Here is a 215,644-nt window from a genome sequence, read left to right as displayed (position 1 = left end):
CCCACCAGGGGCGACGCTCTGCCCACCAGGGGGCGATGCTCTGCCCCTCCGGGGCATCGCTCTGCCGCGACCAGAGCCACTCTAGCGCCTGGGGCAGAGGCCAAGGAGCCATCCCCAGCGCCCGGGCCATCTTTGCTCCAATGGAGCCTTGGCTGCGGGAGGGGAAGAGAGAGACAGAGAGGAAGGAGGGGGGGTGGAGAAGCAAATGGGCGCTTCTATGTGCCCTGGCCGGGAATCGAACCCAGGTCCCCCACACGCCAGGCCAACGCTCTACCGCTGAGCCAACTGGCCAGGGCCAAAGTTAACTGCTTTTGATGGAGATCCTACAAATACAAACAATGCTGGGTGTTTGTGAAAAGTGTAGACAGTGTTTACTCAAAGTAGAAGCACAGCGTGCATGATTCTGGGGAAGGTGTCTTCTCCATAATGCTGCTCAGACAGCATCTGATGTCTTTGATGTGGACATGGAGGTCATTTCCATGAATTCATTTTCTCATTTAGCCTTTATACTGAGCAATTAAAGGATTTTGGGGATTTGCTGCCATTCACTATTCTTCATTCATTCAAAACCCCAATGGGCCTGACCATGTGGTGGCACAGTGGATAGAGTGTCAGCCTGGGTCTCTGAGGACCCAGGTTCGAAAACCCGAGGTTGCTGGCTTGAACATGGGCTCATCCGGCTTGAGCACGGGGTCACTGGCTTGAGTGTGGGATAATAGACATGACCCTAGGGTTACTGGCTTGAGCCCAAGGCTGCTGGTTTGAACAAGGAGTCACTTGCTCTGCTGTAGTCCCCCGGTCAAGGCACATGTGAGAAAGCAATCAATGAACAAATAAGGAACCACAACAAAAAATTTATGCTTCTCATCTCTCTCCCTCTCTATCTCTGTCAAAAAAATAAATAAATAAAGACCCAATGGGTATTTATTTTTTGATTGAGAAACATTGATTTGTTGTTCCACCTATTTATGCATTCATTATTGGTTGACTTTTATGTGCCCTGACCTGGGATTGAAATTGCAACCTTGGCGTATGGGGACAAACCTCTAAACAACTGAGCAACCCAGCCAGGACCCCCCAGAGGCTCTTTTTAAGAAGTGAGGTCAAGCCTGACCAGGTGGTGGCGCAGTGGATAGAGCGTCAGACTGGGACACGGAGGACCCAAGTTCGAGACCCCGAGATTGCCAGCTTGAGCACAGTTCATCTGGTTTGAGCAAAGTTCACCAGCTTGGACCTAAGGTCACTGGCTTGAGCAAGGGGTTACTTGGTCTGCTGTAGCTTCACAGTCAAGGCACATATGAGTAAGCAATCAATGAACAACTAAAGTAGTACAATGAAAAATTGATGCTTCTCATCTCTCTCCCTTCCTATCTGTCCCTATCTATCCTTCTCTCTGACTCTCTCTCCTTCTCTATCCAAAAAAAGAAAAAAGAAGTGAGGTCAAGAAAATCTGTTTATTCACTTGAAGCATTGAAATTATAGTTTTGTTCTAAAGAAAAACCCCTCCTCCCCCACCGCACACCAAACTTTTTTTTTTTTTAAGATTTTATTTATTCATTTTAGAGAGGGGAAGAGGAGAGAGTGAGAGAGAGAAGCGGGGAGGAGCAGGAAGCATCAACTCCCATATGTGCCTTGACTCAGCAAGCCCAGGGTTTCGAACTGGTGACCTCAGCGTTTCCAGGTCCGCACCCTATCCACTGAGCAACCACAGGTCAGGCACACCAAACTTTTGACTTTTAAAATAATCCATGGAGGCCCTGGCCAGTTGGCTCAGTAGTAGAGCGTCGGCCTGGTGTGCAGGAGTCCTGGGTTCGATTCCCGGCCAGGGCACACAGGAGACATGCCCATCTGCTTCTCCACCCCTACCCCTCTCCTTCCTCTCTGTCTCTCTCTCCCCCTCCCGCAGCAAAGGCTCCATTGGAGCAAAGTTGGCCTGGGTGCTGAGAATGGCTCCATGGCCTCTGCCTCAGGCACTAGAATGGCTCTGGTCGCAACAGAGCAACACCCCAGATGGGCAGAGCATCGCCCCCTGGTGGGCATTCCAGGTGGATCCCGGTCGGGCACATGTGGAAGTCTGTCTGCCTTCCCGTTTCCAACTTTAGAAAAATACAAAAAAAATAATAATAATCCATGGAAGAAAGCCTATTTTATTTATATTTTCTCATTTTTCAAGTGAGAGAAGGGGAGATAGACAAACTTCCACATGTACCTTGAATGGTATCCACCCGGTAAACCCCATCTGGGGCCATGTTCACAACTGAGCCACTTCTAGCACCTGAGGCAGAGGGTCCACAGAGCCATCCTCAGTGCTCGGGGCCAGTGTGCTCAAACCAATCAAGCCATGGCTGTGGGAGAGGAAGAGAGAGAGAGAGAGGGGAAGGGGTGGAGAAGCAGATGGTTGCTTCTCCTGTATGCCCTGACTGGGAATCGAACCTGGGACATCCACTCGCTAGGCCAACACTCCACCACCAAGACAACCAGCCAGGGCTAATTTATTTTTTAATATCCAATATCTGTCCCACAGTAGGATTATGCAAGTTGAAAGAAAACAATGTTAAGTGCTCGGTTATTTACAAGAACTTATTGAAAATGCTAAAAAATTAATGAAAAATTTACCTAAGTGTCAAAGCTATTCTTTAAAAAGACATTACTTAGCCTGCCCCCTAGTGAAGGCACATATGAGAAAGCAATCAATGAACAACTAAGGAGCTGCAACAAAGAACTGATGCTACCCATCTGTCTCCCTTCCTGTCTGTCTGTCCCTATCTGTCCCTCTGTCTCTGTTACACATACACACACACTAAGAAAAAGGGTAAAGAATGTAAATTTGTGACTTCCACATTGGGCAGCTGGCCAGATGCCCACCTTAGAACCCTAATGAGAAGTGCCATTTTAACAACGGGTTTGCCAAACTTAACAAAAAATTAGGTATCGGTTCTGCTGAACCGGTGCGAACCAGCTGAATCCCACCACTGATCTTACTCCTTGAAGAGTGTGAGTCTTTCGCATAGCTGTCCCTAAAGACTCTATAGTAGCCTGGGATTAAGTGGAGTCATCTCGTGTTATGTTGAAGTAGGACATAGGAAATGAAAACAAAGCCCTGGCCAGTTAGTTCACTTGGTTAGAGAATTATCCCATATGCCAAGTTTGCGGGTCCGATCCCCAATCAGGGCATAAACAAGAATCATCCAATAAACCCATGAATAAATGGAACAACAGACTGATGTCTCTCTCTCTTCCCCCCATCCTCTCTCTCAAAAAGTCAGTAAATTTTTTTTTAAATGACAAGCCTTTCATTTTGCCAATGGACACCATTTTCAAAAGTCATTAAGAGATGTAACGTAGTTCTGAAGCATAGCAAAGTAAATTGTGCCATGAAAGATGCAATCACAACACATCAAATTTGAGCAGTTATCAGCACAAAGATAACTATGCCAATACCTGATCACTCTATTCGTTCACGTTAAACATTTTTTTTATTTATTACAGAGAGAGAGAGGAAGGGAAAAAGAGATCAATTTGTTGTTCCACTCATTTATGCATTCATTGGCCAACTCGACCAGGGATCAAACCCACAACCTTGGCATATCAGGATGACACTCTAACCCAGGGGTCCCAAACTATGGCCCACGGGCCACAAGCGGCCCCCTGAGGCCATTTATCCAGCCTCCGCCGCACTGTCGGAAGGGGCACCTCTTTTCATTGGTGGTCAGTGAGAGGAGCACAGGATGCGGCGTCGCTCACGGACAGTACTACTTCCGGTGACGCAGGATGCACGCATCACGGTTCTGGAAGCACATCATATCACTGGTTACGGCTAGCAGTGACAAATATGGAATCGGACATTGACCATCTCATTAGCCAAAAGCAGGCCCATAGTTCCCATTGAAATACTGGTCAGTTTGTTGATTTAAATATACTTGTTGTTTATTTTAAATATTGTATTCCCGTTTTGGTTTTTTACTTTAAAATAAGATATGTGCAGTGTGCATAGGGATTTGTTCATAGTTTTTTTTATAGTCTGGTCCTTCAATGGTCTGAGGGACAGTGAACTGGCCCCCTGTGTAAAAAGTTTGGGGACCCCTGCTCTAACCAACTCAGCCACCCGGTCAGGACCTTGAACATGTTTTCTTATTAGTGGAAATTATGGGAAAAACTAAATGGACAATCAATGGAAAAGAGAACAAAATAAGTAGGGTGTAACAGTCATAAAAACTAATTACAGCCTGACCAGGCAGCGGCGCAGTGGATAGAGCATCGGACTGGGATGCGGAAGGACCCAGGTTCGAGACCCCGAGGTTGCCAGCTTGAGCGCGGGTTCATCTGATTTGAGCAAAAGCTCACCAGCTTGGACCCAAGGTCGTTGGCTCAAGCAAGGGGTCACTCGGTCTGCTGAAGGCCCGCGGTCAAGGCACATATGAGAAAACAATCAATGAACAACGAAGGTGTCGCAAGGAAAAACTGATAATTGATGCTTCTCATCTCTTTCCGTTCCTGTCTGTCTGTCCCTGTCTATCCCTCTCTCTGACTCTCTCTCTGTTCTCGGTTAAAAAACAAAAAACAAAAAACCTAATTACAAAGTGGATGGAACACAGACAGTAACAGCGAGGGGTTTTTTTGTTTGTTTGTTTGTTTGTATTTTTCTGAAGCTGGAAACGGGGAGAGACAGACTCCCACATGTGCCCGACCAGGATCCACCCGGCACGCCCACCAGGGGGCGACGCTCTGCCCCTCTGGGGCGTCGCTCTGTCGTGACCAGAGCCACCCTAGCGCCTGGGGCAGAGGCCAAGGAGCCATCCCCAGCGCCGGGGCCATCTTTGCTCCAATGGAGCCTTGGCTGCGGGAGGGGAAGAGAGAGACAGAGAGGAAGGAGAGGGGGAGGGGTGGAGAAGCAGATGGGCGCTTCCCCTGTGTGCCCTGGCCGGGAATCAAACCCGGGACCTCTGCACGCCAGGCCGACGACGCTCTACCACTGAGCCAACCGGCCAGGGCAACAGCGAGTTTTATAAGCAAATTCTTTGAAAAGAAACTGTTGAGGAGAATCAAAGCCTCAGGGACATAGATAAACTATCACAGTTCAGATAATCAGTGAATGATTTTTTTGTATGTGGCAAAATATACAAATTGGGCTTACAGGAAACAGGATCAGAAACCAGTGTGCAGGCCCTGGCCGGTTGGCTCAGTGGTAGAGCGTCGTCAGCCTGGCGTGCAGAGATCCCAGGGTTCGATTCCCGGCCAGGGCACACAGGAGAAGCGCCCATCTGCTTCTCCACCCCTCCCCCTCTCCTTCCTCTCTGTCTCTCTCTTTCCCTCCCGCAGTGAGGCTCCATTGAAGCAAAGATGGCCCGGGCGCTGGGGATGGCTCCTTGGCCTCTGCCTCAGGTGCTGGAGTGGCTCTGGTCACGACAGAGCGACACCCCGGAGGGGCAGAGCATCGCCCCCTGGTGGGCAGAGCATCACCCCCTGGTGGGCAGAGCGTCGCCCCCTGGTGGGCGTGCCGGGTGGATCCCGGTCGGGCGCATGCGGGAGTCTGACTGTCTCTCCCCGTTTCCAGCTTCAGAAAAATACAAAAAAAAAAAAGAAAAGAAACCAGTGTGCAGAGGACATGGCCCAGGGCTGGCCCTGGGAAGCAGGGGAGGAGAGAAGAGGGGAGGGGGGTTGAAGAGGGGAGGAGGAGAGGGGAAGGGGAGGGGGAGGGGGGAGCAAGTGGGGCAGAGGAAGAATCAGAGCTGCAATGCAGCCCAATCACAGCCTCATCCAGGCCTTCAGGGAGCCCTGACGCTAGGTCAGCCCTGCAGAGTGGTCCCCATTTGGGCTGGGGTGGCAAGCCCCTTATTCCAGATGGACTCCCCTCGGGAGAGGCGTGCCCTCGGTGCAATGCTCTCTGCGCAGGCATGCCTGTTGGTGCTATATGTTAATTATTGCTTAGACATCCCCACAACAACCCTGCGAGTTAGGTTTATTGTGTCCATGTCACAGAGGGGAGACCGAGTAGTATAGCAAAGTCAGTAATGCTCACAATTGGTCCCAGGGCTGAAATTTGAGCCCAGTCCTGCCTAGCACCACCCCAGTGGGATACCCATACAGTAGTTGTTAGCTCTGTCTTAGGTATTGTCCCTGATGTCTCCCTTCCCAGAGAAGCCCTGGGTCTTCCTGCAGAGCTGGAGGTCATCATTTGCGGATCTTGACCTCTGCGTACTCGGTGGTGCTGGTGGCCTCTTGGTCCCGAGGCTTCCAGGGCCTTAACCCGTGGAAGCTGAGGGAGGCATAATGGAGCTCCTGCTCCTCCCCTGAGGTGGAGGAGACCACAGCTAGGGGCAGGTGGTCCAGGTGGCTGCCTGGTGGACATTCATGCTGACCCTGAATGGAGGGGGAAAGGAAGTTCAAAGTAAGATAATAAGGGCGGGGAGATAGCAAGGAGAGCCCATAAGGGAACCTGAAAACAGCAAATGAGTCCTTCATCTATTTGTTCCACAAACACTGGTGGAGCCCCCATTCAGTAAGTCAACAAATATTTTAGAGTAGCCTGACCAAGCAGTGGCACAGTGGCTAGAGCATTGCCCTGGGACGCTGAGGCCCAGGTTTGAAACCCTGAGGTCTCCAGCTTGAGCGCGGGCTCATCCAGCTTGAGCGTGGGGTTGCCAGCTTGAGCATGGGGTCACTGGCTCAGCTAGAGCTCCCCAGTGAAGGCACATATGAGAAAGCAATCAATGAATAACTAAGATGCCACAACTATGAGTTGATACTTCTCATCTCTCTCCCTTCCTGTCTGTCTCTTCCCTTTGCTAAAATACATATGTATATTTTTTTAGAGTAATAATGCCTGGGTCTTCATAATTAACTGCCAGTCTCCTAGATGCTAAAGGTTTTGTTCTATTGATTTTACAGAGGGGGAGGCAAGATGAGAAATATCAACTCATAGATGCTTCACTTTAGTTGTCACATATGCCTTGACTGGGCAAGCGCAGGGTTTCAAACCGGTGACCTCAGTGTTCCAGGTCGACGCTCCATCCACTGCGCCACCACAGGCCAGGCAGCAGTCTCCTAGATTCTTTACTACAATCCACCTGGGTGACACTATCCCTGTTCTCATTTATCAGGTGGAGCAACTGGGGCTAAGTAAATATCCCCAAATCACATATTTAGTTGTTGGTAGGGCCAAGGTCCATTCCCAGATCTCTGGCTTCAGTGCCCACTCTCTTCTGGGACAGCTTCCCTGTGCCAGGTCCTGGCTATTCACTGGGGAACAGAGCAGACCCCCTGACCCCTGACCTCCTACCAGCTTACAGTGTGGGAAGCAGACATTAAGGTAATAGCCAATTATATTCTCTGACTGCACATTGTGAGAGGATGCACAGAATGGCATAGGTAGTATGAGGACAAGAATTTGCTCAGACCTGGACTGCCCTCAGGGACCACTCAGCATTTCAGAAGTTCAAGTAAATGCATTTGTAAAATTATGTTATGAACCCAGCAAAAGATATTGTATAGCAGAAGGTTAACCTTGCCCAAAGAAAAGTATGACCCTTTACCTCCAGCACCTGGACAGGAACCTAAGCTTTTGGAATGTCCTGCCTGACAAGAGTGTCTTTGCCTGACCTGTGGTGGCGCAGTGGATAAAGCGTCGACCTGGAAATGCTGAGGTCACCGGTTCGAAACCCTGGGCTTGCCTGGTCAAGGTACATATGGGAGTTGATGCTTCCAGCTCCTCCCCACCTTCTCTCTCTGTCTCTCTCTCCTTCTCTGTCTTTCTCTCTCCTCTCTAAAATGAATTAAAAAAAAAAAAGAGTGTCTTTGTTTGTCTGGGACCTCGGACCACACCAAGTAGTTCATGTGATTGAGGGTGAGTGACTTTGGCTGCCTAGTATTGCTTTACCTCTGCAGGGGATAGAAACTGAGTTCAGCTACATGGACAGTCAGCCACACCTGCGTGACCATTTTCCAATTTAAACTGGACACCACCTGACCAGGCGGTGGTGCTGTGGATAGAGCGTCGAACTGCGATGCAGAGAACCCAGGTTTGAAACCCTGAGGTTGCCGGCTTGAGCGCGGGCTCATCTGCTTTGAGCAAGGCTCACCAGCTTAAGCCCAAGGTCTCTGACTTCAGCAAGGGGTCACTCGCTCTGCCATAGTCCCCCCAGTCAAGGCACATATGAGAAAGCAATCAATGAACAACTAAGGTGCCACAATGAAGAATGGATGCTTCTCATCTTTCTCGCTTCCTGTTTGTCTGTCCCTATCTGTCCCTCTCTCTGTCTCTGTCTCTGTACATACACACACACACCCAAAACAAAACAAAACAAAAAAACCTGGATACCAAGGCTTGGGTGAGCTTCCTGTTGGGGGATACCCCGTGTACGTAGTAGTCACGTGTCATTGCTGGGAGAAGAAAGCGCTGTCCTTGTGACTCCACTGGGAGAGACAGTGGAAGTCCGTGCCTGTTCCTCCCGGACCCTGCCCCGTGAGCCTCTTCCCTTGGCTGATTTTTATCCCCATCCTTTTGCTGTAGTGAATGAGAGCCATGAATACAACTCTTTGGAGTTCTGTGAGTCCTTCCAGTGAGATATTGACCATGAGAATGTCTTAGGGGCCCCTAAATTTGTAGTAGACAATTATTTGGGGGAGACCCCTCTGAAATCCTATGTTAGGAAGGAGAAGATGAGGAGGTGGGGACAGGGAAGACCACTGGATGTGAGAACACATTCAGGAAGATGGGCAGGTCCCTGGCCCTACAAGGAGACAGAGAGCAGAGGGCAGGAGGACTCCCGGGTCACTGGCCTGAGTGACTGAGTCAATGGGGACCCAAGAAGAAAAGCCTGTTTGGAGCATGATAGTCATCAAGACAGACTGGCTGTGGCCATCCTGGGGAAGTGGTCCAATGGGATCCCAATGGACAGTGGGCCCATGACTCACCTGGGAAATGGAACCCAGCATGGAAGGGACATCCTTGTCCCCAGCTGTGGCCTCAGGTGCATCCCTCCTGCAGGTCTTCACCCTGAAGGGGAGGCCGGGACCTTTCAGCAGCCTGCCTGGCTCAGAGCTTGGAGTGTGACCACTGTCCCCTGCTGAAGAGGCTAGCAGAGCTGACCAAGGCCGAGACGTTGGGGACATACCTAGGCTGATGACTTTCATCATGAGAACGGGCGCTCTTCACAGTGGCTTGGATCAGGGTGAAAACAGACCCTGCTCTCGTTCCCAGGCCTAGGTCTCACAACCTCTGCACCCTCCAGATTACTCCAGGTGGGGCTATCGGGGATTATGAGACGGGAACCCCTTCCTACCCCTACTCTTGCCCCCCCTCCTGGATGACACTCACATGAAGACGATGAAGCAGAGACAGAGACTGAGCAGGCCAGCGACACCGGCTCCCCCGACAACCCCCAGAACCAATTCGTTCCCCAACACGGGCTTCCCTGCAGACGAGTGGGGTTTGAGATGACTAACTCCCCTCCAAGCCCCAGGACCCCTGTGCCCCTTCCTCTCTCTCAACCTTTCCTGTCAGGGTCGCAGCCCCTCTCCCCAGGCTCCATCTTCTCTGTGACCTACTCCTCTCTCCCTAAGCCTGTCCCCCATTAGACCCCCTGACCTGGCAGCAGCAGGACAGCGGCGCTCTGGGCCCCATGGACATTGCTGGCCTCGCAGCTGAGTCTGAGGCCGGCGCTGAGCTCCTGGCTGAGGCTCAGGGAGCTGTTGGCCCAGGGCCCCGCTGAGCGGGAGGTGACCCTGCAGGAGGCATTGCTGTGGTTCCCCTCCAGCAGCCCCGCCCCCAGCCGCCAGCGCAGGGAGGGGGCCGGCTGGGCTCGGGAGGAGCAGCTGCAGTGCAGACCCTGGTCCTCCCAAGAGCAGGAGGGGCCCAGCAGCTGCGGGGGGTCTGTGGGGAGGGAGGAGAAAGGTCAGCGGTGCCTCTGCCCTCCCAGGACCCGGGTGTCCTCTCCCTGGGGGCTTCCCGCCCTCCCCCCACTCACTCTGCACGGAGAGACGCAAGAGGACACGCATGGAGCCCCGCGGGTGCTGAGCTCGGCAGGTGAATTCGCCTTCGTGCCCCGCCTCCACCTGGGGCAGCTCCAGGACCCCGGGGTTCCAGGGCTGTGAGGGGCTCAGGGTCCGGCCTCCCTGGGCCCAGCTCAGCGTGGCGGGAGGGTTGCTGTCAGCGACGCAAAGCAGGCGCAGAGAGTCGCCTTCCCGGACCGGGATACATGAGCCGTTCCCCGCGAGTTCCGGTTCTGGAGAGAGGGAGGGGATAGCTGGGCCCAGGCTTGCGGACCGGCTCCAAAGGCTTCTTCCTAATTGTCTTTACATTTTTTTTTTAAGTTGGGAAGGGATATCCACGATAAGATTTTCAAGCAGCTTTATTGAGATAGAATTTATATGCATACAATTCCTTGTACCCAGCATTTACAGCTGTGCAACCATCACCACAATTGATTTAGAACATGTTTTAAATTTTTTTATTGGTTGATTGATTTTTAGAGGGACAGAAAGGGAGTGAGAGAGAGATAGGAACATCAATCTGTTCTTACATGTGCCTTGACCAGGGATTGAACTGGCAGCCTCTGCTCTGCGGACTACACTCTAACCAACTGAGCCATCTGGCCAGGCTGATTGATTAATTCTTTATTTTCTTTATTTAATTTATTTATTTACTTTTTAATTTTTGTGGCAGAGACAGAGAGAGTCAGAGAGAGGGACAGACAGGAAGGGAGAGAGATGAGAAACATCAATTCTTCGTTGTGGTTCCTTAGTTGTTCATTGATTGATTTCTCATATGTGCCTTGACCGGGAAGGGGGGGGGGGTTCAGCAGACTGAATGACCCCTTGCTCAAGCCAGCGACCTTGGGCTCAAGCTGGTGAGCCTTGCTCAAACCAGATGAGCCTGTGCTCAGGCCGGCAACCTCGGGGTCTCGAACCTGGGTTCTTCACGTCCCAGTCCGACGCTCTATCCACTGTGCCACCGCCTGGTCAGGTTATTTTATTTATATTTTTGACAGAAACAGAGTCAGAGAGAGGGACAGATAGGGACAGACAGGAAGGGAGAGATGAGAAGCATCAATTCTTCGTTGTGGCATCTTAGTTGTTTGTTGATTGCTTGTTCATTGATTACTTTCTCATATGTGCCTTGACGGGGTGGGGCTACAGCAGAGCATGTGACCCCTTGCTCAAGCCAGTAACCTTGAGCTTAAGCCAGCGACCTTTGGGCTCAAGCTGCAAACTTGAGGTTTCGAACCTGGGTCCTCCGTGTCCCAGTCCGATGCTCTATCCACTGTGCCGCCTGGCCAGGCATGGTTCATTCTTATATGTGCCCTGACCAATGCTTTAACCTGAAACCTTAGCTATCCAGAGGATGCTCTAACCAACTGCATACCTGGTCAGGATGATTTAGAACATTTTAATCAGCCACCCCCCCCAAAAGAAACCCTGCACACCTCCCCCATCTTCCCTAGTCCTCCCAGCCCCCCAGCCCCAGGCAACCACTAACCTATTCTCTCTCTCTACCGATCTGTTCATCTGGACATTGCATGTAAATAGAATCGTACTCTGTGTGCTTCTGTGTATGGTTTCTTTCACTCAGCGTGATGATTCCCAGGCTCATCCACCTTGTCACATGTGTCATTGCTTCATCCCTCTCCATGGCTGAGTCATGTCCACCGTCTGGACAGACCATGTTTTGTTTCTCCAACCACCACCCGCTGACGAACACTGGAGCTGTTCCTTGACCTTTGAGGCATCGTCCCGGACCACATCCCTCTCCTTCCTGCAGTGTTCAATGCCCCTCACTCAAGCATTCAAACCTCAAGCACCAAATCCTTCAACGCTCCTTGGGGCCTCATGTCCCCCTCCTCCTCTTCTTCCCCCAGTTACTTTGGGAGAAGTAGGGTGTTGACAGGTTGCATTAGAAAATTTACAGAGGAAGAATAGGGGGTTGGAAATAAAATCTCTCTGCACTAACACATTCCTCTTGTCCAAGGCAACATTTATTGCCAGTTTCCTGTGTGACCCTCCAGAGCTATAATGTAATACCTTTATCTAGCAGCACTGAAAATCTATATATCCGTGCCCTGGCCAGGTAGCTCAGCTGGTTGGAGCATCATCCCAGTACACCAAATTTGCGGGTTCAATCCCCAGTCAGGGCATATACAAAAAACAACCAATGAATGCATAAATAAGTGTAACAACAAAATCGATGTCTTTCTCTCCCTAAGATAAATAAAATTAAATTAAATTAAAAATCTGCATCCCTATAACCTGGGCATAAAACTTATAGTCCCTTTTCTCTGGGGAAGGACTGTGGCCTGGTAGCATTGGCACCCTCCAGGCTCTGGGCAGAAATGCAGGCTCTGCCCTGGCCAGATAGCTCGGTTTGTTAGATAATCATCCTGAAGCATAGAGTCTGCCAGTTCGACCCCCGGTCAGGGCACATACAGGACCAGCTTGATGTTCCTGTCTCTTTCTCTCCATCCCTTCCTCTCTCACTAAAATCAATCAATAAATAAAAAATATTTTAAGGAAAAAAGAAATGCAGGATTTGAATTTTCATAAGATCCTTGAGAAAGTTGTAGGCTTGATAAAGCTTGGGAAACATTGCCCTGTAGACCTTTTCCTGAAAACGGGCGTAAGTGACCTCTCAAAATGGTTTGCTACTCACTTGACCCAGAAAACCCCACAAAATCATGCAAATCAAGAGGCTGAAACCTTCAAGTTCACTTTAAGAACACGTGTGAAACTTCCCAGGCCATCAAGGGTATGCATATTCGAAAAGCCACTAAATACCTAAAGGATGTCACTTTACAGAAGCAATGTGTGCCATTTCATCATTACAATGGTGGAGTTGGTAGGTGTGCCCAGGCCAAACAGTGGGGCTGGACACAGGGTCACTGGCCCAAAAAGAGTGCGGAATATTTGCTCTACATACTTAAAAATGCGGAGAGTAATGCTGAACTTAAGGGGTTAGATGAAGATTCTCTGGTCATTGAGCACATCGAGGTGAACAAAGCTTCCAAGATGTGGAGAATTTACAGGGCTCATGGGCAGATTAACCCTTACATGAGCTCTCCCTGCCACATTGAGGTGATCCTTACTGAAAAGGAGCGATTGTTCCTAAACCAGAAGAGGAAGTTGCACAGAAGAAAAAGATATCCCAGCGGAAACTAAAGAAACAAAAACTTATGGTGTAGGAGTAAATTCAACATAAAATAAATAGTAATAAAACTAAAAGCCAAGGTAACTGCAGAGTGGCTTAGATGGGATAAGTTTGCAGGTTCTATCCATGCAACTAGGTGAACCAAAGGATTCAGTGCGTATCTCTCTCCCTTCATCTATCTAAAAAAAAGCAATTAAAGAAAAAGTAAAAGCAAAAAAAAAAAAACATTACCCTAGGGAACTGTTGTTCTGTTTGCCAGATGGCCGTTTACAGAGGCAATCCCATGAAAACTAAAATTTGTAAAGAGCTCAAGCGCTCTTCAAAGATAGAATAAAAAACTGAAGTGTAGGTCTTGCACAGTAGAGCGATCTATAGATGAAGAGACGCAAGAATTACAGCAGCAAGTGACACAGACAAATGTCAAGAATATGAGATGGAGTCACACCAAAAAAAAGCAGCTGTGACCCCACACTTGGCCCTAGATGGCTCAGTGGATTGAGCATTAGCCCAGCGTATGGACATCCGAGGTTCCATTCCCAGTCGGGACACACAGGAGAAGTGACCATCTGCTACTCTTCCCTCTCTCTTCCCCTTCTCTCCTTCTTCACCTCCCGCAGCCAGTGGCTCAATTCATTTGAGCATTATCCTCAGTGCTGAGAATAGCTGGGTTGGTCCCCGCATATCAGCCTCAGGCACTAAAAATAGCTCAATTGATTTAAGCATCGGCCCCAGATGGGGATTGCTGGGTGAATCCTGGTCGGGGTGCATGCAGGAGTCTGTCTCACTATCTCTCCTCCTCTCACTTGGAAAAAGAAAAAAAAATTAAAAGAACGGTAGCAAAATTCACTGAGTGTGGTTGGTGGCCCTGGCTGGGTTGCTCAGTGAATAGTGTCATCCTTGTGCAAACCCAGTAGGGCACAAATGAGAAGCAACCAGTGAGTGCACAACTAAATGAAACAACTAGGTGGAACAACAAGTTGATGCTTTTCTCTCTCTCTCTCTCAAATCGATGAAAAAAATTTCTTTTAAAAATCAGTGTGGCCTGACAAGGCGGTGGCGCAGTGGATAGAGCGTCGGACTGGGATGCAGAGGACCCAGGTTCGAGACCCCGAGGTCGCCAGCTTGAGTGCAGGCTCATCTGGTTTGAGCAAGGCTCACCAGCTTGGACCCAAGGTCGCTGGCTCGAGCAAGGGGTTACTTAGTCTGCTGAAGGCCCGCGGTCAAGGCACATATGAGAAAGCAATCAATGAACAACTAAGGTGTCGCAAGGAAAAACTGATGATTGATGCTTCTCATCTCTCTCCGTTCCTGTCTATCTGTCCCTATCTATCCCTCTCTCTGACTCTCTCTCTGTCCTGTATTAAAAAAAAAAAATCAGTGTGGCCTGGACTATGGTGGCACAGTGGATAGATACTCAACCTGGAATGCTGAGATCACCAGTTCTAAACGCTGGGCTTACCAGGTCAGGGCACATATGAGAAGCAATCAATGAACAACTGAAGTGAAGCAATTATGAGTTGATACTTCTCGCTCCCCCCCACCATCTCCTCCCTCTGTAAAATTGATAAATAAAATCTTTAAAAAATAAATCACTATGATGGCTTCCTCTGAAGACAGATGAAAGGGCCCACATTGGAAAGGGGCATTTAGGGGGCTCCAAAGGGAGGGTTGCTGTCCTATTTCTTTCTTTTTTTTTTTTAAGGTATTTTTATTTATTTATTTATTTATTTATTTAATTTATTCATTTTTAGGAAGGAGAGAGAGGGGGAGAGGAGAGAGAGACAGAGAGAGAGAAGGGGAGAGGAGCAGGAAGCATCAACTCCCATATGTGCCTTGACCAGGCAAGCCCACGGTTTCGAACCAGTGACCTCAGCATTTCCAGGTCGACGCTTTATCCACTGCGCCACCACAGGTCAGGCTCTGTCCTATTTCTTAACCTGAGTGGTGCGTCCCAAGTCTTCCTTTTATGGTGATGCCTCACAACATGCATATATATATATATATATATTTTTTTTTTTTTTTTTGTATTTTTCTGAAGCTGGAAAAGGGGAGAGACAGTCAGACAGACTCCTGCATGCGCCTGACCGGGATCCACCCGGCACGCCCACCAGGGGCGACGCTCTGCCCACCAGGGGGCGATGCTCTGCCCCTCCGGGGCGTCGCTCTTTTGCGACCAGAGCCACTCTAGCACCTGGGGCAGAGGCCAAGGAGCCATCCCCAGTGCCCGGGCCATCATTTTTGCTCCAATGGAGCCTTGGCTGCGGGAGGGGAAGAGAGAGACAGAGAGGAAGGAGGGGGTGGGGGTGGAGAAGCAAATGGGCGCTTCTCCTATGTGCCCTGGCCGGGAACCGAACCTGTGTCCCCCGCACGCCAGGCCAACGCTCTACCGCTGAGCCAACCGGCCAGGGCACAACATGCATATATTTGACAGATCGTCTTTGTGCATAAAGAATAGTAAGTTAGAACAATCTGTCAGAGTGAGCTGGGTGCCTCCGGTTTCTGCATGTCGCCATGGCCCTCCTGGCTTTGGCTTTGAGCCCCAGGCTCTGCTGTCTGCCCAGGGAGGGGACATCCCAGCTTACCTCTGTGGTTTCCTTGGAAGATGATGATGGTCAGGTTCTGCGGAGCATCTGGACAGAGAGACGCAGGACTGAACAGTCAGAGCTGGCCCTTCCCCCAGCCCCAGCCCCTAGGAGGCACAGAAATGGGAAGTGGAAGGGAACAAGGCCTGTGTCCTTCCTGCAGCCCACTTCCCCACCCGGCATCCTGGCCGGGCACTCACAGGACACGTTGAGCGTGAGTGTCCTCTCCTTGTACACACCGGTCCCGGGGAAGGTGACCCGACAGGTGAGGTTGGTGCCATGGTCCTGCGGGCGGGGGTTGAGCAGGATCTCCGAGGAGTTATAGTCTGCCAAGTCCAGTCCCAGGGGTCTCAGGGCAGCCCCCATCCAGGAGATGGTGAGGACGTCACAGGCCCCCGGCATGGAGCACGTCAGGTGGCTGGGGCTGCCGGACGCCAGGGGCTCCGTGACGAGGATGTGGGGAGTCTGTGTCAGCGCTGGAGAGAAGCAAGGCCAGACTCCAGAGGGGACCCCATGTGTGCCTCTAAGAGAGGCACCCCCAACCATGAACTGACCGTGCACCACTGTCCCCTGAGGTCACAATGCCACCCATCCCTGTTGTCTATTCCTGGGGACCATTCCATACCTGTCACGTTCACAGTGAGCAGATTATTTTGGTAATTGTGTTTCACATGACCTCTCTCCAGTCGGAAATAGTACTTTCCACTGTTTTTCCTTTGGGCATTGGTGATGCTCAGGGAGCAATTGTTGGTCCCAGGGTCCCCAGAGAGGTTGAATAGCAATTTGGTCATTTTTGCTCCCTTGATTTGGTTATTTGTGGCCACGAGAACATCTTTTTTGCCATCCTTTTTAAAGAACCAGTAGCCATAAGCTGGGATAGAGTCGTTCCAGCCAACCTGAGGGTAGGACAGGGTGCAGGGGACACGGACACACAGACCCCTCTGCACTGTCACCAACTCCGGCACTTGCAACTTGTACCCTGAATCCTTCTGGAGTGACCCTGAGGGGAGACAGAGGCTCAGCTTCAGAATCAGCCCAGCCCCGGCCCGGATGCCTGGCCCTTGGCCCTCGGCCCTCAACCCACTCACCGGCCCACAGCAGGGGCAGAAGCAACGGCAGCATCTCCGGGGCCCCCGGGGCTGCGCCTGTTCTCAGACCGTCTGGCTTCTGGATCTGCCTGTCTGTCCTGGAAGAAAACTCCAACGGAAGCTTCTGGAGAGAAAGGGGCAGTGACCAGCCACAGAAGAGGAACCCTCGGGGCACCACAAATGTCCCTGATGATCCTTCTCTTCTGACTTCTCCTTTCACAGATGGAAGTAAGAAGGCAGAGAGAGAATGCGGGGCCACCCTGGGTCAGCCTCAGGGGCAAGGTGGTCCCAGGTCGGGGGTCTAGGGGGCAATTCGTGAGTAAGGGCTCCAGGTTAGGTGCTGGAAATGGGCCTTCATTCATTTATCCATTCGCCAGGCACACATCTACTCAATGCGGGAGCTGGGGGCAACGAGGAGAGTAGGACCTCCCAACTTTGGCCCTTAGGGGACTCACCATAGCACAACCCCAAAGCCAGCACCCTGCCAGTCTCCCCAGGGGGCACTGAGCCTCCTGTCTGTCTCGGGGCCAGGTCTGTAGTCCACACAGAACTCCCAGCTCCACAGTGAGAGGCAGGGTCGGTTGCACAGGACCCCACACTCCTGAGGACCACGTTCCAAGGGTTCAGTGTTCTGAGATTGCCATCTTGAAATTCTTAATACAGTGATACCTCGGTTCTCGAATGCCTTGACTTTCGACCAAATCGGTATTCGACCAGGAAATTCGAGAAAATTTTGTCTTGGAATCCAAACAAATATTTGGAACTCGAACGTCCGAGATTAGCCGAGTTGAGCCGAATGGCGTTCATTCGGCCGAGCGCGCCTTGCCTGCGTCATCAGTGTGAGTCACGCTTTGTCACGCTTTGTGGAGAGAGAGAATCACGTTTTTGTGGAGAGAGTCACGCTTTGTGGTGAGACTCACGCTTTGTGGTGAGACTCACGCTTTGTGCACGCTTTGTACACTGAATTTAACCCTTAGACATGGGTCCAAAGAAAGCCAGAAGTGGTAATGCAGACAAAGGTAAGCGGAAAGCTGTGAGAACAACGATTGAGCTGAAAAAAGAAATCATTGCCAAATATGAACAGGGCACACGTGTTTCAGATCTGTCTGCTGAGTATGGCATGCCAAGACCTACTATCTCAACTTTCCTTAAGAATAAAGCTGTTATAAAGGCTGCCAATGTTGCCAAAGGTGTTACATTGTTAACAAAGCAAAGGCCTCAGATAATGGAGGAAATGGAGAAGCTGCTTCTTATTTTCATTAAAGAAAAAGAGTTAGCAGGTGACAGCATCAATGAAGTCGTTATTTGTGAGAAAGCACCAGTAAATAGGCATATTTTTGGGGCTTGGAACAAATTAATCCAGTTTCCATTATTTCCTATGGGTTTCATTGTTTCGGTTCTCGAACAATTTGGTTCTCGACCGTTCTCCCGGAACGAATTATGTTCGAGAACCGAGGTATCACTGTAATTTTATCTTTGAAGTTGGGTTTTGCAAGTGAAGTCTACAGGGATGAGGAGTGAATGCGCCCAGGGAACTGGAACTTTGGGTCACACCCGTGCCGCCTCTGTACCTCTTCAACAACCAAGGCCGGTTTTAAGCCCCGGTCCCACCTCCACGCCCCCACCTGGGCACAGAGAGGGTCAGGTCATGCTGAGTTGAGAGGGAGGAGCCCCAGGCACCTGTGAGGGTCTGTCCTGTCCACCCCACAGTCAAGTCAAAGAATTGACGTTAACTAGCACACAAGAAACTCTGAACAAAAAGGGGTCCGCTCGGCCCTGGCCGGTTGGCTCAGTGGTAGAGCGTCGGCCTGGCGTGCAGGAGTCCCGGGTTCGATTCCCGGCCAGGGCACACAGGAGAAGCGCCCATCTGCTTCTCCACCCCACCCCCTCTCCTTCCTCTCTGTCTCTCTCTTCCCCTCCCGCAGCCGAGGCTCCACTGGAGCACAGTTGGCCTGGGCACTGAGGACAGCTCAGTGGCCTCTGCTTCAGGCACTAGAATGGCTCTGGTTGCAACAGAGCAACGCCCCAGATGGGCAGAGCATCACCCCGTGGTGGGCATGCCAGGTGGATCCCGGTCGGGCACATGCGGGAGTCTGTCTGACTGCCTCCCCGTTTCCAACTTCAGAAAAATGCAAAAAAAAAGGGGGGGTCCCATTCATATAGTGAAATATTACTCAGCCAGAAAAAAGAATGAAGTTCTGATCCACAATACAACATGGTGAACCTCAAATGTCATGAAGGGAACCAGACACAAAAAGCCACATATTGTATAATTCTACTTATATGAAATGTCCAGAAGAGGCCAATCCCTGGAGACAGGAAGTGAAGTAGTGGTTGCCCGGTGATGGAGAAGGAAGAATGGGGAATGATAGTTAATGGGTGTGAGGTCTCCTTTTGGGGTGATGGAAAAGTTCTGGAACTGGACAGTAGTGATGTTTGCACAATATTGTGAATGTATTTAATCCCACTGAATTGTATACTTTAAAATGGTTAAAATGTTAAGTTTTATGTCATATGAATTTTACCACAATTTATTTTAATGCTCAAAAAAAAAAAACCCACAACCCACAACAGGTCCAGAGACAAACTCTTTATTGGGGGGTATACAGTTCAGCTCATAACAGGCCCCCAGTAAAAACCCTGGACACCAAGGCCCAGGGAGCATTCACAGTCAGCAATACTGGCACCTGCCTCATACCATTGCTGGGGGTATGAGTCAGCTTTGGGCTGCCCTAAAATACCACAGATTGGGAGGTGGGAGGGTTTAAGCAATAGAAATTTATTATCTCACTGGAGACTGGGAAGTCAAAGATCAAGGTGCCACCTGGTGGGAGCCCACTTCTTGGCTTGCAGATGGCCACCATCTTGTTCCTCAGAGAGAACTCTGATGTCTCTTCTTATAAAGACACTAATCTGGCCTGACCTATGGTGGCGCAGTGGATAAAGCGTCGACCTGAAACTCAGAGGTCACCAGTTCAAAACCCTGGGCTTGCCTGGTCAAGGCACTTATGGGAGTTGAAGCTTCCTGCTCCTCCCCCCTTCTCTCTCTCTCTTCTAAAATGAAAAAAAAAAAAAAAAAAAGACACTAATCTTATGTATCAGGGTCCCATCCTTATGACCTCATGTGACCTTAATGACCTCTAATGGCCCTACCTGCAGAGTCGTGTTGGGGACTCAGCAGTGCTGAATTCTTCCAGTACTATAGAAGACTCCACTGGGAGAGAACCTGGGAACTTGCACCTGGTCTGTCACGGATGGCTCCCAGGCTCTTATTCCCTTTGCAGATTTTAATCTGTATCTTTTTGCTGTGATAAACCATGAGTATAATAGTTTCTCTTAGTTCATTAAATTCTTCCAGTGAATCATCAAACCTCTTGGGGGCTTCCAGAATAGTCTGTTTCCCTCCTCAGGCTGTGTGGTGCAGGAAGCCTCTGTTTCCCTAAGTGAGGGTGACAGCGCCCACCTGCATGGGTCTGTGGATTCCGCAGACCAAGGCTCCGAATCATTGGTGCGCCCCTTGGTGAACGTGCAGTAATCCGCTCCCAAGGGCCCAGAACGTGTTGTCTAGTTTGGAAAGTTGCAGACCAGGGAAACTGCTGAGTTTATCACAAATACATAAAAGGAAATAGGGTGAGTGCAATCCAGAACTGCATAGATAAAAAAACAAACAGTTCCTTTTCATCTGTAACCAATTCCTCATTTTTCAACCACTTGTGTCTCAAACATAAGATGACCTATTAAAAAATTTTTTAATTGATTTTAGATAGCCCTGGCCGTTTGGCTCAGTGGTAGAGCGTCAGCCTGGCGTGCAGGAGTCCCGGGTTCGATTCCCGGCCAGGGCACACAAGAGAGGCGCCCATCTGCTTCTCCACCCCTCCCCCTCTCCCTCCTCTCTGTCTCTCTCTTCCCCCTCCTGCAGCCGAGGCTCCATTGGAGCAAAGTTGGCCCGGGCACTGAGGATGGCTCTGTGGCCTCTGCCTCAGGCGCTAGAATGGCTCTGATTGCGGTAGAGCAACGCCCCAGATGGGCAGAGCATCGCCCCCTGGTGGGCATGCCGGGTGGATCCCGGTCCGGCTCATGCAGGAGTCTGTCTGATAGCCTCCCCATTTCTAGCTTTGGAAAAATACAAAAAAATAAAATAAAATAAATTGATTTTAGAGAGGAAGGGAAAAAGAGAGACAGGAACATCAACCTGTTTCTGTATGTGCCCTGACTGAGAATTGAACTGGCAACCTCTGAACTCCAGGACAATGCTCTAACTAACCGGGCTATCCAGCCAGGACCAGTGGCATATTACTTTTAATTAAATGGTACCAGGTGGTACCAGAGAGACACCACACAGCATCAGCAGAGCACATCCCCAACCTGTGGCTTGCAGACCCAAGGTCATTACATCTCCCTGCCTGTCCCTCCTCCTGCTTTGCTATTCTATTGTCCACTGCCCAGCCTGAACCCCTTCGGAGAGGCCTAGTGGGGCAGGCTCTGTGGAGAGGAAACCCCAAGACCTGTTTTGACCAACGCTCTGCTTTGTCTTGGTTTGAGTCAGTTTTTATATTTCTGCAGCATTGCAAAATGAGCCCCTAAAACTGCCCTTCAAAGCAAGTAAGCTATTTGTTGCTTTTCCAACTGAGGGCCAGAAAGGATGGGGGTGGGGAAGTCAACCACTGGCAGGCTTCCAGGGACCCATGAGCACATGGCTTTGACACTTGGAGTCACCCAAAGTCAGGAAGTGTGCAGCAGAAGAGAGAAACCCTATTCTTTTTCTTCTGCAGGAGACATGATTGCTGTTAGGTCTCCTCGGCCTGAAAACCAGGGATGTATGTGTGTGAGTCCTTGTGTCTGTGCATTTTCCTGGGCATGCAGGTCTGTGTCTCTAAGTGTGTATTTGTTTTTAATTTTAGTGAAAGAGGAAGGAAGGGAGAGAGAGACAGGTATATCAATCTGCTCCTGCATGTGCCCTAACCAGGGATTGAACCGGCAACCTCTGCGCTTCGGGACAAAGCACTAACCTACTGAGCTATCTAACCAGGGCTATATTTTGTAACTGTGTGTCCATGTGGTGTGTGCACATGGGCACATGTGGTAGGCATCCGAAACCAGCCTCATGGGCTAATATTGAGGGCCACCATATGTTGGGTACCACATTGAGGATTTGGGTCATTATCTTGGAGCCATTTCAGTGTTAAAGCAGGAGAATGGTGCTTATTGTAACAAAAACATTAAGGGGTCCTGCACCCCACTCACCCACTGTACAAGACTCAGCAGTGGCTGCCCCAGCCTCTGGCCCATTCTGCAGTGAGACTACTTTCTTCCAGAGTTGGAAGGGCTGTCTCTGCTCCTGGTCTGTGTCACCCGTCAGGCTGAACTGGGCCCAGGAGAGCTGAATCCTGAGCCCCTCAGAGCCTTCAAACCCTGACACCACGGAGCTGACCCAGGTGGAGTTGGGGCATGAAGGTGAACTCACTTGTTGACCTCAGGTACATGAGCCGGGGCCACAGGTGCTGGGTAAGCAGGTGACTTCCCCAGCCTCCTCCCAGAGGATTTATTGGCTGTGCACCTGGGGGCTGAGGGACTGGGAAGAGCTCCGCTCCAACCAAGTGTAGGGATGAGACCTCTAGGATAGTGTGTGTGTGTGTGTGTGTGTGTGTGTGTGTTATATTTTTCGGAAGTGAGAAGTGTGTGTGGGGGGGCGGATAAGACTCCTGCATGTGCCCGACCAGGATCCACCCAGCATGTCCACCAGGGGGCGATGCTCTGGCCCATCCAGGGCATTGCTCTGCTGCAACTGGAGCCATTCTAGCGCCTGTGGTGGAGGCCATGGAGCCCTCCTCAGCACCCGGGCCAACTTTGCTCCAATGGAGCCTCGGCTGCAGGAGGGAAAGAGAGAGATAGAGAGAAAGGAGAGGGGGGCCAGGAATCGAACCCAGGACTTCCACATGCTGTGCCAACGCTCTACCGTTGAGCCAACTGGCCAGGGCCTCTAGCACTATAGTGATGTGACATTGCCCATTAAAAGACGGAATTAGCCTGACCAGGTGGTGGCGCAGTGGATAGAGCATCGGACTGGGATGCAGAGGACCCAGGTTCAAGACCCCGAGGTTGCCAGCTTGAGTGCGGGCTCATCTGGTTTGAGAAAAAGCCCACCAGCTTGAACCCAAGGTCGCTGGCTCCAGCAAGGGGTTACTTGGTCTGCTGAAGGCCCGCGGTCAAGGCACATATGAGAAAGTAATCAATGAACAACTAAGGTGTTGCAACGCGCAATGAAAAACTAATGATTGATGCTTCTCATCTCTCTCTGTTCCTGTCTGTCTGTCCCTGTCTATCCCTCTCTCTGACTCACTCTCTGTCTCTGTAAAAAATAAATAAATAAAAATTAAAAAAAAAAAAGACAGAATTAGTAGCGAGGTGTGAGGCTGAGAGTGTTTCTTTCTCTTCTCTCTTCCCCTAAACAGAAATCAGAGAAAACACCAGCTTCTGGGTAGAGGATTTAAAAAGATGCTGTATGTGATAGGCTGTGTAATGTCCCTCATAAAGATGTCCACGTCCTAATCCGCAGAACCTGTGACAATATTACCTTGCACAGCCATTAGGCTTCGCAGGTGTGTGATTACTAAGGATCTTGGGGTGGAGACGATCCAGGTGGACACTAAATGTAATCACAAGTTTATAAGAGGGAGGCAGAAAGAGAGAGAGAGTTCTGACAACAGAAGGGGACGGAAATACGACCACAGGAGAGACTGTAGTGATGCATCCACCAGAAACTAAAAAAGCAAGGAACAGATTCTCTCTAGAACCTTCCAGAGGAACCAACCGATTCCACCGCGGTCTTCCTGCTCCAGACTAGACAGGGGAGGCTTCCCCATACCGAGGAGGTCGTGAATTTGGGCTACTGTCTGCCCTCCCCACCAGGATGGGAGCTCTGGGAGCTGGGACTTTGTCTGGAGCACAGAGGCGTTTAAAGAGCACATGTAATGAGGAAGGAATGAATAGATCTCTTTTTTTGTGTGTGTATTTTTCTGAAGCTGGAAACGGGGAGAGACAGTCAGACAGACTCCCGCATGCGCCCGACCGGGATCCACCCGGCACGCCCACCAGGGGGCGTCGCTCTGTTGCGACTAGAGCCACTCTAGCGCCTGGGGCAGAGGCCAAGGAGCCATCCCCAGCACCCAGGCCATCTTTGCTCCAATGGAGCCTTGGCTGCGGGAGGGGAAGAGAGAGACAGAGAGGAAGGAGAGGGGGAGGGGTGGAGAAGCAGATGGGCGCGTCTCCTGTGTGCCCTGGTCGGGAATTGAACCCGGGACTTCTGCACGCCAGGCCGACACTCTACCACTGAGCCAAACGGCCAGGGCCGGAATGGATAGATCTCACGATGACCACATCCCTTTGACCAGAGCCCTCCTGCCGCGCTTTGCTCGGGGACTATATTGGTGAGCAGAGCTTCTAGTCCCTGGGAAACAGAATCGTCAGGGCGACTGGGTCGAAAAGACAATCCCCGCCTTGGGCCGCCTAAGAGCGGAGAATCCGTTTACGGCGGGGCGCGGGCGCCACCTGGCGGCTGAGTGCTGTAAGGGCCGGAGACCGGAAACTGCTTTAGGACAAAGGGAGTTGCTATTGGTGTTAGCGGTCAGTTAGTTGTCTGGAAATCAGTGTAGGAACAGGGGGTGTCGACCAATGGCTTCCAAACTTTTTTGATGCACAGTAAGAAATCGCTTCACATCAAGACAGTTTCACGAAATACCACACCGTCCTGCACGGTTTTATTATTCTATTTTCTTTTCAAACGCTGATCAAAATCCTTTAGATGGATTCTGAATCTATAACGGGTGTCCATCTGAGACTTTTTTTTTTTGTATTTTTCTTAAGTTGGAAACGGGGAGGCAGTCAGACAGAGTCCCACATACGCCCGACTGGGATCCACCCGGCATGCCCACCAGGGGGCGATGCTCTGTCGCAATCAGAGCCATTCTAGCACCTGAGGCAGAGGCCACAGAGCCATCCTCAGTGCCCAAGCCAACTTTGCTCCAATGGAGCCTCGACTGCGGGAGGGGAAGAGAAAGACAGAGAGGAAGGAGAGGGGGAGGGGTGGAGAAGCAGATGGGCGCTTCTCCTGTGTGCCCTGGCTGGGAATCGAACCTGGGACTCCTGCACGCCAGGCTGACGCTCTACCACTAAGCCAACTGGCCAGGGCTGAGACATTTTGTATGTCACAATGAAAGAGTAGGATGGAGAAAGCTTTAGCACCCAGACCCGGTCCCCTCCAAAACAAGGTGACTTCTCTCCACATTTGTGCAGCCTCTCAGGTCTAGCAAAGCCATCCTTGACTTCCAGAAAAGGAACCTGGTTGGTTTCAGAGAAGCAAAGAGACCTACCTGTCAAGGCCACAGCTTGGATATATATGCAGTGCCAGCTTCTGCCTCATTCTGAAGGAGAAAAATCACTAAATGCTTCTAATCTCACGATTATTGAGTTTTTAGTCCTTTCTCCATTTTGCCAAGATTGGAGTGTAATGTACAATGTAAATTACTGACATTCCAGAGCTCAGGCTTAAAACTGCAAGTTTTGCCTGACCTGTGGTGGCGCAGTGGATAAAGCATCGACCTGGAAATGCTGAGGTCTCTGGTTCGAAACCCTGGGCTTGCCTGGTCAAGGCACATATGGGAGTTGATGCTTCCAGTTCATCCCCTCTTCTCTCTCTCTGTCTCTCCCTCTCCTCTCTAAAATGAATAAATAAAAAAGAATTAAAAAACAAAAAACTGCAAGTTTTGCCTGACCAGGCGGTGGCGCAGTGGACAGAGCGTCGGACTGGGATGCGGAAGACCCAAGTTTGAGACCCCGAGGTCGCCAGCTTGAGTGAGGGCTCATCTGGTTTGAGCAAAAGCTCACCAGCTTGAGCCCAATGTTGCTGGCTCAAGCAAGGGGTTACTCAGTCTGCTGAAGGCCCGTGGTCAAGGCACATTAAAAAAAAAAAAAAAACTACAAGTTTTTTTGTTGTTGTGACAGAGACAGAGTCAGAGAGAGGGACAGACAGACAGGGAGAGAGATGAGAAGCATCAATTCTTTGTTGCAGCACATTAGTTTCTCATTGATTGCTTTCTCACATGTGCCTTGACTGGAGGTGTGGGGGACTACAGCAGAGCGAGTGACCCCTTGCTCAAGCCACTGACCTTGGTAAGCCATGCTCAAACCGGATGAGTCTGCACTCAAGCTGGCGACCTCGGGGTCTCGAACCTGAGTCCTCCACGGCATCCCAGTCCGACGCTCTATTCACTGCGCCACCACCTGGTCAGGCTCTTCTCTCTATAAGGAACTTTGTCATTGGATTTAGAGACCACATCTGCCTTTTTCCAAATAAGGTCATGTTCATAGATTCTGGGGGTTGGCATGTGAACACATCTTTTGAGAGGCCACCAACCCACTACTGACCCCAAAGGCTAAACTATCAAGGGTGAACAAGAATTAAACTTTTTTCCATTGCATGTGTTAAACAAAAACAAATTGGGGAAGGGCAATGGAAAGTAACTTTAATAGACAGGGGGTTTATATGGGGGTGATGGAAGTGTTTGGGAACTAGAGGTGATGGTTGCACAATATTGTAAATGTACTCAATGCCACTGAGTACTTTAAAAATGGTTCTTCATCCAAAAGCTAATGAGATCTCCCTTTTGCATGAATGGAGATAATGCATGTAAAATGCTTTAAACAGTGCTTGGTACACAGTAAATCCTCAATCGATGCAGGGCAACCAGGCATCCCCCACTTACCTCCCAACTGCCCCTGAGAGGCTTAAATTAGACAGGGGCTCCTCTGCACAGGGCTCCCCACAACTCTTGCTCTAGCTGCCCAGCCCTTCACATTCTGGTGTCTCCTTTTTTGGTGCGTGTGACAAGGACCAGGGGGAGCCTTTGGCAATCTGTTGTGAATTTCACTGTCTATGCAAGTAATTAATAGTCTGAGTCTAAAAGTGGGTATTGTATCGTTACCAGTTCAGCCAGTCCTGTCTTGGCCTTGGCCGTGTGCCAGGTGTGTGAGCCTGACCATAACTATTGTTATTTCTATTATAATTCTTTTTTTAAAAAAATTTTATTTATTGATTTTACAGAGATAGGAGGGGGGAACAAGAAGTATCAACTCATAGTTGCTTCACTTTAGTTGTTCATTGATTGTTTTTTTTGAGAGACAGGAACATCGAGCTGCTCCTGTGTCTGGGGAATGTGTCTGTAAGTGACTGGGAAATCGAACCAGCAACCTCCGTGCTCCAGGACAACAACGCTCCAACCAACCAGGCTACCCAACCAGGGCTTTCTTTTTTTTTTTTTTTTTTAGATTTTTATTGGCATGGCCTGTGGTGAAGCAGTGGATAAAGCGTTGACCTAGAACGCTGAGTTTGCCAGTTCAAAACCCTGGGCTTGCCTGGTCAAGGCACATATATATGAGAGTTGATGCTTCCAGCTCCTCCTCCTGCCCTTTCTCTCTCTCTCCCCGCCCCCTGCCTCTCAAAATTAGTAAATCAAAAATAACTTTAAAAATTTTTTATTTAGCCTGACCAGGCGGTAGCGCAGTGGATAGAGCATCGGACTGGGATTCAGAGGACCCAGGTTCGAGACCCCAAGGTCTCCAGCTTGAGCATGGGCTCATCTGGTTTGAGCAAGGCTCACCAGCTTGGACCTAAGGTCACGGGCTTGAGCAAGAGATTACTCGGTCTGCTGAAGGCCCGCGGTCAAGGCACATATGAGAAAGCAATCAATGAACAAATAAGATGTCGCTATGAAAAACTAGTAATTGATGCTTCTCATCTCTCTCCGTTCCTGTCTGTCCGTCCCTATCTAGCCCTCTCTCTGACTCTCTCTCTGTCTCTGTAAAAAAAAAAAAAAAAAAATTTATTTATTGATTTTACACAGGACAAGGTGAGAGTGAGACGTATCAGCTCATAGTTGCTTCACTTTAGTTGCTCATTGCTTGCTTGTTAAATGTGCCTTTGACTGGTCAAGCCCAGGGTTTTTTTGTTTATTTTTTTTATTTTTTTTATTTTTAGAGACAAGTTGCTCTTTTTTTTTTTTTTTTTTTGTTTTGTATTTTTCTGAAGCCGGAAACGGGAATAGTCAGTCAGACAGACTCCCGCGATCCACCCGGCACGCCCACCAGGGGCGATGCTCTGCCCACCAGGGGGCGATGCTCTGCCCCTCCAGGGGGGTTGCTCTGCCGCCACCAGAGCCACTCTAGTGCCTGGGGCAGAGGCCAAGGAGCCATCCCCAGCGCCGGGGACATCTTTGCTCCAATGGAGCCTCGGCTGCAGGAGGGGAAGAGAGAGACAGAGAGGAAGGGGGGGTGGTGGAGAAGCAAATGGGCGCTTCTCCTATGTGCCCTGGCCGGGAATCGAACCCGGGTTCCCCACACGCCAGGCCGACGCTCTACTGTTGAGCCAACCGGCCAGGGCCAAGCCCAGGGTTTTAAACCAGCAATCTCCGCGTCCCAGTTTGACACTCGATCCGCTGTGCCACCACGGGCCAGGCCTGTTATCATTCTTATCTTTGGCCTAAGCCTCTCTCTCTCCAACTTCTCTCAAAGACAAGACACACAGACTGGAAGAAATTCTTCATTTTATTTCCGTCACAGCCCTCCCCCCCACAATGATCACTCCTTGCCCTCCCTCACCGAGATACAGCCCCTGTTCCAACACCTTCACAAAACACTGATTTCCCTCCTAGAGCTAAAATGAACACCCAGTCACCAACTACGGCCACACCCACCCTGCCTGCCTCCACCTTCGCCTCCATAGCCGCTAGCTATGTGAACTCGGCCACCTTTGGGCTCCCTGCCAAATGTAGTTTCCCCAGGTCACCTGGCTTGGCTCTTCTGCTTATTTATTATATGGGTGCCATTCCTGAAATCCTCCCTGACTCCCTGGATGGCTCTCCTGACCTCATTCTGCCCAGCTTCCTGGCCTCGCTGCCCTGACTGGGATGCCAGGTTTCCACGCTCTCCCTGCTCCCTGACCTCCCCCGGGCCGCAGCCCCTCAGCTGTCACATGAGAATTATCGTGGCGACTAAGGCCAAACACGCCATGATTCTGACGAGGAAGGAGGGGAGCAAAATCAGAAAGAGACAAGGGAGGACACAAGGATAAAAGGAAAAAGGGGGAGGGGGTTGGGAAAAAGCAGGAGACAGAGGGATAATGGAGGGTCCCTCCCGCCTCAGCCCCAGAAACGGGTGAGCCAGAGCCGGAGACCAGTGCCCCCTACAGCCCAAACAAAGCCCCTGCCCATCTAGCTGTTGTGGGTCCGCTGGCTGCGTGCCTTGTACACCTCGATGAGCAGATCCTTGACATACTGGATCTCCCGCTCCACAGACTCAGCCCTCTCCCTCAGCTCCCGGTTCCGGGCCTCCAGCCCTTGGCACTCGCCCTCCAGGGCCTCCCCCTCGGCCCGTTTCCTCTGGCGGTACCTCAGAGCCGCAGACTTGTTCTGGTCTCTCTTCTTCTGCTTCCGGTCCCCTCGAGGGGTGGCAGGACTGGGATAGGGGGCCAGGCGAGAGGGTGGGGGTGGAGGAGGGGGCTGCTGTGCCGGGGGGAGGGGAGCCAACCCCGCATCCCCCTGCCCAGCCTCATTGCGGCAGTACATGACCAGCAAGTCAAGGGTATCCAGGGCAGGGGGCTGGGGAAGATCAAAGGAAGGGAGAGGGAGGGGGAGGGGGAGGGAGGGTGCTGGTGCCAGTGGTGCTGGTGCCGGTGCCGGTGCCGGTGGCTGCAGTGGCGGGGAGGGTGGTGGGAAGAGAGGGGCATCAAGGAAGAAGTCTTCCATCTGCTCCAGCTCCTTTTTGAGGAGGGAGGCCATGGCTTCCAGGTCAGGTGGAGATGGAGACGGTGGGGGGAGGGCACCTGAGGCTAAGGGAGGCTCCAAAGGGAGGAGGGCTGTAAAGTCAACCCGCTCTGTCATCCAGTCAGAGAAGCCATCACCTGGAGGATGGGAGGAAGACGAAGTTCCCTGAGTTCCTGGTCTTCCACTCAACTGGGCGCTCACTTGTGTCCGCTTCATTCATTCCACCATTGAGCAAGCCCACCAACCAGCCAATCAGTCTACCAAGCAATCAATGAATCATCAAATCAACCAATAAATCAAACATCTAACCAACCGACCAACCAATCAACTAACCAGTTAACCAGCCAGCAACTAGTGGAGTGAATTGACTAAAAAAAAAAATCAGTCAACCAGACAATCAACCCTTTTAACCAACCAACCAATGACCCAAACAACAAAACAGTCAACCAGCCATTTCTTCAACCATTGCAACGTCGTCTTTACCAATTAACCTACATCAGTGGTTTCTCTGGTTTACACTCTAGTTTATCTTAAAAAGCAAATGAGATTCACATACACAACATACCCTGTTTCATCTTTGAAAACCCACTATGTTCTGAGCATTTGGAGCACACTAATGAATAAAGGAATTCCTGCCACAGGCCCTCTGCATGTTTTTCCCTCCACCTGAAAGGCTCTTCCCTTGGATCCTTTCATGGTTTGTTACTTCCCATCCTTTAGGCTTCAGCCAAAATGTGGGTACACTTGGCGAGGGTTTCCTGGCTAACCCACTCTAAACTAGGTCCCCGTTGTCATTTTTTAGTTTAGCTACTAAGCGTTTCCCACTTATCCCCAAAACCTCATCTTTTGTCTCTTGTCTGTCTCCCCACTCAAGTGTAAGCTTCAGGACAGGGGTCGTGTCAATCTTGTTCCCAGCTACATCTCCAGCACTTAAATCAGTCCCTGGCATATTACAGGCACTCAATAATTATTTATCTAAAGAATAAATTCTTCCTCCTACCCTGCTCCGCCCCCCCAGGTTTCAGTTCACTCCATCTCCATTCTCCACCTGCACTTACCTGCCAGGGGCTCTCCTCCCCCTGGAAGCCCGCCCTCCAGGGCTCCCCCAAGGACCTCATAGGGACCCAGGGGGGCAGGGGCCAGGGGGAGTTTCCCATAGTCTACAAGCCAGCCCAGCCCGCTAGCTGGGAGCAGGGCTCTGTCTAGCTCCAGTCCCAGGGTCGCCAGGAGTGACATGGCTGCAGCACAGGTGCTGGGCACAGATGGCAGGGAAGAAGGCTGCACCAGCAGCTGGGAGGAGGCTCTGGAGGTTGCTGATCTGGGCGAAGACAGGCACCAAGGTGAAAGTGCAGGACCTACATGTGTGAAACAAAAGCAGGTGGGGTAACATACCAGCCTCACCCTCAGAGTTACAGTGTTCCCAGGATCCTCCCTTCCTCTCCCAACTGGGTTTGGGACCATGCCTTGCCTTCTCAGAATCTAAATCTGCCCTTCCATTCTCCAAATCCTACACACTCCCAAGGGTATTTTCTTTATGCCTGAATTTTTTTTAATTATTTTTATTTATTTATTCATTTTAGAGAAGAGACAGAGAGAGAGAGAGAGAGAGAGAGAGAGAGAAAGGGGGAGGAGCAGGAAGCATCAACTCCCATATGTGCCTTAACCAGGCAAGCCCAGGGTTTTTTTGCTCTCCACTGAACATTTTTAATGAAAGGTGTACGTGAGATGACTATTCCTGCATCTTCTCAATGGTTTCTTCCTTGTATTTGCCCTTTTCCTTTCCTACTTGGCGAGATTTGGCTTTGCGTTCGAGGATCTTTTTGCAGTCTTTGTCCAGCTTTAGCCTTATGATAACCACCTTGCTGGGGTGAATGCCCACGTGGACGGTTGTACCGTTGGCTTTCTCCCGCTGCACTCGTTGGATGTAGATGACGTATTTCTTCCTGTAGACCTGGACTACTTTGCCAATTTGCTGCCCCTTGTAATGTCCTCGCACAACCTGAACCTCATCATCCTTTCGGATGGGCATGGACCGAACGTTGTACGTCTATCTTAGCTCTTTGGAAAGAGGAGGAGACATAATCTTCCTGCGAACGTGGGAAGGGGCACTGAAATGCCTTTTGCGGTTCTTGCTCCGGTCAGAAGTCACAAAGGGATTGAACTTCATCTTGACCGCTGCCGCTCCTACGATGGCCGCAGAAAGGAAGCCCAGGGTTTTTTTGAACCAGCGACCTCAGCGTTCCAGGTCGACGCTTGATGCACTGCGCCACCACAGGTCAGGCGTTTGTGCCTGAATTTTAAAATTCCCAAAACCAATCCTTCCAATACAGAAACCTAATGGTCTCCCAGGAAAATCCCCTTCCACCCTCACAACATTCCATCCCAAAATAACTCAATCCCAGGGAAATTTTCTTCCAGCCACACCCCATCCTTTAAAAATATTTCCTTTAGGCCCCACCCCCTCCCTAGGTTCCCTTTCAAGTCAATTCCTAGGGGAATTCTTCCTGCTCTGCCTCTTCAACGTTATCCATTCAAATCCTACTTGTCCCTCCAAGTCCCGCCCCACGTTTATCTTTGTTCCACTCCTCCCCAAATATTCCCGAGGCCCCGCCTTTCTCCGATCGAAACCCCACCCCTCATCTACGGTTCTTAGCCCCGCCCCTCCTAACAATGGCTCAAGTAAACCCCATACTTCGTGAGAGCTGTGACCCTAGCTCCACCCCATTCTTTTTTTTTTTTTTTTTTTTTGAGAGGCAGGGAGAGACAGAACAGCTCCATGTTCCCATATCTTCCTGCCTCTCAAAAAATTAAAAAAAAAAAAAAAAATGGAGTGGAGCTAGGGTCAGGAACATGGAACTGTCATGGAGCTGTTCCTCTATGTGCCCTGAATGGGGAGTTGAACCCACAACCTCTACACTCTGGGATGAAGTTCCAACCAACCCAGCTACCCGGCCAGAGCTTATTTAATTATTTGTTTTTATTGATTGGTTGAGAGAGAGGAGGAAAGTAAGCATTCAGTTGTTGTTCCACTCAGTCGTGCATTCACTGGATGATTCCCGTGTGTGCCCTGACCAGGGATCGAACCTGCAACCTTCTCGTTTCAAGAGGATACTCTTAACCGACTGAGCCCACGGGCCAGGGCCACTCCATCCCATCCCATTCTTAACAGGTTGTCGCTAAGCCCCGCTTTCCACCCTGTCAATCTAACCCAGCACCCCCCCCCCAGAAGATGCCTGAATGAAAGGAAAGGAAAGCTGTGCTGTGCGACTAAGCAATTTGGAGCAGGAAAGGTGGAGGGGGCTGGCGGAGAACAGATGCCACACATGCCACCCTTCCACACCTCGTCTTCTCGCTGACAAATACAGGGCATGCGCCGTCAGGTCCAGTCCTATTTCTCTTACGCTTCCGCCCTCCTGAAGGTTAGTGCGCATGTTGCAGCTGCATACTGTCTTAAATGCCTTCGCCCTTAAATACCGACTCTGGGGCATGACCAACGGCGTACAGCCCGAATCGTTCCAGAGTACGCCGACGCAACTGCGCGCGGGCTCTCTCCAAATACACAACATTCTCTGGAAATAAATATCCTTACTCCCCGCCCTACGCCGCATCGGGCCGAGTGCGCATGCTCGTCCTCGCGCCGATTCCCGTTTTTCCTCTTCTGCGCCTGCGCGACCATGATCCCTTACTCTCGTCTCTTTCCTTACCCCCCCCCCCCCCAGGCTTGGTCGTGAAGGCCGCGAGCTTCGAAAGGGCGGGAAGGGCAGTTGGAGAGGGACGAGCGGTTACTCACTCCATGGCTGCGGAAAGGAGAGGCAACGGCAACCTCTGCTGAACAAGAAGGCGGGCGAGGAGACCACAGGCGCGGTGAGCGCGGAGACGGGCTGGGGACACGGAGAGGTCGCGGCTTACAGAGCCATGGCGGGGGCTGCGTGGGCAGAGGTGGCGTCGCGGTAGCTTTATGAGAGATAGTGATCTGACGTGATCTGAAAATGGGGAATGAAGCGGCCCCGCGGATTAAAGGCAGATATAGTGGGGGTGGCGCAGCACCGCTCGCCCGGATCCTTCCGCGCCCCGCCCCGGCCTGGCTGCAACTGGCGGGGGGCCTGCCCCCCCTTCTGGTAATGGGTCTGGCTCTCCGCTCACCTTGACGCCTAGGCCTGGGTTCCTCCTCCCTAAGACTAGCACGTGTTCCTGTCTCATTTCCTTTCCTCTGCTTCACGAGTTTCCGGTCAGCCACATGCTGGTCTCCTTCCTCATGCCCCAGCTGCCCCGCTCATCCTGAAAACCCTTTTATGTGGGTTAGAGGCCGCGTGGTCAAAGCCCGCCCTCCATTCAAACCATAGACCTGCCATGTCAGTCTCGGACAAATAACTGAAAACCTCTGGCTTCAGATAGATAGGGAGCTGTCTGTAAAATGAGAATAGTCAACTCGACCCGATGGGGTGGTTTGTGAGCGTCAAGCGAGTCGATGCTTTTGAAATTCCACGCACAGAGCCCAGCTCATATGTGTATGTATAACGTATTTTGCTATTACTAGAAATTCTGGGGCCCAGTCTCGCCCGATCTCCCTCATTCCTGCAAGAGCTCCAGATACTGGACCAACTAACGCCTGCTAATAATAGGCCCTCGTGTCTCATTCACTTCTCCACGGTGGCAGTTTTCAGCCATCCCCACCCACACCTATTCCAAATGTTGGATGTTCAGCCCCATTCGACCCGGGGATGCAGGGAATCTGGCACCCCCGACCCCACTCCAGCCCTTTTTCCATCAGCCGCCCACCTTTCCTCAGCCCCTCTCAGCATGGCTCTCTCAGGCCAGCTGGTTCATTCTTTTGTCCCTGCTCCTCCTCACCCTGACTTACTGAGATGGCCAGCACTAGATTCGTCTCACAAGCTTGCCGAAAAACGGGAGACCGTTCCTCCCTTGTGCACGCGGTCCTCCACCAGCCCAAATGAATGTGGGTCTTCCCTCTGCTGCAGAATCTTCTTTTTCCCACCCTGCATTTGTCCAAGTCAGGACTTTACACCTAGAGTTCACTTGATCACTTTTATGACTATTATGGGACTGAATTAAAATCCAAAGAAGGTGGGGTAAATCTAATCTTGAGAGTTATGTGGGGAATAAAGATATGTATGCTTCTTCCTTCCCCCTTCCCTGTTGTATGCAGGAAGCCCCCGGGATCTGACCGGTTTCCCTTAGAGCACTTACTGTCCACTCTGCCGGGATTTGAGCTCTTGCTCCGTATTTCCTTGAGCCCATAGAGGCTACATTGTTATCTGGACATCATAGAGTAGGAGTTAAGATCATAGACTATGGGGCCAGGTTGTTTGGGTTCAACCCCTGATTGCACCCTGCTTACTAGATGTATGACACTGGTGATTTCCCTTACTTCCCTGTGCCTCAGATTCCTCATGGTTTAAAAAAGAGAGAGAGAGAGAGAGAGAGAAAGCCATTAATGGTACTTATCATTTAGGGCTGTTTTGAGGTTTAAATGAGTTAATGCAGGTCAAGTGCTTAGACTAGTTCCTGGCACACAGTGGGTGCTATATAAAAGAGGTTGTTATTATTATTGAGGTGGATGTGTTTTATCTCTTGCGAAGCAGTGCTTTAAAACTATGACTTGGCTTCCACCTTTTAAGTGAAACTTAAGGACTTCCTTCCTCTTGTCAGTAGTGATTTGAACAATAGCATGGGCGTTAGGGTACAGTGTGGGACAGACTGCCCAGCAGTGAGGAGGCCCAGTCTCTCTCTCTCTCTCTCTCTCTCTCACACACACACACACACACTTCTGAAAAGAACTTTAGTCTGGGTTATGCACGAGGACTAGGTAGAGGTGTTTCATCATTTTCTTTTTTAAGATTTTATTTCTTGACTTTTAGAGAAAGGAAAGGGAGGGAGGAGTGGGAAGTTGCTTCTCATATGTGCCTTGACTGGGCAAGCCTGGGGTTTCAAACCAGGGACCTCAGTGTTCCAGGTTGACACTTTACCCACTGCGCTGCCACAGGCCAGGCTAAGTAGAGTTGTTTGTTTGTTTTTTTATCTTTTTTTTTTTTTTTTTTTCAGAGACAGAGAGTCAGAGAGAGGGATAGACAGGGACAGACAAGACAGGAAAGGAGAGATGAGAAGCATCAATCATTAGTTTTTTGTTGCACATTGCAATACCTTAGTTGTTCATTGATTGCTTTCTCACATGTGCCTTGACCGCGGGCCTTCAGCAGACCGAGTAACCCCTTGCTGGAGCCAGCGACCTTGGGTCCAAGCTGGTGAGCTTTGCTCAAACCAGATGAGCCCACGTTCAAGGTGGCAACCTCGGGGTCTCGAACCTGGGTCCTCCACATCGCAATCCGATGCTCTATCCACTGCGCCACCGCCTGGTCAGGCTTTTTGTTTGTTTTTTTAACTTTTTATTTGGGAATAATTTTGGATTTACAAAACAGTTGCAAAAAAGATAGTATAGTTTCCGTCCGTCCTTCACCTAACGGCTCCATTGTTGCCGTCTTGCATTGCTGTGCTGTTTATCATAGCTAAGGAACTCTAAGGAACTAACAACATCTGTACATTTCTATTAACTAAAATTCAGCTTTATTCTGATTTCACTGGTTGTTCTAATGCTCTTTTTTGTTCTAGGATCCCTTCCAAGATGTCTAATGACATTTAGTCATCGTGTCTCCCCAGCCCCCTCTGGTCCGCAGCTGTTTCTGACTTTTCTTGTCTTTCATGACCAGTGCTGATTGGGTGGTCTGTGGTGAGTCCTTCAGTTTGCTCTTGTCTCTTAGACTGGGATTATGGGTTTGTGGGAGGATAATGAGATGAGTATTTTTTAATAACTGGAAATAGCTTGCTCTGTATGGGAACCATGTTGCTGGCTGTGTGCAATGTATGCTGACTGAGAAAGCATTTGGGCAGAGACCCTGGTGCTCTTGTCCCAGCCCCTTGTACCTTTTTCTCTCTCTAGCTTTTGGATCCCACCCAGTTCCACCCTGGTGCCCACAGCCCCACCCAGGCAGCTTGACTCAGTCCTGCTGCATGGGTGCCCGTTCTCACACTTAGCTCCCTAGCCCTTCCAAGCATATTCTAATGTATGGGCTGTGAGTCTTCAGTTTCTGCCTGTGAGCCCAGGTCTTGGCACCTTGAGCCTGCTTCAGTGCCCACCCCTGACCCAGACCTGTGGCCCTTCCAGGACTCAAACACCTCAGCCTTCCCAGCTTCACAGAGTCCTCCATGGTCCAGGTGTCCCAGCCCTTTCAGCTCTTGGACTGGAGCGGGGAGCATGGGTGGGGCTGCTGGGAACTCTTTTTTCAGTCGGAAGCACCAGACTTGGGAAGTGAGGTGGCCATTGCAGGCAGGTTGCATCACCCTGGCTCTTTGATGGGGAGGGGAAGAGGAGGGAGTCTCTAGGGGCCCCGGCACATCTGGCAACAGCCTCCTGTTTAGGGAGCCCTGGATCCAGGAGAGGTCCCAGAGCAGTAAGGGAGGGTTGTGAAGGAGGAGGGAAAATGGCTACCTGTGCAAGACACTGGGAATCTGAGACAATGCCAAGAAGGAGCCTCATCACAGAGGCTAACCCACCGGTCTTGCAGGGGGCAAGACTGAAGCCCCAAGAGGTGAAAGGTGTTTATACAATCACTGCTAGTTAGAACCCAGACCTCCCCAACACTTCACAGCTTCTGATACCCTACAAGCCCCAGGGAAAGTCTGTCTCCTCCTCTCAGCTCTGAGCCCCAGACCAGAGCATGGCCTGCTGGAAGGCCACCAAGCTTGGGCCTTCACCTCAGGTTTGCTGCTGCTTAGTTGCCAAATTCTATTGATTCTGACTTGCCTCTCCCCATCCCCCCAGCCCTAGGCAGGTTCTCCTACCTGTACTATTGCAGCAACCCTTCACTGTTTCCCAATTAAGGAGAGAGTCTGGCATGATGAAAAGAGCATAGAGTTTGCATCAGATGGATCCAGGTTCTAATCCTGAGGCCCTACCACTTAATTCTGGCTGGGGGAGCGGACAAGGTCTTTACTCGGCCTGAGCCTCGGCTGCTGTCTGCAAAGTGGGTCAGAATGAGGGCTCCAGAACCAGCTGCTAGGTTCACATCCCGACCGCACCACTTCTGTGATGCTCAGCGAGTGGCATCTTCTCCCTGTGACACAGTTTCCTCATCTATAAAGTGGGGACAAGAGGACCCATCTCAGAGGGTTTTACGGAACTAGACAAATATATGTAAAATGGGTAGAATGGGATCTGCCTAGTTATGAACATTATATATTTCTCTCTAAGGCTTGGGGTGCCAGGAGGATTGTGTGAAATGATGTATATAAAGCCCAGCACTTAACTACCTCAAGGATATCTACATGTTTGTTTATCTTCTGGTCCCCACACCACTTGGGTCTGCTTTCATAGCTGTCTCACAGACAGATGTTTGTGTGTGCATGACTGTTTCCCTGAGCACTTAGAAGGCAAGGTCAGAACCCTCCTCATTTCTGGAGTCATTCCCCACAGCGCCCAGTCCTGTGCTGCTGCCTCGCTAGTCATCAGTTCACTTTTAATTGAGTTGCTTGTGCACAGAGGCTGGGGAGTTCGATTCTGTTGTTCCTGAAGAGGTGCTAGGGCAGGTATTTAGGTTATACAGGCCGAAGGGCAGGAGTTGGAGGTGGGTGTCCTGGCAAACAAGATCAGGAAGACCAAGGCCGGTTCATTTGGGAAAGGGCAGCTCAGGGCATAGGTCTGCCACGTGTGCTGGTGGCTCAGAGTCCTCCTGAGCCTCTTCCTTTCCCTCACTCCTGCTACACCCCCTCAGCATAAAACACCGCAGCTCGCTGAACCTAGTTAGGCCCTGCACTACTGTGCCAGCTCTGGCCCCCTCAGTGGTTGTCTTTTGTATCAATTTCTGTACTCACTGCCGTAAGATATTGTCACAAACTTAGTGGCTTAAAACAACAGACGTTGCCTGACCTGTGGTGGCACAGTGGATAGAGCGTCAACCTGGAATGCTGAGGTTGCTAGTTCAAAACCCTGGGTTTGCCCAGTCAAGTAATATACGACAAGCAACAAGCAAGTAGTGAACAACTAAAGTGAAGCAACTATGAGTTGATACTTTTCTGTCCCCCTCTCTTTTCTCTGTAAAATCAACAAATAAAATTTTAAAAAAATAATAACCCAGACATTAATTCTCTTGGTTCAGGAGACTAAAAGTGTAAACGAGTGCACAGGGCTGCATTCTTTCCAGAGGCTCCAAGGGAGACTCCATTACTGGCTGTTTGCACCTGTTAGAGGCCGCCTGCATTCCTTGGCTCGCTGCTCCTCTTCACACACTCGGCCTCTGCTTCCATTGTCGTATCTCCTATTTTCTCCTTTGATCTTGCCCCTTCTTATAAAGACCCTAGTGTTTACATTAGGGCCACCCGGTCATCCAGGATGTCTCCATTGCAAGATCTTTGATTTAATCACATCCACAAAGTGCTTTTTGTCACTTGAGGTCATATATTCACAGGTTCTGGGAACTAGCATGAAGACATTTTGGGGGGGGGGCAGTTATCCAGCCTACTACACATCCCCTCTTGGAGCCTCAGTTTTCTCATCTGGGAGATAAATGCTAGGGCCCCCACTGGGGTGCCCCCTCCCACACATGCCCATGAGGGGGATTGATGATGTAATGTCCTGGAGCTCAGATCACCATCACTGACCACTCTTTGGCTTCCAGCAGGATACCATACCCTCTTGCTGCTGGGGACTCCACTAAGTGGGGACAGTAGCAGAACTCTCCTGAGAGGGCAGTGGTGAGGGCCAGAAGGAGAGTGTGTGAAAATGCCTGGAACAGTGTCTGGCTCAGTCAGTGAGCCATCCCCACAGACCTGCAGGCCCTGTGTGGGAGACAGGCCAGCAAAGCCCTGGCCACCCAAAAGGCATAGGTGCTGCTCAGGGCTCACTGTGCTGGGCAGCAATGCCAGCCTGGTGGTACAGAGCTGATTTCGCAGAAGTTGGAGACCCAGATTTTTCTGCGAGATCCAGGTTTTAAAAGGTCAAGCAAAGTCCTGGCCGGTTGGCTCAGCGGTAGAGCGTCGGCCTAGCGTGCGGAGGACCCGGGTTCGATTCCCGGCCAGGGCACACAGGAGAAGCGCCCATTTGCTTCTCCACCCCTCCGCCGCGCTTTCCTCTCTGTCTCTTCCCCTCCCACAGCCAAGGCTCCATTGGAGCAAAGATGGCCCCGGGCCCTGGGGATGGCTCTGTGGCCTCTGCCTCAGGCGCTAGAGTGGCTCTGGTCGCAACATGGCGACGCCCAGGATGGGCAGAGCATCGCCCCCTGGTGGGCGTGCCGGGTGGATCCCGGTTGGGCGCATGCGGGGAGTCTGTCTGACTGTCTCCCTGTTTCCAGCTTCAGAAAAATGGGGGGAAAAAATAAATTAAAAAAAAAAAAAGGTCAAGCAATTCAGAGAAATGGCAACAAACCGCAAGTGTTGATATGCTCAGGCCATGACCCCTCCCTGACCTTTGTGTTCAGTGATTTCCACCCGCTCCCAGATCAGTAATTATCTGCTGGACTGATCAAAATTGAAAAGGAACAGGGTCTGATCAGACTCAGCCCAGACCCATAAAGTCTGGAGGGCAGTGTTTGGGGGAACAGAGAAGGAGCTCTCTAAAGAACCATTCTTGAGGGTCAGTGCCTGCTAAGGGGGGGCAGGTATCTTATTTACCCCTGCTTTTTCCTGTCAGCCAGCCATGCCCCCAGGCAGAGGCCACCAAGAATACATACTAGTTGAGCAACTTGAGTTTCTTGCCCTTTGCAGCTAGGGAGGTCCGCCTACCACAGGACAGGGGTTTGTGAGGTGGCTAAGTAGGGAGGAATTAGAGAGCACTTACAGAAGCCAGGCTGGGTTAGGTGGCTTTGGGAGGCTTTGGGGAAGCAGGGCTTTGCTCTGAATTGGATGCTGGCAAGGACAAGTTCCTTACCAGGTGCCTTTATCTTCTCCAGAGGGGGCGGAACGAGTGGAGCTAACAGTGTGGTTAAGGAGCAGCCATCAAACATTTGGTCATTTTTGTGCTTTGGGCAATATTTGTGTTTTTGTCTGTGTTGAGACGTGATTCCAGAGTGGGCTTATTTTTGTCTTGGTCCATCACGGTCAGAGTGGTCTTGACCGATGTTAGTGTCCTGTGAAATTGTTCCACACTCCTATGCACCAGGGCTGACGGCAGGCTGCTTGTCCCTTTTTCACAGCAAATGTATTCATCCTACCCAAGTGGGAGGGAGGTGGAGAGGGGCAGGGCCAGGGTCGGCAACCTGTGCCCCCATGTGGTGCACCATGGATGCACAGCTCTCAAGTGGTCACTTGGGCACAGAGGAAAGTAGCAGAGCCTGAACCCAGCCAGCACCCCTTGGAATGGCCAGTCATAGTGGGAGCTGAGGGAGACAAGAGAGGGAGGCAACGGCAGAGGCAGGAAACCACTGCACAGGCACCCAGGTGCCCCCTCCGCAAGCATTGTGGGGGGGCTGCCCATGGAGAACACTGAGGGCCGGCATCCAGAAGAGCCCTACACCTCAGCCTGGTTCATTAAAGAGCCCTTCGCCCTCTTCTGCTGCCCTCACCCAGAGCAGGAATGGATTCCTGAGGGACCGACAGGAAAGAGCAGGTGATGTTCCCCCTTCACTCCAAGCCACCAGGAGTCCAGCCTGGAGCTAGGGGAGGCAGACAGCCCTGAATTGGATTGAGAGTGAGACCTAAACTAGTCTGGAAGGTGGTAGAGATGGCCCAGGATGTCGTTAAGAGACTGGGGAGGTGGTGTGAGAAAATGTCATGTTGGAGAGGCTTAGGAGGCCTCAGCTCAGCTCTGGGACAAGACAGTGTGGGTCAGCCCTAACTACCTGTGCTCCTTTGGCCAAATTACTTACCGTATTTCCCCATTTATAAGATGCACCTTTCCTGAAAAATTTGGGGTCTAAAAACTGAGTGCATTTTATGCAGTGGTTGTAGGTTGGGTTTTTTTTTTTACTTGCATTTTCCACTTTTTCGCTCTTGTTTTTGCGCTCATTGTTGAAGACTGATTTGTCATCAGGCACGGATGAGGACAAGCTAATGGATGGGAGGGTTTTTTTTGTTTTGTTTTGTTTTTTGTATTTTCTGAAGCTGGAAACGGGGAGAGACAGTCAGACAGACTCCCGCATGCGCCCGACCGGGATCCACCCGGCACGCCCACCAGGGTCGATGCTCTGCCCACCAGGGGGCGATGCTCTGCCGCGACCAGAGCCACTCTAGCGCCTGGGGCAGAGGCCAAGGAGCCATCCCCAGCGCCCGGGCCATCCTTGCTCCAATGGAGCCTCGGCTGCGGGAGGGGAAGAGAGAGACAGAGAGGAAGGAGAGGGGGTGGAGAAGCAAATGGGCGCTTCTCCTTTGTGCCCTGGCCGGGAATCGAACCTGGGTCCCCCGCATGCCAGGCCGACGCTCTACCGCTGAACCAACCGGCCAGGGCCTGGATGGGAGTTTTGACAGTGATGAGTTGTGTGAATTTTATGAGGAATAAAACTTGAGTACAATAACTTTATATAATACATTTCTCCCCCAAATTTTGGGCCCCAAAATTAAGGTGCGTCTTTACATTGGGAGGTACAGTAAGTTCTCTCGACTTCAGTTTGCTGTCTTTACGATGAGAACTCTAGATTCCACTCTATAAGGCCCTGAGTCAGTGCAGGTGAAGCACTGCCAACAGGCCCGGCACAGAAAGTCCTGAAGCTTTTGTGTGTGGTTGTCACTCAGGGACAGGTAGGGGCCGTGGTTGTTTCTTATTCTCAGAATCAAAGCCTCCCTGTCCCCATCTCTGGGGGCTTCCACCTGGTTCCCAGAGAAACTGTCTGTGCCACAACCCAACTAGGATTTTTCCCTCCCTCCCCCACTGACATCACTGCCTGTCCGCTGGGACATCGGTGTTGACTACAGGGGAGAGGCTGTGGGGGAACTCCAGGTGTGTGCCGTTCTGTCCGAGTGAGCGTGTGCTCACACACCTACTGCACTTCACAGTTATTTTTTTATATTGATTGATTTTACAGAGACAGAGAAGCATTCATTTGTTGTTCCACTTAATTATACGTTCATTGGTTGCTTCCTGTATGTGCCCTGACTAGGATCTGACCCTCAACTTTGTTGTTTTGGAGTGACGCTCCAACCGACTAAGTGAACCGGCCAGGGCCCCTGCTGCACATGCAGAGTCCGTGGACCTGGTTCCTTAGCCCCTCTCCAAGTCTTGATGCCTTGGTGTTGTATCTGCCTGATGGCCTCACAGCCAATTGGGCAGTTCAACCCCACTCTCCTCCCCAGTCTGTTCCCAACCAGGTTTCCTCTTCCCCAGATCACTGTCCTCAGAAACTGCTCTGCCCAGTTCCTACCGCTCAGCAGCCCCACCTCTGCTCTCTCACACCCTTCCCAGCATCCTGTGCTTGGTTTGTTTAGTGGTTTTATTGAGATACTGTGTAATTCACATTCATTTTATTATTAGAGTGTACAATTCATTGGTTTTTAGTATAGTCACAGAGTTGTGCTCCCATCACCACAATCTAATTTTAGAGTAGTTTCCATCACCGCAGAAAGAAGTCCATATGCATTAGCAGTCACTACCCATTCCCCCATCATTCTGCCCTAGGCAACCACTAGTCTGCCTTTTTTTTTTTGGTATTTTTCTGAAGCTGGAAACGGGGAGAGACAGTCAGACAGACTCCCGCATGCGCCCGACCGGGATCCACCCGGCACGCCTACCAGGGGCGAAGCTCTGCCCACCAGGGGGCGATGCGAGCCACTCCAGTGCCTGGGGCAGAGGCCAAGGAGCCATCCCCAGCACCCAGGCCATCTTTGCTCCAATGGAGCCTTGGCTGCAGGAGGGGAAGAGAGAGACAGAGAGGAAAGAGGTGGGGGGGATGGAGAAGCAAATGGGCGCTTCTCCTATGTGCCCTGGCAGGGAATCGAACCCGGGTCCCCTGCATGCCAGGCCGACGCTCTACCGCTGAGCCAACCGGCCAGGGCCTAGTCTGCTTTTTATCTGTGTAGATTGGCCTATTCTGTACATTTCTTATGAATGGAATCATATGATGGGTGCTCCTTATCTGGTTTTTTTTTTTTTTTTTTTTTTTTTTTTTGGAGAGGCTTAGGAGGCCTCAGCTCAGCTCTGGGACCAGACAGTGTGGGTCAGAGGGACAGAGAGAGTCAGAAAGAAGGATAGATATGGACAGACAGACAGGAACAGAGAGAGATGAGAAGCATCAATATCAATCATCACCTTAGTTGTGACACCTTAGTTGTTCATTGATTGCTTTCTCATATGTGCCTTGACCACGGGCCTTCAGCAGACCGAGTAACCCCTTGATCGAGCTAGTGACTTTGGGTCCAAGCTGGTGAGCTTTTTTTTTTTTTTTGCTCAAGTCAGATGAGCCCGCGCTCAAGCTGGTGACCTCGGGGTCTCAAACCTGGGTCCTCGGCATCCCAGTCCGACGCTCTATCCACTGCACCACCGCCTGGTCAGGCGCCTTATCTGGTTTTTGAAGGCTTGTCCGATCTGTAGCAATGTCAATACTTCATTCATTTTTTTTTTTTTTTTTCTTCATTTTTCTGAAGCTGGAAACGGGGAGAGACAGTCAGACAGACTCCCGCATGCGCCCGACCGGGATCCACCCGGCACGCCCACCATGGGGCAACGCTCTGCCCACCAGGGGGCGATGCTCTGCCCATCCTGGGCGTCGCCATATTGCGACCAGAGCCACTCTAGCGCCTGGGGCAGAGGCCACAGAGCCATCCCCAGCGCCCGGGCCATCTTTGCTCCAATGGAGCCCTGGCTGCGGGAGGGGAAGAGAGAGACAGAGAGGAAAGTGCGGCGGAGGGGTGGAGAAGCAAATGGGCGCTTCTCCTGTGTGCCCTGGCCGGGAATCGAACCCGGGTCCTCCGCACGCTAGGCCGACGCTCTACCGCTGAGCCAACCGGCCAGGGCAATACTTCATTCATTTTTTTTTTTTAATTTATTTATTTATTTATTCATTTTTTAGAGAGGAGAGGGAGAGACAGAGAGAGAGAGGAGAGAAGGAGCTGGAAGCATCAACTCCCATATGTGCCTTGACCGGGCAAGCCCAGGGTTTTGAACCAGCAACCTCAGCATTTCCAGGTCGACGCTTTATCCACTGCGCCACCACAGGTCAGGCATCATTCATTTTTAACACTGAGTTATACTCCATTGTATGGATACTACATTTTACCCATTCATCAGTTGACGGACATTTGGGTTGTGTCTGCTTTTTGACTATTACTGATGTACACATACAAGTTTTATTGGGTATATGTCATATTACTTTATATTGGATGGTGGTTCAAGAATCTTCCTTATGATCTACTCTTCTGGTTATTTTTTAACTCTTATCTGATTTGTTTTCCCCTGGGGGAAAATTGTTGTTTGTCCCATCACCTGTGCTCCTTTGGGTATAATTTCAGGCCTCAGCAGTGGGAAAAGAGAATGTAATTGCTAATTAGATGTGAAATGACTTCTTAGGGTACAGATCATAATCTTTCTTCTTCCTTCCTTCCATCCATCCATCCATCCATCCATCTATCTTTATTTTCAAGAGAAGGAAGGAAGAAGAGAAAATTGAGAACCTATGAGTCCAAAAAACATTTAAGTACCAGCTTGAGGCAGCCTGGAGTAGCAAGCAGTGTTGGTGCCTGGCCAAGTCAGCTCCCTCTGAGAGCTCCTTTCCCCTCTACCCAAGCAGGATAACAAGCCTGGTTAAAATGAGAGGAGGGGAGATAGTGAGACAGACTCTAACTCAAACCCTGATTGGATCCAACACTAACGCCTATCTGGGGCCAATGCTCAAATTAACCGAGCTATTTTTACCTCCTGAGACGGATGCATCAACTGAGCCATCCTTAGTGCCTGCAGTCCATACTTGGACTATTTGAGCCACTAGTTATAGGAGGGGAGGAGGGAGAGAAGCAGATGGTCACCTCCTGTGTTCCCTGACCGGGAATTGAACCTGGAACATCCATATACTGGGCCAACTCTATTCACTGAGCCACCAGCTAGGGCTTAATTTTCTTTATTTCTTTTAATTCTTTCTTTAATATTTGTTTTTGTTTTTTCTCCATTTATTTACTTGTTTGTTTGTTTGTTTTGTGAGAGACAGGCAGGAAGGGAGAGAGATGAGAAGCATCAACTTATAGTTGCAGCACCTTAGTTTTCACTGATTGCTTTCTCATATGTACCTTGACCAGGTGGCTCTAGCCATCCAGTGACCTCTTGCTCAAGTCAGTGACATTGGGATCATATTTCTGAGCCCGCGCTCAAGCTGATGACCTCAGGGTTTCAAACCTGGGTCTTCAGTGTCCCAGACCAATACTATCCACTGTGCCACCACCTAGTCAGGTTTTTTTTGTTTTTAAACTAATTTAATTTTTGTTTTAAAAATAGCTATCACTGTGTCGTTGGGCAGACTGAAAAACGGAACGTGTGAGGGAGCCTCCTTGGCAGTCATTTTGCAGTGACATTTGGGCATTTAAACTGTAAGCACCTAAATGTGCTGTAAACCCGGAGGGATTGCTTCATGGCACCTGGCCTGAACAAATGACAGGCAGTGAGGCTTTCCCACAGCTCCTCCCCCTGAGGAGCAGGCAAACAGACAGACACGCCTCCTGTTCGTCTCCACTAAGGCCCCTACCACTAAATGCAAGTCATTTCTAACTAGGAGGTTGGTGTGTGCTTGTCTTTGGGGAGGAGCAGGCTGGAGGGAGTTAGGACCAGAGTCCTAAGTATGCATTTCCATTCCACCCTCCGTCCTGGGGACAGCTTATATTATGGGAGAGAGGTGGCCTTTACACAGAGGTGAGCACTAAGGCAAGGGTCCCCAAACTACAGCATGCGGGCTGCATGCGGCCCCCTGAGGCCATTTATCCGGTCCCCGCCGCACTTCTGGAAGGGGCACCTCTTTCATTCGTGGTCAGTGAGAGGAGCATAGTTCCCATTGAAATACTGGTCAGTTTGTTGATTTAAATTTATTTGTTCTTTATTTTAAATATTGTATTTGTTCCCATTTTATTTTTTTACTTTAAAATAAGATATGTGCAGTGTGCATAAGGATTTGTTCATAGTTTTTTTATAGTTGGGCCCTCCAACGGTCTGAGGGACAGTGAACTGGCCCCCTGTGTAAAAAGTTTGGGGACCCCTGCACTAAGGTTTCCATGCTGCAGATTTGGCTTAGAAAACAGCTCTGCCCTGCTACGGCTCTGTGTGTAGCCGCCTGTCTCAGGCTTCTGTCACCATGGTTTGCCATGCCCACCAGGCAGGATGGGTGTGTTAAGAGCTGGACACAGAGCCCAGGTTACCACCAGCCCCCTCCAGGGTCTCACCACAACTGCCAGCAGCTTGGATGAGCCTTTTAGAACATAAATCAGCACACTCCTGCCCCGGCTTTTGTGTTGCTGTCTCTGAGCATGTAAAGGCTGGGATGCTGCCATGGCTAAGATCTTGTCAGCAGGCCATTCACTGTTTATTAGTTGACTTTTTTTTTAATTCATTTTAGAAAGGAGAGAGAAGGGGGGGTGGAGGAACAGGAAGCATCAACTCCCACATGTGCCTTGACCAGGCAAGCCCAGGGTCTCGAACCAGTGACCTCAGCGTTCCAGGTCGACGCTCTTTCCACTGCGCCACCACCGATCAAGCAGTTAATTTCCATTCTTGAAGGGCAGGCTTTCTGAGCTCATCTGTTCCCTGAGGGTTAGGGTTTTTCAAACAGATTTAAGAGATACAGTATTTTAAGCAAAGTTGATGAACTTGAGGTTATCAAGCATGAGTTCTGTTTGACATTTGGCGAAACAGCCCACAGGAGGGGATCGCAGCAGTAGTGGACAAGGAGTCTCTGTATTGACACATGTGACAAAGATACCAACCAGGCATTTGAGGTTGGGCTGGGCTGATGGCCAAAGGCAAAGGTCCCCTTAGTCTCTGATTTCGCCTTTCTCTTATCCTCCCACTTTCCTCTACTCCCCACTTTCCTCTCTCTGGTCTCTCCAAGCCTGTGGTTGCACTTCCTCCAAGTCTTAAATAACGGATTCCAGTCTGCCCTGTGGTGGCACAGTGGCTAAAGCTTCGACCTGGAATGCTGAGGTTGGTTTAAAACCCTGGGCTTACCTGGTCAAGGCACATATGAGAAGCAACAACTACTAGTTGATGCTTCCTTCTCCTCCCTCTCCCTTCTCTCTCTCAAATCAATAAATAAAATCTTTAAAATAATAATAATAATAACTAATGGGGGAAAGTTCCCACAGTGACAGCACCTGTCCTTCCTGGATGCCAGTGTTGTCAGCATTGCCATCAGGTAGCCATTGGCGGAATACTAGGAACCTTTGCCCCAGTCACTTCCCAGAACTTTCATTAAGTTTAAGGTCCTGGCCGATTGGTTCAGTGGTAGAGCATTAGCCCGGCATGTGAATTTCCCGGGTTTGATTCCCAGCCAGGGCACACTTATCTGCTTCTCCACCCTTCCCCCTCTAAATTATCTCCCACTCCCTCTCTCTCACCTTCCCCCCTCTCTTCTCCTCCCTTCCTGCAGCTGTGGCTTGATTAGAGTGAGTTTGCCTTGGGCACTGAGGGTGGCTCCATGGCCTCTGCCTCAGTTGCTAAAAAAAGGCTTCAGTTGCAACAGAGCAAGGACCCCAGATGGGCAGAGCATCACCCCCTGGTGGGCATGCCTGGTGGATCCTGGTCGGATGGATGCAGGAGTCTCTCTCTGCCTCCCCTCCTCTCATTAAATAAAATTTTTTTAAAAAAAAGTTAATATTTCCTCAGCTCTAAGGATACACCAGGCACATGCTGAAGAGCACCTGACATGGAACAAACCATTTCCCCTTCACAAAGACCATATGATTCATGATTACGAGCTCTAGCTTTTGGGGTTTGGGGGTGTGTTTTTTTAAGGAGACTTTGAGGCATGGGCATGAACCTAGAATTTGAGATCCCAGGGCTAAGGGTAGAGAAGTGGGACTCAGGCCAATAGGCTGTATATTGCCAGGCAGCTGACAGAAAGGAACAGGGAAAGGCCAATGTCCTCAGCACACAGAAGTCCACAGTCTGGACTGCTGATGACAGCTACAGGCCTGCTGCTCCAGCCCCGCTCCCAGCCCATCAGTGGACTGGCAGACCTGGATTCATATTCCTGAACCCCATCGAGGAGGCCTCAGGAATCGGGCCCTTTGGTTGGAAGTGAAGCACTGTTTCTGTTGGGGGGGGGGGATACAGGGGGCAGCGGCTCCCTTGGCCCCAGGGGATGAGCCTCATTGTAGATGGATCACCAAGCTTCTCAGGGGAGCAGAGGAAGGGCAGCAGTGGGTCAAGAAGGGAAAGGGTGTCGCGGCTTGGTCATCAGTAGATGAACTAGCCTGGCAGGCAGCCTCCTGTGACTGTGCCCCCAGCCCCACCGCCACACAGCACTGCTCCAGCCCCAGCCATACAGAAGCGGGCCTGTGTGTTCGTCACGCCCTGTGCAGCTTGTCTTCCCAGAGAACCTTTCATCCTTTAGAACTTGATTCTGGCCTGACCTGTGGTGGCGCAGTGGATCAAGTGTCGAACTAGAGTACTGAGGTCGCCGGTTCAAAACCCTGGGCTTGCCTGGTCAAGGCACATATGGGAGTTGATGCTTCCTGTTCCCCCCCCCCTTCGCTCTCTCTGTCTCTCTCTCTCTCTCTCTCTCTCTCTGTCTCCTCTAAACTGAATAAATTTTAAAGAATTACAAAAAAATAGAACTTGATTCTGACATCTTTCCTGTCACAGGCAGAACGTAAGGTCTAGACCTGGGAGAAGTCGTGTCTCCTCTATGAGCCTGTTTCCCATCCAGGAACGGTTCAGTGTGCTGCTCCCTAGTGCTCCTGGTCCCGCACCTGTTACATTGGTGGTGCTCAGTAAATGGTAGTTATTACTAGTTATCAGTTAGTCACAGTTCCTTTTCAAGTGCCTGCTGCATGCCAGATCCTGCTCTGGGTACTAATGACAGGGCAGTGAACAAAATCCTATCCCATTACTGCCATAGTTGGTTAGCTCAATGGGCAGAGTTTAGTAGGCCCGGTGTGCAGACGTCCCAGGTTCCATCCCCAGTCAGGGCACACATGAGAAGCAACCATCTGCTTCTCTTCCCCTCCCTCTCCCCCTTCTCTCTCTCTTCCCACAGCCAGTGGTTTGATTGGTTCAAGCATCAGCCGTGGGTGCTGATTGATAGCTCGGTTGATTCAAGCATTGGCCCCAGATGGGGGTTGCTGGGTGGTGCCCAGTCAGTGCGCATGCCCTGATTCTTATCTCTCCTCCTCTCACCTAAAAACAAAAACAAAAAAACTCAGTGCTCCCAGGCCAGTATGTCCCATCCACCATTACAGGCTGCTTGTCATTGATGGTTGTCACACACATCCACACCCCTGAGGAGGCTGCACCAGTAGCAGAGGATATCTTGATTTTCAGAATCCCAGCTCACTGTTCTTTCCCTACCAGTTGCCCCACTGGGGCCTAGCAACTACAGCACCCCTGTCACCTCGGTCCTGGTATAGAGACAGACCAGCCCAGGCCCATTGCCTCTCACTCCAGCCCCTTTCTTATCCCCAGTTCCTTTTATGTTCTGGAGCCCAAAAGTCCAAAATAGGTCCACAGGGCTGACTTCCTTCTGGACTCTGGGAGAGAATCTATTTTTTTCCCTGTTCCAGCATCTTGAGGTCCCCTGCTTTCCTTGGTTCATGGCCCTTCCTCTGTCTTCAAAGCCAGGAGCGAGCACATCTCTTCAAACGTTCTTCCATGGCACAGCTCCCTCTGACTCTCCTCATCTGCCTCCTTATTCCACCGAAGGATCCTTGTGATTATATTTAGGGCCCATGCAGATAATCCATGGTAAACTCCACATCTCAAGATTCTTACTTTAATCACATCAGCAAAGTCCCTTTTGCCATGTGAGGTCACCTATTCACAGGTCCAGGATCAGGGCATGGACAAGTATAGGAGCCATTATTCTGTCCACCATAAAACCCACCCCTACCCCCCATGTCCTGCTTAATCCTTTCTTTCCTCTTGGTCCAGGGCTGGTGTCCTTCTGTATTCATTCCCAAACACTTTCAGATACCTAAGGAAAGGGGCTGGTATAGGGAAGGAGGGAGAGTTCCAGGGTTTGGTGACAATGACACCTGCTCATCTGCCACACTAGCAGCCTGCTGGCTTCCCATCTGCCTCAAATTCTCTTCCTTCCAGTATGCCCTGCCTAGTTAATCCCCTTAACCTGCACCGGCAGCCTCTAGTTCCCTTTCCTGCCCTACTTTCTCTCTCGTTCCTCAGTACTTAGCCTCTTAAAATACGATGTATGCTTTATTTGAATGGTAGTTGTTTTCCTGTCTGATGGATTGTAAACTCTCCCAAGAGAACAGGGTCTCCTCTGTCTCGTTTGCAGCTATATTTCCAAGGCTTTGAACAGGGCCTGTACCTAGCAGGTGCTCAGAAATATTTGTTGCATGAATGAGTGTCATACTGCAAAGAATTTGTTTACTCTCTATGACCCCACCTTAAGGGTTGGGTTTTTTCCTCTATGTGCTATCACTGTACAGGAAGGGCTGAGTAGATACTAAAGTTAGGAGTTTGAGTGGCAAAAGAACTAAAGATAGAAGGTGAGTGGGCCTGGTAAAACTAGAAGTGACAGCAGAGCACCCGGGCCCTCAGCCCAGGGCGGGTGGTATGTGTGGGTTAGAATCCCAGGTGGTCTTGTTTGGGCTTCCCTGGGCTGGGAAGGCAGGCAGATGTGGTTTGAAAATTTTGGGGAGGCCCTGGCCGGTTGGCTCAGCGGTAGAGCATCGGCCTGGCGTGCGGGGGACCCAGGTTTGATTCCCGGCCAGGGCACATAGGAGAAGCGCCCATTTGCTTCTCCACCCCCCACCCCCTCCTTCCTCTCTGTTTTCTCTTCCCCTCCCGCAGCCAAGGCTCCATTGGAGCAAAGATGGCCCGGGCGCTGGGGATGGCTCCTTGGCCTCTGCCCCAGGCGCTAGAGTGGCTCTGGTCGCAAAAGAGCGACACCCCAGAGGGGCAGAGCATCGCCCCCTGGTGGGCCGAGCGTAGCCCCTGGTGGGCGTGCCGGGTGGATCCCGGTCGGGCGCATGCAGGAGTCTGTCTGACTGTCTCTCCCCGTTTCCAGCTTCAGAAAAATACAAAAAAAAAAAAAAAAAAAAAAAAGAAAGAAAATTTTGGGGAAATGTGGGACAGGCTCTGTCAGTAATTCCCTGAGGCAGCCCCTTCTCTGGGCCTTGGGTTGCCCGTGGGTGAACAACAGCTGTGACAGCCCAGCCTAAGCGCCAGCCCAAGCACATGCTCCTTTCTTCCAGGGAAGTGCCACTTTTTCAGTTTCTGTTCCTCCTGCTTTCCCCTAACTGCAGCAGCTTCTCTTTTGGGAAAGCCCCCACTTTGGCGACAGTGGGGCAGCCAGTGTCAGAGCTCGTAACAGTGTGTATGTGTTCGGCTGTGTTTGTGAGAAATTCCCAGAGTCCTAGTAGTCGATGGCTGTGTTAACTGGGACAGACTCTGCAGACTATTCCTTTATTTTATTTTGGTGCAAACATACATTTCCCAAATTGGGGCTCTCTCCTCTGTCTCCAGAGTTCCGGCCCTTGGGCTCTTGGCCTGAACCAACACCCAGCCTCCTCCCAGCTACCCACCTCTAGCTGCATCCTGTCAGTGCCTCCCCACACATATGTCTGGCCATATCAGTCTCCCCCAGCTTTAAAGTCCCTCTGTAGCCCTCAAAATAATGTCTGAGCCATTAACATGGCATTTGTGGTTCTGCCAGGTCCTCCCCTCGCATCGCACAGGACATTGGTCATGGGTCCCCAAGACCCCCCTCAGGTTCAGTGATTCACCAGGACTTACAGAACTCAGCAGAGCTGTTAGAGTCACAGTTACAGTGAGCATATGGAGAGTACAGTCAGCTGGGGGAAAGGCACATAGGATGGAATCCAGAAGAGACCAGGCACCAGCTTCCATCGTCCCTTCCTGTGGAGTCACACAGACAGCGCTTAATCCTCCCAGTGACAGTGTGTGGTCACACACAGACTGTTGTCTACCGGTGGGTCTTGCTGTCCAGGGATTTTTTATTTAAAGTCAGTCACATTTTTTACTCAGTCTTTAGCACATCCAGAGGTCAGGCTGATATTGTGTGGCCCAAGACCTCACCTTAAAGACACTGTATCGGGCAGGACACCTCAAGGGCTTCCCTCCCAAGAGCCCATCCATCAAGGACCAGTCCTTTGTTTGGAATGTGCAGTGTTTGGACAACCTAGGCCTTCTGAATATTCCTCTACTTCACACACACCCGATCACTTACACCCCAGAAACGCGTGTTTCAGCCTCTCTCTCTACCTTCACCAGGCCCTCTTCCCCTTTTCCTGGTTGACCCCACATTTTTGTGTGTGTGTGTGTTTTTCCAAAGCCAGAAACAGGGAGGCAGTCAGACAGACTCCTGCATGCACCCAACGGGGATCCACCCAGCACGCCCACCAGGGGGCAATGCTCTGCCCATCTGGGGCATCGCTCTGTTGCAACCAGAGCCGCTCTAGCGCCTGAGGCAGAGGCCACAGAGCCATTCTCAGCGCCCGGGCCAACTTTGCTCCAATGGAGCCTTGGCTGCGGGAGGGGAAGAGAGAGACAGAGAGGAAGGAGAGGGGTAGGGGTAGAGAAGCAGATGGGCGCTTCTCCTGTATGCCTGGCCAGGAATCGAACCTGGGACTCCTGCACGCCAGGCTGACGCTCTACCACTGAACCAACCGGCCAGGGCGACCCCACATCTTTTAACACTCGTGTGTGCGCCTCCTGGAACTCATGCTAGGGTCAGAGCCCTGTCCCTACTTAGAATCCTGGTGTTGAAGCTAATGTTTACTTGAGGTCAGGAACCATGGCTTAGTAACCTGTCTAGGCCTCACTCTCCTAGTTTGTAACATGGACCTGCTTTCAGGAATGAATGAACAGTAATGCACGGCAAGCACGTAGACGGGCTGGGTCAGTATGTGTTTATCAGTACTAGTAGGTCCCTGGCATCTGGGGTTGGAAACAGATGAGGCATTTAAACAATGGTGAACCCATTAAACCAGAATAGCCCCCACAGAAGGTTGTTTTTCTTGGGGTTTTGTAATAGTATAAAAAGCCAAGACATTTGTAAAAGTGCTCTGGAAAATTTTAGCTTCAACTTATTAATAGCAAAGCTCTCAAGAACTGAGACGCGCCTGACCAGGCAGTGGCGCAGTAGATAGAGCATCGGACTGGGATGTGAAGGACCCAGGTTCGAGACTTCAAGGTTGCCAGCTTGAGCTCAAGCTCATCTGGTTTGAGCAAAGCTCACCAGCTTGGACCCAAGGTCGTTGGCTCGAGCAAGGGGTTACTTGGTCTGCTGAAGGCCCCGCAGTCAAGGCACATATGAGAAAGCAATCAATGAACAACTACTAAGGAACCCAGCGAAGAATTGATGTTTCTCATCTCTCTCCCTTCCTGTCTGTCCTTCTCTCTGACTCTCTCTGCCACAATAAATAGATAGAAAGATAGATAGATAAAACAGCTGAGGTAGTTCAGCTGCAAGACAAGTTCCCTGTTTCCGGCACGAAGTTGGTCTCTAGACACCAGGAAACAATCTGGGTTTGAATTCTGCTTCTACCACTTTAGTAGCTGAGGATCCTGGGAAAAGTTACTCCTCAGCCTCTCCCTGCCTCAGTTTCCCTGTCTGTAATGAGGACAACACCCTTCCACTGTGAAGAATAAACACCACCGAGAAGCCAAGCACCCAACTCAGAGAAGGCGTCCACACGTCCTGCTTCCTCTTCCCCCTCCTTCTTCAGGCCCACTTTTATTTCTTGAAGTGTCCTCAGAAAAACCTCTCCTAACTTGAGTCAGAGGAAAATGATTATAGCTGCCCCTCCCTAACTTCCACTGTGCCCTCTGCCTTCCTCCAAGAACCCTATTTTTTGCTGGTTTTTCCCTCCACACAGCCATGTGCTTCTGGGGAGATGACCCCAGGGCCGCCATGCTACCAGTTGGGTCTGCTTGGTCTAAGCCAGCAATCTCAGCTCCTGGGAGCATTGAAAGCACACGACTGCCACCAAGTCATGATGGTTGTCTCTCTGGGGTAGCACCCTGACCTTGGCATTTTTATAAAGCTCTTCCGGGGCTTCTGAGAATGTCCTCTTTAACCTCAAGAGGCCACAGCAAGTGTCTGGGGCGCCAGGCCCTCTGGTACCCTGCCTGTACCAGAGCCCTCCTTGTGGGAGAACACACCTAGCCTCCTCTAGCTGGGTTTGTTGTTAGCAGCTACCCACGCATCTCAGTTCTTGTTGTTTTTGTTTGTTTGGTTTTTTTTGGTGACAGAGTCAGAGAGAGGGACAGACAAGAAGGGAGAGAGATGAGAAACATCAGTTCTTCCTTGCGGCACCTTAGTTGCCCATTGATAGATTTCTCATATGTGCCTTGATGGGGGGGACTACAGCAGACCAAGTGACTCCTTGCTCAAACCAGATGAGCCTGCGCTCAAGCTGGTGACCTCAGGGTCTCAAACCTGGGTCCTCGCGTCCCAGTCCGACGCTCTGTTTGCTGCGCCACCGCCTGGTCAGGCTACCTCAGCTCTTTTAGACATAGGAAAGTAACGTGTGTTGGATGGAAACTGGGGTACAGGGTAGCGGCCATGCCCCAAAGCAGAGCTGCTTCCCTAGGGCCAAGTGGGCCCATTTGGTGGAGTAGAAATATGTATAAAGGGGGTTTGCAGTCCAAAAACGAGTTCAGGGCCCACTATAGGATAAGAATTGGCAAATTACTTGAATCTGAGCCTCTTTCCCCATCTGTGCACTGGATTAGCCCAACCTCCCTGGTAGACCAGTTGGCAAGTTAGCTCAGGGTGTGGTTAAGGCAAGTATCTGTAGCATGGGGCTGTGCATGCAGAGCCAGAGCTGAGGCTAGTTACCTAGAAATCCCCATCTCTACAGTGGAACTGGCACTTCTGGTCATGCAGCCTGAGGACCCACTGAGCAGTGGCAGCCAGAAAGGAATTCGTTAACCTTGAGGTCAGCCCAACCCCTGGGTCTTTTTGTGAGAATTTCTTCACAGCAAAGTGTCCACAGCGCCTGCTGCTGAGTTAACCCTTTAGCGCACAGGCCTCCTTCCTCGCCAGCTTCCAGAGCGTCTCCCCAAAGTGGAAATGTGAGCAGGTGCCTGTGCATAGTGGCAGAGACCATGTGCGCCCTGACTAGTGCCCTACAGTCGGCCGTGGGTTCAGTGTGTAGCTGCCGCCCCACTTCCCTGGTGGGGGAACTGAGCCTCAGAGAGGTTTGCTGTCATGTGTTTGAGATCAGAGCACTAGGGATTCACAAGGTCACACCTCACTTTTGTCAGACACTTCATTAGTTCTATGACTGTTCTCAGATTATCACAAACTTAGTGACTCAAAACAGTGCACATCAATTCTCTGACAGCTTAGATCAGAAGTCTGAAATTTGTCTTGCTGGGTTGAAAGCAGGTTGTCAGAAGGGCTGGTTCCTGCCTGACCAGTGGTGGTGTAGTGGACTAAACATCGACCTGGGCCTGACCTGTGGTGGCGCAGTGGATAAAACGTCAACCTGGAAATGCTGAGGTCGCCGGTTCGAAACCCTGGGCTTGCCTGGTCAAGGCACATATGGGAGTGCTTCTAGCTCCTCCCCCCCTTCTCTCTCTCTGTCTCTCCTCTCTCTAAAATGAATAAATAAAGAAATTTAAAAAAAAAAAAAATAAAATAAAATAAAATAAAATAAATAAACATCGACCTGGAACTCTTAGGTCGCCAGTTCAAAACCTGGGCTTCCCTGGTCAAGGCACATATGGGAGTTGATGCTTCCTGCTCCCCCCCCCCCATCTCTCTGTCTCTCTTTCTCTTTCTTCTCTCTGAAATGAATTTTTAAAAAGAAGAAGAAGAAAGGCTGGTTCCTTCTGGAGGCTCCAGGGGAGAATCGTGGCGCTTCTTTTTTTTTTTTTACAGAGACAGAGAGCCAGAGAGAGGGATAGATAGGGCCAGACAGACAGGAACGGAGAGAGATGAGAAGCATTAGTTTTTCGTTGCAACACCTTAGTTGTTCATTGATTGCTTTCTCATATGTGCCTTGACCACGGGCCTTCAGCAGACCGAGTAACCCCTTGCTCGAGCCAGCGACCTTGGGTCCAAGCTGGTGAGCTTTGCTCAAACCAGATGAGCCCACACTCAAGCTGGCGACCTCGAGGTCTCTAACCTGGGTCCTTCACATCCCAGACCGACACTCTATCCACTGTGTCACTGCCTGGTCAGGCTTAATTTTTCTTAAATGAGAAGCGTGAAGGCAGAGACAGCCTCCTGCATCCATCTGGTAAGCCCCTTTACAGGGCAATGCCCTGCCCATTTGGGGCTGTTGCCCCATTGCTTGGCAACTGAGCTATTTTAGCACCTGAGGTGAGGTTATGGAGCCATCCTCAGCATCCGGGACCAACTTGCTCCAACCAAGCCATGGTTGCAAGAGGGGAAGAGAGAGAGAGAGAGAGGTGGGGGAGGGATGGAGAAGCAGATGGTCGCTTCTCCTGTGTGCCCTGACAGGAATCACACCTGGGACGTCCATACACCGGGCCAATACTCTACCACTGAGCCAACCAGCAAGGGCTTCCTGGCCTTTACCGAAGGTTACCCGAACTCCTTGGCTCATGGCCCCTTCCTCTAGCTCCAAGTTCAAAGTGAATCAATCCCATCTCTTCTTCCATCATCACATGGTCTCTTCTCTAGTCAAAGTCTCTCTTCTGTATTTTATAAGGGCACTAGTGATAACATTTAGGGCCCATTGTTGAATCCATGGATGCTCAGCATGTGTCCGTTTACCCCAAAACACCTCTATTTCTGCACCTTTTGATCCTTTCTTCATCAAGTAACCTTTGACTTTCCCAGCTAACAGATGGGCGCTTTTTCAGTTAGAGACTACAGAAATCTAGTCTGTTTGGTTGGTTGGTTGGTTGGTTAAAAATAATTTTTTTTTTTTTTTTTAAGAAATCAAATCAGGCCTGACCAGGTGTGGTACAGTGGATAGAGCGTTGGACTGGGATGCAAAGGACCCAGGTTCAAGACCCCAAGGTCACCAGCTTGAGCGCGGGCTCATCTGGTTTGAGCAAAGCTCACCAGCTTGGTCCCAAGGCCGCTGGCTTGAACAAGGGGTTACTCGGTCTGCTGAAGCCCACGGTCAAGGCACATATGAGAAAGCAATCAATGAACAACTAAGGTGTTGCAACGAAAAACTAATGATTGATGCTTCTCATCTCTCTCCGTTCCTGTCTGTCTGTCCCTATCTGTCTCTTTTTTTTTTTAAAGAAAAAAAAAAAGTAAAAAAAATGAAATCTAGTCAGTTTAAACTGAAAAAGGGATGTGCTGGCTCTTGTCTTCTGGAGAAGACAGGGTGGGGACATGATTGGGTCCTTCTGGGCCCTTTTTTTTTTTTTTTTTTCTTAGAGAGGGATAGACAGGGACAGACAGACAGGAACGGAGAGAGATGAGAAGCATCAATTATTAGTTTTTCGTTGCGCGTTGCAACACCTTAGTTGTTCATTGATTGCTTTCTCATATATGCCTTGACCGCGGGCCTTCAGCAGACCAAGTAACCCCCCACTGGGGCCAGTGACCCCGGGTCCAAGCTGGTGGGCTTTTGGTCAAACCAGATGAGCCCCCACTCAAGCCGGGGACCTCGGGGTCCCGAACCTGGGTCCTCCGCATCCCAGTCCGACGCTCCATCCACTGCGCCACCACCTAGTCAGGCTGGGCCCTTTTTTTCTCTCTCTCTCTTTTTTATTGTGACAGACAGATAAAGGGACAAACAAGAAGGGGGGGATAGAGATGAGAAGCATCAATTCTTTTTTGCGCCGCCTTAGTTGTTCATTGATTGCTTTCTCATATGTGTCTTGGGGGGGGGCTACAGCAGACCGAGTGACCCCTTGCTCAAACCAGATGAGCCTGTGCTTAAGCCCATAGCGATCTCAGGGTTTCAAACCTGGGTCCTTCACGTCCCAGTCCGAGGCTCTATCCACTGCGCCCTCATCTGGTCAGGGTCTCCTTCTTTCTTTTCTTTTCTTTCTTTCTTTCTTTTTCTTTCTTTCTTTCTTTTCTTTCTTTTCTTTCTTTCTCTTTCCTCCCTCTTCCCCTCCCCTCTGTCACTCTGGTGGTGGCTCATTGTCTCCCACTGCAGGTGACTGAGAGGATGAGAGTTGTTCCAGGTGCACAACCCATGTGCCCTGCACCTGCAGGTAAAGGAAGCCACCTGCTCTCAAGCACCTGGGGTGAAATCCCAGGGGAGGTCTCTGGTTGGCTGACTCAGGTCTGCATGTCTCATTAAACCAAATTAATCGCTATGGCCAGGGGCTCTGCCTCCAATCCCTCTGCTTGAGCACTTGGGTCTCATACCTACTCCTGAGTAAGAAGTACAGTGGGGTCACTCCAACATGCCCTCTATTCTAAATAATGAGGGGGCATTTGGGGGCTTTCTGGGCCCAAGGCCCTACCATACAGCTCAGCTTTTCCGTGCCTGTTTCTCTGAGGTCTCGACTGTGCTCAAGGAGGTATTCTCTGCCTTCTCGCTTGCAGTCAGCAGGGACACCTGGGGAGCAGGTCCTAAAGGTGTTGTCTGTGTGCTTTTAGTCCCACTCATTAAAGGCACCTCGGGCTGAGGTAGTTCAAGTGCCAGCTCTTAGCCTCCCCCCGCTGGTGCTGACAGGGCTGTGCATGTCCCAAGCACATCTGTCGCCTAGCACCTGAGCCTCCGGCTCCTTCTTTCTTGGTGTCTTGGGGCCTGGTTAGGAAGAGGAGAACGGCTGCGTGTTAGGACTGTCCATGCCGATGAGGTTGCCTTTCCCAAACTGCCATCTGACCGTGTCACTTCCTCTGCTTTATAAATCTCCCTAAGGTTGCAGGCGCGGACAGTTTTGCTTCAGGAGCCAGAGTACCTGCTGCCAACGGAGGCCGGAGCCATGAGCGGATTTAATTTTGGAGGCACTGGGACTCCCACAGGCGGGTTTACGTTTGGTACTGCAAAGACAGCAACAACCACTCCTGCCACCGGCTTTTCTTTCTCTACGTCTGGCACTGGCGGGTTTAACTTTGGGGCTCCCTCCCAGCCAGCAGTGAGCACCCCCTCTACCAGCCTCTTCTCGCTCACTACCCAGGCACCGGCAACACAGACGCCAGGGTTCAGTTTTGGAGCCACAACTCCTGCTGCAGGAGGAACTGGGTTTTCCTTAGGGATCAGCGCTCCGAAGCTAAGCCTGAGCAGTGCAGCCGCCAACCCGGCCACAGCACAGCCCGGTGGCTTTGGGCTAGGCAGCAGCACCCTCACCAATGCCATCTCGAGTGCTGTCACCTCCAGCCAGGGCACAGCACCCACCGGCTTCGTGTTTAGCTCCGCTTCCACCTCTGCTGCTTCGTCCACCACACCCGGGGGCTTCTCATTCACAGGTGGAAGCATGTCCCAGCCCGGGGGGACCTCCAGTTTCAATATTGCCTCGATGGGGAGTTCGGCCCAGCCCACAGCACTTGCTGGGCTGGCCTTCACTCCGGCAGCACCAGCAGCCTCTGGAGCAGGAGCCACCCAGCCAGCTGCTCCCGCACCTGCTGCTGCCACCACCAGTGCTGGCCCCACTCTCTTCGCCTCACTGGCTGCTACTCCAGCCTCATCGGCCAGCACTGTGCTCTCTCTCGGCGCCCCAGCAACCACAGCTGGAACTTCTGGGGCTGGGACGCTGGGATTCAGTTTAAAGGCCCCTGGAGCAGCTTCAACCACATCCACAGCTGCAGCCACCACCTCCACCACCACCACCGCCGCCAGCAGCTTTGCTTTAAACCTAAAACCCCTGGTACCAGCTGGGATTTCCAGCAATGCACCCGCCACCATAACTGCTCCATCTGGCCCCAGTGCAGCCGCTGGGGCATCTAGCAGTCCTGTGATGACCTACGCCCAGCTGGAGAGTCTAATCAACAAGTGGAGCCTGGAGCTGGAGGACCAGGAGCGCCACTTCCTGCAGCAGGCCACACAGGTCAATGCCTGGGACCGCACGCTGATCGAGAACGGGGAGAAGATCACTGCCCTCCACCGGGAGGTGGAGAAGGTGAAGCTGGACCAGAAGAGGCTGGACCAAGAGCTCGACTTCATCCTGTCGCAGCAGAAGGAGCTGGAAGACCTGCTGAGCCCGCTGGAGGAGTCTGTCAAGGAGCAGAGTGGGACCATCTACCTGCAGCACGCTGACGAGGAGCGCGAGAAAACCTACAAGCTGGCTGAAAACATCGATGCGCAGCTGAAGCGCATGGCCCAGGACCTCAAGGACATCATCGAGCACCTGAATACATCCGGGGGCCCTGCCGACACCAGCGACCCGCTTCAGCAGATCTGCAAGATTCTCAATGCACACATGGACTCCCTGCAGTGGATCGACCAGAACTCGGCACTGCTGCAGAGGAAGGTGGACGAGGTGACCAAGGTGTACGAGGGGCGGCGCAAAGAGCAGGAGCGCAGCTTCCGGTTCACTTTCGACTGAGCCACGGGCAGCCACAGGGCCCACAGCTTCCGAGGGCATTTGGTGCAGGAGGATATAGTTATTATCTAGCTTTTGTTTGCAACGAAATACTTGTTTGCTTGTCTGCTTCTTTTAAACAGTTGTGCTGTTGTGAGAGCTGTTTTGTGGTTTGACTTTTCACATTGACAAATAGAAGTGTTTGAGTGCTCTGGTCCGGGCAGCAGCCGAGTAGGTATGCTCTCTGTATCCTTTGTGTATCCCAACCCTTGTCACTACTACAGCCATCCACCTCCCCCTGCTCGCTCCAGCCTGGGGCTGGAGAAGCACCCATTCACCTGAGAGCCATCTCTCTTCCAGCAAGAGTTCCTGGGCAGCCTCCCTGTCTAATACACGGTCGTGGTGCAGTGAGAAAGATTCTTTGTTCTCATGGAGACAGCAGCCTGGAAATTAGTCACTCGTGTAAAGTGACTTGTGACTAGAACAGGCTGTGCAATAATGAATTTCACAGGAGGCGACAGGTCAAATGAGGGAATTGAATGAGGTGTTGAAAAAAGGGTCAGACTTGCCTGACCTGTGGTGGCTCAGTGGATAGAGTGTCAACCTGGAACGCTGAGGTCGCTGGTTCCAAACCAGCTTGTCTGGTGAAGGCAAGCAACTACTCTCATTTCTCTCTCTCTCTCTCTCTCTCTCTCTTTCCTCACTCTAAAATCAATAAAAATAAAATCTTTAGAAAAAAAGTATTAAAAAAGAAATAAGGGTCCGACTTGAGCCAGGGGGTCTTCACATGGCTTGGTGGACACACCTCCTCGGCTTTCTGGTCTCCTTAGGTTAAGCCTCGCCTTGGCCACCCCACCACTGTGTCAGAGGGCTGTCCTGTGCTCCCCACACCACACTGAGCTTACACCTGTGGAGACTCTTGGTGCTGTCGACTTCTCTGCCTCACTGTTAGATTGTGATCTGAAGATTGTGAACTCCTGTGGGCAGGGAGTGTTTCTTGTGTCCTCAGCACAATCTCTGTCATATTTATCAAATGAATGAACAATAGAGAGGAAACCCAGCATAAAACGTTAATCCACACAATGCTTGCTGTGATGGCAACGGTGGCAGAGGCAGCCGCAGACTGGCTCTGAACTTCCCGATGCCAAAGCTACCCCCGGTCAGTTACAGTGAGATCCAGTGTCCAGAAGGCAGGACCAACCGGCTGTATCGAAGTGTCTTTCATATTTGTCTTTACACTCTGCTGTACTCTGAAATACCTATGATTGTATGTTGCTTTCCTAAATAAAATTTGTGGAACAAAAAATAAGCTGCTGTTAGCATGGAGAACTTAAAAATAACCGGTTCCAGAAGACTGTCACGTGGGACCTGTTGGTCTAGAACTCAAAAACAATCCAAACTAAACAGTACGTTGTTTAGCATTCATACACCAATTCAAGTTGTGGGTTCCTCTGATGCTGGTGGTGGAAGAGGACTCCGTGGGAGAACCTGTGATGTTCTGTATTTTTTAATTTTTATATATATATATATATATATATTTTTTTTTTTAAGTGAGAGAGACGGACATAGGAAGGGAGAGAGATGAGAAGCATCACCGCATAGTTGCGGCACCTTAGTTGTTCATGGATTGCTTCCTCATATGTGCCTTGACTGGGGGGCTCCAGCCAAGCCAGTGACCCCTTAAGCCAGTGACCATGGGGCTGTGTCTATAATCCTGCACTCAAGCCAGCGACCCCATGCTCAAGCTCACTGAGCCCGAACTCTAGCTGGTGACCTCAGGGTTTCGAACCTGGATCCTCTGCGTCCCAGTCCAGTGGTCTATCCACTGCGCCACCGCCTGGTCAGGCAACATATCAGAATACACATAAATGTCTTTCATCACTGTCCCTCAGGGCCACAGGTATTTCCTGCAGCATTCCTCTCAGTTAACTTTGGCTAGATTGGGTAGTGTCAAGATATTGGCCTGACGACATTGTGCCTCCACCCCCAGCTTCTGTGGGCGCAAATGATGTCAACCACCTGCTCCTTCTGTGGGGCAGAGTCTGCCCCTTCAGCCTCCCTCGGCCGTGCCACACTAAGCCATATTTTGGCTATGGAGTACTAAAAGCCTATTCTGGAGAATTACAGTCTCATTTGCCAAGGTCATGATCATGAGCTATTTCCTTTGACCATCTTGAGCTCCCAAGTGTCCTATTCAAGCAGAAGCCACAGAAGGGGTGTGAGAGGAGGGAGACCCCAACAACTTCAGTTTTCTCCAAAAGCTCTGTCCCCTACAGTGGTTTTATGCAACCTGTGAGTCTTCATCCATGACCCTCTGAAGGAAGGAGGGATGGAAAGGCCTCGAGTTCCCTAGTAAGTCAGGAGTGGCTTGTATTTCACCTACATTTACTCGTTCAGCATCCCTTTGTGGAGCCCCTGCTACATACCAGATTCTGATCTGGAATTTGGCGTTACAAAAATGAAATATTTCTCTGTCTCCAAGAAAGTTGATGGTAGGGACCACACAATTGATAGAAGAAAAACATTTTTTCTTGAGCTTGCAATTCCAATATATATAATATACCTATTATTTTGCACATTAAACATCAATAAAGGCCCTGGCCAGTTGGCTCAGCAGTAGAGCGTCAACCTGGAGTATGGAAGTCCCGGGTTCAATTCCCAGTCAGGGCACCAAGAGAAGCAACCATCTGCTTCTCTCCTCCCCTTCCCTCTTCTTTCTCTCTCCCTTCCCCTCCCATAGCCATGGCTCGATTGATTTGAGCACTTCAGACTGGGCACTGAGAGTGGCTCCCTCAAGCCTCCGCCTCAGGCACTAAAAATAACTCAGTTACAAGCATGACCCCATACGGTGGGTGCTGGTGGATCCCAGTTGGGGTGCATGCAGGAGGCTATCTTTGTATCTATCTCCCCTACTCTCACTTAAAAAAAAAGTCAATAAAGCTTAACTGCCTTCTTGTAGGTGTATTTTTAAAATAAGACAAATTGAAGTTCTATTTTTCTTCCCACACTCCAGGGGATCTTGGACACCCCGCCTTGAAGAACATAAGCAATTACAATAAATGGGATGGGGGCTGTGTGGGAGGGAAGGCTCGGTGCTCTGGCACCATGGCAGGGAACTGGCCCCGGCAGGCTTACTGGGCTCCCGAGACAGCTGCAGGGTCAGTGGCCAGCTGGGTGCCACCCTGCAGATGACAGCTCTGTTGTAACTGCACTTTACCTTTCCAGGAAGAAAAGATACAGTGCTCCCTTGCCAGTCCAGACAAATGGCCTCTACTTAAGTTCCTCTTCACTAGGTAAAGGTGAATCTCTCCTCAGTAAACTCTCCCTTTCTTCTCTGATTAAGGATAAGAGTGGCAACTGGATTTATGGTTATGGCTTTCTTTTCATCTCAAACCTCAAAACAACCACCTGCAATAATGGCCCAGCCTGTCCCCCAAGATGAGGCCCCTCCCTCATTGGGCATGCCTTGGTATTAAGAGAATCAGATATTTGAAACAGATGCCTGACCTGTGGTGTCACAGTGGATAAAGCATTGGCCTAGAATGCTGAGGTCACCACTTTAAAACCCTGGGCTTGCCTGGTCAAGGCATGTACGAGAAGCAACTACAAGTAATGTTTCCTCCCACCCCACTGCCATTTTTCTCTCTCCTCTAAAAAAATCAATAAAATCTTAGAGAAAAAATAGAGATTTCCAGAGTGAAAGAGCAACCTTGATCTAGGGGAGATTGAAACAGGATCTCAAGCACTGGTGTGCTGGTTAATAGTATTGATATATAACAGGTGTCTTTGGGTGGGGGAAGCCCTGACGGGTAGCATATGCCAGTTCCCATGGTGTAAATAGTACCACCACAGCTGATTTCAAGCCACCAATATAAAGTCACCCAACATGAATTTGAGAAATTGGTGCATTCTATACAGATAAAATTAATTCACCTCCAGAGCATATATAATTATAAATGTAAGCAAATAGGAAGTGATGAGTTTTGAGTATTACTTTTGTTTTTAACAAAATTAATTGTAGCATCGGACTGGGATGTGGAGGACCCAGGTTTGAGACCCCAAGGTCGCCAGCTTGAGCACGGGCTCATCTGGTTTGAGCAAAGTTCACCAGCTTGGACCCAAGGTCGCTGGCTCAAGCAAGAGGTTACTTGGTCTGCTGAAGACCCGCAGTCAGGGCACATATAAGAAAGCAATCAGGCCTGACCTGTGGTGGCACAGTGGATAAAGCGTCGACCTGGAATGCTGAGGTCGCCAGTTCAAAACCCTGGGCTTGTCTGGTCAAAGGCACATATGGGAGTTGATGCTTCCTGCTCCTCCCCCTGTTCTCTATCTCTCCCTCTCTCTCTCTAATAAAAATGAATAAATAAAATCTAAAAAAGTAAATAAATAAAAAAAAATTTTTTAAAGCTTTAAAAAAAAAAAGAAAGCAATCAATGAACAACTAAGGTGGCCTGACCTGTGGTGGCACAGTGGATGGGGCATCATCCTGAAAATGCTGAGGTTGCCGGTTCAAAACCCTGGGCTTGCCTGGTCAAGGCACATATGGGAGTTGATGCTTCCTGCTCCTCTCCCCCCTCCCCTCTCTATAATGAATAAATAAAATCTTTATAAAAAAAAATGAACAACTAAGGTGTCATAACGAGAAATTGATGATTGATGCTTCTCATCTCTCTTCGTTCCTGTCTGTTCCTATCTATCCCTCTCTCTGACTCTCTTTCTCTCTGTTCCTGTAAAAAAAAAAAAATTGTCGGGGAACTTGAAAAGTCTGCCCTCAGACTCAGGGCAGCAGCTGAGGACTTCCCAGGAACAAAGCCCCTCCCCCTCAGATCAGGTCTGCTGCTGGGACCAGCCAGACTGAACTGTCCCAAGCTACCCCTGTGCCCACCCCACAGCTCCCTTTCACTTTTGCAGTGATCACTTCAGTGACTCACCCAGGGGCCCCACACCTTACCTCCAGACACCATCTTGGTTCAATCCCCGTAGCTCCAAAGCTTTTCTGGAGGCAGAAACCAGACCAGGTGTGCGGCTTGCCCAGGCTCAGGTCTAGCACGGTGCTGTGGAATCATATCAGACCCCACTCTGAGGACACACTCCAAATCCACTGAGCTGAAAGCGACACTTACTGACAGATAATATCACTCAAATGCAATATGAATTCTTGAATCTTGATGCAAACCAATTGTTAAAAATTTTTTGAGACATTCAGGAAAATGTGGATATTGATTTAATGCCATTTTAAATGTGCTAATAGTATATAATATTTAAAGTTCTTTTAGAGCAGAGGTTGACAAACTAAGGCCTACTTTCTGTTTTTATAAATAAAATTTGTATTTTTTTGTTTTGTTTTTTGTGACAGAGAGAGGGACAGATAGGGACAGATTGAAGGGAGAGAGATGAGAAGCATCAATTCTTCATTGCAGCTCCTTAGTCTCCTTAGTTCACTGATTGCTTTTTCATATGTGCCTTGACCGGGTTGGGTCTGGGGAGCTGCAGCAAAGCGCATGACCCCTTGCTCAAGCCAGCGACCTTGGGCTCAAGCCAGCGACCTTGGGCTCAAGCCAGTGACCTTGGGCTTCAAGCCAGCAACCTTTGGGCTCAAGCCAGTGACCATGGGGTCATGTCTGTGATCCCACACTCAAGCCAGTGACCGCTTGCTCAAGCTGGTGAGCCTGCGCTCAAGCTGGCAACCTTGGGCTTTCGAACCTGGGTCCTCCACGTCCCAGTTCCACACTCTATCCACTGCACCACACCTTGTCAGGCTATATTTATCCATTTGTTTTTTTAGATAATTTTATAATAGCTTATTTAAGCCAAAACTGACAATTGCAAAGGGAAAATATTGTAGAATGTATTTGTAAAATCTCAAATGGTTCTTTAATAAAGTGTTATTGGGGCACAAGCCACACTTGTTCACTTGTCAGTTGTGGCTACCTGGAGGGCAGAGTTGAGTAGGTAAAATGGAGACTGTGGCTCAAAAGGCCTCAAATATTTAGAAAGTTTACAACCCATGCTTCACAGAAACATCCTAAAGTATTTACAAAATAATCCTATGTATGGCATTTGCTACAAAATTCAACAAGGGAGGAAGAAAATGTAAATAAAACAAGATGGGCTCTGGCCTAACCTGTGGTAGCGCAATGGATAAAGCGTCGTCCTGGAAACACTGAGGTCGCCAGTTCAAAACCCTGGGCCTGCCTGGTCAAGGCACATATGGGAGTTGATGCTTTCTGCTCCTCCCCCTTCTCTCTCTCTCTCTCCCTCTCCCTCTCTCTCTCTCTCTCTCTCTCTACCTCTCTCCTCTCTACAATAAATAAATAAATCTTTTTAAAAGCACAAGATGGGCTCTGATGCAATGAATGCATTTGGGTTCAGCATCCTAGTCTCTCTCTATTCTTGTATAGCCTTGAAATTTTCCATAATAAGGTTTTGAGAAGGGGGACCTGTCCCCACAATCTTCCAACCACTCTGACTCCACACCAGGACTCGGGCACCACTGGTCTAACAAGGGAATCAGGACAGAACCACGACTATTCACCCCAGATCCGTACACGCCCAACAATGACTTCTGTCGCGGGCTAACCAGAAAGGCCATGGGCGCTGACAGAGCCCCCCAGAGCCAGCCATGCAGTGAGTGTCCCCCTCCTGGGGCCCGGGGATTTTGAAAATGGGAAGGATGGGCAGGAGGGCTTCATGGGACAAAGGCCCCTGTCCAGGGCTCAGGGCAGACATGAGGGCCTCAAGGAGTCTGCCCCCTGAACCCCTCCCCTAGCCAGGTCTGGACCCCTGGCTTCCACCTGGGGCCCTGGGCATTCCCTGGGCAGGCTCTGCTCCACCCTGAGACTCAGGGAAAGTTTTAATACCAACCACTCAGGTCTTTGGGCCAACTCAGAGGAAAGAGTACATATAAAGCCTTCACCCTGTCCCTCCAACTGCTGTGCAGCCACCATCACCTTGAGCTGCCCAGATGGGCCACACAGGCTCCCGGGGCGCAGAGCCAGGTTTCTGGCTGCTTCAGACTTGACCCAAACCCCATTAGAGTCGTCTTTGTGGTCCTAGAAGAAAACCAAATACAGTTCTCCCTAAAGACAGTTTCTATTTGGAAAGATTGACATTTTTTCTTAGAAACCCCATTGTAAAACCAGACTATCCCAAAATTAACTGAGGCAAAAAAAACATTCTCAATTCATGGGAAGTCCAGGCCTTCCCCCCAATTTGCCCCCAACCCTGGTTCTCACAATATGTCTGTATCTCCTATCCACAAGCTAAGGAAACTTAACCTGATCCAAATCCTCTTTTTTCTAACTTGTTCCACCTTCATCCATACCCTAAATCTAACCCTAATACCAGTCTCCTTAGTATCATCAGGGGTGGCTCTGGAAGATCTAGGTATTTCTCCCAAAGCAATCCCCAAATGGCCTATCTCTCAACCTGAAAACAGCCTCTACTATGTGGCCTTCCTGCCCACTATATAGGTTTCCGTCCTGGACCACATCTGCTCACTCTTGGGAGTTCCACCCAACATCAACCTAACCCCACAAACAGCTGGCAATGTCTAGAGATATTTGTAGTTGTCACAGCTTGAGGGGCAAGTGTTACTGGCATCTGGTGGACAGAGGCCGGTGACACCGCCCATCATCCTACAGCGTACAGAGCAACCCCCACAAACATGGCCCCACATGGCAGTAGTGCCGAGGTGGAGAGGCCCTGACCTGGCCCATCTCTTGTCCGCAAGCCCGAGCTTGTTGCCAGTTGCAGGGTGATTGAGAACAGGGCTGGAACCAAGCTGCTGGGATAAGACCCAGGCTCTGCCACTTCTTAGCTGGTGACTTTCTGGGCCTCCGTCTTACACACTCTAAAGTGAGGACAGCTGAGCCCCACCCCTTGTCAAATTGTCCCTGGAGTAAATGAAGACAAATGTATAAAGCAGCTGGCACGTGGGACTGAACAACACCCACAGTCACTTTATCAGAAGCAAGGAGATTGATAAGGCCTTGCCCTACTGGGATCCCTTTCTCATTCAAGGCTGACCCCTGACTCTGGGCCACCTCCCTGGCCACCTGCTTGGCTCTCCTCCATGGCCTCCCTCCCTGGCCACCTGTCTGACTTCCCTCAACCCTGCTGACTCCTTGAATGGGAGTCCAGGAGGTGAGCTGGCGTGTGTCCAGAGTCAGAGGGACTTTGAAAAGCAATCTTGTATGGGAGACACCAGGGGGTCGACTCAGGGACCCCAACAGGAATCCCTAGAGTTTGGGGAGCCCCTGGGCTCTGCTGCCTCCACATTATTTCTGCTGCCTTTCTCTGTGGGACTTTGCCATGAGGCCAGACAGCACAGGGACCACTGGGCGGGGACACCTGCCCATTCAGGACATGTGTCTTCTGCTCTGCAGGCCCTATTTCTCTCCTCACAGGTGTCTGGAACTAGAGGAGAATTTCTTTTTTTAAGGTTTTATTTATTGATTTTGGAGAGAGGCTAGAGAGAGAGAAAGACGGGGGGAGGAACAGGAAGCATCAACTTGTAGTAGTTGCTCTCCTATGTGCCTTGACCCGGCAAGCCCGGGATTTCGGACCTGCAACCTCAGCATTCCAGGTCGATGCTCTATCCACTGCGCCGCCACAGGTTAGGCAAGAGGAGAATTTCTGCTTAAGGGACAGCTGCTGTCACTGTGAGTGAGGCCCAGCTCGGTAGTGTTTGCATCCTCCGTGTCATTGTGAGAGAAGCGGCAGGGTCTGCCATGGAAAGGCCTTCCCACTCCGAGGGGTTCTCCGGGTCTGGGTTTGTCCCTCTTGCCACCTCTGAGCTTCAGGATCCTCCTCTGGCAGCATTGGGAAGTCCCCAGGGCGGCAGAGCACAGAGCGAGGGCCACCTCGGAGCGGGGTCACAGGGACGGTCCCCTCGCGGCTGTCCTGACTCCCGCCCTTCTGCTTTCGCTCTGTCTCCAGCTCTGTCCAGCTCGCAGGTTGTGTTTCTTTCTTGGCCGTTGCCCCACCCACCCCCACATCACATGTTTTCTGACTCACCCGTAAGCCCCCTTCGCCCATACCCTCCACCAAACCACATCCCTCTTTGATTTACGGCTCAGACTTTCCGGTCTTGTTGCTGCTGAGGGTCTGCCGCCCTCCTGCCTTTCCTCTTCCCTGCCCCCTGGAGTCCTCTCCCCCCGCCCCAAGAGAAATCCCCCCAAATTGCATCTCCGCCCCCATCCACTTCAGGGCACCCTCCATGTGTCCTCCTGACAAAGCCCCCCCGGCCACAAGACCCCGCTGCCCTGCAGTGGGACTCCACAGAGCTGGGTCATCCTTTTTTTTTTTTGAGCTAGGTCATCTTGTTTTCACTGCCTGCCACCCCCACCGCCAGGAGAAAAGTGACCCAGAGATGGGGTGACAAAGGCCAAAGGCACAGAGGCCGAAGTTCTGGGCCATTTCTCCGAGGTGCCTCCCTCCAACACACTGGGCTGAGCTGAGCACACGGGGTTCTCAGTGCGAGGCTGCGAGGGCTGGGGCCGGCGCACACACCATGCGCTGCTCCTGGTGCAGGCCCCGCTGAGGGACCCCACTTGGGTACTCTGGCTAGCATTTCCTGAGGAGCAGGTTCTGGTACTTGCCTAGGTGCTGCTCCAGGGCCTGACCTGGACTCACGACCTGATCCTCCCACTTGACAGATATAGACTGGAGCCACAGAGGGGAAAGCCACGGCTCCAAGTCCCCAAGTCCCCAGCTGGAAGGTGTCAGGCTCAGGACTCAGGCAGGCTGGCCCGACTCAGGCAGGCTGGCCCAGGGCCCTGCCTCTGGCCACTGTGCCACTGCCTGGGGGTCCCACTGTGGTGCCCATTTCATAGAGGGGAAGACAAGCTCAGAGAGGCCCCATGGGAGAGGAGTGGAGCCAGGGCACAGCAATGGCGGACACAGGGATTCAGAGGTTGTCACAGGGGACATGCAGCTCCAATGCCAGAGACCTTCCCTCTTCCTGTCCAAGAATAAGCATAGGAGAAGGTCGACACATTGACCGTGCAAGCAGGGCCTCAGGACAGGGGACAGGCCGGGGGCAGCCCGCTCTAGCATGGTTAATTAAGCATTGATTTCCGGCCCTCCAACCGCCCCAGAACTATTTGGGGCAAGAGGAAGAAATTAGAGTGATTTGTTTCCTCCCAACGCCCCCTGAATGACTGGCCACCCCTTCCATCCTCAACTAGACTCTGAGCACCTCACCCTGGGACCCGGGGACGCAGTTTCATTTCCTGGCAGCCCAATTTCCCAAACTAGAGGAGGGTGGGGCTTGGCTGGTGTAAGATCAAAGAAGGGGGACCCAGCAAAACAGATGGGAGGAGACAGAGGAGAGAGGCAGTGCTACTGTCCTCAGACAGACAGACGCACGGACGGAGGGAGGAAAGACAAGATACAGAAGAGGCCGGGAGAGACGGGGACCCACAGAAATAGAGACAAGGAGACGAGGGGGAGAGGAGAAACAGACAGGAAGGAGGTAAGGAAAAGGGAATAGAGGCCAGGGAGAGACAGGAAGCAGAGATAGGGAGAGGAGGGCAGCGAGGGGGAGAACAGGGCAGACAGGCAGGCACAGAACAGGAGACTGCAGGACAGGATCGGGGGACACACATGTCCAGAGAGAGCGGTGGCCCTTGGGGCGCTGGGCAGCCCACCGGGAGAGACCCGGGCCCCTGTCACAGTGGCCCTTGCTTCCCCTCCAACCCAGACACCACCTCCCAGCGAGAATCATGGCCTCTTTGGGTAAGTAAGCAGAGGAGGGGGCCCTTGGGAGTGGGGGCAGATACTGCTCCTCTCTCTCCACATACCAGCTGATCCTCTCCTCCTCCCCAGCGCAGTGCCTCCTGGTCCTCGTCCTCCTTGGCCTGGTGGCTTCCCTAGAATGGAAGACTGCCCACAGCCAGGACCCATTTGAGAGTTGCATGCAGGATCCGGACTATGAGCAGCTGCTCAAGGTTGTGACCTTGGGACTCAATCGGACTTCAAAGCCCCAGAGAATAATTGTGGTTGGTGCTGGTGTGGCTGGGCTGGTGGCTGCCAAGGTGCTTGGTGATGCTGGACACAAGGTGAGAAATGCTGCACACAGTCTACCCTGAGTCTTTCCTGCTGCAGTTGAAGGGACCTGGCCACATCCCTGTGGAAGGGTGGGAGTGCTGGGAGGTGGGAATGGGGAGCTCTGCTCCCCCCACCCCCTGTGGTCTGGAAGTGAGGCCTGAAACCCCTGCAGCACCATGACGTGCAGGGGAGCACGTGCTGCACTAAGAGGGCTTTGACTTCCTGCCCCCCTCTCTCGTCACTGAGGGAAGTCCCTGGAAACTTCCCAGCTTCTGGGGGAATTTGTTGGTGGAGATGGACACTCTACCCAAGGGGAAGTGCCCCCTCTGAACTGTAAACACTGTCCCTCTCACTGAAATCCAAGAATGAGAATTGGACCAGGCCAGGGACATCTGTACCTTAGAGAAATTTCCCCCTCTCTGAGCTAGGAAGTCCCTCTTTAATTTGGCCAGAAGCCTTCCTGTTGCAGTCTGGAAATTGTCACATTGTATCTGCTCACTGTGACATTTTGTTCTCCCACCACCCCCTCTCGCCTCCCCGGAAAGAAAGGGATCTTTGACTAGTCTAGGTCTGTGCTGCTGTGTGAATGGGGGGGGGGGGCGGGCACAGGGTGGGGTTGGGGGTCATTGGGAGGAGCTGAAGGGCCCTGCTTGATGCCCCCCACCCATCCCTCAGGTTACCATCCTGGAGGCAGACAGCAGGGTTGGGGGCCGCATCCTCACCTACCGGGATCAGAAGACAGGATGGATTGGTGAGCTGGGAGCCATGCGCATGCCCAGCTCACACAGGTAAGGTCTGACTCAGTGCCTGGTGGGCCCCTGCTCTGGGCGAGATCTGACTCAACCAGTCCTCCAACTTGCTCCTGCTCCCATGCTGCCCAGATGTCATTTCACCCCAAACCTGTCTCCCTAGTCAAGTCTGGTGGAAACCTAGCCTCCCATTCTGTTCTTTCCCTGATGCCAGACCCCCCACTGTACCCTCAAAGTGTCAGGCCCTGAAGTCCGGCTGGAACCCCAGCTGGCCCTCCCCAGCGCCTCCGGACCCCAGCTCTACCTCCCCCTAACCTGGCCCCTTCCCCATCCCAAGCCCACATCCAGCCAGTGAAAGCCACCAGCTCCTGCTCCAAACCCAGTCCTCCACCGGCCCTGCTCCCATTACATTCCCGTCCCCAGCACTGATGACCCTAAATCTGGCCACACTCCAGCATCATGCGTATCCCCAAACCCCATCCCCAATGGCCCTACCCACCCCTTCCCTTCTGCAGGCCCCACAGGGAGAGGGAATTCCCCCCTCTCCTGCCCCCGCCAGGCCCTCACCAGCCTTGCCTGTTCCCTCAGGGTCCTCCACAGGCTCTGCAAGAACCTGGGCCTCAACCTGACCCAGTTCACCCAGTACGACGAGAACGCGTGGACGCAAGTGAGCAGCGTGAGGCTGCGGAACCACGTGGTGAAGAAGATGCCGGAGAAGCTGGGCTACAAACTGCGCCCCTGGGAGAAGGGCCACACGCCTGAGGACATCTACCAAATGGCCCTCAACCATGTGGGTGGACCCAGCAGCCATGCAGCCCTGCCCTCCACACGGTGCCGTCCTGAGCTCCCCTGTCCTCCTCTGGCTGGGCTTTCCTTCTCTCCTTCCTGCCTCTGGTCTCCCATTGCCGTCTCCTCCGTCTTTAGTTTCCCTGCACACTCTGCTGACCCCCAGAGCTCCACCAGCCTTTGGTCTCTGATCCCCTTGTCACCTGCACACTGTCCTGGACGGACCACTTCCCTTTTCTGCATCTTTGGTTTAAACGATTTTTGTTGTTGTTGTTGTTGTTGTTTGTGACAGACACAGAGAGGGACAGATAGGGACAGACAGACAGGAAGGGAGAGAGGTGAGAAGCATCAATTCTTTGTTACGGCTCCTTAGTTGTTCATTGATTGCTTTCTCATATGTGCCTTGACTGGGGGGCTACAGCAGAGCCAGGGACCCCTTGCTCAAGCCAGTAACCTTGAACTTCAAGCCAGTGAGTGACCTTGGGCTTCAAGCCAGCGATCTTTGGGCTCAAACCAGCAACCATAGGGTCATGTCTATGATCCCACACTCAAGGTGGTGAGCCCACGCTCAAGCTGTTGAGCTCACGCTCAACCCAACAACCGGCCCTGGCCGGTTGGCTCAGCGGTAGAGCGTCGGCCTGGCGTGCGGGGGACCCGGGTTCGATTCCTGGCCAGGGCACATAGGAGAAGCGCCCATTTCCTTCTCCACCCCCCCCCTTCCTCTCTGTCTCTCTCTTCCCCTCCCGCAGCCAAGGCTCCATTGGAGCAAAGATGGCCCGGGCGCTGGGGATGGCTCCTTGGCCTCTGCCCCAGGTGCTAGAGTGGCTCTGGTCGCAGCAGAGCGACCCCTCGAGGGGCAGAGCATCGCCCCCTGGTGGGCAGAGTGGTTGCCCCTGGTGGGCGTGCCGGGTGGATCCCGGTCGGGCGCATGCGGGAGTCTGTCTGACTGTCTCTCCCCATTTCCAGCTTCAGAAAAAGAAAAAAAAAAAAAAAAACAACCCAGCAACCATGAGGTTTCAAACCCGGTTCCTCTGCATCCCAGTCCAACGCTCTATCCACTGTGCCACCACCTGGCCAGGCTCTTTAGTCTAAACTTTAAAAAAAAAAATTGATTTATTTATTTTAGCCTGAAAGGAAGGGAGGGGGAGAGACAGGTACATCAATCTGTTCCTGTACATGTCCTGATCAGGGATCAAACCGGCAACCTTGCCAATGGAGTTATCCAGCCAGAGTTGGTTTAAATTTTAATTTGCATCTCCCCCTGGCAACCCCCAGTATCCTGATGCTGAGCTCAATATCTTCCCCTAAATTCTCTCATACTCCCAAGTTCCTCACCTCACAACAGCCCGTGCTCCCCCAGTCTCAAAGGGGACTCCCAGGTGCCATCCTCACTGCCTATCCCCCTACTCCCTCTCTGCTCCCCCAGCTTTGCACGGACTCTCTTGCACTGTTCCCACCTCTATCCCCCCAGCCCTGGCCCCAGTTCAGGCTTCATTCTCTCCCCTGGATTCTGTCTGCCCTGCCTGGAAGGCCAGTTCACTTTCCCACCCAGGGAACCCTGCTCATTCCTCAAGAACCAGCTCCAGCCTGACCAGGCGGTGGCGCAGTGGATTGAGCATCAGACTGGGATGCAGAAGACCCAGGTTCGAGACCCCGAGGTCACCAGCTTGAGCGCAGGTTCATCTGGTTTGAGCAAAAGCTCACCAGCTTGGACTCAAGGTCGCTGGCTCGAGCAAGGGGTTACTCGGCCTGCTGAAGGCTCGCAGTCAAGGCACATATGAGAAAGCAATCAATGAACAACTAAGGTGTTGCCACGAAAAACTGATAATTGATGATGCTTCTCATCTCTCTCCGTTCCTGTCTGTCTGTCCCTATCTATCCCTCTCTCTGTCTCTGTTAAAAAAAAAAACACAAAACAAAACAGCTCCAATGTCTCCTCCTCAGGGAGGGCTGGGATCACCCTTCTCTTGCAGCTCCTAATTGTCCATTTCCCTTTCTGGACAATGGTGGGCAACGAGTTCAGGCCATTTCTGTATTGGCATTTCCCAGTCCAGTGAGCCTAGGGAAATTTGAGGTGAATGGTGAGTAAGTGAGTCAGTGAGTGAGTGAAGGCACATCCTTCAGGAAGTTCTGTGGCCACAAGAGGGAAACCAGGTGGACAAAGAAGAGGGCTGAAATTAGATGGGGCAGTGAGGACATGAGACTGGAACAGAGTGGTGAAGGATAGCCACTGGTATGACAAGCAGAGGTGAGGCAGGGGTACAAGTGCAGGGGTTGGAGGTGGGGGAGGACTGAGGGTGGTCTGGGGCCTGGATAATGTTCTTAGAACTGGAGCTTCCTTAAGAGATGGTACTAGCCTGACCAGGCGGTGGTGCAGTGGATAGAGCGTCGGACTGGGATGTGGAGGACCCAGGTTCGAGACCTCAAGGTCGCCAGCTTGAGTGCGGGCTCATCTGGCTTGAGCAAAGCTCACCAGCTTGGACCCAAGGTTGCTGGCTTAAGCAAGGGGTTGCTCGGTCTGCTGAAGGCCCATGGTCAAGGCACATATGAGAAAGCAATCAATGAACAACTAAGGTGTCGCAACAAAAAACTGATGATTGATGCTTCTCATCTTTCTCCGTTCTTGTCTGTCTGTGCCCATCTGCCCCTCTCTCTGACTCTCTCTGTCTCTGTAAAAAAAAAAAAAAAAAAAGAGAGAGAGAGATATGATGACCAATGGCCCCTGGCTGGTTGCTTAGTGGATAGAGCATCAGCCCAGTGTACATACGTCCCAGGTTCGATCTCCAGTCAGGGCACACATGAGAAGTTACCATCTGCTTCTCTCCCTCTTCTTCTCCTGCAGCCAGTGGCTCAATTGGTTTGAGCATTGACCCTGGGTGCTGAGGAGAACTTGATTGGTCTGAGCATGAAAGCCTCAGGCACTAAAAATAGCTTGGTATTTGAGCATCGGCCCTAGACAGGGTTGCTGGGTGGATCTGGGCGGAGGGGCTAGAACTCTGTGTCTTCAGGTGCTGACACCATGGGAGAACTATGGGCAAGGGAGGGACTGGTGAATACAATGATCCAGGAGACAGTTGCTGGGCATGAAAATGACACAGCATTGAGACAGAGACAGTCCCTGCCTGCACAGAGCTCACAGCCTAGGACAGATGTAGGCAAAATAGCATCGAATTGGGATAAGCATTTCAGTGCCCAGGTGTGCTGGCAGGTGAGGGGCATGAATGCCTCAGGAAGACTTCCCAGAGTGGTGACATCTGAGTAACAGTGGAAGGCAAGGCTGAGGACACAGCATGAGCAAAGGCCTGGCAGTCAGAATGAGACTGATAGATGGCCAGCCATGGGCAGGAGCAGAAAGAGAACCCAGATTTGGACCCCAGGCCGGGCTTCCGCCATCCTGCCCCACAGCTCAATGCTGTCTGCTTGTTCCACGCAGGCCCTCCAAGATATCGAGACACTGGGCTGCAGAAAGGCAATGAAGAAGTTTGACAGGCACACGCTCCTGGTGAGTGAGGCTTTCAGCGCCCCTGTCTGCAACTAGGATCAAGAGAGGGCACATGGGCTTTGGCTGGGACCCAGGCCTGAGGCAGCCTCCCTGCTTGACCATGGGTCTGGACATGCCCCCTCTCTGAGTTTCAGTTTTCTCATCTGCCACAAGAAGCCACAAGAAGCCACAAGAAGGGGGTGGGGACTGGATCGCCCAGGTCTAGGAAACTGTACGAAATGCAGGTTGTCCCACGGAATGGAGAGGCTAAGCTGCGAAAGGGACCCCGCGGGAGTAGGGACTGAACCGGCAGGTTCAACTTGCCTCGTCCTCCAGGAATACCTCCTCGGGGAGGGGAACCTGAGCCAACCCGCCGCGCAGCTCCTGGGAGACGTGATGTCCCAGGATGGCTTCTTCTATCGCAGTTTCGCCGAGGCCCTGCGAGCGCACAGCTGCCTCAGCGATCGGCTCCGGTGAGGGGCGGGGCCTGTGGGGCCAATCGGGGTGAGTGGCAGAGGGGTCAAGGCAATTGAGTGGGCGGGGCTGGCGAGAAGGTCAAAGCTTGTAGAGAGAAAGGGCCAAAGGGGAGGAGAGACAGGGAGCCTGAGTCTGGCGACGGTCCGTCCCCCCCATCCTCGGTCCTCTGGACTCCAGAGGAAATAGGTAAGAAAGGTTTCGGGAGAAGGGCGTGGTCCAGAAGAGAAGAGGCGGGGTTCTTGGCTCACACAATTTTCTGGGTAAGTAGGTGGTGTTCCCGGGGAGGAGGCAGGTGCCAGTTACTGGCGGGTAACGGAGTGAGATTAGGGGGCTCCGGCTAGGTGAAAACTAGAACAAGTACCAGGGAGTGCACAGAGCGGGGCCAGTGGAAAGGGGCAGCGCCTGAGAGCCCGGATCACCCTCCCGCTCTCTCCTTCCCGTCTCGGTCCCCCACAGCTACAGCCGCATCGTGGGCGGCTGGGACCTGCTGCCACGCGCGCTGCTGAGCTCGCTGTCCGGGCCCGTGGTGCTGAACACTCCTGTCGTGGCGGTGACGCAGGGGACGCACGAGGTGCACGTACACTTAGGGACCTCGCTGAGGACCCAGAGTCCAAAGACCATGGCCGCCGACGTGGTGCTACTGACCGCGAGCGGGCCGGCGCTGCAGGGCATGAAATTCTCGCCACCGCTGTCGCGCAAGCGGCAGGAGGCGCTGCGCGGGCTGCACTATGTGTCGGCCACCAAGGTGTTTCTGAGCTTCCACCGGCCCTTCTGGCACGACGAAAACATCAAGGGCGGCCACTCGATCACCGACCGCCCGGCACGTGAGATATTCTACCCGCAGCCCGACGAGGGCGCGCTGCTGCTGGCCTCGTACACGTGGTCGGACTCATCAGCCCCGTTCGCCGGTCTGAGCGTGGAAGACACTCTGAATTTGGCGCTCGACGACGTTGCAGCGCTGCACGGGCCGATTGTGTACCGGCTCTGGGACGGCAGAGGCATTGTCAAGCGTTGGGTGGACGATCCCCACAGCCATGGCGCCTTCGTGTTGCAGCCGCCGACGCTCTGGCACACCAACAAGGATGATTGGCAGGAGTTCAACTGGACGATCCCCTATGGTCGCATCTACTTTGCTGGCGAGCACACTGCCTACCCGCATGGCTGGGTGGAGACGGCTGTCAAGTCTGCGCTGCGTGCCGCCATGCTGATCAACAACCAGGAGCCTCGGCACACGGAGGGGGGGCCTGTGCGGGTGGCGGAGACACCCATGGACAGCCAGCCCCTGTACGAGTCTGAAAAGGGGGAGAGCATTTACCCTCCAATTCTACACATGGCACAGGACCAGCTGGACAACCACTATTAAAGTATTTTTGCAAAAAGGCATGTGGTCTCGCCCCCTTCCTGGCCCAGCTGCCTCCCAGTTTGCTTGAGGCAAAGTCATTAGCCCTCGCGGTAGAAGGGGCTGTGCATACCCCGTATCCCCGGAAGCTGTACTACTTCTGCGTGGGCAGAGGGACTTAAATGGGGGAGGAGAGTGTTTGGCACCACTGGTCAATGGTCATCACAGTGCCCGTCCCACTGTCACCACACACATGGCGCCTGATGCAAGTAACACAAAGCTCGGCTGGCAATGGATTAAACACGAGTTTATTTTTCTCAAGTAACAAGAAGCTGGTAAGCACGGTCCTCAGAGTGAGCAGCTCTGCAGGTCCTTCCATCTCGGTTAAGTCCAGGATGTGTCTCCACACGACGGCTAGGTAGCGGTCGCACCCCATCCTCACTCATCCAAAAGCTCCAAACTCCGGCAGTTAAGTGAGACCTGCCTCCAAAAGCCCGGCGCCCCCACTCATCCCCAAGGGACCTCCTCTTACGTTTCATTGGCTGGGTTAGGGGTTGGTGGTCAGACACCTGCTCTACAGATTGATCAGAGGGGACCACGTACAACCCCCTCCCCATCCAAGTTCAAGGCAACTGGCAGCCTCCTTCCTACACCTACACGAGGCCAACTGGACATTAAAAGTGTCAGTTAATAAAACCAGCTAATGAGGGCACAGGAAGCATGGCAGGAGCCCCGCCCCTTTCACTTGCCCTACCCCCCGCCTCTGGAGTGGGGTCGTGCGCGGCAGGAGCTGGATAAAGTGCTGTTCCGGGGAAGGCTGCAGCCAGCCCAGCAACGTTAGGAGTCCACGCCTTCCTCTTCCTCCTCAGGCAGGATCTCCAGGCTGCTGTCCGGCTGCGGAGCTGTGTCCACGGGGAGCGGTGGGGCCGGTGGGGTCCGTGTGGGTAACAGTGGCAGTGGGGTCGAAGGAGGCGAGGGGCTGCGAGGCTCTGCGGGCGGGACCAGACCTAGGACCTCCTGCACGTTGTGGGGCAGCTCCTGGAGGATTGGGGAGGAGGGAGCGAAGTCAAGAGTTTTGAGGAGAGGTTGGGGTGGGGCTGTTGGGAGGGGGGGACTCACCACACAGGCCGTCAGCTGCCGGTAGAGCGCCTCGGCCCTGGTCAGTACGTCCTCCACACTCAGCTTCATGGTCAGTTCGTTGATGTGCTGCAGGGAGGGGGTGGGTCAGGCCTGCCTGCCCGGAGGCACTCAGCCACCACCGCCAGAGCACCTACTGTGTGCCACACAATGGAGGGAAGACGGGTGGGGCTGGCCCTCTTGGGGCTCAGAGTGGAGCTGGGGGATTAGGGAGGTCACATTGTCCCAGGCTGCTTGCCAGATGCAGGACACTGGGAAGGGAAATAGCACCAAGCCCCATCGCTGTGGCCAGCCTGTCCGGGTTTATATCCTGGGGGACCCACTCACACACAGGCCACATGCTCTGTGAGGACACTACTGCAAGCCATGGGATGGGTAGGAGAAAAATATCTGGTCTCACAGCTGCAGTGCTCAGAGCTAACCGTACTTTGAACAACCCTACTTTGAGTTCCGACCACTGCCAAGTCCTGTGGAATAGACACAGTGCCAGACTGCACGGAACTCCCAGCCAGCCGCCGTGTCTCCTCTGCGCAAGTCAGGATGGGCAAGGAGAAGGTGGGGACCAGGAGGGTCAGGGCTCACCTTGAGGATCTCATTGGAGCCAAAGCCCGAAAGCATGAGGGTGTCCCGCTCCATGTCCAGGATGGCGCAGGCCACCAACAGGTGCAGATTGGGGCCCGGAAGCCCCGTCCACAGCACCTAGGTATTGCCAGAGGGAGGGGTCACTGCCCAGCCTCTGCTTGAGGTTCCACCCAGGTCCGCGCTTGCCCACCTTCCCCGGGCCTCACACCCATGCCAGTTGGCCCACCTCCCACAGCCGAAGGATATCTGGGAAGGGGAATTCCCTCTTGAACCAGATGAGCAGCCACCGGAAGCAGAAACACAGAGAGCCAGAGTCCTGGGAATCTAGAGGACAGCAGGGGAAAAGTGGCTAAGCGAAGAACAGGCTCAAAACCAGTGCTGGTCTCATCCTCATTCACAGTGTGCCCAGGGGTGCGACTGAGACTGTCTTCTGGCTGTGAGACTCTCCACCTGTCTAGGCAAGTCACTCATGCCCAGTGTGGGAAGGCCTCTGGGCCAAGACAGGAATGCTCTGTCAACAGGAACCTCTCCCATCCTGCCTTCCGAACCCCAGACCAGGTGAGGCGGCCCTGGTTTTCCGATCTGATGTGGAGGGATGCAGTGAGACCCAGGGCTGGCGGGGGCGTGAGGAAACTACAAGCTAACCCAATAAAATCCAATTAAAACAAACAAACCAAAAACAGAAGTTGGTATAACTTTCCAGGAAAGCAACGGTGGGGACAGACATTTCAAAGGGTGTAAAAATATGTACTGCCCTAGATACAATTTTACTCTCTGGAATTTTACCTAAAGAAACAGACTATATTCCTCATGATGAAAAACTGCACATAACCTAAATGTCCAGGAGGTCAGGTCAAATTTTTTTTTTTTCAGTGAGAGAAGGGAACATAGAGTCCCACATGAGCCCTGACTAAGGGCTGATGCTAGACTGAACTGAATTATCCTCAGTGCCTGAGGCCAATGCTCAAACCAATCAAGCCACTGGCTATGAGAGGAGAGAGAAGAGAGAGAGAGAGAGAAGGGAGAGAGGGAAAGGAAGAGAAGCAGATGGTTGCTTCTCATGTGTGCCCTGACCGGGGATTGAACCCAGAATGTCCACATGCCAGGCTGACACTCTACCCATTGAGCAAACTGGCCAGGGTTGACAAGTAAAAATTTTATTTTTTTCAGAGACAGAGAGAGGGATAGACAGGGACAGAGAGATGAGAAGCATCAATCATTAGTTTTTCGTTGTGCATTGCGACACCTAAGTTGTTCATTGATTGCTTTCTCATATTGCCTTGACTGTGGGCCTTCAGCAGACCAAGTAACCCCTTGCTCGAGCCAGCAACCTTGGGTCCAAGCTGGTGAGCTTTTGCTCAAACCAGATGAGCCTGCGCTCAAGCTGGCGACCTCGGGGTCTCGAACCTGGGTCCTCTGCATCCCAGTCTGACACTCCATCCACTGTGCCATCCTGGCCAGGCTTATTTTATTTTTAGCAAGAGACGGACAGACAGACAGACAGGCAGGAAGGGAGAGAGATGAGAAACATCAACTCATTGTTGTGGCACCTTAGTTGTTCATTGATTGCTTTCTCATATGGCCCTTTACCAGGGGGCTCTAGCCCGGCCAGTGACCCCTTGCTCAAGCCAGTGACCTTAGGCTCAATCCAGTGACCATGGGTCATGTCTATGATCCCACACTCAAACTGGCAACCCCACACAAGCTGGTGAACCAGTGCTCAAGCCAGACAAGCCTGCGCTCAAGCTGGCGACCTCGGGGTTTTGAACCTGGGTCCTCTGCGTCTCAGGCCGATGCTCTATCCACTGTGCCACCACCTGCTCAGGCATGAAAAAACACTTCAAAAAAAAATTTTTTATTCATTTTAGAGAGGAGAGGGAGAGACAGAGAGAGTGAGAGAGGAGAGACAGAGAGAGACAAGGGAGGGGAGGAGCTGGAAGCATCAACTCCCATATGTGCCTTGACCAGGCAAGCCCAGGGTTTCGAACCGGCGACCTCAGCATTTCCAGGTCGACACTTTATCCACTGAGCCACCACAGGTCAGGCTGAAAAAACACTTTAAAACCAGAATTGCAGCAGTCCCAGCACCAGGAGGCCAGAGAACCTGTTTCCAATCTCTGGCTTGAGGTGGGTGGAGATAAGAGATGCTCAGAGGTTGCCTGAGGAGCGGGGAGGGGGGGGGGCAGCACACAGCAGCGTGCACACACCCGCCACTGCTGAGGTTTTGCTACAAATTGCAATCCTGCTTTCACAGGTAAGTTCTGGGTTCTGCGTTATGCTGGGCATTTTTGTGTGGATTGGAACCAAATGTCCTGGACACTGTGGCCACTAATTCCCAGAGACTCTTGGCAACATCTGTGGCACTGCTGTCCCCTACCCACCCACCAAGACACATACCCAGGAAGTCACAGAGCGGTGGGTCCAGCACTCGGAGGAGCAGCAGGAGCTGCCCAAGCTGCCGCTTCATGGTCTCCTGACTCTCCTCAAAGTTCCCGTGCTGTGGGGGGAGGGTCACGTGAGGGCCTGCACCCCACCCCTTGAAGGGGGCCCATCTCCCACCCCCACCCTGAGCCTTACCACAAGCTCCATGAAGCCACAGAAACACCAAAAGGCATCCACCTCGTTCTGAACAACGTAGAGGATTGGGGAGAGAAGGTCACTCATGCCCTGGACGTAGCCTGCGGGGACAGGAGGTCAGAGCCCCTCCCAGGCTCTCAGCACCCCTGACGGCAACCCCCTCCCACCAGTGCCCACCAAGGTCGAAGTGGTACATGCAGTAGGTGAGAAGGATGTCATTCAGCAGGCCCAGCCCTGGGTTCTCAGGACCCTCATAGAACTTGTTGGTCCTGTCCGTGCGGCTCACGTCTCTCTCTGAAGGATAGGGTGCAGGGTACAAAGGTGAGAAAGGTGTGGGGGGTGGGGCGCGTCCTTGTTGGCCACTGTCGCTGGCTTCCTCTCCTCTTGCTGGCAGACCCCCAGCAGATGTGGGCCGGTCCCACAACCACCTGCCCACTGTGGAGACAGGCGCATGCTCCCCATGTCCACCTAGCACTGATGGTTATGAACCGTCCACAGATGGGGAAACTGAGGCACAGAGCTAAAATCACTTGCCAATGTCTCGCAGTTAAGTAGTGGCAGAGCTGGAATTTAAACCCAAGGAGGCTGGCTCCCGCCCCCGCCCAGTCCTTGGCCCCTCCCACCCTGGTTCACTCCCATCTCCCCCAACAAGGTCCCCTCCAGGCCCCAACGCACCGATGAGACTGCGGTATCCGTGCAGCAGTGAGTTTCTCCGCTCCTGCTCCGGGCTCACGGATTTCCACTGCAGCTTCATGCGGAAATACTCGTCCCTGCGGGGAGAGAGGGGTGGGCCTGCAGACACCTTGCCAGCGCCTGGGTCCCCCAGGCTCCGCCCGGGTCAGCGCCTCACAGCCCCTCTGCCCACGCAGACCCAGCCCGGCCCCCTCCTGGTATTTCCTGACACGGGCTTCTGTTGCGTCTGTCACCACCTCTGGTGTGGGGACCAGGATGCACAGCAGGGGCACAATATATACAGGGAATGAGGAGAGTTCAGGAATTTTGAGAGCAAAGTGTGGTGACAGGATAAAAACAGCAACGGAGCGGGGGCCCCCGTGGTGCCCAGCACGTGACAGGCTCGCACCAATGTCTGGAGAGCAATGTGTGTGCACACCTGCCGGCCACTGGCACGCATGCACCACCAGCCTCCCATCAACATGGGAGGCCGGGCAGTCAGGGGCCGGAGCCAGAACAGGCGGGGCAGGAGCCTCCCACTCACGTTTTTTTGCGCATGTGGGCCTTGTGCTCCTCAGCTGAACCCTCCCAGCGGAGGTATCCCAGGAGGAACTTCCAGGCCTCTCGCCTCAGGCTGGGACTCAGACCCTGGGGATGGGGCAGGCAGGCAGCTCAGAGGGGGGCCCCCTGGCAGCCTGCAGCCCCAGCCCTGCCTCCCTCACAAACCCGGCGCCTCACTCCTGAGAAGATCCGGGCTTTCAGCTCGGGGACCTGCTGCAGGCGGCCCTCAGGGCCCACGTGGCGGGCCCACTCCTCCTCTGTGACCGGAGGTGCCCGCTCCACCGCCGGCCGAGGACCCAGCTCCACCTACAGGACACGAGGCAAGTGAGCCCTGTCTGTGGGGGACCCCACAGTACCCCTGACCCCTATGCCAGGCCACCTTAAGGTCACCTCAGCCCTTAGCTCAACAGGCAGTGACAAAGTCACCCCCAAGCCTGGAAGGGCCCCCCCAACCGTTAACAAGCACCAGGAGCACAAGCTGTTAGCACTTTCCACAGTCACTCACACTACCTGGTGAGGGTGGGGCCATTATTATCCCCACTTTTCCAGGGAGGACACTGAGGCCCTGGGAAAAGCAGTCACATGGCCAAGGTGACAGGCAAAAGTAATGGGGTCTACCCTGATACTCACACAGGAAATGACCTCGAACCCAGGCTCAGGCTCATCGTCGGGGACTGGGTGGAGGTCGGGGGAGGCCCCCTCAGGGTGTGGCTGCAGAGCTCCCCGGAAGAAGTTGGTCACACGGGAGAAGCTGCTGAAGGTGGTGGAGTAGGGGTCCTGGAGGAAGCGCTGGGGACAGGGCCAAGGGTCGGTCACAGCCTCACCCCAACCACAGTCCCCCCTCCCTCCACACAACCCTCAGCCTGGGGACTCACAGACACCACATTGGAGCTGTCCTGGTCGAAGAGCTGGAGGTGGTAGAAGGAGTTGGAGAGGGCAGAGGAGTCATGGGGGAAGACGAGGTAGAGGCGGGAGTCCTGTGGGGAGCTGGAGGGACGTGCTTTGATCACACACACACACACACACACACACACACACACAGAGGGCCCTGCGTCTGCCCCCTCCTCCCTCCAGGTGCTAAGGGTCCCAACTACTGCCTGGGACCAGAGCTGGGCCCCAGGGGTGGGCACACAACCCAGGCCAATGAGGGCCTTCCCTGAGGACAGAAACTTGGAAGCAATCAACTTTTTCCAATATCCTAGGACCCCAAGCCTGCCTGAAACCAAACTACCCTTTGGCTTTGTGGTTACACGTGCCAGTCAATTCCCTTTTTCTGCCTTGAAATCATCCTGAATTGTGTTTCTCACAGCCCTGAGGGGCCAGCTTTGGCTGTAGAGGGACAGGGCCTGGCACAAAGGCCCGGCGCTGGGAGAAGACTCACCTGGCCAGCAGCAGGTAGCGGCTGAGGATGCGGAGCAGGGCGCGGGTGCCCCCGCGGTGGAAGTGCAGGGCAGGCAGGGAACCTCCGGCCTGGGTCACCAGGACCAGGTAGGCCCAGCTGAGGCCGGGCTTGGACCGGCGGATGGACTTGAGCTCCCCCAGGCTCACCGAGAAGGCCCAAGAGTCCCGGGACAGGCTGGACTCTGCACCGAGGGGATAACACAGTCATGTCCTGTGAGCCCACCATGAAGCAGCCCCAAGCCCTGCCCTCTGGAAGCTCTGGGTCACCCCACATTTCCATGAAACAGAATGACTAAAATGTCACGGAGCCCAGACCGGGAGACATGTGTTTGCTCCGAAATCAGCGCCCTGTGGCCCTCAGGACGCAGACCAGATTCCTCACGGCTGCCCCTGCCCCGTCACCTCCAACCTTCTCTTTGCTCCAGACCTCACTCTGGAGCCACAAGGAAAGGCTGGTGCCCCATGCCAAATGTCATCAGTGCCAGGCACTACCTTTTTCTGGAAGGCTCCTCCAGCCCCGGAGGGATGAGAGGCCTCCCCTGGTGCCACCCATGCCCTGTGACACTCCAAGATGGCCTGAATTCACCTGTCACCCTGAAGATACAGACTCCCATGGCTTAGACTCATGTGGGGTGCCCACAGCCAATCAGGGAGCCTGGCAGAGTGAGCAAGTCTGCAGCCCCTGGAGATGCTGGCCGTGCTAACCTGGGCTGAGGACAGCCTGCATCGCCACCCACTCTCCCAGGACTGGAAGGCCAGTGCTGGGCGGCCATCCTGACTGTGGGCAGTGAAGCCCATGGAGCCATGACCACTGACAGTAAGATGTGTCACCACCTGCCCCCCAGGGGTACTAGCTCAGCTTACCTCTTGTGGGTTCTGAGTGGCGGGTCTGTGGCCTCACAGTGCTGATGACAGCCCAGTCGGGTTCATAGCCGGGGTCAAAGGTCGGCTCCTCCTCTGAGGTGCAGGAGTCCCCTGCACTGGCATCCTTGGGGAATCAAAGGAAAAGAGAGGTTGTGGATTGAGTTTCCAGATCAGAGCCACGAGACTATCTTGGAAAACAGCCCCTCTGCACAGAGAGAAACTGAGGCACAAAGAGGGCACCAGGGTTATCCAGAACAGCTAAGGACTGGACTGGGTCAGGACTGCAAGCCATGTCTCCCGGTGACGCTCATCAAAGCACTACCACCTGGCAGCAGGTAGACGGGCAGGGTGCTCTGCCGTCGGACTCCCGGGGTCGCAGTGTTGAAGTAAGTGGTATTCACTAGGGCAGCTCAAATCAGAGCCACATCGGATACCCCTGCGTGCCCACCAGAATGGCTAGAATAAAGGAGACAGGTAATAACAAGTGTTGGGAAGATGGAGGTGGGAATGTACAGTGGTGCAGCTGCTGTGGGAAGTCATGCAGTTCATCAACAAGGGGAACATGGAATTACCACGTGACCCAGCAGTCCCACTTGTAGGTATGAATCCTACAGAAACGAATATAAATGTCCCACAGGAACTCATACATGAACATTCATAGCTGCACTGTTCACGATAGCAAAGAAGGGGAAGCACCCTGACCTATGGTGGCACAGTGGACAGAGCATGGACCTGGAGCGCTGAGGTCGCCAGTTTGAAACCCCAGGCTTGCCGGGTCAAGGCACATACAATAAGCAATCAATGAACAACTAAAGTGAAGAACTATGAGCTGGACTTCTTGTTCCATGCCCCCTTCTCACTGTAAAAATCAATGAAAAAAAAAAGTGGAAGCAACCCAAAATGTCCACCAAACTGATGAATAAAGTAAATGTGTTTGAGTCACACAGTTGATTCACCATGCTCCATGCTCCAACACGGATGAACCGTGGAAGTGTCCTAAATATTAATAAAAGAAGCCAGTCACAAAAGACCACAACTGTATGATCCTAGCTATAGTATGTGAAATGTCCAGAAGAGGCAAATCTTAGAGACAGAAAGTAGGTTAGTGGTTGCCAGGAACTCAGGGAAGGAAGGACTACTTATAGCTACAGTTTCTTTTTTTTTTTTTTACAGAGACAGAGAGAGAGTCAGAGAGAGGGATAGATAGGGACAGACAGACAGGAACGGAGAGATGAGAAGCATCAATCATCAGTTTTTCGTTGCGATACCTTAATTGTTCATTGATTGCTTTCTCATATATGCCTTGGCCGCGGGCCTTCAGCAGACCAAGTAACCCCTTGCTTGAGCCAGCGACTTTGGGTCCAAGCTGGTGAGCTTTTTGCTCAAGCCAGATGAGCCTGTGCTCAAGCTGGTAACCTCGGGGTCTCGAACCTGGGTCTTCCGCATCCTAGTCCGACGCTCTATCACTGCGCCACCGCCTGGTCAGGCTACAATTTCTTTTGATCATGACAAAATGTTCTGGAATTGGACACTGGCTAGGGTTGCAGAATCTTGTGAATACTGAAAAACGCTGAATTATGCACTTCAAAAATCTAAAGATCTCTGTGTTAAGTAAATTCTATTTCAATAAAAAAAGTAGCTGGTCCACAGGTTATAAAAATAGCATGAGGAGTGACGTTAGAAGAATGACAGCGTGAGAGGTTCCCCTGGTCTCTCCCCTTGAAGTTTCAACAAGAGGAGTTGTAATTCTTTTTTTTAAAAATTCTTACAGCCTGGCCAGTTGGCTCAGTGGATAGAGTGTCAGTCCACTGTGCAGACATCCTGCATTTGATTCTCGGTCAGGGCACACATGAGAAGCGACCATCTGCTTTTCCACCCCTCCCTCTCCTCCTTCTCTGTCTTCCTCTCTCACAGACAGTGGCTTGACTGGTTCGAACATCAGCCCTGGGCACTGAGGATAGCTCGGCTGATTTGAACTTTGGCCCCAGACGGGTTGCTGGGTGGATCCTGGTTGGGGATGCATGTGGGAGTCTGTCTATCTCCCATCCCCTCACTTAAAAAAAAATCTTCCTTATTGATATTAGTCCTCATTGGGTAGCCAGGTTGGTTAGAGCATCGTCCCAAAGCACAGAGGTTACTGGTTTGATGCCCGATATGGGCACATACAGGAACAGATGTTCCTGTCTCTCTCCTGGTCTCGCTCTAAAATCAATAAAATAAACATTAAAGAAACTGTCCTTTATTGATTTTAGAAAAAGGAAGGAAGAGAGAGAGAGAGATATCAATTTGTTGTTCCACTTTTTAAAAAATTAATTAATTTATTTATTCATTTTAGAGAGGAGAGGGAGAGACAGAGAGAGAGAAGGGGGGAGGAGCTAGAAGCATCAATTCCCATATGTGCCTTGACCAGGCAAGCCCAGGGTTTTGAACCGGCGACCTCAGCATTTCCAGGTTGACTCTTTATCCACTGCGCCACCACAGGTCAGGCCCACTTTTTTTTTTTTTTGTATTTTTCTGAAGTTGGAAACGGGGAGGCAGTCAGATAGTCTCCCGCATGTGCCCGACCGGGATCCACCCGGCATGCCCACCAGGGGGCGATGCTCTGCCCATCTGGGGCGTCGCTCTGTTGCGACCAGAGCCATTCTAGAGCCTGAGGCAGAGGCCACAGAGCCATCCTCAGCGCCTGGGCCAACTTTGCTCCAATAGAGCCTTGGCTGCGGGAGGGGAAGAGAGAGACAGAGAGGAAGGAGGGGGGGGGGTGGAGAAGCAGATGGGCGCTTCTCCTGTGTGCCCTGGCCGGGAATCGAACCTAGGACTCTTGCACGCCAGGCCGACGCTCTACCACTGAGCCAACCGGCCAGGGCCGTTCCACTTATTTTTTATGCATACATTGGTTGATTCTCGTATATGCCCTGTCAAAGGATAGAACTCACAACCCTGGCATACCAGCATGATGCTCTAACTAACTGAGTTACATTAGGGTAACTGAACAGTTATATTTCAACAAAGGATTTACTGCTCAACACATGCAGTTGAGAGATTCCCCACACTGAAACACCTGAAGGTGGGTGAACTGGAGCAAATAGGAGGGAAGGGAGCAGAGCAGAGATGGCTGGGTGCAGCCCAGAGCTCACGGAGGGTCTCAGGAGAGAGGAAGTCAGGCTGCCACCTGCACTCCCTACAGCCTCGAGGAGCAGAGATGCACAGTGAATGTTCCCTGCCCACTGCAATGTAGCCCAGTGACCAGGAAGGTGACGGAGCGCAGAGGGACACCCACAGTTGTCTCGCAGCCACCATTACTAAGCAGAAAAACAAAGCCACGGAGCCCGGCCCCTCCTCTCCCAGAGCTAGCAGCAGGTCCCAGAAGAAGCTGTAGCAGTGAGCATCAGGCTACAGAGCACGTTATCCGCAGCCCTGAGAACTGGAGAGGCAGAAGCAATCTTCCCTGAGCAGCAGGAGCATTGCGGCTGATCCCAGCGACGGGTGGAGATACCAAGGTGAAGATGCTGGCATGAAGCAGCTGAGGTCTGGCAGTTGCCATGACTGGGAGGAGAACAAAGCCGTGAGTGCGCCAGCTGACCTCTCCCAGGTCACCCACCCCAACCTGTTGCAGTTGTACTACCAGCAGCATCTAGTTGCAGGGGACAGCGCTGGGATTTCATGAGCTCAGAACCCCATCACCACATTCCCCCACAGGGGTGCTGTGGTGGGACTGAGGTGACCTGGTCACAGGGGACAGCCACCACTGAGCAATCCTGAGAGAAAAAGAACAAAGCTGAAGGCATCACACTTCCTGACTTCAAATTATACTTCAAAGCAACAATAATGAAAACAATATGGTATCGGCAGAGAGAGATACACAAACCAATGGAAGAGAACTGAGAGCCCAGATATAAACCCATATGTATACGGGCAGATAATTTTTGACAATGGAGCCAAAAAACAAAAAATGAAGGAAAAAAAAGTCTCTTCAATAAATGGTGCTGGGAAAATTAGAGCGCCTCATGCAAAAGAATTAGACTATTATTTGTGACCATACACAAAAATTAAAAACAATCAAAGCCCTAACTATAAGGCCTAAAAACATTTCCCAAACTCCCTTGCAGCTAGAGTGCCCGAAACAAGATAGAGTCTACCAATCACATATACTCAGATCTGTAAAGCAGAAATTAGGTGAGGGCAACTTTCGGCCATTATGGCCCTGTTTGGCTGATGAGCAAACAGGAGCCTCATCTGTCTAAATCAGGGGTCCCCAAACTATGGCCTACAGGCCGCATGCGGCCCCCTGAGGCCATTTATCCGGCCCCTGCCGCACTTCTGGAAAGGGCACCTCTTTCATTGATGGTCAGTGAGAGGAGCACATTGACCATCTCATTAGCCAAAAGGAGGCCCATAGTTCCCATTGAAATACTGGTCAGTTTGTTAATTTAAATTTACTTGTTCTTTATTTTAAATATTGTATTTGTTCCCGTTTTTTTTTTTTTTTTTTTTTTTTTTTTATGCTTTAAAATAAGATATGTGCAGTGTGCATAGGGATTTGTTCATAGTTTTTTTTTATAGTCTGGCCCTCCAACGGTCTGAGGGACAGTAAACTGGCCCCCTGTGTAAAAAGTTTGGGGACCCCTGGTCTAAATCTTCCTGCACTTAGGTAGCTGGGCAGTGGTGAGGCCAGCCAGCCTTCCAGGGCCCAGCCACTAGCTCTGTGGGGGGCCGAGTAGCAGTGATGTGCTCCTGAACCCAACAGCTCCAATGCCAGTCCCATTCACCACAGCCCTCATCTTGGCAGTGGTGGCAGCTTCGCTGTCAGGTCAGTTCTGAAGTGTCCATACTGTTCCTCCAGCCCCAGTAAAATTCCATAAGCCTCCACTTTTTTGCATGTAATCCCTTGCTGCTTAAAGTAACTGGAATGTTTTGGAACTCCTGCAACAAACCTTGCTTGATTAGAGCAACAGCAGAAGGACCCAGACTTGTTAGTCTACCCAACAGCCATTTCTGCTGCTGCTTCCAGGCTGACTGAGCGCCTCTCATAACAGAAAGTGAACTCTACTATTCACTTTCCCAGCATCCTGTGCAGTTTCAAGTGGCCTACAGACCCTGCTCTACCCAATGGCAGCTGAGAGAGTATCTATGGGGAGTATGAAGAAAGGAAATACTGGAAAAAGGCACGTACAAGAATGAACACCCTCTGGTACACTGTTGGGTGCTGCGGAAGGGCGACTTGGTATTTAGAGCTATAGCAACAAACTAGGGCCAGGAGGGGAGGGCCAAGAACTAGCAGAGACACCCATTCACACGACTCCTGATCCACCCGTGGCAAAGCCATCACTGTCCTCTATGCTATTTGCCAAATATTAGCAGCTCTCTGCCTCTCAGGCGAACAGCAGATTCACAGCTCATTGAACTCTATTGGCTGGGTGGAGCCAGGTGAGCAGTTCTGGCCAAGGGGCTGGGATGTATCACTTCCTGGATGGGTCATTTCATTGTGGGGGGAAGACCTCTAGAGCTCTTTCCCTCTATCACAAGGAATGGTGACTTTTAAGATGGTGACTGCTCTAGCAGCATACTTCCTTGAGTAGTCATGATGAGCAAAGTTCTTTGGCCAATCTGCAACACAAATGTAGAGTGAGCAAAAACAGTCAAAAGGGCTGGAGCTCCAGCATCCTTTTTAGACCATGAGAGCCTTGAGGATGGATACAACATGTGGAGAATGGTATAGTGAGAATGGAAGGAAACTGGGTCATTGATGACACGTGAACCTGTACTTTTTTCTTTTTCAGCGAGAGAGAGAGAAAGGGGGTACAAACAGGGACAGTCACACAGGAAGGGAGAGAGATGAGAAGCAGCAACTCATAGTTGTGGTACCTTAGTTGTTCATTGATTGCTTTCTCATATGTGCCTTGACTGGGGGGCTACAGCAGACCAAGTGATCCCTTGTTAGGGCCGGCAACCTTGGGCTCAAGCCAGCAACCTTGGACTTCAAGCCAGTGACCTTTGGACTCAAGCCAGTGACCATGGGGTCATGTCTATGACCCCACGCTCAAGCCGGATGAACCTATGCTCAAGCTGGCAACCTCAGGGTTTCGCACCTGGGTCCTCAGCATCCCTGGCCAACACTCTATCCTCTGTACCACTGCCTGGTCAGGCGAACCTGTACTTTTTTTTTTTTTTTTTTTTTACAGAGACAGAGAGTCAGAGAGAGGGATAAACAGGGACAGACAGACAGGAAGGGAGAGATGAGAAGCATCAATCATTAGTTTTTCGTTGCGTATTGAGACACCTTAGTTGTTCATTGATTGCTTTCTCATATGTGCCTTGACCATGGGCCTTCAGCAGACTGAGTAACCCCTTGCTCGAGCCAGTGACCTTGATCCAAGCTGGTGAACTTTTGCTCAAACCAGATGAGCCCGTGCTCAAGCTGGCGACCTCGGGGTCTCGAACCTGGGTCCTCAGTGTCCAGTCCGACGCTCTATCCACTGCGCCACCGCCTGGTCAGGCCAAACCTATACTTTTTAATAGAAGAGGAATGAGCTTCAAGTACTATTTCTGCTATGCACAGCCAAACACAATTCCTAACCAGTGCAGAGGGTTTCTGAGAAATCTTGTTTTTCCTGATGAGGAAAGATGTGATTGACACCCTGTCTGCCCACTTCTTCTTGCCTTAAAAGGTAGATGCTATAGGACCTGGCCGGGCAGCTCAGTTGGTTAGTGTTGTCTCTGTACATGTGGGTTTGATCCCCGGTCAGGGCACATACAAAATCAACCAATGACTAAATAAATAAGTGGAACAACAAACTGATGTTTGTCATCTTCTCCTTTCTTCTCTTTCTCTAAATATTAGAAAGAAAGAAAAAATGTAGACGCTGCCTGACCTGTGGTGGCACAGTGGGTAAAGCATCGACCTGGAACACTGAGGTCACCAGTTCAAAACCTTGGGCTTGCCTGGTTAAGGCACATATGGGAGTGGATACTTCCTGCTCCTTCCCCTTCCTTCTCTCTCTCTCTCACTCTCTCTCCTCTCTAAAATGAATAAATAGAAGAAAAAAAACTGGAACCAAAGCAGGTATTTAAAGGCCACCTAGGTAAGCCTGACCTGTGGTGGCATAGCGGATAAAGCATCGACCTGGAATGCTGAGGTCACCGGTTTGAAACCCTGGGCTTGCCTGGTCAAGGCACATATGGGAGTTGATGCTTCTTGCTCCTCCCCCTTTCTCTCTCTTTCTTCTCTCTCTAAAATGAATAAATAAAGTCTAAAAAAAAAAATCTAAAAAACAAAATAAAATAAAGGCCATCTAAGCAATCATAGTAGTGTCTCAGTGATCCAGGCCCTGACATCAGCAATTGAGGCCAGCAGCCCTACACCTCTGGGAGTCTTGTGAGATGAGAGAAATGATCCTGTCTGCTTAATCTGTCATCAGTCTGGTTTTGTGTTCCTTGGAGCTGAATGTACCCTGAATGCCCTTTCTGCTGAAGCCCACCCTATGGGTTTCTGTTATTTGAAAATACAAGTGTCAAGGAAGATAACGACATTCTCAAGAACACTCAGACTGACTTCCAGGTTTGTGAAAAGTGCAAGCTCCCAGTTGTTTCTGCCCTACCTCCCTTGGAGGGGTGGAGGAGTGGGTCTGGAATCTCCATGTTAGCCCCCGACGTTATTTGAAACCCTATGACCCAGATGAAACTTCATCCTCTCCCCCTGGCTAATCGTATCTGCCCCCTCCCTGACCTTCTAGCTTCCAATCTCTCGATCTCCCTTCCTTCAGTCCTTTGGTCCATGTCCCACATTCCCCACCAGGGCGCTTTTTACACTTATTTTTCCCTCAGGCGTCCAGGACAGGTCCAGGGTTCTGAGCCTGGTAACGCAGGCCCAACCACCTGTCCAGCAAACCCCTCTCGACACATCCCCTTTCTTCCTTTGACCTGAAATCACTTCCTCCTGCCCCCTTCTCATCTTCAGAATCCAAGCCCAATTGTCTGCTCCCCAGGAAAAGGCGAGGCTCCCAGCATGCCTGGGTTCAAACCCAAGTCCCAACACCTCTAGTGTTTTAAAAAGTTGATTTTAGAGAGAGAAGAGAGAAATATCGCTTTGTTATTCCACTTATTATGCACCTTCATCAGATGGTTCTTGTATGTGCCCTGACTGGGGATAGAACCTGCAACCTTGGTGTATTGGGATGATGTTCTAACCAACTGAGCTACCTAGCCAGGGCTCTCCTAGCTTTTCTGACCTCTGGAAAGGAGCCTCAATTTCTCAAAAAGAGAATGAGGGAGAGACCTTAGGCAGGGTCTGGGCTTAACTCATCTCTGGGTGCCAGCACTGTCTAGCACAGGACATGGCAAGAAACCTCAGAGGACTATGTGATGAGAAGGGCAAGGATGGAGGGAGTGCTGCTCTCGAAGTGGATGAGTAGCCTCAGTCAAGTCCTGTTTTCTCTACGGACATGATGGCAGGACCGCCCCAGAGGAAATGCCACACTTCTTCAAGTTCTTCTGGGCTAACAGCCCATGAAACTCAGAGCCACAGTCTGAGTTATCCTCTCATGTCCTGGCAGGGCTCTCCTACGAAGTAACAGGTTGAGGGGGCAGCTGTCCCCATGGCCACGAACCTCACGATATCTGCTTCCTTTGCATGAATGGGCATCTTCAGCCCCATTTCAGAGACAAGGAAATCAAACAGGATCCCATTTACCCCAAGGGTAGGTCTGAGATTGTACCAGATCTTTCATACTCCTTCCACTGCCTCAATTTGAAAAATGCAAGTGGAGAAGGAGGAAGTGAGGAAAGTCTACCTTCTTGGAGAAGACGATTTGGGTGGCATCTCCAGCTTCCTCTACGGGAGTCCAGTGCAGGAGGACGTCATTGTCCTGAGGGAAGGAAAAAGGGGTTAGAGGGGCTCTCCTTCTAACTCTCCAAACCATACTGCCACACTTATTCCTCATTTTGGAATCTCAGCTTGACAAAGCCCTGTCTCTCTCCAGTCCCAGCCCCTCTTTCTAAGATCCCATCGCTGACAACCAAACCATCCCTCCTATAGATGTAGCCTCCATCACGATCTGGGTCTGCCCGAGCCCTGCTCCCTCCTGGCCCACCTTCTCCACAACACGGATGACGCCAGCGATGAGGGAGTCCGGATCTTGATGCTTCTTGGCACTGGTGTGCAGGTACACACCTCCCTTCTCAAACACCACCTGCGGATGGGAACCAATGAGGAATGGGGCCCAAGCTCAAAAGACACCCAAGGGGCGGGACCCAGACGGGAGCCAATGGGGTCAGGCAGAGGGAGTCGCTATTTCCCCAAGGGGCGGGGTCCGGAGAATGCATACCTAGGGCATGAGATCCGGACTGGTGAATCGTGAATACCAGCGAAATGTCCGCGGGGCAGTGGAGGGTGGAAGGAGGAGGAAGACAAATTGGGGTAGAAGGGGAAAACTGCATTCCAAAAGGGGCGGGCCCAGATGAATATCTCAGCAGCCCAGGAGGCAGGGCCAAAAGATAAGTGGGACTTCCCTAGGGCAGTGGAGGGAAGGGCGACCGAGCGTTTATCAGGGAACGGTGTATTTTCTACGGATAGGACGGGCTACCAGAGCCCAGGCATGTCTTGAGGGGAGAGAGTTGACCACTGGAGGGGACGGTTTCATATAGACAGAAGAGAAAGAACGCGATCGCTGTGCTTACCCTGTAACCGGCTCCCTCCATAGCCGCGGCCGAGGATCCACAGATGCGGCTCCCCCCTTTTCCGGGTCAACGTGCTGTCACATCCGGATATGAAATTCACCTCAATCCCCGACAGTGGTAGCGCCCTTGCCTATTTTAGAGGAGGAGTGGATGTTACTATCTCTCTGAATGGGGTGGTTGAACTTGAACCGTGAGGGTAAGTCATAGGGCTCAAACCCTGAAGGTGGAGCCATCCAGCGAAGTGCGCAGGCGCAGTGCCACCGTCCTGTCCAAGAAGTAAACAAGGGGGAGGGGCCAAGAGCTCCACCCCCTCACTCAAACTCTCCGAAACGCCTACTTCTTTCTCCATATTGTATACTGGCATCGAAGCCAAAAAGGTGCCATTTTGCTTGAGGGCACGGGTAAAGACGGTCAGCTGAGGCTATGCTTACGCGGGGTGGTCCCATCCTTCTGCGGGGCGCAACAGCAAGGTCCTGGAAAAGAGAAACCGAGAAAGGTAAAGGTGAGAGAAGCTGTACATCCCAAAAGGCGCTGAAGAACTCAGATTAACGGGATGAAGTCGTCAGTATCCCTGGGAACGAAGCGATTCCAGACGAACTCATGAGTCACCATCGACAGAAAGCCGTCTGAGCCGCCATATTGAAGTTGGGCAAACTGAAACAAGAAAGGCTGCCTTGTTGGATCTTTGCCAGTCTTGGTGCTGAAAGGAACTAAGTTGGAGGAAGAGCCCGTGTACATTTTGGGCAAATGATGGCAGGCTGGTTGCCATGTCATTAACAGACACTGCTTTCCTCTAGTTCTGTGCAAGAGGTTGATTATAAGTGAGGGACGTCTGCTCGCTTGTCTTACTGTGCACTGAGTTTGTACGTGCAGGCCACCATATTCCTTGGGGGTCACATCGAAATGATCGAGGCTTGTTTCTGAGCGGGCTGAAGCTTTCCCCCATCTATGGGCACCCCTGGGGTCCGGTGAAGCCACTTTGGCCTCCATCTTTGTCACGGGCGGCCTCCATTAGGGAGGCGGAGTGTGCAACGTGGAGGCGGGCTACTACGTGGAAATGACGCACGCCGTCGCCATGTCGTTTGAGGGCGGCGACGGCGCCGAGCCGGCCATGCTGGCTGCGGGCACGTGAGTGGAGATGGCGTTGTGAACCGCGGTGTGGGAGGATTTAGCGGTCCCGAGGAGAGGGTCTCGGGGAGGCCGAGCCGCTCATGGGAGAGATATGGCCTGCGTAGATCAAGGGTTAGAGATCGTCCAGCGACCCCACGCTGAGCGCTGGAAAGGGATCGCCGGCGTGAACCGTCGAGTGTGAGCTGAGCAAAACCTAGAGAGCTGTATTTTCCGGTCTTCAGTCCCACTAGGATTCTTACTTTGTGGACCATGTCCCTAGGGTCGGTGGTGGCTCCCGGGGGGTGGTGTGTGTGCTAAGCGCCCCTCCCCCGTCTAAAGGCGGGACTTCCTGTTCTGCTCCCCACCTGGGCGGGATTTCCTGTTTTCTATCCGGAGAAGTGGGTCTTCGCTGGCCCCCGGACGAGCTGGAGACGTCTCTGGGCGGTGGAGAAAGACACGAGACATTGACCCCGCCTTACGGCTACGGGGTGCATCCTCGAGCCTCCCACCTTCTAGCGGGGTTGGGGGTGGCACTGCCAGTTTGACAGGTAGTTGCAGGGGGGCTTCATTAGCATTCCTCATTCCTTGGGGAACTTTTCCTCACTTCTTCCTGGAGTCAGTTTCTTTCACTTCGCCTCCTGAGAGGCCACTTTCCCTGTTCTTCCTCCTGTGGAGGACAGGTCTCACTTCTTTTCCTCTTTCCCTAATCTTAAACTGCTCCATTTGAGGGGAGGGGGTGTCCTCTGTCTCTTAGCTCTTTGAAAGATACAGGACTTCCTCTCGAAAATGGAAGGGCAGGACACTCCCCAAGTCTTGGTTTCTTTCCTTTGGATAATCCACCAGAGTCCCCAGAGAGGTCTCCGGCACTCTCGTCCTTTTCGTGTGTGCTTTCTGAGGTGGGGTACCCTTACACCCACTCACCCCCATTTTTTTCTTTGCAGCCCTGTTGTTACACTAAGGTCTAGGACAGAGAGGAGTTTATTCCTGGTGTCCCAAGAAAGTAAGAGCCCCAGGCCTAGCACTGTTAGGTTGTGTGACCTTGGACCAGTCATTTCCTTGCACTGAGCTTCAGTTTCCTCCATCAGGTGGGAATGACTCAAGGAGGGGCTGTCAGACCCTGAGCACGTCCCGGCTTTGTTAGGTGTTGGAGTCGGGGCAGATGGCATTGTCAGTCAAATCCCTGCCCTTTGTAGCTGTGTGCTTTCAGGCCAGTGTCTTAAGCTCTCTGAGTTTCTCTTTTCTTGTCTGGACTAGGAGGTTATAAAACCTTTTCTCCGAAGGTAGGCAGGATGGCACCCTTGTATTTAGAACAGGCTCTGGCTCCAGATTGCCAATCTAGTTCTTCTCTTCAGCTGTCTGACCCTGGTCCTGATATTGACTCTGCCTGGGCCTCAGTTGCAAGTGTGAAGTGGTTGATAACAGCTCCCCCCTCATAGGGCTGGTGAGAGAGTGGGATGAGATTGTTGATGCCACACTCAAGTCCCTGCTTGGCATGCAGCAAGGGTAGAATAAACTTGTGCGGGGTCTGAGAGGACATGTGCTGGTTGTGCTCTCACTGTGTGTGGCTTCAGCAAGGGCTTTGTATTCTGTGACCTCTGGTTGCCTTGTTTTTGAAAAACAGACTTGTAGGAAAGATAAGCATCATGGGCCAACTCTAGGCTCAGACAGCAACTTGCACACCATTTTCTTTTTCTTTTAAATATTTTTGAATTTATTTTTATTATCTTCTTTTTACAGAGACAGAGAGAGAGTCAGAGACAGATGGGAAGGGGGAAAGATGAGAAGCATCAATCAGTTTTTCATTGCAACACCTTAGTTGTTCATTGATTTCTCATATTGCCTTGACCGCAGGCCTTCAGCAGACCGAGTAACCCCTTGCTTGAGCCAGCGACCTTGGGTCCAAGCTGGTGAGCTTTGCTCAAACCAGATGAGCCCGCGCTCAAGCTGGCAACCTCGGGGTCTCGAACCTGGGTCTTCCGCATCCTAGTCCAACGCTCTATCCACTGCGCCACTGCCTGGTCAGGCTCTTTCTTTTTTAAAAAATGTTCATTTTACTGATTTTAGAGTGACAGGAACACTGGGGTGCTTCTGTATGTACCCTGACCGGGGATCAAACTAGCAACCTCTGCACTTCCAAACTGCTCTAACCAACCGAGCTATCCAGCCAGGGCTAGCCCACCGTTTTCTGATCGGTCCCACTCTCGGTCCTGTGTGTGTTAGGCAAGGCTGCTGGTGGCTCATAGATGAACCTGCCAGGTCCGCCCTGGAGAGCTCCCACACTGGCAGGGGAGATAGACATGGATCCAGACAGCACTGCCCAGAGAGATATGTCCTGGAATGGGGGTCACTCATGTTGGGGGAGCCCATGGGGCAAGGTGGATGTGCTGACCCGATCTAGAGGTGAGGGAAAGATGGACAAGTACATGGAGGACCAGTGATGTAGGTATGCGGTGGGAGGTTTGGCTGAAAGCTTCAGGCCTCAGCAGCCTGGAAGGGGCTGTGACCTTGTCTGTGGGTTGGTGGCAAGGGGCAGGGTCATCGCAGATGTAGAAGAGCCCCTGCAGGGCCATGTGCTGACTGGGCTGGAGGCTGGGAGGTGTGAGAGGGGCTGGGATGATGGTCAGGGCAGCACTGTCTACTGTAAGTATAATATGAGCCATGCATCTAAATTTTCCATGAGCCACAGATAAAGGTCATTTTCACTGTATTTTATTTAGCCTGTATATTTAGAATGTCATTATTTCAACATGTAATCACCATCAGATTGCTCATGAGATGATTTACTCACTACTTTTTTGTACTAAGTCTTCAGAACCAGTGTGGCTTTCACACACATTCCACCTCCCACTTTGGACCCGCCATATCTCAAGTGCTCTTTACTCACCTGTGGCTGGTGGCTGCCAAGCCCAGGGCCAAGAGGAGAAATGAGAGTGGTGGGGACAGTGCAGGTCAGGAGGGCTGGGGCTGGGATTGAGGTCTGGATGGGGAGGGGTTCCGGGGGAGTGGTGGCTTTGGGGGCAGATGCTAAGCTGATCTCAGCTAGGACAGGTGGATGCGAGGGATGGGAATGGTGTCCAGGACAGGCAGACACATGGGGCTGGGTGGGGACAGTACAGTCAGTCCAGCCTCAGATTTCCCTGTCCTGCTCTGCCCACAGGGTGCGGATGGCGTTGGGGCGCCCCGAGGAGCTGTGGGAGGCCGTGGTGGGGGCTGCTGAGCGCTTCCGGGCCCGGACTGGCACGGAGCTGGTTCTGTTGACCGCTGCACCACCCCCGCCACCCCGCCCAGGGCCCTGCGCCTATGCAGCCCATGGCCGTGGGGCCCTGGCCGAGGCCGCCCGCCACTGCCTCCAGGACATCGCCCTGGCCCACCGAGCGGCCAGCACCGCTCGGCCCCCTGTACCCCCACCAGCACCACAGCCACCCAGCCCTGTAGGGAGCCCACCCCAGCCTGCATTGCCCAGGGAGGAAGACAAGGAAGACGAGGACGAGCCGACAGAGACGGAGACCTCTGGGGAGCGGCTGGACGTCAGCGACAACGGAGGTGAGAGTCACGGGGCAGGGACTGGGGTGGCCCTCTGCATGGCATGTTGTCTCAGCAGTAGGTTTCCCTGGAGAGGTGAGACTTGTTTGTCTCTGAGCCATAACATTCTGTGGAGGCTGGAGCCTCACAGAGCCTGGGTGCCAGGCTGCCTCGCCCGTGCGTCCTTGTGTGACTGTGAGCAAGCCATTTTCTCTCTCTGATCTTCGGTTTGTGTACAGTGTGCTGGGTCCAGCTTTGCTGGAAGGTGCTGGACACGAACACAGTGCCAACTGGTGGGACTCGGGTCCAGCTGACATCAGGCAGTGTCCTGGGGAAGTTGTGGGGTTGGATGGGGGGCCTCCTGAGCCAGAAGCATGAGCAGAATAGGATTTATTTCCAAATCTGGATGCCCGGTGCTTCTGAGAACAAAGGGGATTAAGAGTAATTGGGGATGGAGCAGCACTTGAGGAACTCGGGGGAGGAGCAGCTGGCAGTTTGGGGGAACACGGTGGTTGGGCACTTCCCAGAGATTAGACTGGACTGTTAGGGCGTCAAGGATGGGTAGGAGTTTGCAGGGGTCTCAATAAATAGGAGGTGCTTGTTTGTTATTGTGACTATCAGTAGCCGCCTTCCTCACTATTTTTGGAGAAAACCTGCATAGGGTTAAGGGCACAGACTCGGGAGCCATGTGGAATGGGTTCAAATCCCCACGACCCCACTTATTAACTGGGACTTTGGGCAAGTGGCTTAACTTTTGTGCCTTCAGGTTCCCATTTGTCCAACTGGAATCATAATAATCGCACATTTCTCTCAGTCTGTATTTTGAGTGAGTTCATCTCACTCAAATAGACTTTACAGATTTCCTGTTCAGCTAGTTACTTTCACCTGAAGGTGTAACAGGTAGAAACTAGAGTTGTTTCTGCCGATGACCAGACTGATAACCAGGGAAAGGCTGTCTGAGGCAGAGGGAATAATAGTTCCAGAATCCCTGAGGCTTGCAAGGGCCTGGCCAGTGCAGGGAGCAGAGGCAGTGGCTTGAGGAGGTGACCTGACGGGCCTGGGCCTCTGATGCACAGGGCTCTTTGTGATGGACGAAGATGCCACGCTCCAGGACCTGCCGCCCTTCTGTGAGTCAGACCCTGAGAGCACAGATGGCAAGTGTCCCAGGCTGTCCCCATGCCCCAAGTGGGGGGATGGTGGCTGGGTTGGATGCAGGGACAGAGGCTGAAGTCTACCCTCTCTCAGACGGCAGCCTGAGCGAGGAGACCCCCGCTGGCCCCACTGCCTACTCAGTGCCCCCGGCCTCAGCTCTGCCCACACAGCAGTACGCCAAGTCCCTGCCTGTGTCTGTGCCCGTCTGGCCCTTCAAGGAAAAGAGAACAGAAGCACGGTCATCAGATGAGGAGAATGGGCCGGTGAGGAGCAAATGGGAGGGGGGAGGTGAGTGGTGGGAAGGGCTCAGAGCCACCTCCTTCAGGAAGCCTTCAAGCAAGGATGCCACATTTCATAGGAATGATCCATCCTCCCACCTCACTAGGCAGGTTCTTGGGCCAGAGCCATGCAGTGTGAACTATTGCAGCCTTCTAATGAGCCCCAGTGTCTGGTAGAGAAAGCCTCTTCTCTAGGAGCAACTCCATTTATAGAACACATGTTGCGAGCAATGCATGAGGATTTTGGTATATTCTCCCGGTGGGGGAAACGAAGGCTCAGAGGGGATCCAGTCACCTGCCACCCCCCACCCCAAATGTTCCTGGCCTTACCTGGATTTTGTCCTCCCCCACTTGTCCTCTCTTTCTCCCCCATGATCCTACATGTGTACTTCCTGGGCTGTCCTGAGTGGGCCCTCATCCCTGATCATTGAAGCTCCCTGAAGCAGAGGGGAAACTGAGGCCTCTGTGTACCCAGCTTTCTTTAGGAAAGCAACTACAGGCTCCACGGGAGGAGGCCTTAGGTCCCCTGGTTCACTGTCTCTCTGATCCTGTCAGTGTCCTTGTTTACACGGTGGCAGGGTCCAGCAGCTGCTGAACACTCAAGGCCTGAGTACTAGGCCCTGGGCTGGTAATTGAATGGGTTTAGGTCCAGCTTCTAATGGTGGCCTCACCTGGGGGCCAGGCGCAGCTCAGGATGATGGGAACTACTCGGTGTTGGGGCTGTAGGCAGAATGACACGACCCTCCCAGGTGGAGGTTGACATGGAGGAGAACCTTTCTGGACAGCGCTGGTGACATGGTAGTTCACCTTTTCTGAGCAGCCTGTGTTGATTTTCTCAGACCCTGATTTTACCCCAACTTTCAGAGCAGAAAATGAAGCCTTCAGCAGGGGTGAAATCCCTGTGGCTAGCTAGTGGGTGGCAGAGACCTGATTGACAATTGATCCAAATCCAAATCCTTCGATGTGAGACCAACTGGGTGCACACAGCCTGCTGGTCAGATAAGCAGCTTTTCCAGTGTGTGGGAAGGAACTAGAACGCGATGGTTCAGGCCGAGAAGGCAAGGAGGCTTCTTGAAGGAGGTGGCCTTTGAGCCAAGTAGGATGGTCCTATATCGAGCGAGATCGGGTGAAGGGCCTTCTGGCTCGGCATCACAGGGGCGAAAGCGCTGGGAGGGGAGCTGGAGCCCAGAGTGTAGGCATAGAAGGTTGGGGTCGGGGTACATGGTGAGTGTGGGTACGGTGGCCATGGCTGCGGGCGCTGACCACGGCCGTGTCGCTGTCCCTGCAGCCCTCCTCGCCTGACCTGGACCGCATCGCTGCGAGCATGCGCGCGCTGGTGCTGCGGGAGGCCGAGGACACCCAGGTCTTCGGGGACCTTCCGCGACCGCGACTGAACACCAGTGACTTCCAGAAGTTGAAACGGAAATACTGAGGCCCAGGGAGAGAGCCTTCCCGCTGGGCGTCCGCCCAGGCCTACACTACACCCCGGCCCCGCCCCCGGGGCCCGCCAATCCGAGTGAGATTCGGGACCGGCCTCTCACATCCCCGGCCCAGGATTGATCAGCCTCAGCCAATCCCTGCCGCCCTTTTAGTCTACCGCCCCCTTCTGCGGGGAGGAGCGGAACCTATCCAGGTTCCCGATAGGGTCTGTTGCCTTTTTCTGCCCAGCGACAGATTCTCTCTATTAAGGGACTGGCTCGCTCTCCAATCGGCCTGGCTGGTTCTAAACCCTAAATTGGTTGACTCTCCGTTTTCTGCCTAGCGACAAGGCTCTGCTCGCAAGGCATTGGCTCCATCTCTGGAAGGGTACAGCCGAGCCCCAGGATTAGGTGGTGGCGCTCCAATTTCAGACTGGTGAGCGGGCAGTTTCATTTGATTGGCTCAGAGCGTGAAGGTCTTGACCAATCTCAAGAATCATCACCCGCACTTTCTGAAGTCTACCCGACTGGATTCAGCCTCCTGGGGACGTGGCTAAGCCCTCCTGTGCCCAGGATTGACCTGTGGCCTTAAATTTACGTTCTTTACACTACTAGGCCTGAGGTCATTTTACTAAGTCCTGGCAACTGGTCTCTGGTCCCCCTCTTCAGGGGTGGCCTGATCCTGCCCCTGCGTCTGACACTGGCTGGTTCCATCCCTTTACAGCCTGCCAATCGAAACTCATCCTTGTCCAGGACGTAACCAGCTCCCGCCCCTCTCCCCTTCCCCCACAGGTGCCTTAAAGGGCTCTCGTCCACCCAAGGTTGGGGGCAGGGGCCTTCACTCTCCGGCCCTGATGTATGTGGGGGGAGAATGGGTGGGGATCGCGAGTTGGGAGCGGCACTCTGAGATTAAAGAGTTTTACCTCTGTCAAATTGAGTGTGAGGTGTGCTGTGGATAGTCATTCAACAAACTTTCTAAAGCCGAATGAACAGCAGCTCTGATTCTCACTGTATAGCTGGGATTTTTTAAAAATTTGTCTTTATTAATTGTAATGGGGTGACATTGATAAATCAGGGAACATGTTCAGAGAAAACATCTCCAGGTTGGCCCTGGCTGGTTGGCTCAGCGGTAGAGCGTCGGCCTGGCGTGCGGGGGACCCGGGTTCGTTTCCCGGCCAGGGCACATAGGAGAAGCGCCCATTTGCTTCTCCACCCCCCACACCCTCCTTCCTCTCTGTCTCTCTCTTCCCCTCCCGCAGCCTAGGCTCCTTGATTATGTTGCATACCCATCACCCAAAGTCAAATTGTCTTCCATCACCTTCTATCTGGTTTTTCTTTTGTGCCCTTCCCCTCCCCCCACCTTTTCCTTCTCTCCCCCTCCCCATAGCTGGGATTTTGAATTATTGTCCCCACTTTACAAATAAGAAAATGGACATTCATGCAGTGGGAGATCTGTTCACTAGAGCCCCAGTCTTCCTGGTAGGGGGGAATGAGGGGAGTGTTGGAATCGGAATTGGTCTTCTATGTAGTCCCCAGCAAGGCCTCCTCCTGATCTAGAGCAAAAACTGCAGGTGAGGCCGGGAGTGTTCTGCCATAAAGCAGGCGGAGATTATTAGAGATGGAGTGGCACTTAGTCTGAAGTTAGGGCTGGGTCAAGTAAACAAGGACTCTCCGTCTCATCAGATAACCTGCGGAGGAATGCTAACAGCGGGCAGGACAAGCAGGGCACACTACCACCCAAATACTTTTATAAATTGTTCACGGGTATTAACTACTTTAATCTTCCTAGTAACTGCACGAAGTCAAAACGATTATCCCCACTTTATCGATGAGAAAACAGCATCGAAGGTAGGGGTGCTGTCAGGGACGGTGGTTTCTTCAACTGCCCAATGACCATTAAGTGAAGAAGAAAACTTCCCGCTGTAACTATCTCAAGTAAAGGGAATGAGATATCTTAGAGGAAAGAATCTTCAACAGAGGATCCTCGCCCCCTACTGGCATGAGCTCACTGCAGCAAGGGACCATAGGCCTCGGAGGTTTGAGAAGAGGCGGGGCTTCAGGCGGGGAGATCTCGCCCCCTCGTGTTACACCAGTCATTTTCGTCCGCTGCAAAATAGAAGTCGGCTGGCGGAGGAGCGGGCCGAGTGCCTCGCGGGAAAGACTTCCCTGGTCAGAAGTGGGGCGTAAGCCAAAGCACGGGTGAGCATTGGGCCGAAGCGGGAGCGCGCGAGGTCCTCATCCTTTGCCCTGGGACGTAGGGGTCCCGGCTCCCCGAGACGGACCCAAGTGTCGTAATCTGGGAAACGGCGCGAGCCCAGGACTAGCGAGTGGGTGCGATTTCTCGAGCCTTTAGCTGATGGAGGAAATTCCTGGTAAAGGGCACGGGGGGAGGCGGGACTTCCTGTAGCAAGTGAAGGCGAGTTGCTATCCAAACCTATTTCCCTATTTGCCCTTAGCCTTGCGCCCAGGATGGCCGAGCTGGAAGCCAAGGGCCGCCTGTGGCTGGAGAGCCCCCCTGGGAGAGCACCTCCCATCTTCCTGCCCACGGACCGGCAAGCCCTGGTCCTGGGCCGGGGACCCCTGACCCAGGTTACCGACCGGAAGTGCTCCAGAAACCAAGGTAGGCGGGGCCGGGGCCTGAGCTGAGGGGTGTGGCCTTCTTCCGGAACGGAAACACATTTTGAAGAACATGAACAGTCAGTGCGTGCGGTAAAGGACATGTTTGGCCATCAGGCGAAATTTTGTGGTGCAGCCAGCCCTAAAGTTGGCAGGGGTCCACTGGGGAACACAGTAAGAGAAAGGCTGTGTCTGACCAGAAACCAGCAGACTCCTGAGGGGGAGAGTGCTGAGCCTATCCCTAGACAGCTGTCACTGGGCAGAGGATGCTCTCAGGCCACCAGGAAGGGTTGAGTCAGGCTACGACTCTTGCCAAGGAAAGAGCCGATCCTGTGGAGGAAAGTACCTTTTGCTAAAGCAGGGAAGAGTGGTAACGGACCAAGGCCCGGACCTGCACGTAGCCACATTCCTCATCAAAGAGAAGCCAGTTTTAAGCAGAAAAAGGCCCGCCTTGTCCCTAGGCAAAGACCAGCGTCACAGCAGTCCTCAGGCCTTTTATCTGGCTACTGCATTGCATATCAAGGAGTGAGCCAATCCCATTTAGAAATGAACTGCATCCTCCTCCTGACTGGGTGCTGTGGCGCCATCCTGTGGCCTGACGCTGGCCATGCTCCCGGGTAGTGAAACAATCACATGGGGGTGAATATCCTGACTCCACACTCTCACTTCTCAGTGGAGCTGGTCGCAGACCCTGAGACTCGGACCGTGGCTGTGAAACAGGTACCAGTTCCTCAGCAAAGCCTGGAGGTGGGGTCTGGGAGAAATCACAACCCCGCGGGGAACAGGCCATTGGGAATATCTGGACGGGAGGGAAGCAGGTAAAAAGTTCCCAGGTGTTGTCTGCTTCAATGCAGTAGCTATCCACATTTAAATTGGATAAGGCCTGATACCTGTAACTTCCCCGAAGCCTTGATTGGTGGTACCCAGTGAAAGGGCAGGGCTTACGGGTCTGATTGGCGGGTGGAGAGGCAAGTCCTATCCTGACTTGATTGGAGGGTATCTTGGGGGGTGGAGTCAGGCCCCCCATTTCTCTATTTCTCTGCAGCTAGGAATTAACCCCTCAACTGCTGGGACTGAGGAGCTGAAGCCTGGATTGGAGGGCTTTCTGGGGGTGGGGGACACACTGTATTTGGTCAATGGCCTCTACCCGCTGACCCTGTGCTGGCAAGAGGCCAGCACGCCAGCATCCCAGCCAGACACTCCACCTGGCACCCCTCCGGTGGCCCCAAACGAAGAGGAGGAGGAGGTTGAGCAGCAGAAAAAACGACTGCGAAAGTCATCCCCTGGCTGGGAGAGCTTCCAGAAGCTGCTCGTGTTTACTGCCTCTGGGGTGAAGTCTCGTGGCAAGGTGAGGGCCAAACTGGGGGCTGAGGGAGCCACCACAGAGTGGAGACGCAATCCTGTTTGCTGTGTGCCTTGGACAGGTCACTCAGCCTCTCTTAGGTGCCATTTCTTTGAGAAATGGACCTGATGATAAATTCAGGGGTTGTTGTAAGCATCGGGGCAAATCAGTGTATATCACCTCCTGCCTGATCCATGGTAACCACCTGTAACCACAGCAATGATCAGGATCATTTTAGCAGGAGCTATTATGATGAGTATTTCTTAGGTCCAGAGAGACTGTAGTTCAAATGCTGTTATACCACATTCTCTGAGACCCTTTCACCAGAAAAATGCAGAAGCTATGAAAACCACATGGCACAACCTGATGTGCAGTTAGCACCCAAACAAAATTTAGCTCCTGCCTCATTTACATGATTAGCCCTTCAAGGTGGGGAAGGTCAGGGCGGATAAGGTATGAGCCCCAATGTCAAGATTGAAATAGCCTGACCTGTGGTGGCGCAGTGGATGGAGCGTTGACCTGGAATGCTGAGGTCGTTGGTTCAATACCCTGTACTTGCCTGATCTAAGGCACATATGGGAGTTGAGGCTTCCTGCTTCTCTCTCTCTCTCTCCTCTCAAAATGAATAATAATTAAAAAAAAAAAAAAAAGATTGAAATAGGGGTCTAGGAAACAATAAAGGGAAGATTCCAGGCTCTGCACTCTGGCATCAGATGCGTCCTTGCCGTGACTGTCCTTGCTTAAGGTGTGTAGGCTCACTGACTCAGTTTCCCCATCTGTAAGGGACAGTGGTCATAGGCCCTGCCTCTCAGGGTTGATGTGTACCAGCCTATGGGTGAGAGGATCAGAGGTGTCACTGCTGTTCTTTTCTTGATAACGCCAGGTGGCCGGCTTTGATCTGGATGGAACCCTCATCTCCACACGCTCTGGGAAGGTCTTTCCCACTGGCCCCAGTGACTGGAGGTGATAAGAGGCAGGAGAAGGGGGTGAATGAGGCTCCCTCTGGGCCCTACGTCACCCAGCCACTTCTTTGCCCACCCTAGGATCTTGTACGGAGAGATTCCACATAAGCTCCAGGAGCTGGACGCCGAGGGCTACAAGGTGTGGATGTGTGTGTTTGGGTCCAGGCTGTGGGGCAGGCCAGGTGAGGAGGGCCCTGGGTGACACCCATCTGCTCCCTAGCTGGTGATCTTCACCAACCAGATGGGCATTGGGCGTGGGAAGCTGTCCGCAGAGGAGTTCAAGGCCAAGGTGGAGGCTGTGGTCGAAAAGCTGGGAGTCCCCTTTCAGGTACAGCTGCAAGGGAGACTGAAGGGGACTATCAGGGGACAAAGACCCCAAGAAAGATGGGACAGGGATTTGGGGGAGAAGGACCCAGAGAGAATAGGACAAAGAGAGTGAGACAGAGACCCAGAGAGGAGGGAGACAGGGACCCAGAAGAGAGGGAAGGGACAGTAACTCCGAGATATAGGGACAAGGATGGTGGGTGTCTAAGACCAAGAGTGCTGGAGCAGAGGTCTAGAGTCCTGGTGTGTGTGTCTGGGGTCGGGGGACTTTGGAGAGAATGGGACAGAGATCCAAGAGAGAGGCATACAGGGACTTGGAGAGGAGGGGGACAGAGGCCTAGGGAGGCAAAATTCCAGAGAATGGGACAAAGAGAAGGGACTGGCAGGGAAGGGGGATATAATACAGTGACCTGAGGGGGGGGCAGAGTTCCAGGGGGGGGGGCCACAGAGACCCAAAGAGGGGGCAGATCCTGGGTGTGGTTATATGAACAACAACCCATCCTAAGTGGCAAGTTTTGGGGCACTGGGAGCTCTCCTTTGGTGAGGGGTGGTGTGGCATCCTTAGGTCATCCTATACGTCCTTGAAGGATTATGGGTGCTCAAGGAGGAATGGTACCTGACCCTACCTGATCCACAGGTGCTGGTGGCCACGCATGCTGGCTTGTACCGGAAGCCGGTGACGGGGATGTGGGAACACCTGCAGCAGCAGGTGAACTGCAGCCTCCTGGTTGCCCTCCTTTCCCCTCTTAAAGCCCCCCCACTCCCTGCCCAGCCTCTGCACTCCAGGTCATGGTCCCTGCTTCTCTCTCCCTCTCATCTCCTCCCATCGTCCTTACCTTCTCAGTTTGTAGCCACGAGCCCTCGTGGCATCATGTTGGTATGTGAGGCCAGTGATCTTGAACTGAAGACCAGAGTGGTGATGTTAGCAGTTGACGTGTTTGTGTGTGCGTTCGTCTGAAGTGCCACAGCCTGGCCTACAGGGAGGGTGCAGGCGGTACATATAAACTGACTTAATCAGCAGGAGGCAGAGGCTGGGTTAGAGGGGCCACTAGAGTGAAGAGCTAAAAGTGGCGAGGGAGTCAGGTGGATGTCTTGTTTCTGGAAGAACACTCCACACTCCAGACTGGAGTGATGGCAGGTACAAAGTACTGAGTCTCGTGTGTTTAGGGACAGTCAGTGAGGATGCCCTTATGGCTGATGAGGGGAGACTGGGCCAGGTCAGATGGAACAGGTGTCACACTGTGTCAGGGCGCCTGGACCAGACAACTTTTACCCTGAGGGAGGGCTGTCTGCAGTAGGCACTTGTGCCCTCTGGCGGTGGTGAGAGGAACAGATGGTAAGTGAGACCAGCAAGGACTAAGTCTAGGGGCAGACCTTGGTCCTGAGGAGAGGCCGGGACAACAGGACTGGCACTTCGACTGGACGTGGGGTGGGGTTAGAGATCAAGCCCGATGCTTGCTGGAGCCCGTTGCTAGGGGAATGGATGTGGGCACAAGTTCCTGTTGTCAGTCTCCTGTCCTTTCTCAGGCAAATGATGGTGTGCCTATCTCCATTGGGGACAGTGTCTTCGTGGGAGGTAAGGGCCTGGTGTGAGGGGAATGTACAGCTCCTTAGGACTGATGAGGGGGGACACTTGGGTCCCTAAGGTTGCTGGTGTCCTCTGTGCATTCTAGATGCAGCTGGACGCCCAGCCAACTGGGCTCCGGGGAAAAAGAAAGACTTCTCCTGTGCAGATCGTCTGGTGAGCCCGGCCCCGCCCCCCACCTCTGGAGCCCCGCCCCGTCCCCTGGAGCCCCGCCTGACTGCCAGCCTCGTCCTCAGTTTGCCCTCAACCTGGGCCTGCCCTTTGCCACACCTGAGGAGTTCTTCCTGAAGTGGCCGGTGGCCGGCTTCGAGCTCCCAGCCTTTGACCCGGTGAGGCCTGTCGGTATGATGGGGGCGGTGGATGGGGGGGGGGGGGTCAGTGGAGTGGAGTGGGGTGGGGTCTCACTCCTTCTGTCTGCCCTCCCACACCCCAGAGGACAGTCTCCCCATCAGGGCCACTCTGCCTGCCTGAGTCCAGCTCCCTCTTGAGCTCCGACCCTGAGGTGGTCATCGCTGTGGGATTTCCTGGAGGTGAGCCACCCTGACTCCACCAATCCCTGGGAGCTCTGGCTGCCCTGGGCTTCCTACTGATGCCGCCCTTCCCCCGCAGCCGGGAAGTCCACCTTTCTCCGGGAGCATCTGGTGTCTGCCGGCTATGTCCACGTGAACAGGGTAGGGTTCCAGCTGCCCTGCTCTATCTGCTCATCTCCCTGTGAGATGTCCCGCTGTACCTCTTCTGAGATCTCTGCCTCTGCCACCCCATCCTTTCCCGGCAAGGTCCCTGTTGACCCCTGTGACTTGCTCTCTGTGTGTCCCAGGACACCCTGGGTTCATGGCAGCGCTGTGTGGCCATGTGTGAGACAGCTCTAAAGCAAAAGAAACCGGTCGTGATCGACAACACCAACCCGGACCCCCAGAGCCGGGCCAGGTACCAGGGTGCCCTGGGTGGCCTCTTCAGGGTGCACACAGGGCTCCTGACCAGCTTGGCCCATTCTGGCCCCACAGGTACATCAAGTGTGCTCAAGACGCGGGCGTCCCCTGCCGCTGCTTCCTCTTCAGTGCCACCCTGGAGCACGCCCGCCACAACAACCGGGTGGGTGCCCGTGCCCCCGCACCCCCCAGCATGCCCACCCCCAGCCTAACCAGCCTGACCTCTGCCCCCACAGTTCCGGGAGATGACGGATTCCTCTCATGCCCCCGTGTCCGACATGGTCATGTTCAGCTACAGGTAGGCACTGCCACAGGTCGGCTTTGCCAGGGCGGTCACGGGGCTCAGTGCTGGGCCTCACTGCCCTCACCACCCCGTCACCAGGAAGCAGTTCGAGGCCCCGACACTGGCGGAAGGCTTCTCTGCCATCCTGGAGATCCCGTTCCGGCTGCATGTGGAGCCACGGCTGGAGCAGCGGTACCGCCAGTTCTCCGAGGGCTGAGCCCTACCCGCCCTCCAATAAACACTGTTTTTGCTTCAAGCTTGGGTAGCATTTTGCTGGCGCCGGCACTTGAGCCCACCTCTGGATGAACTACCTCTCCTGCAAAGGCCAGGAATGAAGCTCTCGCGCCAGGGCTGCAGGCACTGAGATGATGGCTCGTGGGCTTTTAAAAGACTTTATTGGGGAAACGTACATGGGTGGGAACTGTCCTCAGAGACATCTCAGGACACTGTCCTCCATCTCACTGGGCAGTTGTAGTCTTCAGGGAACCCTTCTCAGAAGCACCTGACCTGGGGCAGGGGGACAGTGGACGGCCTAAATGGGGGACCCCCTACTTGGCTGCCGGAACCTGTGAGCCTATATGGCTCTGGGGACTAGGGAAGTGCCTCTCCCTGCCAATACTCAAGAGAGGGGGCTGGAGTCTCCCAGGGACCAGGGACTGTCAGGCCCCTTGCTCCCCTCTGCTCTTGTCAAAGCCAGGGTCACAGTACTCCCCAAACCCCCAGGGTGCCCGAGTCCAGCCCACACTGCACTGGCTGCCACTCACCAGTCTCAGCGGGGGCCTCATCTGTGACTCCTGGAGGGGCCCAGGCCTGGGGTGGTCACTACCCCCCCATCTGTGGGCGAAGAAGCCAGGGAAGAGTCAGCAGTGGGGGGGAGGGGGAGGACGAGGGAGGGGCAGTGCTCCAGCCTCACCCCGCGCTGCTGCTGCTCCTGCTCCAGGTTCCTCTGCAGGACCTGCTGCTGGTTGGCGATGACACGCCGGATGCCGTTGACAAAGTTGCTCTGGTCATGCGGGATGAGGCCGATGAAGATCTTCTTCTCCGAGGAGTACAGGAGCATGAGCACGCGGACCTCGCAGGAGGCCTTGTATGAAAAGTGCACGCAGCCGGCCTGGCAGGCGCAGAGCAGGCGTCACCGGTGGCCCTGGCCACAGATGCCCTTCCCACTGGAATGGGCTCAGGCCAGCGTCCCACAGACAGAGCTGGAGCTGCCGCGTGTGCGAACCAGGTGTGTCCTAACTGCTCTGTCCTCACAGCTCTGTTACTGCTGCAGTTTGGGGACACAGTGACAGAAACCCAGACTGTTTAGGGCCCAACACGTTCTGCACAGCAGAGCCCAGGACACAGGCACCTGCTGTCAGGAGCGCCACCTACACCGGAGGGGCCAGTACACAGATGCCTCTGCAACGGGGCCTGGGTGCAGCGCGCAGGATCAGCCACAACCAGACCAAGCCGTGCACAGAGGTCCAGCTGGGCGAGACACCCGGCACCAAGGGTCCCTCATGCCATGAACTCCCAGAGCCAGCGAGTTCAGGGATGCTGGAAGCCCAGCAACTTAACTGCTCCGCTCGGCCTGCCCATATCAGCCAGGGACGAGGCCTAGTGCTGACAGGGCAGCAACCACGTGCTCCCCTTCCAGGTCCCTGGCTCCTGTCTCTCCAAAGCCAGGAGTCATCATCCCCACATCACAGGTTAGCCAAACGAGGACCCGCAGGCCCTGACGTGCTGGGCCTCACTGCCCTCACCACCACGTCACCAGGAAGCAGTTCAAGGCCCCGACGCTGGCGGAAGGCTTCTCTGCCATCCCGGAGATCCTGTTCCGGCTGCATGTGGAGCCACGGCTAGAGCAGCGGTACCGCCAGTTCAGCACTGGCCCTGTGTGTACCGCCTCTGGGACAGCAGTGACAGGTCTCCAAGAGGAAACCCTTGGGAGAGCCCAGCGCATGCCCCACTCGCTACACCCGAGCCAACATTCGGCCATCTGACCTGCACACGAGTGGACAAGAGAGCCAGGCTCAAGGGGGCCCTCAGGCGCTCTGTGCTTTTTTTTTTTTTTTTTTTAATTATTTATTTATTTATTTTAGAGAGAGAGAGAGAGAGAGAGAGAGAGAAGGGGGAGGAGCAGGAAGCATCAACTCCCATATGTGCCTTGACCAGGCAAGCCAGGGTTTTGAAGCGGCAACCTCAGTGTTTCCAGGTTGACGCTTTATCCACTGTACCACCACAGGTCAGGCAAATTTGCAGGTTTTTATAATTTTTTTTTTAATTTATTCATTTTAGAAAGGAGAGAGAGAGGGAGAGAGAGAGAAGAGAGAGAAGGAGGAGGAGCAGGAAGCATCAACTCCCATATGTGCCTTGACCAGGCAAGCCCAGGGTTTCGAACCGGCAACCTCAGCATTTCCAGGTCGACGCTTTATCCACTGTGCCACCACAGGTCCGCTCTGTGCTTTTAAACTTAGTCACGGAAGAAATAGATAATCGGCTCCTCAGATACCCGACGCCATGACTGTGATTACTTCCATTGATTTAAAAGAAATAGGTAATCTGGAGACAGCACAATACCCCTACAGATGTCCAGAAAGTGGCCGGCAACAGCGGGGGTTTCAGCAGAGCCGTAGGAGAGACCGAGGCCCGGTGTTTGGCTGGGAGCAGACCCGCCGCCCAGCCTGGCGAGGGGCCTCCCGGACCCTGGGGTTTTCCATTGGAAAACGAGAGTGATGGTGGTCCTGCCCCTGGGAGAGCAGGCAGCAGCAAATAAATGTCCGGTGATGCCACCCGGGCACTGACAACACAGGCGCAGCAGCAGGGGACAGGCTATGTGGGCCTTTAGGGCCTGAGTCCCTGCCCCAGTGCCTCACTTTCCCCATCTGTAAAACGGGGTCAGGGCAGCACAGAGCCACAGAGTACCGTGGGAGCTGTGTGGACTAGGAAGCAGTGCGTGTGCAGGCACACAGCAAACATGGCGTCACTGTGGGCTGCCGCCACACCCCCGCAAGCTCTGAGGCCAGCATCCCTCTGTTTACCTCATACAAGTTTAAACACCCAGTGGCGCTGACCGCTTCTGTCCCCTGGGCCTTTGCCCCCACGCCGCCGCCCGGCCCACTCACAAAGCCATTGTCCATGATCCGGCACAGGCTCTTCAGCGTCTCCAGGTCCTTGGTGAAGTGGAACTGCACCAGGCGGGAGTTCCGGAACAGGGGCACCAGGGTGGTCTGCAGGGAGGCCGGGGACAGCTCCGTGAGGCCCAGGAGCCTGGACAGCCCACACCTACGCTTCCCGTCCACTCAGCCCTCCCACACGGGGCTGGCACTGAGGCTGAGTGCCAGCTTACCCTGCAGGCAGGTCCTGCAAAGCCTCCAAGCCACTCCCGCCAGGCTCCAGTCCAGGGCCTTCCTGGGCTGTCTGCCCACCCAGACCACTCTCTGCAGCTGGTCGCTCGCAGGCCCATCTGGGAAGCTCCCCCACCCTGTGACCCGCTGCCTGGAACTGCGCCCCCTCCGCTCACCAGCAGCTGCTGGGGGATGAGCTGCATGTACAGCTTCCTTGGCCATTGCTCGGTCCTCCTGCAGGCACAAGGGGACAAGGGTCAAGGAGCTAGGTCTGGCCAAGACGCTCCCTCTACCCCTGCCTGACACTCACAGGATCTCCCCTTGGTTCACATAGACATGCGACGGCAGCCATCTCTTCGACCGGCTGTTGGGCTCAGGCCTGGGCTTTTGGGGAGAGGAGGAGAAACATCAGGAATGGGAAGGGCCTTGAGTGTGTGGGGGTACACTGGTTCCTAAGTGACCTGGGCCACCCCAGGGCTCACCTCCTGCCACTCCATGACTCCACTCCATGCCAGGAACTTGTTATTAACGATCTGGACCGGACCTGCAACACCACCGGGCCCCACAGCCTGCAGGAGGAGACAGGTTGGGGCTCCCAAGCCCTACCCAGTTTCCCCTACCCCACCAGCCCAGTGGTCCCAAGCCTGCACACTGCCTGCCTCCACTGCTCGGCCTCCAGTCTGCTACGGCCCAGGGTAAGACCTGCGCCTCCTGGCCCACAGACCTCCCATGGCTCCCACATGTCCCGGGACAAGTACCAGCCCCTCAGCCTGGGGTACAAAGCCCGTGATCTGCCTATAATAACTGGCAGCTCTAAAACATGTTGCACGAACTGGGACACTTCTGGGTGAAGGGGACACACTGGTAAGACGCCTGATCACCCTGCAGGGTCTCCCAGCCTCACACTGCCCTCCCCATGACAAGCATGCTCCTGCTACCCCCTGGACATTAGGAGTCAGGGTGCACACAGCACCCGAGGCGCCTGGCTCCCCACTCCACATACCTCCCCCCTGGGAACCCTCCTTGGTTGTCCCACCCTTCAGAAGCTCACTGGCACGGCAGTGCCGGGGGCCGGGGCGTACCTGTTTGCGGGTGGTGATGACCTGCCGGATGGCGTTGACGAAGCCGCTCTGGTCGTAGGGGATGAGGCCCATGAAGATCTTCTTCTTGGATGAGTACAGGAGCATGAGCACGCGGACCTCGCAGGGGGAGATGTGGGGGAAGAGCATGCAGCCCGCCTGGGGGGGCAGAGGTCAGGGACCTTAGAGCCCTGAGGAGGGGCCCAGTGCCCTCCCCTGGTCACCTGAGCCTGCCCCTCTCATCGTGGGATAGAAGTCCTCAAAGTCAACCCCACGGTCCCAAAACGAGGTGTGCAGCCAAAACACTGCCAGGGCAGTGGCCAGAGGGCTTGGCCCAGCCCGGCCCGGGGACGCAACTTCCTCCCAGCTGTGAGAGTGCAGGCAAATTGCCTTCCACTTCTGGACTTGTTTCCCTGTCTGTACAATGGCCAGTAGTGTACACAGTAAACGCCACATGAACGCGCCTCGCCAAGGTGCTGTGCCTCCTTGGTAGGACATGGGAGACCACGAGTCTGACAGATGCGCCCATCTGGGAACACTGCCCAAGGATGTCTGCCTGCCTCTGGTCCCCTGGCTCAAGCGCAGGGTCTACTCGCTCAGGGAACCCACCCCAGGCCCCCTGGGCCTATGCTCACTGGCCCTCCCAGAACTACAAGGACCAAGAGGATGACGCCCATCTTCCAGGCAACCTAGGGACCAGGCACAAAGCAAGCCCTCAGCAAAGGATGCTGAGGGAAGGGGTGACCAGTCAGACAAGAGACCCCACACCACCACACCCTCTAGTCTGTCCAAGTCGGGGGGGGGAGGGAGGTTCCTCCTGGACATCAGGAGTCGAGGCGCACACAGCACCCACTGGAGGCAGTGACTGGAGGGAACCCAGAGCCGAGCTCTCTGGACTTCCTGGACATCACATTTCCCCCCCAAGACACGCCTTGTTCCACAACCAGACCCCTGGGGGGGAGGGGGGTGCTGCTGAACCCCACGTCCAGACCTCAGGGGCTATAGGAACCAGGTCACGTTTCACCTTCTGATAACCTTTGTTCAAATCCCAAACCGACTACTTCAGCAGGTCGTGTTTACTGAGAACCTACTGTGTACTCGAATCACTTGACAGAGATGTACTCCTCCCACAGGCCCCTAGGAGAGTTCTGCTGTTAGCCCCACTTGCCAGATGGGAAGGCCGAGCCCCAGCACAGACCTGTCCCTCCTCTCAGCTCGCTCTTCCCTGGGCCGCCCTTGTCTACCAGGCCCCCCTGCCACCTGCTGGATCCCAGGAGGGCTAGCTAGCTCAGTCTCTCCATCCACTCAGATCCTCCATGGCCAGCGCTCGGCCTGGAAGGACACGGGAGCCTGAAGCAGGGGCCTGCCCTCTGCTCTATTGAAGACACTTTCTGAGACCTGACCACAGACAGGCATGGGGCACGACGACGGCGTGAGCGAGCGACTCCCCCAGGCCCGCAAGAGAGCTCACCCGGGGCCCATCCTGGGCTGCCTGGCAGAACTGTGTGCTGCGCTGCCACCAAGTTGCCTAGACGAGACGGCCCCCTGCCCTGCCCTCAGCTGCCCACCCATGCCCACCACTCCACTCACGAATCCGTTGCCCATGACGCGGCAGAGCCCCTTGAGCGAATCACAGTCTCGGTTGGTGAAGTGGAACTGCGCCAGCTGGGAGTTGCGGAACAGGGGGCCCAGAGTGGTCTGGGGGCAACAAGGGGACAGCTGGGTCAGGGCTGGGGGGTAGGGGCGCTCTGGGGGGCAGGCTGGGGGCAGGGGCGGGTCTCACCAGCAGCTGCTGTGGGATCAGTTGCATGATCAGCTTCTGTGGCCACTGGTCGGTCTCCCTGTGGGAGGAGAGGGTCAGGGGAGGCCGCCAGCCCCAGCCCCCCCACTTCCCCCCCCCCCCCCCCCCCCGCCGGGCACTCACAGGTTCTCGCCCTGGTTCACGTAGGCCTGGCAGGGGAGGGTCCGCTTTAGCTTCGCGTTGGAGTCCGAGTAGGGTCTGCGCTTCTGTGGTGGGAGCGAGGGTCTCACTGACAGCTTGGATGCCCAGGCCTGCCCCCACCCATAAGGGCCATGGAAACTGTTGAGGCAGCCCCAGCTCCACAGGGACTCATGGGGATCGGACACTGACCGCTCACCTCCTGCCACTCGAGGACACCACTCCAGGCCAGCAGCTTATTGCTGAGCCGATGCTCGCCCACCGCCAGGCCCCCAAGGGCGAGTCCAGGCGAGGAGGGACCAATAGGACCCAGGGCCCCAAAGACCCGAGCACCTTGCTGAGGAAGAGAGGTGGGGAAACTGAGGCTGGGGCAACCACAAGGGCTCGCCGTCTCCCACAAACCCCACAAAGGACATCTCCATGTACAGACCAAAACTTCCCTCTCAGAAACACCCAGGACCACGTCCAAACCACTTGTCTCAAGGGTCAGGGCCCTGCCTAGCTGATTTCAGAGTTTTCCGCACCCCCCCCCAGCCCATTTGTCTCCTCAACACTAGTCCATGCAAGGTCCTGCGTCCCCCTCCAGCCCTTGCTCCCGCTGAGCTCTAAACCTGGAATACAGTCCCACCAGCCTCGGTAGGCTCCGCCCACTTACCCTCCCAGTCTGATCAAGTTTTGGTCTCTCTACGGAGACCCAATACAGAAGCCAACTCTCTGGGGTCCAGGGTCTCCTCAAAGCCCCCGCAACGCACAAGCCAGCCCAGGCTGTGTTCGTCTGTTTATCTGGCACACTGGTCTGCCCTGTCCTGCCCACGCTCCAGGCCCTTCCAAGGCTTCTCTTGACTGTCAAGAGAAAGTACAGATTCTCCCTCTGGCTCCCACCAACTTCTCTGCGCCGTTGCAGGCCCTCCCTCCTGCCTACTGTACGCCAGGATGAAGCCCTGTCAGGCTGACCCCAGGGTTGCAGAGACCAGAAGCACACAAAGTACAGAACTACCTTGAGGGCAGGGAGGGAGCATGTGGAGGCAGCATGACAACACCTGGAGGGGTCTCACAGTGTCTTAAGAACATTTGCAGAACACCAGAATGTTCTAGCAATAAAGCCAAGGAAAGCTACACATTCTACTCACAGGGTTCTCTCCCTGCCACCCTTTTGTAAATCAAAAACATCTCAAACCCCACAAGAGAAGGCTTTGAATAGCCTCGCAGCAAAAACCCCCTGAAAACCTTACTAGTGAGTACCTCCAGGCAGGTAGGAAATAAACAAAAAAGCCTGACCAGGCCGTGGCGGCGCAGTGGATAGAGCATCAGACTGGGATGGGGAGGACCAGGTTCAAGACCCCGAGGTCACCAACTTGAGTGCGGGCTCATCTGGTTTGAGCAAAGCTCACCAGCTTGGACCCAAGGTCGCTGGCTTGAGCAAGGGGTTACTTGGCCTGCTGAAGGCCCACAGTCAAGGAACATTAACAGAAAGCAATCAGGCCCTGGCCAGTTGGCTCAGTGGTGGAGCATCGGCCTGGTGTGCAGAAGTCCCGGGTTCGATTCCCGGCCAGGGCACACAGGAGAAGCGCCCATCTGCTTCTCCACCCCTCCTCCTCTCCTTCCTCTCTGTCTCTCTCTTCCCCTCCCACAGCCAAGGCTCCATTGGAGCAAAGATGGCCCGGGCGCTGGGGATGGCTCCTTGGCCACTGCCCCAGGCGCTAGAGTGGCTCTGGTCGCGGCAGAGCAGCGCCCCGGAGGGGCAGAGCATCGCCCCCTGGTGGGCAGAGCTTCGCCCCTGGTGGGCGTGCCGGGTGGATCCCAGTCCGGTGCATGCGGGAGTCTGTCTGTCTCTCCCCGTTTCCAGCTTCAGAAAAATACAAGAGAAAGCAATCAATGAACTAAGGTGTTGCAACAAAAACTTTTGATTGATGCTTCTCATCTCTCTCCGTTCCTGTCTGTCTGTCCCTATCTATCCCTCTGTCTCTGTAAAAAAAAAAAAAAGAAAAAAAGGCCTTATAGTTGTTCATTTCCATCTTTTTTTTTTTTTTTTTTTTTCACTTTTCTGAAGCTGGAAACGGGGAGAGACAGTCAGACAGACTCCCGCATGCGCCCGACCGGGATCCACCCGGCACGCCCACCATGGGGCGACGCTCTGCCCATCAGGGGGCGATGCTCTGCCCATCCTGGGCGTCGCCATATTGCGACCAGAGCCACTCTAGCGCCTGGGGCAGAGGCCACAGAGCCATCCCCAGCGCCCGGGTCATCTTTGCTCCAATGGAGCCTTGGCTGCGGGAGGGGAAGAGAGAGACAGAGAGGAAAGTGCGGTGGAGGGGTGGAGAAGCAAATGGGCGCCTCTCCTGTGTGCCCTGGCCAGGAATCGAACCCGGGTCCTCCGCACGCTAGGCCGACGCTCTACCGCTGAGCCAACCGGCCAGGGCTCCATCTTATTACTAATGGACATTTCCAAATTTCTTATTAAGCATACAGATATCTTCTGTCCCAGATTGACAGGCAGGGAAAGTTCTATTTTGGAGGGAAGCACAAAAATCTAAAGCAAGCAAGCAGGCTCTCCCCTCGGGCAGTTATGGGAGACAAGCGGGGGTGCAGAACGTGTGTGTGATCAGTGCTGAAATGTGTCTGAGACAGAAGGCAGGTATCGAAGCCCTCCATCTGTATGCACCGCAGCGCAGGCACAAAACTCGGGGGAAATGTAGTGAAAGCACTCAGCAGGAGGATCCAGGTAGACAAGACTACGGACCCGCTCAGTCGGTGCAAGCTCTAGGGACACGTGTTGAAAGTCTGCTTATCTGGGAGAGCGGGCTGACCACACAGGACTTGAAAGAAATTTTGGTCCACAGTGTAAAGACCAGGGATGCTTGCCTAAACGGAGGGACACCTGCAACAAACATCATGACCAGGTCAAGGGCTAGGCTTAAGCGCAACGCTAAAAAAAATCTCCCATCTGGTCGACTGTTTGCACAATTGAGCTGTGCATCGACCTCCGATTTGTTGTTTACCGAATAGGAAAGTCTATCTGGTACTTGAAAGGGTGAAAACCTTAATGAGGAGGGACGTTTAAGGGGCCAGTAAGTGCCTTTGAACAAATAAGATGTGAATGCCCATGAAAGGGGGATGTTTGAGTTGAAGGAGGCGCTCATTGTCTGGGTGTGTAAAATCGAAGAAAGCCTGGTTAAAGCTTGTATAGAGCCAGCACAGCTCCATGCCATGCACAATGTTGGGGCGGTGTAGTTGAGAAGTGAACTTCACCGTCAGCCTAGGGTAAAACGCACCCCTGGGCAGGTTTGTGTACGGTTCGGCTGTGCGCGAAACGTCAGGACGTGGAGGCTTACCGCTCCAGATAGGCTTTTATTAAGATTTCGAAAAGTACGTGCATGTTTCAAGGCCGGGGAAAGCATGTACAGCTTCATGTGCCAGCAATGCTAGATGTTTATGTTTAAAGTCTGGGCTTGTTACTGCGCGTGAGGACATCTCACACCTGGGCGCTCGTGCAAATCCTGGGCGCATATGACACGGGCGCCGGGCAGAATGCTCCCGGTGCAACACCTGGGCGCGCGAGGGCAGGATGAGATCCCTCTCGCCGCCGGCTCCAGACCCCATCTTCATCGCCAGATTTCTTGCCCGGAAAGAGACCAACTTTCCAATTGGAAAAACAAGCGCGCACGCCGGCCATCGTCGGTCCACTCGCTAGCCCCCCACCCCACGTTTAAATCCGGCCACGGAGTCAGCAGTAATTCGAGCCCTCCCCGCCCGTGTACCCCACCCCCGCCACCCCGGTCCCTGCGCGTAACAAAGGGGAGAGCCCGGCGCGTACCACCGAGGGGTTCCACGGGGGAACCCGGCCTCAGGCAGGCAGGACCACCCTTCGGGGCCACCCAGAGACCCCACAGAGGAGGGGATCGCGGACAAAGACGGGAGCCCGGAGGCGGGGCCGTGGAAGGCTCTGGAAAAAGGGCGGGGGGCTCACCATGGGAGGGGCCGAGCGGGCCCGAATCCGCGGCGGCTGAGGGCCCCGGGGACTGGCCGGCCAGGAGTGCGAACGGGCGGCACGCACCAAGAGGGGCCGCGGGGGGCGGCCGCGACCCCCGAGGGGGCCCCCAGCGCCGAAGCGGTGCGGGGCGCGGCGCGGACGGACCATGGCGGGCGCGTGCCGAGCAGACTAAGGGTGCCACGGGCCGCGGAGGGGGCTACGGGCTCCGCCGACTGAGGGGTGCGGGCGCGCGGCTCTGGGGGAGTCGGGATGGGTTGTACCAAGCGCGGGGGACGCGCCGCCGGACAGGGGTCGCCGCGGCCGAACTACTGCGGCGAGCGGGGGAGCACGGCGCATACCAAGAGCGTCCGAGAGGGGGCGTGGCCGGGGTGTACCAAAATATGGCTGGAGGGGGCTCAGGAAACGAAGAGGGTGTGTGGGGCCGGGAAGAGGCAATTGGGAGACACAATGGGTTGCTCGAGCAGGGCGGGAGAAACTAAGAGGACGTGCGAGAAACAACTTCAGGGCACCGTGGCGGGGAAGACCATACCAAAGGGTGGAGGGGGTAACAGATGAACGTAAAAGACGATACCAAGTTGGCTCCAGGCTGGGGGGTGGGATCCAAAAGATTTTACCTCGAGTCTGGGGCCCGCGGAGCCCGAGGACTACAAGAGCTCTCAGGAGAAGGGAAGGAAAGACTAATGGGCTTGAGGGTGAGGAAATCTACCTAGAGGTGTGGGGATACGGGTCGTACCATGCACAAGGGGAGGACTTAAGGTTTGAAGGCCGTGACGTGGCTAGGTCGGTAGGGGACCACAACTCCCAGTGGGCTTCGCGCGGCCAGGGCAGGGCCCGCGGCCTCAAGAGGCGCCGTGACAGCTGTGTGCCCATTGGCCCTTCGCCTTAGGCTCCGCCCACCTCTCTCTGCTACTTCTTACACCCTCCTCTCACGGCCATTCATTGATTCCCTCATTGACTCAAGTAAATGACTGCACGTTCACTTACTAGTGGTTGTGTAAGATTTTTTTTGCTTCATTTTCCCTGTTCCTTAAGTTTGGATAATTGCTAACCCCAAAGTGGTTATGAGGCTCAAATGAGTGTGAAGTATTAGGATCGTTACTTGGCACAGTGACGATGTTAAATATTTGGTTTTTTACTTTTAATCATTTCCAGTTCTGTGCTAGGCAATGAGTATATTGTGATGACAGACTAGGTCCATCACAGAGCCCATGCTCCACGGAGGAACACACATCATCGTAGTTTGTGATGTGTTAAATAGCGCAAATGCACAGAATGATGGGATGGCGACCACGAAAGTAAAAACAGTGACTGAACAGCCTGCAATTTTGCATAAGCTGAAAGAGTGTGTTAAATGAGGGAACAGCAAAGGTAGAAATCCTGAGAGTAGAAGAAAAACAAGGGAGCCCAGTGAGTCGGGAGCGGATGAGGGTGGAAGGGAGCTGTGGAAGTTGGTAGGGGCCAGATGCCACAAGTAGGAGGGACCCTGTAGCGTTGGGATGGCATTTGGATTTTAGTATCATTTTGCTGGGGAATCACCAAAAGGTTTTTGGCAAGGGAGTGACAGTCTCATTTACATTATTTGTTGTTTTGTTTTTAAAAATAGTGTTATTCGGGTGTCTCTGAAACATGGATCATTTACATTTTAAAAACAAACCATTCATTGGGTGCATAGAGGCATGCACACAATATCTATACAAATATACAGAATCTGGGATCCATAGTCACCTCTGAGGAGGAGGAAGGGGGAGGTCAGGGTACAACAGTGGAAAGGAGACTGTATTGTTTCAGACTGTTTGAAATTTTTACCATATGTGTTACCTAATTAAAAAATAACTTTTGAAATACTTAAAACTTTTTGTGTGTGACAGAGACAGAGAGAGGGACAGACAGGGAGAGAGATGAGAAGCATCAATTCTTCGATGTGGCACCCTCGTTGTTCATTGGCTGCTTTCTCATATATGCCTCCACAGGGGGGGGTGGGGGCTACAGCAGAGTGAGTGACTCCTTGCTCAAGTCAGTGACCTTTGGGCTCAAGCCAGCGACCCTGCTCTCAAGCCAGCAACCTCGGAGTTTCGAACCTGGATGCTCTCCGTCCCAGCCCAACAGTCCCATCCACTGTGCCACCTGGTCAGGCTTAAAACGTTTTTTAGGGACCCCCTCTGGCTGCTGGGTTGTAAATAAGATTGTAGGGCACTAGTAGAAGGAGAGCAGAAAGGAAACTGGCCATAATCCAGGCGAGAGGACACATGGAATGGGTCGCAGGCAGGGTGGCCACAGCAGAGACAGTCATTTTCACAATTTATTTTTAACCTGGAACCCAAAGAACTTGTGTAGACAGTGAGAGAGAGAGGTGTGAAGGATAATGCCAAGGTTTGTGCTGTTTGGTGAAAGGGAGCTGGCTATAGGAGGAACAGGGAGGGGAAATCCCTACTCCCTTTTTAGACGTTGACCAAGCAATGCAGATAGAGGAATCTGGAGATAAAACTTTGGGAGTCCTCAGCTTTTGAGTAACAATGAGAATGAACGTGATTACAAAGAACATGTGTGTGGGTAGAGGCTGGAACATTCCACCCCTTTAGAAGTCAGGCCTTGAGGGGCCGGACCTAGATTGTGGCCAAATGGGGAGTCAGTGCTCTGTGGGCCCAACCTGCAAGTTAGATATCAACAGGTACCTCTGAAGCTCTAACGATCACTCATGTCAGGACACCTGACTACTGGCAGCAGGAAGGAGAAAGAACCACAGGGACAGAAGCCTCCTTGATCTCCCCAAATCCTCATTCCTTACCAATTTCTTTGGTCCAAGCCATCAGGATCTCTTGCCAGGATGAGAGTCTCCTAACTCTTGCTGCCTCTTTTCTGATTCCACTAATCTAAACACTCCAATGGCTTCCCAATGCCCTTAGATTTTTTTTTTTTAACTTTCTTTTTTTTTTTTTTACAGAGGCAGAGATAGACGGGGACAGACAGACAGGAACGGAGAGAGATGAGAAGCATCAATCATCAGTTTCTCGTTGCAAGTTGCGACTTCTTAGTTGTTCATTGATTGCTTTCTCACATGTGCCTTGACCATGGGCCTTCAGCAGACCGAGTAACCCCCTGCTGGAGCCAGGGACCTTGGGTCCAAGCTGGTGAGCTCTTTGCTCAAGCCAGATGAGCCCGCGCTCAAGCTGGCGACCTCGGGGTCTCGAACCTGGGTCCTTCCGCATCCCAGTCCAACACTCTATCCACTGCGCCACCACCTGGTCAGGCCCAATGCCCTTAGATTTAAATATAAACTCCTGTAAGGCCCAGCTTCATGTGGCCCCTGCTGCTGTCTCCAGACTGATCATCCTTCCTGCTCTCCACCTAGTTGATGCCTTCCCCTTCCAGATTCCATCAGGACACATGTATGGGTATGAATTCCCACGACTGCCTAAGCATGTCTAAGAAAGGTAGACCAGGATACACTCCAGCATGAGCAACATGAAAACATGTCAGAATGTAAATGGAAAACACAAGGTTGAGATTCTGTTAGTAACACTACTGTACAACACTCTGAAACTATCTTGCTTGCCCAATGTGCCAGTTCGAAAGACACTTCATGTCAACTATAAAACCTGCTGCCCAAGCTAGCAGGCTATTATGACTAAGTAATTTTGCTCCCATCTGTTAGCTGCACACTTCCTCAGAAGGAACTGTCTGTTACCAAACCTGTTTATGCCAGTTGTTCCTAAATTAATAACTTAGTCCTATCAAATCAGTGAAATATTAATACAAGAGAGTTGTTTATATGCAAACCAGGTTGCCTGCACTTGGAAGAATAAAGGTGAGTTGCTTTAAAAAAGAATGCTGCCAAATTAGCTGCAAGCAAAGCAACTGTAAATGATTGAACAAAAAAGCTCATAAAAACCTAGGAAGACCCAGCCTTTGGTTTGCTACCTAAGTGTTTAGGTTCTCAAGTCACTTAAAAAAACACACACACACAAAAAAAAAAAACTTGAGAAGCAATCAGTGAACAACTAAACTGACACAACTATGAGATGATGCTTCTATTCCCTCTCTTTTCCTCTCTCTCTCAAAACAAAAAACCCTCTGGAAATGATATATGACTCATGATTTGTGGGTATAATTTATACAAGAATATATTGTATGATAACTGAGAAACCAACACTTAAATGAAAGGTCTTAGTCCTACTTAGAGATGTCTGTTTAAATGTTCTTAATCAAAATAAAAACATTTAAAGGGTTTAGATGGTCATTAGCACATTTGCCATATATTTCTAACTCCCTACTTGCCCAGGAATGGAAAGACTTCCAGGAGGTGCCATTATGGTTGTGGGGTCATGTGATTAACTCTGGCCAATGAGATTGGAGCAATAGTGACATGTGAATTCAGTCTGCAGCATTTAATTACTGAGTAGCATGGTTTCCAATGCTACTTGGCAATATTTGAGATATCTTAGCATGAATGAGATCTCCACCTAGCATGACTGAGAAAACCCATTGCAATTTGGGGGTTGTTATTAGAACATAACCCAGACTATCCTGATACAGATATGTTCTTCTCAAATAATCTAGTTTACCTAACTTTTGTTTAACCAATCAGCTACCGGTCTGATTGAGTTCACTAAAAGGGCAAACTGGGAGTGTATATAGGTTGGAAGTGTACATGACATAAGCAAGGACATGAAGACACTACCAACAAAATGGTAATAAGACAATCTCTGTCTTGGGTGTTTTTTTGTTGTTGTTTTTTGCAATTACAAAATAATGTCTAAAAATAAAAGTCTGGCTGATGCACACCCTCCAAGTGCTATATATTCTTTCTTCCGTTTTCTCATAATTCGCAATTACGTGTCTCCCACATTAGACCCGGAGCTTCGTAAGGGCAAGGACCATGTCTAGCTTATTCACAGCTCTACCCCAAGTGCCCAGCACAGGGCTCTCAAGATCTAAATGTATATCCACCCTGGAACAGTCTCGATGCGTCTACAGAGCCGCCGGGATGTGTCTCCGCACTCGCAAACCGCTTGTCCTGGCTTCCCCCATACTAGCTTGGAATGATGGCGTTCTCACTGTGGGAAAAGCGTGAGCGTCATACATCATACGCGTCACTTCCGGTCCCAGGCAAGTAAGAGTCAGGGTGCGCTCCATGGAGACCAAAGACGCCCAAATGGAGGGGCTGGTTCTAGCGTGAAAGCACGGAACTCCGTATTCGCTGCTGGAGGAGAGCCACCTGACACCTCAGACTGTCCTGGTGGAGGTGGGGAGAAGGGAGCCAATCCTTTGTTAAGGCACTGAGACTTAGGGAGTGCACAGCATAGTCTGATGTGACCGATCTCGCTCGCTTTCTCTCTCTCTCTCTCTCACACACACACCGCTTTAATCCTGTTTATCTACTCGCCACAATATGCCCCGTAATCTGTAGCCTCCAGGTCTTGCCTACAATGTCCTCTCTATCTGGTGTGCCCTTCCCTTAACTTGTACCTATCAAAGAATGACTTGTACAGTTTAGCGTGTACTATTTATTTAGTACTTCACTTGTGTAAAACATTTAAGAAACCTTATGTCTACAACCACATGCATGTAAATTCAAACGCCAAACTGACTGATATGTCTGCCTCTGGCAGGAGGGCAGTTTGCTCAGCGTGTGGGGGTAGGGATGGGTGTGAAAGGGGCCTTTCCTTTTTATTTCCCATATTTTGGTGCTTTCTCATCTTTATGACACTATAAACGTGTGTAACTCAATACATTTTTTTTTCTTGTGGGAGAGACAGAGAGTCAGAGAGAGGGACAGATAAGGGCAGACAGACAGGAACGGAGAGAGATGAGAAACATCAATTGTGGTTCCTTAATTGTTCATTGATTGCTTTCTCATATGTGCCTTGACCGGGGGCTACAGCAGACCAAGTGACCCCTTGCTCGAGCCAGCGACCTTGGGCTCAAACTGGTGAGCTTTGCTCAAACCAGATGAGCTTGCGCTCAAGCTGGTGACCTCAGGGTCTCGAACCTGGGTCTTCCACATCCCAGTCCGATGCTCTATCCACTGTGCCATCACCTGGTCAGGCTCAACATATATATATATTTTAAAGATTATTTATTAATGTTTACCTGATTAGATTTTTTTCTTTTTTTTTTTTTTAACAGAGACAGAGATAGACAGAGGGATAGATAGGGATAGACAGACAGGGATGGAGAGAGATGAGAAGCATCAATCATTAGTTTTTCGTTGCAAGACCTTAGTTGTTCATTGATTGCTTTCTCATATGTGCCTTCACTGTGGGCCTTCAGCGGACGGAGTAACCCCTTGCTCGAGCCAGCAACCTTGGGTCCAAGTTGGTGAACTTTTGCTCAAACCAGATGAGCCCGCGCTCAAGCTGGCGACCTCAGGGTCTCGAACCTGGGTCCTTCAGCATCCCAGTCCGACGCTCTATCCACTGCACAACCGCCTGGTCAAGCTCAATATATTTTTAAGATCAATTTTTTAGACCCTGGCCAGGTGGCTTAGCGGTAGAGCATCAGACCGGCATGTGGATGTCCGAGGTTCGATTCCTAGCCAGGGCATACAGGAGAAGCGCCCATCTGCTTCTGCACCCCTCCCTCTCTCCTTTCTCTCTGTCTCTCTCTTCCCCTCCCACAGCCTAGGCTCCATTGGAGCAAAGTTGGCCCGGGCACTGAGGATGGCTCCATGGACTCTGCCTCAGGCTCTAGAATGGCTCCAGTTGCAATGGAGCAACACCCCAGATGGGCGGAGCATTGCTTCCTGGTGGGCATGCAGGGTGGATCCCTGTGGAGCGCATGCCGGAGTCTGTCTGCCTCCCCACTTCTCACTTCAGAAAAATACAAAAAAAAAAAAAAATCAATTAAAAAAAAACTCAAGAAGAAAAACCTACATTGTGAGTTTTGTGTACCTTGAGACAAATATACCTTTTTTAGAAGCTTTCACTTTTCTCACCATTTTTCTCTACAGAGGCCATTGGTGGGCATTTTCTCTCACCCATGACTGGTTCATAACTATACAGCTCACAAAAATTAGGGGAAATTTCAAAATGAATATAAAGTGATAAAATATCCCCTAATTTTTGTGAGCAGTACATTAATGTGTTGGTGCTTTAGCATTTCTGCCCCAATTTTTTTTCAATTAGTTCTGCCACATTTACTAGACCTGCTCCTTTGGGAGGACTCTTGTGCCTCTTCCAGTCCTGCTTCCAGCTCTGGACGCATGGTCCAAAAGCAAATTGGTCAAAAATAAAATGTTGCCTGACCAGGTGGTGGCACAGTGGATAGAGCGTCGGACTGGGATGCGAAGACCCAGGTTCGAGACCCTGAAGTCGCCAGCTTGAGTGCGGGCTCATCTGGTTTGAGCAAAAAACTCACCAGCTTGAGCCCAAGGTCGCTGGCTCAAGCAAGGGGTTACTCGGTCTGCTGAAGACCCGCGGTCAAGGTACATATGAGAAAGCAATCAATGAACAACTAAGGTGTTGCAACACGCAATGAAAAACTAATGATTGATGCTTCTCATCTCTCCGTTCCTGTCTGTCTGTCCCTGTCTATTCCTCTCTCTGACTCTGTCTCTGTAAAAGGAAAAATTAAAATAAAAATAAAATGTTGGCCCTGGCCGGTTGGCTCAGCGGTAGAGCGTCGGCCTAGCGTGCGGAATACCCGGGTTCGATTCCCGGCCAGGGCACACAGGAGAAGCGCCCATTTGCTTCTCCACCCCTCCGCCGCGCTTTCCTCTCTGTCTCTCTCTTCCCCTCCCGCAGCCAAGGCTCCATTGGAGCAAAAATGGCCCGGGCGCTGGGGTTGGCTCTGTGGCCTCTGCCTCAGGCGCTAGAGTGGCTCTGGTCGCAACATGGCGACGCCCAGGATGGGCAGAGCATCGCCCCATGGTGGGCGTGCCGGGTGGATCCCGGTCGGGCGCATGCGGGAGTCTGTCTGACTGTCTCTCCCTGTTTCCAGCTTCAGAAAAATGCAAAAAAAATAATAATAAAAAAATAAAATGTTTCCAACCAGTTACCCACCCAATCACAACCTTCAGGGACACTCTGGTGATCTTGCCAAGTTTTACCCACCACACCTGCCCTCTAAGAGTGCGCTGGGCCAGTGATGACCACAGTGGCCAAGAGCAGCTCTCTGGTGTGGAAGATTATGCTGAGCCTGCCAGGTGCCCAATCCTACAGGGGAGCCACTTCTTGACTTATGGGGAACTGAGTCCCAAAGGCAGCAGGACCTGCCAAAGCCACAGAGCTAGTCAGTGCAGGAGCTGGAATTTTAACCCTGCTCTTCTAAGGTGTTCACTATTTTCTAGTTAAGAAGTTTTAACAGTGCCTGGCACGTGGAGGAAAACTTCCAAAAAGATTCGCTGTTGGTGTTGGCTGGTTCTCATAGGCACGTGAAGTGCTTCCGCCTATCACCTTTACCTGGACTGTGAAATGCGGGAGTTCTGTGTAGATCTTCCCTCACCCTTCAGGCACCCAAATAACCCTGGGCTTTCTTCTGCCTCACCCTGTGACTAGGCATCGTGATCAGAGCGTGACAGTCCCTTAGGTTCATCTAATTGGGTGTTGAGGTCAAGAGGGTCTCGCTGGCTGGAGATGGAAACGTTTATTTTCCATCAATTTGTCCTAGACCCAAGCCTGTGTTTCCCTGCAGGGTAATCTCCACCCCGGTGGCAACAGCTGGCTGCTCTCTGCTTGTCTTCTTCCCCTTTCGGTGGCTGTGCACACAGTCGACTACTTTCCTCAATAACACTCAAGCTTCCAGAACACACTTGCCTGGTCCTTCTGTCTTCTGGCTCCCTGCCCAACCCTCACATGTGAGTCTTTCTCAGGGCACTGTAACTTGTCCTCACGTCTCCTCTTCCTTGCAGAGGTCGCAAAATGGCAGCCTAACAGCCTCATTGGACTCACCAGCAAGGTTTTGTTTGGTCCTCAGTGTTTTGTCTTTAATTTGAATGCCTTTAGGCGGGGCAAGCACTCTCCAAGTTCACCACAGTCCCCAGCATTCCCTATTGTCTTACACCCGTCCACTTCACACATTTCCATCACCTGCCTGGTCCATGAAGTCATCTGAGTTTTCAGAAACCCCTGCTACACATGCTGCCTGGGAAACCTCACCCACGGTCCCTTCCCTTTGTCAGCTACCACCAGTGTCTCCTACTCCATGTTTTGTGTGAGAATCACCTAGGAAGCTGTTCAAAGTCCCCAGTCTCCTCCCTCCCCTCCCTCCCCCAGACTTGACTCAACAATTCTAGGACAGGGATCGGAAACTCAAATGCCTACAGGAGCCAGGCGGGCCACATAAATGAGTGAACTAGCCAGGTATAAGAAAAGTCGACGGCCAGAAGTATAATCAAACTGCATCTTTACTGAACTATGGTGAATGCATGGAACATAATACAAACATGTTTGGTACTGGAGTGTATATTTCAAATTCAAAGTTGAAAAAATACAAATTGAAAAATAGATTTAATTATTAAAATTTTCTCTCTTGTAATTCTTTCGCTCCTCCAAGTTGAAATCGGAAGGCTGACAGCATCCCTTCCGCAGCTAGACTTCAGCGTCAGGCCCAGGCAGTGCGGTGGGACGGGCACTGGAGAACTCAACCTTGAATCCTGGGAGCAGTGTTAATAATTTGATTCGGTTTTATAACAGAAAATTTCTATTCACAAGCGTGGGAACCTCCCAACTCAAGAGATTCAGGACAATTACTGGAGAGTTGCAGGGCTGAGACTTTCCACACTGGGGAGCCAGCACCCTATTGCACTGTAGTTCAATAACCATTCTGTGTGGTCTGAATTCACATGACTGACATGTACCGACAAAGGCAAACTGGACAGCGATACTTCATCTTCACAGTCTGGATGCAGAGAGCCTTTGGGTCAATATGATCTGGGCCATGTCTTTCATTTCTGGAAACCAACTGCAGCAAAGGAAATGGAATCAGAACATTCCTTGCCAGTGGCTTCCCCATTTTCGCCAGGACTAGGCCAACACAATCATACATTCAAGTAGCTGTGAATATCCTTGCAGAGAAATGAGTGTTCAGAAGGGTCATAACCTTGACCCAAAGTCTTTAACTGACCCCCTCAGGGGAACCAAGGTGTGTGGCTTTTGCCTCATCTGAAATGAACCAAGTAGATAGACTTCAACAGTTCCGATTTCTTCACGTGACAACCAGGTCACAGAACTTGTGTGGAGTACAGTGGGTCAAGTTCACCGTCAGCCTGCCCGTAATTACAGTACATAGGTACATAAAGGATGCTCAGTACGTTCTACTTTCTCAGCACCAGGCAATTCCAGGTGATTGACACCATCACCTGACTTCTGTGTCCTTGCCAAACGTTGCCACCTTGGATTATACTGTCCTGACAAGTTCCCCTGTGACACAGATCTTTAGATTACCACAACTGTCTGTAGCTGTGCTTAGGATCTGACCTGTCTACGTAAAACATTCCATTCCTGTCAATACACACACAAAAATAAGTCCTTTCCCCGTGTAGGGCCTGTTTAGGCACCACGTCACAGACTTCTTCGGTCACATGAAAATCCTCAACGTCACAAATAAATAAAGCTAACTGGGTGGAAAGAGTTGATGAGCAAGGTTAGAAAAGGCCACAATTGATTTGACTTTCAAGCAACTGGACTTGTAAATCTTCTGACTTCTCAACACACCGTGCAATTCAAACAAATGCCTGTTAAGACTTAAATAACGGCTACACAGACGTGTTTCTGTCCAGGACACATCATTATGCTCATTTATGAACTCGCCGACTGGGGGAGGTTCTAATGCCCGGGTAATTCTTTTCACATCATTGTCAGACTGTGTGTGGCAGCCTTGTCATGTCTATTGTTGGCTTTCCAAACCCTACTGACATTTGAGGCCCTTTTTCAGTTCGTTCAGTATGGCATCTCGCGTCTGCTCTGTATACTGGTCGTAGCTCTTACTGTGCTTTGATTCATAATGACGTTTCAGGTTGTACTCTTTCAACACAGACATGATATTTTTGCATATTAAACACATAGGCATGTTCTTCACTTCCACAAAGAAATAGTCTCGCTCCCATTTTTTTCGAAACACGGGGCCCTCTCGTTCTCTCTTTGGTTGTGCCACTTTTGATAGAGACATGGGTACAAGAAAGATTTCACTTTCCTCTGCATGCTACCACAGGAACAACCACAGGGCGAGCCCAGTGACAAAGGTGGGGGAACAAGAGGGAGTGGTGGGGACTGTGGTGAACTAGAGAGCACATGCCCCATCAAAAAGGGCAGCTCTAGCCCATTGTTGTTAGGCATAAGGGCAGGCCCAGGGGTACCAGATCTTCTGACACATCAAGAGAAGTGAAGACTACAGTTTTTGTGGGTGTATTTTGTGTGTGTGTGTGTGTGTGTGTGTGTGTGTGTGTGTGTGAAAGAGAGAGAGAGAGAGAGAGAGAGAATTATCCTGATTTCTACAACTCATTAGAAAAAAATTGCAAGTATGCTAACACAGAAAAGGCCAAACAAAACTCATCTATAGAGTGGCCCATGGGCCACCACACTGCAACCTCTCTCCCGGGCCAGGCCTGGGAATCATGTTAACCAGTGTCCCAAACAATGCAGATGCTGGTGGTCCAGGTGTGGACCACGCTCTGAGCAGCACTAGTCTAGTCTACAGGGAGACCACCACATGCCACAGCCCCCTGCAGCCCCCCTGCACATCTGAAGCCGTCCTTCTCGCTTCTTGCCTTACCACATCCCAAAACCACTTCCTGCCAGATTGTCCATCTTGGAGACGCCCCCTGCCCTTCTGTCCAAAGCCTCGGAAAGTCAGCCTCTGATTAGGACCTGGGCCTCCCCCTTCTCCACGTGATCTTGTCCACTGCTATGACTTCAATCACCAAACATACACTGTCTCCTAAGGACACATCATGAGTTCCCAACACAGCAGCTGTTACTTGGACATACCTTGGAGCATCAGCACTCACTACTGGCTCCTTCTCCCAGCTCATAACTCAGGGGAGCCCCACCATTTACAAGCAGCGCTCAGGACAGGTCCTGGGGGCTGACCTCAACGTCCTCCACACCCTCAGCTTCCTTCATAGGGCACACCAGTCCCAGCCTCGCCCCTCCTGCCCCGCCCCAGCTTCTCCTCTGCGCTCTCCTTGCCTCAAAACCACCGCTTAAGCCTCCTCCCTGCTCATAGCATCATGTGGTTCTTGTGTCCCCAGGACAAACCACGTGCTGCTCAGTTTGGATCCTGAGTCCCGCCCAGCCTGGCACCTGCCCACCCCCAGGTCCCCCACCCCGTGCTCACACTCCAGAACCGCTGACCCACGTGCTACCCCAAACGCCCCACACTTTCTCCTGCCTCCGCATATTTGGTTCTGCTTCCTCCACACTGGATGGCCTTCCTGGCCTCACCAACTTTTCCTTTTCTTCCAACACTGCTGAGCCCAGCGGGCACAGAGGTCACTTCCAGGCCTCCTGGACCCCTTCTACCTCCATGAGAGCACATGGTCCCGTGAGCACTGCCTGCCTGCCTCCATGTCTCCCCGAGCCAGGCTGCACCAGACTGCCTGACTCACTGCTGAGGCCCAGGCTTCATCAGCCTGGCACCCTGGCGATGTCTGCTGAAGCAAGAGCAAGGACAGAGATGTCACCCCCGGTCTCTTCCTGCCCAGTCCTGGGGGATGTCAGTGACGGGAGCCGGGGCATGTGTTAAAAGGAACTTTATTGGGTGTCAGGGGTTCAGATGAGATCCATGAGGATGTCGTCCTCCATGACGCTGGGCTGCAGGCCCGGCTGGGGGACTGGGCCCCGGGGACCCCCGCTCAGCAGCATCTGACCTGGGGGGCAGTGGGGAACGGACTGCATCTCCCAGTAGTCCCTGGGGTCCTGGAGGGCCCTGGGACTGCTTTCTCCCTCCTCCTCTGGGAGTCCAAGGCACTACTTTGTCTAGGAAGCACTGGGGGTACCCATTAGAAGCACTTTCTGGCCCCATCTGGACAGAAGTATACTGTTTCCCCTAAGCCTTTGGGAGCCCGTACTCCAAAATACCTCTCTGGCCCTAAGACTACATTTCCCAGCAAACCCCAGAGAACAGGCAGGGAGGGGATGAGCTCTTGCTCCCTAGGTACTTAGTCCTCTGCCCCTCAGAGCTCCCCAAAAGCCAAGGAGGGGATCTACTCTACTTATGTCTTAGGAGTTTACTTCCCAGGAGCCCAGGGGCTGCTGGGATACTCAGTCCAGACCCCTGGCCTCCCCCAGACCTCCTTACCTGGCAGTGTAGCCCGTGGGGGAAGCTGTGCAGGCCAGGACTGGGCAGGGGGCGGGTGCAGGAGGGGGGGTCCCAACTGGGGCTGCCCCAGGCCTTGGTGTGGTGGGGGCAGCAGTGCAGGGGCCCCTGGTGGCTGGAGATGGTGGAGGGAAGCCTGTGGTGGGGGCACCCCAGTCTGGGGCTGGGGGAACAAAAGCAGCGGCTCAGAGGGCCCCAGGGAGGAGACCCCGCACCACCACGTAGCTTCCCGCACAGAAACTGCTCAGAGAACGTCTCAGCCCGTCATTTGTATAGGTTGTTTCTTCAAAAGGGTCTCAACAGAAGCCCATGGAAGACACAGAGAGGAGCTGGTGGGCCTGGAGCCTTTGGTAGGGCTCTACTCACACCCCTTGACTGAGCCAACCTCCCTCCTCCGAGATAAAAGGTCTAGCACTGTCAGCCTGGAACCCGTGTTCCCAACTGCCCCTAACCCAGATCTCACCGGCGGGGGGTTGAGGAGGAGGCTTCGCAGCTGTGGGTTGGCTCCAGGATTCTGGGGCCGAAGGAGAGGCCCAGGAGGGGGCGGGCCGGGAGCTGCTCCAGTAGGGCCTTGGGCAGGGCCTGGGGGGGCCTGGACAGCACTGGGAGGCTGGGGCTGCCCTGCAGCTGCAGAGGCCCCCACAGTGCCCTGAGGCTGGGGCTGCGGAGGGCGGAGCTGGAGCTGATGGGAAGAAACGGGGGTAAGGAACAGAGACACCAGAGCCCTCAGCCTCCACAGCCAGGTCAGAACAGTTGTGTCCTCTGGGGCCTCCCCACCCTGGCCCAGACCCTGCTGGCCTTGTTCTCACCATATTCTGCGAGGGCCTTGCCTGGTCCTCCAGAATGGGGCCCAGCCCAGGGGGGGCCTGCTGTGCCCCCATCTGTATGGAGAGAAAGGGAGCAGTCAGTGATTGGGTGTGGAGTGCATCTGAGAGGGACACTCCACATGTCGGGGAGCATCTGAGCCCTGAGGGGGAACTTGTAAGGGGCTGGGAACACTTCTTTGAAGAGGGGATCTGAGAAGTAAGCTTTACATTCCCAGGTCCCCAAGGGGGGATTACATGAGGACACTAAAAAGGGAGAGCAAGTTGGCAAGGAAATGTGGGGATGGGACTGAGCCTGGGTGGCCGTGTCCTGTGAGAGGAGTTAAGCGCCTGGCACTGGAACCCCGAGGGGCCCCTGAGGGTTTGTCCATGAGCTTTGGGGCCTGGGTGGGCAGTGCTAGGAGAGGATAGGACAGGGAAGGGGAGCTGCTTCACTCACCCCGCGCTGCTGCTCCAGCTTCTGCTGCTGCACCTGCTTGTGGTTGGTGATGACCTGTCGGATGCCATTGACAAAGCCGCTCTGGTCGTAGGGGATGAGGCCCATGAAGATCTTCTTCTTGGACGAGTATAGGAGCATGAGCACACGCACCTCACAGGGAGCCGTGTGGGGGAAGTGTACACAGCCCGCCTGGGGGAGAGAATCAGAAACAATCATGCCCTGAGGAGGTATCCCACCCCTCCTGGTTCTAGAACTTTCTAGAAGTCCCACAGTCAAGGATCACTATGGCTTCTGCTATGAAAGGCTAAAGAGATTGAAGCTTTGCCCGAGGCTGCTCCAGAACTAAGTGTCCACAGGGACGGTGTGAGGCTGCGGCGCTTGCTGAAAGCGGAAGGGAGCAGACAGAAAGCGCCCCAAACATATGGCTGGCACCTAGCTCCAACCCTGACCCTCCACCTCCACCCCCACCTCGCAGGGCTGCACTCCTAAGGGCTGCTGGGAGCGTTCACGGTTGAGGAGGGGCTTCAACACAGAAATGGCACCTGAAGCACATGATCAATGGCGATGGTGGATACATCTGACCCAGGGGATCCAAGAGACCGTTAAAGGGTGACCACACTCTTCCCAGACTCAGCCCCTGCCAGTGAGACCTGAGGACAGCAGTGCTAACATCACAGGCTGCTGTGACTGTGGGATGTGTCCAGACACATCAGGGATCTTGCCAGCAGCCAAATACCCACGAAGTGCCCAGAAAACATTAGCAAATGCGGGCGCTGAGGATGGCACCATGGCTTCCGCCTCAGGCACTCGAATGGCTCCAGCTGCAACGGAGCAACGCCCCAGATGGGCAGAGCATTGCCCCCTGGTAGGCGTGTCAGGTGGATCCTGGTCAGGCGCATGCAGGAGTCTATCTGACTGCCTCCCTGCTTCTAACTGAAAAAATACAAAAAATATATATACAAAAAAGAAAACATGCCCTGGCCGGTTGGCTCAGCGGTAGAGCGTCGGCCTAGCGTGCGGAGGACCCGGGTTCGATTCCCGGCCAGGGCACACAGGAGAAGCGCCCATTTGCTTCTCCACCCCTCCGCCGCGCTTTCCTCTCTGTCTCTCTCTTCCCCTCCCGCAGCCAAGGCTCCATTGGAGCAAAGATGGCCCGGGCGCTGGGGATGGCTCCTTGGCCTCTGCCCCAGGCGCTAAAGTGGCTCTGGTCGCAATATGGCGACGCCCAGGATGGGCAGAGCATCGCCCCCTGGTGGGCAGAGCGCCGCCCCATGGTGGGCGTGCCGGGTGGATCCCGGTCGGGCGCATGCGGGAGTCTGTCTGACTGTCTCTCCCTGTTTCCAGCTTCAGAAAAAAATAAATAAATAAATAAAAAAAAAATAAAAAAAAAAAGAAAACATTAGCAAATATGAAGTGAAGCCACAATACACAAACGCTCAGATCAAGGGCTCTTGAGGGAGAAGGGGCTGACGAGGCTGAGGTCCCACGTCTGGGGCCTTGGCCAAGCGAGGTTACTTCTCTGAGTGTTGGTTCCTCATCTGAGGCAGACCCTGCTAGAGGCCCACCCAAGATCTACCTGCCCCTCTCCCCTGTGTAGAGAACCCCAATTCTGCTTGGGGGAGCAACGTGTCCAGGCCCCGTGCCCTGGATCTGGCCCAGAAGATGCTTGGGGGTGTGGAGATATGTCTGTTTTCCTGAAGAGATGGAAATACAAGATGAACGGATGCCATAATTCCTTCTTGGCTTCCTGCATCTAGTCACACAAGATTCCTGGAGCTTCAAGAGCCCTCTTGTTGAGAGAAGCCAACAGAATCTTGGCCCACATGTCACAGAGCTACACAACTAACCCCAATAGCTGCCTACCACTGGACATCCTGTTATGAGTCAAAAATAAATGCCTGTGCCTGACCAGGTGGTGGCGCAGTGGATAGAGCGTCGGACTGGGATGCTGAGGACCCAGGTTTGAGACCCTGAGGTCGCCAGCTTGAGTACGGGCTCATCTGGTGGCTTGAGCAAAAGCTCACCAGCTTGGACCCAAGGTCGCTGGCTCGAGCAAGGGGTTACTCGGTCTGCTGAAGGCCTGCGGTCAAGGCACATATGAGAAAGCAATCAATGTGGTGTCGCAACAAAAAACTGATGATTGATGCTTCTCATCTCTCTCCATTCCTGTCTGTCTGTCCCTATCTATCCCTCTCTCTGACTCTCTCTCTCTGTCCCTGTAAAAAAAACCAAAAACAAACAAACAAAAAAAACATGAAGTGCCAACACCCGGCACCTGTGAATGTGCAGGCACTGTGTAAATCTAATGAGTTAAGATGAAGTCATCAAAGTGGCCCGAGTCCAAGAACTGGTGTCCTTAAAAGAAAACCAACACACAAACAGGGAGGAGCACGCCCTGTGAGGGCCCAGGCACAGAGGGAGGATGGCCATGGAAAGATGAAGGCAGAGACTGGAGTTCTGCTGTCTAAAGTCAACAATGCCGGGGCTACCCACGGCAAGAGGCCAGGAGGGGTCCTCCCCTGGGGCCTTCAGAGAACGTGGCTCTGCTAACACCCCGATTTCAGACTGTTAGCTTCCAGAAATGTGAGAAAGTAAGTTTCTGTTCTCAGCCCCAGAAAACCAATATACCCAGTAAACCTGTCAGAGCCAACTTCTTCCCAATTGCTCCTGTCACATCCTGTCACACTTAACACAGGATGGACTTCCATCTGATGCATATTATAATTACAAAACAGGCTAAGGCTGTGGAAGAGAGCTGAGGAGCCCAAGCTCACAAAGCCCACCCAACCATCAAAAACAGTTCCTTTGGGCCCAAGAGGTCAGAGGAGTCAACTCCCTGGGGCCAGCCCAGCCCAGGACTCACAAAGCCGTTGCCCATGATGCGGTAGAGGCCTTTGAGGGACTCCAGGTCCTTGTTGGTGAAATGGAACTGGACCATCCTTGAGTTCCGGAACAAAGGACCCAGGGTTGTCTGGGAAGATGGAGAGGTCAGTCAGTGTGCTGAGTGGGGAAGGAGGAGGGGAGAACAGAGGTGGGTAGGGCAGGGAAGGGAAGAAGGGAGAACAGGTGGGCGGGGCAGGGAAGGAAAGAGGGAAGAGAGACCCAGCAGAGGCTGGGGCCCCTCCTGCCTGCCACTCACCAGCAGCTGCTGGGGGATGAGCTGCATGATCAGCTTCTGAGGCCACTGCTCTGTTTTCCTGGGGGCGATGCCAAGAGAGGTATCAGGAGGATGTAAATCCCAGCCCGCCCAGTCCCTGACAGTCACCTACAGGTTCTCGCCATGATTCACATAGACCTGGCAAGGCAGTGACCGCGTCAGCTTGGTGTTGGCATCCACCGAGGCAGGTTTGGGCTTCTGAGAGGGAAAGAATGGCACATCACAGTAAGAAGGGCCCCGAGAGCCTCAAAGCTCTGGATCTCCTCCAATTTAAGTCCCAAGAGCCCCTCCTCCATACTATCAATCCCATAATCCTCTAGCCTTCTACAAATGTTGAGCTCTCCTCTTGTCCCCAAATCACACAACCCTTTGTCTCCTAGATGATACAATCCCCTGGGCCCGGCTGGAACCTGAATCTGAGAATTCTCGGTTTTTCACTTGCAATACAAGTCTCACTACCTCTTTAGTCTCAGTCTGGGCTACCAATCCCATGTTTCCTGGGGACTATCTCAGACCACAGGTCCATGACCCTGTGCGGCCCCAGTGTCACCCTGCACCCCACCAGGTCCAGACCTATGAGATCCAGCTGCCCAATGGCTGCTCAAGCCAACTCACCTCCTGCCACTCAAGGACCCCACTCCAGGCCAAGAGTTTGTTGGAGACTGACTGCTGCCCACCAAGGGCCGTGGCCCCTAGCTGAGCAGGGGAAGGACCACTCACCCCGCCTTGGGCCACTGGGCCTGCCTGCCAGAGGGAAAGAAAGAAAGCAACAGAGCAGGTCAGACCGTCTCCTGGGTGACCCTGACAGGGCAGATCAGCAAGAATGGGACAAAGGCCTCTTCCTCTACACACCCACGGCCAGAAAACCATGTGGCTGTCCCTGGGATAGAAACGCTCTGATCCAGGAGGATTCCAGGACTCCCAGGACAGGAACCCATGGAGTCCTCAGAACAGTCTTCACCCACCAGGAACCACAAGCCCCACGACTCCATTCCCAGACCACTAATCTCAGTGTTGTCTATATAGCCCCCAAGGACCCAGAACCATAAGACCCACTCCCTTGGGCCCCCTTCAGATAGGCACACTGCTTGTCTTTGGCACACTGTGCCAGTCCAAGGCAGTCAGGGGGGAGGAGAGGAGCAGTGAGCAGGAGGCATGCAGGCACCTACCATAGATGATGCCCCAGGCTGTGCAGTGGGGGCCAGGCCCTGACCAGGAGCCACTGTGGAGACCAGGCTGGTCTGGGAAGCAGGGGATGGCTTGGGGGCACCAGGGGGGCCTTGGGACAGTGGAGGGGCCTGGGCCTGGCTGAAGGGGGGACCCACTCCTGGAGCCGCTTGCTGGAGAGGGTTGATAGGTGAGACTGTGAGAGAAACCAAGGGAAGAGGTGGGCCAAGTGTGCATGGAGAGAGGCCTTGTGGCCATCTTCCCAGCTCATATCCTCGCCCGGGGACTCACAGCGAGGGCCCAGCCCAGCCTTCTGGTTCTTGGCGGCCTCCACTGCATTCTGGGCAGCGACTTGAGCTGCGCTCAGGTTCCCAGGGACCTGGGGACAGAGTTGTGAGGACTGATGAGGACCATGCACCGCACTCCTGGAGTCACACGGAGCCACACCACCTACACCCCCACAAGGCACAGGCACCCTGACTCTACTATCGCGGGAGCTTGTGACTCCCATCGCCCCACAGGGACATGATTTCTCAGCCCCAAGAGTCCCACTCTTCTTATGTTTCAAGGGAGACTCCTTCACTCTACAAGCCCCAACCTAAAACTAGGTCTCTCCCAAGGGGCCAGGGCTCCCACAAGGCCCCAGAAGCACACCCCTTCCTGGTGATGTCCATACCTGGTACTGCTGGGGGACAGGGGGCAGAGGCTGCTGGGGGGCTGCTGAGAGTGCAGAGCCCGAGGGGGGGGCTGGAGGCAGGGGGACGGGCTGCTTTGGCTGAAGGGGGCCTGGGGCTGAACCACCCCCGACTGACAGCCAAGGATGGACGATCGGATGGGCGATCGAGACCCGTGAGAAGGGATTTGAGAGGGAAAGAAAATCCAAGTCAGAGGAAGTTGGCTGGTAAGGACATCCTCACCCCCCTCAGCACCTGGCCTCACCCGGCAGCACGAGCCCCCGCACCAGCACCATGTGCCGTGGGTCCTGGCTCACATCTGCTGGTGGCTGCAGTGGCTCCAGCATGGCCGGGGGGGCTGCCTTTTCAAACAGAAGCCGTAGGGCAGGTAGCTTCCGAGGAGACACGATGGAGAAGTGGATCCCTCGCTGCAGGAGGGCACAAGCGGTCAGGACCCGCCACAGGGCCCATCCCAAGGCCACCACACACCAGCTGAGCGACCAGATGACAAGGGCCCTAAAACCTAATTCCCCTTTGGGACAGGGGACCAAGTTGCCTGTACTAGCTGCCCCAGGGGGTTCTGGATTCTAGTTCTTCCAACAGGCATAAGCAGAGCTGGCCACAGAGTCTTAGACCATTCCATTCTCCAGATGTCCAGCCCCAGCCCCCCCAACTCCCTCAGACCCAGGAGTCCAGCCCACGGCCCCTCCTCCCTCAGACCCAGGAGTCCTCACCTCCCCGATCTTCTGCACAAGGCTCTCCGTTGTGCACCCAGAGTACGTGGTGCTCTCAACAGCGGGCAGCAGGTATGGGGGCGAGTTACAAATAAGGAGGCAGACGCGGTGTGTCTGGCCGCTGCCAGGAACAAGGGAAGATGTGGAGCAAGTGGCAACAACGCCCCCCAAAAAGACCCAGACCGAGCACAGCAGAGGTGCAAGTACTCTGCCCCATAGGAAGTCAGGAAGAAAGGCTCCATTTTATAGCTGAGAACACTGAGGCTATGAGGTTCCTGACTCACTCTAAGTGGCCTAGCAGGCAGGCGAGATAGGAGCCAGACCCCTCCTCCTGATGAGGATACTGAGACTAGGCACCAGCCAGGGGACTACTCCCGATTCCCAGCCCCGACTCCCCAATGTGAAGCAGGGGGTGGAGTCCTGAAACAGGAAAAAAGGGTACTGAGCCAAGTGGACAGAGACCAGCTCAGGACATGAACCCCAAACGCTGGTCACACTCACATCTGCTCTCGCATTTTCTTGAAGTCATCGAACAGCTGCAGGGCCGTGCTGAGGCCTTCTGCAATGAGGCTACAGCTCTCGCCACCTCCGCCCATGAACCTGCAAGAGGCCAGACTGTCAGTCCTGGGGGGTCCCTACAGCACCCAGGGCTGCCACCTCCCAGCACCCAGGCTGCACTTATAGAGCCTGCCCTCGTGCCATCCCCTACCCTGCAATGGAATGTGTGTACTGGGACAATGGGGGCACTGTCAAGTTCCCTGCCCTATCCCCAGTGCAGGTACAGTTCCAGGCCCAGAGAACAAGGGGACATTTGCATCTCCTGCAAAGGAATCGCTGTGGTAAGTGGCCCTGCCAGAGGATGGAACAGGGAAAGGGCCTGGGACACTGTACTGTGTCCTGTGTCAATCCCTGTGCATGTCTGCTTTCAGGACCATCTTCCCACCTATAAAGCCAGCCCTGGCCTCAACTTCCCAGCCTGGTACAAAGACCTCTCCTCCCAGTGTTATGGGCTAAACTGTGTCCCCAAGAAAAGACATGTTGAAGTCTTAACCCCCAGTACCTCAGAATGTGGCCTTATTTGGAAATAGGGCCTGTACAGATGTGATCAGGCTATGAGGGCATTCAGATGGGTCCTCCTCCAGTATGAGCATATCCTTATATTAAGGATGACTTGGGACACAGAGATGGATATCCTCAGAGCAAAAGACAATATTGAAACACAGGGAAAACACTATGTGGAGACTGTAGAGTGACGATGCCACCAAGCATGGAATGTCTGGGGTGACCAGAAATTTGAAGAGGCAGAAAGGGTCTACTCTACAGGTTCCAGAAGGCACCAGGCCCTGCCTGCCCCTGATCTTGGACTCCTGCATCCTGCCCTGTGACACATTCCTGCTGTTCTGGGCCACCCAGTTTTTAACATTTTGTTGCAGCAGCCCTCAGGGAGGGAGACCAATTGGTCTGAGCCACCATTAGGAAGCAGGCTCTCTAAAACCCTGTTGGATAGAACATGCCAACAGCCTGGCTGAGGGTCACCCGGCCCAGTTCTCCCTGAGTTCTTCCCAGCTGCAGGCTTTGGCCCTTGGCTCCCTATCCACCCTGTCAGCTCAGTCACCACCTCCTTTCCCTTCAGGGCACTCAGCCCACCCACTGCTCCTCACCACCCCCAGCCCTCCACTTTCTCATCATAAGATCATTTTACACAGGAATTTTACTACCACCTAGTTGGGAGAGACCCTAGTGAATGAACCCACCCTGGATCCATCTTAATGCCAGCTTGCTGTTCTGAGGGTTTACTGGGCGTTTCTGAGACTTGAGCTAAAGGTGCCCTGGCGGGAGCAATTCCATCATGCATACCAGATTTTCTTTTAGGTGATGAAAACACTAGAACTACACAGAGGCAGTGGTTCCACAAAATTGTGAATGTAGCCTGACCAGGCAGTGGCGCAGTGGATAGAGCGCTGGACTGGGATGCCTAGGACCCAGGTTGAAGACCCCGAGGTCGCCAGCTGGAGCGCGGGCTCATCTGGTTTGAGCAAAAGCTCACCAACTTGGACCCAAGGTCGCTGGCTCGAGCAAGGGGTTACTTGGTCTGCTGAAGGCCCGCGGTCAAGGCACATATGAGAAAGCAATCAATGAACAACGAAGGTGTCACAATGCGCAACGAAAAACTAACGATTGATGCTTCTCATCTCTCCGTTCCTGTCTGTCTGTCCCTGTCTATCCCTCTCTCTGACTCTCTGTCTCTGTAAAAAAAAAAAAAAAAAAAAAATTGTGGATGTACTTAAACTTCACTGAATTCTTCACTTTAAAAGGATTACTTTTGTTATATTAATTTCACCTCAATTAAAAAAATGTTTCTTCCTCTTTTCCAGTTGAGAGGAAGGGAGATAGAGAGACAGACTCCTGTATGCACCCCGACTGGGATCCACCCTGTAACCAAACTGGGGCTGATGCTCACAATTGAGCTCTTTTTAGCGCCTGAGGTGGGGGCTCCATGAGCCATCCTTAGCACCTGGGGCCAATGCACTTGAACCAATCAAGCCACGGCTGCAGGAGAGGAAAGGAGAGACTGAGAGAGAGGGAGAGAGAAGGGGGATAGAGGGGTGGAGAAGCAGATGGTTGCTTCTCCTGTGCCCTGACCAGGAATTGAATCCAAAACATCCACACAATGGGCTGACGCTCTATACCACTGAGCCAACCTGACATGCTAAGGCCAATAAATTAAAAATTAAAAAGGTAATTAATGAGGGGAAATATGATCAACCGACCACTTTGAGATCCCAAAACTTGTTCTTTACTGAACACTGCGCATAAACCATCTGTTACCAGCTCAGAAAGAGATACATAACAACTATTCTGTCCAAGAAATGAGAACAACTTGAAAATGGTGAGCAAGGGAAAAAATATAGTCAGTTGCAAAATTTGTTTTAAATATCATAAACTTTATGATACACCTTATTTCCAAATAAACCCCTTGATACTACACAGAGTAAAATAAAATGAACTGCAAGTGCTCTGGGTGCTCTGACCCCTACCACTTCCTGGTCCTCTCACTGGCCTCCTTTGTCCAGCCAGATGTCATACCCTAGAATCTTCATTGTGTACTTTTACCAGCTAATAGGTCCCTGGAGGCCCCAGAGGTACTGGTCCAATGAAGAAATGTGATCAGCAGCCAGCTCTGACTGAGGGCTCTGTGTGCCAAGTTCCCCATCTGCCTGTCACCCCAGCTCCAAGACAGCCATGATCTTACCTGTCTCATGACCCCTGACTCCTAGGTGCCTAGGACAGCTTGCTCTACTAATGTCTGTTGAATGAATGAATGAATGAATGAACAAAAGGATGGTCATAAAGCCATGGGGAAGACTCACAGGGCTCTTTTTCTTTCTGTCCTATTCTTTCTGATCTGAGTCACTAGCTGTAGGGGGGGTGGGGGGGAGACTGCCTCTTTTGTAAGACAGGAAATATAATTTCAGAAATGAATCTTCCCAAAGCAAGGCTGTTTCAAAAGTCACACTGCATGCTTTGTTTCTTAAGTTCCAGACATTCCTGGAAAAGATGAGATTTCTCCAAGTGTGAACAAAAGTGGCTGATTCTCTGTGACCTCTGTTACAGACCTGCCTGGATCGTTACAGAAAGTCAATTTAGATCATTACATAGGACTTGATAAAAACACTGGCCTCTGAATGTAAAATGTTTATCAGCCCATTGGGAGGATTCCACAGAAGGCATACAGAACACAAAGCTTTTTCAGCTACTTATTCTGAGATAGAGCAAGAAAAAAAAATACAGTGTATTCTAAATTGATTAAGGCAGAGAAGAGATATGCAATGAAGGTATTCAGAAAGCTAATGTATTCCCTCTTAGCTTCCTAATGCCCTTGAAATTTTAAAATAAGGGGATCCGCCTGCTTTTCCCAATACTTATACACTCACCCCAAGATTTGGTTTCTTGGTGGTTATCTTTCCTATAGCTTTCTCTCATTCATTTACTCAGCCAAGGTTTCCTGAGGCCTCTTGGGGGCCAGGCCCCAGCTGGAAGCAAACACCCAGGGTCCTGGACATTCACAGTCCAAAGGTGTGGGGCTGTGACAGGGAACACCTAGGAGTGATGGGGGTGGAGGAGGGAGCAACTGTCTCCTTGCCAGAATCAGAGAAGGGGCATTTAAGATGGGTCTTGAGGCTTACACAGAAGTTTACCAGGGAGAATCAGAGTATGAAGTACATTCTAGGCATTCACTCACTTGTTCAACAAAGTTTTCCTCAGCCTCCTCTGGGCCAGGCCTCATACACTGGGTGACAGGGATTGAGGGACATCAGACACAGGCTCAGGCCCCAAGGAACCCTCATTTACCACTATTCAAGTCTTATCTACTATAATCTATCTCAGCTGTTCTCAACTGGGGTTGATTTTGCCCCTTAACAGACATTCAACAATGCCTGGAGACATTTTTGTTTGTCACAATTTAGGAGAGAAGTGGCTACTGACAGCTGATGGGTAGAGACCAAAGAAGCTACTGAACAACACAAAGGACAGCACCCAGAACAAAGAATTATCTGTCCCAACAGTGCCGAGACTGAGGAACCCTGCTCTACTCTGATTCTAAGGACCATGAGGGGGAAACTTGGGTGTCACCTTTCCACTGAACCTTCAGTATCCAGTCCAATACACATAGCCTGGAACAAAGCAGGGACTCAAAAACGTTTGCTGAACAAATGTACAAAGGTAATGGCTATCATGAAAGGGTGCTATTTAATGAGCTCTGACCACAGACCAGACGTAAGCTTAACAAAGAATGGCCTGACCTGTGGTGGCACAGTGGATAAAGCGTCGACCTGGAATTCTGAGGTTGCCGGTTCAAAACCCTGGTTTCCCTGGTCAAGGCACATATGGGAGTTGATGCTTCCTGCTCCTCCCCCCTTTCTCTCTCTCTCTCTCTCCTCTCTAAAATGAATAAATAAAATCTAAAAAAAAAACACAAAAAACAAACAAACAAAAAAAACAAAACAAAGAATGAAGACTAGTTCCTGTGATCCTCCCAAGAGTCCTAGGATATGGGACATCTATTTGCAAACCAAGAAACTGAGGCATGAAATAATAGCAAACACTGAATAAATGCCAGGAACTGTTTTAAATCATCAACTCATTTAATTCTCAATGTATCCTACCCTGGCTGATTAGCTCAGTTGATTCGTGTTGTCTCGATACACCAAGGTTGTGGGTTCACTCCCCAGTCAGGGCACATACAAGAATCAACCAATGAATGCATAAATAAGTGGAACAACAAATCAGTTGTTTTTTTCCTCTCTCTCCCTTGCTCTCTAAAATCAATAAATAAATTAAAAAAAAATATTAAAGTGTTTAAGAAAAATTCCCAATGTATCCCTATGAGGTCCTGGTAGTCAGGCCCCTAATGAGTCCCCCTATAAGGTTATCCATACCCCTGGTACTCACACCCCCTCAAACACTGAACACGATTGACTTGTGTACCAAACAGAATGTGGCAGAAGTGATGATACCTGACTTCCAAGACTTGATCTAAAAAGCCTGTGGCCTGAGGACAGCTCCATGGCCACCGCCTCAGGCGCTAGAATGGCTGCAGTGGCAACAGAGCAACACCCCAGATGGGCAGAGCATCGCCCTCTGGTGGACATGCCAGGTGGATCCCGGTAGGGCACATGCAGGAGTCTGTCTGACTGCCTCCCCACTTCTAACTTCAGAAAAATAAAAAATTAAAATAAATTAAAATAAAAGCTGGTAGCTTCCTTTCTCTTTGGACTTTCTGTTGGATTGCTGAGTTTGAGGAAAGCCAGCTGCCACGCTGAGCAGGCACTCAGGCAACCCCACAGGGAGCCCTTGTGGCGAACAGCTAGCAGTGCACGGACTCCTCCAGCCAACAGCCATAACATGTGCCACCCTGGAAACGGAGCCTTTGAAGACCCAATCAAACCGCTGGATGACTGCAGCTGGGCTCACTGTGACTGCCGGAATGGTTCAGCTAAGCTATGCCTTAATTCCTTACACAAACTGCGTGAGATAATAAACGTTTGGGCCTGACCAGGTGGTGGCGCAGTGGATAAAGCGTCGGACTGGGATGCGGAGGACCCAGGTTCAAGACTCTGAGGTCACCAGCTTGAGCACAGGCTCATCTGGTTTGAGCAAAAAGCTCACCAGCTTGGACCCCGAGGTCGCTGGCTCGAGCAAGGGGTTACTCGGTCTGCTGAAGGCCCACGGTCAAGGCACATATGATGAGAAAGCAATCAATGAACAACTAAGGTGCCACAACGAAAAACTAATGATTGATGCTTCTTATCTCTCTCCGTTCCTGTCTGTCTGTCCCAATCTATCCCTCTCTCTGACTCTCTCTCTGTCTCTGTAAAAAAATAAAAGAAAATTAAATAAAAAATAAATAAATAAATAAACGTTTGGTTTTTTTAAGCCACAATGTTGTAAGGGTTATCTCTTATACAACAGTGGATAAATAATACAATAAACAACTAATACAAACACAGATGAGCCTGGCCTGTGGTGGCGCAGTAGATAAAGCATCGACCTGGAGTACTGAGGTCGCCAGTTAGAAACCCCAGGCTTGCCCAGTCAAGGCACATATGGGGGTTGATACTTCCTGCTCCAACACTCCTTTTCTCTTTCTCTCTCTCTCCTCTCTAAAATGAATACACAAAATCTTTTTTTTTTTTTTACAGAGACAGAGTCAGAGAGAGGGATAGATAGGGACGGAGAGAGATGAGAAGCATCAATCATCAGTTTTTCGTTGCGACACCTTAGTTGTTCATTGATTGCTTTCTCATATGTGCCTTGACCGTGGGCCTTCAGCAGACTGAGTAACCCCTTGCTCAAGCCAGTGAACTTGGGTCCAAGCTGGTGAGCTTTGCTCAAACCAGATGAGCCTGTGCTCAAGTTGGTGACCTCAGGGTCTCGAACCTGGGTCCTCCGCATCCCAGTCCGACGCTCTATCCACTGCGCCACCCCGCCTGGTCAGGCTACACAAAATCTTTTAAAAATACAGATACTCCTCAACTTGTGTCCAAATAAATCTAATGTAAGTTAAAAATATCACAAGCTGAAAATGCATTTAACCCACAGAATGGTAAAGCATTGCCTACTGTTTTTTATTGAATGCGTACGGCTTTAGCACCATCATAAAGTTGAAAAATCTTGACTCAGGTACCATCTGCACTATTAACACCTGTCTTTTAGAGATGTACAGAGGGGAAAGGGACTCCTAGTCGAGGACTTCTGCTTTGGTACTACTGTGATTTGGGCCCAGGCTGTGTGCACCTGTAAGAGCCTGCAATGTGAACTAACAAAATTCCACCCAAAGCACAGAGAGATCTACCCTGGCCTATTACCCACCTACCCCCGCACGCAGGCTTCAATGGAGATGAGAAACTGTTAACAGAAAGTGGAAAATCACTCATGGAATGGCATACCAAGTGGGTACTGGAGCTCAAGACCTCTTTTTTTTTTTAATTCGTTTAGAAGTGGGGCAGGGGAGGGGGAGAGCAGGAAGTATCAACTCCCATTTGTACCTTGACCAGGATTTCAAACCAGCGACCTCAGTGTTCCAGGTGGATGTTTTATCTACTCCACCACCACAGGTCAGACCTGGAGCTCAAGACCTCTTAGACTGAGGAGTTTTTCCTACTTCCAAACCCAATGGTAAAACTGCTGAACACACACAACCCCCCCCCCACACACACACACACACACACACAGACTTGACTAATGCACAAAAACACAATCCCCCTCGGCCCTGGCCAGGTGGCTCAGTAAATAAAGTGTTGTCCCAGCATGCCAGAGGTCACATATTGGAACCGTGGTCAGGGCATGTACAAGAAGCAATCAACGACTGCACAACTAAGTGGAACAACTAAGAGGAAGAAGGAGTTGATGCTTCTCTGTCTCTCTCTTATTCCCCCCTCCCTCTCTCTCTCTCTCTCAAAACAATAGAAAACAAAGAAAACAACACAATCCCCCTCAGCCCTTTCAGCCACCCAGTGTGACCCCAGTCACTATCCATTCACGGTCCCTCACAGGGCCCCCCACCCCACCCCACCCCAAACCGAGAAAAAAGCTCACTTGATGCCATCGAGCCATGTGACAAACTCATAGGCACTGCTGGTGGGAGCGTGACACTGTACGTAGGACTCAGGAGCGCAGTCCACCGTGTTGAACACCACGAGGCTGTACTGGGTTCCCCCATACTGGAAGGGGAGGGAAGAGGAACTTCTCATCCGAAATTTCAGAGAACGAGCAATGGCTCCCACCCCGCTCCCTCCTCCTTCGGACCCGGGAGTCCAGGCCCCCGGCCCCCAGCCCCGCCTCTCTTGGACCCAAGAGTCCCAAGACTCACGTCTCCCCCGAAGTCCGTCTCGGCAGGAGGACCACCATTAAAATACCTGTGAGGGTTGGAGATGAAAAGTCGAGGTCAGGCAAGAGGCTGTGGAAAAGTACAGTCGAAAGGCGGGACTGGAGCCGCGCAAATGACACTTACTCGATAGCCGGGAGCAGGTAGTGCTTGCGGAGCCCCTCGAAGTATGGCCCAAGGTTGGCCGTGCCCTCAATCACAAACACCACGTCAGCCACCAGACCCCCGGCGCGGGCCGGGCCCTCGGAACCGGGAACCATGTCCCACAAGTGAGACGCCACCGCCGCCACAGGCTCCGCGGGAGGAACGGAAGTGCGCCTGCGCCTGCACCGCGCCTGCGCGCCTGCGCCGGAGGGCTTTGCTCCACTGTCGACGCGTTCCGGCCATGTTAGAGCGGGGCACCGGGCGCGGGTTGGTTCTATCACCGTCCTCGTTCCCACCCACCGCGTGCAAAACTCAGAAAGGGTAACGGGAACGCCTTTGGGGCCAGATGTGAAAAAATGAATTATTGGCAGGACTGTTGAGAGCGAAATATATTGAAAGCAGCACCACTGCCGTCATCTTTGAGCTGGGCGCCTGTTCCGACTCTGGTGTCAAGGGGGAGGGTCAGGAGACCTAGTTGCTATGCAACGCACACGCTGCCCTTTTTTTCCTTACAATTTTTTTTTTTTTTTTTTTTTTTTTACAGGGACAGAGAGTCAGAGAGAGGGATAGACAGGGACAAACAGACAGGAATGGAGAGAAATGAGAAGCATCAATCATCAGTTTTGTGTGTGTGTTTTTTTTTTTACAGGAACAGAGAGAGAGTCAGAGAGAGATACACAGGGACAGACAGACAGGAAAGGAGAGATGAGAAGCATCAATCATTAGTTTTTCCTTGCGCACTGCAACACCTTAGTTGTTCATTGATTGCTTTCTCACATGTGCCTTGACTGCGGGCCTTCAGCAGACCCAGTAACCCCTTGCTCTAGCCAGCAACCTTGGGTCCAAGCTGGTGAGCTTTGCTCAAACCAGATGAGCCCGCAATCAAGCTGGCGACCTCGGGGTCTCGAACCTGGGTCCTCTGCATCCCAGTCTGATGTTCTATCCACTGTGCCACCGCCTGGTCAGGCACAAAATTTTGTTTATTGATTTTTATTTATTGATTTTAGCGAGGAAGGGAGGAAGCGAGATAGGGAGAGATAGGAACATCGATCTGTTCCTGTATGCGCCCTGACTAAGGATCCAATGGGCAACCTTTGTGTCTGGGATGATGCTGTAACTACCCCATCTATGCCGCCACGGCTTCCCTTTTCTCTAACAGAGAGAATAGGTTTCCAGCCGAGTCCTTTCAGGAGAAGGGGGGTGGGGAGTGTGAAGAGTCCAATCACATAGTCCGAAATGAGGTAACTAGGCAACGCTTTAAGGTTGCCGTCAACTCTGAAGGCAGTGCAGCTGTTTTGTTTTTCCACCACCGCCTGCCCCCCCCCCCCTCCGAGAAGCCAAACTCTAACCCAAGTGAAGGTTGCTAGGCAACACCTGATAGTTGTTTTCTGGAAAAGGGGCCAGAATCTGGCCTAGAGCATAAATACATTCCAGGTGGATTAAAAATGTAAATGCAACAAATGAAACCATAAAAATATCTGGAGGAATAAATAAACACATTGCAGAATCCTGACAGTTGGAAAAAGTTTATTACAGCAAAGCCAGAAAATGTAAAATATTGATTTGTCTGCAAAGACTCCATAAACCAACTTGAAAAAAATACCATCAATTGGAAGTCATCGTAACATGCATTGACAGAAATTTACTACACAAATACATCTTACTAACAAAACTTAGCAAAATATACTGTATTTTATTATTATTACTCTTTGAGAGAGGCAGGGAGAGAGAGAGAAAGACAGGAATATGGAGCTGCTCCTATCTGTGCCCTGCCTGGGGAATCCGACCGGCAGTCTTCAGCTCTGGGAGGGACGCTCCAACCAATAGAGCTAGCCGGTCAGGGCTTAATTTCCTTTTTGTTTTCAGAGACAGAGAAAGACAGAAAAAGGAAGGGAGAGAAAGGGGAGGGAGAAGGTGTAAAGCCAGTATCCACGGCCACCATCACAGCAGCCTGGCCCATGAAGGTTCGCATTGGATTCGGGCAGACGGGAATGAAACAACAGAGCCCTGAACTGGTAGGCCATTAGCTTTAATCCTAGCTTGCACCCAGTGGGCAAGAAATACACACACTGGGCTCCAAAACCCACTCATTCAGTACTCACAAAGCTACTGACTTATCTAAGTTTCCTAGAATCAAAGGTTTCTAGCTCACCAGACTTATTCACCTCTGTTTCCCGTCTCCTTCCTTCTCCCTGCACAAACTCTGCACAAACTGGCTTCTCACTCAGCACTCCACCATCTTGGCTAATTCTCTTGGCCTCCTCCACATGGTATTTTTCTGCTCTCCTCTCTAATGCTAATCTCAGGAAATGAGAGAGAGCAAGCTCCCGGTCTGCCCCCATTTTATAGTGTAGAAATCAAAACCTTTAATCCAGGGGTCCTCAAACTTTTTACACAGGGGGCCAGTTCACTGTCCCTCAGACTGTTGGAGGGCCGGACTATAAAAAAAACTATGAACAAATCCCTATGCACACTGCACATATATTATGTTAAAGTAAAAAAACAAAATGGGAACAAATACAATATTTAAAACAAATAACAAGTAATTTAAATCAACAAACTAACCAGTATTTCAATGGGAACTATGGGCCTGCTTTTGGCTAATGAGATGGTCAATGTCCAGTTCCATATTTGTCACTGCTAGCCGTAACAAGTGATATGACGCGCTTCCGGAGCCGTGACAAAATCAGACTTTCAATACCCACAGTAGAGATCTTCGAGGGATAAATAAAACTCAAATATTTAGGCAAGGCGTAATAGATGGTCCTTGTGTTTACAAGAAATGATATTAGTTTATCTGCTACTTGGAAGAAATACTTTAGGCTCGTGAACGATTTCCTTGGGCCTTCAGTGGCAATTCCCAGCATGCTGGGCAAGGTCAGGTCACAGGTAGCTGGAGCAGGGCTAGAAGAGACTGAACCTTCCCTCCATGGAGCAAGGGGGCAGCTTTCTTACTCGTGTCCTTCTTTCCACAGCAATGATGTGTCCCTTGATGGGGCTGGGAAGCCTGGCAGGCTTCAGTTCAATTACCTTTCTTTCCACTCTGGAGCAGGGCCCTGATGGAATCCTATGAAACCCTTTAGGGCGCTGAAGCCTTTAAGAGCGTATGCCAAGCCTGACCTGTGGTGGCGCAGTGGATAAAACATCGACCTGGAAATGCTGAGGTCGCCGGTTCGAAACCCTGGGCTTGCCTGGTCAAGGCACATATAGGAGTTGATGCTTCCAGCTCCTCCCCACCTTCTCTCTCTGTCTCTCTCCTCTCTCTCTGTCTCTCCCTCTCTGTCTCTCCCTCTCTGTCTCTCTCTCTCCCTTTCTCTCTCTTCTCTAAAATGAATTAAAAAAAAAAAAGAAAGAAAAAAAAAAGAGCGTATGCCAAAAGCTGGTATTTCCTGACCTCTTTCGGGCCTTATTTGCCTTTTCTGTTTCTTCCTTGGCCATTATAGACCTTAAAAGCCATGCTCAGAAGATCTCACTGAGGGGCTTGACTAGGAGAGCAAAATTGGGAATCCAGTGTTTAAAAATAGCCTATTAGACCAAGGAATTAAAGGATTTGATCTGCGGTCGTAGGTGGTTGGAGACTGTGGAGGGTCTGAGTTCAATCTAGGGTGAGACCTCAGGTGGTGGGGGTTAAGGCAATGCCCAGATAGACTATGGACTAAGAGTGAAGTTGAGCCTTAGCAGAGAAGATGTGATATACCTTCTTGGTGAGGAAGTTAAGAAGGGTGGATGTCTGTCTCCTTGAGGAAGGCAGGGAGGGGCTGCAGAGGAGTAGGTATTTACATATTGTAAGAGAGTACTAGTTTTGAGATTGCATACTGCTAAATACTGAGCTAGTGCCTGCCCAAACAGGTGCGGGCTGTTTCTGAACTTCTGGGGTAAGACAGTCCATGTAAGTTGCTGGACTGCATTAGTGTCCAGTCCAGGTGAATGCAAACAAAAGTAAGAGTGAGTCAGGGTGGAGAGGAACGGTAAAGAAGACATTCTTGAGGTCTAGGACCATGAAATGAGTGGTGTTTGAGGGAATGTGTGACAGTAACTTGTAGAGATTAGTAACTACTGGATGGAGGTGAACTACCGCCTCATTGATTAGACATAAGTCTTATACGAGGTGATAAGCCCCTGAATATTTTTGAACAGGAAGGATGGGGGTATTGCAGGGAGAGTCAGTGAGGATGAATAAGCCTGGTTTAAGAGGTGGATAATTATTGGTTTAAGGCCTTAGAAATAGACACCATTAAGGAAGAGAGGAAGCAAAAGAACAGACAGTGTGAACAGCTTAGATGGAAAGAAGGAAGGTCAGAATCTGCAGGAGGAGGAGGAGGTTGAGATGCTAGTGGTGGCACCACGTGGTTAGAGGAGTCAAAACGATTTGGAGCTCTTAAGAGAGGGGAGAGGACGAGGGGAAGAAGGGCATAGATGTAGCCTGTGAGGAGGAAGGAGGGGTTTAAGAACACAGTGGGGCCTGACCAGGCAGTGGCGCAGTGGATAGAGCATTGGACTGGGATGCAGAGGACCCAGGTTTGAGACCCCGAGGTTGCCAGCTTGAGCACCAGCTTAAGCGTGAGCTCATCTGGTGTGAGCAAAAAGCCCACCGACTTGAACCCAATGTTGCTGGCTCCAGCAAGGGGTTATTCGGTCTGCTGAAGGCCCGCGGTCAAGGCACATATGAGAAAGCAATCAATGAACAACTAAGGTGTTGCAACACGCAATGAAAAACTAAGGATTGATGCTTCTCGTCTGTCTCTGTTCCTCTCTGTCTATCCCTGTCTATCCCTCTCTCTGACTCACTCTCTGTCTCTGTAAAAAATAAACAAATAAAATTTAAAAAAATAGAAAAATAAGGAAATTTATTTTTAAAAAAAGAAAAAGAACACAGTGGAGAAGGGAAGGGCCCCTGACCAGCAGGGGAGGAGAAAGAGAGACTGGTATTTGCAGGTGAATGAAAAAGAGGATTTAGTGAAGAGAGGAGAGGGGGCTTTCTGGAGAGAAGAGATTCAAGTGGAAGAGGTCTGCAGAGGGACCAGAGAGGGATCCCGAGAGAGGGGTGCCCCCAGGGGTCAGGCAGGAGGGAGAGAGAGTTGGGAGTCTATGGAGAAGGAAAGATTAGGAGCGGAGGTTTTAGGTGAGGTTTCTTTGGCCAAAAACAGCCAGCGTGTAGAACAAGTGGCACAGAAATTAAGGACAGGAGCGAAAGTAAAAGGAAGCCTGCACGTAAGGGATTTCTGAGACCTTTCCAGTCTGGTGGCAAAAATTATCTAGGTCCCTCAGAATATTGTAATCAAATGTCCCGTTTTCAGGCCAATGGGAGTCATTGTCTAATTTGAATTGGGGCCACACCATGTTACAGAAGAAAATGAGTTTTTTTGGCCTAAGGTCAGAGAGGCCCAACTTAGTGAGTTTTTTTATGAGACATCCTAGAGGGGTCTGGTCCGAAGGCTAAGACTCTGAAGAGCCGTGGAGACAGGTAAGCAAGATGGGGCACCCCCGCCTTTTGTCACTGTCCCAAGAGGAGAAAAATCTTCGTGTGGGGGAGTAGTCCCTGATATAGGTCAACACCACCTGTCAGGGAGCTCTGAGGACAAGTCCAAGAGAGTGGAGAGGTTTGGTTAGGCGCCTAGTCTTCCGTGCAGTCCACTGAGACTGAAAGTCAAACACCTCAAAATGTGAGGCGTGTCAGAGAAAACTATCCAACCAGAGAAGATTTTGTAAAAAAAAAAAAAAAAAAAAAGAAGCCAACTGGGGAAGGGGAAGAGAGAAACTCCTTACCTTTCTGGTCCAGCAGGGGTTCAGGACAGGGACAGATTGCTGGCCAATCAACCTACAATTACACATCCAAACAGAATCAGGGAGTAAGCCCTGAACAAGCTGCCACTGCCCATTGCTTCCTTGGTTGTAAGCTTTGACGACAAAGAGGGAGCGTCCAGGCAGTTAGTCCCCTGTCCCGGGTTTCAGCACCAAGTGTTGGAATCCATGGGAGTCTGAAAAGACCATAGTAACAGGCTTTATTGAAAGGAAGAAAGGAACCGTGCCGAGCACTTCTCTGGGGATAAGGGCACCGGTTACAGACTAGGCCGAGTTTGGGAGAGCCTAAGGGGGTACTGAGTCAGAAATTCTGGTATGCTCCCTTCTGCGGTTTTAGGATTTCAGCTTTCTGAAATGCTCCTCCTTGGGGCAGGTTGACCAGATTTCTGGAACTCTTCTGCCTCAGGGGTGATTATCCAGTAAGTAAGGGTGAGGTCAGACAGCCAGGTGGGACAACAAAAGGGCAGTTGGAAGTTCTGGTAAATTCAAATATCTATCAATTTCAGGATGACGAGCTCTTAACTCACTGAGCTAACTGGCCAGGGCTTTATTATTTTTTTTGATGGGAAGTATTTTAAGCAGGCTAGTCTCACACACATGAATTAAAATGGCAAATAAATGTCTGAAAACTGCCTGACCAGGTGGTGGCGCAGTGGATAGAGCATTGGACTGGGATGAGGAAGACCCAGGTTCATGACCCTGGGGTCGCCAGCTTGAGCATGGGCTCATCTGGTTTGAGCAAAAATTCACCAGCTTGGACCCAAGGTCGCTGGCTCAAGCAAGGGGTTGCTCAGTCTGCTAAAGGCCCGAGGTCAAGGCACATATGAGAAAGCAATCAATGAACAACTAAGGTGTTGCAATGAAAAACTAATGATTGATGCTTCTCATCTCTCCATCCCTGTCTATCCCTCACTCTGACTCTCTCTCTGTCTGTGTAAAAAAAAAAATAAATAAATAAATAAAGATTACACAGCTAATGACATTCTTTAAAAAAAAAAATGTCTGAAAACTGTTCATGTTCTCCAATTAAAAGTGCTAATCAAAAGTCCAATGATAGGCCCTGGCCGGTTCGCTCAGTGGCACAACATCGGCCTGGCGGGCAGAAGTCCCGGATTCGATTCTCGGCCAGGACACACAGGAGAGGCACCCATCTGCTTCTCCACCCCTCCCCCTCTCCTTCCTCTCTGTCTCTCTCTTCCCCTCCCGCAGGCAGGGCTCCATTGGAGCAAAGTTGGCCTGGGCGCTGAGGATGGCTCCATGGCCTCTGCCTCAGGCGCTGGAATGGCGCTGGTTGCAACAGAGCAAGGCCCCAGATGGGCAGAGCATCGCCCCCTGGTGGGCATGCCAGGTGGATCTCGGTCAGGCGCATGGGGAAGTCTGTCTGCCTCCCCGTTTTGAACTTCAGAAAAAATACAAAAAAAAAAAATCCAATGATATAGCATTTTATTTTTGTCGTGTTAATTAAAATTGGAAAGAGTAATATTTGTGAGGTGGGTGAAATGAGAAGGCTCAGTCTAGGTCTAGTAAAGGTGTAAATCAGGACTTGTTCCAATGCAGTTGGAAATACTTGGTAAAAGGGTGCATATCCTTTGCCTGACCTGTGATGGCGCAGTGGATAAAGCGTCGACCTGGAAATGCTGAGGTCGCCGGTTCAAAACCCTGGGCTTGCCTGGTCAAGGCACATATGGGAGTTGATGCTTCCAGCTCCTCCCCCCCTTCTCTCTCTCTGTCTCTCCTCTCTCTCTGTCTCTCCCTCTCCTCTCTAAAAATTAATAAATAAATTAAAAATCATGAAAAAAATTCTGTAAAAAAAAAAAAGTAAAAAAAAGAAAAAAGGGTGCATATCCTTTGCACACCCCAGTATCACTAATTTGTCACATTTACATGATCCATTTCTTCTTTTTTTATTTTCTTTGCTGAAGCCTTTTAAATCCCCCAAATCATATTTTACCTCTATGTGCTTAACTGTCATCTTTATTGATTTTTTTTTTACAGGGACAGAGAGAGAGAGTCAGAGAGAGGGACAGACAGGGACAGACAAACAGGAACAAAGAGAGAAGAGAAGCATCAATCATCAGTTTCTCGTTGCAACACCTTAGTTGTTCATTGATTACTTTCTCATATGTGCCCTAACCGCGGGCCTTCAGCAGACCGAGCGACCCCTTGCTCGAGCCAGCGACCTTGGGTCCAAGCTGGTGAGCTTTTTTTGCTCAAGCCAGATGAGCTCGCGCTCAAGCTGGAGACCTCGGGGTCTTGAACCTGGGTCTTCCGCATCCCAGTCCGACGCTCCATCCATTGTGCCACCACCTGGTCAGGCTTTTTTTTTTTTTTTTTTTTTTTTAATGAGAGACAGAAAGATAGAGACAGACAGACAGGAGGGAGAGAGATGAGATACATCAATTCTTTTTTGCGCCACCTTAGTTGTTCATTGATTGCTTTCTTATATGTGCCTTGACCCCAGGGTGGAGGGCTCCAGCCAAGCCAGTGACCCCATGTTCAAGCCAGCGACCTTTGGGCTCAAGCCAGCGTCCACGAAGTCAAGTTTATGACACCACACTCAAGCTGTCAACCTCGCACTCAAGCTGGTGAGCCCACGCTCAAGAATGATGAGCCTGTACTTAAGCCGGTGGCCTCCAGGTTTCGAACCAGGGTACTCTATATCCACTGTGCCACTGCCTGGTCAGGCAATAAATAAAATTAATTTTTAGATTTTACTTATTGATTTTTGGAGAAAGGGGAGAGAGAAAGAGGAAGAGAGGGAGAGTAAGAAAGAGGGAAGAGAAGCGGGAAGCATCTACTCTAGTAGTTGCTTCCTGTATTTGCCTTGACTGGGCAATCCCAGGGATTTGAACCAGCAATCTCAGTGTTCTAGGTTGATGCTTTATCCACTGCACCAACACAGGTCAGCATAAGTAAAATCTTTTAAAAAATAAATATAAAATATCTAATTGTTGATTTTATCCTTTGTAATACATTAATGAAAATGGTTTAAAAATCAGTTCATTCAACCAATTATAAGTTTTAGTTTGTCTAAATAAAAGTTTCCTTGGCCCTGACCAATAGCTTAATGGATAGAACATTGGCCAGCATATGGATGTCCAGGTTGGATTCCCCATCAGGGCACACAAGAGAAGCAACCATCACCTTCTCTCCCTGTCCCTCTCCCCTTCTCTTCCTCTTCACCTCCCACAGCCAGTGGCTCCATTGGTTTGAGTGTTGCTCATGCACTAAGGGTAGCTTCGTTTATTCAAGCATCTGCCCCAAGGGGATCCCTGAAAGGGAGCATGTGGGAGTCTGTCTCACTATCTCCCCTATCTCACTTAAAAGAAAAATGGTGTCTTATAGTTAGGAGGGGAGATTTTTATTTTAGTTATTTTAATCTTCTTATCTTTTGATAATTTTTCTTCATTTTACTTTTATCTTCCTTGTTATATTATTAAAAATGAAATCACACTGGTATAAAAAATGAGGAAGCCAATTTAGATGAAAAGAAATTTGATATATAAAGTCTAAGGATGTGTTTGGTCTTTGTTTGGATCCAGCAATTGTAAAAACGTATTTTGAGAGAATTGAGGCATTTTGATGATGGATTTAGTGTTAGTTGAAACTAAGAGATAATTTTGTTAGAGGTGATAATGGCGTATGGTTATGTAAAAAATATAGAGCATTTTTGCCTGGCCAGGCGATGGCGCAGTGGATAGAGCGTCGGACTGGGATGTGGAGGACCCAGGTTCGAGACCCCGAGCTCACCAGCTTGAGCACAGGCTCATCGGATTTGAGCAAGGCTCACCAGCTTGAGCCGAAGGTCGCTGGCTCGAGCAAGGGGTCACTGGGTCTGCCAAAGCCCCTCTGGTCAAGGCACATATATAAGAAATCAATCAGTGAACAACTAAGGAACCACACAAAGAACTGATGTTTCTCATCTCTCTCCGTTCCTGTCTGTTTGTCCCTTTCTCTGACTCTCTCTGTCTCTTCCCTCTTCCTTACTCTCCCTCTCTTCCTCTTTCTCTCTCCCCTTTCTCCAAAAATCAATAAGTAAAATCTAAAAATTAATTTTATTTATTGCCTGACCAGGCAGTGGCACAGTGGATATAGCATTGGCCTGGGACACAGAGTACCCGGTTCGAAACCCGGAGGCCACTGGCTTAAGTGAAGGCTCATCATTCTTGAGAGTGGGCTCACCAGCTTGAGTGCGAGGTTGACAGCTTGAGTGTGGTGTCATAAACTTGACTTCGTGGACGCTGGCTTGAGCCCAAAGGTCGCTGGCTTGAACATGGGGTCACTGGCTTGGCTGGAGCCCCCCACCCTGGGGTCAAGGCACATATAAGAAAGCAATCAATAACTAAGGTGGCGCAAAAAAGAATTGATGTATCTCATCTCTCTCCCTCCTGTCTGTCTGTCTCTATCTTTCTGTCTCTCATTTTAAAAAAGAAAGAAAGAAAGAAAGAAAGAAAAGCCTGACCAGATGGTGGCACAATGGATGGAGCGTCGGACTGGGATGCGGAAGACCCAGGTTTGAGACCCCGAGGTCGCCAGCTTGAGCGCGAGCTCATCTGGCTTGAGCAAAAAAAGCTCACCAGCTTGGACCCAAGGTTGCTGGCTTGAGCAAGCGGTTACTCCGTCTGCTGAAGGCCCACAGTCAAGGCACATATGAGAAAGCAATCAATAAAAAACTAAGATGTCAAAATGAATAACTGATGATTGATGCTTCTCATCTCTCTCAGTTCCTGTCTGTTTGTCCCTATCTATCCCTCTCTCTGTCTGTCTCTGTAATAAAAAGAAAGAAAGAAAGAAATTTTTTTTAAAATATGATTTTATTTATTTTACAGAGAGGTGAGGGAGGAGTTGGAACCATCAACTCATAGTAATCGCTTCTCCTATGTACCTTGACCAAGCAAGCTTGTGGTTTCGAACCCTCGACCTCAGCATTCCAGGTCAACACTTTGTGTTGCCACTTCTTAGCACTGACGGTAGGAAGAATCTGAAGGCAGCTGTGAATTGGAAAATGAGACTGGTTCCCCGGCTAAGCGAGGTCCTTCGAGGGGAGCACTACTAGTTCCAAGTTGGTAACACTCCTGACAAACTGCAGAAATAGAAGCGAATGCTCCCACAGCACTCAGGTTGGTATTAGCATAGTGATCAGATTTGTGAAAACGAGTCAATATACTGTTTAATTGCCAACTTTTTATATTACAGAAAGGATTTGGGGAGGATTATGTTCATATGGTGTACATGATACACCATCCTGTATAAATTCATTACAGAAAAATATTTGTGATTTTAAGGATTTTATCTTCCTTTTTCTCATAACAAAAACCACCGTCTCTTTCGGTGGTTGCTAGGCAACGCATGCTAGACCAAACCATCCTCTAGGGTGAGGGGGGAAGATGGTGATTTTCCCGATTTTGCTGCAAGTAAGGGTACTCGGGATTCCTCAGGAGGCTATCTTTGAGCCAGGAACAGCTGTTTACAGCTTTAGGATGTAAATTAGACTGACAGGTGGTTGCTGGGCAACACCTTGGCGCGGTCGCCACCTTTGAGTGGAGCAGAGCTGTGGATCAATTTACCTACCTGATGGTTGCTAGTCAACGCCTTGGCTTGGTTACTACCGTCAAGCCAGTCTCTTCATTCTCTTCTGTAAGTAACCGAAATAAACTGTTACCTAAGGGATGAAAGTCCCTTTTTTGAGGACTCCATGCGGGATTCTTTTCCCGTTTGGTGTCATGAAGCCAATTATGAGACCAAAAGTATTTAACTGCACAAACTTTGTTCGATGGAGAAGCTGGAGCCTAGCTCTCAAATCTGCCTCCTCTCCGCCCAGCATCCAGCAACTGTTGATATTGAGATGAGGGGAAAGAATAGTAATGATTTTTCCAGATTCTGCCTTTTTTCTGTCCTTTTGTGGTTTCTTCCTTTGTTGTTATGGTGCTTGTCAACTGTCATGGCACCTGTAGCCGTGTCATTTAGGATGGAGATTAGATTATCAAATGTTTGGCCTACTGGAGGTCTCTTCGGCCAGTCACTTTGCCTTAGCTGTATTTTTTTTCTGTTCCAGTACAGTTTATATTCAATATTACACTTCTCACAAAAATTAGGGAATCAGGGAACCTGCAGATACTCCAGTACTTTCAGTCTTTTGCATAGTGCATTTTCACCAATGAAATAAAAGTTGGTTTTGGATCTCATTTTCATAATCAAACCATTTTCTTTGATTTCTTTTATTTTCTTTTTTGTGTGTGGCAGAGACAGAGAGAGTCAGAGAGAGGGACAGACAGACAGGAAGGGAGAGAGATGAGAAACATCAATTCCTTGTTGCAGCTCCTTAGTTGTGATAGATACATGAATTTACCAGGAATTACAACTGCCCTTTTGCTGTTCCGCTTGGCTGCCTGACCCCACCCTTAATTACTGGACAATGGGCCCTGGGACAAAGGGGTTCCAGGAAGCTGGTTGATAGCCCCAGGGAAGAGTATTCCAGAAAGCCAAACATACCAGCACACCCTTGCTCGAGGCTATTCCAACCCTATAAAATTTTGCCTCAGTCTGTCTTGGGGGCCCTTCTTCCTGGAGAAGTGCCCCGGCAGGTCTTTCTCTACTACTAAAGCCTGCACATCTGACGTTCGAGTGCCATCTCATTCTAATATCTGGTGCCAAAACCCAGGACAGGGGACTAACTGCCTGGACAATCCCTCTTTGCTGTTCAAACAAAGCCTGGACAAGCAGTTGTAGGTTGATTGGCCGGCAGTCTAACCCTGTCCTGAACCCCTGCAGGATCAGAAAGGTAGCGAGTTTCTCCTTTACCCTTCCCCGGTCGGCTTATCTTTTCCACAAAATTTTCTCTGGTCGGACAGTTTTTTCTGACACGCCTCACATTTTGAGGGGTTTCACTTTCAGTCTCAGTAGACTGCACGGAAGACTAGGTGCCTAGCCAAACCTCTCCACTCTCTCATTCTTCTTGTCCTCAGAGCTCCCTGACAGGTAGTGACAACCTCTATCAGGGACTACTCCCCCACACGGAGATTCTCTCCTCTTGGGACAGTGACAAAAGGGAGGGATGCCCCCTCTTGCTCACCTGTCTCCATGGCTTTTCAGAGTCTAAGCCTTCCGACCAGACCCCTGTAGGATGTCTCATAAAATACCTCACTAAGTTGGGCCTCTCTTACCTTAAGCCAAAAAAACCTCATTTTCTTCTGTAACACGGCATGGCCCCAATACAATTAGGCAATGACTCCCATTGGCCTGAAAATGGGACATTCGATTACAACATACTGAGAAATCTAGATAATCTTTGCCACCAGACGGGAAAGGCTTCTGAAATTTCTTACGTGCAGGCTTCCTTTTACTTTTGCTCCTGTCCTTAATTTCTGTGCCACTTGTTCTACACGCAGGCTGTTTTTAGCCAAAGAAACCTCACCTAAAACCTTCGCTCCTAATCTTTCCTTCTCCACGGACTCCCAACTCTCTCTCCCTCCTGACTGACCCCCAGGGGTACCCCTTTCTCAGGACCCCTCTCTGGTTCCTCTGCAAATCTCTTTTGCTTGAGTCTCTTCCCTCCAGAAAGCCCCCTCCCCTCTCTTCAATGAATCCTGTTTCTTTTTTTTTTTTTACAGAGACAGAGAGAGAGTCAGAGGGATAGACAGGGACAGACAGACAGAAATGGAGACAGATGAGAAGAATCAATCATTAGTTTTTCGTTGCACATTGTGACTTCTTAGTTGTTAATTGATTCCTTTCTCATATGTGCCTTGACCATGGGCCTTCAGCAGACTGAGTAACCCCTTGCTGGAGCCAGCGACCCTGGGTCCAAGCTGGTGAGCTTTTGCTCAAGCCAGATGAGCCCGCGCTCAAGCTGGTGACCTCAGGGTCTCGAACCTGGGTCCTTCCACATCCCAGTCCAAAGCTCTATCCTCTGTGCCATCGCCTGGTCAGGCAATCCTGTTTCTTATTCACCTGCAAATACCAGTCTTTCTTTCTCCTACCCTGCTGGCCAGGGGCCCCTCCTTTCTCCACTGTGTTCTTTTCCCCTCCCTCCTTCTTAAAAGCTGTGGCTCCAGCTCTGGTGCCTGTCTCTCTTCTCTGACCCCTCCCCACTGGATTCACCTGTATTTTACCCATTCCCCTCTCCCCACCAGCTTCCGCTACAGCGATGCCCTTCTCCCCCTCGTCCTCTCCCCTCTCTTTAGAACTCTAGCACTTTAACCTCCTACTCCTCCTGCAGATTCTGACCCTCCTTCTTTCCATCCAGCTGTTCACACTGTCCATCCGTCTGCTTCCTCTCCTCCTCCCCTCTATGCTGGCAACTCCCTGCCATCTCAAAAAACTTAAAAAAGTAAAATTGTATATTAAGCTGTGTGAGTAAGTAATCCATCTTGTATCTTTGTTTGTCAGAAAATATCTCTAATATAATTTAAATTAAAACAAGTAAAGCATGCTCATTTAAATTCCTTAATTCATAATTTATATATAAACTCTTTGTTTAATATGTAACTGTGTCTATTTCTAAGGCTTTAAACCAATAATTACCTGCCTCTTAAATCAAGGTTTACTCATCCCCACGGACTCTCCCTGCAATACCCCTATCCTTCCTGTTCAAAAATCTTCAGGGGCTTATCACCTCATACAAGCTTTATACCTAATCAATGAGGCAGTAATTACCCTCCATCCAGTAGTCACTAATCTCTACAAGTTACTGTCACACGACCCCTCAAACACCACTCACTTCATGGTCCTAGACCTTAAAAATGCCTTCTTTACCATTTCTCTACACCCTGACTCTTACTTTCTGTTTACCTTTATTTAAACTGACCCAGACACTAATACAGCCCAGCACCTTACATAGACTGTCTTACCCCAGGGGATCAAAAACAGTCCACACCTGTTTGGGCAGACACTAGCTCAGGATTTAGCAACTTGCAATCTCAAAACTAGTACTCTCTTTTTTTTTCTTTTTATTTATTTATTTTTTTTGTATTTTTCCAAAGCTGGAAACGGGGAGAGACAGTCAGACAGACTCCCGCATGCGCCCGACCGGGATCCACCTGGCACGCCCACCAGGGGCGAAGCTCTGCCCACCAGGGGGCGATGCTCTGCCCCTCCGGGGCGTCGCTCTGCAGCGACCAGAGCCACTCTAGTGCCTGGGGCAGAGGCCAAGGAGCCATCCCCAGCGCCCAGGCCATCTTTGCTCCAATGGAGCCTCGGCTGCGGGAGGGGAAGAGAGAGACAGAGAGGAAGGAGGGGGGGTGGAGAAGCAAATGGGCGCTTCTCCTATGTGCCCTGGCCGGGAATCGAACCCGGGTTCCCCACACGCCAGGCCGACGCTCTACCGCTGAGCCAAGCGGCCAGGGCCTACTCTCTTACAATATATAAATAACCTACTCCTCTGCAACCCCTCCCTGCCAGCCTCAAGGCGCCACCCTTCCTAACTTCCTCACTACGAAGGAATATTGTGTCTTCTCTGCAAAGGCTCAACTTCATTCTCAGTCCCTAGTCTATCTAGGTATAGCCTTAACCCCCAGCACCTGAAGTCTAACCCTAGATCGAACTCAGAGCCTCCACAGTCTCCAACCACCTACCACCACACATCAAATCCTATAATTCCATGGTCTAATAGGCTTTTTTTAAACACTGGATTCCCAATTTTTCTCTCTTAGTCAAGCCCCTCAGTGAGATTTTCTGAGCATGATTTTAAGGTCTATAATGAACAAAAAATAAATAAATAAGTAAGGCCCAAAAGAGGTCAGGAAATACTAGCTTTTGGCATTCACTCTTTTTTTAATTTTATTTATTTATTTTTATTTATTTATTTATTTTTACAGGGACAGAGAGAGAGTCAGATAGAGGGATAGACAGGGACAGACAGACAGGAATGGAGAGAGATGAGAAGCATCAGTCATTAGTTTTTCATGCAACATCTTAGTTGTTCATTGATTGCTTTCTCATATGTGCCTTGACCGCAGGCCTTCAGCAGGCCGAGTGACCCCTTGCTCGAGCCAGCGACCCTGTGTCCAAGCTGGTGAGCTTTGCTCAAACCAGATGAGCCTGCACTCAAGCTGGCGACCTCAGGGGTCTTGAACCTGGGTCCTCGGCATCCCAGTCCGACGCTCTATCAACTGTGACACCGCCTGGTCAGGCTGGCATATGCTCTTAAAGGCTCCAGTGCCCTAAAGGGCTTCATAGAATTCCATCAGGGCCCTGCTCCAGAGTGGAAAGAAAGGTCATTGAACTCAAGCCTGCCAGGCTTCCCGGCCCCACCAGTTTACACGTCTCTGCTGTGGAAAGAGGAACACGAGAAGGTAAGCTGCCCCCTTGCTCCATGGAGAGAGGGTTCAGTCTCTTCTAGCCCTGCTCCAACTACCTGTGACCTGACCCTGCCCAGCATGCTGGGAATTGCCACTGAAGGCCCAAGGAAATCATTCACGAGCCTAAGGTATTTCTTCCAAGAAGCAGATAAACTAATCTCATTTCTTATAAACACAAGGGCCATCTCTTATGCCTCGCTTGAATATTTGAGTTTTATTTATCCCTCAAAGATCTCTACTGTGGGTATTGACAGTCTGAGTTTATTACTTTATTTAATGTATAGTATCTCCTTTATTCCTCTGTCTCAATGCCCCATGCCTATAGTAGGCTGGGACCTGCTGCTAATTCCAGCTAGAAGCAGTGGTCACGAGGACTTAAACTCTAACTTCAAAGTTTAGAAATGTAACCACCCTTTCCCTAAGCACTTGCAGGATTTACAGGTTACTCAGCAAACTGTTCAAAGACTGTCCAAGAGGCACTTCCAGTATTACATCACACAAGGACTGAGTTTCATGTGGACAGGTCCACACACCATAATCCTGACAACTCCCACTGCTGCTAAAATAGAAAAATGGCATGCCTTACTTCAACCACAAACCTGAAGCTGGTTTGTCTACATATGGCGAATATATGAAAAACTAAGGACTCTTTTTTTTTTTAAGTTTTATTCTTTTTTTTTTAATTTTTATTTATTCATTTTAGAGAGGAGAGAGAGAGAGAGAGAGAGAGAGAGAGAGGGGAGAGAGAGACGGGGGGGGAGGAGCAGGAAGCATCAACTCCCATATGTGCCTTGACCAGGCAAGCCCAGGGTTTCGAACCGGTGACCTCAGCATTTCCAGGTCGACGCTTTATCCACTGCGCCACCACAGGTCAGGCACTAAGGACTCTTTTAATCAGACTTTGGGAAAAGGGAAACTAGGGTAAAAAGAAAGCCAACTTAACTGTCACTAAAGTTTAAAGATTTTTAAATCAAAAGTTCTGACTAAAAAGGAATTGTATGATTTTTTTATTTTCAGAGACAGAGAGAGAGTCAGAGAGAGGGATAGACAGGGACAGACAGACAGGAACAGACAGATGAGAAGCATCAATCCTTAGTTTCTCATTGTGCATTGCGACACCTTAGTTGTTCATTGATTGCTTTCTCATATGTGCCTTGACTGTGGGCCTTCAGCAGACCGAGTAACTCCTTGCTGGAGCCAGCAATCGTGGGTCCAAGCTGGTGAGCTTTGCTCAAACCAGATGAGCCCGTGCTCAAGCTGGCAACCTCGGGGTCTTGAACCTGGGTCCTCCACATCCCAGTCCGATGCTCTATCCACTGTGCCACCACCCGGTCAGGCGTAATTCCTCTTCTTGTTGCTTAGAAATATCTACAGAAATAGGTCTATGGGCAGGGGGACTGGCCACTTCCCTGTCTTATTCCCACTCTCTCTCTCTCTGAAGCCCAACGAATTTGTAAATATGAAATCAGTGATTTCACACAAACTGGGTGTTTTGACTATTACCTTTTATTAGTCCACTCACTCTCCTATTTACTTTTTAAACTTTTGGACCCTGCCTCTTACGTTTGTTCACTTGTTTCTTTCAGAACCGCATGCAGACCTTCACCAATCAAAAAATTGAAAAAAATCTACCTAACCCTACACTCCAACCCTGAAACCTGCCCTCGCGAAACAGTTAAATCTGAAACCCTATAAATACACCCCTACTCCCTACCTTTCTCATGGCTAGGACTCATCAAACAGGGTATCCAGGTTCTCAATCTCACTTCTGTATACAACACTTCTCACTGCTTTCTCTGTGCCTTTTTAAACAAGCCTCCCGTCACCGCAGTTCCTTTACCATATTCACTCAATACCACCAAAATTCAAGACCCTTTTTCTCTCTGGAGTTCCTCTCTTCCAAAAAGACCCTCTCAATTTGCTACACCAATCGGCCTACCGCATTATGTAATAAGACTATCCCAATCAAAACTTCTCTAACCAGCCCTAACGGAACTCATTTCTGGTGTAATGGAACCATTCTAAAAACGTTAAACACCTCTTCCCCCTCCCTTGAGTCCCAGTATAGTTGCACCACAACTAACATATTATGGAGAGGAAGAATTCTCAAACCAACTAAGAACAAGCAGAAATAAATGGGCTGCCTTCCTCCTGGTCCTCTTTGGCCTTACCCTTGCCACCTCTATAGTGGCTATAGGAATAGGCAGGGCTGCCTTAGGCCATAGTATATGGACTACTAACCAACTAAAGGCAGACCTAGAACAGGCCCTTGATAATTCAGCCACCTCTCTAGACTCCCTCCAGAGACAACTGACCTCTCTAGCTCAGGTCACCCTACAAAACCGGAGGGCTTTAGATCTACTAACAGCAGAGAAGGGCGGTACTTGCCTCTTTTTACAGGAACAGTGTTGCTACTACATTAACGAGTCAGGCCTGGTCGAGGAGAATATCAACTCTCTCCAAAAACTTCAAGAACAAATCTGCAGTGGCCAGGAATGTACTGACACCTACTCCAAACAATGGTGGAAAAACCCCTTGTTCTCCATGCTAGCACCAATTATAGGACCAATCCTAATTCTGTGCCTAATTTTAATGCTTGCCCCCTTCTTTATCAAGTTCCTACAGGCCCAGATGAGAGAAAGCTCTAGGATTACCTACAATCAAATGCTCCTACACTCTTATCCCCAATACCCCAAGGAGAACTTCACGAGGGAAATATCAAATAGGTAGGGATGACAGCAGGAAGAAGCCGCCCCTCAGCCTGACAAGTTCCCTCCTGAATGTTCTCCAAACCCCCTTCTTTTTAAACCACACATACTGTCCTTCTAAAACTTACACCAACAGGTTCCCCATCTCTAAAAATCTCCACATGTCCTCCCATCCGAGAGGAACCAGATCAGCGCGTCTCATGAGGCTCATCCAGGAGACCATGTATCACCATGTCACCCTGTTCAATTAGCACTCACAGCAAGCAACTAACAATTATTACCTCGCAAGATTTTTTTACTTCCTCACTCAGGTTTTCGAGGACATCACCTGGTTCAGACCTTACAGCATGGAAATTGATGACCTCCTTAACTGGATGAGGGGCTTGGCTTGGCAAGGTTCCCTTCTTGAGTTCTCTCCAGAAGAAACAATAATTTTCCAATTTTTTCTCCTCTTTCTCCTTGTCACCCCTCACCATATATTATAAATTTAATAACTGCCTTTCTTTTATATGTAACCACAGAGTTAAGAAATGATAGATACATGAATTTACCAGGAATTACAACTGCCCTTTTGCTGTTCCACTTCTCTGCCTGACCCCACCCTTAATTACTGGACAATGGGCCCTGGGACAAAGGGGTTCCAGGAAGCTGGTTGATAGCCCCAAGGAAGAGTATTCCAGAAAGCCAAACATACCAGCACACCGTTGCTCAAGGCTATTCCCAACCCTATAAAATTTTGCCTCAGTCTGTTTTGGGGGCTCTTCTTCCCAGAGAAGTGCCCCGGCAGGTCTTTCTCTACTAATAAAGCCTGCACATCTGATGTTCGAGTGCCATCTCATTCTTATAAGTTGTTCATTGGTTGATTTCTCATATGTGCCTTGACCAGGGGGCTACAGCAGGCCGAGTGACCCCTACTCGAGCCAGCAACCTTGGGCTCAAGCTGGTGAGCCTTGCTCAAACCAGATGAGCCTGCGCTTAAGCTGGCAACCTCCAGATCTTGAACCTGGGTCCTCCACATCCCAGTGGGACATTCTATCCACTGCACCACCACCTAGTCAGGCTTGTTTGCTTTTCTGATGTTCTTGTTTAATAAAAAAAATCAGTCTGACCAGGTGGTATGGTCAGCCTGGGTTGGCTGCTCTGGGGAGAAATTCGAGGTGTCCTATGTAGTATGGGATTGAACTCCTCCATGTATGGGTGCCAATGAACTGTCAGAATGGAGGGCCCCAGGAATCGAGAGCCCACAGTGTGGAAAAAAAATTGGCAAAGGAGGTTGGATGGGACAGGCACATGGTCCCAGGATGGAAGCGAAACCAACCAGGAGAATTCTTGGCTGATGAGAGAAATTGAGGCCGGAAGGAACTGAAAAATAGAATGTGAGAAGGGTGGCGGTGGGAGTCTGGTCAGGGTAGCCTCAATTTTGAGAGGGTGTCTGAAAGTAGTAGGAGAGGGCATAGATGTCTAAACACAGACTAAGACGTTTCTTTGCAGTGAAAAGAAGGCCCAGGCTTTCCCATATCCTTAGTGTAAGTGACCACAGAGACAAAACGTCTAACCTCAATGTGGAGGATGAGGGAAACAGGCTGAGAAAACGTGAGGCTCGGTGCACGCGAGCGGGGAAGAGGTAGCGGTGAAAGAAGTTAGCTGACCAGAACCGGGGAGGCCAGGATGAACTGGAAGAGGATAAGACAATGTGAAGCCACAGAGCTAGACGAACAATAAGAAAATACACACGATAATTCCTGGATTTGGTATCTAGGAAGCTATTCCTTAGATTTGGTATTTTACCCAGGAGTTGCCTGAAATTCCTGTGATCATGGTTTTCTTTCTCATCTTCTCCGGAGCCCCGAAGTGAGCTCCTTACTCCGGACGGAACCAGTGAGCTTATGTTGGGCTTGCCGGAGCACGAGCACGACCCTGGTTTCGGGCAGGCGTCCCCGACCTACTTAGTCCAGAGGGCCTTCTCCTCTGTACCCACCCCGTCCTTTCCCAGAGCGTGGCTGTTAGAGACGCCCAATTTTGTTTTTGGTGTATCTGCTCTCCCTACCACCCAATCCCCCTAACCCCCGCACTCATTAGCAGAGGATCGAAGCCATTTCAAGAGACAGGCTCCGAATGTTTACAACCACAGCTGGCTGCCATCTTTGTTAGGGGTATTGTGACTTCCGGTCGGAACGGAAGAGAATCTAACCCGGGTTGGGGAGGTGCTAGAATAGGGATTTAGGATAGGTTTGAGTTAGATTCTTCCAATCAGCTCCTCGTCTCGCCCTCTGGCAGTTTCGGGTTGCAGCTGGACTTAGTGTGACTACGGTCATTCTTCAAGACGGGCGCAGGCCGTTTTCACGATTCCAAATGGGGGAGGAGGGGACGGAGGGCACCGTACACCTGCTGTGCCTCGCGACCTCCAGCGGAGTGCCCCTGTTCTGCAGAAGCAGCCGCGGCGGCGCCCCGGCCCGCCAGCAGGTGGGGCTCTGGACGTCTGGATCGCTGAAGTTAAGGGATTCGGAGTTTGAACTCTGGGTTTCTGGGGAGTAGGGGCTGGGGAAGTTTCAGAGCTGAGTTTAGCGGGCTGAAGGTGCAGTAGACCAATAATCCTGGTTCCCTTGACCAGAAGGTGCTAGGAAATCTAGAAAGGCAAGGGGATTGGGGATTCCTGCCTAATGCCCTTAAACTTTCTCCAGCTCCCGTTCCCTGTCATCGGCTCTCTCAATGGAGTCCACATGTTTGGGCAGAATCTCGAGGTGCAGCTGAGCTCTGCGAGGACCGAGGATACCACTGTGGTGTGGAAAAGCTTCCATGACAGGTCTCCAAGCAGTAGCTTGCAGGGCCTAGTGATGGGCCCTGTTGAAGATGACACTAACCCTAAGGCCTTCCAGCTCTCCAAGGCCAGCTGTTTACTTGGCTGTGGGATCTCTGATCCCTGAGTTTCTCTGTATGAGACGTGGGTTGCACTGGGGAGGATGTAGCTGGCAGCCAGGATCAAGGGCAAACTCTATTGTTCTCACTGCCCTTTTTCCCTGGCCTGGACCCACTCTTCCTTCTCACCTTCCTTTCATACAGCATTACCCTCATTGTTCTGTCATCTGAGGAGGGCACCTCGGAACTGAGACTAGAGAGACTACTCCAAATGGTGTTTGGGGCCATGGTGAGACTCCCCAGGCCTTTTTTGCAAACCAAGGAATTTGAACTCTCAGCATCCTTTTCCCTCAGACCCAGCAGTCCATACCGCCAACACCTTTCTGTCCAAAACCCAGGAATCCTGGCCCTCAGACCCTCTTCCTTCAGACCCAGGAGTCCAGATCCCCAGCCCCCTTTCCTCAGTCTGAGTCCCAGCCCCTTCTTTATTCTGAGATGTTCAGGGTTCCTATTCTCTTATATGGTTCTTCTAGGTTCTTCTTGTGGGACTTGAAGAACTGACAAACATCAGCAACATAGAGAGACTGAAGAAGGACTTGAGGGTGAGGCTACTGATATTTGGGGACTACAGTTCCCAGCAGCCCCTGGGGCAGCCTGAACCTATGGATTTTTGAGGCAGCTCGGTTGTCTGACTCTAGAGCTAGGCCCACCCAGCAGGGCCACTTTTCTAATGGAGAGACAGCAGATCTGGAACCCATCTAGGTCCTAGTGCCTCCCTCTTCTCTCTGCTAGGCCACTTACCACCTCATCGACAGCTTCCTGGGGGACTCAGAGCTCATCGGGGACCTGACCCAGTGTGTGGACTGTGTGGTTCCTCCAGAGGGGTCCCTTCTGCAGGTATTGGGGAAGCCTTATGGCCCTATCTCAGTCTTCATCTTCTTACCCCTGGCTCATTGCTTCCATTTCTTCCCATCCTCTGGGATTCCAGTCCAACCCCTACTTGGCCCCAGAAGAATCTTTTTACACCCAAAGCTGACGCTTGCCCCTTCCCTGATCACAGCCCTCTCGTGGCTTCCATCGCTTCCAGGACAAGGTCCCAGGCCCTCACCCAGCTGCCTCAGAGATTCCACAAATCCCAACAGCTTCCCAGCTTCTCTCTCTTACTAAGCATATGCTGTTACTTCTGTCTGGTGAATCTCTGTTTACCTTTTTTGAAATACTGCTCTTGTGGATTCACCAGGCGTGGCCACCTCCTAGCAGTGTGACTCTCTGCAGGTGACTTGAACTCTCTGAACCTCAACAGGTGGTTGATTGCACCTACTTGGCACACAGCAGGACTAAATAAACCATAGCTGCTGTTGTAATTATTAGCTTCAGTAGCTCATGCTGGCAGGGTAGCAGGCACCTTACATGTTCAGTCTAACTTCACTATATGACTTGGGGATTGTAACTGCATGTGAAGGTGAAGGATCCCAGGCCCAGGGACGGTGAGACACTTGAGCATGGCCACTAGGCAAACTTTTAATCGTATGATGGTCTTTTCCCACTTCTTAACTACCTGGGAAGTCACTGCCTTCCTTGCTTGTGTCTCCTGATCTGCTATCGGCCTGCCATCCTTACCCAGGAAGCCCTCTCTGGTTTCGCCGAGGCTGTGGGCACGGCCTACGTCAGCCTTGTCGTGTCGGGCAGAGTGGTGGCGGCAACAGAGAGCTGGTGGCACTTGAGGACGCCAGAGGCCGTGCTACTCCCCTGGCTAGTGGGATCCCTGCCGCCGCAGGCCGCACGCGACTACCCTGTGTACCTGCCGCACGGGAGCCCCACGGTGAGTGAGTGGAGCCGGCAGGGGTAAGGTGGGGGCCTGGGACACCTGCGCACGAAAGGGTAGGACGTAGAGGCCGAGTCGCGAGGAGACGGGGCTTGCTATGAAAGGGACGGAGTTCCGACCCGCCCACCCTGCGCCCCGCTTCAGGTCCCGCATCGGCTTCTGACACTGACGCTGCTGCCGGACTTGGAGCTGTGTCTGCTCTGCGGGCCGTGTCCTCCCCTCAGCCAGCTGGATCCACAGGTGAATTCAGACCGTGTTCCGCTTTCCCGTTACTCTACCCTCTATCCACGTGTTCCACAGCCCTTCTCCCACCACCCTGCCCAGCCAAGGGATCTCTACTCTGTACCCGCCCCTAGTCAGCCCCGTCCCTCCCACGGACCACGCCCCCTCATGGATTGCGCTCCAATCACTTTTATTGGCCGCTCTTGCACTGTGCCAGGCTTAGCTGCTTCCATGGTCCCCTCGGCCTTCCACCCTTATGGGCCCCTCCCCTCCCCCATAGCCACGCCTCCTTCCTTGGTACTTCCCTGACCTCACCCACGGGCCCCGCCTTTCGTTAACCACGCCCCCTGCAGCTTCTGGAGCGCTGGTGGCAGCCGATGCTGGACCCGCTGCGGGCCTGCCTGCCACAGGGACCTCGAGCTCTGCCCGCCGGCTTCCCCCTGCACACGGACATCCTTGGGTAGGGCTCGGTATGAGGAATGGCTTGGGGTCCTCATCCCCTCTTCCCTGGCTATGACACGCCCTTCCTCACAGGCTACTGCTCCTCCATCTGGAACTGAAGCGTTGCCTCTTCACCGTGGAACCCTCTGGGGATAAAGGTGACTGAGGGCAGGCCCGGGAGGGTCCTTGGGCCATGAAGGGGCTCTGTCACCCTGTCTTTCTTCTCCTTTCAGATCCTTCCCCTGAGCAGCGTCGGTATCTCCTCCGGTCCTTCTACACCCTGGTCACTGCCGTGCACTTCCCACCAGGTCAGCGGCAGGCACAGTTGCCCCCCTTTGCACAGGCTGGGACACTGAGTCCCAGGTCACACAAGAAGGGAGGAAGGGGATGGGGCTGGAGAAGCTGATAAAACTCAGCAGGTACTGGGCATGTTATGGCCTGGACATCCACACAATGGAAAGGGAGGGGCAGGGAGGGCCAGCCTGGAAGTTACAGGATCTCCAAGATAATCCTAGTAGTTAACACTGAGGCCTCATCTCTTACCAAGTGCTTTGTATGTAATGACTCACTTCATCCTCATAGGGGAGGGGTTATCTACTATTAAATCGTCATTCCCATATTATGGATGAGGAAACTGAGGCTTAGCTACTAAGCGGCAGACCCACAAGTCACAGACAGGTGGCTCCCACATTCACACCCACACACTCTTCTCTACTGCTTAAAGTAGGCTTCATCAATAGGGGGCGGGGGAACCAGAGCCCAGGTTAGTTAGGAAAAGTTGTCCTAGAACCTGAGAGGCCCCCGAGAGACAAAGGGACCTCGAGTGACACTACAACCCCAGTGAAGACTCTGATGAATGTAGCAAAATGTTAAAGAGCTACACTTGAGAGGGGCAGAGGGCTGTCCCTTCCTAGCTGTTGACTCCACCCCCCCCACACTTCCCACATGTAAAGGGTGTGAGGGGTCCTTGGGGGTCCCTTGTAGGTGGAACCCAGTGCCTGACACCTGGTTAGCATCACCTGCATGTTTGCTATTTGTGTTGCTAAGAGGATTGCTTGGCTCGCACACAGTATCCCCAGGACTGGGGCTGGTGGGAAGAGGAGCAGCTAGGAGTCTGTGACCTTCAGGTCACTGACCACAGGATGGAGTGGTGAAGGCCCTTGCCTGTCGGAAGTCGGACTGAGGCCCAGAATGGGGGTATGGCTCCTGCAGGTTGGCATCCTAGTGGTCCAGGCCCCACTGATCCCATCAGCCCTTTCTGTCCTTCCTCCAGAGCCTGGACAACAGGAGGAGAAGGTGGAGGACACAGCCCACCAAACCCAGGTGCCGAGAGCCTGTTACCTAGTATCAGGGACTGAGGAGCCAGGCACTGGATGGCGTCTGGTGGCTCTACAGTTGGGGCCACGGCGGCTGCTGCTGCTGCTTTCTGCTCAGAGTCCCAGCCATGGGCTGCGGAGCCTAGCCATGCACACTCTGCACGCCCTTACCCCACTCCTCTGACCTCTAGGCATGAGCAATAGACAGGCATCCGGGAACCAGGGCTGTTAGCGTCTTTGTTTATTTGATCACAATAATACACAGCCCCTGGACGGGGAGGGGGCAGGAGGGGCCACAACAGGGTGGGGTGGGAGGGGAGGGGAGGAGGAGCCTGCTTCCCTGGCCCCTCTCCCCTCTGTGCTTGGGGGGAAAGGGAGGCAGGGGGCTCCCCCTTACCCCCCAGAATGTAAACAGCAGCAGATGAACAAAAATAAAAATACAAAAGGCCGGAGGAAGGTCCCAGGAATCCCCGCACTCTGGGGTCTTCCCTGTCGCCAGTGGAGGTCCCCTCATTGCCCCATCCACCAAAGGTCCCTCAGTCTAGGGGATTCCTGGTGCCGGCCACACTCCCGGGGGCAGAGTCCAGGGCTCAGAACTGCTGGGCCAGCAGCTCACACAGGTGACGAGAGACAGACTCCTTGCTGGTGCGCAGGGTCAGCCGGTACATCTAGGGGCGGGACATGGGGGGCAGGCTCAGGGAAGAGGCAGATGGATGGAGAGCCCAGGATGGAGGATACAGGGAAGATAGAAGAGAGAAAAAAAAAAGGAGTCAGAAAGGTGACAGAAGGGACAGGAAGTAGGAATAAAAGCGACAGAAAAGAGGCAAAGAATGGAAGATAAAAGAGAGGCCAAGAAGGGTGGAAAGGATATAGAGACAAGAACCAGGGTGGGAGGGAAGGGGAGAGGGGTGGAGGTGGGGTCAGAGCATGTACACAATCCAGGCTGCGATGGTGTCTGTCTCAGGGGGGCCTCCCAGACCGCTACTCACCTGAGCCTGGGCATTGGGCTCCAGCCGGAGCAGACAGCCCACCTGCAGGGCTTTAGTCTGGATGATTCCAGCCCCTACAAAGTTCTCAGGGTTGGGGTCCACGTTGTCCAGGAGAGCGGAGCCAAACCCCAGGAGCTGGGAGGGAGGGGGCCGCTGTCAGAGGCTCCAGATCTGTTAGCTCCCAGAGTGGCACACCAGCCCCCAACACCCTTGGTAATGGGAGTGGGCTGTATTTTACAGATGGGGAAACTGAGGCTCAGAGAAGGTGAGCAGCCACTGCTCCCCAAAAACCCCAGGGTCAGGGAGAGGTGGGCTGAGATGTGAGGCTGGGCTCCACTCCTGATTCTCCATCTCTTACCTTGGCCTTAGTGACTTCTGCATCCATGGGGTGGTTGGCTTTGAAGATTTTCTGTGCCTCCTGTTGGGGGCTGGGGCGGGAAAGGTTTCTGTCGGACTGGGCAGGCCCAGCCCAGCCTGCCCTGAACTGCGGCTATGGCTCCCCCCAGCCCCACTACTCACAGGCTCAGCTGCTTCCAACGCTGGAAGAAGTCCTGGGCCGCCATCTCTGTTGGCTGGAAGAACTTGTTGATGGTCACCGGGAGCTTCAGGGTGAGGGACTGAGGGGCACCCCCATACCTGGCATTGGAGGGGTGAGAGCTTGGTCAGACCACACCCCTCACCCAGGAAGCCCCACCCCCAGGGCCGCCTCCTGACTCACCTGAAGCGCACTGACAGGAGCGGGGGCATCAGGAAGTCCCTCAGGCACTCGATGTTGAGCACCTGCTGCACCTGCGCCCCGCCATCCACCTGCGCCGCTACGCGCTTGGTCTGCACGGCCAGCTGTGACCACTCAAGGTCAAGGAAGCCAGAAATAGGAGGTGGTGCTGCAGGGCCTTGGCCATGAACCTCTTAGGGCTGTGTGCCAACCTAGATTCCACCTATGCTAAATTGGCCTTTCACAATGGGCTCAGTAACCTCCTTTACTGCATGTGTCACACCGTACTCTTTGGGTTTGAATCCCGGCTCTTACTCCCTCAGTGACTATGGACAAGTTAATCAACCTCCCTTAGCCTCACCTGCAAAATGGACATTTCTTCCTCAGTGTTCAATGATGTACTCCTTGCCAGTGTGTTTGGTATACGGTTAAGTGCACAAAAATGGTGGCAATTAGTGTCATCACCATTTTCCTCCGTGTCAGTGACCCCAGGCAAGAGCTGGGTCTGGGTCTGTGCATCTCTCACCAACCCCCCCCCCCCCCAATGCCCAGCACAGAGCTGAGCACACAGGAGGCCTCTGGAAATGATGAACAAAGCAAAGAACTAAAAGGTCCTCAAAGTTTTGGGGTCTAACCCCCATCATTTCACAGGGGTGGAAATGGAAGACCAGAGAGGGGCCTGACCTTGTTCAAGCACTTCCTTTATGATAGCCACCCTTCCAGAGTTCTCCAACTGTGCTGATCTTCAAAACTACCCTAGGCGAAGGAAGAGGAGGGTCTACACAGAGGTGATAGGAAGGCTCAGAGAGGCAAAGCGGCAGGCCCAGGTCACACAGGAGGAGGCTCTGGTCATCATCAAGACCCCCGGGCCTGGCTCTCCAGGTCAGGAGGCACTAGAATCACGGGTGTGGAGCCAGACAGAGGCCAAAGTCAGGACAGGGTCACAAAGGGCCTGACAGTGACGAACTGGGGTCTGAAGCAGCAGAGGTTCTAGAAGTAACGTCTCTTGCAACACCTTCACTGGCATCTCCTGTCATGGGGGGAAAAGAAACCCCCCCCTTACAGATGACACTAAATTTCAGAATTAACAAATGCTCAGGCTCACATGAGGGCTGAATTAGGAGTCTGGACCTGGGTCCATCTCCTTCCCAGGAAGGCAGACCCAGAGGGATGAGCCTAGAGCCAGGGGGCTGGCCAGGCTGAGAGGATATGAGTCTGGAGGTCTCCAGGGTGAACGACAGTGGGCGTGAAGTTCTGGAACTGTACCGAGGTCTTGTTGCCATAGAACAGATACATGCGGCCTGTAGTGATGGGAGAGGCAGGCCTCCATCAGGGTCCCTACTCAACACCCAAGCAAGGTCCCCCAAAGCCCCACCCTCACAGTCCTCCGGACACACCTAGGTTCTGCCGGAACTCTGACTTGACTCCAATCTGCAGCAGCTGGTTCTCAAACAGGACCCCATTGTTCTTGCACACGAACCTGGGGGTGGGGCAGGGGCTCAGGATGAGAAGCCTGCCTGTCGGGGCACAGCTTCTCGATCCCCACCTGTCCTCCTTCCCCTCCCTAACTGCTCCCAGACTCACTTATTCAGCAGCTCATCAGCTTCTGGGATGGGCGGGCCAATGTCCTCAGGACCTGGGCTGCAGGCAGGGAAAGGAGTGAGATGGGAGGGGACTCAAGGGAAGGGAGTGCTAGACAGAAGTAAAGGCCCAGAGCTAGCTAACGGAGGGAGACAACAAACCTTGAAAGGACAGAACCCCACAATCCATATCACCAAATTCCCCGGAGAACCACAAGACCCCAGAATCAGTCTGGTGATTGCTTCTAACGGGAATAGGACCCTACCTACCAGGTAGTCACGCACCCACATATCAGAGGACCCTGACTTTTACCCCTTCCAAATCCTTGCCTCTACAGTTAGTTCAACAGGAACAAGTGATGAGAACTCCCAGTCCCCTAACCCTCCCTAAGGACACAAGAGTCTGCCCGCCAACCCCCTAAGGCCATCCCTTACTCAGCAGCTGGAGCTGGGTCAGCCAGCAAAGCCATGGGGCTCTCAGGGGCAGGCGGCTCCAGCTCGCTGGGCCATCCAATCCCAGAGCAGACATAGAAGACAGGCGTGGCAGGCAGCCAATCCCAGACAGGCAGCAAGAGGGCCGAAGAGAAAGAGGGAGGGAGGAAGGAGAGAAGGAAGAGCAGGCTGAGACACAGTGACAGGAAAGGACAAGGAACGGTGGCCAGGGACAGCCGAGAGTCCAGAATGGCCAGAGGGAGGAAGTAGGCTGGGAGAGGCAGCGGCCAGGGGGACAGAGGCACAGGGACAGGGAGGGAGGACAGACAGAAGTCAGGTGGCCCAGGGCGCAGGGCAGGTGGTACCTGAGGAAGGCCTCCTCGGGCGTGGGACCCAGGCTGGGCTGAGCAGCTGGGCCATCGGAGGAGACGTCCACCAGGAGGTTGCCGGCACCTGAAGGAGCCTGGGGTGCTGCTGGGGGAGGGGCTGCCCGCAGCCCCAGAAGGTCGGCAGAGGGTGAGGGCGTTGACTACAGGAAGTACAGGTGTATATGAGAAGAGGCGCCACCCCAGGTGGACCCTCCCTGTGGCCCAGTCCTGGGGGACTCACCACAGTGCTGGGAGTGGGCTCTACACCCCCATTGATGTCATTGCTGCTTGGGTCCCTCCGGCCTTCATCCAGGGCGCTGCCCGCTCCTGGCCCCTTCTTGCGTTTCAGTTTGGCCAGGATGGACGACTCGCGCTCAGGGAAGGGCGGCATCTCCTCCAGCACTGTGGCCTGTGGGTGGGAGCAGGTCAGCAGGAGGAGGAGGGCGAGGCACAGAGGGCGGAGGAGGGGGCCATGGGGACCGGGACCCTGACCAGGACATCCGTGCTGGCCACAGAGCTGAGGGTGAGGTACTCCACAGCGCGCTGCTGCAGCTCCACATCCGCGTTGCGCAGCTGGGAGCCGGCCCGCAGCACGCCCTGGATGGTGGCCTTGGTCTCCGGAAAGAGGTTGATGAACTTGATGTAGGTGGACAGCAGCAGGGCCCGCGTCGCCACACTGCACAGGTGGAACTTGGAGTGCAGCAGCGAGAACTGCACCGGAGGGCTGTACGGGAGGCTGGGGTCAGTGGGCACCGGCTCTGCCCACCTCTCCCAGAAACCGCTTAGCACCTGGGAAGGGTCGCCGCCCTTGGAGGGACCCTCCCAGGACCCCAGGCTGGCCCCAGGGCACTGGCCACGGCAACCCCCTGTCCCAGAGGCTCCTGACGGCTGGGTTCTCCCTTACTCCACAAGGTTCTGGGTGAGGGGCTGAGAAGACACCTGGGAGCCCCATCAGCACGAGCTCTGAGACTCCTGGGGTCCCCATGCCCCAGACCCTTCAGAAGTGCATGTATTCCCCCTCTCACCTGGAGCGGGGGTCCCCAGCAATCAGGTTCCCAAACTCCCCAAGGATGTAGCCGCCGACCTTCACCATGTTCTCATGACAGGCTGGAGCCTGGAGCGCCTGGGAGGCGGGGACAGCCATGAGGAATGGGACCCTGGCTCAGGGGCACTCAGGTGTGCCAGGCAGGGTGTTGACCCTTGGGACTCTATGATGTGTGTAGGATTATAGATGGGGACACTGAGGCACAGAGTGGTTGAGTGACTGGCCTGAGCCCACAGGTAGTAAAACAGGACAGAATGGGGCCCCTTTCTGGTGCACAGGGAGCAGGAAAGTGCCGGGACCTGGGGATCGGCAACCAAGTGCCAGGCTGACCCTCACACTGGCCAATGAAGATTGGGCCCCTGTGCCCCTTGGGAGAAGCAGGGAGGCAAAGGCACTGCTCTGAGGAGGAGGAGGCAGGATGGTGGCTGAGGCTGGCTTGGCTCACAGTCCCAGCAGTCTTTTCTCTGCTCTGATGCCCCTTGATGGGGGACAGATGGGAGTGCTGACCTCAAAGACAGTCTTGGCAGCGTAGCCCTGGACATCATCACGGTTGGTGACAATCTGCAGCACACGGTACCACACCTCCTCACTCACATAGTCGCCTGCGATGCGAATCAGGTTGAGGATGGTATCCACATACCAGCTGTAATCCACTGCGTATTTCTCAGCCAAGATGGCCACCTTCAGGACCTGCCAGCCAGGAGGGAAGACGGGCATGGGAGTGTGCGTGAGCATATGCCCGTGGGCCCGTAGGGAGTGGGCTCAGCTGGATCTGAGCTCATGACTGTCCCCATCTGGAGACCTGGGGTCTGCGGCCATACCACCCTGAAAGTGCCCGATCTCATCTGAAAACCTGGGAGTCCGCCCCCTGGCCCCTCCCCCCTCAGACCAGGGAATATAGGCCTCCAGCCCTCCCAGGACTCACGATCTCTTCTCGGATGGCATAGTCAGCCGTCTCAAGGTACCGCAACATCTCTGACACAATCTGCTTGGCATTGCTCCGGTCACACATGGCATAGAGAAGGTCCGCGGCCCGCTGTCGCACGCTAACATCCCGCTCCGTCTGAGGGAAGCGAACAGGTACCGTGTGTTCTAGACTCCGTGTAGCATAGGGCTGGCTACCCAAGGCCTCTAAGCCCTGTGCCTCTCTGAAGAGGCAGAGGACACAAAGGCCGGGTGGGTATGGAGAGGCTGGGTAGGCTCCAAGATCGCACCTTGAGGGCATTGATAACGGTGTCGATGTGGGTCTTGACTGCCTCGTGGGAGAACTCAGAGCTGGCCAGCGTGCACATGCTCTCCAGGGCCAGGTAGCGCAGGTTGGTCTCCCGGTGCTGCAGGAACTGGCCCAGCTGGTTACAGGCCCGTACTAGGAGGTTGGGCTCACTGCCAGCGAGAGAGAGACATGAGGAGGGGACTCAGGCCAGGCTGGGCCATCCCACATCACCCTCAGGACCCAGGTTTAACTCCTGCCCCCAGCCCAGTCATGACCATGCCTAGTGACCCAGACATCCAGGCCACTGAGCCCAAATAAAGAGAGCCAGGAATTCTGCCTCCTACAAGGGACCCAGCAGCAACTCGGAAGGGTAACACTTCACAGCTTCGTCCTTCCACCTGGAAGTCACAGTTCCCAGACTCAGTAAGTAGTCTAGGTCCTGGCCACAGCTCCCCAGCCCCCAGGTGGGCACCTGTCATAGTGGATGATGAGGCTGATGGTCTCAAAGAGGATGGCGTTCTTGGCATTGGAGTGCTGGACCTTTTTGGACTTCGGTGGCTCCTGGGCCTTGTTGAGCACGGTCTCCAGACACTCAACCAGCCTCCCCTTCACGGCCGCATCCTCTGGGGAAATGGAAGGCACGGCCAGGGCTGAGCGCTCTGCCCGCCCAGCGTGTGCCATGGCTCCCACCTCGTGCAAGCCTGCACCTGCAGGCCAGGGTCTCTGCTCCCTTAAGCCCTTCTGGGGACCACAGGTGACCCGAGGAGGTGGGAGAAATGCCAACAGAGGACCTGACTCCATCCATACCTGGGCTCTCATCCTGCTTAGCTCTGACCCTGCTGGGCAAGAGGCTCCACCTGTGAGTCTCAGTTTCCCCTTCTGCAGCACCAATGCTTTTTTTTTTTTAATTTAAGTGAGAGGAAGGGACACAGAGAGACAGACTCCTATATGTGCCCAGACAGTGATCCACGTGGCTACCCCTGTCTGGGGCCAATGCTCTGCCCATCTGGGGTCAGACTCACAACCCAGCTATTTTCAGTGCCTAAGACAGAGGCTCCAGGGAGCCATCCTCAGTGTCCAGGGCCAATGAGCTCGAATCAATCAAGCCATGGCTGGGGGAGAGGTGAAGCAGATGGTTACTTCTCCTGTGTGCCCTGACCAGGAATTGAACCTGGGACATCCACATGCTGGGCCAATGCTCTACCACTGAACCAACCGGCTAGGGCCTACCAATGCTCTTTTTAAAGATTTTATTTATTGACTTTTTTTAGAGCGGGGGTGGGGGGAAGAGAGGCATAGTGGAGGAGCAGGAAACATCAACTAACAGCTATATGTGCCTTGACTGGGCAAGCTTGGGATTTCGAACTGGCGACCTGAGCATTCCAGGTTGATGCTCTATCTACCGCATCACCACAGGTCAGGATACAGCACCAATATTCTTTAGGTTTATCACAGGCAGAGACAGTTCAGGAACCTTCCTCAGTGACACCATGAAACCTGGCCTTCCCACGGAACAGTCTGAGTGCCTGAGAGAGACAGAGGCCAATCACAAGCTCATATAAACCCCAATAACTGCCATTTCCTGGGATGTGAGGCAGCACCATGTGGACAGATCAGCTGTTAAGTGTTCCAGCAAAAGTGTGGTGCTACTGGCTGGGTAGCTCAGTAGGTTAGAGTCTGACCCTGATACACCAAGGTTGCAGGTTCAATCCCCAGTCAAGGCACACATAGGAAACAACCAGTGAATGAACAACTAAGTGGAACAACAAATAAATGCTTCTGCCTCTCTCTCTCTCTCTCTCTCTCCTCTCCCTGTCCCATCTCTTTTTTTTAAAATGATTTTTAAAATTTTTTATTTTATTTTATTTATTCATTTTAGAAAGGAGAGAGAGAGGGAGAGAGAGAGAGGAGAGACAGAGAGAGAGAAGGGGGGAGGAGCAGGAAGCATCAACTCCCACATGTGCCTTGACCAGGCAAGCCCAGGGTTTCGAACTGGCAACCTAAGCATTTCCAGGTTGACGCTTTATCCACTGCGCCACCACAGGTCAGGCTCCCCTGTCCCATCTCTTTAAAGTAAAAAAAAAAAAATCAACCAATAAATACATAAATAAGTAGAACTGATGTTTCTCTCTCTCTAAATATCAATCAATCAATAAAATTTTTTTAAAAGATCAAAAATGTACCAGGAATTCAGAAAGAGTTAAAGGACACAAGACAGCAAACAGCCAGATGTAGAAAGTGGGACACCCTCCTGGTTTCTTCAAAAGCAGGTAGTGGGGGCCCTGGCCAGTTAGCTCAATCGGTTAGAGCATCGTCCAAAAACAACAAGGTTGCAGGTTCAATCCCAGGTCAAGGGAAGCAACCAGTGAATGCACAACTAAGGGGAACAACAAATGAATGCTTCCTCTTTCTCTCCCTCCACCCCCTTCCTTTCTGTCTCTCTAAATAAAAAAAATTAATAAAAATAAAAATAGTTTTTTAAAAAAGCAGGCAGTGGGCCTGACCAGGCGGTGGTGCACTATATAGAGCAGGGGTCCCCAAACTACAGCCCGCGGGCCGCATGCGGCCCCCTGAGGCCATTTACCCAGCCCCTGCTGCACTTCTGGAAGGGGTACCTCTTTCACTGGTGGTCAGTGAGAGGGGCAAAGCGCAGCGTTGCTCACATACAGTACTACTTCCAGTGACGCGGGACACACGCATCATGGCTCCGGAAGCGTGTCATATCACTTGTTACAGCTATCAGTGACAAATATGGAATCGGACATTGACCATCTCATTAGCCAAAAGCAGGCCCATAGTTCCCATTGAAATACTGGTCAGTTTGTTGATTTAAATTTACTTGTTCTTTATTTTAAATATTGTATTTGTTCCCGTTTTGTTTTTTTACTTTAAAATAAGATATGTGCAGTGTGCACAGGGATTTGTTCATAGTTTTTTTTATAGTCCGGCCCTCCAACAGTCTGAGGGACAGTGAACTGGCCCCCTGTGTAAAAAGTATGGGGACCCTTGGTATAGCGCATCTGACTGGGATGTGGAGGACCCAAGTTAGAGACCCTGAGGTCGCCAGTTTGAGTGTGGGCTCATCTGGTTTGAGCAAGGCTCACCAGCTTGAGCCCAAGGTCACTGGCTCAAGCAAGGGGTCACTTGGTCTGCTGTAGCCCCCTGGTCAAGGCACATATGAGAAAGCAATCAATGAACAACTAAGGTGCTGCAATGAAGAATTGATGTTTCTCATCTCTCTCCCTTCCTGTCTGTCTGTCTGTCTGTCCCTATCTGTCCCTCTCTCTGACTCTGTCTCTGCCACACACAAAAAAATTTGTTACAAACAGCTGCGTGAAAGCCAATGTCCTGGAATAAGGGGGTAAATCTTCCAGATTAAGAAAGATTTATGAGAAATAATAATCAAATTCAATACTAGTATTTTTTTTAAATTTTTATTTATTTATTTATTATAGAGACAGAGAGTGAGTCAGAGAGAGGGATAGACAGGGACAGAGAGAGATGAGAAGCATCAATCATTAGTTTTTCATTTCGCATTGCAACACCTTAGTTGTTCATTGATTGCTTTCTCATATGTGCCTTGACTGCGGCCTTCAGCAGACCGAGTAACCCCTTGCTGGACCCAGCGACTTTGGGTTCAAGCTGGTAGGCTTTTTGCTCAAACCAGATGAGCCCGTGCTCAAGCTGGCGACCTCGGGGTCTCGAACCTGGGTCCTCTGCATCCCAGTCCGACGCTCTATCCACTGCGCCACCGCCTGGTCAGGCAATACTAGTATCTTGACTAGATCCTAGTTTTAACTGACAGTGGAAGATATTACGGGGAAATCAGGAAACATGTAGTATCAGAGAACATTAGGAAATCACTGTTACTTTGAAGTATGAGCAGAAAATTTCTGTTGGGAATGAAAATTGCCCTAGTTTTGAGAAATGTATAATGTTTAAAAGCAAAACAGCATGTTTGTAATCACCTTGTAAATATGTCAGGAATATATAACAAAACAAAAGCATATTCTCTACTTGTTTGTATGTTGGAAAATTTTCCATAATACTTGTTGAAAAATAATCATGTGGGGCCCTGAAGCAACCGTCTGCTTCTCTTCCCCTCCCTCTCTCTTCTCACAGCCAGTAGCTCAACTGGTTCAAACATTGCCTCAGGCACTGAGGCTAGCTCAGTTGATTGGAGCATTGGCCACAGACAGGTTGCGGGGTCAGGGCGCAAGTGGGAGTTTGTCTCTTTATCTTCCCTCCTCTCACTTAAAAAAAATGACTTGAAACTGACCTGGAGACAGCCCTCCTTGCCCAGTTCAGCAGCAGAGCGCTGAGGTGCCTACCCTGGCACGTCCCAAAGTTTTAAGGTTGAGTTACTGAGATGGAAGTAGGCTTAGGTTCTCCCTAAACCCAAACCCTACTTTACAGCATGAAAAAAAGCCAGAAAGGGCAAGGGGCTTCCACAGGGCCACATGACTAGCCTTCATAGGCTCATAGGGAACTTTGGAGTTGTCTACATCACACACTCAATTACAGTGTGTGCGCACACACACACACACACACACAAGCATGCATAGGCATGCATACATACAGAGATGCACGCATAAGCACAAACATGCATGGGCACATATATCACAAATGCATGCACATGGGCATGTGTGCACACAAGACACGGATGCAAAGACATGCAGACATGCATGCATACACATATCCACACAAAAATGTATGTATGCACAGGTATGCATGCATACTGACACACATCAATGCATACATAGGCATGCACACAGTCATGCATGCAGACATACATGCGCACAGACACACAGAGATACCCTTGCATACAAGTGGGTGGCTATGAAGATTTAGGGCTGAATTGAAGGGAACTGGTTTATCAGACAGCTACTACGTGCTGAGCATCTCGGCACAGGGTCCCTCAATGCTATCTGTGAGTCAGATAGCTGAGGCTGCCATGGTAGAGGGAGGGGCTTAGAGCATAGATTCTGAAGACAGGTGCCGCCTCTCAGTCACTAGCCAGGCCCGGAAAGGCCACATCCCATCTCCAAGCCTGTTTCCCTGTTTGTATATTGCAGGGGCGGTTCCCCTCACCAGACATTCCGATGTAGGACCTGGCTCACTGTGGGTGCTTCATTCATGCCTCATGGTCATGACACTGAGGATATGACAACCCCTAACAGAGCTACTGTACTTCAAAGGGCACAGCCTGGGGACTGCTGGGTGACCTCAGGCAAGGGCCACCCCTCTCCTAGCCTGGATCTTCTCGTCTATAAAACAGGACTAACAGCCTCTATGTTACAGGCAGGAGGAGTGTGAGTGCAGCTCAGAGAGACCCTGGCCCCCAGATCAACCGACACCAGTGACTGTCTGACTCTGTGGGCTACGCAGGGTGGTCTCCCTCCTGGCCGGACCCAGGGCTCAGGGCTGCCCATGATGCAGCCGGGGAGCAGGGTTGGAGGCCCCGGCCACAGAGGGACCCGACCCAGGCCCCGGTCCCCGGCTGAAGTTGGGCGGTACCTGGTGGGGGGTAGCACTGCAGCAGCCGAAGGAGTTTCACGGAGAGCCAGGGAGCCGGGACGAAGTAGTAGGTGTAGTCTTGGAGGTCAGTGGAGGCCGAGGAGACGATCTAGGCGCAGGAAAAGGGAGGTGAGGGTGTGGGCAGGAGCAGCAGTATAGAGTGGAGCAAACGCTCCCTTTGCAAGGGGGTGCAGGACACTGAGGCTCGGGGAGGAGAGGCTGGAAGCTGCGGGCACACGGAGAGGGACTGGGAGGGTCTGGGACAGGGCCTGGGTTGGCGGGCGGGCAGGAAGCCTCTGCCAGTCAAGACTCCCCACTGTGAGCTCCTGACTCCCACTCTGCACCCCCCAAACCCTGGCCTCATCCACCAGCATACATCATAGCCACTCACTGGAGACTGCTTCTCTGCAGTTCTCCCCCAAAACTGGGAGCTGCTCAGGGGCAGAAATTGGGTCCCCGGGCCTAATATAGCTCCGACACAAGAAAGGCTCAGGGACTAGATGGAGAATTAGTGAAAGGGTGTGTGACTTTGGTTCCTCACAGCAAACTCCTATTCAACCTTAAAAACCCCTTTTCCAAGAAGCATTCCCACCAAGCTCTGTGCCACCTCCATGATGGTATTATGCTCTATCCACCCCGTTGTTGCTTTCTGTGTCTCCCTCACCAGGCTGGTGCACAGGACCATTCAGATGTGTGGTGAATGAATAGAAAAGTGATTGAATGAATGAACTGGTGTGTTATTCTCTTGCTTGAGAATTCAGGCCTCTTCTTACCTGCCCAGAAAATGCTTATATTTATGCCAAGCCTCAGTGCAGGGACCACCTCCTCCAGGAAGACTTCCCAGATTTACAGGCTGGGTTAAGTGCTTCCTTTGGGGGCCTATAAAGCCCTATGCTACCTCCACAACAGCATAAACCACCCCTTTAATGATAATCTGTAACTGAGTCGGCCTGCCTTGCCACACATCCCTTCCTCCAACAAGACAGGGGCTGCTTGAAGGCCGACGCTTGACTCATCCGTGTCCCCTCCGCCCCCTCAGTCAGCCCACAGAGCCAGGCTTCAGGGCTTGTTCCCAGGACAGGGGCATGAACAGGATGAATGGGGATAGAAACACAGGAAGGAGGCCAGGGAGATGCCTGGGAAGAGGAGCAGAGGAAAAGCAGAGAATGCAGGAAGAAGAAAGAGACCCAGGGGGTAGGAGGGAGGCAAGAAACCAGGACAGCAGCTCTCACTTCCTAGATATGCCATGTGCCAGACCCTGTTCTAATACTTTATTAGAATACTGCTCACAAAAATTAAAGGATATTTCAAAGTGCACTTTCAAGATCAGGGAACATGGAGATACTTCAGTACTTTCAGCCTTTCGTATAGTGCATTTTCACCAATGAAATAAAAGTTGGTTTTATATCTCATTTATATCTCATTTGCGTAACTGAAACTTTCCTTGTCTTGATTTGACTTGTCGTTTGCTTTTCTGATGTTCTTGTTTAATAAAAAAAATAATAAAATGCTTCTTTTTTCATTGCTTCATATTCATTTTGAAATATTCCCTAATTTTTGTGAGCAATTAAGTCATAGCAGCTGTTATAAGGTGGGCACTGGTATCCCCATTAATCAGGAGGGACAAGTGAGGCCCAGAAATATGAAGCTCCTTGTGGCCAAGCCAGGATGAACTGAGCTCAGAGCCTGAGTTCAGTTGGCCTAACTACCAGTTGGCCTGCCTCTCAGGGAAAGCAAGGTGGTCCACAGAGGTGCCCTGGGAACAGAGATGCCAGGGCCACCACCTGCAGCCAGAGGCAAAACAATACCCACCCTGCTCAGGCGAGACACAGCCAGAGAGATGCATGTCTTGAAGTCATCCGGGTTCTTTTTGCAGAGACAGGTGATGAGGCTGACAGCAGCCGTGACCACGCCCTATAGGGGCAGATGGACAGCATGTCAGGGCTCTGATGGGCGGGTCAGACTGGGGATGAGTATGTAGGCTAGTCTCAGAGCAGAGACTCAGGAACACACAGGGGTGGGGTGGAAGATGGGTGTGCTTAGGGCTGTGCAGGTAAAACAGTGGTGTTTTGGGGCTCAGGGACAGGCCCAGCACTCACTTGGGTGTCTGACAAGCCGCTGGGAGGGCCCAGGAATCGGGGTGCAGGGTAGAGAGTGAGTGGGGACTATGGAGAAACTGGGCATATTGGGGATGAGGACAGGTCAGCATCTCCATGCTGACTCAGCAGGCAATGGGCGGTGGGGAACCTCCAGATGTCAGAAACAGAGGCTGGGATTTCTGAGGCGATGGATGCGTGTTGGTGTTGTGGACACTGGACAGGACCCCTGGACAGCCAGGGACAAAGGTGGAGGGTTTCAGGACACTTGGGTGAATAATAAGTACTGGAAAAACTAGACCAGGGTCTCTAGGGGCCTGGGTAAAGAGAGGGACAGAGGTGGGGGCCTCAGGCATCCAGGGCAGGGGTGGGACTCCCTGAGCCTCCAGGTGGACATCAAGGGCAGAGAAGGGTCTGGGGATAGCAGCATAGGGCCTCACCATGTGCTGGTCATTGAGCAGGTGTACAACACGAGCCGTCCACTCGCCCATGGGCACCAGGTCAGGCGAGGCCTTGTAGAGCCGCAGCAGACACAAGGCCGCACTCTGCTTCACGCTGTCCATGCTGTCTCTGCAGGGGACAGACACAAAGTGGGGTCAGTGCGACCCTAGCCCCACACACTTCCTTCCCTCCTCGTTCTTCCCAGGAAGGGTGGTCAACAAGAGGCAGGGAACCCATGTGGACCAGGGTGCCATGTATACTGCTCTCTGGCCCCCATCTTAGCAGCCTGGTGGGGTCACCAGCAGAGCACAATGTCAGGCCTGGCTCTGAGCTTATTAATTAAGCACCTACTGGGCACCAGCGCTGCTGTAGCCACTGTGGACAGAAGGGTGGGCAGACTGGTCCAAGCGTCTGCCCTCACAGAGCTAACGCTCTAGCTGGGGCTGCCAGTGTCCATGCACACCGCCAACACTGCTGGGGCTCAGGGTTCTGACACAGACAGGGCGGCGATGAACATGGCAGGCCCTTCTGACATGGTTCCAGGTGAGTGGAAAACTGAGTAACTTACTGAGAATAGACAAAAATCTGCACAGAACGTCCCATCGTGGGGTGTTCCAAGTGATGGCACAAGAACATTGCCTGCCTGTCATCAGATTAAAACCGGGAAACAGCAGAGGGTCTGCTCATAAGACAATGCCGGGTTAATGGTGGGCCCTGACCTGCATCATTGCAGCTCACAGCTCAAGAGCCCTTCCTCTGGGCCACACTCTGTACCAAGTACTTCTGCATATCACACTATTTAACCCTCACCACAGCCCTCTAAGGAGGTGAATTCTATTATCGTCTCCAGTTACAGGCAGGGAAAAACATCCAGTCAAATAGCAAACCGAGGAGTAAGAGCTATTTATTAACTTGGTTAAGTTAAACAGAGACTGTGACACTATTTAGGTGAAGTTTAAAACTATGTAACGTGGGAGGCTGAGCCCAAATATAAAAGGACAAATAGTATGTGAAAATAATAACCACCGGATTTAGGCGACCAGGAGAAAGGAGGGGAAGATGGAGAGGTAATATGTGAAATATGAGGGAAAATTCAACTGCAACTGTTTCTTCTTTTTGAAAAAGGCATGGTACCGTGACTCAGCAATTCCACAGCTATTCACCTACATAAGAGAACTGAAAGCCAAGTCACACAAATGTGTATGTACATCAGATGCAATAGCCAAAAAGTGGAACTTTTTTTTTTTTTTTTTTGGTGACAGAGAGAGTCAGAGAGAGAGACAGACAGACAGGAAAGGAGAGAGATGAAAAGCATCAGTTCTTCGTTGCGACACCTTAGTTGTTCATTGATTGCTTTCTCATATGTGCCTTGACCGGGGGCCTTCAGCAGACCGAGTGACCACTTGCTCAAGCCAGCGACCTTGGGCTAAAGCTGGTGAGCTTTATTCAAATCAGATGAGCCCATGCTCAAGCTGGTGACCTCGGGGTCTTGAACCTGGGTCCTCTGCATCCCAGTCGGATGCTCTATCCACTGCGCCACCGCCTGGTCAGGCCAAAGTGGAACCTTTTTTTATGAATAAATAAATAACATGTGGTCCATCCCACAATGGAATCTTATTATTCAATCATAAAAAGGAATGAAGTTCTGGCCCTGGCTGGGCAGCCCACCTGGTAAGAATGTCATTCTGACATGCAAAGGCTGTGGGTTTGATCCCTGGTCAGGGCACATACAAGAATCAACCAATGAATGCATAAAAAATAAGTGGAGCAAAAAATAAATAAATAAATAAGTGGAGCAACAAATTGATGTTTCTTTCTCGCTCTCTCTCTCCCTTCTCTCTCAATATCCACACTGCAACACAGGCGAACCTGAAGGACATTATGCTGCGTGAAAGAAACCAGACAGAAAAGGACCACATATTGTATGATTTCATTTATATGAAATGTCCAGAACAGACCAATGGATAGAGACAGAAAGTAGATTAGCGGTTGCCCAGGGCTGAAGACAGAGGGAATGTGGAGTGGACTAATGGGCTTGGGGCTTCTTTCTGGGGTAATGGAAATGTTCCGGAATTAGTCAGCAGTGGTGTTTACACAACACTGTAACTATACTAAAAACTGTTGAATTGTACCATTTAAAATGGTTAAAACAGTAAACTTTGTTATGTGAATTTTTTTTTTTTTTTTTTTTTTTTTAATTTTTCTGAAGCTGGAAACGGGGAGAGACAGTCAGACAGACTCCCGCATGCGCCCGACCGGGATCCACCCGGCACGCCCACCAGGGGCTACGCTCTGCCCACCAGGGGGCGATGCTCTGCCCATCCTGGGCGTCGCCATATTGGAACCAGAGCCACTCTAGCGCCTGAGGCAGAGGCCACAGAGCCATCCCCAGCGCCCGGGCCATCTTTGCTCCAATGGAGCCTTGGCTGCAGGAGGGGAAGAGAGAGACAGAGAGGAAAGCGCGGCGGAGGGGTGAAGCAAATGGGCGCTTCTCCTGTGTGCCCTGGCCGGGAATCGAACCCGGGTCCTCCGCACGCTAGGCCGACGCTCTACCGCTGAGCCAACCGGCCAGGGCTGTTATGTGAATTTTATCTCACTTAAAAAAAAAAATCTGGCCCTGGCTTGTTGGCTCAGTGGTAGAGCATCCGCCTGGCGTGCAGGAGTCCCAGGTTCGATTCACGGCCAGGGCACATAGGAGAAGCACCCATCTGCTTCTCCACCCCATCCCCTCTCCTTCCTCTTTGTCTCTCTCTTCCCTTCCCACTGCCGAGGCTCCACTGGAGCAAAGTTGGCCGGGCGCTGAGGATGGCTCCGTGGCCTCTGCCTCAGGCGCTAGAATGGCTCTGGTCGCAACAGAGCATCGCCCCCTGGTGGGTGTGCTGGGTGGATCCCGGTCGGGCGCATGTGGGACTCTGACTGCCTCCCAGTTTGCAATTTCAGAAAAATACAAAAAAAAAAACAAAACAAAAAACTACCTAAAGAAAAGTTCCTCCAAGCCCCAGTCATGGTCAAGGCCGAGGTTCCAGCATGAAGAGCCCCGGCTGCACTGAGGGCCAGCCTGGCCCAAAGCTTCCGCAGGCACAGCCCCTTGGCACTCATTCCCTCGTACAAAATGGAACATCACCCATTATACTCAGACACATTTGTCACACTGTCCTCCTCTGTCCTCAGAGTGTGCCCAGTTCTCAGGCTCAGGGTGGCCAGTGTGACCTCTGTCTCACCTAAGCCAATGGTGACTTGCCTGTCTCTGTCTTGAAGAAACTGTCAGCAGCACTCACCATGACACCCCCCTGCCTCCTCCATGAAAGCCCCTTCTCCGTGCTCTGAGCCAGGGCCCCCTGTGCACCATCCTCCCGTCTTCCCTCCGGTCCTCCTCTCCCCTGCTCATGTCCGCCTTGAGGGACTTCACCAGGCAGGAGCTTTCATTACCAGCCATCCTGTACTGTCCAAAACATTGGTCCCCAGCCACACAGGGCTTCTGGGCACAGGGACTGTGGCAAGTCCCAACCACCTCATGCAACATGTGTATACATTACACACCAAGTTTCAAAGACTTAGCACAAAAAATATTGTAAGATAGCTCGTGGACAGGTTTGTTAATTCAGTGTTGAAAATGAAAAGATTTTGGTTATATTGGGTTCAATTAAAATATTAAAATTAGTTTCACCTAGCCTAACCAGGAGGTGGTGCAGTGGATAGAGCATCAGCCTGGGATGCAGAGGACCAAGGTTCAAAACCCCAAGGTAACTGGCTTGAGCGTGGCATCATAGATGTGACCCCATGGTTGCTGGCTTGAGCCCAAAAGTCGCTGACTTGAGCCCAAGGTCACTGGCTTGAGCAAAGGGGTCACACGTTCTGCTGTAGCCCCCCGATCAAGGTGCATATGTGAAAGCAATCAATGAAGAACTAAGGAGCGGCAACAAAGAACTGACACTTCTCATCTCTCTCCCTTCCTGTCTGCTGTCCCTGTCTCTGTCTCTCTGACTGGAATAAGTAAGTAAAATTAGTTTCAGCCGTTCGTTTTCACTCTAACGAGGCAACCAGAAGAGTGGAAGAGCACATGTGGTCCACACGGTATTTCTGTGCACAGTGTGGGCTCATGCAGGTCTCTTCCGGCCCCGACAACGCCATCCAACTGCCTGCCAGCCATCTCTAGAGGTCTAATAGGCACCTCAAATTCAACATGGCCTAACCCAACTCTGGGTCTTTCTCTCCCTTCCCTGGTTCTCCCCCAGGCTTCACTGTGCCACACTTGTTCAAATTCACACTTTTCACTTTCATGTAACCCATCCCTTGGGCTTAACTCTCAGAACACAGTCCTCCTGTAACTACCTTCACTGCGACAACCCACATCCCAGCCACCGTCAGCTGTGTCCTGGACAACAAGGACATCTCAATGGTCTCCCTGAAGTCTCTCCCCATAGCCCCCACGACCCCATTTTGTTTTTCTCTGAGCATTTGTCACTGTCTAAACTTATGTTACTTACACATAAACTCCCCAAGGGTGGGCACAATGGTCCTGGCTGCTCACTCCTGCCTCCTGCTTAATGCCCACAGTGCAGATGCTTCAGAAATATTTGCTGGATGACCTCCTGCTGCAGCAGTCACAGCCCTCCACGTCATTCCCCTTTCCACAGCCAACGATTCCTCCTCATGGAGGCCTCAGCCTGATGCCACTTCCTCTGGGAAGCCCTCCCTGATCCTGCAGGTTAGGTCAGGTTCCCCTACGAATGCCCTTAGGGGCTCCATTTCCCTACAGCATGGTTTTGAGAGGAATTAAAAGCTTCATCCTGCAATTATCCCATCAACATTATCTCTCCATTCTGTACCATGAATGCTGGGAGGACAATGACCACATCCATCTCTGGTCAGGTCTATTTCCCCAGCAATCGGCATAATGCCTTGCACATAGTAGATGCTCACTAGATGTTTGCTGAGTGAATGAATGGAGAAGATGTAGAATTTCTGGACGGCTGTCACCTACATAACTGGAGTTTATCACTGTGTCCTGGACAACAAGGACATCTCAATGGTCTCCCTGAAGTCTCTCCCCATAGCCCCCACGACCCCATTTTGTTTTTCTCTGAGCATTTGTCACTGTCTAAACTTATGTTACTTACACATAAACTCCCCAAGGGTGGGCACGTTTATGTGAACGTGCATGCTACACGTTCAAGGTCAGCTAATCAGACAGACATCTCACTGGCTTTGCTGGGCACCTGCCTCATACTGTCGAGCCAGTCGGCTTGGCAAGATGAGAAGACACAACGACAGGGATGCCACCAGAGCCACTGGGGTTCCAAGCTCAGTGTGAGCTCCACATCCTGGCTGGGAGACCTTGGGCAGGTGACATTAACTTCTTGGAGCCTCAGACTTGCCTGGGCCGTGTCTCCCCATCCTCACCCCACCCAGCACAGGCCTCCGGTTCCTCACCCGGCCACCAGGATGCGGGGGATGTCCGCGGCAAAGGCCTCGCCCATCTCACGGCTGCCCACATTGGCGATGCAGTGCAGGGCCAGACACATAAAGGTAGGGTTGCGGCTGGCCAGGTCATTTTTGATGGCATTGTTGATGAGCCGGATCAGCTCGGAGTTTGAGTTCACCAGCACCGAGATGAACAGGTAACCCTGCACAGGAGGGAGAGTGGAGGAGGGGAACATTGTGGTTATTCTCATGCCCTGAAGCCTATAATTCCAGACCCCTCCTCCCTCAGAACCGGGAGTGAGGCCCCAGCCTCTCGTCCCAGACTCACTATCTGCTTCTCTGTGTACTTGTTGGAGCTAAGCAGGTTTACCGCTTCCATGTGCCCAAAGTCAATGTCATGGCCAAGCAGGAAGATGAAGAGCAGCTTACACACATATTTTTTCTTACTGTAGCCATCCAAGGCTTTGTCCCCTTGGGCCAGAGGAAGGAGGAAAGAGGAGGAAAAATGAGGAAGGATCACACCTGCAAGTCCCAGGAGTCCCAGCCCCCAGACCCGTCTTCCTTTGGACCCAGGAGTCCAAACCCCCACTTACCTTTGAACTTGGAGCGGATATTGGCCAGTTCCTTGTTGATTCTCTTAATCTCTGCCTCCTTGCTCTTACCTGGGAAAGAGAGGCAGGGGTGCTGATGAGGGACCTGGAGAGCTGAGCCACGGGCCCTCACTTTCCTTGGCAAGGTCTCTCTCAGCTGAAAGGGCAGAGCTTTCGCCACCCTGGGGCCCTGCCCCTGCGCCTGCTGCCGAGGACAGGCCTGGGCCCCCTGTCGAGCTGGGAGCTACAGGGAGGTGATAAGCAAGGCTCATTGATCTCTCCAGCCCAGAGGAGAAGGCTGGTACCCACACCAGGCCGATCCCTGACTTCCTTCTCTCACTGTGGCCCCTGAACTGTACTCTTCCTGGGAGCCCCAGTTCCCACCCACAGCTCTGGTTACTCCTGCACCAGCCCCAGCACTGGGCTGACATAAAGTACATGACAAAGAAAGGAATAAATGAATGAATGGCTCGGCTGCCTTCTAGCTGTTCCTCAGAACCGTCACCCCCGCCACGTCCCCACTGCGCAGTGTCTGCTGAAAACCTGCTTCCCCAGCTTCCCACGTCAGTGAAGGTCCCCCTGCCACCCAGTCACCAGGTCAGACCGTGGGTGCCGAACTACTTCTTGCACGGACTGAGGCAGCAGCCATCAGCCAGGCGGCTCCCGAGCACCTGAAGCACGGCTGTGCCAAACGAAGGTGGGCTCTAAGGGGTAAGGCCACCAGATTTCAATGACTGAGTGTGGGGGAAAAAATAGTGAAATACTCATAAAAATTTTTAAATGTTGATTACAAGTTAAAATGACACTATCTGGGGTGCATTAGCTATCATAAATGTATTATTAAAATTAATTTTGCCTGTTTCTACCTTCTACAAAAAGTGGGGCCACAGAAGTTAAAATGACAAGTGTGTGCTGTAGAAATGTTTACCTGAAACCAATGTATTCTTGTTGATCAATGTCACCCTGTTAAATTTAATTTTCTAGATTTTTTTATTCATTCATTTTTATTAGAGAGAGAGAGAGAGAGAGAGAGAGAGAGAGAAAAGATAGAACAGGAGGAGGAGCAGGAAGCATCAACTCCCACTTGACCAGGCAAGCCCGGGGTTTCGAACTGGTGACCTCAGTATTCCAGGTTGATGCTTTATCCACTGTGTCACCACAAGTCAGGCAAATTTAATTTTCTATATAAAATTTTTTTTTTTATATTTTTCGTTTGTAGGATCATTCTTTTTTTTTTTTTTAGATTTTATTTATTCATTATAGGGGGGGGGGGGGGAGAGAGAGAGAGAGAAGGGGGGAGGAGCAGGAAGCATCAACTCCCATATGTGCCTTGACCAGGCAAGCCCAGGGTTTTGAACCGGCAACCTCAGCGTTTCCAGGTTGACGCTTTTATCCACTGCGCCACTACAGGTCAGGCCATAAAATTATTTTTTTTAAAACCCACATGTGTGGCTCACATTGTAAGTCCACTGAACAGTGCTGTTCGAGGGCCTCCTCTGGGCTCTCACACTGCCTGAGTCACTTCTCTGAGAGCATATGTCATGGGTGTCTGGGTCTACCTCTGGCCCCCAGACCAGACCAGAAGCCAGGTGAAAACAGGGCCACCACCTGCCAATTTTTGAAGTAGCAACTCCATGTTCCAAGGCTTACCGAGTGCCTGAGCTCAGAAAAGGCACAAAGACGTGAATAAAGGCCCTAAAAAGCACCGAGGGACCCACTCCCCTACTCAGGAGGCAGTGGAGGGCCTGGGGATGTGGGTGGGTGGTCTGCGGAACCCAGAAGATCCAGGGCCAGCACTTCAGTAATGAGTCTGAGTTGGCCTGTGTGGCCCCATCAGCCATCTGATCCTCATTTATTAATTACGCGTTCCGTGAGGCCCTGGCGGCCAGGCCTGAGAGGGGCGATGCTGGGCACCAGGACCCAGTCAGAGCCCGTGCCTCTGACCTGCCTCAGGGACCCCTGGCCTGGTGGGGCAGAGGTGGGGGGCTTCATCCCCACACCTGGATGAGACTTTCAGAGATAGAGGTTGTCTGGGCACCACCTGGGGCCTCGCCAGAGGCTGTGGGAGGTGGGGACATTTGAGGAAGGCTGTGAAAGACGAGGAGGGCTCAGGAGCAGTTCACCAGCCAGCACAGCCAGAGCTACATGCTACGGGTGCCTGATCAGCGGCTGGCCCAGAGGTTAGGACAGCACCACCCTCCAGGCTCAGAAGCCCAGCGAGGGCCCACGGACACTACTGCACATGCTCTGTGCTATTCCTGAGAATGACCACAGTTGCTCCAAATGCCTGCCTAAAACCATTCTGTAGGGACCAGAAAAGAAATCTTATAAATGGATCACGTATCACAAAGGTGGTGCCTATAACCTTTACCACAGACGGATATTCGAACAGCAATTAAATTTTTGAGGCTAGAGACCTCTCTGGCCTTCACTTACACCTCTATTAAAAGCTTCAAGAGGCAGGTAAAACTAACATATGGTGTTGGGTTACCCAGTGGTGGTTATCCCTGGGAAGAGGAGGGGACTGGGAGGGTGCATGAGGGGTGCCAGGGAGCCAGGCAGGGATGCTGGTTCTGCATCTGGGGGCTGGTTCAATCAGAGAAAATTCATCATGCTGAACACATAATCTATGGGCTTTTTAAATAGATATTTCCATAGATATATATATGTATAAAAATCTATATGAAAATCATATACCAAAATATTTTCATAGAAATGTACTCAATTACACATAAAACAATATCAAACAGATATGGACAACTTAAAGACTACTTAGGCCCTGGCCGGTGGCTCAATGGATAGAGCATTCACCCTACATATGAACGTCCTGGGTTCAATTCCTGGTCAGGGTACACAGGAGAAGCGACCATCTGCTTCTCACCCCCTCCCCCACTTCCTCTTGCAGCCAGTGGCTGGACTGGTTCAAGCATGGCTCTGGGAAGTCCTCAGAGTGTGAAGCCTCAGGTGCTAAAAATAGCTCAGGACTCAAAGCATTGGCCCCAGATGGGCTTGCCGGGTGGATTCCGGCCAACGCACATGAGGGAGTCTGCCTCACTATCTCCCCTCCTCTCTCACACACACACACAAAGACTATTTAAACCCTGACTGGGTAGCTCGGTTGGTTGGAGCATCATGCCGATATGCTAAGGTTACAGATTCAATCCCTGATCAGGGCATGTTCAAAAATCAACCAATGAATGCATAAATAAGTGGAACAACAAATCAATGTTTCTCTCTCTCTTTCTGCCCCTACTCCCTGTCTAAAATCAATTAAAAAAAATTTTTAAATAAAAACTAAAGAATATCTATGTGTGTGTCGTTTTTCTTTAAAAATTTTTTAAAAATTGATTTTAGAGAGAGCAAAAGGGAAAGAAAGAAACATTGATCGGCTGTTCTACTTATTTATGCATTCATTAATTGAGTCCTGCATGTGCCCTGACCAGGAATCGAACCTACAACCCCGGCGCATAAGGACGATGCTCCAACCAACTGGGCAACCCAGACAGGGCCTGTTATTTTTTCTTTAACCTTTAAATTGTCCACATGTATTTGAAACTCTTTTGCATAACTGATATATTTTACCCTAGAAATGAATTCACAAAGTAAACAAAGCAGCAGGTCTCCAAAAGAGAAGAGGCTGCAGCCCTGGAGGGAGCGTCTTACTGGAGCACACAGCGCCTGCCAAGATCTAGAGGCAAGACGGCCCGGGTGCTCGGAGACAGCGCACCGGTGCTGCCGAGGGTCACCCTGGGTGAAGGGCTGCAGGCAGCTGTAACAGAGTGGCAATGGAAGCAAAGGCTTTCTGGCATCCAGGACAAGACAGTAACAGGGGAGTGAGTTTACCATCACAAGAAGCATGCAAGCATTTTAAACTCAGGGATAAGTCGTATCAGCCCGACTCTTAGAGATTACTAGCTTGGAGAGGAGGCTGACAGGGGCAATTCTGAGTATGGTACTCTGACATAGGCAAACACAATGGGGGCTGGGAGGCTGGAATCAGCTCCTGGGATGAGGCTGAAAGGGACCACAAGAGAAATCAGGGCAAGTGTGCTCTGGGCAGAGCCTCTGCGAAGGCCTGCAGGCTAGCACAGCAGGTGTGGCTGGACCATGCAGCCCCTCCTGGGATTCCTGAGCATACTGGGGCGTGGGAGCACGCAGGCCCTCTTCCACCTGTAGCTGCGACTGTAAGGGACATGTGAGTGGAAAGAGGCTACCCCCTTGCTACAGGTCAGAGCAGGAAACTGCTGACTGTGCTGAGGACGGGCCCTACCTTGAGGCTTCTGGTTAGGGGAGATAAAGCCCTTCCTAAGGCTTTAGGTCTAAGAGGCACAGGGGTGGATCTGTCACTGCCACCAAAGGCATCCCAACAATCCCGACTCTACCCCCCCCCCCCCCCCCGAAACCAAAGCATTTTTATGAAGGTAACACAGGTATAGTCAGGTCTCTCACTGCAAGAGTCTCCAGAGCCATAGACAACTATTTACAACACAAGGTAACAATGTTTCCATCTATACAATCCTGCCTTCATAGGTCTCCCACAGAAATCCAAGCAGCCCTGGGTCCTCAGAGAGGACTCTGGGAGATGATGCTTGCTGACTCTGAACCAGGATCCAACTCAGAATCTGTTGGCCCCGTGCGGCCAATACGGAAGTCACTAACCACATGTGGCCACAGGCCACTGCAAACATGGCCAGTGCGACTGAGGGACTGAATTCCCAATTTTATTTACTTTTAATAAATTTATATTGAAAGAAACCAATCCTCCATTCAGCTACTGCAAAAGTATGTTTAAAATAACTTGAGTACCCTATGAATCTAAGTTTTATGAACTCTTAATAAAAAGCAAATATTTCCAATGAAAATGCAGCCTTTGAATTGAGAAAGGAACACAAACTGTCCCATCAGTCATTTAAAAGCTACAGTAAAGTTCTTTTCACTGTTTTATCTTTTTGGAGCAGGGTTAGACTGTGCTCGTTATCCAAGTCATCACCATTCCTGAGAAAGAAAAAATTCTCCTTGAGCAACCAAGTCACACACTGTCATTCCCCAGCTGGAGGGCAGCTGCAAAATACCCTCCCTGAGTCGCCCCCAACATTAAGGTACACATGCTCAGCTGTAAACCCTCAATAGATCACAAGGCCAGTCCTAGGGGCAGGGAGGTGTGGCGGCTCCACTCCTAGTGGCATCCACAGGGTCCAGAGCAGTCCTGGTACAGGGAAGGTGTTGAAGGCAACTGTGGGGGAGGGGTCCTCAACATCACACTAATGATGGAGAACCACCAAAGAGGGGCTCATTCTTTCAGTTCTCTGCCCAATGGCCACAGGTCTCCTGTAAAAATCTGAGTCCAGCCTGACCTGTGGTGGCGCAGTGGATAAAGCGTCAACCTGGAAATGCTGAGGTCGCCAGTTCGAAACCCTGGGCTTGCCTGGTCAAGGCACATATGGGAGTTGATGCTTCCAGCTCCTCCCCCTCTTCTCTCTCTCTGTCTCTCCTCTTTCTCTCTCTGTCTCTCCCTCTCCTCTCTAAAAAAATGAATAAATAAATAAATAATTTAAAAAAAAAATCTGAGTCCAATCCTGTCCCTTCTCTGCTCCAAATCCCTCCTTGGCTACAACTGTGCTCAGAGTAAAAGCCAAAGTCCTCACTACAGCCTCCAGGCCCTGCACATCCACTAGAGCTCACTCGCTGATCAAAACTCCCCCTCTAGCCCTGGCCGGTTGGCTCAGCGGTAGAGCGTCGGCCTAGCGTGCGGAGGACCTGGGTTCGATTCCCGGCCAGGGCACATAGGAGAAGCGCCCATTTGCTTCTCCACCCCTCCGCCGCGCCTTCCTCTCTGTCTCTCTCTTCCCCTCCCGCAGCCAAGGCTCCATTGGAGCAAAGATGGCCCGGGCGCTGGGGATGGCTCTGTGGCCTCTGCCCCAGGCGCTAGAGTGGCTCTGGTTGCAACATGGCGACGCCCAGGAGGGTCGCAACATGGCGACACCCAGGATGGGCAGAGCATCGCTCCCTGGTGGGCAGAGCGCCGCCCCATGGTGGGCGTGCCGGGTGGATCCCGGTCGGGCACATGCGGGAGTCTGTCTGACTGTCTCTCCCTGTTTCCAGCTTCAGAAAAATGCAAAAAAAAAAAAAAAAAAAAACCTCCCCCTCTATCCCCTAACCTCTTTCTCCTTCTCAGTGAACTCCTCTTCCACTTCAAGCACAGTCCTGCCTCAGGGCTTTTGCACAAGCTGTTCCCTCTGCCAAAAATGCCCTCCAAATTTATGCAGGCCAATTCACCCACTAAATTCGATTCTTTGCTCCGACCACCACCTTTTCAGAAGACTCTGACCAGACTATAAGAACATCATCCTTAAACTTGTCCCTACACCCCCCCTTACCTGCCTTATTTTCCTCCAACACCCTCTGCCGCCTGCCTGAACACCTGAGTACTGCATACTTACTTGAATATTGGCCCATCTGCCCTCCTACAATGTGAACCCCAGAGAGGGGACTTTGGTTCACTGTTGTGGTTCTATTTCCTAGAACAGTGTCTGGCACTCAATCGGTACTCAGGAAAGGTTAGTTTATTTGTTCATTTACTCATTCATTCAAAGGGCAAACATCTCCTGAGGATTCCAGTGGGCCAGGCCCTGCAGTAGGCAGAACTGGGGACCCAGAGAAGGATCAGACCAGGGCCTATGCTCCAGAGGTTGGGGGAAATGTCACAGCACCCATTCACTACCTGAAAAACCTCTCCTCAGGCTTGGGGGGAGCTGGGGCCCAGAAGTGGCAGCTCTAGCCCCTGCCCTGGGGAGCTCCCACTCAGATAAGTGACTGCAAAGCCCATTCCCGCTAAGACAGGGCAGGACCACACCCGCAGGCTGCACTCAACCTCACCTCTCTTTATCTGCAGAATTTGCCCTTCCTGGCCCTCCTCAGAGCCTACCCTGCATCTCCTTCTAGATCTTTCTCTCTGAACTCCATTGTGCTCTTCAGATCCTCCAGCAGGATATCTCCACATCCTCCCCCTCCTCACCTCTTCATTTCTGAGCCCCACCTTATCCTGGTTTCTCTTGCCTCCTCTTCCCTCAGTCCTTCTTGAAACCCTCCAGTGATCTCAGGACAAACACTCTGTCCTCCTCTCCAGAGTCAGATCCAAGGCTTTAGCTCAGAGTCTTGCCCTGGCCACAGGACCTTTATACCTGCTGTCCCTCCACCTTCACAATTCTTCTCCACCTCCCTTGGCCTGGCTAACTCTCCCACATTGTCTGAGCAATGCCAACAGCCCCCACCCTCTCAACCTTGAGGCCCTCTACCTCACTGAACCTAGGACAGCTATAATATTTTTCTACTTAGGATATTAAGATATATAAATAAAAAGAAAACAAATTAAGGTAAAATTCACATACCATAAAGTTTACCACTTTAAAGTATACAATTCAGTGGTCTTTAGTATACCCAAAATGTTGCACAACCATCACCACCATCTCCTTCTAGAATATGTTCATCCACCCAAAAAGACATCCTGTGCTCATTAGCAGTCACTCCACATTCCACCATCCCTAGCCCTAGGCAACCACTAATCTACTTTCGGTCTCTATGGGTTTGCCTATCTGGACATTTCAGAGAAATGGAATCATACATTTTTGTGTGTATGGTTTCTTTCACTTAGAATGATGCTTGCCAGGTTTGACCATGGTGTACCATCTATCATAACTTCATTCTTTTTAATGGCTAAATATTATTCCATTGCATAAGTGGACATTTGTTTATCCATTCATCCGTCCATGGTCATTTGGGTTCTTTGTTTCCATTTTTTGGCTACTATAAATAACGCTGAGGTGAACATCTTAACAGGGCACAGATAAGTCTTTCCTACTCATCACTATGTTCCCAGCACCTATGATAAGGTTTGAAACATACCAGCCACTCATCCTATACTTGATGACAAAAGGAAGACTTGATTCCCCAGCGCCAATTTATCTGGTGAAACTACCTCCACTGCCCCCAAGTTGGAGGCTCCCCTTTGTCCTGCAACTTCCCTCTGGGGTCCTATAGTGACACAGGCCTGACTTCTCTTTCCTTTCCCACCACAACATCCAATCCCTTTGTAAATCCTTCAGAATAGATCCCAAACCCAAACACTTCTCCCCAATCCCTTCTCACCCCTGTCGAGCCTACACTATCACACCTGGACGCTTGCATCAGCCTCCTAATTCTTTCTCTACTTCCATGCCTGCTTCCAGTCTGTACTCCTCACAGCAGCCAGAGGAATTATGAATCATAAAAATAATAAAAAATAAAGTAAAATAATGCATCAATTAGCTCACATCCCTCCTGTGCTCACAGCCTAACCAGGAAGGCCGAAGTGCTCACAGTGACCCATAAAGCCCTACACAATCCCTGTCCCCTCTCTGCCCTCAGCTGCCATCTCTCTTCCTCCCTCCCTCCCTCAGCTCCAGCCGCATAGGACCCCTTGCTCCTATGTGAATACACACCAAGCATGTGCAACCTCAGGACCCTTGAACTCACTGTTCCCTTGCCTGGACCTCTCTCCTCCAAAATCCACAGAGCTTACTCCTTCATATGTCAGCATAGTGTGATACTGTATCATTTATTGCTGGTTCTCTGTGTTTATTTTTTATCTCCCTTATGCCATGGTGCTCCCAAGGGCAGGTGATCAAAAGTATTTGTCAAATGAATGAATGAACCTTCAAAGGAAGATGCTGTTATCTTGGGAGTTTGCAGACAAGCAAAGAGCCTCAGGGAAGATAAGTGACTTGCCAAGACTCACATGGCAGGCAGGTACCAGAGGCAACGCACATCAGCTTCTAACAGCTGTTCCCCCCACCTAGCTCACAACCCCTCATAGGTCCACCTCTTTCCATAACCATAGCATCTCTTCACCTGATACCCAATAGTTTCCACCCTTCCTTTTTTTTTTTTTTCCTTTTTTTTTTTTTTTTGTATTTTTCTGAAGCTAGAAACGGGGAGAGACAGCCAGACAGGCTCCCGCATGCGCCCGACCGGGATCCACCCGGTACGCCCACCAGGGGGTGACGCTCTTCCCACCAGGGGGCGATGCTCTGCTCCTCTGGTCGTCGCTCTGTTGCGACCAGAGCCACTCTAGCGCCTGGGGCAGAGGCCAAGGAGCCATCCCCAGCGCCCGGGCCATCTTTTGCTCCAATGGAGCCTCGGCTGTGGGAGGGGAAGAGAGAGACAGAGAGGAAGGAGAGGGGGAGGGGTGGAGAAGCAGATGGGTGCTTCTCCTGTGTGCCCTGGCCGGGAATCGAACCCGGGACTTCTGCACGCCAGGCCGACGCTCTACCACTGAGCCAACTGGCCAGGGCCAATCCACCCTTCCTTTTCATGAGTACCTAATACACAGCAGGTGCTTCCATACCTACTGAATTCTAAAATAATCATTGGGCACCTAACAGAGGCCACTCCTCAGATCCAGCAAAATAACAAGAACAGCAACCAACAACTGTCTAGTACCTGGAATGGGGCAAAGGCCCGTTCACGTACATTATCACAACAACTTCATTAGGAAGGTAAGATCAGCAGTCCCTCCTGACAGAGGAGGAAGCGGAGAGGTGAAGTCCCTCATTCAAGGTCACATGGTTAGGGAGTGACAGCACTTAAACCCAGGTCTGGTTGACCCCAAAGCCCATGCAAATATAGCCTCTGAAGCTCCTGACAGCTCCAAACACCAACACCACCCGCGCCGAGGAATTGGGAGCTGACTTGGCATCAGGCCTCCCATCATCACGACAATCCTTCCTGCTGATGATCACTGTCCCCATATTGATGTGGTCAGGCTCCAGATTCAGCAGTGTCCAGCTCTCTGAACCATGACCCCTCTCACGGACTAGTCTTCCTTTCCGGAACATCTCCTAAGCCCCACATTATAACGTCTTCTCCATTCCAGCACCCCCAGTCCCTGTCTCAGGTTCTCCTGAGAATCTCCACTTGCAATGTCTCCCCTGTGTACCTCTTGAGTCCCTCCTTTCCACTCAGTAATCCTTCTATCCCCTTCTCCACTGCCCTATCTCCTAAGCAATTCTCCATCCTGGAGCCCCTCTACCCCTCACCAGGGTCCCGCTATAGTCCTCCACCTTCCCATCTCTCCTCTCAAACCCCTGGGACTTTCTATCACTCCCAGGCCCTCTTTATGCACTAGCCCCTTCCCTCTATGACAGCCCCTCACTCGGGCCCTCAAGCACGGCCCCATTAGGTTTCCAGTGTTTCACATCCTCCCAGTCCCCTCCGGCGTCCTCCGGGTCTATCACTCCATGGGAACCCCGCACACACCCATGCACCTCTTTCCCTTTCTGTCTACATAAGGGATTCCTCTATTACGACCCCTAAGCCTATCATTCCTAGGAACACCTCTATGCACCCATCCTCGGAACCTTACTAACCTCCTCGCCTTTAAGACTCTCTCGGGCGCCTCTAGCCACTCCGTGTCGTCACCACAGGAGCCACTTTTAGGACACCCTAAGCCCCTTCATTCCCCACCCTTCAGAGTTCCCCCCTGGGCCCTATCTATCCTTTCCCTCTACGACCGCAACGGCTTTCTATCCCCCGGGCCCCTCTGTAACCCCCAAACCCGTCAATCTCATGTTCCCCCCCTCTAGTGTCCCCCGGCCGCGCTCTCACAGTTCCGGATGTCGGAGATGAACACTGCGAGCCCCCGCATCCCATCGCCCTTGGACACGGCCGGCATGATGGCGGCGGTGTCGGCTCCAGGCCTGGCCGGGCAGGGCACAGCGCAGCGGGGGCTGACAGGCGGGGACCGGGAGGAAAAGGACCCCAGGCAACGCCAAGGAGCGGAGCCGGCCGCGGGGGGAGGGCGGGCTGGCGAGCGGGAGGGCTGGGAGGCCGCAGCACCGCCCCCCACCCCTCCCCTCTCCTGTGCCGCCTGAGCTTTCAGCCGTACATTGGCTCAGGTTACTGCCGCTCAGACGCGAGCTCTTCCTCACGCCCTCTCTTATTGGCCTCAGGACAAAGGCACGCCGCTGCGATTGGTCCTGCGCCCCGCTATTTCCGTTTGGGTGGGGGCGTTGCCCAAAAGACGGGCGGAGTTCGACTACGTACTGGGGGGCCACCCCCTCCGTGAGGTCGGGTCCATTAATGATTGGATTCGGATGCTCTCCGGCAAGGGGGGGGATTGACGTGAAAGAAGGCGGAGGAGAAGGTTTGAGGACGCGGGACTTGAGTTGACTAGGGCCAATGGGCGAGGAGATCGCCCCCGCAGGCGTTGCAGACTCGCCGGGCCGTCCTACTCCCGCCCCCGATTGGGCGGTTTTGGGGAGGGAGACGGGCAATGAAAGGTGAAGAAGAGAGGGTGTCGCACAGCTGGGCTGGGATAGGTGGAGCGTCGCCTGCAATTCCCTGCTGCAGAGAAGGCATGGGAGGGGCAAGGAAGCGTGAGGTTTATTGCGCAAGCGTCTCTCTGTTCCCTTTTCTCCCTCTTCTTCACCTACAACTCCTTAAATCGTTTTCCAGAAAGACTTTCCTACCCCACCCCCCTCCCTCCTCATCTAGTGCCTGTGAAGTCGAGTCCTAACTTCCTGAGACCAGGAATCGCAGGGCAGAGGAAACAGTAATTCACATCTGATCCCGTTAAGCAGAGGTTAAAACTGAGGTCCAGAGAGGTTAGATGACTTGCCCAAGGTCACGCAGCTAGGAAGGGTCAGCCGGATTTAAACTATACTTTTGCTTTTAACCGCTTTTCAATATACAATGTTTTGTTTTGTTTTGCAATTATAACGCCGTTATACAGATATCAAGTAAAAATTGTGAGTCTCCACCACGCTTGGAGCTCCTCAGCAGAATGGGACTTGTTACTGAAAAATGCTGTTTAAAAAGAAGGAATATGTAGAAGCGTTGAGCCCAACCAACCACCACCTTTCAGCGCCCCAGAGACCCGCTTTGGTTGACTGGCTTTAGGGAAGGCAAAGCCTCGGTAACTGTACCGCCCCGCCATTGAGTAATTTGGGGCAAAGTGTCCTGGAAGAGTCCATTTCCATCACCGGAAAGAAATAAACCCCACCCACTACCCTTTTCTAATCTCTGAAGCCTGGTATTTTTGGAATGAGCCTTGGGGGAGTGTCCTGGCTCCTGCGAATGTCCATTCGTCCATTTGGAGTCCTGGGGGGGGGGGGATTAAGGTGAGAAGAGCCCACCTTCCAGGTCTAATAAATCCGCCCACCTGGGTTTTCAGGAATGGGGCTTGGGAAAAGTCCATTCTGAATTCTAGGAGTAGGACAGATGTCGCTCAGCTGTTTTAGTGACCATAAGAGGGGTGTGTGTGTGTGTGTGTGTGTGTGTGAGAGAGAGAGAGAGAGAGAGAGAGAGAGAGAGATTGTGGTCTGTCCCTAAAGAACATAAAACGGCACCATTACAACAAAAAGAGCCCCTTTTATTAAGGTGACCAATTATCCTCCTTTAGGGAGGACAGTCCTTTTGTAAATTACATCCTCTCTTGAAAAGTATCCTTCTACATGTCCTCCTTTTTGATATAGTAAGACTAATCTATAAATATCCGTATTCGATCCATGCAGAGTCGATCCATTGCGTGTGATGTGACGTTTGTATATAAAAGTACTTTTTTCTTACAATTATTAAAAATGAATAGGCATGCAAGCATAATTACAATATAAAACATTACAAATGTTTTATTATGCATTTATATTATAGTTTATTATTTTTTAAAATTATTTATTTATTTATTCATTTTAGAGAGGAGAGGGAGAGACAGAGAGAGAGAGAGAGAGAGAGAGGAGAGACAGAGAGAAGGGGGGAGGAGCTGGAAGCATCAACTCCTGTATGTGCCTTGACCAGGCAAGCCCAGGGTTTCGAACCGGCGACTTCAGCATTTCCAGGTCGACGCTTTATCCACTGTGCCACCACAGGTCAGGCTATTATTTTTGAAATGAATAAAATGTTTTTTTATTTAGATATTATTTTCTTTAATTTAATTTTGTCCTTTCATTGTAAAAAAGTTGGTCACCTTACTTTTATGGAAGATACAGTAAACATCTCAAGGACTGGAGGAGTTTCAGGGAGAAGCACTTTCTCCCTATGGATAACATTGTTTTTAAAAATTATATATATTACCAGTGGGGTTTGAACTAGTCTACTTTTTGAGGACTATGAAAAAAGACATCCAGAGTCCTAAGAACAGAAAAGGTCTGTCTCCAAGGAAAGGGGGAAAGCCACCATCTCCCCTGCCTCAAATCTCCACCTCCCTCTCACTCACCTCTTCCAAACTTCGCTCAGAACCCTCCTGGGCCCAGATGGAGTTAACTCTGGGTTTTTGGTGTCTGTAAATGGCAGAACTTGGTCCTCTCCCAGCCCCTTCCAGAACTCATGAATTAGCCAAAACTTAATTAAAAAAAAAAAAAGCTTATTTTATTAATTTTAGAGAAAGAAAGGAAAGGAGAGAGACAGGAACATCAATCTGTTCCTGTATGTGCCCTGACTGGAGATCAAACCAGCAACTTCTGCACTTTGGGAAGATGGTCTAATGAACTGAGCTACCTGACCAGGGCACCAAAACTTAATTTTTAAGACTCAGCCTAAAGCAAAGGCATTCTGAGGTCTGATGGTGAATCAGATTAAGGAGGATTTAACCTGGAAAACCTGGGACTCTTTGACCCTGTGTGGAGGCAGTCATGGCACCATGTACAGCAGCTGGTTGACTTGGCCTCTGTTGAATTAGAGCAGTGCTTACCAATAGAAAGAAATACAGAGGGAACCACAGATGTAATCTAAATGTACTCCAATGTTTAAAAAAGAAAAAGAAAGAAAGAAAAATAGGAAATAATTTTTTTTTTAATTTTTAGAGAGGAGAGAGAGAGAGAGAGAGAGAGAAGGGGGAGGAAGGAGCAGGAAGCATCAACTCCCATATGTGCTTTGACCAGGCAAGCCCAGGGTTTTGAACTGGCGACTTCAGCGTTTCCAGGTCAATGCTTTATCTACTGTGCCACCACAGGTCAGGCGGAAATAAATTTTTATAATATATTTTATCTAACCCAATATACCCAAATATGTTCATATCAATACATTTAGCATTCTTCTTTTATAAGTTTTACAACCAGGCCATGAACTTGTCCACGTTTGGGGGTCTAGATGAGGTTTGGGCAAATCCTTTTTGCTCTTCAGACAGAACACGAAGACCAAATCCCAGAAGCCCCATGAGAAGCTCATGGATTGAACCATCCATAGCTTCTAAGACTTTGACCTGAGCAAATCAACTCTTGATTTTCTGCAGAAAAAAAGCTGGATTCATCCCCAATCTTCCAATTTTGGTAAATGGGCCCTCCCCAAATCACCCAAGCACCTTGCCAGCATGCCTCCCGTCCCGCATCACAGAACCAGCCACCTCCTTCCATCACCATTGCCTCATCCTGTGCAGGCTACCATCACCATCCTCTCTTGCTTGGCAGGCACCTTGTGAGGACACCCGTTTGCTGCTCTCCCTGCTTCCATCCTAGCCACTCACACTCCATATCCCACATGTACCCAGTATGCTTTTTTTTTTTTTTTTTGTATTTTTTTGAATTGAGAAGTGGTGAAGAGGCAGGCAGACAGACTCCCGCATGCGCCCGACCAGGATCTACCCGGCATGCCCACCAGGGGCGATGCTCTGCCCATCTGGTGCATTGCTCTGCTGCAATTGGAGGCATTCTAGCACTTGAGGCAGAGACCATGGAGCCGTCCTCAGGACCAGGCCAACTTTGCTCCAAGGGAGCCTTGGCTGTGTGAGGGGAAGAGAGAGACAGAGAGAAAGGAGGGGGGGAGGATGGAGAAGCAGATGGGCGCTTCTTCTGTGTGCCCTGGCCAGAAATCGAACTCGGGACTTCCACAGGCCAGGCCGACGCTCTAACACTGAGCCAGCCGGCCAGGGCCTAGGATGCTCTTTTTTTAAAAAAAAAAAAATTTTTTTTAATTTATTCATTTTAGAGAGGAGAGGGAGAGACAGGAGAGACAGAGAGAGAGAAGGGGGGGAGGAGCTGGAAGCATCAACTCCCATATGTGCCTTGACCAGGCAAGCCCAGGGTTTCGAACCGGCGACCTCAGCACTTCCAGGTCGACGCTTTATCCCACTGCACCACCACAGGTCAGGTGGGCCTAGGATGCTTTTTACAGTATAAATCCACCACAGCGTTTCCTAGTTTAAACACTCAGCCATACTGGCCTTCTTTTGGCTTTTGTGGCCCTCCAGATACATTCCTACACTCCCACCCCTACCCCAGCTTTCCTCATGCCTGCCCCTCATCCTTCAGGATGCAGCTCATTGGACCTCTGTTTTGGAGAGAACTTCCAACCTACAGATGGAAAGTAACCCCTCCTGCTGGCCTTGGCCTTTGCCTCCTGGAGACCCCAGAGCCAGTGCACCCGGTGGACAGCTTCAGTCCACACCAAAGCATCCTCCAACCATCTCCACAAGTGACACACTAAAGAGGTGTACTCAGGCCCTGGCCGGTTGGCTCAGCGGTAGAGCGTTGGCCTGGCATGCGGGGGACCCGGGTTCAATTCCCGGCCAGGGCACATAGGAGAAGTGTCCATTTGCTTCTCAACTCCCCCCCCTTCCTCTCTGTCTCTCTCTTCCCCTCCCGCAGCCAAAGCTCCCCGCAGCCAAAGCTCCATTGGAGCAAAGATGGCCCGAGTGCTGGGGATGGCTCCTTGGCCTCTGCCCCAGGCGCTAGAGTGGCTCTGGTCACGGCAGAGCGACGCCCCGGAGGGGCAGAGCATCGCCCCCTGGTGGGCAGAGCATTACCCCTGGTGGGCGTGCCGGGTGGATCCCGGTTGGGCGCATGTGGGACTCTGTCTGACTGTCTCTCCCCGTTTCTAGCTTCAGAAAAATACAAAAAAAAAAAAAAAAAAAAAAAAAGAGGTGTACTCAGCAGGTACCAGAGCCCCACTGAAGTAAGTTATGCTCTGTGGAGTTGGCACCTGCAATATGATATTCCAAGGGCCACAGCCAGTCCTTGTAGCTGAAGGACCTGGGGGTAAATCTGTCCCTCTGAGGTCCCAACAGCAATCAAGGTTCAAATAAAACAGGAGGGTACACAGCCCTCATGGAGAGGAGGGAGGGTGCATCTGGAGTGCCCAGCCCAGGTGATCAGGGAGGCTGTGCCACTGGACCTTATAGGACATGTACTATATTAGGCAACTCTACCAAGCCCAGGAGATGTAGCAGCTGTACCTAATTCATAGAAACAAACACAGGGAGACAGCCAAAATGAGGAGACAAAAAAACATATCCCAAATGAAAGAATATAACAAAACTCCAGAAAAAGAACTAAACAAAATGAATAGGCAATCTACCAGCTGCAGAGTCAAAACACTTTTAAGGATACTCAGTGAACTTAGTGAGAACTTAAAGAGATTTAAAAAAACCCACATGAGCCTAACCAGGTAGTGGAACAGTGGATAAAGCATTGGTCTGGTATGCTGAAGACCCAGGTTCAAAATGAGGTTGCCAGCTTGAGCATAGGCTCACCACCTTGAGTGTAGGATCATAAACATGACCCCATGGTTGCTGGCTTGAACCCAAAGGTGGCTTGAAGCTCAAGGTCGCTGGCTTGTGCAAGGGGTCACTGGATTGGCTGGAGCCCCCCCACCCCCGGCCAAGGCACATATGAAAAAGCAATCAATGAACAACTAAGGTGCTGCAACAAAGAATTGATGCTTCTCATCCCTCTCCCTTCCTCTCTGTCTGTCCCTCCCCCCTTGCACTACAACAACAACAACATGAAAATGGAGAGAACAAAAAAAGAGTCAGTCAGAAATGAACACTAGCCCTGGCTGGTTGGCTCAGCGGTAGAGTGTCGGCCCAGCGTGTGGAAGTCCAGGGTTCAATTCCCGGCCAGGGCACACAGGAGAAATGCCCATCTGCTTCTTCACCCTTCCCCCTCTCCTTTCTCTCTATCTCTCTCTTCCCCTCCCGCAGCCAAGGCTCCATTGGAGCAAAGTTGGCCCGGGCGCTGAGGATGGCTCCATGGTCTCCGCCTCAGGCACTAGAATGGCTCCAGTTGCAACGGAGCAACACCCTAGATGGGTCGAGCATCACCCCCTGCTGAGCATGCTGAGTGGATCCTGGTCGGGCGCATGAGGGAGTCTACCTATCTGCTGCCCCCTGGTTCTCACTTTGGAAAAAAAAAAAGAACACTACATTAACTAAAATGAAGAATACATTACAAGGCATCAACAGTGAAATATAGGAAGCAGAGGATTAAATCAGAGATTTGGAAGATAAGGAAGCAGGACACACCCAATCAGAAGAGCAAAAAGAAAAAAAGAATCCAGCCTGACCTGTGGTGGCACAGTGGATAGATCCTCCACCTAGAACGCTAAGGTCTTCAGTTCAAAACCCTGGACTTGCCTGGTCAGGGCAGATACACAAGGAACAACTGAAGTGAAGCAACTATGAGTCGATACTTCTTGCTACCCCCACCCTCTCACCTGTCTGTAAAATCAATAAATAAACTCTTAAAAAAAAACAATCCCCCCCCAAAAAAGAGGATAGTATAAGGAGCCTCTGGAACTTCAAGAGCACCAATATTCACATCATGGGGGTGCCAGAAGGAGAGAGAGGAAGGAATTGAAAACCTGTGTGAAAAAAACAATGGATGGAAAACTTCCCTAACCTGGTGAGGGTAATAGACATATGAGTCAGGCAGTGGCCAGAGTCCCAAACAAGATGAACTGAAAGAGGTCCGCAACAAGACACATCATAATTAAAGTGACAAAGTTTAAGGACAAAGAAAATCACAAAAAGCAGCAAGTGAAAAGCACTTAGTTACCTACAAGGAAGCTCCCATAGACTGCCAACTGATTTCTCAACAGGACTTTTGCAGGTCAAAATGGGTCAGTAAGAAATATTCAGTTTCCTGCCTGACCAGGCGGTGGCACAGTGGATAGAACGTCGGACTGGAATGCGGAGGACCCAGGTTCGAGACCCTGAGGTCGCCAGTTTGAGCGCAGGCTCATCTGGTTTGAGCAAAGCTCACCAACTTGGACCCAAGGTCGCTGGCTCGAACAAGGGGTTACTCGGCCTGCTGAAGGCCCATGGTCAAGGCGCATATGAGAAAGCAATCAATGAACAACTAAGGTGTTACAACAAAAAAAACTGATGATTGATGCTTCTCATCTCTCTCCGTTCCTGTCTGTCCCTATCTATCCCTCTCTCTGACTCTCTCTGTCTCTGTAAAAAAAAAAAAAAAAAAAAATTCAAAGTGATATAAAGCAAGGACTTACAACCAAGATTACTCTACCCTGCAAATCTATCATTTAGAATCAAAAGATAGATAAAGGACTTCCCAGACAAGAAAAAGCTAAAGGAGTTCATCACCACCAAACCAGTATTACAAGAAAAGTTAGCCTGACCAGGCAGTGGCACAGTGGATAGAGTGTCAGCCTGGACTGCTGAGGAACCAGGTTCAAAACCCTGAGGTCACTGGCCTGAGTGAGGGCTCATCTGGTTTGAGTGTGGGTTCACCAGAATGAGTATGGGATCATAGACACAGCCCAAAGGTCACTGGCTTGAGCAAAGGGTCACTGGCTCTGCTGGAGCCCCCTGGTCAAGGCACGTATGAGAAAGCAATCAATGAACAACTAAGGTGCTGCAAC

At 51.8% G+C, this 215,644-nt stretch overlaps 11 protein-coding genes and 1 pseudogene across 33 annotated transcripts; 5 read left to right on the top strand and 7 right to left on the bottom strand.

The window, feature by feature from the left end:
* Window positions 1-5,679: 5,679 nt before the first annotated feature.
* SIGLEC11 (sialic acid binding Ig like lectin 11) lies at window positions 5,680-16,929 on the bottom strand. Its single transcript, XM_066374068.1, has 9 exons — window positions 16,809-16,929; window positions 16,346-16,720; window positions 15,921-16,196; window positions 15,721-15,768; window positions 9,966-10,223; window positions 9,587-9,871; window positions 9,317-9,413; window positions 8,914-8,995; window positions 5,680-6,360 (listed from the first exon to the last, which is right to left on the bottom strand). The coding sequence occupies exons 1-9, from the start codon at window positions 16,840-16,842 to the stop codon at window positions 6,172-6,174; spliced, it is 1,644 nt and encodes a 547-aa protein (XP_066230165.1). The 5' UTR covers window positions 16,843-16,929; the 3' UTR covers window positions 5,680-6,171.
* Window positions 16,930-28,388: 11,459 nt separating this feature from the next.
* ATF5 (activating transcription factor 5) lies at window positions 28,389-33,551 on the bottom strand. The gene is made up of 3 exons (XM_066374058.1): window positions 33,414-33,551; window positions 30,682-30,978; window positions 28,389-29,760 (listed from the first exon to the last, which is right to left on the bottom strand). The coding sequence occupies exons 2-3, from the start codon at window positions 30,857-30,859 to the stop codon at window positions 29,072-29,074; spliced, it is 867 nt and encodes a 288-aa protein (XP_066230155.1). The 5' UTR covers window positions 30,860-30,978; window positions 33,414-33,551; the 3' UTR covers window positions 28,389-29,071.
* LOC136399151 (large ribosomal subunit protein uL24-like) lies at window positions 31,303-31,844 on the bottom strand (annotated as a pseudogene).
* On the top strand, window positions 33,467-62,460 carry NUP62 (nucleoporin 62). Its single transcript, XM_066374053.1, has 3 exons — window positions 33,467-33,487; window positions 36,251-36,368; window positions 59,552-62,460. Exon 3 carries the CDS (start codon window positions 59,616-59,618, stop codon window positions 61,173-61,175), a length of 1,560 nt encoding a protein of 519 aa, XP_066230150.1. The 5' UTR covers window positions 33,467-33,487; window positions 36,251-36,368; window positions 59,552-59,615; the 3' UTR covers window positions 61,176-62,460.
* On the top strand, window positions 36,250-79,194 carry IL4I1 (interleukin 4 induced 1). 5 transcript variants are annotated; one of them, XM_066374051.1, is made up of 8 exons: window positions 71,499-71,628; window positions 71,857-71,891; window positions 71,982-72,214; window positions 72,879-72,991; window positions 73,541-73,742; window positions 77,172-77,240; window positions 77,556-77,692; window positions 78,153-79,194. In XM_066374051.1, the coding sequence occupies exons 2-8, from the start codon at window positions 71,879-71,881 to the stop codon at window positions 79,057-79,059; spliced, it is 1,674 nt and encodes a 557-aa protein (XP_066230148.1). In that variant the 5' UTR covers window positions 71,499-71,628; window positions 71,857-71,878; the 3' UTR covers window positions 79,060-79,194. The 5 variants fall into 5 exon arrangements, with proteins under 5 accessions (XP_066230146.1, XP_066230145.1, XP_066230148.1 ...); XM_066374049.1 differs by lacking the exons at window positions 71,499-71,628; window positions 71,857-71,891 and adding an exon at window positions 36,250-36,368; XM_066374048.1 differs by having other exon boundaries at window positions 71,486-71,891; window positions 71,987-72,214.
* A 127-nt stretch (window positions 79,195-79,321) lies between these two features.
* On the bottom strand, window positions 79,322-96,697 carry TBC1D17 (TBC1 domain family member 17). The gene is made up of 17 exons (XM_066374041.1): window positions 96,502-96,697; window positions 95,916-96,014; window positions 95,616-95,690; window positions 86,830-86,953; window positions 85,946-86,147; window positions 85,440-85,551; window positions 85,195-85,353; window positions 84,742-84,870; window positions 84,548-84,651; window positions 84,007-84,101; window positions 83,509-83,625; window positions 83,332-83,432; window positions 83,152-83,251; window positions 80,981-81,078; window positions 80,755-80,871; window positions 80,155-80,241; window positions 79,322-80,073 (listed from the first exon to the last, which is right to left on the bottom strand). The coding sequence occupies exons 1-17, from the start codon at window positions 96,520-96,522 to the stop codon at window positions 79,873-79,875; spliced, it is 1,941 nt and encodes a 646-aa protein (XP_066230138.1). The 5' UTR covers window positions 96,523-96,697; the 3' UTR covers window positions 79,322-79,872.
* A 148-nt stretch (window positions 96,698-96,845) lies between these two features.
* AKT1S1 (AKT1 substrate 1) lies at window positions 96,846-104,915 on the top strand. 8 transcript variants are annotated; one of them, XM_066374063.1, is made up of 5 exons: window positions 96,846-97,003; window positions 100,769-101,154; window positions 102,210-102,287; window positions 102,379-102,548; window positions 103,852-104,915. In XM_066374063.1, exons 2-5 carry the CDS (start codon window positions 100,776-100,778, stop codon window positions 103,993-103,995), a joined length of 771 nt encoding a protein of 256 aa, XP_066230160.1. In that variant the 5' UTR covers window positions 96,846-97,003; window positions 100,769-100,775; the 3' UTR covers window positions 103,996-104,915. The 8 variants fall into 8 exon arrangements, with proteins under 8 accessions (XP_066230160.1, XP_066230162.1, XP_066230159.1 ...); XM_066374065.1 differs by having other exon boundaries at window positions 96,861-96,997; XM_066374062.1 differs by having other exon boundaries at window positions 96,865-97,215.
* Window positions 104,916-105,453: 538 nt separating this feature from the next.
* Window positions 105,454-114,039, top strand: PNKP (polynucleotide kinase 3'-phosphatase). 5 transcript variants are annotated; one of them, XM_066374042.1, is made up of 17 exons: window positions 105,454-106,180; window positions 106,438-106,601; window positions 107,271-107,317; window positions 107,643-107,945; window positions 108,823-108,902; window positions 108,983-109,040; window positions 109,122-109,229; window positions 109,863-109,934; window positions 110,753-110,801; window positions 110,899-110,966; window positions 111,047-111,139; window positions 111,244-111,340; window positions 111,420-111,481; window positions 111,628-111,737; window positions 111,815-111,902; window positions 111,976-112,037; window positions 113,782-114,038. In XM_066374042.1, exons 1-17 carry the CDS (start codon window positions 105,981-105,983, stop codon window positions 114,005-114,007), a joined length of 1,887 nt encoding a protein of 628 aa, XP_066230139.1. In that variant the 5' UTR covers window positions 105,454-105,980; the 3' UTR covers window positions 114,008-114,038. The 5 variants fall into 5 exon arrangements, with proteins under 5 accessions (XP_066230139.1, XP_066230140.1, XP_066230144.1 ...); XM_066374043.1 differs by lacking the exon at window positions 113,782-114,038 and adding an exon at window positions 112,122-112,279 and having other exon boundaries at window positions 105,459-106,180; XM_066374047.1 differs by having other exon boundaries at window positions 106,039-106,308; window positions 113,782-114,039.
* PTOV1 (PTOV1 extended AT-hook containing adaptor protein) lies at window positions 112,401-123,157 on the bottom strand. Of its 3 annotated transcripts, none has more exons than XM_066374057.1 (13): window positions 123,067-123,157; window positions 118,569-118,706; window positions 118,355-118,437; window positions 118,214-118,271; window positions 118,021-118,128; window positions 116,434-116,589; window positions 115,834-115,920; window positions 115,662-115,735; window positions 115,528-115,585; window positions 115,130-115,234; window positions 112,936-113,133; window positions 112,787-112,856; window positions 112,401-112,529 (listed from the first exon to the last, which is right to left on the bottom strand). In XM_066374057.1, the coding sequence occupies exons 4-12, from the start codon at window positions 118,238-118,240 to the stop codon at window positions 112,845-112,847; spliced, it is 825 nt and encodes a 274-aa protein (XP_066230154.1). In that variant the 5' UTR covers window positions 118,241-118,271; window positions 118,355-118,437; window positions 118,569-118,706; window positions 123,067-123,157; the 3' UTR covers window positions 112,401-112,529; window positions 112,787-112,844. The 3 variants fall into 3 exon arrangements, with proteins under 3 accessions (XP_066230154.1, XP_066230153.1, XP_066230152.1); XM_066374056.1 differs by lacking the exon at window positions 123,067-123,157 and adding an exon at window positions 122,975-123,053; XM_066374055.1 differs by lacking the exon at window positions 123,067-123,157 and adding an exon at window positions 122,337-122,725.
* An 8,528-nt stretch (window positions 123,158-131,685) lies between these two features.
* Window positions 131,686-151,293, bottom strand: MED25 (mediator complex subunit 25). Of its 5 annotated transcripts, none has more exons than XM_066374036.1 (18): window positions 151,125-151,293; window positions 150,984-151,029; window positions 150,710-150,834; window positions 143,111-143,209; window positions 142,610-142,730; window positions 142,141-142,303; window positions 141,878-142,008; window positions 141,493-141,580; window positions 141,204-141,397; window positions 140,650-140,778; window positions 140,147-140,232; window positions 140,017-140,074; window positions 139,741-139,848; window positions 136,878-137,066; window positions 136,424-136,495; window positions 136,078-136,296; window positions 135,597-135,777; window positions 131,686-133,450 (listed from the first exon to the last, which is right to left on the bottom strand). In XM_066374036.1, exons 1-18 carry the CDS (start codon window positions 151,256-151,258, stop codon window positions 133,206-133,208), a joined length of 2,388 nt encoding a protein of 795 aa, XP_066230133.1. In that variant the 5' UTR covers window positions 151,259-151,293; the 3' UTR covers window positions 131,686-133,205. The 5 variants fall into 5 exon arrangements, with proteins under 5 accessions (XP_066230133.1, XP_066230134.1, XP_066230136.1 ...); XM_066374037.1 differs by having other exon boundaries at window positions 131,686-133,321; XM_066374039.1 differs by having other exon boundaries at window positions 131,686-132,718.
* Window positions 151,294-172,179: 20,886 nt separating this feature from the next.
* On the top strand, window positions 172,180-177,077 carry FUZ (fuzzy planar cell polarity protein). Its single transcript, XM_066374035.1, has 11 exons — window positions 172,180-172,413; window positions 172,632-172,753; window positions 173,011-173,095; window positions 173,340-173,408; window positions 173,599-173,703; window positions 174,431-174,628; window positions 174,776-174,871; window positions 175,207-175,313; window positions 175,388-175,452; window positions 175,528-175,602; window positions 176,568-177,077. The coding sequence occupies exons 1-11, from the start codon at window positions 172,303-172,305 to the stop codon at window positions 176,792-176,794; spliced, it is 1,260 nt and encodes a 419-aa protein (XP_066230132.1). The 5' UTR covers window positions 172,180-172,302; the 3' UTR covers window positions 176,795-177,077.
* Window positions 176,837-207,886, bottom strand: AP2A1 (adaptor related protein complex 2 subunit alpha 1). 2 transcript variants are annotated; one of them, XM_066374033.1, is made up of 24 exons: window positions 207,662-207,886; window positions 197,024-197,092; window positions 196,759-196,901; window positions 196,440-196,633; window positions 191,006-191,135; window positions 190,282-190,383; window positions 188,470-188,578; window positions 183,425-183,575; window positions 182,954-183,122; window positions 182,665-182,802; window positions 182,247-182,429; window positions 181,720-181,817; window positions 181,187-181,418; window positions 180,936-181,103; window positions 180,692-180,855; window positions 180,330-180,395; window positions 179,899-179,955; window positions 179,712-179,794; window positions 179,527-179,615; window positions 178,318-178,442; window positions 178,119-178,235; window positions 177,958-178,027; window positions 177,600-177,734; window positions 176,837-177,278 (listed from the first exon to the last, which is right to left on the bottom strand). In XM_066374033.1, the coding sequence occupies exons 1-24, from the start codon at window positions 207,726-207,728 to the stop codon at window positions 177,201-177,203; spliced, it is 2,937 nt and encodes a 978-aa protein (XP_066230130.1). In that variant the 5' UTR covers window positions 207,729-207,886; the 3' UTR covers window positions 176,837-177,200. The 2 variants fall into 2 exon arrangements, with proteins under 2 accessions (XP_066230130.1, XP_066230131.1); XM_066374034.1 differs by lacking the exon at window positions 180,330-180,395.
* Between the last annotated feature and the right edge of the window lie 7,758 nt (window positions 207,887-215,644).

The sequence above is a fragment of the Saccopteryx leptura genome, chromosome 3, assembly GCF_036850995.1.
Source record: "Saccopteryx leptura isolate mSacLep1 chromosome 3, mSacLep1_pri_phased_curated, whole genome shotgun sequence".
NCBI lineage: Eukaryota > Metazoa > Chordata > Mammalia > Chiroptera > Emballonuridae > Saccopteryx > Saccopteryx leptura.
Note: the sequence above shows the minus strand (reverse complement) of the source record. Positions and strands in the feature narration are given on the sequence as shown.

Coding starts and splice junctions, on each gene's coding strand:
- SIGLEC11 (XM_066374068.1), bottom strand. CDS start 16,842: ATGCTGCCGTTGCTTCTGCCCCTGCTGTGGGCCG. Junction 10,224..15,720: donor CTTCCAAGGAAACCACAGAG/GTAAGCTGGGAT, acceptor CCCTCTCTCCAG/AACCGGAACTCGCGGGGAAC. Junction 8,996..9,316: donor CTCTGCTTCATCGTCTTCAT/GTGAGTGTCATC, acceptor CCTCCCCTTCAG/GGTGAAGACCTGCAGGAGGG.
- ATF5 (XM_066374058.1), bottom strand. CDS start 30,859: ATGTCACTCCTGGCGACCCTGGGACTGGAGCTAGACAGAGCCCTGCTC. Junction 29,761..30,681: donor GGGAGGAGAGCCCCTGGCAG/GTAAGTGCAGGT, acceptor CCCATCCTCCAG/GTGATGGCTTCTCTGACTGG.
- NUP62 (XM_066374053.1), top strand. CDS start 59,616: ATGAGCGGATTTAATTTTGGAGGCACTGGGACTCCCACAGGCGGGTTT.
- IL4I1 (XM_066374048.1), top strand. CDS start 71,760: ATGTCCAGAGAGAGCGGTGGCCCTTGGGGCGCTGGGCAGCCCACCGGG. Junction 72,215..72,878: donor TTGGTGATGCTGGACACAAG/GTGAGAAATGCT, acceptor CCCATCCCTCAG/GTTACCATCCTGGAGGCAGA. Junction 77,241..77,555: donor TTGACAGGCACACGCTCCTG/GTGAGTGAGGCT, acceptor CTCGTCCTCCAG/GAATACCTCCTCGGGGAGGG.
- TBC1D17 (XM_066374041.1), bottom strand. CDS start 96,522: ATGGAGGGAGCCGGTTACAGG. Junction 83,626..84,006: donor CGGATACCGCAGTCTCATCG/GTGCGTTGGGGC, acceptor CCTATCCTTCAG/AGAGAGACGTGAGCCGCACG. Junction 83,433..83,508: donor CATGTACCACTTCGACCTTG/GTGGGCACTGGT, acceptor CTGTCCCCGCAG/GCTACGTCCAGGGCATGAGT.
- AKT1S1 (XM_066374059.1), top strand. CDS start 97,724: ATGGCCTGCGTAGATCAAGGGTTAGAGATCGTCCAGCGACCCCACGCT. Junction 101,155..102,209: donor GGACGTCAGCGACAACGGAG/GTGAGAGTCACG, acceptor TCTGATGCACAG/GGCTCTTTGTGATGGACGAA. Junction 102,549..103,851: donor CAGATGAGGAGAATGGGCCG/GTGAGGAGCAAA, acceptor CTGTCCCTGCAG/CCCTCCTCGCCTGACCTGGA.
- PNKP (XM_066374042.1), top strand. CDS start 105,981: ATGAGCTCACTGCAGCAAGGGACCATAGGCCTCGGAGGTTTGAGAAGA. Junction 107,318..107,642: donor GGACCGTGGCTGTGAAACAG/GTACCAGTTCCT, acceptor ATTTCTCTGCAG/CTAGGAATTAACCCCTCAAC. Junction 111,140..111,243: donor AGCTCCCAGCCTTTGACCCG/GTGAGGCCTGTC, acceptor CCCACACCCCAG/AGGACAGTCTCCCCATCAGG.
- PTOV1 (XM_066374055.1), bottom strand. CDS start 122,507: ATGGTCCGTCCGCGCCGCGCCCCGCACCGCTTCGGCGCTGGGGGCCCC. Junction 116,590..118,020: donor GCGTCATGGGCAACGGATTC/GTGAGTGGAGTG, acceptor CTGCCCCCCCAG/GCGGGCTGCATGCTCTTCCC. Junction 115,921..116,433: donor TCATCACCACCCGCAAACAG/GTACGCCCCGGC, acceptor CTCCTCCTGCAG/GCTGTGGGGCCCGGTGGTGT.
- MED25 (XM_066374036.1), bottom strand. CDS start 151,258: ATGGTTCCCGGTTCCGAGGGCCCGGCCCGCGCCGGGGGTCTGGTGGCT. Junction 140,075..140,146: donor GTGAATCATGGCGAGAACCT/GTAGGTGACTGT, acceptor CATCGCCCCCAG/GAAAACAGAGCAGTGGCCTC. Junction 139,849..140,016: donor TCATCCCCCAGCAGCTGCTG/GTGAGTGGCAGG, acceptor CCATCTTCCCAG/ACAACCCTGGGTCCTTTGTT.
- FUZ (XM_066374035.1), top strand. CDS start 172,303: ATGGGGGAGGAGGGGACGGAGGGCACCGTACACCTGCTGTGCCTCGCG. Junction 173,409..173,598: donor GACTGAAGAAGGACTTGAGG/GTGAGGCTACTG, acceptor TCTCTCTGCTAG/GCCACTTACCACCTCATCGA. Junction 174,629..174,775: donor TGCCGCACGGGAGCCCCACG/GTGAGTGAGTGG, acceptor GCCCCGCTTCAG/GTCCCGCATCGGCTTCTGAC.
- AP2A1 (XM_066374033.1), bottom strand. CDS start 207,728: ATGCCGGCCGTGTCCAAGGGCGATGGGATGCGGGGGCTCGCAGTGTTC. Junction 183,576..188,469: donor GCAGTGCTACCCCCCACCAG/GTACCGCCCAAC, acceptor CCATTTCCCCAG/AGGATGCGGCCGTGAAGGGG. Junction 178,236..178,317: donor CTCCTGTCAGTGCGCTTCAG/GTGAGTCAGGAG, acceptor CTCCAATGCCAG/GTATGGGGGTGCCCCTCAGT.